At 59.1% G+C, this 245,127-nt stretch overlaps 13 protein-coding genes, 4 long non-coding RNA genes and 1 other non-coding gene across 47 annotated transcripts; 9 read left to right on the forward strand and 9 right to left on the reverse strand.

Annotated features, from left to right (window-relative positions):
* Positions 1 to 6,351: 6,351 nt before the first annotated feature.
* On the forward strand, positions 6,352 to 13,851 carry Stap2 (signal transducing adaptor family member 2). Of its 3 annotated transcripts, XM_071610436.1 has the most exons (13): positions 6,352 to 6,498; positions 8,511 to 8,582; positions 8,732 to 8,854; positions 9,780 to 9,836; positions 10,357 to 10,457; positions 11,100 to 11,234; positions 11,594 to 11,663; positions 11,745 to 11,847; positions 11,988 to 12,059; positions 12,967 to 13,128; positions 13,217 to 13,309; positions 13,382 to 13,456; positions 13,688 to 13,850. In XM_071610436.1, the coding sequence occupies exons 1-13, from the start codon at positions 6,397 to 6,399 to the stop codon at positions 13,750 to 13,752; spliced, it is 1,230 nt and encodes a 409-aa protein (XP_071466537.1). In that variant the 5' UTR covers positions 6,352 to 6,396; the 3' UTR covers positions 13,753 to 13,850. The 3 variants fall into 3 exon arrangements, with proteins under 3 accessions (XP_071466537.1, XP_027808535.2, XP_071466545.1); XM_027952734.2 differs by having other exon boundaries at positions 13,217 to 13,456; XM_071610444.1 differs by lacking the exon at positions 12,967 to 13,128 and having other exon boundaries at positions 13,217 to 13,456; positions 13,688 to 13,851.
* Positions 13,852 to 14,010: 159 nt separating this feature from the next.
* On the reverse strand, positions 14,011 to 22,318 carry Fsd1 (fibronectin type III and SPRY domain containing 1). 3 transcript variants are annotated; one of them, XM_027952626.2, is made up of 13 exons: positions 22,304 to 22,318; positions 21,241 to 21,336; positions 20,983 to 21,114; positions 20,302 to 20,403; positions 19,872 to 19,894; positions 19,546 to 19,667; positions 18,398 to 18,607; positions 16,585 to 16,683; positions 15,851 to 15,986; positions 15,475 to 15,554; positions 14,564 to 14,815; positions 14,376 to 14,464; positions 14,011 to 14,292 (listed from the first exon to the last, which is right to left on the reverse strand). In XM_027952626.2, the coding sequence occupies exons 1-13, from the start codon at positions 22,316 to 22,318 to the stop codon at positions 14,182 to 14,184; spliced, it is 1,467 nt and encodes a 488-aa protein (XP_027808427.2). In that variant the 3' UTR covers positions 14,011 to 14,181. The 3 variants fall into 3 exon arrangements, with proteins under 3 accessions (XP_027808427.2, XP_027808426.2, XP_027808428.2); XM_027952625.2 differs by having other exon boundaries at positions 15,827 to 15,986; XM_027952627.2 differs by lacking the exon at positions 14,011 to 14,292 and having other exon boundaries at positions 14,372 to 14,464; positions 14,655 to 14,815; positions 15,827 to 15,986.
* A 6,711-nt stretch (positions 22,319 to 29,029) lies between these two features.
* Shd (Src homology 2 domain containing transforming protein D) lies at positions 29,030 to 34,791 on the reverse strand. Its single transcript, XM_027952375.2, has 6 exons — positions 34,495 to 34,791; positions 33,586 to 33,691; positions 33,322 to 33,513; positions 31,781 to 31,904; positions 30,343 to 30,462; positions 29,030 to 29,216 (listed from the first exon to the last, which is right to left on the reverse strand). The coding sequence occupies exons 1-6, from the start codon at positions 34,789 to 34,791 to the stop codon at positions 29,030 to 29,032; spliced, it is 1,026 nt and encodes a 341-aa protein (XP_027808176.2).
* A 9,172-nt stretch (positions 34,792 to 43,963) lies between these two features.
* Positions 43,964 to 54,107, reverse strand: Yju2 (YJU2 splicing factor homolog). Of its 2 annotated transcripts, none has more exons than XM_027952660.3 (8): positions 53,799 to 54,046; positions 52,192 to 52,292; positions 50,857 to 51,001; positions 49,350 to 49,484; positions 48,159 to 48,340; positions 46,972 to 47,092; positions 45,382 to 45,499; positions 43,964 to 44,476 (listed from the first exon to the last, which is right to left on the reverse strand). In XM_027952660.3, exons 1-8 carry the CDS (start codon positions 53,820 to 53,822, stop codon positions 44,364 to 44,366), a joined length of 939 nt encoding a protein of 312 aa, XP_027808461.2. In that variant the 5' UTR covers positions 53,823 to 54,046; the 3' UTR covers positions 43,964 to 44,363. The 2 variants fall into 2 exon arrangements, with proteins under 2 accessions (XP_027808461.2, XP_071459915.1); XM_071603814.1 differs by lacking the exon at positions 43,964 to 44,476 and adding an exon at positions 44,483 to 45,215 and having other exon boundaries at positions 53,799 to 54,107.
* Positions 54,108 to 55,781: 1,674 nt separating this feature from the next.
* On the reverse strand, positions 55,782 to 60,596 carry Ebi3 (Epstein-Barr virus induced 3). Of its 2 annotated transcripts, XM_071603822.1 has the most exons (6): positions 60,232 to 60,596; positions 59,338 to 59,461; positions 58,428 to 58,606; positions 57,292 to 57,360; positions 57,053 to 57,210; positions 55,782 to 56,208 (listed from the first exon to the last, which is right to left on the reverse strand). In XM_071603822.1, the coding sequence occupies exons 1-6, from the start codon at positions 60,302 to 60,304 to the stop codon at positions 55,930 to 55,932; spliced, it is 882 nt and encodes a 293-aa protein (XP_071459923.1). In that variant the 5' UTR covers positions 60,305 to 60,596; the 3' UTR covers positions 55,782 to 55,929. The 2 variants fall into 2 exon arrangements, with proteins under 2 accessions (XP_071459923.1, XP_027808310.2); XM_027952509.2 differs by lacking the exon at positions 57,292 to 57,360.
* A 1,684-nt stretch (positions 60,597 to 62,280) lies between these two features.
* Ankrd24 (ankyrin repeat domain 24) lies at positions 62,281 to 84,960 on the reverse strand. Of its 11 annotated transcripts, XM_071603839.1 has the most exons (22): positions 78,265 to 78,401; positions 77,973 to 78,059; positions 76,978 to 77,064; positions 76,746 to 76,876; positions 76,584 to 76,672; positions 75,443 to 75,507; positions 74,991 to 75,048; positions 73,899 to 73,969; positions 73,630 to 73,736; positions 73,339 to 73,526; positions 72,598 to 72,626; positions 71,995 to 72,075; positions 71,763 to 71,894; positions 71,131 to 71,175; positions 70,949 to 71,047; positions 69,619 to 69,691; positions 69,271 to 69,389; positions 67,595 to 69,145; positions 65,286 to 65,453; positions 63,040 to 63,177; positions 62,773 to 62,838; positions 62,281 to 62,608 (listed from the first exon to the last, which is right to left on the reverse strand). In XM_071603839.1, exons 2-22 carry the CDS (start codon positions 78,009 to 78,011, stop codon positions 62,531 to 62,533), a joined length of 3,414 nt encoding a protein of 1,137 aa, XP_071459940.1. In that variant the 5' UTR covers positions 78,012 to 78,059; positions 78,265 to 78,401; the 3' UTR covers positions 62,281 to 62,530. The 11 variants fall into 11 exon arrangements, with proteins under 11 accessions (XP_071459940.1, XP_071459942.1, XP_071459947.1 ...); XM_071603841.1 differs by lacking the exons at positions 77,973 to 78,059; positions 78,265 to 78,401 and adding an exon at positions 84,778 to 84,960; XM_071603846.1 differs by lacking the exon at positions 76,978 to 77,064 and having other exon boundaries at positions 78,265 to 78,400.
* On the reverse strand, positions 63,621 to 65,270 carry LOC139702517 (uncharacterized). The gene is made up of 2 exons (XR_011705126.1): positions 65,072 to 65,270; positions 63,621 to 64,921 (listed from the first exon to the last, which is right to left on the reverse strand). It is a non-coding gene; the product is annotated as an uncharacterized lncRNA (long non-coding RNA).
* A 2,498-nt stretch (positions 84,961 to 87,458) lies between the features above and the next one.
* Positions 87,459 to 95,115, forward strand: Sirt6 (sirtuin 6). 5 transcript variants are annotated; one of them, XM_071603872.1, is made up of 9 exons: positions 87,459 to 87,573; positions 88,305 to 88,432; positions 89,439 to 89,621; positions 91,955 to 92,101; positions 92,276 to 92,335; positions 93,761 to 93,856; positions 93,923 to 94,003; positions 94,123 to 94,246; positions 94,317 to 95,115. In XM_071603872.1, the coding sequence occupies exons 1-9, from the start codon at positions 87,508 to 87,510 to the stop codon at positions 94,632 to 94,634; spliced, it is 1,203 nt and encodes a 400-aa protein (XP_071459973.1). In that variant the 5' UTR covers positions 87,459 to 87,507; the 3' UTR covers positions 94,635 to 95,115. The 5 variants fall into 5 exon arrangements, with proteins under 5 accessions (XP_071459973.1, XP_071459974.1, XP_027808302.1 ...); XM_071603886.1 differs by lacking the exon at positions 87,459 to 87,573 and adding an exon at positions 87,717 to 87,733; XM_071603873.1 differs by lacking the exon at positions 93,761 to 93,856.
* Positions 95,116 to 95,789: 674 nt separating this feature from the next.
* Creb3l3 (cAMP responsive element binding protein 3 like 3) lies at positions 95,790 to 103,542 on the reverse strand. The gene is made up of 9 exons (XM_071605595.1): positions 103,366 to 103,542; positions 102,880 to 103,171; positions 102,051 to 102,154; positions 100,101 to 100,232; positions 99,307 to 99,413; positions 97,070 to 97,138; positions 96,568 to 96,652; positions 96,329 to 96,422; positions 95,790 to 96,191 (listed from the first exon to the last, which is right to left on the reverse strand). Exons 1-9 carry the CDS (start codon positions 103,540 to 103,542, stop codon positions 95,878 to 95,880), a joined length of 1,374 nt encoding a protein of 457 aa, XP_071461696.1. The 3' UTR covers positions 95,790 to 95,877.
* A 1,980-nt stretch (positions 103,543 to 105,522) lies between these two features.
* Positions 105,523 to 106,513, reverse strand: LOC114105867 (uncharacterized). Its single transcript, XR_003585108.2, has 3 exons — positions 106,427 to 106,513; positions 105,850 to 105,902; positions 105,523 to 105,588 (listed from the first exon to the last, which is right to left on the reverse strand). It is a non-coding gene; the product is annotated as an uncharacterized lncRNA (long non-coding RNA).
* Positions 106,514 to 123,083: 16,570 nt separating this feature from the next.
* On the forward strand, positions 123,084 to 146,055 carry Map2k2 (mitogen-activated protein kinase kinase 2). Of its 2 annotated transcripts, XM_027952461.2 has the most exons (11): positions 123,086 to 123,450; positions 127,481 to 127,691; positions 131,757 to 131,903; positions 138,005 to 138,082; positions 139,231 to 139,282; positions 139,368 to 139,492; positions 140,007 to 140,220; positions 141,766 to 141,830; positions 142,898 to 142,959; positions 143,943 to 143,988; positions 145,748 to 146,055. In XM_027952461.2, exons 1-11 carry the CDS (start codon positions 123,359 to 123,361, stop codon positions 145,856 to 145,858), a joined length of 1,203 nt encoding a protein of 400 aa, XP_027808262.1. In that variant the 5' UTR covers positions 123,086 to 123,358; the 3' UTR covers positions 145,859 to 146,055. The 2 variants fall into 2 exon arrangements, with proteins under 2 accessions (XP_027808263.1, XP_027808262.1); XM_027952462.2 differs by lacking the exon at positions 138,005 to 138,082 and having other exon boundaries at positions 123,084 to 123,450.
* A 6,017-nt stretch (positions 146,056 to 152,072) lies between these two features.
* Positions 152,073 to 155,663, forward strand: LOC114105921 (uncharacterized). Of its 6 annotated transcripts, none has more exons than XR_011705134.1 (3): positions 152,073 to 152,216; positions 152,952 to 153,113; positions 154,400 to 155,663. It is a non-coding gene; the product is annotated as an uncharacterized lncRNA (long non-coding RNA). The 6 variants fall into 6 exon arrangements; XR_003585113.3 differs by lacking the exon at positions 152,073 to 152,216 and adding an exon at positions 152,246 to 152,346; XR_011705141.1 differs by lacking the exon at positions 152,073 to 152,216 and adding an exon at positions 152,380 to 152,647 and having other exon boundaries at positions 152,956 to 153,113.
* Positions 155,664 to 163,748: 8,085 nt separating this feature from the next.
* Zbtb7a (zinc finger and BTB domain containing 7A) lies at positions 163,749 to 180,241 on the forward strand. 2 transcript variants are annotated; one of them, XM_027952456.2, is made up of 3 exons: positions 163,749 to 163,829; positions 172,116 to 173,370; positions 176,125 to 180,241. In XM_027952456.2, exons 2-3 carry the CDS (start codon positions 172,130 to 172,132, stop codon positions 176,615 to 176,617), a joined length of 1,734 nt encoding a protein of 577 aa, XP_027808257.1. In that variant the 5' UTR covers positions 163,749 to 163,829; positions 172,116 to 172,129; the 3' UTR covers positions 176,618 to 180,241. The 2 variants fall into 2 exon arrangements, with proteins under 2 accessions (XP_027808257.1, XP_027808256.1); XM_027952455.2 differs by lacking the exon at positions 163,749 to 163,829 and adding an exon at positions 164,904 to 165,027.
* A 1,408-nt stretch (positions 180,242 to 181,649) lies between these two features.
* Positions 181,650 to 202,183, reverse strand: Pias4 (protein inhibitor of activated STAT 4). 2 transcript variants are annotated; one of them, XM_027952751.2, is made up of 11 exons: positions 202,097 to 202,183; positions 197,778 to 198,204; positions 189,513 to 189,597; positions 188,384 to 188,425; positions 188,095 to 188,185; positions 187,882 to 188,010; positions 187,700 to 187,805; positions 185,579 to 185,652; positions 185,248 to 185,408; positions 183,079 to 183,209; positions 181,650 to 182,947 (listed from the first exon to the last, which is right to left on the reverse strand). In XM_027952751.2, exons 1-11 carry the CDS (start codon positions 202,121 to 202,123, stop codon positions 182,685 to 182,687), a joined length of 1,536 nt encoding a protein of 511 aa, XP_027808552.1. In that variant the 5' UTR covers positions 202,124 to 202,183; the 3' UTR covers positions 181,650 to 182,684. The 2 variants fall into 2 exon arrangements, with proteins under 2 accessions (XP_027808552.1, XP_027808553.1); XM_027952752.3 differs by lacking the exon at positions 202,097 to 202,183 and adding an exon at positions 201,234 to 201,629.
* A 199-nt stretch (positions 202,184 to 202,382) lies between these two features.
* Positions 202,383 to 209,489, forward strand: LOC139702532 (uncharacterized). Of its 2 annotated transcripts, none has more exons than XR_011705151.1 (3): positions 202,383 to 202,479; positions 203,565 to 203,717; positions 208,365 to 209,489. It is a non-coding gene; the product is annotated as an uncharacterized lncRNA (long non-coding RNA). The 2 variants fall into 2 exon arrangements; XR_011705149.1 differs by lacking the exon at positions 208,365 to 209,489 and adding an exon at positions 204,296 to 206,068.
* Positions 209,490 to 216,875: 7,386 nt separating this feature from the next.
* On the forward strand, positions 216,876 to 225,537 carry Eef2 (eukaryotic translation elongation factor 2). Its single transcript, XM_027952664.2, has 15 exons — positions 216,876 to 216,958; positions 217,965 to 218,179; positions 218,942 to 219,123; positions 219,207 to 219,418; positions 219,792 to 219,970; positions 220,146 to 220,251; positions 220,721 to 220,834; positions 221,237 to 221,375; positions 221,497 to 221,692; positions 222,365 to 222,623; positions 222,902 to 223,009; positions 223,335 to 223,688; positions 223,904 to 224,086; positions 224,163 to 224,295; positions 224,803 to 225,537. Exons 1-15 carry the CDS (start codon positions 216,956 to 216,958, stop codon positions 224,994 to 224,996), a joined length of 2,577 nt encoding a protein of 858 aa, XP_027808465.1. The 5' UTR covers positions 216,876 to 216,955; the 3' UTR covers positions 224,997 to 225,537.
* Positions 219,647 to 219,711, forward strand: LOC114106022 (small nucleolar RNA SNORD37). The gene has a single exon (XR_003585134.1). It is a non-coding gene; the product is annotated as a small nucleolar RNA SNORD37 (small nucleolar RNA).
* A 1,513-nt stretch (positions 225,538 to 227,050) lies between the features above and the next one.
* Positions 227,051 to 239,912, forward strand: Dapk3 (death associated protein kinase 3). Its single transcript, XM_027952690.2, has 9 exons — positions 227,051 to 227,141; positions 227,868 to 228,014; positions 232,821 to 233,181; positions 233,421 to 233,550; positions 234,054 to 234,102; positions 234,960 to 234,986; positions 236,103 to 236,255; positions 237,090 to 237,135; positions 237,375 to 239,912. Exons 2-9 carry the CDS (start codon positions 227,953 to 227,955, stop codon positions 237,909 to 237,911), a joined length of 1,365 nt encoding a protein of 454 aa, XP_027808491.1. The 5' UTR covers positions 227,051 to 227,141; positions 227,868 to 227,952; the 3' UTR covers positions 237,912 to 239,912.
* Positions 239,913 to 245,127: the final 5,215 nt, after the last annotated feature.

Genomic DNA, 245,127 nt, shown 5'->3' on the forward strand with positions numbered 1-245,127 from the left:
TTCTTGGACAATGTCCCTGTCAGAGACTGATTGTCTAGACGTCAGTGACCATCCTTCAACTTGTACTCAAGGAGGTCTTTTGACCCACTCCCCCTTCTGCTTAGGATTTGGGATCTCATGTCATTTGTTCATGGTTTTGAATCATAGCAACAGCCCCTTATGACCAATGTGGTTTTGGATTATAAATGTGTACTCAGACGCTGTTTGACGGGGTCAAAAGGAGGACCTGCAGCCTGCCCCTCGGGCCACAAGCTGGTGAAAAAAGATGTTTTCATCTCCTGCTTTAAATCAACTCGGTGATTGATTGCAGTCTGGCCATAACAGTGTGTTAAAACCTCCCCCAGCCTTAATTAAGAAAACCACCATTTCCAGACCATGTGATCTTCATCTCTAGTAGCCAAATTTCAAAACCATGTTGTGATGTAAATAAACTGTAAGAACGCTGTCCTGAGAATCAGTGCTGGCAAAGAGAGAGGTCCCCTCCGCTCTCCGTCAGCCTTTCTTCAGGAAACCCGATTAACACCCTAGACCCCTCCTTGTGGATCGTTCATAATGACCTCTAGGACTCTAACTCCTCCCTTTTGAAATGTAAGGCCCAAGGGTAAGGCACAAGAAAGGCCCGAGAGGTGCCAGTTCTGCTGTGACCCCACTCTCCTCTGTAAACATGCCCTCCCCTTAGGGTAGCCTGCCCCTCCCTCACTGGGTAGCTGGCCCAGGAGAGATGCAAAGGGTTATTGTCAGAGAATGTCTGCCAGGCTGCCCTTGTGCAAGGTGAGCAGCCTGGGGGGACGATGACAGCGACTGCTTAACTATATAGTCAAGTTCAATGGAGTCGCTAAGAAATAACCCGCTGGTCCTGTGATTGTTACCTGACATTTTTGGGTAGTCTGGGACTTTTTCAAGGTGGGCCTGGGAGAGCTGGTGCCGATTTTCAAGACGGAATCACTTTGGCTGAGGGACCTAGGGACCCCACACCCAGCCGGCACACCAAAACGGCTTTTCTGCTAGTGGCCCCCTTGGGCATGGAGGGAGTTCCGTCTCTTCCTGCTTAAACATATCCTGCTCCCTTACTCTTCCCTTCTGTGATGGTCCATATATTTTATTCTTCAAAATTTGTGAAGAACCCAGAAGAAATTGGTGAAGCGTGGAATCTAGTCTCCTCTCAAAACTCTGGTTTCATTGGGCTCCTGATAAAACCCAGGGGCAGGAGAGGAGCACCATCTCTCTGGCCTCTGAGTGTAAGGAAAGAGGCAAGTGGAGGAAATAGGAAGCAGAAGAAGTAGGACAGACAGAGGAGGCTGGCCCCGCAGAAGAGCAGGAAGCAGGTTTTTTGGCTGCAGCCAGGTTCAAAGGCGGAGGGGGGCGGGATCAAATCACCCCTCTGAGCCCCAAGTGCAGAAAGTCTAGGACTTTACACCAGTGTGTAAGGGGAGGGGCTCAGAGGCTCACAATCTATAGAAGTTCACACAAAAGCAGCCTTTTCACTGCTCTGGGCACCCAATTCAGGCCAAGGACATTTTCTGTGAAAACTGGTGTCTGGGAAAAAGACAGTCCCCCTCCCCTTTCTTCCCACCAGCTGACTATCCTCCTTTGAGATGCAAGCCCCTCTATGAAGGCCTTGGGTTAGTTTTTCTTATCACACTGTGTTTCTGCAGGCGCTTCCCCGGCCTGAAAATTCTTTTTTTTTTTTTTTTTTTTAATATTTATTTTTTTTTTTTTTTTAGTTTTTGGCGGACACAGCATCTTTGTATGTGGTGCTGAGGATCGAACCCGGGCCGCACGCATGCCAGGTGAGCGCGCTACCGCTTGAGCCACATCCCCAGCCCCTGAAAATTCTTTTGCAGAAGTTTTGCTGAGAGTCTGAGAACAAATTATGGTGGGGTCTCTGGAGAAGCTTAATTAAGATTTCTGTGGAGAAGGGGGTGCACTACAGAGAGGCAGCTCAACAGTAACACGGGTTTATTGAGGATATAAGATTTATGTTTTCTCTTCTGTCAAGGTTGGAAATTAACATGGTTACTGTAACTCAAGTTTCACAGTATATAGGAGCCATCTTAAGTTAGGGAACCAGGTGGTCAGAAGGAAGCCATCTTGAAAGGGTGGAGTCATGTGATTAAAATAGAGCCATCTTGAAATTAGGAAGTCATGTGACCAGAGTGGCACCATTTTTAAATTCCCTAACAAATGTCCAATCATAATTGTAGCTCTTCCCTTTTGCTCACCCCAATTTTAAATTAGCTAATCACATAGATTGTACCGCCAAGCTCTTCCCATCAGGAGCAAGGGGCGGTCCTTCCTTGGGGACAAATGTTGGTGGACTGCCTGCTCAGGTGTGCTCGCTCCCAGCTTCTCTTTGGGAGCGCACCCTTCTGCAGAACACATTTCCTTAGCTGACCCACTTCCAAGCACACACTTAATTTCTTATGGCATCTCGTCATTTCTAACAGGGACAAACCTGCAGAGGGAGGCCCAGAGGATACTGGGATTCAACTCAGTGGAGACTGAGCATGGGGTAGTTATAGAAGCATAAGGGAGTGGGGGGATTTTTGTGGTGAGGCCATTGCTAGGGGGTAAGGGTCCTTGTGGTGTCACCTCTATTCTTTGAGGTGGTCACTGTTCCATGTCAAACCAGTTTTCAGGATTCAAGTCTCAGATAAGAGTTCCTTTTCTTTGCATGATAATGGAATACTGACTAGGTTTATGTCAGACTGAGTCGGAGATCTTGTTCTAAGATGGGGTATATGTTTCAAAAGGCATTGCCTGTGTCAAGTATTCCTAACAGAGAAGACCCACTCTCCCTTGAGAGTCTTCCTTTAATCCCTTCCCCATCCCTTCTACTAAACTCATCCTATTACTCTGAGTGGCTTGTCTAAAATCTTTCTACCTTGATGGCAAGAATTGGGGTTTAAATGGGGCACAGTTGCACACGCCTGTAATGCCAGCAGCTCAGGAGGCTGAGGCAGGAGGATCGTGTGTTCAAAGCCAGCCTCAGCAACAACTAGGTGCTAAGCAACTCAGTGAGACCCTGTCTCTAAATAAAATACAAAATAGGATTGGGGATGTGGCTCAGTGGTCGCGTGCTCCGGAGTTCAATCCCCAGTACCCCCCCAAAAAGAATTGGGGGATTTGAAGGGGAAACCTTCGGGTGCCTCAGTTTCCTGAAAGATCCCAGCTCTGTAATATCCCCAGGTGGCCCTTGAATTTCTCAGTTCCATCGAAATGACCCTTTGGGAGCGCACCCTTCAGCAGTTGCAGCCTGGCGCTGAGGGCGCAGGAGTGGCTCCGACTGCTGGGCTGAGGTGGAAACTGAGGCCTCAGGCCTGACCACCAGCTGGGAGGCCAGAATCTCAGTCCTCTAGGACCATTTGGGAAACTGAGGCCGTACGCTGGTGGTGACCTGGAGGAGCAAACAGAGGCCCAGGACTAAGGTCATACCACCCTGAATGTACCCGATCTCCTCTGAGGCCCGGGACTAGGGGTTGCAGATTGGGGCTGCGGATTCAACCTTACTGTAATGAGCAAGGAATCTGAGGCCCGGGATCACCGCTCTGGAGGGGCTTGGAAGCCTTGGCCGTTGGGACCCGTGGGGACACTGAGGCCCGGGACCGAACAGACTGCCGGGGACGAAGCAGCATCGACAAAGGGTTAGTCTAAAGCGCCCAAATCAGGCTCCAGCCTTCAAAGGGTTAAGGCTCCCCTTCTCCCACCGATTCCCCGATTGGACCGACGCGAGCCTGCCCAGTAATTATATATCTCACCTTCGGCCAATCGGCAGCAGCCGGTGTGCCCCGCCCCCAGTCAATATTTCGCTGCCGAGTCTACCGGACTCAGCCAATGGGCAACGGTGCACATCGACCAATCACCAGGACGCCCCACCCCCGGTTTCACGCACCCAATCGGGTGCAGGGACTGGTTCTCAACCAACCAATCAGCTCGCGGATAAAACCTGGACCTCGGCTCTGGCGCGCGGGCGGAAAGGGGGCGGAGCGGGCTGGTTCCGCGCCGGACCCCGCAGTTTCGGCCTTTGTCCTCGGCTCAGTCCCCGGCCTCTGCCCCGGGACTTTCGCCCCCAGGCCCGGCGCTGGAACTCCCTCAAATCCCGAATGGGACTTCGCCGGGTTGAGAGGCGCCGTGGACTGGCCTCAAATGCGGTGGGTTTTCCCGCCGTCGGAAGAGAGGACAGAACGTTCTGGGCTCCGGGGAGGACGCTGGGGACTCTGCAGCGCTCTGAGGAGCAGGACGTGACACGGAACAAGAGCAGCAGAAGTGTGAATCATCAGCATGTATTATTTTTGTAGCCCAGGACTCCTGCTGACTGACCAGCCAGTAACTGGACCCTCCAGCTCCCCCCAGACTCAAAAGAGACCAAGGTGGCCTCAGCTTATTTCCCCACATCCTTGCTCACTTTCTCTTCCACCTCTTGCCTTCCAAAATTTTGAACCAGCCTTCCAGCTGCTAGAGCCCACCTGCATGGACCGCGGTCATTTCTTCCTTGGGCACCCCAGAGGGACCTTGCCAAAAAGCACGTGTTACCACCTCCCTCCCCTGAACTAAACCCTTCTATGGCTCCCTATTGCGTTTGACAAGTAAAACTGAAACCAACCACTGTGACCTAATGGGCAACTTATATGGCACGTCTGTGTACATCTTACATGGTTGATACTGTGTTCAGCTGCTTAGCAGAGGAAGAGATCTGTGGAATACAAAGGCTTTTTGCTATCTGTATAACGTCCAGGCAGCCTGTCTCTGTATTAAGAAAGTTGAATACGTGATTTTTAAAATATATATATATTTTTAGTTGTAGATGGACAAAGTACCTTTGTTTTATTTATTTGGTGCTGAGGATTGAATTCAGTGCCTCACACGTGCTAGGCAAGTGCTCTACCACTGAGCTACAACCTCAGCTCCCAATACGTGATTTTAAAACTCCAGGTTTTAGCGGTTTAACTGAAAAGTTCTGCCATGGCTGGGGATACAGATCAATAGTAGACCCCTTGCCTAATTTCTGTGAGGCCCTGGGTTCCAACCCTAGTACCACAAAAACCAACAAAACGCTCCTGACCTTCTGACCTTCTCCCTCATGACTAGACACAGAAATCCTTAACGAAGTACTAGCAAATAAAATTCAGCGATCTATCAAATGAGCCAAGCTCCATGGCACACACCTGTCACCCTGGCCATCTGGAAGCTGAGGCAGGATTGGGAGTTCAAGGCCAGCCTGATCAGTTTAGTGAGACCCTGACTCAAAAAATAAAAAGAGCTGGGGACTCAGTTCAGTGGTTCAACACCCCTGGGCTCAATCAATGTATATAATGAATTATACAAGTTACACGCTGTGACCTAGTGAGGCTTGTTCCAGGGACATAAGGCTGCTTCAGTATTCAAAAATCAATTCACGTCATCCGTCATTTTTTCAGGCTGTGGTTGGCAGAATACTATTCCCCTAACCTGTATCTCAGGGGCAGTAGGTTGAGGCAATTTCATGAGACCCTGTCTCAAAATAAATAAATAAAAACAAAAAAGGGCTGGGGTTGTAACTCTGTAGTAAAATGCCCCCTGGGTTCAATCCAGCCACTCAGTCCCCTAAAGATGTTCATATCCCAATCCTCAGAACCTGTGAATTCACCAGGGTATGTGGCAATGGGAACTGACGACCGTGGATGGGAGGCTGGGGTGCCTCAGTGGTAGAGCACTTGCCTGGATTGTGCGATCTATAAAATGGGTTCCATTCTGGGTTCCATTCTCAGCAGCAGCAGGAAAAAAAGATGTTTAAAGTTGCTGATCAACTGCCTTTTCAGATAAGAGCATCCTGAAGTATCCAGGATAAAGGTCCACAAAAGTGGAACAGAGAGAGCAGGAGTTCAGAGCACAGCCCCTGAGAACTCTTGATCCAGAGGGACCCGCGGTAGGCTTTGTGGGTACAGAATAGGGGACCACGCACGGGAGGCTCTGAAACTCTAGAGAAGGCAGAAATTAGATGCCTGCACAGGGCTGTGGGAAGGGATGGGATGGCGCGGCAGGAAGGCTGTCAGGTTCCATATTTGGCACGCACGGTTTGGGGTGGTTCCCCTGGAGACCCCAGAGGCGACCTTGTTCCAGCAGGCCAGGGGCCTGGACCAGGGTGCTGTGAGGTGGCTGTGCCACCCCTCAGCCCTCAGGCGCCACCTGCCTCCCTACTCAGTCTGGCTCAGGAAAGAGCCCAGAGAGACATTTCCCTGGGATCCTGGGCCTGCCCTGTCCCAGCCCCCGCCCAGCACTGGCAGGGGAGGGAGGTGACAGGGGAGGGAGGTGACAAGCTGACAATCGAAAGGAAATTCCCCTGGAACCTGTTTCTCAGCTTCCTGGCCCAGCTGGGGCGCCGGCTGGAAGGAAAGGCGGGCGGAGACCCGGGCCGTCATGGCCTCGGCCCCAAGCCCACCCCGGGTCCCCAAGCCCAAGGGCATCCAGCCTTCACACTATTACGAGAGCTTTCTAGAGAAAAAGGGACCCTGTGACCAGGTAAGGTGGGCAGGGAGCCAGCAGTGCTGGGTGGCCCTGGCAGGTGTGCCACCTCTCTGAGCCTGTCTCCCTGCTGGCACGGGGTGGGGGCGGTGGGGGCTGGACATCTGGGCCTGCTGGGGCTGGGGCTGGTTCTGGCCCCCGGCCTGGCTACCCCTGTGTCTCCGTTTCTCAGGCTCCGGCTCCAACCTGACCTCCTCTGTCCCTCCTGTCAATCTCTGCCTCCTCTCTGTACAGGTCTCAATCCCTCTTTCCATCCCTTGGGTACAAACAAATCCAGGGACTTCCTCCAGAAACCGGAGCCTTCTCACTCCCACGCCTCTTCCCGTGCCCAGCCCTCAGTTGGCCCTGTGAACTTTAGCTGCAGGGGTCAAGGCCCTGGACAGGTGGCCTGGGGGGCAGGGCGAGATGCTGGGGGCCACATTCAGCAAGGACAGGCACCGGCCACAGGACCAAGGCCGGGGGCGGTGTGTGCTCCTCCCGGTGAAGCCCAGCCCTCAGTTTCCCTTGGGCACTGTCCTTCCCTTCCCCTGCCCAGATTCATTTTCTGCTGTAGACCCCCAGCACCCCCTGCTCCCCCCTGCCTCGGCCACCAGGGTTCCCATCTAATTCCATTGCCTTCTGCCCTGGGCACCCAAACCTTCCCCAACCAACAGATCCCTGCAGCAGCAGGGGAGAGCCCTGGCTCCGCTCCCCTCAGTCCCGGCCTTTGGCCTCAGTCTCTGAGCCTTGGTTCCACCTGGCAGGATGTGGGTGGGTGAGCACCCGACTCGGGCAGGCACCTGGGCGCCACATCTGTCTACCCACCTGTTCTCACAAGACCCCAAGGCGGCAGCCGCTATCATTGCCACTTATACCCAGGGAAACTGAGGCCCTGAGAAAGATGATTTGTCCCACAGCGTCCGAGTTGAAGCAGGATGAAACGGGTTTAAAAGAGCCCAGTCCTAGTGAGGACAGGCCCCGAGGTGCCGCGGGACCAAAGCACAGAGGCAGGCAGACCCCATTTCCCACAGTGTAACTTCCTGGGGGACATTCTGACAGAACCCTGTGATTTGGCCAGAGAGAGGGGGGCGTATCACTGTGTCAGGACAGAAGCAGCTTCATCCTGACTGGACGGTACCTGGGTTATCCAGCTCGTCACACCCAGGCGCAGCACGGTACGGTTGTGAAGTCCCACACAGCACTGTGACTGTGCTATCTATTTATAATCCGCCGGGAAACTGCAGGAAACATGGACTCAGATTATGCTGGGGCGATCTTGGTGGTTATGACCCAAGATGGCTGAGGTCACGCTGGGCTGGATCCATAGCACCACCCCGAGGTTAGCCAAGTACTGTCCATTCCGGGCCTGATGGTGCCTGGTGCACGTGGTCCCTATGGTAGTTAACCTCGAGTACGTGTCTGTGGGCAGCTGGAGGGAGAATTGATGGGCAAGTGGGCTGCTGGCTGGATGGCTGGGTGGACGGGTGGATGGTAGATGGACAGATGGTAGGTGAGGGGTGAACGGCTGGCCGGCTGGGCAGATGAGTGGATGCAGGGACGGGTGATGGTGGGTAGATGGCCAGGTGGGTGGCCGCTGGGTGGCGGGCTGGCTGGTGGAAGGAGCACCACAAACACAGTTCACCTTACTCCTTGAGCCCCCACCTCCTAAACCAGACAGGTGCTCTTTAAGTTTCTTCTTCTTCTTCTCTTGTGACTCTGGAGATGGAGCCCGGGACCCCGCTCGCCCCAGGCCGGTGCTCTACCACTGAGCCACGCCCAGCCCACAATTCCTTTCTGTCTTTCTCAGAGGAGAGCAAAGCCCTAGGAGCTGGGCCCTGGGTGTGAAGGGCCTCCTGGAGAGGCAGCCTTTGAGCAGACAGACAGACAGCAGGCGCTGGAGGGAGCTTGGGCTCTGGGGACGGTGGCCGGGCCCCGAGAACAGCCAGTGCCAAGGCCCCGAGACACGGAGTGTATTGCAGACACCCAGCTTTGCCACCTCACCTCCTTCCCCCTCCACCTCTGGTCCGCAGGGTTACAAGAAGTTCTGGGCAGGTCTCCAGGGCCTCACCATCTCTTTCTACAATAGCAATCGGGACTTCCAGGTAAGCGCGAAAGTGGGGGTTCATGACTGGTCCATCCTCGATCCCGGGACCAGGAGACGGTATGCGTGGCAAGGCCACCACAGCAGCCACATCATCTAGAGGGCCTGAGGGGACACAACCTGTGCTCAGACCCCTCTTCTATGTCCCAGCCCCTGGAGAAGCTAGACTTGAGAGCCTTTGTGAAACTCACAGATGAAGCTCCCTGGGCAGGCTCACGTGACCCTGGCATCCACTTCAGCCTGGTCCTCCGGGATCAGGAGATCAAGTTCAAGGTAGGCCACTTGGAGGGGCTTGTCCCTCCTTATTTCCCTGCCCCATTAACACAAACAAACATGGAGTCAAGTGGACTCTTACGCTGGGCTGGTGACGCTGTGCAAGTCACTCAACCTCTCTGAGCCTCAGACATCTGTGAAAGAGCTCACGGGCAGAGGGTACAGCTTGTGCCAAGACCCCGAGGCAGGACAGAGCGTGACAGAGTCCGGTGCGTCGAAGGCCTGTGTCAGGAGAGGGAAACAGAGAGGAGGAAAGGCAGGAAGGGACAGGGTGGGGCTTGTGTGCTGCAGGACTTGGGAGCCATGGGGAGTTGAGCGTAGGGAGGTGTGTGTGATCTGATTCATGTGTCTTCCCTTCCTTCCATTTCTTTTCCTCTTTCTCCTTCTCTCCCTCTCTCTCTTTCCCTCTCTTTCTTTTTTTCTTTCCTTGTGCTGGGGATGGAACCCAGGGCCTCACACATGCTAGGCAAGTGCTACTGCTGAGCCACCCACACACATCCCTAGTCCTAGATTCATGGTTTTCTTTTTACTTACGTATTTGTTTTCGTACCAGGGATTGAACCCAGGGGTCCATCACTGAGCCACATCCCCAGCCCTTTTTACACTTTATTTTGAGACAGGGTCTCACTAAGTTGCTTAGGACCTTGCTAAGTCGCTGAGGCTGGCTTTGAACTCATGATCCTCCTGCCTCAGCCTCCCTCGCCGGCGCCCAGCTAGATTCCTGTTTTTCAATGGTTGGTATAATCACTAACAGGGATACACCCCACATTCGTGAGGACTTATATCCAGACATCATTGTACATTAGCCTGCCGAACTCATTTCATCTTCAAACAGCCCTTGGGAGCAGGGACTGTTATTCGCGGGCCGGTTCCACCGCCGAGCCCACGGGGTCCACTCAGCGCTGGGCTCGCTTTCCCTCCCTAGGTGGAGAGCCTGGAGTCTCGCGAGATGTGGAAAGGCTTCATCCTGACCGTGGTGGAGGTGAGTACGGCCCTGCCCTTGCTCCATTCTCCAGCAGACCGCCTTAGAGATCCTCTCCCTGTCCACCCCTCAGTCGGAAGGAGTCTCTGGAGTGTGGCACACTGGTCACCAACTGGCCACTTGCGGGCACAGGTAGCCCATAGACATCTGTTTGGCCAACATAATGCTAAAACTCAAAATTAGCTGCCATTGTTTCAAAACCAGAAATTTTAGCCCCCATTCCTGATTTTTCTCATTTACTTATTTGCTTCCTGCCTGGCCCTGGCAGGCCACTGAGTTTGGGACTTGCTGCCCCTGTAGATTGTGGAGTGTGAGACCCCAGAGTCCAGCACCAGCAGCATCCCCCTCTGCAGGGCCTCCTCTCATCCTCTGGAAGCCCTCTTTGCCCCTACGGTGTCCTGAGGCTCTGGAGCCCTCAGACCCGGGTTCTTATCCTGGCTCTGCGAACTGGCCTCAGTTTGTCTGTCGGGGATGTGGGCACACATGCTGGTTCACGGCTTGGGCCCTGATCACCCCTCAGCTCCGCATCCCATCCAAGCTAACCCTGCTGCCAGGACACCTGTATATGATGGCCGAGGTCCTTGCCAAAGAGGAGGCGCGCCGCTCCCGGGAGACGCCGTCGTGAGTGCCAGGGCCTAAGGGACTCCAGGATGGGGACGAAAAGGGGGAGTGGCTGATGGTGTCCCTGAGCTGGCTCAGGTGACCTGGTTGAGTACAGGCTGCATCAGGGTTGGAGCGGGGCAAAGAACTCATACTGGGTTCGGTGGGATGGGATCTTGGGTCTTGGTGCCTAGAGGGTCTCCAGGTGGCCTGCAGGGTGGCCAGGCCTTGTGGGCCGACGGGCGTGTCTGGACCCTGAGGGCGGGGCCTGAGGATGGGCCTGGCCTTCAAGCGCGGTCCTAGGTTCCTGGGGAGCCCTCCAGGGAAGGGTCTGGGTTTGCCGGGCGGGAAAGTTCTCCAGGTGAGTCCTGAAAGGTGTACCTGGCCTTCTGACTAGGGGATGGAGAGGACCTCCAGGGTGGATCACGTGCCCAAGCAGAACTGGGCCTTCAGGGGCGGGGTTACTGAGGAAGGCGGGGCTTAGCTTCTGGGGGCAGGCTCTCGGTCTGGGGGTGGGTCTGGGTGTCCGGGGCGGGGCCTGGGCTTAGGTCTGGGGGTGGGACCCCAGGGGCGGGGCCTGGACCTGGGAGGTGGGCTTGGTCCTCGGGGCCACCCGCTCCTGCGGGACCGGCGGTGCCAAGTAGGTGGCGCGGCCCGCCCCAGGTGCTTTCTGAAGGTGAGCCGGTTGGAGGCCCAGCTGCTCCTGGAGCGCTACCCCGAGTGCGGGAACCTGCTGCTGCGGCCCAGCGGGGACGGCAAGGACGGCGTGTCAGTCACCACGCGACAAACGCTCAACGGGTACGCGGGACGGCCCAGGGGCTTGCACTGGGCGGGTGGGTGTGGGGCGTGCTCGGAGGGGCGGCCGAGCCGGGACCTAGGGGACCAGCGTGACGCTGGATCTCCCTTGGGCTTCGTCGTCGGGGTGGGGTCGGGGCCACGTTGAAGACGGAGGGAGAATGTGGGCTCGCGGCCGCCGCAAGAGAGGGCTCCTTCTGGGGTGCGTCTGTCGGCCGGGTCCCTGCGGTGGGCGGTGCCAGCACTGGGGGCGGGTCCCCCTTTGGGGTGGAGTCAGTTGGTCTGGCCCACCCTGGGGTCAGATCCAGGACCAGGGCCCGCCGTGCCTGGGAGCCACCCACCCAGTCTGGGCTACCTTGCAGGGCGCCGGTGGTCCGGCACTACAAGGTGAAACGCGAGGGCGCTAAGTACGTGATCGACGTGGAGGATCCGGTGAGCACGCGGGTGCCGAGAAGCGCCCCTGCGCCGTCCGCACCCTCCGCCCTCGCCGTGACCACGACCCACTCTCCGCAGTTCTCCTGCTCCTCGCTGGACGCAGTGGTCAACTATTTCGTGTCGCACACCAAGAAGGCGTTGGTGCCATTCCTGCTGGACGAGGACTACGAGAAGGTGTTAGGTGCGTGCGGCTTTGCGGATCGGGGGCGGGGGTGGGTGTGGAGGGCCCTGTGCGTGCCTCTCCTGTCCTGGCCCTGTCCGGGCCACCCCCCGGCCAGCCTCCGGCTATGTGCCTGCTCCAGGCCACCCTCTCTGTTCCAGGCTACGTGGACGCGGATAAAGAGAACGGGGAGAACGTATGGACGGTGTCCTCTGCCCCTGACTCGGACCCAGGTGAAATTCCCTCCGCTGTTGCTGGGGCGGAGGAGGGAGGGACCTAGGACCCATGCCCCTCACCCCCTCAGCACATGGGCTCCCCGCCCGTAAGTGCCTGATTCATACCCAGAGTCCAGGGGCAGAAATTACCCAGGCCTTGTCCTGAGGAGGTTGCAGGTTGGGGGTGGGGATGGCCACAGCTGGACACAGGTAAGTCCCATCCCTGTGGGGTGGAACGTGGGGTGAAGGAGAGGGAGACGCCTGCAGGAAAGGCTCCCTGGAGGGATGCTGTTGGCTGCAGGTCCCAAGGGATGTCAGTGGGCAGAGAGGGCATTGGAGGGACAGAGGATGCCCAGGGATGGGTGAGTGACAGGGAAGGGGTGGCAGTCAGTTCTGTTTATGGGGCAGGAGGAGGCAGGACACCTGCAAAGCTCTGTGGGTCGGGCATTGCAGGGTCCCCACACATGTCCACAGGCAGTGCAGGCTCCGTGAGCTGTGTCCACCCGCACAACCAGAGGCCCCCGTGTGCGTATGTAGACACGACAGTCTACACATGCATGTGTCCCGTGTTCCAGCCACGTGTCCACACCACACAGCACACACCTCCTGGAAGCCGGCAGCACATGGACACACACGGGCAGAGCCCTCTCAGTCCTAGATCATGACAACAGCAAAAGGCATGGGCCAGTGCGGGCCTCCAGAGCTGCGTGGGGTCACGCGCACAGGTGCAGCAGGCGCCTGCGTACAAGCCTTAGGCGTATATTTAACTTATACAAATCCAGTGTGTCTGCTACCCAGGGACACAAATGCAGGTTCACAAAAACCACAGATGCCCAGGGACATATATACGTATTCAGACATGCACACAGACCCACCCTAAGGCATCCCTGTACCACATGTGCCTGACAGTGACTTTCTCTGCCAGGTCCTGCACCCCCTGCAGGTGGCCCCAAGTCACTGCCTCCTGTGGTATCCAGCCAGGACAAACTGCCCCCATTACCTCCCCTGCCCCCGCTACCGAGCCAGGATGACAACTACGTGACCCCCATTGCAGATGCCCCAGCTGTGGACTATGTGAATCAGGATGGTGCGAATCAGGATGGTGCATGGGGCAGGGTCCTGTTGGGTGGGGGCAGGCTAATGGCCCCTGTGACACTGCGCATTTGTCCACACAGTGTCTTCCTCTGGTTGTCCGGTTGTCCCAAAGCCCAAGAAGTTAGCAAAGGCTCCAGCAAAGCCTCCAAAGCCACCCACTTTGCCCAAGCCAGGTAGGGATCCCTCCCCACTTCCTCCCTCATCTGCCAGCGGGCAGCCGGGTCCCACGTCTGCCTTCTTTACAGTGCCCAAAGGCAACAACAGGCCGCCGGCCAGGAAGTTGGTGGGTGGCTCACCCCAGGCTGCCTTCCTTGCAACAAGTAAGTGGTCTGTGGGTGCCTGCAGGGTGGGCTTCCAAAGGGCGTGACCTGGAGGGTCACACAGGACCCCGAGGGCCCTGCAGGTCAGTGCTCTGGTCTTCCGATTCCTCATGCCTTGGGACACATTTAATCTTGCCTTGGGCCCTGGACGTCTGTAGATGGTCCTGATGGGTTGGGGTGGACACAGGCTGGGATCCGGGCCCAGCTGAAGCCTCAGGACCACCACCCTAGGGCTGGGGGACGTGACGGCCGAGCTGCAGGAAAGGCTGCAGAAGAGGCGGGCCCTGGAGCAGTGAGCCGCCGCCTGGGACAGGAGGGCTTTGGCCCCAGCTCAGCAGCCATCTGTTCTCCCAGGATTAAAACTTGAGTGACCAAGGCCCACGTGTTTGGCTTGGCTCTGGATGGGGTGGGACGTGTTCTCACGGCTGGCACCACTTACCCCCGACACCTCAACTCAGCCAAGCCTGCTGCTGGGTCACCTAGGAAAGCCCGCGAGGCCCCAAGGCCAAGCAGCAGGCAGGACCACCCAGCCCCAGGAAGCAGCCCGCGCCTGCGCAGTGTTGGACCTTTATTAGGAAGTGAGGTGGGAGGGGCCACCTGGGCCACGCCCTGGCGGTGCACCCCTCAGGAGTTAAGGCTCCAAGCAGCAACAGAGAGAAAGGCACCCAGCTGAAAGGGCCGGGCCAGGCGGCCCACAGACACCCTGCCGCTGGGTGGCCGGGGGCCTAGGTGAGGCTGGTGTTGGAGCTGCTGGTGGCACTGCCCCGCTTCTGCAGGCAGCGCACGGAACTGGGGACCTGGAGGCCTGTCGTCACGTGGAAGCTGCCACACCACACCTGGGGCAGATGGGGAGGAAGGAGGCTCAGCCGCGCCCCACACCCTCAGCCCCCCTCCTCCCCGGGCCGCCAGGGCCGCTCACTGTGAAGGCAGGCAGCAGCGGCTGTGTGAACTTGGCCTTGAAGGTGTGCAGCAGTTGCTTGGTGCGGGCATTGTAGAAGGACAGGAGGCCTGGGGCGGAGGGCAGAGCGACAGGGACCGTGTCAGGAGTGGGATGCGGACCTGGGCGCTGGCAGGGGCGGGGCACAGGCAGCTGGAGGTGGGGGTCACCTTGGTGAAAGTCACAGTGCACGCCCAGGCAGTCGGGCACGGGGGCGTCCAGCACCTTGACTTTGTTGGCGTGCTTGGCCGTGAAGCTGACCTGCAGCCAGTTGTTGACGTGCAGGCACCAGGACGCAGGGGTCTTGCCCAGCTGCTCAAAGCGGCCCAGGCTGCGGTAGGCCACTCCAAGGCCGAAGGCCTTGCTGTCCGGTTCGTAGCGCACTTCCCAGTACTGCTCCCCGCCATCGATCAGCGTGTCGCCTGTTGGCCAGAGTAGGCAGTGGGGATGGGGCAGAACCCAGGCCAGATACACTTCCAGGGAGGGATGGCCACCCAGGTACTCCCCACACCACAGCTTCTCCCTCCAGGTACTCCCTACACCACAGCTTCTCCCTCTGGGTACTCCTCCTCAGGCCCCAGTTGTCCCCCAGGTTTTATGGACCCTCTGGATACTCACTAAGCCTAGATACTCTCCAGGACTCAGTGCCCCTCCCCCCGCTTTTTTTTGTCACTGGGGATTGAATCCAGGGGCACTTAACCACGGCCACGTCCCCAGCCCTCCCTCCCCCAATCCTGCAGCCTCTCACTTCTCCTGCTGGCTCCTTCCCGTAACCTAAGCCCCTTCCCCTTCAGCTCCTCTGCAACCCCAGGTGCTCCATAGGCCACCATTCTACCCAGCTACTCCTGAAACCCAGACGTGCCCCCGACTCCCAGCAGCCCCCCCCACACCCCCGGACGTCTCCCCTAGGCTCCTGCCCGCTGCTCCTGCCCCCAGTTCCCAGACCAGAGCAACGGTTCCCCCTGGAGCCATTCCAGAGCGAGGTCTGGCCAACAGCTGCCCTGTCCATCGAGGGCGCTGTCCCTGCACCTATGCCCAGGGTCCCCCCAGTGCTCCTGTCCCCCTTCCTGCCCCTCCTTACCCAGCACCGTGTAGGATTCAGCCGTGAAGCGATCCCTCCCACCTCGCCCCGAGGACATCCTCTTGGGAGACGGAACACCTCTGTGGGCAGCAGAGAGGCAGCAGGGTTCAGGCCTGCTCCAGAGGAGGCCTCTGTGGTCAGTCCCTGACAGGATCTGGCTCTTTCTGTATGGTGGGCCCTTCCAAGTCCACGTCAGAACATGCCCGTGCCCCTCCTCGCCTGGAAGGCTCCTGCTCTCCATCTGCACCCTTCACAGCCTCCTGGAGCCCTGGCCTCCTCCCTCCTCCCAGTTCTGAGCTCTGGGCTGTCCCGCCCCTCAGCTTGAGCCTGCCAGGCCTGGGCACGCAGGTACCTGGCGGGCGAGTGCACAGGAGACGCCGTCCGGCCCTTGCCCTCCTTCTCGCGCGCCTTGATGTCCTGCACCTTCCCGCCCATGGCGTCCCACTCCACGGCCAGGTCCTCCACCCGCAGGTTCTGGTGGGATGTGGACGCATCCAGGCGGAACATGAAGGCTGGGCCGGCAGACGAGGGAGTCACAGAGATGGGAGCACCCAGAGAGACACAGAGACAGTGACAGGCAGGACAGCAGAGAGACAGGTACAGAGACAGGCAGGAAAACACCGACAGAGACAAGAGGGCGCAGGCGGGAAACCGAACACGGAGGCGGAAGAACCAGTCTAGAGGCAGCCCAAGGCATTGCTCTGCCCTGGGCCTCCACTGAGGACTCATCACAGGAAAGGGGAAGGACTACAGCATGGAGGACTTAGACTAGACAGCAGAGGGCCTTCCTGGTAGAGCGTGCACCGTGTCACTGTGGGAGGCTGCAGAATCTACTTTCACTATTGATATTCTGGGCCCAACTCTAACAGGACTGCTCTATTTGATGAGAGAGGGACAGCATATGTATGTATTAAACCATCCCTGTACAATGGGATCACTCTGAGAAAAAGCAGGGTGGTACATGACAGCCACTGTGGACTCAGCTTTGAGCTTCCTGGCAGCCAGGGCAACAAGGGCTGCAGAATCTGGTTAGTGGATTCTCATGACACACTGGAACCCAGGGCTCCAGAAGGGAGGGATATGGACAGGGAGGGGGTGGGAGCCAGTCACCTGGTGTCTCCAGGGTCACCGGCTCAGAAAATTCTCCTGCAACTGCCTTATTGCAGGCTTTCACACGGAAGTTCATGTATTTCATGTCAAACTTGAGGCCTGGGGTGCAACATTTGGAGGTCAGTTCTGTGCACTCCGAAGCCTTGGGCTGTGGGGGGATGCCATCCCACCCATGCCACCGCAATCCCATCGCCCCCAAGCTTGTCAGCAGCACCCTTACAAGCAAGTCTTCTTTCTGAAAAACTGTGCTGGTCTCACCCACCCATGGGCCCCCCCCATTATTGGACTCCGCCTCCAACCCAGAGCAGCCAATCAGAATGCTTTACAACAGAGTGGTTGGTTGAGATGGGCACATGACCCAAGCTGACCAATGAGAATTGGCCCTGGGACTTTGATCCTATATCAAGCAGCGTGGCCCCTCCCTCTGGAAAAACTGCCTTTAAGCAAATTTGCTGTCACATTTAAGAAACCTCTTGAGAGAGAAGTTCTGCCACCACGGATCAAAGGTGACTGTTATTGCTAGAAGCCTTGAACTTGGCTACCCATGACTTTTTTTGTGTGTGTGCTGGGGATTGAACCCGGGGTGCTGTACCCCTGAGCCACATCCCCAGCCCTCTTATTCTTATTTTTTTTTTAATTTTTTTATTTTTTAATATTTATTTTTTAGTTTTCAGCAGACACAACATCTTTGTTTGTATGTGGTGCTGAGGATCGAACCCAGGCCGCAGGCATGCCAGCCGAGCACGCTACCGCTTGAGCCACATCCCCAGCCCCTCTCTTATTCTTATTTTGAGACAGGATCTCGCTAAATTGCTGAGGCTGGCCTTGAACTTTCGATCCTCCTGCCTCAGCTCTAGGGTTACCGTGTGGCCACTGTAGCTGGCCGTGCTGGTTAATTCTCCCTCCCCCTAGGGTATAATCCAGCCCCAGCCCAGTTTCCTGGATTCACATGAACTACTGTTGTGAAACCAGGGCCACGGAGGAAGCTGGGGGAAGGGGACAAAGATCCTGAGAGCACTTTTTGAATTTTCACAACTTCCTATGTATCTGTAACCATTTCAAAATAAAAAGTTACAAAAAAACAAACAGAAAGCAGGAGGACCTAGGGGTGAGGATTGTGGAATCCCAGAAGAGAAAAAAAGGGTGTGCATGTGTGTTTGTTTTGATTCCCATGAAAGAAAAAAACCAATAGCTGCTCAGGCTGTCTGGGTGATTTTCCCCTCTGCAATTAGCAAGCTCATTATTAACCACATATGCTAATTACAGATAACTAGCAGGCTGATGACAGCCTGGGAAGGAGGAAGTGAATGGGGACACCCCTGACATCAGCACGGCTCTCCGCCCCCAGGACTCCCCTTTCTAAACTCATTAGGGAGCCCCCACTTTCCAGCCTTCAGACCCTCCCCCAGCAGCTGGGTGGACTCCTCAGGCTTTTGACTTCTTGTAACTGCCAAGGAAATCCTGAGTCCTGGGAGGCCAGTCCTAGGGTCCCCGCAGAGGTGAGGCTGCGCTTGCCACCAGGCCAGCCCAGATCAGCGAGTGGCTGGCTGGCTGCTGGACAGCAGAGACAGGGAGATACTTGCTGCGCTTCCTGTCCTTCCTGGGTCACGTGGTGACCGCAGCCACACCTGTGATGTGTGTGCTCAGTCATGGCACAGCGCTGCCGGCCATCTCTCCTCCATCCCGTTCCTTTCTGATGCTCCTGACCGGCCCACCCACAGGTTGCCCTAGACCCTGAGCTCTGGGGAGGTGGGCCAGGCCCAGGTGGACTCATGGCTCAAAGGCACCTGGAGGCAATGAGCTGGCTGGGTACCTGTCAAGGTGTACTCTGTGTGCCGGATGCCCTCAATCACCATCCAAGGCTGGTCCTCCTTGAGGCGCGGCGGGCCCTCGAAGTTGGTCCTTCGGTACTCCAGCACATAGTGGTCAATCTTGCTGTCCTCATCTGGCATGCGCCACACCAGGGTCACACAGTTATCTGCCACCAGGGACTCGGCCAAGTCGATCACAGGAGCGCTGGGCACTGCCCAGGACAGAAGGGAGGGGGGATCAGGACTCTGGGGTACAGGCAAGGGGCTTGTGGCAGTGCCCCTGCCCCAGGATGACCTGTCTTCTACACCTGGGACAGCCCCTCTGGGTTTGTGACGTGGGGGTCGGCCAGTGCCTTCCCAGGGTTCACCCAACACAGTCAGACCCTGTCAGATTCCACCAGTTACAGGGGCAAGGTGGCCACGCCTATAATCTCAGGGACTCAAAAGGCTGAGGCAGGAGGATGGCAAGTTCAAGGCAGCGTAAGCACGTAGCAAGACAGTGTCTCAAAATGAAAAATAAAAAGGGCTGGGAGTGTAGCCCAGTGGTTAAGGGCCCCTGGGTTCAATCTACAGAACAACAACAAAAAAAAAGTCCACCATTTAGAAGCCAGACTTTCCCAGAATTCACTACCAACTGGGGGTGGCTTTCTTTGGGGCTCCACTGCCAAAATGTCTCTCAGAGTGTCAATTCCCTGCAGGGGTGCCTCTCTAGGCCTTGTCCCCTGGGGACAGGGTTTTCCCGGGGCCTGGCTACTGTGCCTGTCTTGTGGCCCCACCCCCACGTGGGCGGGGCTCTATCAGGCTTTGCCGACATTGGGCAGAACATTCTGAGTCCCACCCACATGGGCAGGCTCAACTAGGGCTCCACCCCTGTGTGGGTGGGGCTAAAGCAGAGCTCCACCCATACAAAGGAGCTCATAGTTAATAGTTAAGGCTCCATCCCCCACATGGGCGGGGCTTAGCCAGGACTCCTCCTCACTTCCCGCATTACGGGGTGGGCTATTCTCGGGCCCCAGGGATAGGAAGGGGCCCTCCATCACAGGCTTCAGACACCTGTGGCAGCTTCCTTCCAGACACTTCCTTTCCTTCCTTTGCCTCCCTGGGCCATTTCCCTGAAATCCTCGTCCTCCAAGCAGGTCCCCCCTCTCACCAGGCAGGAACTTGAGGGCCTGTAGCATCTGCCGCTCCTGTGCAAAGTCCACCATGAGGTGACTCATGTTGTCGCTGACCTTGGCTTTCAGTGACAGCCGGAAGGCAGGGGCCATAGTCACACTGCAGGGAAGGAGGGAAAGCAGCCTGCTGGGGTGTGTGTGTGTGTGGGGGGGGTGACCCTAGGCCGGGTCATCTGAGATGTGGGGGGACCCCTCCCATGTGTTACTGTCCAGTGTCCTGGGCCCAGGTGCTCTTGCCAGGATGTCCCACCTTCATGGCAGGGTAGGGTGGGGGGGGTGTAGGAGCCAGATCCCAATATCTTACCCATCTTTGATTTGTTTGGCAGCCTAAAAGAGAGACAGAATAAAATTTAAAAATCTGTCATGACCAAGCCAGAGAGGCATTATACAGACAGGAAGACTGAGATGCAGAAGAGAAGCAATTTGGCAAAGTCCCCATACTAGGAGGCAGAAGTGGTGACATGCTCTTCTTCTAGCTGTGCCTTGAGGGGACAGGAAAACTAAGGCATGACCCCACCCTCACCCTGCTCAGTGCCCAGTACATACAGAGTGCCCAGCTTAATTGACATTCAGATGAACAGTGAATGTTTTTAGTAGATCCTGTGCAACCTTTGAGAGGTACTTATGCTAAATACTGCATAAGTGTCCATATTAAACACTCACTCACTCCTGAGCTGAAATGCAAATTAATCTGGATGCACTGTATTTTTTATCTGCCACCCTATGGTACCCACCTGAGGAAAGTCGTCACTGTCGGTGGCCTGCAGGGTCTGGTTGGCAGTCTCCAGAAGTTCCTCCGAGCTCTCCAGGGCCCGCATGCAGGCGGACAGCTGGTTCTGTGGGTAGCATGGCCCAGGTCAGCATGGTGCCAGGGACCAAGAGGAGATTACTCACCGGGAGCCTCACCACTCCCAGGCTTCCCACCACTGCAAGGGCCAGGGCCCTCTCAAGCTCTAGACAGGAGAGGAAGTCGGGACCTGAGTGCCCAGCCAGTTGGCCAAGACTCCAGGTGCCACCTCAGAACCTCCTGGGGAATCTCTTCCTTAGAGACTCATAGACCCAGGGCACACCTATATCCCCTGTCCTGAGGACATGAGTCTAGGGTGTACAGAGTTACCCGGGAGGGTTAGATGTGGGTTAAAGAACTCCGGCTTGGAGCGTGAGAGCCCGCGGGAGCCCGGGAGGGCGCCGTCAGATCTGGGGAGCCAGCAGGAAGGGCCGATCAACGGAAGCACATGGTGAAGACAGGAGGGGGATCGCGAGTCACAGGAGGAGTTGGGGGGAGCAGCACAGGGGACTGAGGGGCCGGGGCTGGGCAGCGGCAGGGAGAGCCCACTGGGAGCATCTGGTTTGGGAGGAAGAGGCCAGGGCCACCTGGGCTCTGCGGTGTCGGAGGTGGGGGCCCAGCCGCACACCTGCAGCTCGTAGGTCCGGCTGGCCCGGTCCTGCTTTATCTTCATGAGCATGCCCTCCTTGAGCTCCTCCAGGACAGAGAGGAGGGACTGGAACTCCGCCTCAAGGTCCTCCTGCACCTTGGCCGAGTTCGCCTGAGTCAGAAGGCCAGGATTAGCGGGAGCCCGTGATCAGACGGGGAAACTGAGGCCTGGCCTCCTACAGGACGGGAAGGAACAGGGCCATTGCTCTGGTGGGCACCCCCTCCCCTGCCCCCTCACCTCCACATTGAGCAGCATTTGCTTGAGGGAGTAGATGAAGCTCTGGATCTCCTCATTCTTCACAGCCAGAGTTGTGATGATCTTCCGCAGCGCTTCCTGCCCCACACATGCACACAGAGCAGGTAAGTTCCTCCACCTGGCCCGCTCCCTGTTCTGCCCTCCAGAGATCCAGGAGGAGAGATGCAGCCACCATGCTAATGAGCCCAGGAACCAGCCACAAGCAGGCCTGGGTGAGCCACTGGCCCTCTGCACCTCCCCTAGCAGGTGGGTTCCACAGAGCCTCCTCCTTTCAGAGACGCTGAAACAGGCCCCCGAGAGCCTCCAGGGATGGGACAGACCTGACCCAGGCTTCGACCCAGGCTTCGACCCAGGCTAGGCATAAGCTGAGGGGAGCAAAGAACTTCCAAGAGGCAAAATGGGCTAGCCTGGGAAAAGGGCTATCTGTGGAAAGAAAAAACTCTAGGAGAGATGGAAAGCCTGGGATGAAGACTAGCCTAAAAACAGGGGTGAGCCAGGCAGGGGCATTCCTACCTGGAGAGAAGGGTTAGCAAGAAGAAAGTCATTACCTGGACAAAGGTGGCACCTGGGCAAAGGAGATGCCAGAGAGCCAGGTAAGTGGGAAGGGGAAGGGAGGTCAGGAGAAAGGGGATGCGGGGAGGGAGGTCCTGCGGGCGGATCTGCTCCGGTATGTGGCTCCGACCCAGGCCTTGGATGGGACCCTTTTCTGGGGGCGCAGGTCGGTGGGATTAGCCCTGCGGAGGTGGCGGGGCCAGTACTGAAACACCTGGCCTCGACCGGGAGGGAAGGCGTGGGGGATGGGGTCGGGGCTGGATCCGGATACTGGGCGGGGTGGGGGGCAAGGAAGGGACATCCTTGGCCCCAGGCCAAAATGATGGGGGTCTGCGTTCGCAGATGGGGGAGCCCTGGATCCGGGCGGGGTTGCAGCGGGCGTGGAGCCGCCGCCGCAGAGCAGCTGGGGCGGAGGGGGAGGGCGCTGCGGCATCACCTGGTCCCCACCCGCGCCCACCCTGCAGCGGCCCCGCCCCGCCCCACCCGGTCCTACCCTCTGGTCTTCCATGGCTGCAACCCAGGTCACCTCGGCCCGGCCCGCGGGCCCCGCTCGCTCCTTGAGCCCCCAAGCTGCCTTTGCCGCTGCCGGGAGCCAATGGCCCGCGGAGCCCTCGCCGCCGCCGCGCCCCCGGTCAGCGCTCCATCACTGCACGCAGTGCGCAGGCGCGCCCCCCGCAGCAGCCTGGGAAATGTAGTTCGGCGCTGGGGGTCTGCGAGGGCCTGACCGCCAGAGACTGGGGCTCGTGGGGGAACCCTAGATTGATGCCAGCTGAAGACAGCCCTACTTAGACTCCTGTCCAGCGGCGTGACCTCGAGGTCATCCCAGTCCCCGCTGCCTCAGTCTCCCCACTTGTTCACCTGTACACCTTCATCGTGGTTGCTCCAGCCGGTAGCCAGCCTGCCCCGCTCCACCTGGCCCTTGGCCACCTACACAGCAATGCATTTTACTGAGGAGCCGGGTCTTTATCCACACAGGGTCTGGCCTCTAAACCTCTTCCCCTCCAGTTGGTGCAGCTCAACTTCTATGCCTCCCACAGAGCCCCAGACTCGACCTCCTCCAGAAACACTCCACGGGGCTGGGGGTATTGCAGGTATCGCAGGGCCCTCACTGGATCCGGGAGGGTTGGATCAGACACAGGCAACAGATGGAAAGGGAAGTGGTCCTACTGCAGGTCCCAGCTGGGGGCGGGGGGGGGCAGTCAGCCGGCTTGTCCCGGCCCACATCTCCCCCCCGCATGGAAAGAGCAAAGCCAGCTGGTAGCCAAGTGTAGATCTAGTTGACCTGAAAGAGGACAAAGTGGGAGAGAAGACAGGACACTCATGCAGATTTAGCGACCCTGCTCTTGATTTCAGAGGGGCCCCCCAATTCAGGCTGTTTCCATGTCTGTCTCTCCTACCAACATGAAAGGGTCTGAGGCTTAATCCATTGGGGTCCTAGTATCACCCCTCCTGGGAGAGGAGTGGGGAGGTTGGGAAGCTGAGCGAGGGTCTGCTGGGGCTGGGGACGGGGCCGGGGACGGGGCCACTGTCGGCCTCCCTGTGGTTGAGAGGATGGATTCTGTGGAAGTGGCAGGTCTCGCAGCTCTTTGTGAGAGAGGAGGTCACTTCACTTGTGATTGAGGTGAGACATTGAGGTCTCTGGGTCAGCTGCCTGCTTTGAGGACACTCGTGACTAAGGGGAGGGTCGCAGGGCCCTGGGCACAGTGAATTCCCACCTGTAAGGACCCAGTCATGAGCAGCTGGCCCTCCAGCAGGGCAGCCTGCCTGCTGCTAGTGGGAGATGTCGCCTGGCACGTGAAGCTGGGGTTCATTCCCAGCGCCCAGAAAAAAGAGAAGAAGAGAACAAGTAGGAGAAATCCATTCCTCTAGACCTCAAAAGGAAGACATTCTGGGCCACAGCAATTGAGACAGAAACCGCTCTGTAACTCGCCACTCTGGCCTCTGCCTTGCCCCTCCTCCATCTGTATCACTCTGACCGCCAGTGACCACACTGTGCCCCCCCCAGTGCCTCTCAGGTCTAGGCTCCAAACCCTCCCCCAGGCTCCCTGGGGTTGGACAGCAGGCGCCTGTGCACACTGCAGGCTGACAGAGCCCTGGCCTCTCTGCGACCCTGCAGGGAGCCACAGGCCTGAGCATGCAGGTCAGGCTGGGCAGTGAGGTGACCCTGCCTCACCTGGTGACCCAGGTCGGGGTCTGAGAATGGCTCTGAGTGGCATAGACCAAGGAGAAGGACATCTTGTGCCAGCTGTTCATTACCAGCAGCAGCCTCAGCTCGGGGACCTCACCCTGGGGCCAGCCCACGGGGGCTCCAAGGGCAGCAGGGACTATGTGTGCTGGGCGCCCATGGAGGCCCTGGGCTGGCCCAGAAGAAGGCACCTCCTGCAGCTCCTGGCAGTCACAGGTGTGAGAGCCGCGGAGGGAAAGATTCCGGACACTGGGACACTTGACGCTCAAACATCAACCCTGAATTCCTCACCTGGGACTCAGGTCGGACATCCTGCAAAGATGAGGACACCCCAGATAAATAAAGATCTATTTTAAAAAAAAATCTTTATTTAAAAAACACAGCTCAAAAAAAAAAAAAAAACACAGCTCATAGGCTGAACTTGGCCCACAGCTGGAAGTTTTCTGATTCCTGCTCAGAACTTCACAATCATAAGGCTCTTGGAAACATGTGATTCTGTAGTTTTGATCAAAATAATTCCAGAATCTTAAAGTGCTGTTAAAACATATTCCACCTGCAGAGAAAGGCACACGTCCAGAATATGCAGCTGACCCAGGTATCTACCACCACCCAGCTGGAAATCACAAATTCCAGAGCCCTTGGGGTCCCCCATCACCTCCTGAGAGCTGCTACCCCAATCCCTGGCACTGTCCTGACTGCTCAGAGCATGAATCTCTTCTGCCTGGGGTTTGTTTCACTTAAATGCATCCATGGAGTGTCCTCTTGTGTCTGGCTTTTTGCACTCAACATGACATCGGAGGAATTCACCTGTAGTGATACACCTGGTGGTGGCTCCTTTTTCCTTGCTGTAGGGCCACAGGTGACCACATTGTCATGGAACTCAATTTCTTCTGGTTTCTGGCTATTATGGGTAGCCAGAGCCACATCCCCAGCCCTATTTTGTATTTTATTTAGAGACAGGGTCTCCTTGACTCGCTTAGCGCCTCACTTTTGCGGAGGCTGGCTTTGAGCTTGAGATCCTCCTGTTTCAGCCTCCCCAGCTGCTGGGATTACAGGCGTGTGCCACCGTGCCTGGCTGGGCTGCTTGTCTTTTGGTGAAGATATGTAGACATTTCTGTACCTAGGACAATTCCAGAATCTCAAACCACAAAATAGAATCTTGCAGTTCTAGGATCATAGGGACAGAAAATTCTAGGCACTTTGATTTAAAGCATGTATTGTCTCTAAGGAGGTGGATGTTGGTCTTACTGACAAAACCAGATTTTCCTTTAAAAAAAAAGTTTTCATAGCTTGGTATGGTGGCATATACCTGTAATAACAGCGGCTCAGAAGGCTGAAGCAGGAGGATTGTGAGTTCAAAGCCAGCCTCAGCAAAAGTGAGGCTCTAAGCAACTCAGTGAGACCCTGTCTCTAAATAAAATAAAATATAAAACAGGGGGGCTGGGGATATAACTCAGTTGGTAGAGTGCTTGCCTTGCATGTACAAGGCCCTGGGTTCAATCCCCAGCACCACCAAAAATAAATAAAATACAAAATAGGGCTGGGGATGTGGCTCAGTGGTCAAGTGCCCCTGAATTCAATTCCTGGTACAAAAAAAAAAAAGAAAGAAATTTTTTTTTCTGGTGTTGCGGGTGAACTCCAGCCCTCTTGTATGCTAGGTAAGTGCTCTGCCACTGAGCTACATCCCCAGCCCTTTTTATTTTTTATTTTATTTAGAGACAAGGTTTCACTGAGCTGTTTAGCACCTCACTGTTGCTGAGGTAGCTCTGAACTTGTGATCCTCCTGCCTCAGCCTCCTAAGCCACTAGGATTACAGGCGTGACCATGTGCCTGGCTCCTTGTGTCCTCTTTTTACATGTAAAGCTTAGATGCACTTACAGAACACAAGTAGATTTATAAGATACCCAAAAGGAATAAAATTTCATAGGGGAACTAATTAAGAATTTTTAAAAAACATCTAAAGCATCTCCTTTCCTTATTAGTAATGAAAAGGAGAGTGAGAAAGCCCCAAGATAAAGAACTGGACGATTCTAGAATCTTAGACTCGCACGTAGTACCTTAAGCATCAGACTCAGTGTTGTACAGTCTTAGGGTGCAAAGGAGCAGAGAACCCAGAATCCGCAACGGAAAGCCATCAACGCTCAAAGCTGGCAGGAACTTTCCAGATCAGCAAAGCCAGCTGCTCCCTTTTACCGATGAGGACGCTGAGGCCCAGAGAGAGCCCAGAGGTGTCCCAGAGGTGTCCAGGGACCTCTGAAACAGGGAAGTGGACAGTTTCCTGGATCCCAGCTCACATGACTCCACCCCGCCATGACACTGTCTCTGGGGACAGACCCGTGCAGGGCCAGACCCAGCCCATGCCACCTGGCTTCTGCCCCCCTCGGTGGCTCCTGCCCTCTGTGGTCGCCCCCAGCCTCGGCACATGCTCAGCACCCAGCAGCTGAGTTAGAGCTTCTGGCTCGGCCCCAAGAGAAGCCTTTCCTCTCCAGCTGGTGAGGGTGGGTACCTGCCATGGGGTGATGTGTTGTGGCTGAGTGACGTGTCCCCACCCCTGCACTGTCAAGGGGGCCAATTAGCAATTAGCAGAAGTGAGTCAAAGGCTCCAGGTGGTGCCTTGGCAGCTGCAAGGGACCCCACCCAGCTGCACACAGCTGGCTTCTTCATCTGGGAACAAAGGCTTGGCAGCATCCAGGGGCCACCTGCCCACCTCGGCACCTGCGAGAGGAGCAGGCTGGGGTGCAGGACCTTAACAGTCCCGGCATCCAGAGCTTCTGGCTGGGTTTATGTCAGTTACACAGACCTCGATTCAGACTCTACTTTTTTCATTGACATGCTGCGTGACCTTGGACAAGTAACTTGATATCTCTGTCCCTGTTCAGCTGTCAAAATACAGCTGATCTTGGTTTCCTAGCTAGGTGGGTGAATTGAGAGTGGTTGCATCTATTAGTATGGGTCTGGGACATAGTAAGCCCTCAATAAACATAAGATAGTATCATGTCTATGATGCTTATTCAGCAAGACACAGGTTCAGATTGGTGAAAACATGTTTTACTCTGAAACAGGGAAGTGGGGACAGAGGTGAGGAAGGCCTTTGTTCAAAGCGGGTCCCTGTTGCTACCTGGGTGTGGGATCCCTGGCAATGACTTAGGTGCTCTGAGCCTCAGTTTCCCATCTGTAAATGGGTTTGGCCAGAGTAGCAACTCAAACAGCAGGAGCCAGGAGTGTGATGGTGTCATGGGAAAAGTGACCATGCTCGGTGAGAGTGATGGCCAAGGAGGGGGATGGAGTTCTGGGGAGCTGGAGCCTGTCGTGGGGGTGACAGGGCTCACAATGAGGACCCTGGAGCTCATGATAAGCCCCCAGTGTTCAGTTGTTCCAGTGACCCAACAAGACAGGCAAGAACACCTGCCTAAATTCAGTTCTGCATGGGGTGACAGGGATCTATAACCCCCCAGCGGGTCCCTCCCCGGCCAGCCCAGCTCCCCGCAATCCGCGCGCCCTCCCCCAGTCTCCTCTGGGAGCTGCTGGTGGCGGGGTGCCAAGCGCAGCTGTGCCTTGGCGCTGGGCGCTGGGATCCCGGGTCTCTGTTGCCGCCCCAGCAGCAGGTGGGACTCAGGGGAGAGAGCAGGGACCGGGCGGGGCGGGGCGGGGCGGCCGGGTGCCCGCTGGGGACGGCCGCTGCCTGGCCAGGGGGGGCGGCCGCGGAACTGGAGAAGGCTGGCCGCACACCCGCCTGCCTCAGAGACCCAGCTCCAGAGGGGGACTGCGGAGGGACGCCTCCCCTGAGGATGTCCACTCTATTGCAATGCCCCATGGGACACCAAGGAAGAAGGAGCCCGGCCTGGAGAGGGAAGGTGCTGGACCCTGCGGAGCTGTAGGCCTCCCCGCTGCCCAGCCCAGGCCCCCCCCATCCCACATCGGGGTCTCTCCTGGCCCAGGCCCCACTCGGAAGGCCGGCAAAGAGGGTCCTGGGAAGTCAGAAGAGGAATCTAGACCCCTGGAGACCCAAGGGGACCGGCCAAGGACCACATGGGCTACTACTGCTTCCACGGGAGGAGGGGACGCCGACAGCCCACTCCTCAGGAGACTCAGAGGAGCCCCCCGCGGCCCAGGGACATCCAATAGAGGATCCCGCAGAAAGCAAAGCTGCAGCTCATGGCGAATTGGGGGCGCTGAGAACACTCAGTGGTCATGGGGTGTTCCAGAGCCCCAGGGAGGGCTGCAGAGGCTATGCCCAGGCACTCTGTGACAATGGTGGGGACATGGCCAAGGAGCAGGGAAGCGTCGCCTGTCCTGCTAGCAGTGTCCAGCGCTGGAAGACCCCTCCCTGCCCATCTGGTCCCCCCCCTCCACGGGCTCCCTGGTGTTTACCAGCCAGCAGGTCTCTAGTCCCATTGTCACCTTGAAGTGACACCAGCTGCGCCTGCTCCCCTCCCCCACTTCTGCTGTTTCCATGGGGACAGATGTCCTTTCTGCTGATCTGGCCTAGCTGCCAAAGAATGAGGAGGAGCCGAGCCTCACCCCTCTCTCCATCTTCCTATCTGAGGGTCCTCCCCCCACCCCTGGGGTTTTCCTGCCTCCAGACCTCCCCCTGAGACTCGGGTTCCGACCCTGCCTTGGACCCCAAAAACAAAGAGCTGGGGAGGCTCTTGCCCCTCTAAGGCCTCTCTCCTAGTCCTCCAAGGGGCCAGTGCCTCTGCAGGGCGCCGGGACTCTCCCCGCAGCTCACTGGACACCCCTGGGGCCAATTCAGGCTGCAATGGCCGCCCAGGCTCTGTCTCTGCGATCCCCACCTCCCTGCGGCCCAGAAAGGACGCTGGACAAAGACAGCAGCTTCTTTATTGCCGGGCCAGGGGAGGGCTTTTAGACACCATCTGGGCCCTGGAACACAGCGGGGACCCGGAAGGCCACTCTGATGGAGACTTGGCACGGGCGGGCGGGGAGGGGGTCTGTGTGTCCATCCCTTCCCCAGTCCTCCTCCGGGACCAGAAAGACCTCCGCTGAGCGGCAGGACATCGGGCCCTCTCAGCCGACTCAAGGTCTCTGCGTGGCGACGGGGTACAGCAGAGCCAGGTGCTCGGCTCCCTGCACCGGCAGCGGGTGAGCGCTGTAGTGCAGGACCAGCTCGGGCACGCTGGCGAAGGGCCCGCTGTGCTGCCCCAGCACCACCTGGTTCTCTCGGGTCCACGTGAACTTCAGATGCAGGAAGCCCTGGATGCTCCTGGGGGTCAGGGGGCAAAGGTGGCCCTGAGCTCCCCAGACCCACCCACACTCTCCATTGCCCCCAAGCCCCCCTCACAGTTGGCAGGGTGGGTGCTGGCTCCCCAGGCGCCTCCAAAAAGCCAAGGTCTGGTGGCCAGTGGTCAGCCACCACCCACAGGCAGGACGGCCTTGGCAGGCTTGTCCTGTAGACCTGAGGTCCTCCTGGGCAGGCCCAGCGCTCACCTGTGTCTGAGAGGAGCAGGTGCCCTCTGTGGGACCTCACTTCCTTCCCTCCAGGCCCTGCCTGGGTGGACCCACCAGCAATGTGGCCCTGTGGCACGAGGTGCCCCAGGCACATTCACACCACACTCCGCTGTGGCCAGGGGAAGGGAGACTTTCCCTTCCAGGGAATCCTCCCACTCAGCTAGTGTCGCTTTTCAGACACCCTCAGCCCCCTGTGACTTCCCAGGGTCTCACATGGCTCTTAGCCCTTATCTCAGAGACTGTCTTGATCTCTGGCACAGCCAGAGTGTCAGCACCTAGACCAGGGCCAGGAACGTAGGAGATGCTCAATTAATGTTCATTCAATGAAGGGACCAACCCTAACGGTGGGGGCTCTAAGACCCCTCTTGGCTCACTCCTAGCACCCCTAGATTTGGTCCATTCTCTCTCCAAACTTCCAAACTGTCTTTTTTTTGGTGGGGGCCACAGGAACTGGGGATTGAACTCAGGGGAACTCGACCACTGAGCCACATCCCAGCCCTTTTTTATATTTTATTATTTTTTTGTAGTTGTACATGGACAGAATGCCTTTATTTTATTTGTTAATTTTTATGTGGTGCTGAGGATCGAACCCAGTGCCTCACTCATGCTAGGCAGATGCTTTGCCACTGAGCTACAGCCCCAACCCCTTTTTATATTTTATTTAGAGACAGGGTCTCACTAAGCTGCTTAGGGCCTCACTAAGTTGCTGAGGCTGACTTTGAACTCATGATCCTCCTGCCTCAGCCTCCAGAGCCGATGGAGTGACAGGTGTGACCACCGGCACCACAGCTCACAGTGTCCAGCTTGCTCCCACCTTATTAACCCCAAGTATGAGGCATGTGGTCCTGTGACACTCTGTCCCTGCAAGGCTGGGGTCTCACCTGAGGGACAGGGAGCAGTCCTGGGCGCTGGTCTCACTGAGCCGCACGAGGTAGCTGCCTTCCTTGCAGAGTGACAGGAGGTTCTCGGCATCCACGCGGCTCAGCGGTCCATGAAACCACCTGCAGGCAGGGGCAGGTGTCTCCTGAAGGCCACTGCCCTTTGACACCCTGGGGGAAGGTCAGGCCAGGCAGGTGCAGGATCTTGTGACATCCCCCAAACAAGCCAGGAAGTCTCCTTGGGAGGAGCTGGGGCTGGGGCCATTCAGCATGGGCACCTGACCCCCACCCCCTTTCTCCTTTGTTGTGCTGAGGGTGAGTTCAAGGGCATCACACTGTATCTGAGCTACAGCCCCAGCATCACCTGATCTTAGAGCCTGCCTGGCATCCCGGCCTCAGCAGCCCTCCCTAGTCCCCAACTTCAGTCTCTCTCATCTGCTTTGCCACATCCTGTACCCTGCCCCCACCCGTTCTGCACTTAATATTTTTCATTAATTGTGCTTAAAAAAAAAAAAAAGAACAACTGAGCATGAGCCAGAGAGAGGAGCACCCAGCTGCTGGTTTCTATCAAAGAAAACTTAAGAGGCTCCTCTCACTCTGGGCCTCATGGGAGGTAACAGGCCCCGCCCTCTGCAGAGGTTTGGGCCTGGGGGCGAGGGCAAGGCCTGGGCTCCGGGCCTGGAGAGCACCTGAGGAGCTCCCAGTGCTGGAGGGACACAGAAGACCCAGAGCCCCTCAGCTCAGGCCGCACACTTCTGCACAAAGTTCTGAGCGAACTGCTCCTCCCAGTTCCATTCCAAGATCTTCTGGGGGTGAGGATGATTCCTGTGTCCTTCGCAGGTTCAAAATCCCCTCCCAAGTACCCAAGTGAAGGGAGGAGATCCTACCCTGAGCCAGGCACCCAGGGGGTTTTGAACTTGGATGCTTAGAAGCGGAAGGTCCTGACTGGGGCCACACAGTAGGAGATGCAGAGCAGGGGTCTGAACCCAGAACCTGATTCCAAAGGGAAGGGGCCCTCATCTGCGGGGAACCTGGTTCGCAAGCAGTGTGTGTGTGTGTGGGGGGGGGGGGGGGGCAGTGATTAGCTGAAGAAATTAATGAAGTTAATAAATGAATGAATCCAAGTTCTTCCCAGTTCCAGGGTCCCAGGTGGGAAAACAAGAAAACTTCTGCCTGCCGGTGCAGTGGGGCACACCTGTAATGCCAGCAACTCGGGAGGCCAGGCAGGAAGGTCGCAAGTTCGAGTCCTGCCTTCACAATTCAGCAAGACCCTGTCTTAGCATTTAAAGGGTGGGGGTGCATTGCGGGAGGGGGATCTCAGTGATAGAGCGCCAGTGGTTCAATCCCCAGTACCAAAAATAATAATAAATCAAATTTAAAAGGAAAACGTCTGTCGGGTAAATCGGAGCCTGTTGATAGTTCCTTCAGCTCTCCCACTCACGGCTGTTTCTCCAGGGGCAGAGCAGGATCCACACGCTCTGCGGGCTGGGGGCTTCTGGGTGGGGGTCTCCGTAGCTCCTTGATTGAGCCTGGGGTCCTTTCCCACTCTGGACTGTCAAACTGCACTGGAAGGGGAGGGTTAGAGAAGAAAGAGTTAAGTCCAGTCCACCTCAAGGGGGCGGGGCAGAGTCAAGCCAATGAAATTTCATTGGGGAGGCGGTGCCAGTTTGGATCACCTATCAGAGCTCACAAAAGGAGGAGCTAGGCTAAAGAATGAAAGGATTGACACAGGAGCAGCCAATTGGCTTTCAGAAGAGAGGGGCGTGGCAAATCATAAATCTGGGGGCACGGAAGGGGCGGGGCAGCAGCAGGAGCATCAAATCAAAGAGCAGGTGGGATTACAGAGCACCTAGGGCTGAGTTCCCTTCGGGTTCTGTTCCAATTTGGACCAAGTCTTAAAACTGGAGACCACCCTCCATATAAATACAGTAGGTGGAAGCAATGAGTCCCAAACACCCTCCCAGTCATACAACTTTTGAGGCAAGGTCATGTGGGCAAAAACCTTCCTGGCCTGAGTTGTTTTATTTAGTAGTAGTAGTAGTACTGGGGATTGAACGTGGTCATCGTCGTTGTTATTACTATTATTATTCTGTTTTACTTGACACAGGATCTCCCCAATCTGCTGAGAATGGCCTCGAACTTGCGATTCTCCTGCCTCAGCCTCTTGAGTCCACACCCAGCCTGAGTTATTTATTTATTTTGGTGCCAGGGATTGAAACCCACGGACACTTAACCACTGAGCCACCTCGCCAGCCCTTTTTTGTTTTTTTTAAATTTATTTTTAGACACAGTCTAGCTAAGTTACTCAGGGCCTTGCTAGATTGCTGAGGCTGGCTTTGAGCTTGAGGTCTTCCTGCTTCAGACTCCCAAACTGCTGGGATTACAGGCATGTGTTACCATGCCCAGCCTGAGTTCTTTTATTTTTTTAAAGCTGATCTTATTGTTACTATTTTTATACAAGAGGAAACTGAGATTCAGAGACTCAGTCAAGTTCCCTCAATTCAGCTAGGGATTGACCCCAAGTCCTCCTGACTGACACAACTAGAGGATCCTGCCCTTCCCGTCTAACAGCTCTCCTGTCATTGGGCCCTGGCCAGCATTCAGTTTACAAGAACTCTGTTCAGTAGGTACTGTGATGACCTTTTATTTTGTGGGTAAGGAAACTAAGACTCAGTGACTTGTCCAAGGAAGTGACACAAACCCAGGTCTATTGTTGACCAAAGCCCTGTTCCTTTCCCTGCACTATGCTGAGCAGAATGAGTTAGGTTTTATTTCACAAGGCCTTTCAGTTGCCAAAGAATATGCAGGTTTTCCTGGGGGGAAGAATTTGTGACTATCAGCCATTCCCACTTTAGTGAGAATCAATGAATTATCTCATGGCAGGTAATTGGGCTCTACTTTATAAATAGATGCAGAGATGTGACTAGATGAAGAAATGGAGGATGGGCCATTCAGAGGTCAGGGTTTGGTTCAGAGAAGCACCTGCAAATGCTCTGGAGATGTGGTCTTTCTTCCACTCCCAGGGCTGGTCATACTCATCTGCTGGACGTTCATCCTCTTGGGGCAGCCGACTCTGCCGAGGCCTCTGATCAAAAGGGGGCCCGTCCCCCCGCTCTGGGTCCTGCTCTTCATAGGGAGTATCATACAGCTGTAGCCCCGCGCCGCAGGGCAGTTCTGGGAGGCCAAGGACACCGGTCAGCCCCCATCCCCTGGGGACTTGACACCTCCCCAGCCCTGCTCACTCACCACTTATGACCCGCTGGGCGTCATAGGGCTCCATGTAGCCATCATCTGGGGGTGGCGGGTGAGGCTGGGCATCGAAGGGGTCTGAATACTCAGTGTCAACTTCCAGCTGGGAACAGAGGAAGGGAGAGAGCTAGGGAGACCAGCTGAGCTCCAGAGAGCCCAGATGGGTGGTGTCACGGATTCCAGCTGGCCCAGCTTACGTCCCCCTGTACTAGATGCTCTGCATGTGTTTATCTGCAAGAGCAACACTCAGCAAGTACACAGGCCCCATCTTACAGGCGAGGAAACCAAAGCACAGAGAGGGCAAGTGACTTGGGCAGGTCACACATCTGGTGAGTGTGAGGCAGTTTGATCCCAGCCTTCTGATTTCCCTGTGTTCCCTCCTCCTTTTATCTCCCTGTGCTCTCAACCACCCACCAAGAGAGCTTTGGTGAGCCGTAGTCTGCTGAGGCTAAAAACCATGTTGACAAGAAGGGTGGGCACTGGAGGCAGCTCTGGGTTAGGTTCCAGAGTTAAGGTGCCAGGCTTTGACCTTGGGCTGGAAAGTCACTTCTCTCCTGCCAGCCTTAGCTTCCACTTTTGTAAAATGGAAATCAAGTAGGAGGGGCAGCATGGCTAGGGAACCTTTGCTGGCATCTGTCTTCTAAGCTGGGGCCAGTTGCCAAGGGCAAAGCTCAAAGGAGGGGATTCTGGGGGCGCTGGTGTCTCCCGCCCCCGCAGGACGGCCAGCTCCACGTATTTAAAAGAGGTATCAGACTCTGCTGAGCAGGTGGGGGCGGAAGTGTCCGGTGCCCTGCCCACCTCTGGGATCCTGCATAAACCACGCTCCCTGGATCGGGGACCAGAGCAGGACCCTCGCAGGCACCCAGTGTCCCGCACCGCTGTCTGCGGAGCTGCCCAGGCACGCACCTCTTCCCCGGGGTTGTCCAGCAAGGCTTTGGCTCTGGCCATGTCTGCGGCCTCCACTTTGATGAGCCGGTGCTTGGGAGAGTCGAACTTGGAGTCTCCGGGGCCCTTGGTGTCTCCGGGGTCCGCAGGGTCTGGCTCTGGGCGGCTCTCGGAGTCCTCATAGGGGTCCTCAAAGTCCAGATTCTTCTGCACCCTGTAGGCCCTCAGGATATCGCTCTCCGTGTAGTCCGGGGTGGGCGGCTGCGGAGGGGGTCTCCGACCGCCAAAGCTCAGGTAGTCCCGAAGCCACTTGGCCATTTGGGCTTGTGTCACCCCAAACCTGGCTGCTGTAAGAGAGGGACCCACATACCTGTTTTGGGTCCCTTCTCAGAGGGGAGGAGTGCAGGAGGGAAAGGAGGAGACGGAGGGGGAAGAGCTCAGGTGTGCCCTTCGGTTGGGCTCAACAGGGGCAAGGTGAAGAGGTGAGAGAGGGAGAGAGAGGAGGAGAAAGAGGAGGGAGGAGGAAGCCCACCTGAGCTCGGCTCTCCAAGAACCACAGGGTAAAGGGCGCCCGGCAAGTCCCTGAACGCGGCGCGCGCGGGGTCGAAGGGCCGGGGCGAGGGGCATCCGCGGAAGCGCGCAGACTTTGCGCGGGCAGCGCACTCCGGTGTGCGGCGCCGCCTCCGCCGCCTGGGAGGCTCCGGGATCCTCGCTGGGGCTCCGAGGTCCGGGGAGCGGCGCGCGAGGACGCCCCCAGCCCTGCTCAGCCGGGACGCCTGGCTTCTCAGCGCAGCTGGCCGGCTCCCCTGGGGCGCGAGCGCCGCGCGCGAAGTTGCGCGGCGGGGACGGTGGCAGGGTACATCCTTTGTTGCTCTCCGCTCCGCGCTGGGGGGAGCCCTAATCCCAAGGCCCCCGGCCGGCTGCCTCCATCCGGCCCCAGCCACCGCACAAAGGGAAATAAAAACCTCCTGCAATCCGCGTTCAAGCTTTCAGGGACTTTACGCGCGACCGCGGGCGCGCGTGGCCGCGAGGTGGGACTTTGGGGAGGGGGCGCGCCCGCGGTCGCCCCGTCCCTACCCGCCCCGGGCCGCGTCCTGGGAAGCAACGTCAAGGCTTCCCCGCCCTTCCCCTCCCCTGCGCTCCCCTCGGAGGTGACACAGACCTTCAGCTGGTTCGGGGCGGGAGGGAGGGAGGGGAGCCGCGGCCGCCGAGGGAAGGGGGCTGGGGGCGCAGGAGTCGCTGGGGCCGAGACCGCGGCAGCTGGACACTGACCCGGAGGCCCGAGATGCGCCGAGGCGAGAGAGGAGCGCGGCAGGTGGGCACAGCCTGGGGCGGACACAGCTCGCCGGCGGGCGCGAGAGGACCCGGGAGGCAGAGCCTCCCGGGAGCGGGGGCGGGGGGGGGGGCTGGACTTGACCGCCAGAAGGGACGAAATTGACCGGGAGATGGGATGAGAGTGACCGCTATTGAGGGCCGAAATTGAGCCGATGACCAGGCAGTGGAGGGGGTGGGACTGTCGGAGAGGTCACTGGCTAAAATTGACACGCCGCGGAGGGAAAGCGGGAGGTGGGAGCCCGAGGCCTGGCCTCCCCTCCCCCTGAGGTCTCGGCTCTCTCCCTCCCCAGGGGACCCATTGCAAGGCCGGGAGGGGTTGGGGCAGCTGGCCGGGTAAGGGAGATGGTATCTGTGCCTGTCTGGTGGCCTCGCATCTGTCCCTTTGTGGCTTCCAGGGCGGGAGGCTGGAAGCGGGGAAGAAGTGAGGGGGGTCTGCCTGTCCTGGTCGCTGCAGCTGCCTGGGGGGAGGGCACCCAAGGTGTGGGGGTCAGAGACAAGGGGGGGCGCCTTTTCTCTCCTCAGGCGGGCACTTGCTGGGCTCCCCTTAGTAACTGGAGTGAGGGGTGTCAGGAAGAACCGAGGCCCCCCAGGAGTACAGCTCTGAGGAGCGGGGGCCTGGAGGAAGTCACCTGCACTACCTGTGAGCTGTGCCCTCCTCAGGACACAGGCCAGGGCAGGGCCTTCCCTAGTGCCCAGGTCTCCTCCATAACAGGGGGATCCTAACGGGGAAACCCAAGAGCCCAGGAAGGATTGCCAGAGGGGGCAGTTACCACCCAGGACGCTCTTTTACCTGTGGGAAAGCTGAGGCACAGCGGGAGGTGGCCTGGCTCACAGCTACCCAGGGGCTCCTTTGTGCCTGGACACCATCCTGTGGCTGGCTTGGGTGGCACCAATATCTCCTGTGGAATTAGCCGTTCCCCCTGTTCTCCCTCCCCTCCACTATTAGCCCCATTTTTCAGATGGGGAAACGGGTCCAGAGCCCACGGGCCAAGACCCCAAAGCAGCGGGGGTCTGCACACTTCCATATCTGCCCTTGGAACCAGCTGTCCCCACAGCACCTGTTGAGCTCCACCCTCCCCCTGCAGCTCACTTCCACAGTCGTCGTCCCCCCCCCCCCCCCCCCCCCCCCCCCGATCAGCGACAGCAGCGTCCCCAGAGACCGCCTGGGAGCGTGGCGGGTAATTGTCCTGTTTTCTGTCAGCCGCAAGGCAATTCCCGGCTCAGGGATGAGCTGTTGACAGATCTCATCAAATCCGAGTCCCCTCTCCGTCCGATAAATAGGAGGCGTCTGAGGTATAAATATTTGAAAGGGACCTTCTAATTACAGTCCGCGTCAGGAATAGCAATCAGAGGGCCCCAGGCAGAATCAAGCGCCGTTTGACTTCCCTGCGCTTTTGAACTGGCTGCAGCCGGTGGCCCCCACCCCAGGAGAGGAGAGGGGGAGGGTGGGGGGAGGGAGGGGGCCAAGAGGAAGGAAGCCAGGCTGGGGGTGGGCCAGCTCGCTGATGGCTGGGCTGTGTGACCTTGATGGGGGCACACCTCTAGGGCTTTGGCCTTCTGATCTGGAGGGGCTCCAGGGGGAAGGCCGGAGGTGCACTGTGGGTAGAGGCCAGGAGGCGGCCGGGCTGGGGCTTGGGGCAGTGGGGACCTCCTTTCCTTTGGAGGTTGAGACGCAGGCTGTGGAGGCCTCTCGGGGTGAGTGGGGCTCAGGGTTCCCACCTGGTTCTCCAGAACCAGGTGCTGGAGGCTCAGCCCAGGACCTCACCTTGGGTAGGGCCCGGTCCGTGTCCTGGCCCCTGTGAACGCTGGTGGCCAGCTGTGTCTGGGATGCTGCTTGTGTTTTGGATATAATCCACACACCCTGCACTCACCCCCTCTCTCGGGGGCTGGGGGGCGCTTTCCTAGCAAGAGCCACACCCTGGGTTCCTTCCCCCGCACTCCATGAAGAACATTAAATTACAGGGTGCAACTCAGTGGGTTTCCGTATATTCTCAAAGCTTTGTGACTGTCACCACTGTCTAGTTCCAAAACATTTTTGTTATCTCAAAAAAACTTCTATAAACATGTGGCAGTTCCCTGCACCCTCCCCAGGCCCAGAACCCTAAATCCACTTCCTGTCTCTGGACCCCGGGCTTGTCCAACGTGTCTGCTTCTCTCACTGAGGCAGGTCCTCGAGGTCCATCCAGGCTGCGGGCTGCAGCTCTTGGCATGTAGTAGGTGCTTCATGTATACTTAGGCTTGCTGGGACTTCAGAGGCCACCAGAGGGGTTCCTGGCCAGGGTTGTGCCTTCCACCTGTCCCCGACTGTGCCTGCCCCTGTCCCCTTGGTCTTCTCATAGAGCAGCCTCATTAGTCTGGTGGCGGGTGGCATCCCAGGCACCAGGACAGGCAGGGAGAGTGTTGGTGGCTCACGGTGGGCTTAAAAGTTCCTAACCTGTTTGGGGAAATGTAGCCCTCCCTTTCCTCCCTCCCTCTCTCCCTCTCCCTCCCTCCCTCTCTCCCTTCCTTCCTCCTTTCCGTGCTGGGATGGAACCCAGGGCTTTGCAGGTGATGGGCAGGTGTCCACCCACTGAGCCTTTTTATTTTCTTTTGAGACAGGTCTCACTAAATTGCCTGGGCTGCCTTTGAACTCGCCACCCTTTCCCTCCTGAGTGGCTGGGATTACACGAGTGGCCACCACTGACTTCCTAACCCGTGGCCTTGCCCTGAGACTCCCCAGTCTGATGGAGGAGCCGCGACCCTCCCTCTGAAGCTCCCAGTCTGAAGGCAGAAACCGTGGCTGCTTTCCCGGCTGGCGGTCTGGCGGAGGAGGTGCAGGGGAGGGCGGGTCCCATCCGGGTGGTCCCAGGTCCGTCCCTCACTCTCAACCAGCCTTGGCCAAGGAGCCTGCGCCCGTCAAGGCAGTGACAGTGCAGGTGCCCCAGAGAAGAGAGCCTGGACTCGGGGCTGCCTCCAGAGGCGGGCTCAGGTGGCCAGAGCAGGCCCAGCCGGGCAGTCCCTCTGACAAGCTGCAGCAGCCAGGCAGCCCCAGGGGAGCTGATGGAGGAGGTCTCCAACGAGGCTTGACAGCGCCGAGCGGTGGGAAGGGGGAGGGGCAGGCGGGGCTGGGAGCAGGGCGGGAGAGGGGGCTGCACACACCAGCCCCCAGTGCAGTGCGTCCAGCGCCTGTCCCTCTCCTCGCTCAGCCCCAGAACCGCGTGAAGGGAACCTTGCCCAGGGTGGGCACCAGGACACCGGTGACAGACCAGAGTCCCTGGGGAACTCAGTGTGGAGGAATGGGAGGGGTGGACAGGCAGAGGCAGGGTCCCTTCCCCGGGTGACTCAGTCACAGAGGCTCATGGGCACCTGCCAGATGCCTGATGCTTCAGCTGGGGCAGGAGGCAATCACCCGGTCACCACCTCCTGACGCAGACCCTCGTGTGACCTCCACTGCGCTGCCCACTGTGCTCACGGTCCTCAGCTTGAGCTGGAGAGAGGCTGGCACTTGCTCCTAACCACAGGGCTGCGGTGGAGCTGGTGGGGACACTGTCCTCTCTGTGGGCCTTTGGAAGCAAGTGTGGGCAATGTCCTGTGGGCCACATGGAGGCCAGTCCTTCCCGGCCGAGCCTTCAGATGACACCGGCTGCAGCTTGTCTGTGTCTCTGGCTCATTTTGTGTGAGTGGAGCTGGCGATGGAAGCCGTCCGTGCGTGCTAGGGAGGTGCCCCCCAGCGAGCACGCCCAGTCTCACCCAGCGCTTTTGGTTTTGGCTGACAGACCTTGGACTCCTGGGTTCCAGTGATCCTCCCATAGACACAGGGCGGCCCCTAGTGTGTGTGTGTGTGTGTGTGTGTGTGTGTGTGTGTGTGCGCGCGCGCGCCCACTCTGTACTGAGGATTGAACCCAGGGGTGCTTAACCACCCACATCCTCAGCCTTTTTTATTTTTTTGTTTTGAGACAGGGCCTTGCTAAGTTGCTGAGGCTGGACTCAAACTTGCAATCCTCCTGCCTCAGCCTCCCACGTCTCTGGGATGGCGGGTGTGTGCCATGTGCCTGGCCCCAGTGTTTTCTACTTTCAGATTTCCTGCCGATATCCCCGGAAGCCACACTGGCGATTCTGTTGCTTTAAGCCAGGGAATTTGGGAGTAAGGTGTCATGCAGCACTGAAACATACACGGGCAGAACGCACCTCTGAAGGCCCCTGCACCTCAGCCCCTCGCTCTCACCATGGTTACCCCCTTGTCCAGGGAGCATTCATTTTACTTATTTTTTATTATTGTACCTAATACAATAAAAATACATTGTATAAAATACTTATTTATTAGATTTATACTATTAATTATGTTTCATTTTATTAATATTTATTGTTACCATCTTATTTATTTAATTTGCAGTGCTCTATCACTGGCTGCCTCCTCAGCCCTTTTATTTTGAGACAGGGTCTCACTAGGTTGCCTAGGCTGGCCCGGAAGGTGACATCTTCCTGCCCCGGCCTCCTGAGGGGCTGGGATCCCAGGTGCCCAGCTTTCTTTTGTTTATTGTATCTGGATGCTTGATCTCTTACACCCCCACATCCCAAGAAGAAAGTCACTCTCCAGGAGGGGGCTTTGCCTGTTTTCACTGCTGTGGCCCCAGTGCCTAAACCAGAACCAGGTGCACAGTAGGTGCTCAATAAACACATGTGAACTGGGCAGATGGACTTGACCTTGTAATGGGAACAGGAGTGAGGGGGTTCACAGGCAGCTCAGCCCAGGGTCCTCAATGGTGAGTCCTGCATCTCCGGTGCTGCTGGCCCTGCTCTCTTGAGTGACTTCTGCACTCCCTCTGGCCACAGAGTCATGGCAGAGGGGTGGAGCTTTGGGGCTTGTCCTCAGGTGGCCACGGCTGGGGAGCTGCAGGAAGAGTGGGCCTAGGGACAGGGCTGGAGTCTTGTCATGACCCCCGTCCTGGGAGGCCTGGGAACCAGAGCGGATCCGAGGAGCTGGATGACCCACGGTGACTACCTGCGGGTTCTCAGCTCTCATGGGGTCAGAGGGGCAGGAAGGAGGAGCACACAAGTAGGCAGGTCAGGCTGTCAATAAAACTTTATTTGTAAAGACAGACCCAGGGCCAGATTTGGCCTGTGGTTGCAGTTTGCATTTATTTGACTTATATTTTATTACTGTACCTAATGTAATAGAATACATCATACAAAATCCTTATTTTTATATTAACTCCACTATACTACATTTTCATATGTATTGTTTCTATTTTTTTTATTTTGCAGTTTAGAATGTGGTCAGATTAAAATTTAGTGCTGTGGGGCTGGGACTGTAGCTCAGTGGTAGAGTGCATGCCTTGCATGTGTGAGGTACTGGGTTCAATCCTCAGCACCACATAAAAAATAAATAAAGATTTTAAAATAAAATAAAATTTAGTGCTGTTAGATAAATAATAGTAATAGATGCTCCATGAACTTGGCAAAAGTTAAGTGTGAATAAATCAAAAAAACCCAGAGAAGCCAGGTGCAGTGGTGCACACCTACATTCTCTGTAACTCAGGAGGCTGAGGCAGGAGGTTCACAAACTTGAGGCCAGCCTCAGCAACATAGCAAGACTGTCTCAAAAAAAAAAAAAAAAAAAAAAGGGCTGGGAGTGGCTCAGTGGTGGGTTACCCCTGGGTTCAATCCCCAGTGCCTGAAAAACAAGAGAATTTAAGCAAAAGGGTGCTTTAGAGCAAGGGCCTGGGAAAGGCTGGCCAATGGGCGTGGGGGAGAGGCAGTGAGGTGGGGGAGAGGCGGTGGTGTGTCGGGAGATGCTGGCAGCTACCCTCTAGAGCTGGGATGCTCTCTGGTGCGCCAAGCCCTCCCCGCAGACATGTGAAGCTGCTAAACATTGCTGAATGCAGAAGACAGAAGACGTGCACATCCAATGACTGTCACCAGCTGCCACTGTCACCCCGGGGCCTTGTCAGGGAGCTCTGGCTGGTCCTGGAGCGCCTTCCCAGGAAGCCATCTGCAGAGCTGCTTTGCCACCCCCACTGTCCTCTAATCATTCAGGGACCGTCCCTCCCTCCTCCTTGAAGGGTGCTCACTTGCAGAATCTGCCTGAAAGGAGTCTGCGGGGACCCAGGATGTCAGGGCCCCTGTCCCAGCACAGGGACATCCTCCCATAAAAGTGCTTCAGCTCCTGACCCCAAGGGAGGGTCTCAGGTGGCCCTTCCTCCCCGGGCTTCCCCTCCGGGAGCCTGGCTGAGGCCACGAGGCTCCACATGGAGAAGTCACAGGAGGGAGACCCCACCTCCCGAAACGCGACCACCAAACGCCAGTCAGTGTGCACTCCAGTCAGTGTGCCCGTCTGGGTGAGGCCACCCAGGTGCTGGAGAAGTGGGGTGGGTCTCCCAGTAGCTGCTCCTGGAGCCAGAGAATCGGGGACATCTGGCCACCCCCGAGGAGGAGAGCTGTTCAGAGTTGGGGCCAGCCATCACGCTAGTGACCCACTGCGGCCAGGACACAGTCCCCCAACTGGGCACCAAACAACGCCCCACCTCCTGGCTCTGAAAGCCAGAGACCCTTGACGGGCCTGGCCGGGCGGCCCTGCTCAGGGTCTCCAGGGGCTGCCATCAAGAAGCTCCAAGTCCCATATACCAGTCTCCAAGGGACGTCCCTGCCCCCAAGGGCCCCAGCTGGTCCCCAAGGCAGCCTGCCTCAGGAGGGTGCAGCTCCTCCCTCTGACGAGGGGTACCCAGGGGACAAGGAACCTTGGCAAGTCACGTCAGTCTCCAACACGTGCCGTGCCAGGTCTCGGCCGCACAGCGCTGCCATCAGGCCCCAAGTACAGCCACCCACACAACCAGAGGAACGCGGGCTCAGGGCAGACACAGGCCACGGCGAGCTCTCAAGACCCCGTGGAGCCCTCCCCAGCCCACTGGGCTCCTCTGCTCCACTGGCTGGTCCTGCCCCAGGCCCTTTGCACTGCTGTGCTAAGCCCCCTCTCTAGGGCCCTGCCCCTCCGTCCCCGGTTAGTGCAACACAAACCATCCTTTGGAGGTCCTTCCTGACGGTCTCCATTTTCAAGAGTCCTCAGAAGAGAGGACAGAGGTGGAGATGGCATGTGAGGAACACGCACATGAGGGCCAGGCGTCGCAAACAAGGGAACGGCCAGGTGTCCCCCAGGGAGGCCTCCGCCCATCCGAGAGCGCCTCATGGGACCCATTTCTGCTACCCTCTGTGGAGGCCAGCAGGGTGGGCTCCCTTGGAACCTAGTGGGTCCTTCATGCCTCCCCCAGGCTCTGGGAGCCCAGTGCCCTTCAGGGCCCGCCCCCCACTGTCCTCCCGCCTGCTGTCCACGTTCCCTTTATTTTTGGTACGGGGTGGGGGGACCCGGGGTGCTCCACCACGGAGCCCCCAGCCTGGCTGCCAACTTGCCATCTTCCTCCTCCTCCTCGGCCTCCTGAGTAGCCGGGGTGGCAGGGGTGGCCACTGCGCCTGGCTCCAAATCCCCCTTTATAAGGTCACATTGGGACAGGGCCAGCCCCAGGCCTTGCCCAACCCGGAGATGTCCCTAAGCCACACCCGAGGCCTGGCCCACCTCTCCCCCTTTTCTACTTACTTGTTTATTTTTGTGGTGCTGGGATGAACCTGGGGCCTCCCGGGCCGCCAGCACCCCCCTCGGAGCCCCTCTACCCTGGGGCGTCCCAGCCACCAGCACGCACCTCCTTCCCGCCTGCAGTCCCACCTCCGGCCCACCCCAGCAGGCAGCCACTGAGCAGGGGACACCTGTCCCCGGGAGGGATGCTGCTGTGGTTGGGTGTGGCTCAGGTGTGGGGAGCGTCCCTGAGCAGGGAAGGTGGAGGTGGCTGGTCACAGGGCGGTCCTTGGAAGGAACTGCTGTCTCCCAGACCTGGGCCACCCCAGGGTGAGCCGGGCCTCCCCAGCTCTGCTCCCGGCTCACCGAGTGACCTGTCCCTCTGGCACCCACTGCTGCCACATGTGATGCCACCCACTAGGCAACGCGGTTACGGTGGCCCTTGCCAGAGCCAAGCCTCGGGGGCTGTGAGCCAAACCAACTTCTTTATAAAGGGCCCGACCTCGGGCGCGGCGCTGCAGCGACAGCAAACGAACAGACAAGGGATCCGGGCATCAACAGTGGTACGCGGGGCCCGCGGAGCCCGGGGCCACCCCAAACCCTGCTAGATCCTGGCAGAGAGAAGGTGCCTGGCCAGTGCGGCAAGGCCCTTTTATTGGTTCTAGACAGTTCTAGGGGGCGAGGGAGGGAGCCAAGTAGGGAAGGACGCCCCCATCCCAGAACACGGCTGCCCTCAGACCTGCCCGGGAAGAGGCCGGGAGGCCGCGGGCGCTGGGCTTGCAGGAGCTCAACCCTGGACCCTGCAGGTGGGAAGGAACCTGAGGTGCCGCAGGGCCGCTGCAGGCGGCAGAGAAACCGAGTCCCCCGCAGCCTGGCTGGCCCTCGGCCTGGGTGACGCTGCTGCTGCTGCCCGTGGCCCAGGTCGTGTGCAGCCTCCTGCCCAGACCATGAGCAGCTCCCGCCTCGGACGGCCGCACCGAGACCTGAGATGCCCTGGGCCTGGGTGGGGCTCTCAGTTGCTGCCGTCGCTGTCCCCACTGTCCCCATACGTGCCCAGCTGGCTCAGGGAGGAGGTGCCAGGCGTGCGGGGTGCAGGGTCTGCGGTCTTCTTGCTCTCCGGGGCACCTGTGGGGACAGGAGAGGCTCAGCCCCACAGTCCTGAGAGCCTGATGAGGCTCAGGGCACAGGTGGCGTGGCCCAGCCTGTGGAGGGCGCCTGGAGGGGACTCGGCCACCTGGCCTCCGGCCTGTGGCCCGCGGACACCTGCCCTGGCAGGTGAACGCACTGTTGAATGGAGACGGCTCCATGTCCAAGTTGAGCCGCTGTGACAGAGCGGGCAGGGACCGGGCCCACTGTCCACCCTGCTTCGCGGCTCCAGGTGAGGCCACCTGCGCATCTGGCTGAAGGGGCAACATGGGACTGGCCACAGTGGCTCATGGCGCCCGGACGTCCCACCAGGGAGTGCCCGCCAGCTTCCCGCCAGCCGTGCCACATTTCTGCTTGAATTTTAAAGGACAGGAAAGAGGCGGGTGGAGGGTCCCTTGGCGCAGGCCAGGTAAGCAGGCGGGAGGCCGGGGTGGGCAGCCAGGTGGCTCAGCCCGACCCGTCTCACCCACGATTCTCCACCTCAGGAGCTGATGTGGGCTGGGGGCCATGCAGCTGTGAACACCTGCCAGGGGTCCGCAGGGGACCGTGACATCTGAAGACAGGGGTGGCGGGCCACGGGGCTTATCTTATAAGCTGCTGTGTGACTTGGATCTTGTGTGTGAGGTGCAGGGAGGGAGGCCGGCCTCCCCGGGCCTGCCCAGCGCTGCAGCAGAGCCACATGCAGCCCGGGCCTTGGGCCCTGAGGGGCCACTTCCATCTGTAATTAAAGGAAAAATGAGCCCCAGCCCTTCTCCCCTGGTCCAGTAACTGGCCCCTGTGGCGGACAGGCTGTGCCCCACCCCACATGAAGCTTCTAGAACCGTAAGGGCACTGCTGCCAACCAGGGCAGCGGGAGGCACTGCGCCCAGCTCTGGGGACCTCACCTGGGCTGGGGCCCTGCCCCGTGCTCCCCGCTGCGGCCGTCTTCGTCTTCTTCACCACGACCAGGCCCGACAGCTGGGCCCTGCCCGCGCTCGCTGCCTTCCTCTTGCCCTTCGGGGCCTGTAGGGTGACCGGACTCGTGAGTGGCCTGCCCCAGTCCAGTCCCTCTCTGGGCTCCTGCCCTGCTGTCACCTGGCGAGCCGTGGCCCTAGGCTGGGTGTGGCGTCCTGCGCCTCCTCCCCTCACACCCCATTGGCACCTCGGCTTCTCGCCCACTCCTCCCTGACGCCCCTTCCCTCCTCCTGCCCTGGCGAGCTCCGACTCGTCCCCCAAGACCCGTCAAGTGTCTCTCGGAGGCCCGAGTGCCCACCGCCCTGGCTGCCTGTTAGCTGTCTGCCTGGCCCCATGGGCGGCTAGGTCCTGTCGCCACGCTTGTCCGCTGCCCCCACAGGGTTCCTGCCACTCCCTGGGCGCCAGCCACCATGTTTGAGGGTCCAGTGGAAACGGAGGCCCTGCCCAGGAGGGGGCAGGAAGGGGCTCAGCAGGACTCTTCACCCACCCCAGGGCCCTGTCCCCGTGTTTAAACAGAACTGGCAACCATGGGACTGAGGCCCTGCGGGCGGCAGCTCGGGCGGGACAGCGAGGGGTGCGGGACAGCGAGGGGTGCGGGACAGGCAGACGTCCAGCTCAGGTGTGCCCAGCACCGTCCCCAGAGGCGGGCAGCGGGCCAGCACTCCCAAAGGTGCTGGGGTCATCGGTGGTGCTGAGGGACCCTGAGGGACGAGGAGGGGCTAGCAGAGGGGAGGGGTTGCAGGAGCAGGACCCCAGGCCCTGGACGGTGGCGGTGGGTGGGCAACAGCAGGGGGCCAGCAGCGGGGGCCAGAGCTCTTTGACCTTCTGTGCTGGGCAGAACCCAGGGCCTCCTGAGTGTGAGGAGGGAGAAGCAAATGTCCGCGCAGTTGGAACCGCTGTCACCTGAGGTCTGCCCAGTGGCTAGAGCTGGACCTGGCTGCCCACAAGGCTCTGTTCTTCCCTCCTGTCCAGTTAGCGGTGCGGTCAGCCCGGTCAGCTAGCCAGCCTCCTCCCAGCCTCCCTCGCAGCTAGACTCAGCCTGGAGACCATGTTCTGGTCCAGGGGGATGTTGGGGGCCATGGTGGGCCACACCCGGGTCTGGGGGAGCCCCCATTCCCTGCTTCCCCTCAGCTGCAACGCGGTGCCACGGGCCACCTGGGTCACCTGGGCCACCTGGACAGGGACAGCCACTCCAAGAGACACTCTAGGAGCCACCGGGAGCCTGAGCCCCTGAATGGCTCAGTAGGGCCAGCAGAGCTGCCCAGAAGTCCTGACTGCCCAGGGGACTGGCTTGTGACCAGAAGCAAACCTCAGTGTCCACTCTGCCCAGCTTCCCAGGCTCAGCAGGGAGGGGACAGCAGACCCGCCACTCGTCACCCGGTTTCAGCAACAGTTGGCGCATGGCACAGGGCCTGAGGCGGCCGGAGCAGCTGCAGCGCCAGCTGCCCAGCCTTCCAGGGCCGCCCAGCTGCCCGGGCTCCCCGTCCCCGCAGCACTGCGGCAGGGGGCCCGGGGCTCACCTCGTGCAGGATGGCGGTGGGCTGGGGCCGCTGTGCGGGCCGGGGCGGGGCAGGCGCGGCCTCTTCCTCAGAGTCTGAGTCCTCCAGCAGCCGTCGCCTCCGCGCTTCCTCCAGCAAGGCCCTGTGGGAAGGCCAGGGCTGGGGGTGCTCCGCAGGGGACTCGGCCAGGACCCCCTGCCAGGGCCCTACCGTCCCTGCCGGACGGACGTTGAGGCTCACCCCCTCGCCCCGCTCCCTGAGGGGTGAGTGGCCAGGTGCCTGGACACTGAGGTCAGCGCGTCTGGGCTCCGGCCCTGGTTGGGGACTATTCGGGACTGCCTGGACACTGGCCTCAGCCCTGGACCCGCTGATGGCCACACCAACTGCCAAGGCAGGGCAGGGGGCAAATGCCAGGTAAGTAGCTGGCTGTGGCAGAGTGACCACTGCCTGCCCCTGGTGCCACCAAGCCCTGCTGTGCTCTGACCCCACCCAAGGCCCAGGGGGACAGAGACACAGCTACAGGACAGGACTGACCAGCAATGGAGCAAAGTTACAGAAGGCGCACGGTGGTCAGGGGTCAGGCACTGACCCAGGAGGCCTGCGGCTGTGACCCCAGAATTCGGCTGGGGGCTCCCCTCCCCACAGGGGTGCTGGGCCTCAACCCTGGGTGCAGTTCCTGCTCCGCGCTGCTCTCCCTGGAGCCTGGCTGCTGGGGAGCCTGAGGGGCCTGAGGGAGGACCTGGGGGGCCCAGGGCGGCCTGGGGGATGTGGGGGGCCTGGGGGGCCTTGGGGACCTGTGTGGCTCCCCAGGACAAGAAAGGGTCTCTGCCAGCCCGCAGTGACCTCTGCCCTGCCACCACAGCTCACTGTGGGGAAACCGAGCGGACTGAGTGACCCCTGGAAGACTCCCGGAGCCCTGCCTGGGCTCCCCATGCCGTCTGCAGCAGGTGGCTCTGCTCTGCGACCCGCCACCCAACACCACAGCCGAGGGTGTGGCTCGGTGGCCCAGCGCCTGCCCAGCGCCGGAGACCATCCCACAAGAAAACCAAACCCACGGCCCGGGGACAGCCGGTGCTGAGCCTGGGGACCCAGGGGACGGCGGAGCACAGTGGGCTCGAGGACCCCGAGGACAGATGCCATGAGAGACCACGAGGGACGGTGGCCCCAGGAAGGGGGGGGTGCCGGGGGCACGGGGGCGGGACACTCACGCGGTCTCCTGCTCGTCCTCCTCCTGCTGCCGCCGCCGGCGCTCCTCCTCCGACAGGCGGTGCTGCCGCAGCATGGCCTCGAAGTCCACGTGCGCCTGGCGCTGGTTGAGGTCCTTCAGCTCCTGCAGGTTCTCCAGCACCTCCATCTCCAGCTTGGAGTCCTTGGTGCGGTTCTCCAGCACCTGCGGCACCCGGCGTCAAGGCCACGCCCGCCCGGCCTGGCCACCACCCTGGGCGCCCCTCCACGCAGGAGGTCCCCTCAGGTCCATGGGAACCCCGAGGTTCGGGGAGTGACCGCCAAAGCCGGCCCCAGAGAAGCCGGGTCCAGCCTGGCACCTTCCTTGAGGGCCGTGGGTACAGGACAACCGGCACCTGCTCCAGGGTCCGGGCCGAGGTTCCCAACCTCTCCAAAGCAGCCAGGCTCAGGGACTGGGCCACCCAGGGGACTTGGCGGCCAGCACAACCGGCGGGGGACGCTGCCTGGGTGCTGCTGGCCGTGTGGCCCGCCAGGCCTGCCCTGTGGAACTGCACCCGGGTGGCCGTAAAGAACACCCACACGTTTCCCCTGGGTCCTCCCCGGAGCAGGGGCAGAACAGCCTTACGCACGAGGACCCAGAGGCCCAGAGCGCACACATGGCTTCCCAAGGTCCCAGAGCGGGAGTTCCGGTCGTTACAGCCCTGGCCTGAGTGGCCTGACGGGCTCCGGGAAGCACCTGTCCTCTGCGGACCAGCTCCTGCCCCCTCTTCTCTCCTGCTGCGTAACTTGGGGCTCCGGCAGCACTGCCTCCTGGCCTCCTGGCTGGGGGTCAGGAGTGCCCTGGTCATCTCGCGGGCCTCCCTGGCTGCCCACAGGCTGCAGGCCCAGCCCCACTGCAGGGACTCCTCCAGGATGAAGGCCCGGGGCCCCTTCCTCTTCTGGCTTTCCTGGCTCCCAGAGGCCACCTGCTTGCTTTCCCCCCTGGTGACCTCCGTGCTGCTCCGAGTTGTCTTGTCTAGACTCCATTAGAGGGGCGGGTGGCAGACCAAGTCCCCCTGGAGAGCCCCTGGGCGAGGACAGCTGTGCACAGTGACAGGCCCCAGGCCGAGGGAGGAGGCTCCTTCCCCACCACAGCCCAGGCCCCATGCGCAGGGCGTGGATCAGCAGGTGGCTCCGTCCACCACCCCGGCCCCGCCCCCGCGCAGCGCACCCACCTTCATGGGGTTGTTCAGCTCCTCGTCCTCCCTCTCCTTCTGCACCCGCTTCTCCTCCTCCTCCAGGAGTTTCTCCGCCTGGAAGTTCCGCGTGGCCCCGTGCTCCATGGTGTAGTCGGTGTTTTCAGGGTCTGTCTGGGAGGAGCAGGCAGGAGTCGGCGGCAGCCTGGGTGCCAGGGCACCAGGCGGGCAGACCAGGCTGCTCCCTGCTCACGGGCTTAACTCTTCCCCATCTGCTGCGCCCTCCCCTGACTCCGGCAAAGGCAAGGCCCTACTGAGGTGGATGGTACAAGGCGCCCATCCTCTGGAGGGGCGCAGCATGTTTCTGGGAACGGGCTGGTTTGTTTTTGTGTTCCCGTTGATAAGTATAGTTGCGACTTCTCATATGACCATTAAGGATGAAGGAAAAAATGTGACTTTCCCAATTAATGCAACTACTTCTAGAGAATAGATCTGTTTGCTCTAAACGCAGGGATTCAGCTGTGGAACGTAAACTATTAACTGTAAACTGGCTGGGCAGGTGGCGGCGGGCGACGGCGGGACTTTTCAGGAAGGCAGTGCTGTGTGGATTCTGTTCTTAGTCCACGTCCACATGGGCGTCAGTATAAAGGGTTAAGACAGGTGTCTTGTTATAAAGGGTTGAGGCCACAGTCTGTTGGTCTTTGAAAAACACATGCGTGTTTATATTCATGACCTTCAGAATTCAGGTTAAAACCCATTTTTCTCTTTTTTAGTACCAGGGATTGACCCAGGGGTGCTTGACCACTGAGCCACATCCCCAGCCCTTTTTATTTTTGATTTTGAGATAGGGTCTTGCTAAGTCGCTCAGGACAGTGGAAGAACAGGAGTCCTCCTGAGTTGCTAAGTGCACCACTGTGCCTGGCTTAAAATGTATAATTTTTAAAAAAATATTTATTTTTTAGTTGTAGTTGGACACAACACCTTTATTTCACTTATTTATTTTTATGTGGTGCTGAGGATCGAACCCAGGGTCTCGCACATGCGAGGTGAGTGCTCTACCGCTGAGCCACAACCCCAGCCCCAAAACGTATAATTTCTAAAAATGTACTTTTTGTTCATTTAAGTAAAAAAAAAAAAAATAATTGCAAAAAAACAAAGCTTACAGCAGAAACACAAACAAACAAGAACAACAAAAAGAAACCACTGCCAAACCCTCAGACACTGCAGAGTATGGAAAACAGTGTCCAAGAGTGCCCCTCGGGGCTGGGGACACAGCTCAGTGGTGGAGCGCTCGTCTCGCATGCCCAAGGCCCTGGGTTCAATCCCCAACACCACAAAAAGTTCTCCTCATCCTGTCCCCAAATCCTTAAGGTGATGACCAAAAGCAAAGTGTGTCTCTGCGGCCTGTGGAGGCCCCTCAGGTCCCCGATTCCACCTGGGCTGCCTCAGCTGCTCCGCGGTCCCCTCCCCAGGCCCTCCTGCTTCTGGGATGAACTGTAAAGGGGTTTCCCTGGGGGGGGGGAGCAGGTGCGGTGGCCGGCCCTACCTTGAAAGTGATCTCGGCCAGGCAGCGCGTGCACTTGATGTAGAACCTGAAGATGGGCAGGCCCAGGTAGACCTCGTTCTGCACCGTCTCCTTGCGAGCATTGAACTTCTTGCCCTTGTAGATGTACTCTCCGCACGTCTTACACCTGGGAGCATGGGGACTCGCACTGCGGCAGACTGCCAGCCCCCCCCTTGTGTGTGTGTGTGTGTGTGTGTGTGCAGCGAGCGCTTCAGAGGCGGGGCTCCCTCCCTCCGAGGCCCGGCCCCCCTGCCGCTCTCCTCGCCCCTGTAGCTGGACCTCTGACCTCCTTGGGGAGCACCCAGCCTGGGGAGGTCAGCCTGCCCGACCTTCCTGGAACAAGCCTGTGCTCAAAGACATCCAGGTCGCCAGGCAGAGGCTGACAGAGCTCCTGCCACCCTTCCACTACGGCCCTGGGTTCCCAGCCCCAGCACCCCCGCCTCCTTTTCTTCCTACAAGCACCTCCGTCTTGGTCCTACCTCAGGGCCTTTGCTTGCAGTTCCCACACCTGTGACACCTTCTTCCTCAGCCCTCAATTCCACTGGTGCTTCTTTTGACATTTCTCTGCTGACCCCAGTTAAGAGGCCCTCCCTCTCCTGCCTGATGAGCACGTCCACATGCGCCCTGTGCGCATCCACCCGATGACCTATCACCTCCACTTCCCGCAGACTGTGGGTCCCAGGGTTGTCCCCGGCACCTGTGTACACACTGGCGCTGACAAATGGGGCCTGATAAAGACTGCTGAAGGAGGGAGTGAGGGAACAGAGACAGAAAACGATCCAGTCCCTGACACGTGAAGACATTCTCCATCCCAGTGCCCCAAGGTGTCCTGACAGGTGTCCGGGATTCCAGGTACGCTGGAATGTGAACACTGTGCGACCCAGAGTTAACTAAATTTAGTAATTTGAAAGGGGGAGAAAGGGCAAGATCCGGGTGCTGTGGGAGGGTGATGGCTGAGCTGGTGGGTCACGGTGGGGTGAGGCCAGCCCACGACAGCTTCAGACAGACTGTGGCTCCTGCAAAGGCCCTGAGGCAGCAAAGGCCTGACTGATGGGGCCGCTGAGCTGAAGGTGCAGCCCTCTGTGTCTTCACACCTGCACTAAGGGTGGACATGGCGGATTCCGCTGGGGCTCTAAGCGGTCAGGGAGTTGAACCTCGAAAGGGCAGGGCAGGGAGGCGCTGAGAGGCTGCGGGCTCACTGGGTTGATGTCTAAGCCTGGGCTGGGGACCTGGGCTGCACCCGGGGACGGGCCAGCTCTGTGGAGGTGGTCACCCTATCCATCTTCTGTGAATGGGGTGGCCCCGCAGGACACTCACCTCATGTTGAACGGGGCCATCAACCGCACTACGTACTGCCGGTCCTTGGGGAGCTTGAGTTTGGGGATCTTTGACGGGTCGAAGTCTGGAGGGTAGTATTTCTGTGGAGAGGAAGGAAGTGTCTTTCAGACATGGAGGCAGGCCATGGGCAGAGGTAAGGGGCCTGGGAACCTCGTCAGGGCAAGAGCATCCCAGGGCTGGGGACTGGAGGGCGTCCTCCCCGGAGGGCATCCCTCACTGCCGAGGTTTATCACACCAAAGGATTCCAAGAACCATCAGCCCACGTCCTGGAGGGGAGGTCAGGTGGGTGGTGCAGACAAGTTTCCAGAACCTTCTTCAAGCAGTCACAAGATGCATGGAATACCACGATGAGTTGGGACAATATGCACAAAATGAGTCTACCAGGGAATCTCCCAGACCCACGGCTGCCCCTTCTGCCCAGCGTGTGCCAAGATTCCAGGCTCCCACAAAAGCACCGGGGTTCAGCATCAACCACATTGTTGGCACAAACAGCACAGGTACCGAGAGCCACTGTCATCAGGGAACCATCCCGAAATTCAAGCTCCCAGACACCAGCCAAGAAAAAACTGGCAAGCAGCCTCTTCTTTCTTTTTGCCTCTTCTTTCTTTTCTGGTTTCCCCCCTTTCTGCAGTGTGGGGAACGGCTCCCAGGGCCTCACACATGCTAGGCAAGACCTCTACCACTGAGGTGCACACTCCCTCCCCTCGACTTTTTATTTTGACAAGATCTTACTGAGTTGCCCAGGCTGCCCTCTAACTTGCCTTCCTCCTGCCTCAGCCTCCCAAGTTGCTGGGATCATAGGCGTGCACCACTGAACATAGCTGAAAGCAAACTTTAAAGACAGCAGCCTCATGCCTGCCCTTGTAACTGCTTTCTGCACAGGAATGGAGCTGAGAAATAGGATAGCCAGTTTGGGTTACAAAAATAACTCCACTGCACTATCAGAAAATAAGGCGCTTCCTGTGAGCACCTAGTGAACCTCAAGAACCACAGAGTGCCCTGTCTCCCTCACCTCGAGGAACCCTAGCAAAGATTCTACCAGAGAGCAAAATGTGCCTATTTTACAGAGGAGGAAACTGAACCTTCCTTGCTTCATCTACTCAGAAATCAGATATTGTTGACATAACTCTGGAGAAAACTGGTGTCTTGAAGTGTAGGTACATGGACTAACAGACTTCTAATGTCCCCTCAACAGATAGGGGGGAACTGAGGACCTGGGGATAGTCCCCCACTTGCAGAGCCAATGTGGCAAAGCCTAACCCTTCCAAGGAACAGGATTGGCTAGAGCCACCAAGAGGGGCAGGGCTCTCGCCGAACGTGGTGGTGCAGAACAGTCTCCTCCCGCGGAAATCCCAGTCTAGCGAGGGGATTGGATGATGATTGCAAGCTCCGCCCCCAGAAGGCGAGGCTTCGCGAACGCCCACCACCCAAGGACGGCGATTGGGAGGGGTTTCGGAAGCCCCTCCCCGCGGAAGGCCGTTGAAGGGGGCGAAAAAGTTCCAAAAGGAAATTACAGGAAGTCCACCTCCCCCGGAGTCCCCCGGTGTCCCGCGCCAGATGGAAAGCCCTGGTTGCCGAATACTTACGTTTAAAACTTTGCGCTCCGACATCTTTGCCGCCTTCTCGTCTCGCTAGTTCCAGACAAGGGGTTAGATTCGTTATTTATGGAGCTTCTCTGATTATGCTTGCACTTCCGCTTACGTCACTTCCTTCGGCTTCTATTACTGACGGCAACCTACACAGCTTGCCTTTCTCATTGGCTCTGACTGCAGCCTATCAAGCTTCGAGTCCTCCTATCTTCCCTCCGGAGTTCCAACTTCGGTGGCGCGAAATAAAGGTTCTGGGGTTGGTGTAGGTCTGAGAAGTTGGAGGAGGTGCTGCGCCCTCCGGACGTCGGCAGCTGCTCTGCGGTTCTGTCCCGGCGCGGCGTGGCGGGCCGGGGACGCCGCCGTTCACTCTTTGACTCGGCAAAGTGTGTAGCGTGTGTTCGGCGCCCCCGGCCGGGCGCCGGGCTCCGGCCGCGGCGCTCGTGCGGGGCCCGGTGGCTCCGCGTTCTGTGCGCTCCACGCCCGCGGCCCCCGCCCTGCGGACCCGGGTTCGGTCCCGGGGGAGTCGAGACGCGCAGGAGCAGGGTCGGCGCGGTTCTGGCCGCGGCGGGTCCATGCGAGGGCCCTCTGCGGCGGCCCCGGGTTTGGCCTCCGGGCCCTGTTCGCCGTGAGTCGCCGCCCGCCGCGGCGTGGACCGAGACCCCGCCACCGACCGCTGCCTGGCGCGGGGGAGCGACCCAGGGCGACGTTGAAGCGTGGGAGGAGCGGCCTGCGTGGCCTTGGCGAGTGACCACTTGCTGCTGGTGGTGGAGCCGCGCAGGCGACCTCTTGGTCGACGGGCCGGCGTGGAGGGGCAGGGCTGGTGCCCTCGGAGAGGCCGTGTGCCCGAATGCCCCCCCCCCCCACCCCGTTCCCGCTGCCACCGTGGCCTCTGCCTTAGAAGGGCCTTTGTGCAGCCACGTAATTCAGGGTAACTCCCCTTAATCTTCATTAATTTTTAAAAGATGTTTTTAGTTGTCAATGGACCTTAATTTTATTTACTTATATGTGGTGCTGAGAATCGGATCCAGGACCTCTCACCTGCCAGGCAAGCGCTCTGCCACCGAGCCACCGCCCAGCCCCTAAATGTCATCGACTTAATGAAAGATCTTTCATCTTAACCACACTTTTGAGTCCACGGCTGGTGTCAACCCAGAAGAACCAAAAGCACTTTCAAGTCCAAGGCTTTCTTGGTTGTGGCAGGGACCGTGTTCACAGGTCCAGAGATGAGGGCTAGGTGTCTGGAGCTCTACTCTGCCTGCCCGGGACTCGGCCTCCCCCGGTGGCACCAGGAGACCAAGACCCCGCCGCTTGGTGGCCAGGGTGTGAGGGGGAGGCTTTTAAGTTGAGATCCCGCGGAGGTCCATTGAAAATCCCATGCCCTTTCTCTGACCTTCAGGGCCTGGCTCCCTGTAGGCTCCTCAGGTTTACCCTTCCCTGGTGACTCCTGCTTCTGGGCAGCCTTAGGAGGGGAGTGGAACAAGCCCTGAACCACACGGATTCTGCCGAAGCATTCCAGGCACAAGTCTGCCCCCCACCCCTTGATGTCCCCAGGCCCTGGTCTGTGTCCAGAGCTGGCCCCCTGGGCAGGGAGACTTGCTGTGTCTGTGCCCTTCTGCATTTTTCTCATCTCGGGTTCATCTCAAGGGCAGGGCCTGGGGCTGAGTCCTCTCTGGTTCTTACCTGAGTGAACGGAGGTGCTGAGATCTGGTGTGTGAGATGGATGGAGGCCTCCCCTCAGCAGTGGGTTGGGCATCCAGGGAGGGGGCTGAGCAGGGCAGAGTGTAGCCCTCAGCTCTCACCTCAAGCTCCCCTGCCTTTGCACCTCCGCCCTGGTATGACACAGAGGTGGCCCTCGCTGGGGGCCAGAGCCAGCCATGCCTACAGGCTTCCGGGCAGCCTCTATTCATTCTGCATAGGCGCCCAGCTCTGCCCCCGCCTGGGGGGTTCTGTTCTCTGAACACAGAATGGACGGAGACGGGCTTCTGCCAACAATTCTTCTAATTAAATTATCTAATAAAAATATGTGAGGTTCACAGTTCACAGAGCCCCCCGCACTGTGGTGGGGAGAGGGCATGTCCCTGTTTCTCTGTGGGAAATGGAGGCTCAGGCAGGCAGTTACTCATCAAGGTCACCCTCTTCGGGCTGCAGTGGAGCCAGAGGTGTGCTCAGGCCAGGGGGATCCCATCCACCCTCTGGACAGTGGCAGGGAGGAGGTGTCCAAGGACCCAGTCCCTGTGGAGCCCCAGGAGGCTGCTACATGCCCAGGGTCATGGGGGGGGGCAGCAGGGAGACTCCAGTCGCTCAGCTCCCCGTAGTCCGTGACGTCCTGGGCTGCCACCTGGATGCAGTACCTGGCCTGGGGCCGCACAGCTCTGAGGGTGAAGCTAGTGGCTTCGATGGGCCCCACCTGTGAGCAGAGAGGGTCGGTGGGAGGTGGGTGGGGCCTGTGCACAGAGCCCTCCTGCAGCTGCCAGCCCTGCCCCAGGACGCTGGTCCCCATGGCCTGTCCCTCACCACGCCCTGTGTGGCCCTGGTATGTTTGGGGCCTGGTTTGTGTGTGAAGTCTGTCCCCACTGTGGGGGTCTGATGCTAAGAGGTGAGGCTTTGGAAAGGGATCAGGATTGGAGGAGGTCCTCAGGGGAGCCCCGTGGTGTATCCCTGTGGTGCTGGTGCGTCCCTGGTGACTAAGAAGAGCCAGAGGCCAGAGGAGACAAGGGCTCCCTGGCTCTGGCCACATGATGCCCTGCTGGAGCATACGCCACCCCCAGGGCAGGCCTTCCTCCTTGGGCCGCCACAGGCCTCCCTTCTCTCCCTGCAGCCTCGGGTGCTTGTCAGTGCAACAGTCCAGCTTGTTCTGTTCTCACCGGCCCCTCCGTCCTCTCTGGGACCTAGAGCTGGGCCGCAGCAGTCCCCTGTGGACCCCGCGGGCCCTGTGCATGATGCAGCCATGAGTGCCCCCGTGCTGGGACCCCATCCCAACAGTCATCCTCCCTGGGCGCTGCCAGGGCTCCAGGTGCAGATGCCCACACTGGGTGCCCCTCATCTGCACGTGGACATGGGCTGTCCCGCCTTTGGCTGTGCGTGTCACTGCTGTGACCTTGGGCACCTTCCCACTTGTTGAGTCCCTGCTTTTGGTTCTGAGTTGACACCAGCCGTGGACTTGCTGGACAGCTCCACTTACAGCCTAGTGGCCCCAAGCTGAGTGCCAGGGCCCAGGTGCCCCCAGCCTCCCGTGCCCCCCTGGTCCTCACCTGGCGGAAGCGGGAGGCTCCCTGACGCCTGTATCGGATCCAGTACTTAAGAGAGAAGACCTCGGGGAAGGGCCAGGACCGAGGGGGCTCCCAGCGCACCTGCAGCTGCCGCCCAGGGAGGGGGCTCAGGCGCACGGCCTCCGGGGGGTCCGGTTTGACTGTGGAGCAGCAGGAGGGAGGGTCAGGACGCGGCTCCATTCAGTCATTCACCCACCCAACAATGTTCCCTGAGCGCCCACCATCGTGCCAGACAGAGGACGCAGTGGAGACCCACACTGGCCGCTGCTGGGCCCTGGAGCTCACGACGTCTGGAGGAGGGGAAACAGGTGCAGGTTGCGTGGGGCAGGACGGGAGTCGCTGTGTTTCTGTGTGAGTCACAGATCCTGCACTCTCCACTGAGGAGGAGGACTCTGGCGTCCTGGCTGTCACCAAGTTATGCAGCCCCCCAGCCCTGCACCACGGGGCCGTGTCCTGTCCCTGGACTCCCCTGTCCTGCACCTTCCCTTCCTCTGGAGCCATACTGGCCTGTGTGACTGTCACTGAGCACGAGGTCCTCAGGTCCATCCACACGGCAGGGCCCTTCTCCTTCCTCTGCCCTGGCCAAGGACACTCTGGTGTGGATGGACCACTGTGCATCTGTCACCTGCAGGTGGCAGCTGGGCTGTTCCGCCTTGTCTCTGTGCCGTGGGCATTGATGGGGACCTTCCTGTGGCTGTGTTTCCACTTGCCCTGACACCCAAGAGTGGACTTGTGGGGTCTTGGGGTGGCTCCTGGTTGGACTCTGCCAGACTGTTTTACTAAACTCCACCAATTTCTAATATTAAGGGTTGAAAACATTTTTGCTTGATACGGGGACCTGCTGTGTTGCTGGACTGGCCTGAAAGTTGTGATCTGCCTGCCTCATCCTCCCCAATCACTGGAATGATGGCATGTGCCGCCTACAGTTTGTACATTTTTACCAACATACTTGAGAGGCTTCACTTGGGGTGACATCTGAGCAGAGACCTGAGGGAAGTGAAAGGAGTGGGGACAGAGAACATCTGGGGGAAGGTGCTCCAGGCACAGAAAGGCCCTGAGGCAGGTCAAGACTGGGGGGTGAGGAGCCTGGGTACCTGGAGCAGAGGGGAGGGAAGAGGGGAGGAGGGAGGCAGGGAGTGGACGGGCCCTGAGGGTCGCAGGGAGGACTTCGGCTTTGACCCGAGGGAGGTGGGAGCCCCGCAGGGCTCTGGGTGAGGAACCAGAGGCCGACGCAGGTGTTCAGGGCGCCCCCTGGTGGCTGCTGCGGGGATGACGGGCCATGGGGGCGAGGGTAGATCCAGGGGCCTGTTGGCGGGGGGGGAGGCAGGAGGGCGCCCCCGGCCCCGCCCGCACTTACTGACGTGCTCCGCCACGAAGGGCGCGAAGCCGCTGCTGGCGCCCCCGGGGTGCACGGCCGTGACGTTGAGCACGTAGGGCGACAGGGAGAACAGCTGGACGTCGGGGATGGTGCAGCCGGTGGCCTCGGGGGTCGGCTGGAGGCAGGGCCGGCTCTGCCCCTGGGCGGCCACACCGAGCCTGGACGCGGGCGGCAGCAGGTCTCAGCGTTTTCCCGGCCTCCCACCCCAGGACCCCAACGAGGGGGAGCAGGGCAGCCCTGGTCGGGTCCCGCCCTCGCTGGCTGTGTGACCCGGTGTCACAGCGCAGGGGGACCCAGAGTGTCTAACACAGCCCCGGGAGGCACCAGGGTGCTGGGTTCTAAAGAGTCCAGCGTGTGAATCCCGACATCGGGCAGGTCAGCGGGCTCCCAGCCCAGGGACCCGGAGGTTCGCAGAGCCTTCAGATTCGGGGACCCAGGATGTGGCTGCTGGAACCTTGAGCTGGCTCCGCGCCGGGGCTCCTGCAGCATCGGGCCAGGGAGGGAGCTGAACCCGCCGCCTCACTCGGGCTGGGCAAGCACCAGCCTCGGAGCCACACCCACCCCTTTTTATTTTGAGACAGGGTCGCCCTGAGTTGCCTAGGCTGGCTTTGAACTTGTGAACCTCCCCCTCAGCCTCCCGGATAACTGGGATGACGGGCGTGTGCCACTCTGCCTGGCTGTTTATATTGGTTTTACGCAGCGTCTAGAAGGTTCCAAGTGCACGGTGGCCTGTGGTGTGCGCTGTGGGCCCTCCTATGGTTTCTACTGGATGGGGCTGCGCTGGAATTCCAAAGGCTGGGATGTGAGGGTCTCCAAGGGCTCTCACAGCCAAAGGCTGGCCCCTCCCCAAGTCCTCTGTCCCCTAGAGGTCCCTTCTAGTCCCTCTGACCTGTATGTGGCAATGAAGGTTGTGGCTGTGGTGTAGTTGGGAGCTGGTGGCAGGGTCCAGGAGCAGTCCACGGCCACCGGGTACCTAGAGGCACGGCACTGCACCCGAGGCTGGCTTGAAGACACTGGGGCCACCAGAGGAAGAGAGGAGGGTGAGCTTCCTGTACACCAGAGTGGTCACAGCCCTGGGCTCACGCACCATATCCCCAGCCACACCGGGCACACAGTAGGTGCCCCATGAAGGAATGTGGAGAATGGGTACAGGGGTGACGGGTACCTGCCCCATCAGCCGCCCCACACACCGACGCAAGGCGGGCCCACCAGCCTGTTTGCAGATGGGGAGGCTGAGGGTGAAGGACGGGAGGCTCCCTGTCCACATGTGGGCGCGCTGCTCGGAGTGGACGCAGGCAGTTCCACTTCTACCTATGGTGGCCCCTTAGTGTGTGCACAGGATGGTACCGGGGCCCAAGATGCCCCTGGTAGGAAGTATCCGACCTGCCCTGTCCTGCAGACCTCAAGCCATCTCCAGGTGACTCAGGAGACCCACCCTGTCACCGTCACATGGCGGTGGCTGTGCTCTTTAGGGGAAGGTGGGCGTGCCCAGGACAGCCACAACTCTCTTCCTCATGTTTTTGATCTGCGGTGGTTGTAACCCGTGGGTGTGGGACGCGAGGACAGGGACACGGACTATCGAAGCTGCAGGCTGTGGCCGCCCCTTCCTGGCTGGCACCTGGGGATGGGTTTGACCCCTGGCTTTCTGTTTCGCTGTCCGTTCACTGTGAGGGTGACCCTGCCCCACAGCAGGCGTGTGGCCAGCCTGCGAGTGCCCAGCCTGCTCCGAGAGCCAAGGCTGAGGCGCAGCCCCTGCCCGCCCGACCCCCGGGGCCCTGCGTACCTGCCCTTCCCCCGCAGGACGAGCCCCCTGCCCAGAGGGCCAGGGCCAGGGCCAGCAGGAGGCTCAGGGTCATGGCTGCGATGACTGCGCTCTCAGGGTCTGGCGAGGGGACTGCTGAGCTTGGCTAAAGGCAGGGCACTGGGGACCCGTGGGGAAAGCCCCACCCGCCACCGAGCCTCCCTCCCGGGCTGACTCACTGGCCGGTTTGGGGGCCAGTGGAGAGATGAGCAAGGGCTGCGGAGTCCCCAGCCCCCCCACTGGCCACCGAGGGTGCAGGCTGCAGAGAGCCTGGGGGTGGGGGCAGGGAAGGGGGACCGCAAAAGGGAGAAGTGACCCGGTGGCCTTTCCCAGCACAGCGGGCTGGGCTCCGGCCCTCCTTCCCTTCCTTCCGGCTGCAGCAGGAAGCAGGGTGGGGGGGTCCCCGGGGAGGAGGACGAAGACACCCAGAAAGCAGACAGACAGACAGTTGTGGAGAGTGAGAGGTGGACAGGAAGAGGCTGAGCGGAGCGGAGATGGAGAGAGACCCGAGAGAAGGACTCAGGATGGAGACTGAGGGACAGACGGGGAGATGGAGAAGTGACAGAGAGGGCCAGGGGGAGGAGAGGTGCAGGGGGATGAGACAGAGCTGCAGGGCACATGTGCTCCCCTCAGAGCCGGTGGCCCACTCCCCGGGCCAGGGATGGCCCCCCAGCCACAGCAACCCAGGAGGCCAGGCACTGGAGAACAGCACCCCCACATTCTCCATGCTGCTGGGGTGTCCAGGGTCAGCTGAGATCATCCTGTACTGGTGCCTGCCCAGGTCACCCAAGGAAACCCCCAGGACAGGCTGGACAGCACCAGGAAATTCCCAGTCACACCCCTGCCTCCTCCCCCTTAGCTAAAAAGTGCCAAGAGCCCTCGGGGATTTCAGGGGATTTGCCAGAGGGACAGGGACAGGCTGGGGTCAGCTCCCCACCCACCCCTGAAAGTGAGATTTGTGAAGAAATGTGGCCAGGTGCGGTGACGCACACCTGTCATCCCAGCAGCTCAGGAGCCTGCAGCCGGAAGATGGCCACTTGAGGCCAGGCTGGGCAATGCAGTGAGACCCTGTCTCCAAATGAAAAGGGCAGGGGTGGCGCTCAGTGGTAGAGCTCTTGTGTAGCATGGGCCAGGCCCTGGGCTCAGTCCCAGTACAGGAAAAATAGAAGAAACTCCGAGTCTGGAGGTGTGCTCAGGGGACAAGAAAGAAAGAAAAGTGCAGTCCTTCACATTTAGGTCTTTGTTCATTGTTGGGTTTTATTCCTTTTTTGGGGGGCGGGGGGAGTGGAGGAGGTACCAGGGGCCCTCGACCCCTGGGCTAAATCCCCAGCCCTATTTTGCATTTTATTTAGAGACAGGGTCTCAGTGAGTTGCTTAGAGCCTTGCTAAGTTGCTGAGGCTGCCTTTGAACTCGCGATCCTCCTGCCTCAGCCTCCCAAGCCACTGGGGTTACAGGTGTGCACCTCCCTGCCCGGTTTCTTCAATTTTTTATTTTTTGTACTGGGGATTGAACCCAGAGGTGTGTTATCTCTGAGCCACATCCCTGGCCCTATTTTTTTAAATATTTATTTATTTTTCAGGTGTAGATGGACACAACACAATGCCTTTATTTTTATGTGGTGCTGAGGATCGAACCCGGTTCCCGCCTGTGCTTGGCGAGCGTCTACTGCTGAGCCACGATCCCAGCCCCCCCCAGCCCTATTTTTTATTCAGAGACAGGGTCTCACTGAGTAGCTGAGGCTGGCCAGGACCTGCGATCCTCCTGCCTCAGCCTCCCGAGCCGCTGGATTTTCAGGTGTGGCTTTCCAGGGCTGAGTGGAACCCGGGGCCTTGCCTGCTGGACAAGTCCCGGCCAGCGAGCTGCACCGCAGCCGACTTTTCTGCACCCATTCTCATTTTAAAACATATTGCTGTGGTGGTTTTACCCCCATGGCTGAGTTTGGGCGGGGCTCCTGTCCTGGGCCGCCCCTCCCTGCCCTGCCGCAGGCGCCCAGCAGGACCAGTCAGTCAGTCAGTCAGGCCACGTGTGCATTTGTCTGTGCAGAGATCTTTTATTCCTGGATTGGTGTCGTCGGGTCGGGACCTGGGCAGGACATACGCAGCTGCCCCGTGGGGAGGGCAGGCACACCTGACCAACCACAGTGTGCGGGGACAGCTGCAGAGATGGGGCCACTTAGGGGACCCAGGCTGGTGTCCACGTGTCCAATCCCAGCCGCCTGTGGGGCAGCGGCTGGCCGGGGGCCTGGGGTTCTGAGCCGGGCTGCGCAGCCCCCTGCTGGCCTCAGCGGCCCTGGGCCTGGAGCCTTTGCATCTGCAAGATCTGACTGAGAATCCGCTGCACGTCCTCGTCCATCTGGCCCTGGAAGCCGTGGGGGGCAGAGAGAGACCCTGGGGCCACCTGCCCAGCCTCTGTGTTCCCACACACCCCCAGAAGGAAAGTGGAGGCCAGAGGGCAGCAGAGGCCCGACCAGAGCCGGGGTGTGGGGGGGGGGTGGCGGAGATGCAGCTGGAGCGGTGACTCACCTGGATGGCGTACAGGAGGTGGCTCCTATACAGCGCCACCACAGCACAGTGGTCACGGGCAGCCTCCTGTGGGCACGGGGCAAGTGCTCACAGGGGCAGCCCCCAGGCACCTCCCGCCTGCTTCACCGAGTCTGTTGCTCGCCCCAGGGTGGCCCCGACGGCTGGACCCTGGGAATTCCTGCCCAGGCACCTGCCCTCCTGCCCCGGGGCCGCCCAGGACTGTGCAGTGCACCTGCGCAGCCCGCCCCTGGCCAGCGCCATCCTCACCTCCATCTGCCGCTGCAGGGCCTTCACCTGGCCTCGGAGGGCCTCCACCTCCACCTCCACCCGGGGCGCGGCTGGGGCGGCCGGCTGCTCCTTCAGGGCCTCCTTAAGGCTGAAGACTTCCTTGGACAGCTCTGTGATCTGGGGGTGGGGTGTCGTCAGCCGGCTTCCCCAGGCCCGCACCCCACAGAACAGACCACACTTTACACGTGGGGGGGAAGGCCCAAATGACGTGTTTTGTGACATGAAGATTCCATCAGATTCACATTTGAGATTTGTGAACGGCTTCATCTGCACACGACCGAGCCCACCAGTCGGGCTGTGTCCCCTGGACTGCACCTGAGGGCAGAGGGCGTGGCCACTGCCGGCTCGGCCCTAGGGGTCAGAGGACATTTGTACTTTCTGGCCCTTTATAGGAAAAGGTCCCCTCCCGGCTCTCTGGGGTCTCCGCTGGTGTCTCTGCAAGGGGCGGGTTGGCATACAGCAGAGTTCAAGGCCACCTGGCCCCGTCGGGCTGGAGTCCAGAGCCCTGGGCCGTGTCCCTGATGGTGCAGGGTGTTTTTTTGGACTGAGCACCTCTGAGCCACATCGCCAGCTGTTTTTATTTTTTATTTAAGACAGGGCCTAAGTTGCTTAGGGCCTCGCTAAGTTGCGAGGCTGGCCTTGAACTCGCCATCCTCCTGCCGCTGCCTGCTGAGTGGCAGAGATGACAGGCGTCATCAAGAAGGGTAGGCTCCGCTGGCGTTGTGGCTCAGCGGTAGAGCGCTGGCCTCGCAGGAGTGAGACCCTGGGTTCAATCCTCAGCACCACATAAAAATAAATAAACAAAACAAAGGTATTGTAACCATGTATAACTAAAAAAACTATTCAAAAAAAAGAAGGGCAGGCTCTACTCTTCCTGAGGGGGAAGGTGACCACCCCAACCCTGTTTCTTCACCTGTGAGATGGGAGAACCGCGCTCTTAAGCGACTGTGCTTCTGCACTAAGGTTAAGATGAAACCGTGCCTGGCCCGCGGTGCACGCGCTAGACGCCAGGCCTTAGGATCACCCCAGACCAGACATTTTCCACCAGGGCCATCCTGCCCGAGGGAACATGGGCCATATCTGGGAACATGTGTGATTGTCACAGCTGCAGAGCTGCTGGCCTGGAGTGGGCGGAGGCCAGGGACGCTGCTGAGCACCCTGCAGGGCCTGGACGACGGAATGACAGCCCCAGTATCCCCTGGAGCAGACCCCACTGTACATAGACCACAATGCCAACTGCAATTTTATGGTCCTGGGCATTGACCTGGGGGGCTCTACCACTGAGTGACACCCCCAGGTCTTTTTTGTTTTTTAATACAGGGTCTTGCTAAGCTGTCCAGGCTGCTTTGAGCTGGCGGTCCTCCTGCCTCAGCCTCCAGAGTAGACGGAATTATAGATGTGACCTCCACTCCTGGCCCAATTGCAATTTCCTCATTTTACAGACAAAGCGACTTCTGCTCAGAGAGGTAAAGTGACTTGTCCAGGGTTACACAGTGATTCAGGGACAGGTATATGGTAAGCACCCCAGGATATGGGGGTCTCATGTATGACACATGTCATACATGGCACATGTATGACTGAGCCCCACTTCAGTTTTTGGAGGCTCAGTTTGTTCACCAGGAAAATGGAGTTAAAAGTGGTCTCTGGCTTTCAGGGTTAGAGGTAGAGGAAAAATGGTACTGTGAGGAAGAGGGCCAGTCCAACACCCGGCAGGCACTGTTGTCAGTATTACTGGGGTTGTTTTAAGAACAAAACTTAAAAACTTGGGTTCACACCCTGGCTGAACCATTGCCTGGCTTTGTGACTTTGAGCAAGTGGCTTCACTTCTCTGTGCCTAAGTTTCCTCAATGGGGAGATTTACCTTGCAGATCTTTTTTTTTTATATATTTATTTTTTAGTTATCGGCGGATACAACATCTTTGTTTTTTTGTATGTGGTGCTGAGGATCGAACCCGGGCTGCCCGCATGCCAGGCGAGCGCGCTACCACTTGAGCCACATCCCCAGCCCTACCTTGCAGATCTTATGAGCACTTGGCAGGAGGACAAACTGCAGGGCCTAGGGCCTGGCCGGCCTCAGCCCTCGGTAAACACTCTGCAGCCTGGTGGCCGTGGCTGAGCCCCCTCCTCTGCCTGATCCCCATCTGCATGATGGGCTGGTTCCCCCGCTCCGCTGGGGACCATCCTCTGCTGAGTGGGGTCCATGGAGCACGGGACGGATCACCCACCTTCTTGTCCTTCTCCTTGGCCTTGTCCAGGGCCTCCTGGGCGCGGCTCTGGGCCTCGCGAGCCCTCTCGGCTTCGGTCCGTAGGCTCCGTAGCTGCTGCTCCGCGGTGGCCAGCTGGGCCTCGGCCGCGTGCCGCTCGCTCTTCATGAACAGCGCCTCCCGCTGCACCTGCGGCCCAAGCCCCTCATGACTCTCGGGCACTGGGACCCCAGGCTTCTTGGCCTGAGGACGCTCAAGTCCATGTTGACCCCAGCGGTGTGACCCACGTAAGTTCTGAATTCCTCTTGGCCCTGTGCATATTCAGATCCACCCCGCACCTCTGCTGTACTCGCTAGCTGTGTGTCCTGGGACAAGTGATTTCGCCTCTCTGTGCCATCTCCTCAGATACGAAACGAAGGGAATCATGCTAGCTGCCACCTCGCGGAGCTGTGGCGTTTGCCTAGGGGAGTGCCTGGCTCACCATGCTGAGTGGGAGTCAGAGTTGTCATTTTTTCATATTATCATGTTCTCTGTCGGTGGTGCAAGTTCGTAGACTTCTTACAAAAGGTAAGTGAAAGAGAATCGGAGGAAAAGCCGAAGACATGGAAAAGTGGATGCGTGCATTCACAGAAATAAAGATGGGGCAGCGTTCCCTTTGCAAAGTTCCTTCTTGGAAGGGCGGATTGGCTTTAGAAATTAGTTTCCCGGAGCCAGGTGTGGTGGCATGGGAGGCTGAGGCAGGAGGATGGCAAGCTGGAGGCCAGCCTCAGCAACTCAGCAAGATCCTGTCTCAAAATAAAATAAAAAGGACTGGGATGTGGCTCAGTGGTAGAGCACCCCTGGCTTCCATTCCCAGAACCAAAACATAAAAAATAAAGTAAAATAAAATAAAAACAAAGCTCCAGGGGAAATGGATTCTAACTGCATACTCCCATCAACACAGACTGGCTATATGTCAACAATGTTTAAAAACCAGACCTGCGGAAGTCACTCTAAAAATGAGTCACCGTGCAAAAGGTAAAATCTAGAAAATAAGCATGAAGGTGGGCATAAATCAGACTGTGGACTCCAGGAAGTCGACTGAGGATTTAAGGGGTTTGAAAGTGTGTGTCCTTGAAAACAGATATTCTGCTGTGGATCTTTGACACTTGTACCAGTTACAGTTCTTGCTAGAGTGGAGAATAAACCCACGTAGGGGCCGAGGCTGGGGCTCGGGGGCAGAGCACTTGCCTAGCATGTGGGAGTCCCTGGATTTGATTCTCAGCACTGTATATAAATAAGTGAATAAATAAAAGGTACATCAAAACTAAAAGAAATTTAAAAAAATAAGCCCATGTAATCCACACACAGTGACTAGGAACTACTACTACTGTTTCCATCACACAGATGAGCAAACAGAGGCACAGACAGGAAAATTCTTTCGTGATAACAGTCAAAGAATGCGGTTTCTTATTCAATATTTGTCAACACAGCTGCTTTTGTTGTTTAAGTAAAGAGATCAAGTCAAAGATCCACCCTCAGGACAAAAACCAAACCAAAACCCTGGATTAAAGCAAAACAAAACAAAATAAAAACCTCAGCTGGGTGCAGTGGTGCATGCCTATAATTGCAGCTGAGGCAGGAAGCTGCGGCAGGAGGCTCACAAGTTCAAGGCCAGCCTTAGCAACTTTGAGAGACCCTGCCTCAAAATAAAAACTGGGCTGGGGTTAAGGCTCAGGGGAAGAATGCTTGCCTGGCATATGTGAGGCCCTGGGTTCAATGCCCAGTCCTGGAAAAACAGATAGACAAAAAACAAGTCCATTGAGATCAAAAAGTCCTGCTCATAATATCTTCTTTCTAGAGTTTGGTCAAAGGGGTGAAAATTGTAAGAGCATTTTTAGGATACGGTAAAGCAGCCAGCTGGAAGAAACCACAGGGTCAACATGACCTCCAGAGACAATGGGCATTGGGAGAAAACATGGAGAAATCCGCTGCTTGCAAAAATCGTGGTCGTGGATCCCGACCTCACACCACGCACACGGGTTAAAAACCAAAGAGATGTCATCATCGTGAACTAAAAAGAGGTGCAAAGGAAATACAGAAGATGGCACAACCTCGGGACAGACGGGTTCTATAACCAGATCCCAAGACGTAGCTGCCATTTTTAAAAATGAGGTCAAAATGAGTTAAAAAGAGAGGAACCAGGTGAAACATCAGGGGCTCCGGGTGGCTGGGTCCCACGAGCCCCAGAAACCTCGACGGGGTCAATGGCTGTCAACAAGCTGTCGGGTGCAGGCCCCAGGCTGCAGGCCCCCAGGCCACGGGCGGTGCCGGGCGGGGCGCTGGCTCACCTGGAAGACCTCGGCGCTGGTCCTCTCGTGCCTGCGCTCCAGCTCCTCCAGCTGCCCCTGCAGCCGGGCCACCTCGGCCTGCAGCGCGCCCACCGTGCGTTCGTGCTCCGCGCGGGCCACGCCGCCCCCGCGCTCCCGCTCCAGCTCCGCCCGCAGCCGCGCGGCCTCCTTGCCGGCGGCCACCACCTCCTGCTCCAGGCCGGCGGCGCGGCCGCGCAGCTCCAGGGCCTCCTCCTGCAGCCGGCGGTGCTCGCAGGCGGGCACGGACGCCCGGCGGAGGGCCTCGGAGGCCTCGCGCAGCTCCGCCAGGCCCCGCCGGGCCTCCTCGCAGGCCGCGGCCAGCTCCGCGGCCCGGGCCTCGGCCGCGTCCCGCGCGTGGCCCAGCTCGGCGGCCGCTGCCCGCTGCTGCTCCCCGGCGGCCCTGGCCGCGGCCAGCTGCTCCCGCAGCACCTCCAGCTCCCGGCTCTGCTCCAGCCGCGCCTCCTCCCGTCGGGCCAGCTCCGCCCGCAGGCCCCGGGCCTCCTCCTCGGCCAGCAGCCGGCCGGCCCGCGCCTCGTCCAGCCAGGCCGAGGCCGCCTCCAGCTCCCGCAGGCGGCAGTCGCGGTCGCGAAGGTCCTCCCGGGCCTGCTCCAGGGCCGCCCGCAGCTGGCCGGTGTCGCCACCGCTGCCCGCACCGGCCCCGGCGCCCTCGGCCTCGCGCACCCGCGCCCGCAGCCGACCGGCCTCGGCCTCTGCGGCCTCGCACTTGCCCAGGGCCGCTTCCAGCTCGGCAGCCGCCTCCCGCTCTCGCAGCCGCAGCGCCTCCTCCAAGCCGCGAATCCGGGTCTCCAGCTCCGCCTGCAGCTTCTCGGAGGCCTCAGCGGCCCCGGGGTGCAGGCCGGGGCCCGCGGGGACCCCGGCGCCCCGGGCGGCCTCCGTATCCGCGGCCTCCGTGTGTGCGGCCCGGGGCTCTGTGAGCCGGGCTTCGGCACCGCCCTCGCCGCGGGCCTCCTCTGGGTTGTCTGCTTTCCTTTCTGTGGCCTCTGGGCCAGTGGCCTCAGCCCCCGGGGTGGCAGCTCCAGCCTTCCCCCCGGGCGCGGCCTTCACTGCGGTCACCTGCGCTGCGGAGGCCTCCGCTGCCTCGGCCTGGGCTCCCGCCCCCTCTGTTTCCTGGGCCTCAGCATCGGCGGCTGCCTCGGCCTCGGGCACTGCGGTGGCCGCTTCCAAAGTCCTGGCTTCCGCGGCTTCGGCTCCCGCAGTCTCCTCACCCGTGTTCTCTGCCCCGGTAACTCGGGCTTCCAGAGCCGCGGTGCCGTTCAGCTCGGCACCTGTGGGTCCCTCTGGGGCCGCGTTGGCTCCCGAATCGGAGCCCTGGGGGGGGCGGTGGGCAGCTGCCTCTGCCGCTGGGGCCTGCCCTGCCTCCTGCTGCTCCAGCGCCCACACGGCCTCTGCATGCTGCTTTCGAAGCTGGTCAAACTCGGCCCGGAGAGAGTCATAGAGGACCAGGGGGACCACCTCAGCAGAACCATTCACCTCCATCTGCATCTCGTCCTTCTCGAAGTCCTCCAGGATCTGGGGGTCGGGGGCAGACAAGGGCTGAAGCGGGCGCAGGGCACCGCGCAGACTGGCGGCCTTCCCTGCACACCCTGACTCCAGGGAACCCAGGCCTCACATGTCCTCGGCCTCAGTGTCCCCACCTGCACTTTCTCCATTAGCTCCTGGTTCTGTCTCGTGAGTGCAGCCACCTGCTCCTGCAGTGCAGCCACCTGCTCCTGGGCCGTCGGGCTTAGCTGCCGGGACAGCAGGGCCTCGGCCCCTGGCAGGGGGCACAGAGTCAGGCCCGGGGTCCCAGGACACAGGGGACAGGAGTGGGGGTCTGCAGTGGAACATCAGGGCCCCGGAGCAGGCTGAGCAGGCTGAATGACTCGCAGGTCCCTCCTGCCCTCCCTCCCACGTCACACTCTCTCCACCGGGTGGGAGGTCTCTCCTGGGTTCCAGGACCAGATGGACAGATTCATGGAGGCAGGGCAGGGCCCCGGGCTCACCTGGAAAATCGGGCAGCTCCCCTTCCTCATCCTGCAGGGTGGCCACGTCATAGCTGGTGTTCTCCCGCTCGCTCTGGGGTGGGGACAGAGTGGCTTGGGGTCCTGCTCGCCCACCCCCTGTCCCCCCAAAGCCCAGGGTGGCCTGAGCTGGTCACACTCGGACTCCCATGAGCACTGCAGGGCTTTCTATCTGCTGGGTACCGACCATGTCCTCTCTCGGTTCTTCGATGGTGCCAGCTAAGCGCTCTACCCTGAGCTGCCCGCCCACCCCGTGTGCCCATTTTTAAACTGGGCTTTTTTAAAGCTATTGAGTTGTACGGATTTCTTACATATTTTGGATGTTAACTATCAGATAACCCCCATTTCATGGTATGTGTGCAGCGGACACTGCCCTCCTGGGTGAGGGGACCCCAGGATGGGGTGGGTGTGTTTGGAGAGGGTGGGGCCATGCTGTCCGCTCTGCACGCCAGCATGGCTGTGGGCGGGTGTGGGTTGGGGTGTCCGCACTGTGACTGCTCCCCCTGTACACACGTGTGCCTGTGCCTGTTCCTGCTGCTGTTGGCCGTGCAGCCGTCCTGGATGGCTGGGTGTATGCAAAGGAACCAGTGCGTTTGTCTGTCTGTATGAACATTTTGAGATATCTCTGGTGCATATGTACTTCTGGCACGTTGTGCATGTGGCGGGCCTGTGGGCTGCGTGTTCACAAGTATGACCTGTGTGTGACGACATGCTCGGGTGAGCTTGTCTAGGAAACTGCGTTTATAGGCGTGCTTGTTCTAAAAGACGTACATGAGTCCTCGAGTGTAGGTGTTGGGAGAAGTGTCCACCACGGGGATGTGTGTAGTGGAGGGTGTCTGTCATCATGGGTTTATGAGGATGTGTGAAAGGGCTAAGCTTTTTCTTCTTCTTCTTTTTATTTTTTCTTACTTTGGGTACTGGAGATTGAACCCAGGGGCACACCAACCACTGAATCAGTCCCCAGGCCATTTTATTTTGAGTTGCTTAGGGCCTTGCTAAATAGCCGAGGCTGGCTTTGAACTTGTGATCCTCCTGCCTCAGCCTCTCAAGTCACTGGGATTACAGGCGTGCGCCACCCTGCCTGACCAGGACTGGCATTAATACTGAAGAGCCCCTCTGGTGGGTTTGCACCTATGAGGCCGCAGGGCTCTGCTATGGCTGCCAGGCCACGCCCCCTGGCTGCTGCAGGCCCCGCCTACCTGGCCCGTCCCAGCCCCACCCTGGTTCTGGCTCGCCCCGCCCCTGCCTGGCCCTACCTGGCCTTGCTCCTGGCTCCTGCCCAGCCCCTGCCCTGCCCCTGCCCGCTGCCCACCTCCAGCAGGGACAGCCGGCTCTGCAAACTTTCCACCTCTCGGCCCAGGCTCTCCTTCTCCTCCTGCTTCTCCGCCAGCAGCTGCCGCAGCTCTTGCACCTGGGGCAGGAGGCATGGGCTGAGGTGCCTCTAGGAGGAAACAGGGGCAGGGCGCCCGCTCTGCCCCCGCCCCCGCTGCATACCTGTCTCTGCAGGCTGTGGAGCGAGCCGGCCTCGGCCTCCTGCGGCTGCCGGAGGAGAGGCAAGGGTCGTAGATATGCGGGGCCTTACCTCCCGCCCCCCTTGGCTAGCGCAGTAGCACCCCACTCTGTCTGATCATCCCCTGCACAAGTTCTTGTGGGGCCCCTATTTGGGGGCAGACTTTGTTTGGGGGCCACTAACTGATTCATTCACCCGAATATTCATCCATTCAGTAACTATTTATTGGGCACCTACTGTGAGCCAGGCACTGGCAACCATGGCCGCCTGTGGGCTTGTGCGGGTCGGTGGACATGAATGAAATCTACAGCAAGCCACAGCAGTAAGAGCCAAGAATGGAAAGAGCAAGCTGAAGAGTGAGTGACAGGGGCTGTAGTTTAAAATAAGCTGGGAAGGGGAGGCGAGTTTGGCCTCAAGAGGCGAGGAGGGAGCCGGGGGGCATGTGAGGGAACGGCATTGTGGGTAGTGGGAACAGCCCGTGCAAGGGCCCTGAGGCAGGACCCAGCTTGGCATGTTGGAGGCCCAGCGAGGAGCCCATGTGGCTGGGGCAGTGAGGAGAGGAACACAGGGGTGGAGAAGGTGAAAAAGGCAAGGCCATGTTTCCCCAGAAATGCACCTCCCAGGCCTGCTGCCTCCTGACCTCTGGCTGCCTCCGGTCCCTGTGCTGCTCCAGGCCTCGGATCTTCTGCAGGAGGTGGCCTCTCTCCTGCCGCAGCCGCACGATCTCCTCATAGGCTTCGCGATCATCCTGTTGCCCTCCCCGCCCGGTGCCCACCGCCTTTAGATGAGGCCCACGTAGGAGCCAGAGCCCTGCGTGGCTCCCCCATCCTCCCCGCCCGCGTCCTTACCGGCATGGGAATGCTGGCTGGCGGCTGGGGTGCCTTCCGCTTTTTGGCAGCCCCTCGCTGGTCGTGGCTGGACACGGAGTTCTGGTGGGCAGAGGGAGAAGGAGCACGTGGGGGCCACCTCGCTAGCCCGCCCACCCCGTCAACCTCCCAGCCGGCCAGCCTGGCTTCCCCAAGTCCTCCCTTGTCCCCCCACGTGGGGTGAGATGGCCTTCCCTGAAGTCCTCAACCTCACCCTGTGCCCTGCCCGGGCTTTGGCTCTTCCTGGTCCAACAGACCACTAGTTTCTTTCCCCCGTGAAGCCAAGGTACTGACAATGGGGGTGGAGGGGAGGCAGAAGCCAAGCCCCTTTCCCTGACCAGAGCAGCCCTCGCCAACCTCAGTCCCCGGTCACCCACCCAGTGCCATGAACTGGCCCCATCTCTGGATGGTCCCTGGGTTTGGGGAATTATGCATGCAGTCACCACTTGGTGGCAGCATACGCCAAACAGGTCCGCCCGGGTATAACCGGGCAGGGGTCCATCTCTTCCTCCCTTTCTACAGAGCTTGGGGCCAAGGAGAATGAGTGTGTGCACGGGGAGGGTCTGGCTCCTTGGGGATCCATACCTGAGATGATGCCTCGCCTGAGTCGTCCCCTAGGGGCAGGGGAGAGAGGGAAGCAGGGTCAGGCGCTCAGTTCCAGGGGCTCCCTTCTCCCTCAAAGAAGGGCAATAGGGGGCCCAGGGGCCTGGGGGGTCCAATTGCCCAAGGATCAGGGATTTCAAGGCAGGAAACCTTGATGATAGGAGGGACCTTGAAAGCCAGAGAAAGGACAATGGCACTTCCAGGATGGAGTGGGTGGGCTGCCACTTCTTAGGAGGAGAGGGAGGTGCTCTCTGTTCAGTTGTTGATGGGCATTTATTTTACTTATTTATATTTAGTGCTGAGAATCAAACCCAGGGCCTCACGCATGCTAGGCAAGCGCTCTACCACTGAGCCCCAGCCCCCGCCCAGAGAGGTGGAGCTGTAAGAATAAGGATGACCCGGGAAATCAGAGTGGACCCCTGACTACTCTAAATGTTCTTGGGCTCCTTGAAACAACCTCAAGTAGGGGAACCATGAAACCTCCTATAATGCAGCAGGTATGGGGTATGTTGAAACTACCCACAGTAGGGGGAAAGGGGTGATAAGAAACTGCCTAGGGGCTGGGGCTGTAGCTCAATGGGAGAGCACTTGCCTCGCATGCGTGAGGCCCTGGGTTCCATCCTCAGCACCACATAAAAATAAATAAACAGAAATAAAGATATAAAAAAAGAAAAGAAACTTCGGGGGGGTGCCTGAAATCACAGGGAGACCGCGCTCACGTACCACTGGGCGGGGAGGGACGCTGAGCTGCCTCTTGCAGAAGGTGCAGGATGAGCTTGTCCCCCGCTAGGGCACCATAGTGAGCGGCGTCCTGGCCCAGGGCGTCCGCGAGGCCTGGCCGGGCCCCGCCCTGCAGCAGCACCTCCACGGTCTCGGGGCTGGCCCCCTCGCAGGCCAGCATCAGGGCTGTCCTACCAGGGAAGGGGGCTGCTGAGGGGCGGGCACATCGCCAACCTCCCTCCCCGCCAGCCCCAGGCTGGGAGGAGGAGGAGGCCCCTAGGTCCCAGAGCTCACCTGCCCTGCAGGTCCTGGTCATTGGCAGCAGCCCCCTGCTGCAGGAGCAGCCAGCACAGGTCCGCGTGGCACATCTGAGCAGCTATGATGAGAGGCGTTGCGCCCGACTGGCAGGGAGGAGGAGGAGCCGTGAGGAGCTGGCCCTGGGAGGCAGGGAGGCCAGACGGCGGCCCCAGCTTCGCCCCCGACGCGCACTTTGCAAAGGGGGCCTGGGGCGGCCACTTGGAGGCACACGCCTCAAGTGGAATCTCTAAAACACTCAGGCTCACCCGGTCCCGAGGGTTCAGATGTGCCTTGAAGGAGCAGAGTATCTCTGAGCAGGACAGACAGCCTCCAGCCGCTTGAGTAGAGGAAAGAGGGGAAGGGGAGAGGGCAGACATTTGGGGGGAGCCACCTACCCGGATGCCATTTTTACAACGAAGGCAATATTTCCTCCTACAGATGAGGAAACCATGCCCACAGCGAGGCCCACGGCCCCCCACGGGCTCAGAGGCAGAGAGAGCCAGTCTAGGACCCGCTGCTGCCTCCCTCTCCCATGCCACGCACGGTCCACTGTGGCTCCCCGGGAAGGCGGAAGCCGCGCCCATCCTCACATACTTCCTCCTGTTTGATTGGCGCAGCGTGTTGAACCCATTTTTCAGCCAGCAAACTCTATGTACAGCCTGCTGTGCGCCTGAGGGAGCGTGGGTTTCCTTTGCTGCCCTTAGAGGGACGCCTGCCACACGTTAGGTACCCATCCAACAAATGTCTGCAGGGTGCGGAAAACCAAGGGCCTTCCACAGCAAGGCCCACACCACTGGAGACTGGAGGCGCCACACCACGGGGGGCGGCAAACCCAACTGCAGGAAGTCTGGGACAGGCCCCAAGACCCTGAACCAAGCCCAGTCCTACTGTATCCCTAAGAACAAATGTTTCCCCGGCGGTGGGCTCGGCTCAGTGGGTGGGTCCTTCCCCCTCCTCGGGAAGGAGTCTGCAGTGGATGGGAAGCCACTGGCTGCCTGGGCCTTGAGCTCTCCAGAGATGCTCCAGTTCCTCAGGGGACTTAAACCCCGGGCAGCCCTGCCATCGTCCTCATAAAGACCTGGTGATCCCCAGGCTACGCCACCAGCCGCTTGAATACAGGAAAGAGGGGACGTAGGGTCTCCCCCCAGGACTGAACCTCAGCACTCCTCGTCCATTCAACAGGGTGACAGCCTGTGCTTCTGAGGGCACTGAGGATGGTGCGGAGCCCCATGCCCAGCACACAGCAGGTGCTTGGTAAGGAAAAGGAGGAGGCTTCAGGAAGTCCACCACGGAGAGACCCTGGCCAGAATGACCCCAGCCCAGCACCCCCTCCACCATGGTGGGCGGGGCGCACCCACCTGCGTGATGTAGGGCTGTCCACCCACTGCCATCCTCGATGTCCACCACGCACGATGCCTGGGAAGGGGCACAGGCCACTTGCAACACAGCCAGCCTCTCCCTCCTGATTTCCCTAGGACCACCTCCCCGCGAGGGCTCGCTGAATGTCAGGCTCCTGGGGCCCTGTCCCAGCTCCCTGGCGTGCTGAGCCACCTGTCAGGCCCTGGGGTTGGTGAGAAAGTGCTGGGTGCTCTGAGGGTGACCCTCTGAGGGTGACCTTGGCTGAAAAAGCAGGTCGTGCTGAGGGAAAGGGGCTCAGGAAGCGTCTGTGGTGCCGAGAGGGCGTCCTGACGTGGGGCGTACGAGGTTGTCCAGGAAGTAGCTAGAGCTTGAAAGTGAAAGGGCCAAAGCATATTGGGGTTCAGGGAGAACCTGGAGTCCAGGGAGTATCTGAGAAAAGAAGGCCAATGACCTGCAGCAGCTGCTTCAAACACTGCGGGTGCCCGTACTTGGCGGCCAGGTGGAGGGCGTTGTAACCTGCAAGGAGAGGTTCACTAGAGCTCTGGCTAGTGCAGGGGTTCCCAGCTGCCCCCAAACCCGAGTCTGCTGTGTGGAGTTGCCCCGTGGCTAAGTCCCCAAGCCCCAGCTACTTCTCACAACTGCGCTGCTCCCTGTGGTCAGAGTCTCCCAGCCCCAGCCAGTTGGTGTCCCGGACACCTCATAATCTAAGCTGCACTCTGCACCCACAAACTCACGACCTACAGTCACAGCTACTCCCCACGTCGCAGCTGTTCTGGGGGCTCCCTGCAGTGAGTTCCAGCTCGGCCGTCACAGCCACCAGGATGCGGTATGTTCCTGCTCGTCCAGATCCTCCTGCTGTCCCAGGTGCCACCCTGTCCCATCGGCCAACCCCCAGCTACTCCCTGATCCCTGCCTGCTATGCCTGGACCCCAGAGCTTTGGACGTGGCTCTGCCCATGCCCAATCACCCCGAGTCTCCAGGACTCCCTTTGGCCGTGATTTCCCAGTTATTCCCTCGGGTCTCCAGTTGACTCGTGTGCCCAGATTCTCCCACTGCTGCAGCTACTCCCGAGCTCGGCTGCTCCTAGGCCCAGCCACGCCCTGCAGCCCAGGTCCTCCCAGCCCCACTTGTTCTTCTTAGGCTCAGCTATTCCCGTGAGCCCAGCTTCTCCCCAGCTCCAGGCCCTGCCCTCCCCACTCACTTCCCTGGTCTCCCCCTGAACACCCTAGGTGCACCTCAGGTCCAAGGCCCCCCCGTGGTCTGACTACCTCAGGAGGAACCCCAGGTTCCTCCTCTGCCTTAGTCATTTTCTCAGAAGCTCCCCAAGCCCCAGAGGCTCCCCTGTTCCAGCTGCTTCCTCTGATCCACCCTCCACCGGACCCTAGTCACTCCCTGTTCACAGTTGCCATCTCCTTGCTCAACACCAGCCAAAGTCTCTGTCCGTGGGCTCGCTGGCTGGCATGGCCCTGTCCCGGGGGCTGTGGGGGCCCCCTCTTCCCACGGGGATGGGCAGGACTCGAAGCAGGGCCTGCTGGGCTGGGGCTGGGGCCTGGCCTCTGCTCCACTTCCCACCTGGGGTCCGGACTGCGTACCTGCTCCGTCCGTGCTCATGACATCGGCGCCGTGGGCCAGCATCACCTCCAGACAGCTGGCTGCACCCCGCATGGCTGCCAGGTGGAACCTGGGGAGCAGAGGTCAGAGGTCAGCCACCGCCTGCCCCCCAGCCTTCCCACCCCTGGGGCGCGGGCACTCACGCGGACTTGCCCTCAGGGTCCAGTTTTGTGGGCACCAGCCCCTTGCGGGCAATGAGCGCGGCCACGCGGGCTGCGTCCTCGTTCTCCACGGCCTGCAGCAGCCTCTCGTCGCTCTTGCCCCAGTCCTGGCCCTGTGGGGGCACCAGGCGTGTGGGGCTGGGCTGGCGGCTGCCCCTCCCCGCTCCCCCTGGCAGGGGCTCTGGGCTCTGGCCGCCCGCCCCTGGGCACTTGCCTGGCGCCTGCCTCTGGCTGCCGGCTTCGGGATGGGGCAGGGGCCGCAGGGCGGGCAGGAGCCGAGGTCGCTGGGGCTGAGCCGCAGCTGCAGGGGAGGTGGTCCTGGGCGGGGGGCCTGAGACAGTGTCTCCCAAGCTCGCGCCCCCAGCATCTTCCCCAGGCCCATCGCCCCAGCCATGCACCCAGCCTCCTGCTAACACCCTGACAGCCCGCTTCTCCCAAAACACGGCCCCACTGTCCAAGGCCCCCATGTCCCTTAGTGTGACTCCCCCTCTGCAACCTCACTTCCAGCAAATGGATCCACAGTCTTTCCCGAACTACCCCCAGAGTCTCCCCATTAGGCCCCCAAGAGGTCCCTTTCCCGTCTCCAAAGCACTCTGCCCCACCTATGCTTCCATGACTGCACCTGGCACCACCGTCCCCCCAATGTCCCAAGGCCTGTCCACTCAAAATCACAGCCTGACTGCATTCCAAAATGCCTCCCCCGAATGCCTGAAGTATTCTCTAAAATCAAGTGTCCCAAATCATTATCCCAAAATGTCCTCAGAAATAATAATAATAAATAACAACAAAAACCAACCACCAGCCAAACCCGTTCCCCTCAGTGGTCTCTGAAACAGTTCCCAAATGCCATCTCCTCCCAGCTGCCTCCCCGAACAGCCTCCACACTGTCCCTGCAAATGGTCCAGCGTTTCCAAATCGGGTTCCCAACTGTCCCCCCAAATGCCCTCTATATTCTCCTGCTCCCATCTAGCCTCAGAACCGTCCCTCCAAATGCCCTCTACACTCTAACTCCCCATCTAGCGTGCCCTTGTGTGTCACCAAACGCCCTCCCCAAGCGTGCCCTTGTGTGTCACCAAACGGCCCGTTTGTCCCCCAAAGCTGCCGTCACCCCGGACCCCTCCCTCGCGCATCTTTCCAGGTCTGGGGTGGGGGCGGGGGGCGGGCGGCCAGGACGGGAGGGAGAGGAGGGACCCGCGCCCTCGGCCCTACCGCGAAGGAGGTGGCCGCGCACAGACACAGCTGCTTCATGGCGTCCGGGCGACGGGTGGCGGGTTCCGGGGCCGCGGGACCGAGGGGCTGGGGCCGGGCGGGGCGGGGCCTGAGCCGGAGTCCCGCCCACGGGCCCCGCCCCGTCCACCGGCCCCGCCCCGCGGGATGCCTGTCCCTCTGCGGGCCCCGCCCGCCGGCCTCACCCCGCGGCCTCGCCCCTCGCCTTCGTCCCTCGGTCCCTCGCGCGCACAGTGGCTCCTGGCCACCTGGCTGGCTGGGCTGAGCTACTTACCGGCTGTCCCCTTCCCTTTCCTCAACTGCGGAACGGGCTTCTGGATAAGCAGTCACCACGGCAAATGGTCACCAGGAGCACTCGCCAGACACTGTATGCGAAGCACCGCACCACGCAGTGCCTGGCATTCAGTGAGCACAAGGAAAAACCTCGGTTCACTCATCCAATACAGATGTAGCTCTACGGCTAGCTCCTGGGGACACTGGAGGGCGCGACACAGTAGATGCTCAGCTAAATCCACTGAAAGACACAGGACATGCCCTTGGCTCTGGCCCCAAGGTGCGGGGAGGTCTGTCTCCTCTGCCTGCCCTCAGCCGGGCAGATCCAGTGGTGACTGAGACAGTCCCTGCTGTCACGGGGTCCCTGGAGAGACAGGCATGTACCCATAGACTCATGAACCATGTGCTTGTGGCCATGACCGGAACCGAGTGGGGAGCTTGTGAGGCTGCCCTATGTGGCTGGAGTCAGGGAGGGCTTCCTGCAAGGGAACTTGAAGGAATGGTGGTGGCCACCTGCACAGTGCAGTCGCTCTGCTGCACCCTCCCCACCCTCCGTCTCCTCCTAGAAGCTCCAGAAAGTAGCTCTGAGCACCAGAGCCAGGCCCTTCTCCTCTGCCCACAGCCCTCCATGGCTCCCATCTCCCTCAGAGTTAAGTCCTCTCTATGGCCCAGAGGGCCCTGTGCCATCTGCCCTGTGCCCTCCCTGCCTCCTTCCTCTCCCCCTCTTCCCTCTGCTCCAGCCACAAGACTCCTCTCGGAGCCTCCAGCACAACAGGCTGGGCTGCCCCAGGGCCTTTGCAGGGCTGCACCCTCAGCACCCTCCCCAGACACCCTCCTCCTGATGTTTTAGCCTCAAACAAGCACCTCCCAAGCACCCCTCACATCGCCTGCTGTCTCTGCATGGCTACACCTCTCCAGACACCTGTCTGTTTCCCAACCCTCTCACCCTGCCTCACCCTGTTAGCTCCACAAGGGGGGAAGCACTTTGGGTGTGTCTTGGTCACTTGGTTAGTGTTGTGTCCCTGTGCCTGGAACAGCATCTAGCACACAGCTCAACAAACATGCACCAGAGTACCCTTTAGGGAAGAGGGTCCTTCAGCCAGAAGCATTTATTGAGTGTCTGCTGGATGCCAGATGCACTAGTCAGGCCTGGACACTCCACAGACAGTGTGCGCAATTCCTGCCTGTGGCTCCGCACTCGAGGCTGAACATTTCAGAAGCCCCAGGTGAAGGATGGGTGGGGAGGGGGCAACCCGGGTCACATGGAAGAAAGTGGGAGACTGGACAGAAATCAGTCGCTGTGGGGCCAGAGAAGCAGAGGTTGGGGTGGGTGATCTGGTCTTTGGGGGACATGTTCATCACCAAGTTGTGTCCTGGAAAAGGACCATCTTCCACGCGGGAAGTTCAAACCCATCCAGTGTCAAAGGGCCCGGTGGGCGTCCAGGGAACATGCCCAGTGGCGCCTGACATGTGGCTTGGGGAAGAGGCCGGGGCTGGTGAGAAGATGACCCCAGGGCAAGAGTGGCCAGAACTGAGCAGGGAGCCCCAGTGCTTGGGAGAGGAGGTGCTGGCAAAGCAGAGGCATCTGGGGCGGAGGAGGAGGAGTGTGGGGTGCTGCGGCTTCTGACCCGGTGATGCAACTGCAAATTCACAAAAAGAAGGCATCGGGAGAGGCTGGGCCCACAGGGGACAGAGGAAGAGTCCAGGCGAGGCCTTCCAGAGCCTGTGGAGCAGGGGTCCCGTAGAGGCGGCGGGCGGGTGGGGGTCGGCTTGTTATACCAGCTGTGTGATCTTGGGCCAGTCACTTCCCCTCTCTGAGCCTCAAGTTCTCAATTGCTAAATGGAGTAGATAACGGAGCAGACACCATACAGCCAGGTGTCTCCCTCGGCACTGGACTCTGGGGCCAGATGGTTCTCTGGGGTGGGCATCCTGAGGGCTGCGAGTGCCACTACCTGCTCCATGCCAGGGGCTTCTCCAGTCAGGACAGCCACGGACATTGCTGCCAGTCCCTGATGGGGGAGAGGCAGAACTGTCCCCTTCCCCCATTGAGACTCCAGGCTTAGGTGGGTGGCCTGAGGATTCCTTAGCTGCCTTTGCACAGACGGAGGCAAGGGTGGGCTGTCGGGTGCAGCAGCTGGTGAGAAGCAGCTGGGAGGAGCTGAGGCTCCCCCTCCTCTCACCCTGGGAGGTGGGGGTGACACCAGGCACGTCCAGGAGGAGACTGAAATGGATCTCCCAGCCCAAGCTCGCGTTTCCTCCACCCTCTCCACCTGTCTTCCTAGGTACGGGTAAGCTCAGACCAGACTGCCTCTCAGAGCCCACTGCAGTGTGCCGGGCACAGCCCTGTCCCCAGGGCTCAAGCCAGTCCCAGCATCACCTTGGTCATCACCCATATCCAAGCCACCAGCCACCCCCACCGGCTGCACTACATGGAGTGGCCCTTTGGTGGCCACCGCCCTGTCAACCCCAAACTGCAGGCACCGCACGTCCTCCTGGTCTGCACACCCGCCCTTGACCCTTTTCCTCCCTCGCCACCCGCTGCAGCCAGCAGCCACTTCCTGACCCGCCTAGCTCCTCTTTCCCCTGTGCAAAGCCTCTGGGGACCCCACTCAGCACGAAGTGCGGGCAGCAGCCCTCCCCTGCCTGCCCCGTTTATATACAGCCCCCAACAGCGTGGCTGAGAATGGTTTTACACTTGCAAGTGGCTGCGAGGGAAATCAGAATAATAATAATACATCGTTAGCGGCGAACGTGATGAATTCACAGCTCAGCAATAAAGCTTTCTGGGGACGAGCCAGCCCCATCCATTTACCACAGGCACAGGCTGCTTTCAAGATGCAACCGCACAGTGGCGGCCGCTGGCCCGGAAGCCAAAAACACTGCCTGCCCGCCGTAGGGAGGGTTTGCACCCCTGAGCTCCTAGCATCCTCTGCCCCTGCCTCCCTGAGCGCATGCCCGGACCAAGCCAGCCCGCCCCGGCCGTCTCCTTTCTGGTCCTCAAACCGCTGGCGCCCCCTCCTGCCTTTGCCTGGTAGTTCCCCTTGAGGGAGCACCTGCCCCGCAGATCCATCCACTCCCGTCTGCGCACGGAGACTCCTGCCCAGCGGCTTTCTACACCCGCGTGGCTCCTATCACCACCGAAAATACAAAGTATCATTTGAAAACTATTGTCTACTCTTGCTGTCTCCCTCAAATGTCATCTCGCCTGTTACAAAGATGTTTGTCCATCTTGACCCCTGTTGTATCCCTAGAGGGACCAGCTGTAAGTGGTTTTGCGGTGCTGCGGGCGCACCCAGGACCTTGCACGTGCCAGGCAAGTTCTCTACCACTGAATCACACCCCAGCCCCCTGACTAGATTTTTTGGGGCCCAGTGCAAAATGAAAATGTAGGGCTCCTTGGTCACAGGTATTAAGAATTTTAAGGTTTTGACAGCAGGGCATTAAACAAAGGGTCTGGTACACAGTAGGTGCTCAATAAGTATGTTGAGTGAATTTATAAAATAGTGACTCTTCCAGCGACTTGGGAGCTGCAGGCAGACCCTGTCTCACAACAAAAAAGCTAGAGATGTGGCTCAGTTTAAAGTGCCCCAGGTTCAATCCCCAGTACCCCCACACACACACACACACACAAAGGTGAGCAAGGTGACATGCCACCCCGAGGAGGCCGTCTGGAGGACTGTTTAAGCCTAGGAGTTCGGGGCCAGCCTGGGCAACAGAGACCCTGTCGCACAAAGGGGGCCCTGGACGATAAAAACGAGAGTAGGGCTTTCCAGCAAGCGCGGAGGTGTTGGAGTCTCCGGATCTCTACGAGCCCCAATCTTCCCAATGGTGGGATTTTCACGAAACCTGAAATAGGGCAGCAGGGCGGCTGGGATTCAGAGCAGGCGGGCGACTCCCATCTTAGATGGGGAAATGGGCCCGGGAGGGCGGAGCAAGGAGCGCCCCCTGTCGGGCCTTGGGAGAAAGGGCGGGCGCAGGAGCAGCCCTGGAGCTCGGCGCGTGCGCGCGAGGGCGGGCCCGGGCGCAGGTGCGGCGGCTGGACCCGAGAAGCTCGGTCCGGGGAGATCGCCAGGCCATCCGCAGTCGCCAGGGTTGGTTTTCTTCCCTGGGGGCTACTGAACAAAAGAGGAACTTGACTCCGGCTGCCTGCTGCGACACCGGAGAAGGGCAGGAGGAGGAAGGGAGGGCGGGCGGATGGCCAGATGCTCGGCCAGGGGAACGGGGGACAGGCCTCCCATCTGCCGCAGCGTCTCGCGCCCGGCCAGTCCTCCAGCTCCCGCGCACCGTCCCCTCCCACCCCGACCCCCTCGCCACCTCGCGCCAGTTGCGAGGTCTTGCCACATGCCCCACCGCGCTCCACCTGGACTTTGCGCCTTCAAGGCGCCGTCGCAAACCTTCCCAAACACACCCACGTCCCAAATTAGGTGTCTCTTTGTTAGCTGTAGAAACTTTTTGCAAGACGTGATTTAAACACAGTCCTGCTTTTGCAATTAGGCGTGGTGTGGTTGGTTACCACTGGCGAAGACTTCTTGGCAATGCTTAGGGAGAAGTGCGAACCGGTCATTCCTCCCGATGGGAGGGAGACTCCAGGATCTTTCCTCCGAGAATGAAGCTGACCTGGTGTCGCGTTTTTAGGCAATTAATGGGCCATTGATCCCCTCTCTCCCTGTTTCGCAGTCTCAATCTCTCCAGTCAACGCACGTCCCCATCTGCACCTGCCAAAGGCCCCCATCCTGTCCAGGTTTGTGCCAATGCAGCCCCAGGGAGGGCAGGTGTCCCCGCTGTGTGACCCTGAGCAGCTTCCTTGCTCCTTTCTTTCTTTTTTGAGGTGCTGGGGGTGGAACCCAGGGTCTGAAGCAAGGCCTGCTCAAAGCTCCTGCCTCAAGCACACTGCAGCTCTTCGGAGTATTTGAATTTAAATAAATAAAAGTGAATAAAGCCTCTGGGCTGCGGTTCCCTGGCTAGCACCTGGCTAGCACGTGCCAGGCCCTGGGTTCCATCCCAAGCACCACCCCCCAGTAAGTAAAACAATAAACTCAATGGCGTAAACTTAATTAAAAAAAATAAAGCTTAAATAATAAAAAAGTTGGGTGCAATGACACACGCCCGTCATCCCAGCAGCTCTGGAGATGGAGGCAGGAGGATTGCAAGTTTGAGGCCAGGCCTAAGCAAGGCCCTAAGCAACTTAGTATGACTCTGTCTCAAAATAAAAAATAAAAAAGGTTGGGGATGTAGCTCAGTGGTAAAGCCCCTCTGGGAAGGAGAAGGAGAAGAACCACCCTGAAACATCAACAATAAAAATAAATAAAATAGTAAAATAGACCGGCACCAAGGGAAGCCACAGGAGGGTGTTGACAAAGCACAGTCACCTGCCAAATCAGGAAGAGTAGAAGCCAGAGCCCGGGAGTAAAGCCCAGTCTGGTTCCTGGCCTCTTCCCTCCTGCCCAGCCACCCACTCCCATGCTGTCCCCACACCACTCAGCTCAGCTCCCAAAGGCGGACCCTGCTGGAGACCCCGATGGTGGGGAGGCCACATCAGGCAGTAGGAAGACCAAGGCCCTGGACTCTGCCACGCGGTGTGCATCTCCCCTTAGCCACTTTGCTTGGTGACCAGGAAGGTGAGTCAGCCTCTCCAGGCCTGGCTTCCTCCTCAGTCACAAGCCAAGCCCGACCAGGCCGGGCACCTGAGGCCTGGGGAAGGCTGGCTGCCAACCCAGTGAGATGCCTCACGGGGCTTCTTTCTGCCGGTGCCTGGGGGCAGCCCACATGCTGGTCGCAACTCGGGGGCACCAGGAGGGGCCGGGGTAATGGGGCAAAGAGCATCCCTCTCTGGGGTTCAGAGTCCCCCAAGGCCGCAAGGGCGTCCCGCCCACCCACCACATTCTCTCCCACCCCCTCCTACTCCGCTCTTTGCTCTGGGGTCACCTTCCCCCCGGGCACCCCTGGCTACTCCCCGGACTCCTGAGCTTGGAATCCCTTCCTCGCTCTATTTGTTTCTGTGCCGCAAAATCTGCCTCTTCTCGGGCTTATCTCGCCGGCTGCACCAGGCAGGGTCTCCCGGGTCTCCCCGCCCTCCCGAGGCCCTCCCCTGTGCGCCTGGATCGCCATCTCAGACACATTTGCTGGAGGCGAGCGCTCAGGACTCCGAGAAACGGGGTCCTCAGAGGAGCGCGTGGTCGTCGAGGCTGGTGGAGCAAAGATCCGCCGAGGGGCGCTACTGGAGGCAAATTGTGAGGGTGGCCGTGGGGACAGGGCAGCCCAGGTGGAGGGAGTGCACAGGGAAGCGCTGCAGGCAGAGGCCAGAGGCCAAGAACCTGACGGGGTGGGGTGGGGGTGGGGAGGAGCCCTCAAGAGCCTTGAGCAGGTTGGGCCCTGGCCTTATCAAGGCTGGGTAAAGATCAATCTGATGAGGGGCAGGCGACAGGGTCCAGAGTCTCACTGCGTCTTTGGCCAAGCCCTGGGAGGCAGGAGCCTTTGTTTGGGGGTGGCTAGGCATCTCGGGGTCTCACTCACCTCTGTCTTCTTAAATCGAGCCCGAAGGGTCTTCATTGCCAGTGTCTGGTGTTCCTCCTTCCCCCAAGCCACCTGGGGAGGGCAGTGGTGGAATAGGGTGAAGGACACCAGTCCTGGTGGATGGCAGGTCAGCTGCCTCCCCTCTGAAAGAGGACCACTTCCTCTTCCTTGGGCAGTTCTGGTCCCTGAAGCAAGAAAGGGACCTGCTCCATCTCTTACCTGCTGTGGGTCCTTTGGCAGGTTATTTGCCCTCTCTGAGTTTCACCTCCCTCATCTATAAAATGAGGGAGATAATTCCTTTTTTGTTGTTGTTGTTGTACTAGGGATTGAACCCAGGGACAGTCTACCACTGAGTCACACCCCCCAGCCCTTTTATTTTTTTTTATTTTTTTTTTTTGGACAGGGCCTCATAGAGTTGCTGAGGCTGGCCTGGAACTTGTGATCCTCCTGCCTCGGCCTCCTGAGCATCTGGGATGACAGGTGTGACTACTGTGCCTGGCAATATTTTCTACGTGACCAACTAGTGGTCGATTTCCAGTGATGTCCTTAGCACAGTATGGCAAATCATAGGGGCTCAGTGAATACACTCTACCAGTACTACGTCTTCGGGTGCAGATGGAGCTGGTCTCCAGGCTGTGTGGTCACTCTTATCAAGATTGACTTCCTTTCATTTCACCCAGTTCCAAAATCCCATGCTTTGATCAACTTGGCCTCTCACTTCTAGGCAGAGCTCTAACTCTGGAAAGTAGCCGCGCTCCCTCCAGGTGGCGCCTTCGTCCCCTCTGCCTTGGCTCTGCTGCGAGGGAGGTTCAGGGCTGGTTCTGCCTTCCCCTTCGTGGGCACTGGCCCCGGCGGAGGGTCCTCTGCAGAGAACCTCCTCCCAGTCCCCTCATGTCGGTCTGTTCTCTGGGTGAACAGCAGCAACTTGCCACATCAGGGGTCTGTGGCAATGGCTGTGTGCACGCATGTGCACACCTGGTCCATCCTGTGCACACATGGCTAAAGCGGCAGGGCAGGAATGGCTCGGGGGTTGCCAGTGCCAGGGGCTCCCCCTGTCCTAGCAGGATCTCCAGGGAGGCGCAGGGAGTGGGGTGGGACGGGCCCTCACCTGCCCACAGCTCCTCCAAGTCCTCCTACTGCTGGGCGCCCACCTGCACGTCCACCCACCAGTCCTGCTCACTCATCTGGTCACGGTTCTTCATCACCCTCAGTCACGCTTCACCCACCCCCATCCACCATCACCCACCCATAATACCTCCACCTGCCACCCACCTGCCCACCCCATCTCTTCCCTCTCCACCTCCCCACCCACCTATCCACTCCCCTAGACACCCTGCACCAACCGATGTGCCTATTCACTCACCACCACCCATCACCCATTTTCCTGCATTCCACCCCAAAGTGGGTGCAATGAGACACTCAGGAGAGAAGCCCACAGTTTGCCTGGGAAGGAGGGGATCTGCAGGCTGGGAGAGGGGGCAGTGCCCTCTAATTTTAGGGAGCGGCTTCCTGAAAGAGATGATGGTCAGCAGGGAGAACCTGGTGACAAGGGAGCTGGGTGCTAAGCGGTGGTGGCAGGCGAGGTGGCGCCTCTCCAGCCAGGTAAAGGCCAGCGGCCAGCGGGAAGGCCGCGCATTGTGAGGGTGCGTGCGTGTGCGGGTGCTGCGGGGTGCGGCAGCCTCTCCCTCCTCCAACGGAGCTGCGGGCCCTACGGGAGCCTCTAGCCCAGGCCTCCTCTCCTACCTCCTGCAGCTCCAGTGCCCTGCGCCAGGCCTCTGAGCCCACTGCGGCTCCGGTTACCCACCTCCAGCTGGGCCACGAGCTTGCACCAGCAGCTTCCAGCAGTTACTCAGCTCTGACACCCGATCAGCTCTGAGCGCGCCGCCGCCCCAAGGGGCTGGGATGTACTGAGGGAGGAGACAGGCTGGCGGACGGGGCTCTTCTCCATCATCCCTGGACTGATCGGTTTCTGGAAGGAGCTGCTCTGCCCTTCCTCCCACCTGTCACCTGCAGCCTCTGCTGCCAGGAAGCCCTTTCCACCCTCGCGTCACCCTCCTTCTATCGGACAGCGCTGGGTCTCCAGACCTTTGCTGCAACAGCCCTCCTCCAGGCTGCCCTTCAGGTGTCCCAGGCTGGACACCCTCGTGGCCCTGTGCCCTCTGCGCACCCATTACATCTAATCGCAGGTGTCACCATTGCCTGGCCACGTTGTGCCCATAGCCAGCCCGCGGGTAAGGTGGGCGACGTCCTCCTTCTCTGGCACTCCCTAGCTCCAGCAGGGACGGCAGGGGCCTCAAGCCACCGCCCCGAAGCCATGGGCAGTTTCTCTAGGCGCAGCGACGGCCTGCCCTGCTGGAGCAGCTCATCCGCCTGGATGGCCTTCAGACCACTCAGTGGCTTCGAGACCCTCCCTTGCACTGGGGTCCTGGGTCCCCTTTCCATGGCACTGTCCTCATGAAGTTCCCTAGTGTGCTCCCTCACTTTGGGGGTGACTGGAGAACTCATGTGGGGGGCTCCCCGCCGGGGCCACCGCGCATTCCCACCCCCGGGGCCCGCGCAAGCCAACCAGCGGCTCTTTTCCAGCACTAAATCTGGCGCCTGCTGCGTCACTGGCGGCGCCTGCGTCTGCGGGGCGCGGCCAGCCGCGCGGCTCCTCCCTCCTCCCGGCTCCATTTCCGGCGGAAGCAACCTCAACAAGGGAAACTTTATTGTTCCGTCCGGGCGGCGACGATGTCGGTGAATTACGCGGCCGGGCTATCGCCGTATGCGGATAAGGGCAAGTGCGGCCTCCCCGAGGTGAGCGCCGCGGGGTTCCCGAAGGCCGTCGCCGCGGGCGTGGCGGGGTCGGGCGGTTGCGGGGCATTGTGGGAATCTCAGGAGGCACGCCGGCTAGACAATGGGAGGGACTTCCCAGGGAGGAGGGGGCGGGGCCGAGAGAGGGACCGGGTCGGGGAAGGTCCGCCCGGTTGATGGGAGAGGAGCGGGGTGTGATTCCAGCGAAAGCAACGGCAGGGCCCCGGTGGGAGGCGGGCGTAACCCACCAAGCCGGACCGGGACTCCGTGCCAGGCTGGGGCGTGGCCCCTGATCCCGGGGACTGGGAAGGGTTCTGAGCGGGAGGGGTCGAGATGGCCGGTGGCCGAGACCCCTGCGCCCCCGGAGGGCAAGTGCGGGGAAGCTGCCCTGCGCACGGGCCTGGGCTCCGAGCTGGGCCCCCGGTCCCTCTCCTGCACCCGGGCGCCGGCCGCGGCCGTCCAGCTCGCCCGCGGCTGCAGCAGGAGCCCCGCGGGGACTCCAGGGAGCCCGCCCTTGGGCCCGCTGCCCCCAGGTGGCTCACGGGCAGCACCACGGGCAGCACCGCGCGCCCTGTGACCAGGTGTTACCTGGGGCCGGGGAGCAGGGAGCAGGACGGAGCTGAGGACCAGCCACCTCTCACCGCCCCTCCCCCGGGCGGGCGGGCGGGCGGGACAGGCCTGACCCTGCCACTCGGGGACTCCGGGGACTCACTTGACTGCCTGTCGCTGCGCAGATCTTCGACCCCCCGGAGGAGCTGGAGCGCAAGGTGCGGCAGCTGGCGCTGCTGGTGTCGCGGGCCTCCCACGTGGTGTTCCACACGGGCGCGGGCATCAGCACGGGCGCCGGCATCCCTGACTTCAGGTGTGTGTCCCCCGGCCGAGGGACCCGGGGTCAGGGGGTCCCTGGAACCACAGCCCGCTGTGCTGTCCCCCCCCCCCCCCCCGGGTCAGAACCTGGCCCTGAACTCGCCTGGCTGCAAGGGGTGCTGGGAAGTGTGGCCGCCGTCCACGGCACCTGCGGGGCAGCCAGCTGGTCACACGGGGTCCTGTGGCCACAGGGACGTCAGGTCTGCTCTCACTGCCAGGAGCGCGGGGCCAGGCAGGCTTTGCCCTTGGGAGCCTCCATCTCCTGGTCCTCTGGGCAGGTGGGCCAGGTGCTGTCCAGACTGCCCGAGTCCAGCAGCTGCCCCAGTCGGGGGTCTTGTTGCTGGAAGGGGGCGGGTTCAACCTTGGCCAGACCGTGGCCATTCCCAAGAGCCTCCTGGGCCCCAGGCCCAGACCCTCCCAGAGGGACCCGCGTCCCAGGGCTGCTGAGGTCCTGAGGCCTGAGCCCTGCCCGCCCGGCTCCCCTATCACAGTCACCGGTCACAGGTCACGGTCACAGGGTGCCCTCCTGGGCTCAGGCCCAGCCCTGAGCCACTGCCCTGCTCCCCTGCTGTGGCCCCCAGACCCCCGCCTTCCTCCCTCGGGCAGCTGCCAGCCTGTGTTTCCCCTCTGTCTGAGTGGAGAGGCCGCCTTCCTCCCCCACAGTCCCCAGTGAGGCCAGCTCTGGGTCCCTCCCTGTGACCTGCAGGGCTGGAGGGCCAGAGTCCAGCTGTGTCTCCCCCATAACTCCTTGAGGGCAGGGCAGGGGTCTGCTATGACCCCAGCATCACCAGTGTAGCCAGGGTCAGCTTGACCGGCCTGCGCTCCGTGCTCTGGACCTGTCTTCCTGTCCCTGCCTGCTCTGTCTGTCCCTGTCCTTCCCTCTGGCTCTCTCCCGTCTGCTCTGCTCTGCCTTCCTCTGATTCTTTGTCTCATTGGCTCCAATTCTGTCTCCTTTGCTGCCTTCGCCTGTTTCCTCCAAACCCTCCCCCCTGCACCTCCAGGGGCCCCCGCGGCGTCTGGACCATGGAGGAGCGCGGCCTGACCCCCCAGTTCGACACCACCTTTGAGAGCGCGCGGCCCACGAAGACGCACATGGCGCTGGTGCAGCTGGAGCGGGTGGGCCTCCTCCGCTTCCTGGTCAGTCAGAACGTGGACGGGCTGCACGTGCGCTCCGGCTTCCCCAGGTGACTGGCTCTGCCTGCCCCCGGCCTGGGGCACCACACCCTGGGTCCCCCGCTCCTGGGGCTCATCACAGCTCTGCTCGCCCCCCGACCCGGGGCTTCCAGGTCTTTCTCCACCCCCTGGGAGAAGCTGCCCCTCAGATCAGCCAGGCTGGTGGAGGTGGAGCGTCCCCAGGGTGGCTCCCCTCAGGCGAGACTCCCCTCAGGTGTGACTCCCTCAGGTGTGACTCCCCTCAGGTGTGACCCCCCTCAGGTGTGACCCCCCCTCAGGTATTGCTCCCTCAGGTGTGACTCCCCTCAGGGGTGACCCCCCTCAGGTGTGACCCCCCCTCAGGTATTGCTCCCCTCAGGTGTGACTCCCCTCAGGGGTGACCCCCCTCAGGTGTGACTCCCCTAAGGTGTGACTCCCTCAGGCATGATCCCCCTCATGTGTGACTCCCCTCAGGTGTGACTCCCTCAGGTGTGACCCCCCTCAGGCGTGATCCCCCTCAGGTGTGATCCCCCTCAGGTGTGACTCCTTCAGGTGTGCTCCCCCTCAGGCATTGCTCCCCTCAGGTGTGACCCTCCTCAGGTGTGACTCCCTCAGGTATGACACCCCTCAGGAATTGCTCACCTCAGTCGTGACTCCCCTCAGGTGAGACTCCCCTCAGGTGTGAACCCCCTCAGGCATTGCTCCCATCAGTCCTGACTCCCCTTGGGTGAGACTCCTCTCAGGTGCGAACCCCCCAGGTGTGATCCCCCTCAGGTGTAACTCCCCTCAGGTGTGACCCCCCCTCAGGCATTGCTCCCCTCAGTCGTGACTCCCCTCAGGCAAAACTCCCCTCAGGTGTGACTCCCTCAGGTGTGACTCCCCTCAGGTGTGACCCCCCTCAGGCATTGCTCCCCTCAATCGTGACTCTTAGGTGAGACTCCTCTCAGGTGTGAACCCCATCAAGTGTGACTCCCTCAGGTGTGACTCCCCTCAGGTGTGACCCCCCTCAGGCATTGCTCCCCTCAATCGTGACTCTTAGGTGAGACTCCTCTCAGGTGTGAACCCCATCAAGTGTGACTCCCTCAGGTGTGACTCCCCTCAGGTGTGACCCCCCCCAGGCATTGCTCCCCTCAGTCGTGACTCTCCTCAGGTGAGACTCCTCTCAGGTGTGAACCCCCTCAGGTGTTGCTCCCCTAGGTGTGACTCCCTCAGGTGTTGCTCCCCTCAGGTGTGACTCCTTCAGGTGTAACCCACTCAGGAGTGACTCCCCTCAGGTGTGACTCCCCTCAGGTGTGACCTCCTCAGGTGTGACTCCCATCAGGTGTGACCCCCCTCAGGCATTGCTCCCCTCAGTCGTGACTCCCCTCAGGTGAGACTCCTCTCAGGTGTGAACCCCCTCAGGTGTTGCTCCCCTCAGGTGTGACTCCCTCAGGTATTGCTCCCCTCAGGTGTGACTCCTTCAGGTGTAACACCTCAGGAGTGATTCTCCTCAGGTGTGACCTCCTCAGGTGTGACTCCCCTCAGGTGTGACTCCCCTCAGGTGTGACCCCCTCAGGTGTGACTCCCCTCAGGTGTGACTCCCCTCAGGTATGACTCCCCTCGGGTGTGCCGGGTGTCAGGGCGGGTCCTGAGCTTGCCGCTTGCTGGGTTTCAAGATGCCCTCCTTTCTGGTGCTGGTGGAGCCCAGGTCCTGGTGCTGCCCCTGAGCCCTGCTGCAGCCCAGACTTGGTCCACACCCGAGTGCCCTCCTTGCCCCAGGACCCCGTGGTTGTGGGTGGACGGAGCCCGAGCTGCTGCAGGTCAGGCCTGGTTGCCACACCTGAGCACGCGGGATGGGCCTTTGACAGGGTACAGAGACAGCCAGGTGGCCTCTTGGGCACACAGTTGCACCCAGGCTCCCAGCGCCAGCCCTCACACGCAGGAACAAGCTGGCCCCAGCTCGGGTGTTTACTTATTGAGCTCCTACTGCGTGCCACGCTCTTCTAGTGCGGGACATGGAATGGACCAGACAGATGGCAGTTGTTCCCTGTGTCCAGGGTCTGTGCTTCGGTGGGGCAGAAGTGGGGTCCCTGGACCTGTGTCAGGAGGTCCCCATCCTGGAGTACACACAGTGGGCGCTGGGAAGCTGTGGCTGTGAAGGGGCCGTCAGCAGGGCTCCCCTGTGGAGGTGGCACTGCAGCGGGGACGCCGGGAGGTGGCAGGGGAGCCACAGGGAAGCACCTGCCACGCCTCTTGTTGGGAACCCTTGACATCCAAAGACTTGGATGTCACTGTCTCATTCCACAGAGAGGGACTGAGGCACAGAGAGGGTAAGAGGCTGGCCCAGGGTTGCTCAGCAGATTTGTTCTCACTCCCTGCCCCAAAGCCTGTGCTCCGGGGCCACGCATGCCACATTTCTTTCATCGCCAGCTGGAATTCCAACCCTGTCCTTCCAACCAGGTGGCCCAGCAGCCTCCTACACTTTGGAAGGGGGCAGGCATGTTACGTCGAGAATGGCTGCCCATCTGCAGAGGTGGGGTCAGCCGTGAGGAGAGTGAGAGAGGCACAGAGAGGTTGGGCCACTGTGCAGGGATGCACAGCGCATGGGTGGGGGGCCGGAAGGTGGGGGGAGTGGCTTGGTCTTGTGGATGCGGGGCCTAGGCACCCAGGGAGCCCCCCAGCAGGCCTCTTCCTTCCTCTCGCACAGGGACAAGCTGGCTGAGCTGCACGGGAACATGTTTGTAGAAGAGTGTGTCAAGTGCAGGACGTGAGTGGCAGGGCTGGGGGGGGACAGGCTGGCTGTGGGTGTCATCGGTGGGGGGGACAGGCTGGCTGTGCGTGTCAGCAGGTGGGGGGGGACAGGCTGGCTGTGCCTGTCACAGGGGGACAGGGTGGCTGTGTGTGTCATTGGTGGGGGGGACAGGCTGGCTGTGTGTGTCATTGGGGGGGACAGGCTGGCTGTGCGTGTCATTGGGGGGGACAGGCTGGCTGTGCGTGTCATTGGGGGGGACAGGCTGGCTGTGCGTGTCATTGGGGGGGACAGGCTGGCTGTGTGTGTCATTGGGGGGACAGGCTGGCTGTGCGTGTCTTTGGTGGGGGGACAGGCTGGCTGTGCCTGTCACAGGGGGACAGGGTGGCTGTGTGTGTCATTGGTGGGGGGGACAGGCTGGCTGTGCCTGTCATGGGGGGACAGGCTGGCTGTGCCTGTCATGGGGGGACAGGCTGGCTGTGGGTGTCATTGGTGGGGGGACAGGCTGGCTGTGGGTGTCAGGGGGGGACAGGCTGGCTGTGGGTGTCATTGGTGGGGGGACAGGCTGGCTGTGCGTGTCATTGGGGGGGACAGGCTGGCTGTGGGTGTCGGGGGGGACAGGCTGGCTGTGTGTGTCATTGGGGGGGACAGGCTGGCTGTGCATGACAGCAGGTGGGGGAAGGCTGCTCTGGCTGGTGGGAGGGCTGGTGACAGTGACCCAGCTGCCGGGGCCCTGGGAGTCCAGTCTGATGCTCCCGGAGACCCAGGGGCGTGGGAGGCCTGGGCGCGGCCCTCCGGGGAGGCCTGGTGGCCTACTTCCTGGGGCTGCTGTCACTGGAGGCTGCTGGGCCACTTTCCCTGCTCCGGGGCTCCTCCCGTGGCCCCGCCGCAGCCTGCGTGGTCAAGGTCACATGGCTGTCTCCTGTGTGTCTTCTCCCTTCTTGGAGGACCAGCCGTCCCCTCCTCTGGTAGGACCTTGTCTCAACTGACCACACCCACAGTGACCCCGCTTTCAGACAGGGTCACCCTCTGGGTCACTGGGCTTAAGCTTCAGCGTGTCCTTTTGGGTGACACAGTCCAGCCCACCACAGGGAGTGACCCCCACTCTGGCCGCTGACCTTCCAGGTTGCTGGCTGCAGACCTCCATCCAGTGCCCTGACTCGGGGTGCCCGGGCCCCAGGCCGCAGCGTCCCTTCCCGAGTTGCAGAGCCTTGGTCTCTGGCGTGGCTCTGCGCGGGGAAGGACCCAGGGCCTGGCTTCTCGTGCCAGGCGAGCGCTGGCCACTGGGCCTCTCCTGGTCCCCTCCCGCCTGCGGATGCCTCCTGCTCGGGTCCTGGTTCAGGGACCCCCTTCCCCGAGAGCTTCTCGGAGAAAGCCCAGCGCTGCCGGGGGCTTCAGGGCGGCCCGCGAGACCCCTGTCCTGCCTCCTTCCTCCTGGCGCAGGCAGTATGTCCGGGACACCGTGGTGGGCACCATGGGCCTCAAGGCCACCGGCCGGCTCTGCAGCATGGCCAAGGCAAGAGGGCTGCGGGCCTGCAGGTGAGTGGCCCTCCCCACCCCCCAGCCCCGGGGCCACGGGGCCCGCTGACCCTCCACTGCCCACAGGGGGGAGCTGAGAGACACCATCCTGGACTGGGAAGATGCCCTGCCCGACCGGGACCTGGCTCGAGCCGACGAGGCCAGCAGGTGGGACCGCTGTGCCCGGGGTGAGGGTGGGGACGGGGCGGGCAGGGACTCGGGCAGCTGGACTCCTGGGCGGCAGGGGGCTGGGCGGGGCTGGACTGAGCCTGTGCTCCTGACCCCAGGACCGCCGACCTGTCCATCACCCTGGGCACCTCCCTGCAAATCCGGCCCAGTGGGAACCTGCCACTGGCCACCAAGCGCCGGGGAGGCCGGCTGGTCATCGTGAACCTCCAGCCCACCAAGCACGTAGGTGCCGAGCCCACCCCTGCCCAGGGCCCCTGGGCCTCTGCCCCGCCTGACCCTGCTCGCCCTGCAGGACCGCCATGCTGACCTGCGCATCCACGGCTACGTGGACCAGGTCATGACCCGGCTCATGAAGCTCCTGGGGCTGGAGATCCCCGCCTGGGACGGGCCCCGCGTGCTGGACCGGGCCCTGCCACCCCTGCCGCGCCCTCCGGCTCCCAAGCTGGAGCCCAAGGAGGAGCCCCCCAGCGACCCCGGGCAGGAGCCCAGCGTGGAGCCCCGGGCCCAGCACAATGGCTGCAAGCCCCCCAGCCCCAAGAGGGAGCCGCCAGACAGCCCTGCCCCCCGCCGGCCTCCCAAGAGGGTGAAGGCCGAGGCGGCACCCAGCTGACCAGGCGCTGGGCCGGGCTCTCACGGAAACCATGGACTCCTCTTTCTTACGGTCTCACTGTTACTTGTCCCTGTCCCCGGGGACCTCAGGGAGCTGAGAGCAGGACTCCAGGCCCAGGGCGGTGGGCCTCCACTGTCTGGTTGGCTCTTGGGCCTCTGGGGAGCCCAGGAAGAGCCCGGCCCGCAGTGCCACCCAGGCCTGCTGCCCGCCACGGCCAGCCTCCGACTCAGGACTTCCGGGAGCGGGTGGCAGACGCCCTCCTCCCCAGTTTCCAGCCTAAGGGGGAGCGCCCTGGGCCCTGGGCTCCTCTGGGGACTCCGCACACTCCCTCCCCGTCAGCTCTTGATCTGCCTCCCAAGGCCACCTTCAGGGACCCCCACGGGGAGCCGGACCCCCCCCTCCCCCCGCTGAGGGCAGGGCTGCGGGGAGAGGGTCCCGGGCCTCCCCAAGTCTTCAACGCAATAAAGACAGACTCCTCGCAGCTGGGCGCCTTGCAGTCCCTTGGTCAGCACCCTGGGGACAGGGGAGGGCTTCACCCCCTCCCCACCCGCCATCCTGGGGCTGGGGGGCGCTCTGCAGCCCCGGGCCCTGGTTACGCCCTTTATTGGATTGATTGCCCCCTGCCCCCAGTGGGGTGTCCCTGGAGGAGAGAGGCCCCGCCTGGTGGGTCCTGGCCCCTGCGCAGCCCGCGGGGGTGGGGTGGGTGGGGTTGTCCCCGCTCCCCGCCTGTGACCTCGACCTGGTTTTCTCATCTTAAAATGAGCCCCGTGTGGTGCGTAGCGCAGCCCCTCGGCAGAGAGGTCCCGGTCCCCAGGTCCCACTTCTGGGCTCCAGGGACCCCGCCCGGCCCTTGCCCTTCTCCAAGGTGCTGAAGCTGCCGGGCGGGGGGCCGCACTCCACCCCCCAGGTCCCCTGAGCGCCCCCAGCCGAGTTCTGTCAAAATACTTTATTAACGGTCACGCAGTCTTAGAAAAGGGTGGTGGCGGGTTGCGGCCACTCAGAAGTCCAGGGTCCCTGAGGCTGGACAGCTTCCTCCGCCCAGTGAGCAGGGAGGCCGAGGGGCACCCAGGCGCAGGTCGCAGCCAGCGGCCAGCCCTGGGCCTGGGGCGCTGCGGCCACACCCAGGCCAGCTCCCGTCTGTCCCTGCAGTGAGCTCTGGGTCTGAGCGTGTCCACCAGGGCCTGCCGTCCACTTGGGCACCCCCAGGTGGCCTGGGCAGGGACTCGGGGGCACACTGGGGATCTCACAGCTCCTCCCCCGCCGCCTCCAGCCCCGCGCGTCCTGTGCTGAGCACCGGCTCAGGTGCCACCCAGTCCAGCAGGGTGGCCGGGCCCAGCTCCTCGGTCGAGTTGCCCAGAACCAGGGTCGAGTTGTCCAGCTCCTTTGCTGACCCGCCCAGAGCCAGCATGTCCAGGAAGCCCCAGTCCGTCCAAAGGCCGCCCGGGGGCCCTTTGTGGGGCACAGCAGCGTCCGGCCAGGGGCCTGGGGCCTTGGAGGCCAGATCGTCGTCCGGGGCCACCCGGGACGAGGCATCGTTGTTCAGCGTCCTGGAGAAGACTGAGCAGAGTTCGGGGACTCAGGAGGGACGCCGCAGGGGGCAGAGTCCTGTGGCCCTCTCCCCGGCCTCGGGACGCTGGGGCACAGGTCTCCCAGGGTCCAGGTGCACCAGGAAGAGGTGGGGGGCAGGCACTCACCTCGCACGGGAGCGAAGTCCCCTGGGCTTTCGGCCTTGTTGGCGAAAGGGCTGATGGAGGGGAGGACGATGAGGGCGAAGGACAGCAGCAGGACCTGCCGGAGAGGGGGCGGTCACCTGCGTCCCCTCCACAGGGAGGGAGGCCAGGCCGGGACCCCCGCGCTGTGCTGGCCATCACTTCCTGCAGACCCCTCCCCGGGGACCTGCCTGCCCCGCCCGCGGGCAGGGGAGAGGACTCACCGCGGTGCAGGTGCCCGTGTGCACAGACTTGGTGGTGGATTGGACCACCATGGCCTGCAGCCTCTTGAGCTGCTCCAGCAGGGACCTCGGAGGGACAGGGGCCGCTGAGCCTGCGGGGCCTGGCCCTGCTCCTGCCCATTCCCCAGGCCCCAGCCTCACCCAAGTCTGGGTTCCACCCTCCCTCAGGGTCCCACTGCTCCCGCCCGCCTCCATCATGGCTCACGAGAAGGCCACCCCGCCCTGCTGTGGCCCCCGCGGCTCTCCTGCCCCTGTCCTGCGTTCAGGCTCAGACCCGGCCAGGGGGTGCTTGGCCACTACGAAGCCAAAGCCCAAGTCCTCTCTGTGGCCCAGGGGGCCCTTCCCAGCCTGCCTCGCCTCCTTCCCCCACCTCCTCTGCCCCAGGGCCTTTGCACAGATGGCCCCCACCGAGCTGGGGCTCATTCCCTGCCCCGTGGCACCCTCCCCACTTCCTGCGCCCCCACAACCCCAGACGTGGACTCACAGGTTCTGCTTCTCCAGCTGCAGGACTTTCCTCTGCAGCTCCTGGTTCTGGGCAGTGCAGGCCGACATCCTGAAGGAACAGTGAATGACCTGGTGACTTGCAGAATTTGCCTGTCGCCAACTGTCCCCACTGATGTTTCCCTGGGAGGCCCCAAGCCAGAGAGCAAAGGCCTCCTGCCTCAGTCCCCTGGTAGCTGGGGACCACAGCACACGCCTGGGCACCTGTGCAGGGCCAGGACGGGAGCCCAGGTCTGTCGGTTTCCGGGTCCCCGTGGGGTGGGCTTCCACCACGGCCGAGCCCCAGGGCTGGGTGCCAGACTCAGTCAGAGTTGGAGACCCCAGCTGAAGCCCTGGCCCTCCGCGACCTGCAGCCCCTCCAGGCTGGGCGGCAGGCAGGTGCTGAGCACGAGGGCCCACCTTCCACCCCAGCACCACGGGGGGAAGCAGGGAAGAGGGCAGAGGCAAGCCCCCATCTTGGCCTGGGTGCGGCTGGCACCCATGTTCCCCGTTAGCATCAGTGGCCTTAAGTCAGAACACTCGGGTGCAGACTTGAAGTGTCCCACTGGGCTGAGAATGAGCATGAGGTGGGCCGCGGCCGTCTCCACCCCAGGGCAGGGGTCCACCCAGCACTGGGAATGGGGAGCGGGAACACGGGCTCCTAAGGGAAAGTCCTCCTCTTGAGGCCAGAGACTCTTGGACCATCGGCTTGTTTTCCCCACAGGTAGCAGATGGGTCGTGTGCTGTTCTGCAGGGTAGTGCATAAGGATCCACAGTCCCTTTGCAGAAAGTAGGCCCAACATAGCAACTGGAAAGGAATGAATTCCCCCAGTGAAAAGTGCTCCTTTAAACCAGGCCTGGTGATGCGCACCTGTCGTCCTGGCCACTCAGGAGGCTGGGCAAGAGGTTCCCAAGTTTGAGGCCAGCCTGGGCAACTCAGTGTGACCCTGTCTCAAAGTTTTAAAGAGCTGGGGGTGCACGTCAGGGGAGGAATGCTTGCCCAGCATGTGTGAGACCCTTGGTCCACACACCCCCTCAAAGTGGGATGCAGCTAATGCAGTGCTGAGAGGGAAATGCATAGCCCTGATCCAACCCCAGAGCTGAGCAGGCACATTTAAACAATAGTCAGAGAACAACAGAATAAGTCCCTCAAAAACTAGAGGCTATGGCCAGGCACGGTGGTGCATGCCTGTAGTCCCAGTGACTCAGAGTCTGAGGGAGGAGGATTGCAAATTCAAGGCGAGCATCAGCAATTTAGGCTCTAAGCAACTTAGTGAGACCCTGTCTCAAAACAAAAAAAACCAAAAGGGCTGGGGAGGGCCTGGGGTTGTGGCTCAGCGGTAGCACGAGGCCCTGGGTTTGATCCTCAGCACCGTATAAAAACAACTAAGTGAAATAAAGGTGTTGTGTCCAACTGTAACTAAAAAATAAAATATTTTTTAAAAAGCTCTGGGGATGTGACTCAGTGGTAAATCACCTGCCCCTGGGTTACTCCCCAGTGCCAAATTTCATATATATATATGTATAATTAGTTGGGAAGAAAAGACAGAAATTTATTATTTGATGGGAACCATGGTTAGGAATTATTTCCATAACACTCATTTGATAAGAAGAATAAAACAGACAAAATTCTGGGAAGATTGATCAAAAAGTAAAAGAAGGCACAAGTAGACAACATGAAGAATTCAGAGGACATGATGACAGACCCGGACGTCAGAGCCTGAAACAGCAGAGAGTAGGGACAGTTCCGTGTGCCACGAGGACTTCCCAGGACCCAGGACGTGGAAACCGACTCGAGGAAACGGAAAACCCAAACAGACCCGCAGCATCCAACAAGGCCACTGTGGGCCTGGAAAGGGGGCCGCCTTTGCTGTTTGTATCAAAGGACGAAGAGCTTGGCCCCTGCGGACCCTCAGCGCCTTCCGAGGGGCGAGGGGCCAGCCCGGGCCTCCCTGGGGACAGCGCGGTCCCCCTCTGCCTCCCGCGGCCAGTGCTCTCAGAAGCAGCACCATTCTCCAGCGCCGGCGGAGAGGAGCTTCATGTCCTCAGGGCACAGGGACCCCAGGACCCTGGCCCAAGCCATCTCCGGGGATCCTTGAGTCCTCGTAGGGAACACTCTTTCTCGAGGGGAAACGACGCTGATTTTGTCAGGGCCTAGCACTTGTGACCCTCGGCACCTGGTGTCCCTCTCTCTGAGCCTCAGTTTCCCCGAGTGCGAGGTCCAACCCCGCCCCGCGTTACCGAGTTTCAAGACCATCGATGTACTCCTTCTTCTTCTTCCTGCTTTCTTGAGCTGATTGTTTGTTGCGGATTTTCCGGCGGATTTTCTTCAAGACTCTCTCCTCGTACTGCAGAGGGAAAGGGGAGAGGCTGAGCCGTCTGGGCGGTCTCCTCTGCTCTCCGGACTCTTTCAGACCCCCGGGGCGGGCTCTGGTGGGTGGAGGCCAGCCTGCCGCCCTCATTCTTGCAGTGGGCCGGGAGGCTCCGTCCTCCGCAGGACGCCCCAACCCCAAGAATCCAGCAAGTGACGCCCCGACCGCGCAGCCTGGTGTCCCCCGGGGAAACCGCACCTGTCTCGGAGCCCGCCCCAGTTAAGGGAAATGGGGACTCGGAGTGGGACCATCCGCAGGGCCTGACCAGGCAGGCGCTCAGCCTTCGTGGCTGCCCGCGGGATCTGGGAACAGGGCCGCGGAGTGACGCTCTTTGGGGAAATGTCCCCGTCAGAAAGCGCCAGCTCCCGGGGAGAGGCTGGTGAAATCAGGGGGTTCCACCAAAGCCTGTGTGCAGGGCGGCTGGCCTGCAGGGCACCCGGGTGTAAGCTCTGACCTCGGAGAGGCCATGACAAGCCACGATGGGACGGGGGACAAAGGAGGGCTTTTAGCCCCCAGCCAGCCTGCTGGTCACCACTGGGGACAGCATCACCTGCCGTGAGTGGGTTTTCAGGGTGGAATTCGGCTGGCGACCCACCGTCCTGACCCTCTAGTGCTGTGGTCTACTGTGGGACTCGGAAAGAGGGGAGCGGGTGTCCCTCCCACCTTGGTGAGGGGCAGCTGGGTGGGCAGGGTGATGCCCTCCTTGGCCAGCAGCTTCTTCTCCTCCTCCGTCAGCACCAGCTCCTGACAGTGCCCGTTGCCAGGTCGCAGAGAGGCTGCCAGGTGCTGCTGCTGCTGCGGGAAAAAAAACAGGAATTGCACTGGAGGTGGGAGGCGGGCGGCCTCTGGAGCAGCCAGGGGACACCTGCAGAGGAAGAGGACGGGGTCCTCCAGCCCCACACCAGTGACCATGTGACGGGTGCCCAGGAACAACATGAAGGGCAGACGGCACCGCGTGTGGCATGTGCTTAAACCTGGAGGAGGGGCAGGGGAGGGGAGGGGGGGAGCCTGCGGGGAGCGGAGCGCGGCACCCAGGGGAGGGGTGGCCACCTCCCTTCACGCCACACCGTCCGTCCTGAGAGCCCAGGCTGTGTGGGTGCACTTGCCTACCCTGTTCCCCAAAAATGACTCAGTTTAGCCAGGCGCAGTGGCGCACGCCTGTCATCCCAGCGGCTCAGGAGGCTGAGGCAGGAGGCTGGCCTCAACCCGCCCCGTGTGGAATGGGAGACTCAGGATGGAGGACGGAGGACCTCAGTCCTGGAAGGTACTCCGCCCGCCCGGCCCTGCCCACAGCATCTTGGCTGAGAGGCCTGGGTTTCGGGGCCTCCTGGGAGGTGAGCTGGCAGCTCTTCCCCCTCCGAGGGGCCGCGGAAGAGTCCCTCCCAGCAGTCTGGACTTTGTCCCTTCTGCCTGACACTTGGCTGGGGACACTGCCTGCTGTCCCCCTTCCCCTTCCTGCTGCTTCCTCCCCATGAATCACTGCTCCCGGGACAGTCCTGGTCCAGGCTGGGTCCAAACTCCACGGCTAGCACCCTGGCCACCGTGAGCCCGGCCAGGCTCCCAGCCTGCGTCTACTTTCATCTGAAAAAACAGGAACAAGGTCCCCAGGACCCCAAGACTGTGGACACAGAAAAAGTACATGAAAAATGACGCATTTATAAAAGCCAGTCACCAAGTGAGGTGACAGATTCCTGTTGTCCTAGCTACTCAGGAGGCTGAGGCAGGAGGATTCCAAGTTGGAGGCCGGCCCGAATAACTTAACAAGACCCTGTCTCAAAATAAGACAGACCGGGCTGGGGAGCGCTCGGGGTGGAGCGCCTGCCTAGCATGCCCCAGCCCCAGGGTCCACTGCCAGCACGAGGGCGGGGACGATCCTTCCCAAACCAGTCCTTCTCCCTGCTGACCCTTCGGGGACTGCTGCAACACCACCACCTCCAGGAGGACCCCCTGGGCCTGCAGGGACACCCCGTGAGCTCCCTGCAGTGCGTCGCCTCACCCTGACCAGGAGACCTGGACTCAAGCACACAGGTGGCCAGTGCTCACTGAGTGTCTCCAGTCGCCGGAGGCACCCTGGCCCTCCCGGGAGACAGTCAGGATGACCTTTGGCAGCAGACAAAAGGGATTTCAAACCTGACTCTGCCACTTGGTTTCTGTGTGACTTTAGGTTCACAGCTTAACCTCTCTGAGCCTTGACCTTCTCATCTGTAAAATGGGGGGGTCTGTCTTACAGGGGTGAGAAGCCCTGGGCAGGACAGATGGCCCCCACCAGTGTGCAGTGAGCACAACGGGACCAAGGCCAGCGCCAGGACAGCCTGTGGCGCTGGGTGGCTTGGAGTGAGCTAGGGACTTCTGTGCCCATTTCCTTAAATGGGGGATTTGGATAATAAAAGCCCGTCTTCGGGGCCCCTGCGGATTGAAGGACGATGATTCATGGCGTTTGGAAGGTGCCTGGCCCCGGGCGGGCGCGTGGCAGCAGACTCCAGCCTCTTGCTCTCCCCGTTCTGCATGTGCACACAGTGGCCCAGCCCTGCCATCCTGGGCTGGACGCCCGGGGCTGGGTGTGGGGTCCCCTCCCGCCTTCCCCACTGTCCCAGGCATGGGATGGAAGCTCACCAGGTCCCCGCTGCCCGACAGGAGGAGGTCTTTCACGGTGAGGTTGAAGCGGGAGGGCGTGTCCGCCTGCTCCTCGGCATAGAGGCCCCCTGTGCTCCACACGTCTGATGGGGCAGGAGGGGACAGGGACAGGGAGGGCCTCAGAGGGACACCTCAGCAGCGCCCAGCCCTACCGGCCTCCCCGGTCTCCGTGAGCAGCCTCAACAGGCTCGGGCACTTGGCAGAGCTTGGGACCCCGGGCCTGGCTGGGGGACAGCGGTCTCCCCTCTGTGGGACGGACCCCCCCCCAGCACACCTGGGTGTACCAAGGCACAAAGAAGACACAGGACATTGTCGGGGACCCGCTGCCACTCAGGGCACAGTGGCTCTCACTGTCCAGGATGGGTCCAGGGGCAGCCGGCAGAACCTTGTCTCCCCGCAGGACAGGGGTGAGGCTGGCCCCTGCACGCCACCGTCCCTCCTGGTGCCGCGTACAGTAGGCAGCTGCCCCAACCAGCCCCTGGCTCTGATCCCAGGGTGGAGCTGGTGGCCTCGGGTGACTTCACCTCTCAGACCCATAAGAGCAAGACCAAGGACAGAGGGAAGCCCAGCGGACACCTGTCTCCAGGGGGTCCTCTGCCTGGCCCCCAGGGCATCAGTGTCCCTGGAGTGAACCATTGTTGATCTGCTGGGGACCATCTGATAAGGCCTTCTGCAGCCAGGATGTCCCCAGCTCCCTGAGGCAGGCCCAGGACCTGGACTGCCCGGAGCCATCTTCACGTGTGGCCCCAGCAGCACCCCTCTGGGGCCCAGGAGCAGGGAAGGCAGCGGGCGGGCCCCTGCCACTCACCCAGGTCTATGGCCACGGAGGCCTCCAGCACTTGGGGGCCCGAGGGCCTGGCGGGGCAGGGGGGCCCAGGGAGGTAGGAGGGGCAGGGCCCCGAGCCGGGCTCATTGGGGTGGCAGCTGGCCGGGGTGGTGGCCAGTCCGCTGCGTGGAGGGGTGTCCTGAGGGTCAGAGGGGAGGTCTTCCGAGATGCCGCTGTCACTGTCCGCGGGGGACCAGATCGGGGAGCTGGGATCCGAGTCTCCAGGGCCCAGGATGGCGCTCAGGAAGTCATCGGAGTCGGAGCCCGGCAGCACCTGCCCGAGGAAGAGGGAGGGGCGGGAGTTGGGGTCCGCGCTGAGCCAGGGGGTGGGGGGGGACGCTCCTGAACCGGGGTGACCGGAAACACCCAGGGAGGGAGGCCCAGGCCCTAGGCGTGAGTGTGGCCTTAGTTCCAAATTGCTGAGCGACCCTGGATGGGTTCCTGCCCTCTCTGAGCCTCGCCCCGCACCTGTGCGCAGGCGGCTGCTGTGTCACGGGCTTGGTGGGAGCGGAGCTGGGGGCTGGGCGGGGGCTGCGGGGCGCTGCTGACCTGGCCCGCGAGGCCCCAGCGCTCGGCCAGCTCCACGTGTCTCAGGACGCCGTCCTGCCGGTCAAACAGGAGGTCCAGGAGCTCCAGGCTGTCCATGGGGCCCACGGCACAGGCGGGGGAAGCCATCTGGGGCGGAGGGACGGCGTGAGGTTGCCAGCCCCTGGGGCACCCCCCCAGCTCAGCCCCGGGCTGGGCCCCTGAACCTGACGGCGGCCGCGGGGACCCCAGGTGACAGCCACTGGCGGGGCCCGGGCGCCTGTCGGAAGGACCCGCCCCGCGAGGCCCTGAGGCCGCAGGGACCCGGGAAAGGCGGGTCCAGCAGCGGGCGGCGCGGCCTGGGTCTCCCCATCCGCCCTGCAGCCCGGGCAGCGGCGGGCCGCGGTACTGGACGGCCGGGAAGCGTCTGCAGAGTGGCCGCCGCAGCGGTGGGGCCCGCAGCCACCACTCACCTTGCCAGCCCGAGGCCCACCCACCCGGTGGCTCCTGGCTGTGCCCTGTCACCACCCCCAAGAGATGCTGAAATAGGTCCCGCGGCGCTCGCCCAGCCCCCGGCGTTGATTGGCGGCCAGGACAGACGGACAGGGTCCAGGGCCAGTGGGGCGCGGGCTGCGGGCGGGACGCGGACCGTTATCTCGTTGTGTGCTTTCCAGCCCGCAGTGGGCAAAGGCCGAAGTCCTGGGTGTCTGGGCCGCGCCGTGACCTTTTTCCTACTTTGAGGGACTCTTTTCTTCAGTCACCGGACGTTGGGACCGGATAGCTCACGGTCCCTGGGAGAGTCCTGTCCCCAGGTCGGAACAAAGCCGGTTCCTTTCCTGGGAGCGCCCTTCCCTCATCTGAGCTGCCAACCTCCTGCCCAGCCTCGAAGTCCAGCTGGGACGGCCGGCTCCTTGCCCCCCACTGTCAAATCCCTGCGGTGAAGTCCTTCTAGAATCATCTGTGGTTCATTAGTCAACATTGATCGAGCTAAACTTCCTGCCTCAGGGCCTTTGCTCGGCCCGCTGCCTGAACTCCCCTCCTGTGCCCTCCTCCCTGTTCTGTGGTCATCTGTCGGCATAGCTGCCCGTGTTCATTGTTTATGAATCAGCTCAGTCCACTGACAGTCATCTTTGCCCCCAGTAGAGAGGAGTCCTGTCCCCGCCTCTTTATCGTGTTGGCACTTTTACTAGACTCCAACTAGTTTAAATTGTATTTGTTTTTTTGTCTTCCCTTGTCCCTCTTCCCTAGGATGTTGGCTCCTTAGGGACCAGGGTAGAATTTCTTGCTCAGTGCTGAGTCCCCAGTGTCTCAGAAAGGACCTAGCACATAGTAGGTGCTCAGTCGGTTGTTACTTGTTAAGCACCTACTGTGTGCCAGCCACTGCTTTAGGCTCTAGCAGTAAAGAAGAAGCTAGATGTGGACGCAGACGAGTACCAGGTGAAGGAGGGCAGACATGCGGCCAGGGCCACTGCAGGGCCGGAAAACCCCCCAGAGGAGAGCCCTGGAGCCTGAGGCAGAGCCAGGCTGAAGGAACAGCTCGAGCAAAGGCCCTGGGGCGGGATGAGGCTGGTGCTTGGAGTGAGGAGGAGGGAGTCAGGGAGGGGACAGGCAGGTCTTGCAGGGGCCACGGCTGCGGGAAGGAGTTTGGTTTGGAGCGAACACAGCAGGGAGCTGTTGGAAACAGGTGAATGGATGACAAAATCCGGCTTCTGGGCGCAGGGCACGAGGCTGGGTGCCAGGTGGACAGCAGTGTCCTTGCTCACGAGACCTCACACCTGCTTTGCTCCCTGATGGGCCAGTGGTCATTCCCTCCTGGGAGGAGGGTGAGGTGCTTCTCCCCGACAATAACTTGTATTATACAAGTCGCCCCCAGGGAACCCTGGTGCTGCCTGGGGACACCGTGGTGTGGCTCCTGGGGTGTCCAGGCCCGGGTGGAGGCCAGGAGTGCTGCTCAGCGCCCTGCAGTGCCAAGGACGCCCACCAGAGAAGGACCCGCAGGGTGCGCGGTGCCGGGGCCTGTGACAGCCCGCCCCCCGGCTGCCTGCGGTGGCCTCGACCTGGCCTCAGGTCTCCTGTCTCTCCCCTCCGCGGCGGCTCTTGAGGGGTGGTTGGTTTGCCCTGGGGAGTTCCCGTGGCCATGTTCGCCCAGCGCTTGGGTGAGGGCACCTGCAGTGGGGGAGAAGCAGGTGACAGGTGGCTTCTGGACTCCGCCGCCTCTGTCACCCGTTTATGACTCCAGGGAACACAGTGCCCTTGGGTGAGTCGCTTCCTCCTCCCTCCGGTGGGAACCCACGGGGAGGAAGGCCAGGCCTTGGCCACCCGACCTTCATGGGGACAGACGTCACCTCTCCCTCCCCGAGGACAACCGTCGTTCACGATTTTAAAAACAGCTGTTGACTCTCTGCTGGCCTCAGGGAAGGGACTCACCAGCACCCGAGCTGGCGGCAGTGGCCACACGGTCATTCCGGCGACTCTGGAGGCTGAGGCAGGAGGATGGGAATTCAGCGCCGGCCTCAGCGACTCAGTGAGACCCTGTCTTAGGATACCCAGGGCTGGGGAGTGGCTCAGGGTGCGGCAGCCCCGTCCAGCAGCCCCACGGGGGCAGAGCGCCGCACCAGGAGGCTCCCGGAGCGCGCGGTCAGTGGGCCTCGGGCAGCAGGGGCTGGGGAGGAAGTGTGCGTCCCCTGCATCCAAAAGACACCCTCCGTGCTTTGAAGCGAGGCCAGTGGACAGAAGGTCCCCAACCAGAAGCTCCCTGGAGAGCTCGCTGGCCGGCAGGGCACAGGGGCCAGGGCCCAGGAGCCAGCCGGCCGGCAGGCTGTGCAGCGGGCTGTGTGGGGCGGCCCAGGCCCAGGCCCTCCCCCATGTCTTTGGGGGAGGTTGGGGGAGGTTGGGTCTCTGTCTCTCAGCTTCTGTTTCGGGCGGGCTTCCCTCCTGCCCTGGCCGCCTGGGCCCCGCCGTCCTCCCGCCCCTGCCTCCCGGGGCCACAGGTGCCACCGCAGACCTCTGCTGCAGGGGACTTCGCCTTCATCTTGCCGTCGAATCAACCAAAATGCTCCACGAGTGACAGCCGAGGTGTGGTCAGTGCGCAGGAGGCGGCATCAGCCAGAAAAATGAGTGACATCCCGTCAGTCAAGCAACACAGGGGACCTGGAGGACATTACGTTAAGTGACAGAATCCAGGGACAGAAAGACCAACAGGACACGTTCCTGCTCGTTTGTGTCGCTGAAAAGTGGTGACCAAGAACAGAGAAGAGCAGGGGTCACCAGGGGGAGGACAGGGGTGGCAGGGAGCAGACGCCTCAGCAGGACTCTGTCTCAGAAAACAGAAAGGACGAGGCGCAGCTCAGCGCTGGACGCGGGTTCAATGCCCAGCCCCGGAGACAGACTGCGCCCGCACGGCCACCGGCTCCGGGGAGTGTCTTTATTCGGTGGCAGGCAGCCACCCAAGGGACCGCTGCAGTGTCTGCCCTGCTCCAGGCACAGGGACCTGGGTGAGGGTCACGGACACTCGTTGAAATTTCATTCAGCTCCACGTCTGTGCTCTTTCCGCGCCTCAGCCCCCCCTCCCTATCGGACCCTGCCCTCATTTGCGTTTATAAATAAAGCTTTATTGGCACCCGGCCCCGCCCTCGCTGTGCACGTCTGTAGCTGCTTTCCAGCTGTATCTGCCACGTGGTTTGCAAAACCCAAGAATTAACTCTGGGCTGGGGCGGGGCTCCGTGGTGGCCTTGCGCAGCAGGCTCCGGGCCCTGGTCCAGCCCTGAGCTGCAAAAACCAGAAGAGCAGCACACCGGGTTCTCAGCCTTCCTGGGCAGGTCTTGCTGGCGTCGGCCTTAAGACAGTGGACCCACACTTTCTGGCTTTTTTTTTCCTTTGGGGGGTACCAGGGATGGGACTCAGGGGCACTTGGCCACTGAGCCCCATCCCCAGCCCTATTCTATATTTATTTAGAGACAGGGCCTCACTGAGTTGCTTAGGGCCTCGATTTTGCTGAGGCTGGCTTTAAAATCATGAGCCTCCTGCCTCAGCCTCCCAGGCCCCTGGGATAACTGGCTTGTGCCACGTGCCCAGCCCTTTTACATATTTTATTAGAGACAGGGTCTCGCTGAGTTGCTTAGGGCCTCACTAAGTTGCTGAGGCTGGCTTTGAACTCGTGATCCCCCTGCCTCAGCCTCCTGAGTGGCGGGGATTACTTGCCCCGGTGCCTTGCTTGGAGCCACCCTTTCAGAACAGGATCACAGGCCACAGGTGACTCTTGAATAGCTGGAGGAGGGACATGGAACTGTGAACTGGATTTTCAATGTTATTTCATTTTGATTAATTCAAACTAAAAGTTGAGCCAGGTGCCGTGGCCACGCCTCTGTCCCAGCGGCTGCAGAGGCTGAGGCAGGAGGCTCGGGAGTTCAAAGCCAGCCTCAGCAATTTGGCGAGGCCTTGAGTTCACGGCTGCCACTATTGTGACTACGTCTGCGGGACGGTCTCGTGACGCCCGGTCAATGCCACCTGTCATTTTTCCGTTTCCTCAGCCCTTTGGCCCTGGTGCAAATCTGGTCATGCAATGACGGTGCACCCGTGCGCATGGGGACAGAGGGGCCGGGAAGGGTGTGACTCTCGGTGGCCACTGCCTGCCTCAAGCCAGGAGGGGAGGCCACACCCAGGGGCCCCCTCCAGATGACCCATGCCCCTCCTCTCTCCTGCGTGTTCTCCCCCCAAGGGGCTCACACGCTTCCCTTTTGTGACGTTCTGGGGGACAAAGGAGGGAGTCCACGCAGCAGAGGCTCCTGCCTTCTCCCTCCTCCTCTCAGGGACCGCTGCCGGCGATGAGCAACTCCCTCGTGACGTGGGTGTGGCGGGGCGGGCAGGGAGGCCACAGGGACTCTGATCCCCTCTTGGGCAATGCTGGCTGGGCCTCTTCCCCAGGCCGCCCGCTCCTCCTACACCAGGGCTGTTCCAGGAAGTCTGGCCTCTGTTCTGGGGGTGGCCTCCAGATGACACGAGGGAGGATGAGGGAGGACCCGCCCTGCCCTCCCTAAGAAAGGAGGACACTCATCCATTCACTCCCACAGCCACTGGGTTTATTGAGCACCTGCTGCATGCCAGGCGTTGGGGACACAACAGACATCACAATTGGCAAAGCATTCCCCGCCCCACCCCCTGGAACCCATGCTCCAGGTGGGGAAGGTGCTGACAGTGGCATCACCCAGGAGGGGGCAGGTCCACCCCGGGGCCATGCGAGGGACAGCCAAGCAGCTGGGCGCACTGGAACCCTGTCATCCCAGCAGCTGGGGTGGCCGAGGCAAGAGGACCGCAAGTTGGAGGCCAGCATGCTTCCTGGGAGTCAGCCACCGCTGTCAGCCAGCCCCACTTCCCGGGCCTGTCCCCCCCTCCGTGTCTAGCCACCGCCTCATCCAGGAGATTGCTTTATGGCTGGTGGGTCCAAGGGGCACAGCGAGCCCCCTCACCAGGGAAAGGAGGTCTGGGCAGCCCCTCCTCTGGTCCCCTGGGGGTGGGGCAGCTGCATCCCCAGGTCCCCAGGCAGGAGGTGCCCGGCTCCAGGGCAGGAGCCCCACCGCGGGAGCCGCCCCAGCAGCGGAAAAGCATCTCCCACAGTTCAGCAGGCGGAAGTTCAAGTCCAGGTGTCCAGGGGACTGAGGCCTCTGGCCTTGGCTTGTCCAGAGCTTTCCCTGCGTGTCCTGCAGGCCGGCATTTCCTTCTCCTGTAAGGACACCGTCTGATGCACAGGGCCCGCGGAAGGGGCCTCACTTGAACTTGGTCAGCTCGGATAAGGTCACCTTCCGAGGTCCTGGATGAACTTCAGGGGAATGCAGTCAGCAGGGTGCGGCTCAGGCCCAGAAAGGAGGAGGGAGGGAGGGAGGAGCGCCAGGCCGGGGGTCTCCAAGGCCACCCCCAGCGCAGCTTGCCTGTCCACCCCAGCAGGTGGCCCAAGAGGGCTGCAAGGTGGGTGGGCAGTGGAGGGACCCCGAGCAAATCCCCGGAGGCGGAGGAAAGAGGGAGAGTCACACAGTCGCTTTGAAACAATCATCCCTGGCCTCAGGGGTCAGTCAAGAGGGTGCTTCTGTCCCCAGCGGCTGGGCCGATGTCCTTGCAGAAGTGATTCTGTTCCAGGCTGCAGTGACCTCTGTGCAAAGTTCTGGTTCTTGTGGGGACTTTGGTGACAGTTCTCATCAAGCGATGGTGATGAAGGCCTCCCGGCTTTCTCTGTTCAGTTAATCTGCTTCACGCCAGGCCTGGTGGAGGCCGGCACTGTCTTCCCGCAGCTCTCACAGTCTGTGCTGAGCCTTTGCCCCGAGAAGCCGGGTTCTGTGCCCGCAGTCCCAGGAACGTCCGTACCGACCCCGTGGCTTCGTACTTGTCTATTTCTTCGATCTTTTTGCAGCTGGGCTGGAACCCAGCCCTCACCATGCTAGGCGAGGCTCACCTCGGAGCCAGTCGCAGCACACACACCCTTGTTTGGTTGTTTGTTTGTATTTTGAGCCAGGGTCTCGCTGAGCTGCCCGACAGGCCTGCTGCTTGGGACTCTCCCGCTTCTGCCTCCCTAGTAGCTGGGATGACAGGCGCGGCCGCTGGGTCCAACAGTGCTGATGAGTTTGGGGAGGACGAACGGCACCGCTCAAAGGGCCCAAGACAGACTCCAAGGGCCACTCCGAGCCAGGCTGGGGACCTGCCCAGGCAGCGCCGGCTCTCCCAGGTCCTGGCCCAGCTCACCCTGCGCGGCTCTGATGCCGCTTCTCTCCTCGGGGCAGTTCCTCGTCTGTACCCTGAGGACGGATCCCGTGGCTATGTCAAGCTCCTGCCAGCTCCAACGTCAGGGTTGATGTTCCATCCCCCTGAAATCTGCCTGAGAATGGGGGGGCCTTGAGAGCCCCAGGGAGACGTGGGCGTGCAGGAGAAGCCCAGTGTGTGAGGACAGGTCCACTGGGTGCAGGCTCACCCGGGGGAGGGCGGCCGTGCACTGGCCTCACCTGCCATCCCAGTCACTCGGGAGGCTGAGGCAAGAGGATCTCCTTTTTGAGGCCAGCCTCAGCAACTTAGCAAGACCTTGTCCCAAAACAATAAGAAAAAAAAGGACTCGGGGTGGCTCCGTGGCAGAGCACTTGCCCAGCACGTGTGAGCCTCTGGGTTCCGTCCCCAGCACCAAAGAGAAAAGAAAGGAAAAAAGAGGATCAGGAAGGGAGGACCGCTTTACACCTGATTAAAAAACCCAGGGCATTTACCCTGAGCCACACCCCCGCCCTCTGCACTTTTTATTTCATGGCAGGATCTTGCTAAGTTGTGGGCCCTCACTAAGTAGCTAAGGCTGGCCTGTAGCTTTCGGTCCTCCTTTCTCAGCCTCCTGAGTTGCTGGGATTGTGATTGAGTTCAACTTTCACAAGAAATTCATGCACGGACACCCGCTGAGAGCTTACTTTGTACCTCGAATCCTTTCAGACGCACCGCACACCCTCTTGATCTTTCCTTCTCTGAGAAAAAGAGCCCCATTGTTCACAGGCAAAGTTCTGAGGCTAAGTGCCCAACCCAATTAAAACCACACTGATCATTTATTGAGCCCCCACTATATACTAGGCACTGTGCCGAGGACCCATTGGATCCCCCAGAAACGTGGTGGGTGGGGGACTGTTTGCAACCCTATTTAACAGCTGGGGATGCCAGGTCCTGGGGAGGGGCCTCCAGGCCATGGCTGTGACGCTGACCCAGAGCTGCCCGGACAGCCACACTCTAGCTGAAGTCAGGCAAGGTAATCTGGGCGGGGCCGTGATGTCCAGCACAGAGTGCCCGCTGTGTGACTTGAGGCAAGATATTTGACCTCTCTGTGCCTCATCTTCCTCCTTCCCTCAATGGGTGTTCTATGTACAAGCAATTCTGAGCCACATCAAGTGACCCAGTGCTCATGCTCTATAAAGTTTATTATTGATCTAAATCAGGGGTCAGCAAACTTTGTAAGAGAGCCAGTTAGTAAACATTTGCAGGTTTGTTTTTCTTTTTTTTTTTGGTTGTTGTTGTTTTATTTTCCAGTGATGAGTTGGAAACAGGACTCTTGTGCGCTAGGAGGGTGCTAACCACGGAGCTCACCGGCCCAACATTTGCCGCTTTGCAGACCCCAAGGCAAGTGCTCGGCCCAGCGTGTGTGCAGCAGCGGATGCAGATAACAGACGAGTGACTGCGCCTTAGTGCCCTGTGCCAATAAAACTTCATGTATGGGCACTGGGATTTGAATCCTATATACCTTGCGCATGTCATGAAATATTACTCTCCTTTTGACTATTTCCCCCCCACACCAGTTAATAACGCCATTCTTAGCTCCCACGCAGTGGCCACGCCTGTCAGCCCTGCGGCTCTGGAGGCCGAGGCAGGAGGATCCCAAGTTCCAGAGCAGCCTGGGAACTTAGAGACCCTGTCTTCTCAGAGTGAGGAATACAAGGGGCCAGGGGCACAGCTCTGGGGTGCATCACCCCTGGGTGAAACCCCAGCACCCCACAAAAACCCATCAACAGAGTGATGACCTTGACTTTAATTGTGCTGACTGATCATACCTGCTGTCTGTGTGACCCTGTGACCGTCACCTTCATGATCGTGCACTGCTGGGACAGAGGGGATGTGCATGTGCCTGACTAGAGGACATTCTCACTCTATATTTTCTTACCATTCTGTGCCTCTCTTCCCCCGTTTCATTCTCGCCGTGCTGGGGACGGACGCAGGGCCTTGCCTGAGCCAGGCGAGCGCTGACCTGTGCGCCACCTCAGTCACTGCCAGTCACTGCAAGGCATAACTCTTACGGAAACTCCTGGTCACAGAGGGAGGGAGGTCACAGCAGGTTCCCTGCAGGTGCTAAGTCGGCTACCTGAGCCCCTGCGTCTGAACATTCGTGTCTGGCATCTAGGGAGCATCACCCGAGGTCCCCTGCCACCCTGTTGAGCTGAGTCTCTTGAGACCCCAAGGGTGCCCATTGACACCTGTGCCCTGGGCTGCCTGCTCTTGGTCGTCCTGCAGGCTGAGAAGAGCTTTTCCACTTTGTTTATTTCCTTCCTTGCTGGGTCTCAGGCGTGCTAGGCGAGCACCACCCCTGTCTTGGTGTGTGTGTGTGTGTGTGTGTGTGTGTGTGTGAGTGAGTGGTCCTGGGGATTGAGCCCAGGGCCTTGTGCATGTGAGGCAAGCACTCTGCCAACTGAGCTATGTCCCCAGCCCCACCGTCTTGGCTTTTAAGAGTCTAAAAGTAGAGAAAAATTATTTCATAATTTTGTCACAGGAAAAGCCTATAAAATTCACATTTTGTTTATTTGTCTACTTTCTATTTTCTGGTGCTAAGGATGGTGCCCAGGGCCTCACGTGGTGCTGCACCCCTGAGCCACACTCCAGCCCCAGAGACAGACTTCCGTGGGCGCAGGGCCACCACCACTTTCTCAGGGGCTGTTTGAAGGAGGAGGGCAGAGCCAGGTGGTCTGGACAGACAGTAGTCACAGCAGGCACCCAGCGACCCTGAAGAAAGTCCTCCAGGCCGCGCGCCGTGCTGCCCGCCTGTCGTCCCAGACACCTGGGAGGCTGGAGCAGAAGGATCCCAAGGTGGAGACCAGTCTGGGCCACCTAGAGACCCTGTCCCAGAACAGAAAAATAAGCACAATGTGGGCATGTGGCTCAGTGCTACAGCCCCAGGTTCAATCCCCACACCAAAAAGAAAGAGAGAGTGTGCCCTGTCCACCTTTGTCCTCCCCTCCTCCAAGCCTGCAGGGTCCCCACTTCCCACCCAGGCAGGACGGACCGACGGACGGCGGCGCGGCCGTCCAGCGCTGGCGCCCTCTAGAGGACGCCGCGAGCAAGCGCGCCTGCGCCCCGGCCCCGCCCAGCCCCGCCCCGCCGCCGGCCCGGCCCGCACCCCGGGCTCTCCAGCCGCCGCCCCGCAACCAGCTAGAGCCAGGGTCCCGCCGCCTTCCCAGGGCCTCCCCGCAGACGCCCCCCGGCCGCGCTCCGCAGCGGAGCGCCTGCCCAGCTCGCCGCGCCCGGCCAGCGCCACCGCGCAAGACGCGACACCGACCCCCCCGACGGCCGCGGCACCTCGGCCCCGCGCCCCCCCAGGAAGGAGGCCTCGCGCCAGGGTCGGGTGGGCCAAGGCGCCCGCAGCGCCCAGAATGGGTCTTACCCTCTGTAAATGGTGGGAAAGGGCTCTAAAGGACATGGTGACACGGAGACCCCTAGGAACTTCCGCGGGGCACAGCCGCGAGCCTTGGCTTCTGTCCGAGCTTCTTTATGGGTGGAGAGGCCGGGTGGCCCCCAAGCCCCGGAGCCCAAATCCAGGGGCTCGCGGGGCCCCTGGGTTCTGCATCCTCACGTTCACCCCGCCAGGGTCACAAGAATTTAAGTCGTGTCTGCAGGGAACACCCTGTTTTTCTTGCCATTGCTCCATAGGAACAGGATGTCAGGGACGGCTCACGACCTTCCATCGGGTCAAGTGTCCCAAGTCGTAGAGAGGATGAAGGTCCACGGGAAGAGGCCCAGGGTTCTGTGCCAACACGATGCCATTTCATACTAGGAACATGAGCACCCTCAGGTTTGGGTCTCCAAGGGGGACCAGGGACCAAAGCCCAGAGGGCTGAAATGAGTTTTTCAAGACCCCATGTTGCTGGACATGGTGGTGCACACCTGTCATCCCAGCAACCTGTGAGGCTGAGGCAGGAGGATCATAACTTCAAGGCCAGCTTCAGCAACTTAGTGAGATCCTGTCTCATAATAAAAAATAAAAAGGGGCTGGGCTGGGGGGGGGCATGCCTGTAATCTCAATGACTCGGGAGACTGAGGCAGGAGGATTGCAAGTTCAAAGCCAGCCTCAGCAACTTATCGAGGCCCTAAGCAATTCACCGAGACCCTGTCTCTAATAAAATATTAAAAAGGATTGGTGATGTTGCCCAATGGTTAGCGCCCCTGGGCTGATCATCAGCGTCAAATGAGAACAACAAAACCCGCTTTTAGCAAATGCCCTGCAGGACATATGGCAATCCCGTGTACAAGTGAGAACATCCATAAAGTGAGGGTCACCAGGGGACACCGACCTTCAGAATGAGACCTGCACACACCCAGCTGATCTTGCTTAGACTGGGAAATTGTTAATTACCCCTCTTAAAAAAAAAAAAAAAAAGCCATTGCTCTGTCTTGAAACCTTGAGTTTGGAACTTTGATCAGAGTAATTTCAACATCTCATCCAAACCCTTTTTTTTTTTTTTTTTTTTCATCTGATCTGGAGACAGCCCCCAGGCATCCACCTGCAGGAAGCGGAAAGCAGAGGGCGTGGAGGCAGGCGGGCGGCAGGGAACCCGGGCTGCCTGCTCCGGAGGACGCTGCTCTCTGGGTGCTGAATGTTCTGGAATTAGGTGGTGGTGAGAGTTGCCCAACCCAGACACTCAGAGGGTGGATTTGAAGTCAGGTGTGCTCCAGCTCAGGACAAATAAATCAAGGGACAATGCCATCTGTTTAAGTCCTCGCTAAATAATAGTCCCTTTAAGTAATTAAAGGAGGGCAAGACAGTGGTGAGTGCATCTGCTTCCCGCCCTCCCTCCCTCAGGTCCTTTCCATTTTCCCGCCCCTCAGTCCTCGGACCTTTCAGATAGCATCCTCCCCGCCCACCCCCGGGTGCCCGTCACACAGTCCTGGAGGACCCTCAGGACCTGGTGCCTCAGCTCAGGCTGTTCCCTGTGTGCCCGCCCCGCCCCAGCACCTGCACCCCGGGACGCTCAGAGGCAGACAGGGCGCTTTGGTTGAGTGAAATAAGTGGCAAATGTCCCTACCCCCAGGACGGGGTCGGCCTGGTGCTGAGCCAACCCTCCGAGGGCGTGAAGGCCAGCAGGTGGGGGGACAGCCAGGTTGGCCCACTGCTGGGGGCGGGGAAGCTGCGTCTTGTGCGCTTGATGCCACTCAGGGGGATGCGCAGCGCGATGGATGGGACCCTTATCGTAGGTTCCCTTATCGTAGATTCTGGTTTGACGTCCGCGAAGCCTTCGTGTCCACAGGCAAACGGGAAATTCGAAAGCTGGCGAGTTCTCGTCTGTGTGAATAGTGAGGTGAGAGTCGTTGGCATTTCCCAGGGTCACTGACAGCTGGTGAATCCCACGGTGTGTTGTAACACTGGGACTGTTCCTCTTCCTGCGTGTTCTAACCCTGTGGACAGGACATCTCTAAAGCTGGATCTGGAGTCTAGACCAGGGACTGGCACGCTATGGCCCACCACCTGTTTATGTAAATAAAGTTTTATTGTCACCAGGCCATGTACATTTGGCTAGTGTTTTCTTTCCTTTTTTTTGGGGGGGGGGGTGTTACCGGGTACTGAACTCAGGGGCACTTGACCACTGAGCCATACCCCAGCCCTATTTTGTAGTTTATTTAGAGACAGAGTCTCACTGAGTTGCTTAGCACCTCGCCATAGCTGAGGCTGGCTTTGAACTCACAATCCTCCTGCCTCAGCCTCCAGAGCTGCTGGGATGACAGGCGTGCACCCTGGTGAGTGTTTTCTATGGTGGCTTTCCCGGTATGACCATGGAGTTGAGCAGTTGCAAAGGAGACTACAGGGCCAGGGAGTGGACGTATTTACAGTCTGAAACTTAGAGAAATCTGCTGACCCTTGATCTAGAAAACACAACAAGAACCCAGCCACACACAAGACCACCACCACCACCACCACCACCACGGAATCAGCCCTGTTTATAGTACTGCCCACTCCCAGGGCGAAAGGGCTCCTGCCTCGGCCCACTTCACGCTGTGAACTTGATGTCACTGCACCCAAAGGTGAGAAGATACACAGCAGCTCACCGTCACCCACCCAAGTTGCCATGAGGGGGCTCCAGGCTCCCTTCCAGGCCCCTGCGGGAAAGAGAACCTTGCAAGAACAAGGCACATGACTATTAATTTCCTATTGCAAATAAAGGCTATGCTTACACTATTTAAAAAAAAATATATAGATTATCAATATATATTTATTTATTTATGGTGCTGAGAATCGAACCCAGTGCCTCCCACATGCCAGGCAAGTGTGCTACTGCTGAGCTACAGCCCCATCCCACTATTTTTGTTAACATTTATTTTTTAGTTGTAGGAGCACACAATACCTTTTATTTTATTTTTATGTGGTGCTGAGTGATAGGGTCTGTAAACAGACAATGCCAAGTCGGGATGGCGCCTGGCATTTTGCCAGGGGGAGTGGTTTGTGAAGTAACACCAGCGAGCCATTAAGTGTGGAGATTCCTTATTGGTTGATTGCTGTATCTAGTTTATGTTAATTAAGATAAGCTGTGTGGAATGTATATATACCCCTCCGGTCCTACAATAAATGGCTCCCACTCCTGCTGTATCAATCTACACAAGTTGCTCGTCACCCCCCGGTTACTTTGCTGCAGCCGGACTGCGGCAGAGGCAGCTGAGGATCCAACCTAGCATGTGTGAGGCACTGGGTTGGATCCTCAGCACCACATAAAATAAATCAAGATCAGCCACTGAGCCCCAACCCCATCCCTATGCTTACACTACTGTAGCTTGTTACACATACGCTGGCATAATTTTTAAAAAATATATGTACTCAGCCCAAGCGTGGAGGTAAAAACCTATCATTCCAGTACCCTGGAGGCTAAGGCAGGAGGATCACAAGTTTGAGGCCAATCTCAGCAACTTAGTGAGGCCCTGTTTCAAAATACATAAAAAGTGTCGGGGTGCGGTCCAGTGGTAGAGCTCCCCTGGTTTCACTCCCAAGCGCAACAAAAACTGAGGCGAGACTCACAAAACAAAATTCACCGCTTTACAGTGCACCACACGGCCTCCCTTAGTCCATGGACAGCGTTTTGACTGCCAGATCTATTCCGTTTCAAAATACGGCATCTCCCCCAACAGGAGACCCGGCACCCAGGAAGGAGTCACCCAGTCCTCCTCCCCGCTCCTGCAGCCAGAATCTAGCCTGTCTCCTGGGACCTGCTCTGTAGGTGCCACAGGAACAGTCGTGACCAAGGCCGTCTGGGACGGGCTCCTCGTGCTAACCAGACCTTGGGAGGCCACCTGTGCTGCAGCAGGTGCCAGGGTTTCGTCTCTGTCTCCAGCTGAATAACGTCCACCGTACAGGGGGCCGCCTGTCCACCCGCTCCTCCGTCCCTGGAGTCTGGGACGGTGCTGGGGACGCGGAGCCTCGGGCTTCCTGGGGACCTGGTACCCTACCACTGGGTGGCACCCAGACTGCTTCCACAGGGCTGCGGGGGACAGAGCAGCTGCGCGTGTCCAGCCAGATGGGCCTCCCTGTCCCCAGTTCTCTCCCGGCAGCTTGGGGTGGAGCTGCTGGGCCGTAGGTGACTTGGCAGCCAGCTTCTGGGGAGCCCCTGAACTGCTCCCCTCAGCAGCTGCACGGCCTAGGTCCACCAGCAGGTGTGGGCCTTACCTTTGTTAGGACCTGTTTCCTCTCTGGTCCTCTGAGCTAGAGCGGGAGATCAGCAGCGCCCGGCGGGCCGCTGAGGCTGCGCTGCAGGCTGCGGGAGAAGCTGGGCAGCTCCGCTGGGGACGGACGGGGTCTTTAATCCGGGCTGGATTTAGGATGAGAACCCCCGGCACCTGCAGGGTGCGGCTCTGAGCCCAGGTGTGTCTGCCCCACGCCTTCGCACTGCACAGGGCCCGACGCAGCCTCCTTTGCTGGCTCAGAGACCTCAGGGACCTGCTCACAGTGCACACGGCGGTCAGAACCAGAGACGCCAAGATGGGCGAGTGCTGGCCCTGCAAGGCACTGGCCGGCCGCAGCTCCGGGGGCAACAGTGGAGGCAGAACTATGAGGAGCTCAGGCCGAAGAAAACAGGTCACCGAATCTCCACCCCTGACCTTCAAAATGCTTAGTTTTCCTTTTAAAAAATCGTTTAAGCCCGTGGCGCACACCTGTGATCCCAGCAGCTCGGGAGGCTGAGGCAGGAGGATCTCAAGTTCCAAGCCAGCCTCAGCAAAAGCCAGGCGCTGAACAACTCAGTGAGACGTCTCTAAATACAATACAAAATAGGGCTGGGGATGTGGCTCAGTGGTCAAGTGCCACAATACCTTTATTTTATTTCCTAATTTTTTTAGTGTGGTGCTGAGAATTGAACCCAGTGCATGACATGTGCTAGGCAAGCGCTCTACCACTGAGCCCAGCCCTAGCCCTAACCCTAAGCTTCTACACACAGTTTTTTTTTCCTGATTGTTTTTGATGTCCATGGAGCTCTATGAGATTTGGTGACATATGTAGATTCGCATGACCACCACAACCAGGACACATCGTGCCCAGCTCCATGGGGGAATCAGCTTACTGCACACCTCACCCAGCCCTGACCCTGGACCCCGACGACCGCTTCTCCATCCACGTAATGTTGTTATTAACAGAATGTCCCATAAATGGCCTGGTACCACATGTGGCATTTGGGGACTGCCTTCAGCCCATGACAGCCTTCACAAGTCATCAGTGTCTCGTGCCTATCAATAATGTGTCCCTTTTTACCACTAAGTAATATTCCACTTTTTATCCACTCGATTTCTTAAAAACCCACTCAATCCACAATTTATCCATTCACTGGTTGAGGTTCGTTCAAGGCTGTTTCCAGTTCTGGTCCTAGTACAAATAAAGCTTTCAGGAACGTTGGTGTTTGGGGTCTGTGAGCCTGACTTCAGTGCTCTTGGCCCTCCGGTAGGTGTTTCCACGCTGCCCAGCACCTCGCGTCCCCCAGCATTGTGTGAGTCCACTTGCTCACATTCCCAGTTGGCCTGGCACTGTCTCTATTTCAGCTGTTCTAGCTTTTTATTATGGGGTGGTTCCCACCCCCGCCCCCACCCTTTTTGGTGGTTTCGTTTCCGAGCGGGGCCTCCCTGGGTCCCGAAGGCCGGCTTCAAATCCCAGCCCCGGGAGATCCCGCCTCTACCAAGGGCCCTTGGCCACAGGTGCACTGCACCTGCCCTGGCGCTGGCGATGGTTCAGATTTGCATCTCCCTCGTGACAAATAAGGCCAAGCCATCTTCATCTTATAAAAATGGTGTCCAAGCAAGATCTCTGTAACGCGAGCTTTGAAGTCTCTTTTACGTGGTTTTCCTTGTGAGCCTGGGGATGGAGCCCAGCTCACGGGGCTGCACTGGAACCCAGCGGTTTCCTGTGTGGGCACTGAGGACATTTCCACGGGCATCTCCTGTTTGCACACAGCTGGACGTGAACTTCCTGGTCCCACCATATTCAAGCTGAGACCCACTCGTCCTCGGGCAGGGTCCTCTGTTCTTTCAGTTAGATCCATTGCCCAGGTGACAGATAACGTGAGGTGTGTCTCCAGATAGGAGCAAGGGGACATTAATTCTACTTGGTGCCTAAACAAGATAACTGTCACCTTGGGTTCAATCTACCAGGAAAGCTATCGGAAATTTATTTCCTGGGAGGAGCCATTCAGGAGCTGCCCAAGTCCCTGGAACAGGGAAAAGATGTAACTCAGAAGAAAGTTATTGGAACGGGTGACACGTAGAAAGTCCTGCGACTCCAGAAGGCCACAGCAAACCGTGCAGAGTGCTGAGCGGTAACGCTGGGCAAGGGTGTGGTGCCCTGTGCCCTGTGACCCAGCATCATTGCTCCTGGCTGATAGTAAGTGCCAGGGATCAGGTGATGAGGACAAAGACACTGTCCACTCCTCCGAGGCACCTGCAGACCCAGCACCTGCAGGAGCCGTCGAGGAAGAGGAGACGGATGCAAGGTCTTCCTTGTCCTCCGAGGGTCAGTACCAGTGGACAAGACAGGTGCAGGGCCACGAGTCAGAATTCAACAGTAGCCATGTGCCAACCCGAAGCTGGGTGTGTCCCGAGCTCCAGGGGGCAGGGACTGGCGACCCCTGGGGGCCGAGTGACTGTGAGCAAAGGTGGCCTGTAGCAAGGCCTCGGTGAGGCACCGGCAGGCTGGAGCCGCGCCATTAGGGAAGACCCCTGTCTTTGTTCTCCTGGAGAACTCACGTGCTGACCTGCAGCAAGGGCGAGTCCCCAAATGCATGCCGCACACTCTCCCGTAGGAGGAGAACAGGTGACGGCTGCCACCGCCCCCAGAGGACCCCAGAACCACCAGGCTGAGCCAAGGAAGCCAAGGCAGCGGCCGCCCCTGTGATCCCAGCGACTCCCGAGGCTTGGGCAGGAGGGTTGAAAGGTGGAGCAACTCAGTGAGAACCGTCTCAAAACAAAACACAATGAAACGTGCTGGGCCTGTGGCTAGATCCCAAAACCAGATCAACAATAATAAAAAGTCTATGAATTGTCGAGACGCCCTCCAACAGGGAAGGACTCACTGTCCAGGTGGAAGGGACATTCAACAGCCTTGAATGAACCTCAACCAGTGAATGGATAAATTGTGGATTGAATGGATTTTTAAGAAATCGAGTGGATAAAAAATGGAATATTACTTAGTGGTAAAAAGGGACACATTATTGATAGGCACGAGACACTGATGACTTGTGAAGCTGTCATAGGCTGAAGGACACTGGGAAGATTCACACCATAGAAAAGAGCAGATGCTGAAAAGTCAGCCGCCTCCCCTCTGTCTCTCTTATTTTATTTTTGCCTCGATGGGGACAGACCCCAGGGTCTCCTGTGCACTGAGCAAGTGCTCTACCCCTGAGCCACACGCCAGCCCCAGATGGAGGCGGAGGGGAGAATTAGCAGCAAGATGGTTTCCTGGGTGGACACAGCTGTAAAGGCTCGGTGGGGGGGACATTCAGGATGGTGCGCTTACTGGATGTAAGTTACAGCTCAATAAAAAAGATCACACAGAGCCAGAGGTAGAATAAACAAAGAGGGTGGAACGGGAGGCAGACAGGAAGAGAGCTGGGAAGGCCCGGCTTCAGTGGAGGCTGGAGGAGCTCTCACCTGGGGGGCGGAGGACCAAGGGTGTTTATTTGTGGGTGTCTGATGTATCTTTTTTTCTTCTTTGCTTTTTCTTTTTCTGGCCATGCTAGGAATGGAACCCAGGGCCTGGCACATGCTAGAAAAGCAGGCAAGTGCCCCACTACTGAGCTAATCCTCAACCCATATTAGTTTTTGGTGGTTGTTGTTTTCTTTTGTACTAGAGATTGAGCCAGGGGTGTTTGTACAAAAAGGGCTACTTTCTCTACGTTTTTGTTTCTCATTTCGAGACAGTGTCTCACTAAGTTGCTTAGGGCATCACTAGGTTGCTAAGGCTGGCCTCAAACTTGAGATCCTCCTGCTTCAGCCTCCAGAGTCTCCTGCTGTGCACTTTTTTTTTTTTTTTAACACTGTGTCTCTGCTGTCCAGCACAGTACTGGGCCCATAAAGGGCACCACAAACTGATAAAAGAATAACTACAGGGCTGCTGGATTGAAAATGGGCAGGGCTGAGTCGGGGAGCCACAAGAAACTGAGCTAGACCATGGAGGAAGGCATTCACCAAATCCTTCTTTCTTCATGTCTTCTCCCGCGATCCCCAGAGTGCACCTTCTGTGACCTGCGCATGGATGCTCAGAGGTGCGACAAAAGGTATTTTAAGTGACTGGCCTTTATTGTGTGCCATGTGCTCTTTCCTTTTTCTCTTTTGGTGCTCACTTCGTCTTACAAAGTTACAAATTCATGTAAACAGTAAGATGGTCCTTAGAAAGTCAACAGGGCTGAGGATGGGCTCAGCATGTGCAAGGCTCCGGGTTCCATCCTCAGCCCTGCAAAAAAAAAAAAAAAAAAAAAATCATACAGAGCCACCCTCCAATCCCGCAGTCCCATTTCTAAGTCTGTACCCAAAGAAGTGCAAGCAGGGGCTCAGAGAGATTTGTGCAAGTTCACAGCAGTTGTGACTTAAACAGCCAAAGACATGGAGACAACTCGAGTGTCCACCCAAGATAAATGTACCATCCACACAAAGGAAGAGTAGCATCCCCCAGAAGGAAGGCAGCCCTGCTACGACGTGGCTGGCCCTTGAGGCCATCATGCTACTAAGCCAGACACCAAAGGACACGTGCTGCAGGACCCACTCACAAGTGTCCTGAGAGTCCTCAGCTCCAGAGACAGGACGCATTCGGTGGGTGCCAGAGGATGGGAGGGGAGGGGAGTCGGTGTTTAACGGGGACAGAGCTTCAGTTTGACAAGATGAGAAAAGCTCTGGCGACAGATGGGGGACCACTGCACAAAACTGAAAATGCACCCAACGCCCCTGAACTGCGTGAACATCTTTTAAGAAGGTTAAAACAGAACTCCATGTTGCACGTATTTTGCAATTTAAATGTCTCAACATGCACACGGTAATTCCCCACGGTTTTGTCGGTTAAAAACATGACTTTTTAGATATTCTAAAGTCACCTTCATCTCATGAAAGAATGTTGTGGTGTGTGTACACACTTGGTGACAAAAGTCCACCGAAGCTGGACAGGTCGCCCACTAGACTCAGGATTGCTGTCTCACTCGGCCCCAGACCCGGACGCCCTCCAGCTGCCGGCGCTCAGCAGCGTCCGCTCAGCACACCCGACGCCGGGTCCCTTCCGCCCCCCGCCCCAGGAGCACGCGCGCCAGCGCCGTAGGAGTGCGCACGCTCCGGAAAACCGCCTCGAGTCGGTCTCCGCCCCTTTCCCCTGCGAGGCGGGCTCGGGCTGCTGCGCACGCGCCGCGGCCGGGGGCGGGGCCCGCGGCGCTCGCTCTCGCGAGAGGCCGGCGCGCGAGCTCGTGGCCTTCCCCTCCCCTCCCTCGGCCTCCCGGCTCCCGCTGCAGCGTCAGCCTCGCCGGGACCTCGGTGGCGGCGGGCCCCTCGCCTCAGCCGCATCACCCTAGTCGCCCCTTGCCCGGGTCCACCGCGCCCCCTGCCCTACCGCCCGGCGCCGGCCTAGGCCGCGGCCGCAGCCCCCGACTCGCGTCGGCGCCGCCCGCTCGCGGCCCGCCCCCTATGGGCCCCGGCTGAGGCGCCGCCGCCGGCCCGCGGAGCCCCGATGCTGGCCCGGAGGAAGCCGGTGCTGCCGGCCCTCACTATCAACCCCGCCATCGCCGAGGGCCCGTCCCCAACCAGCGAGGGCGCCTCCGAGTGAGTGGCGGGGTTCGGCCGGCGACGCGGGGACAGGCGGGGGTGGGGTCCCCGGGAGGAGAGCGCGGGGCGGGGGTCCCCGGGAGCAGAGGTCAGGGAGAGGGAGTCCCCTGCTGCAGAGGTCAGGGAGGGGGTTCCCGGGAAGAGGGGTGATGGTGGGGTTTGCAGGGAGGGGGTCCCCTGCTGGACAGGCCAGAGAGGGGGTCTGCTGGAGGAGAGGCAGGGAGGGGGTCTCAGGGAGGAGAGATGGGGGGGTCCTCTGCTGGAGAGGCCAGGGAGGGGGTCCCAGAGGAGAGTGCTGTGTGGGATTCCTGTGAAGAGAGCAGGAGTTGGGGTTCCTGGGAGGAGGGGATGGGGTGGGGGTCCCTGATGAATTCCTGAGCTATGGCAAGGGGTGGCCCTTAGGGGAAGAGACAAGGTGAGAGACCCCTGAGTACCAAAAAAAGAGGACCACCTATTATCTATGTGGTCCCTGGATAATAAAATGAGGATGAAAGCATTCCCTGAGAACAGAAGGGGGTAGCAGTGAACTGGGCTGAGAGGTTTCTCGAGGACCATCAGGGTGATGGGGTTGCCTGAGTGACAGGACCAGGTAAGGGGTCCTGAGGTCCCTGTGGGGAAAGGTAGTGGGACGACCCAAGGGGTGAAGTCATAGTAAAAGATGGTCCCTCAGAAGTCTGGATGTGGGGGGTCTCAGGGAGTGGGGAAGGGCTCCTGAGACCAAGAACATAATGAAAAGGTCCTGCTAGTTGGGGTGGGGGAGGCCCCTGAAGCTGGGGAGAGTGCTTAGGATGCCCCCAGGAAGGAAAGAGGCTGGAGAGCCAAGAATGGGGGGCATTCAGAGGCAGGGATGAGACCCTAGAAAGCAGGTTCTAAAGCAAACAGATTAGGACAGTCTCTGGAGGCCGGGTGGGGAGGTAAGAAGGCCTTAGGCCCTGGAGGGTGACAGGTTTTCAGGGCTGCAGAGAAGCCAGAGAAGGGGATGGCAGGGATGCCTTCAGGGGTGATGGGGGTACTTCATCTACTCTACAGCAAAATCGTGTCCTGTGAGGAGGAGACGGGCTTGGTATGTTGGGGACACACACTTGGAAGGTCGTGCCACAGTGACCTCTTCATTCCTGTTCTCTACGATGGGCAGGGTGTCCCCATGAGGACAGAGGGGATGAGTGTATGTTGTGTTTCCTGGTCTTGCCACTCAGCCTGGACAAGGGTGGGGATTCCATGCACATGTGTGTTAGCTAACACCGTCACAGCCAGGCATGAGGACATTTAAAAATCCACCCCTTATCCTTCTCTTCCTGCGTATTTTCTTTCACGTTTTCTGGAGTTCATCCTTTGAAGGATTGATTCCCCAGTGGAGGACGCCGGCCTCGGGTTCCAGTCACGTCTTGCACTTACATATACACATACCCCAATTGAGTTCCCATTACATTTAAGGTAGACTACTGAGTGGCTTCAGGGTGCATCATAGATGTCCCAGGCCTTCAGAAGTCTGGCCCAGAGCTGCCTCTTCAGCCACAGCCAGTAAGCATGCTCATTGGTTGGTGTTCTCTCCTTGCTCTCTCTCTGCAATGAGTCAGTATCTTGCCGTTTCGTCTTCAGGTCATTGTTCAACAGGTGCCCAATAAGTTTGTGCTTAGGCTCCTGCTTCAGGCTTTGGGGCTTCTTGCATGATGTTGTGACCTTATGTATTTACCCACTGGAGTCTGTTCCTCTGGCCTGGCACTCCATGAGCCCTTCCTCCTGATTCTTCTTTTTTTGGGTGGGGGGGCAGCTACTGCGAATTGGACTCAGGGGCACTCAACCACTAAGCCACATCCCTAGCCCTATTTTGTATTTTATTTTGAGACAGGATCACACTGAGTTGCTTTGCACCTTGCCATTGCTGAGGCTGACTTTGAACTAGCAGTCCTCCTGCCTCAGCCTCTTAAGCTGCTGGGGTTACAGGCGTGCTCCACTGCATCTGGCTCCTGATTCTTTTGTTTTTAGTGGTACTGGGGATTGAACCAACCAAGTGGTGGTTTATCTATATCCCCAGCCTTTTTACTTTTTAATTTTGAGACAGGGTCTTGCTAAGTTGCCTAGGCTGGCCTCAAGATTGTCATCCTCCTGCCTCAGCCTCCCAAGTCATTGGGATTATAGGTGTGTGCCACCGCACCTAGCCCACCTACCTGGTTTTGATGAGAATAAAGTGAAGTATCTATGGCCCTAGGAAGAGTGCCTGCCCTGCCTTCCTGTAGGCCTTTGCAGTACCAGCTCAGGCATCATCACCAAGCCAGCAGGTCACCTGTATTCTGATCTGTGTGTCCTTGGCTCATGCTTCTTAGAGACAGAAACCGGGCACGGTGGCCCATGCCTATAATTCTAGTGCCTTAGGAGGCTGAGGCAGGAGGATTGTAAGTTTGAGGCCAGCCACAGCATTTTATCAAGATCTTATATGAAATAAAATCGAAAAATGGCTGAGTAGAGCGCTCTTGGTGCAATATCTACTACTACAAAAGTATTTTTTAAAAAGTTATAGGTAGGGGCTGGGGCTATAGCTCAGTGGCAGAGCACTTGCCTAGCATATGTGAGGCACTGGGTTCGATCCTCAGCGCCACATAAAAATAAATAAAATAAAGGCATACTTTCCATCTATAACCACAAAAAAAATTTAAAAAAATAAATAAAAAGTTATAGGTAAATAATTTGGGACTTCAGGATAGAAGGTTCCTGGTAGAGCATCCAGTCTCCCCTTGTCTGCTGCTTAAACCCCCTCAATGGCTGTGGACCTTGACTTAACACATTCTTGAGTGGGTGGCTGTGCACTGCTGGATATGGCCAGTCTCCTGTAGAGACCTTCACTTAGAGCTGCCCCGTCTGATCCAGTTCCCCCTGGCTGCAGCCAGCCCTGGCAGTTACACATCCAAGTTGTCCAGGAGAGCTGTAAGTGTGATGTGCACCTTCTAGATTTCAAACTTAATGCAAAAGAAGTAAATACTCAGTAATGTTCATATGTTGATTACACATTGAAAATGATGCTTTTGGTGGGTTAAATATCGTACTAAAAGCAGTTTCACCTGTTTCCCATTTAAAACACATATCCTAAACATTTTTATTTTCTTTTTTTTGCAGTGCTGGGGATGGAACCCAGAGCTGTGCACATACTAGGCCAGCACTCTACCACTGAGCCATATTCTCTTTCCTAGGAAATTTTTAAATTGCGTACGAGACTTCCTCCTGCTCTGTTGGACAGTGTTGGGGTCTTATTATCATTGAACTAAAGTATCTACCTGTTACAGGAAGCTGTGTTTTACTCCAGGATCAGGTTGAAAGTCAAGGTGTTCCTAAAAATAGCTCGTCAAAATTTCCTTTGAAAATTGCTTGTGCCCAGTAAAGTACAGTTTACAGTTGGTGCAGTAGCACTGAGTTTAGGGCCACAAGTGTCCATGTGACACATGAGGTCTGCAGTAACAGAGGGGGTGCTGGTTGCACAGCATGCCCTGGGCTTGTCTGCACCCCTCCCCCTTCTCCTCAAGTGCTGGTCTTTAATTCTTGAAAATTAAAATAATACAGGGGCCGAGTACAGTGATTCATACCTGTCATCCCATCAGGAGACTGGGAGGTGATCAGTTCAAGGTCGGCCTGGGCACCTTAGTGAGGCTGTCTCAAAATAAAGATGCAGCCTCTACCTTCCACCCCTTGGTGCTAGTCCTTTGTTCCTGGCAAAGACCGGTGTCCTGACCCCCAGTTCCTTCATTTTCTGTTGTGGTCTAGAGACCTCCTGAGTCCCTTGAGCTGCAGCTTGTCCCCAAGTTTTCCTGAAATTTGCAAGTAGGGGTCTGGCCTTCAGTTCCAATCATGCACTTGTGGTGGGGGTGCACACATGTCTCATTGCTGCTAGATGGTGATCCCTGAGATCTGGCATTAGGCCCTTGTCCCTTTGATTTCCTCTGGCCTGGCACATGGCTGCTTGTGATCATGGCTAGGTGGAGTCATCTTGCCACCTTTCAACATGCCCCCTGCTGATCTGTGCCCTTGGACTGCACAGGGCAAACCTGGTGGACCTGCAGAAGAAGCTGGAGGAGCTGGAGCTGGACGAGCAGCAAAAGAAGCGGTTAGAGGCCTTCCTGACGCAGAAGGCCAAGGTTGGGGAGCTCAAGGACGACGACTTTGAAAGGATCTCAGAGCTGGGAGCTGGCAATGGCGGGGTGGTCACCAAGGTCCAGCACAGGCCATCGGGCCTCATCATGGCCAGAAAGGTGAGCAGGTAGCAGAGTGGGAATAGAACCCCAGGAAATGAGAGAGGTTGGAGAGGCAGTGGGACCTTTGCTGTCCAGCTGCCCCCTCCAGGGACCCTGAGTGCAAGGAAGCCCACTTGTAGTTGGAATTCAGCAATGTTCCTGCTGCCTGCGACCCTCCCAGGTTGGCTGACCTTTGCCTTCAGGGAGGTTTAAGTTCAGGTCCTGGGGTTAGGGGAGTGGCTCAGTGGTAGAGCATTTGTCTAGCATGTGCCAGAGCCTGGGTTCCAGCCCCAGTGCCAAAAAATAAGAGAAAGAAGTCAGTTTCCTGGAAGCTTTCTGGTTTGTGCACGGCTGGGTCCAGAAGTGTGGCAAGCAGAGTTTTCGGGAATATTAGTGTATTGGTCAGAGGTTTCAAAGAAACAGAATTAATAGTGTGTGCATGCACATGTGTATATGTAGAAATTTACTTTATTTTTGAGATGCAAGGGAGGGGACCCAGGGCCTTGCACATGCTAGATAAGCGCTCCACTCCACTGCTGGGCCACACCCTAGCCTGAGAGGGGTTTTGTTTTAAGGACTTGTTTTTCATGGTTGTGGGCATTTTAGTCTGAGATGTGCAAAGCAGACCAGCACCCTGGAGGCCAGGGGAGAGCAGAGGTTCCAGCGGGAGTGTGAAGGCTGGCTGAGGCCGACTTCCCTCTTACCAGGGCACCTCAGTGTTCCCTCCTGAGACCTTCAGCTGATTGAATGTGGCCCACCATCTCAGAGGGTCACCTGGTTTACCTAAGAACCTACAAGTTTATCTGCTCCCCACATCTGAAAAAGACCTTCCCAGTCATGTCAAGACTGGTGTTTGACCAAAATCTGGGTTCCCAGGCCAGGGGACACATAAAGTTGAGCATTGCCCCCTCTTGTGGGATTCTGTCCACCCTGGTGTGACAGTACCTGCCCACCTGCTCATCCTGGCTCTGGTGCTTCAACACAGCCTCTCTGGAGTCCCCGGGAGGTGAAAGGAGTTGAGACCAAGGCATGACCACTTGGAGATAGGAGCTCCTAACTAGGGACTCTGTGTGGACAGACTTCTGCTTCTCCAGCGTGTGTGTTCCCATGGGGAGAGCCTGCTCTTCTGGAAGCCTGTCATCCTACAGTCACTGCCCCTTCCTGAGTGTGGGCCTCCGCATCCCTGTGCCTTTCCTGGTCTCTGTGGGAATTTAGCTCTGAGGCTCGTTCTTTCTTCACATATATAGTTTTTAATTGGTTATTTATTAATTGAATTGGGAATTGAACCCAGGGGCACACTTTACCACTGAGCCACATCTCACAGCCCTTTTACTTTTTATGTTGAGACAGGTCTTACTAAGTTGCTCAGGGCCTCACTAAGTTGCTGGGGCTGACCTTGAACTTACAATTCTTCTGCCTCAGCCTCCTAAATTGCTGGAATTATAGGTGTGTGCCACCACACCCGGCTCTTTCTTCTTGCTTCTAAAGCACCTCCCTGCACCCCTGAAATCCACAGCTGAGGATTTGCTATTTCTGTTTCCTTTCTGCTGGCAGACTTTTCAATATCAGAGCAGGGCCTGGGGTTATGGCTCAGCAGTAGAGCGCTCACCTAGTATGTGTGAGGCTCTGGGTTTGATCCTCAGCATCACATAAAAATAAATAAAAAGATAGATAGATAGATAGAAAGAATAAAGGTGTTGTGTCCAACTACAACAAAGAAATAAATATTAAAAAAAAAATCAGAGCAGCCTTGGCAATCTGAGGCCTACCTTCCCCACAGCACTAATGTGAGGACAGTGTGCTTGTCCGAGTACAAGTACAAGGGAGCAAGGGCTCTCAGGCCAGTCAAGGACTCTTCTGTGTGTCCCTCTCGTGCCAGGTAGTAAATGGGAGCCCAGGACCTTCCCATCTACGTGCGGCACTGCAGCTGAAGGGCACAGATTGAACGGGAGCCAGCGCCCCAACAGGTCTCCCAGTGCAGACCCCCAAAGGTGCAGGGCAGCCTTGGGGCTGGCGAGCCCACTCTGCAGCCAGTGTCCCCTGGTCTGTTTGATTCTCAGCCAGTGCAATATGCCAGACAAGCAGCCAGGCCCAATCTGGAAGGCCCAGTAAAGCCACCCTCTGGGTTTTTACAATCATGCTTGTTTGTCACCCTCATAAGTGTGAGCAGACACTGGTCATCTGCTCACTCCGCATCCTTCCAGAGTAACGAGCGTCCTTGAATTCTGGGGTAATCCAGTGGCCTCCTGTGAAGGGCAGGGTGAAAATGCTGCATCCCGGAGACCCAAAGCCACAGCTGCTCTCTGCAGGCCAGGTCACGCGGAAAAGAAGCAGCAGAGGGGCAGCGTGGGCATTAGCTTTGGGGAAAGACCTGGGTCATAGCTCTGGTCCTCAAGGTCACAGGGAGCATGCCCTATACACTCCCTGGGTTGGGGACACTGTCAGCCTCTCTCTGCCCCTGGACCCAGCACCTTGTGCTTCTTCCTGCCTGGGTCACTCCCACAGGCAGCTGTTCCCCAGCTCTTCCTTTTGGTGGCTCCTAAACTCAATTTCCTTTGGGCCCCAGCCCAGTGTCACCTTGCTGCCATTCCCTGAGCGTATTGACCGCGCGCCAGGCCTCCTGACTGCATTTCCAGCCTGGCATCTCGTGCTCCCCCGAGCATGGGCCTCTTGGTCTTTCTTCTGATTGCTGGCGTCCACAGTGACTCCACGAGTGTGTGCTGAGCTGATAGCGGCTGTTCTCAGACGTGCACACCTGGTCTCGCCTTAGCAGATGAGAGGACTCATCTCCGACTCGTCTGAAGTTCTGAGGTCTAAGGTTCTGAGTGGCCAGGACGCTGACTCTGATTGCAGCTCCTGCCTGGGCTGTGGGTGACAGCTCCCTGGGGGTAGGTAGTTGGGGTGCTCCTGGCATCTTACGTTGTTTTCTGCATCTCTTGCAATCTTCCTGCCTTTGGAAATATTGTCGATAGTTTCCACTTCAGCGGAGGGAATGGTAGACTCCCCAGGCCTCGGTGTCATGTCCCAGCCTGAAAGAAGAAAGGACTCAAAATGTGCTCACCCCTGTCTGAGGGGACAAGTGCAGTGACCAACCCCTCTTGGACTTGTTGCTGAGTCGGAGTCCCAGGGGCCCAGGGTGGTTGAGGGGGGCTTCTTTTAACATCTCCTACTTTCCCCAAGTGGAAAGTGTTTGGTCTGTCAAGTCCTTTTTTTTAACAGCTTGATGGAGGGGTAATTCACAGACTGTATAGTGGCACCTTTTTAAAAAAATATATATATATAATTTAATGACCTCTTTTTTAATACATTCAGCATTGCACATTTATGACTACAGTCAATTTGAGAATGTCTTTATTGCTTTAAAAAGGTACCTGTTCCCATGAGCAATCACGCCTCCCCTCCCAGCCCCGTACCCATATAAACCCTCCTCCCCAGGATTAACCGTCTCTCCAGGAAATCCATAGTTGTTTTTCTGCATGTTCATTGTAAAAACAGCTTGGTTGTGAAGTAATTCAGGCACCATACAACTCACCCATTTAAAGCATACAGTTGGCTGGAACACAGCATACTCACAGAGTTGTTTAGCTCTCACTGCATTTAATTCAAGAACATTCTCACAACCCCACAAAGAAATCCTGTACGGTTAAGCCAACAGGCCCTGGCCCTGCCCCCATGAGTTCACATCCTGTTTCTAGACTTGCCTATCCTAGACCTGTCCTGTCACTGGGTCACCCACTCTGGCCCTGTGTGTCTGGTTCTTAGTGAGCATGAGTCCTAGAGGTCCATCTGTACTGCAGCTGTGTCATCTCACTCCTGCTCATGGCCAAGTGACACTCCAGAGCGTGGAGGAAGCGTGGACACGGGGGCAGTTCCCCCTCTGGCTGCTGTGAAGACTGCGGTGCACATTCTGGTCACAGCTGTGTGTGGGCAATCGCTTCTCCTCTTGGGAAGTCTCCTCAGAGTGGGGTTGCAGGGTCCTTGGTTGGTTCTGAATGCTGTGGTGCATTCCAGGGCCAAGGGACCAGTCCCCCGCCCCCCGCATTTCTGGACACCCCTAGGTAACCCGCTGTCAACTCTTTGCAGCTGATCCACCTGGAGATCAAGCCAGCCATCCGGAACCAGATCATCCGCGAGCTTCAGGTCTTGCACGAGTGCAACTCCCCGTACATCGTGGGCTTCTACGGCGCCTTCTACAGCGACGGGGAGATCAGTATCTGCATGGAGCACATGGTGAGCACCCGGCCAGGAACCACAGGGAGGAAGGTGTCTCCCTGCCGGGGCCTCAGAGCCCCTGTCCTCAGAGGCAGCAGCTCAGCAGCTTCAGAGGGTTCCTTGGGTGTCACTGGGGCCTCTTCTCAGCTCTGTTTCCATGGAGGGTGGGGAAGTCCTCCCTGGTCAGCCTAGAGAGAATCCCCTGTCTCTGCCTGGGGCACCGTGTTTCCAGTGTGCTGGACCTGGGTGGTCCTTGTCTGGTCCTGTGGGGGACACACAAGTTGCTCCTGTGAGCTGCCCCATCTAGAGTAGAGCTGTGTGTGGCGTGCCAGTGAGCACCACGGGGCGAGATCCACAGTGCAGTTGCTGGGCTCAGGGGAGCATGGAGAACCGAGCTGCTGCTGGAAAGGGTGCTCCTGCCCACAACCCAGCCAGAGCCGGGGTCCCAGTCCTGCGGGGCCCAGGCACCTGAACCACCACGGTTGGGCTCAGTGTGGCCCCTTGTTGGAATACTGTGGTTTGGAAACTCAGAAATGGGTGGGATCAAGGGTGACAAAAGCAGAAGTGGTGAGAGCTGCAGAGCCTGGGGAGTGGCCCCCATCCTGGCTGCAGGTGCCAGACTGCCTGCCGCAGGGCTCCCCGTGCAGAACTAGGGTGCACTGGTTGTCTGATGTCCCTTGGCTGAGCCTTGCAAGCACACCATCCCCTGCAACAGTTTTGTAACTGAGGCAGGAAATGAATTTGAGCAAGAGTCCCACTCAGCTGTGGGGTCCAAGCAAATCTACTCATGTGGGAGCCCCTTCCCCACCTGGGAGGAGCGAGTCTGTCTTGCAAAGCCCAGGTGCAGGAAGGCCAGAGGGCAGAGGGAGGAGAAAGCGCCCCCTGGGCGGGACCTGCCTCCTCCCCTTCTTCCCTAGCTGGGGTGTGGTTCCAGAGGCTCCCTGCTTACCCTCTGGGAAGGAAGGTGCTTCATCTCCTATCCCCCACTCTGATGGGTGCTTAGCACGTGGTCTCAGTGCGGCCAGCACTGTAGCCAGGCACCAGGCAGCCCCTGCTCAGGAGGGAGCCACGAGCCCTCCTCTGCTTTGAGGACCTGCCCTTTGCTTCCATGGCAGGCAGACTCACTGGAGTAGGAGATGGAGTGTTCAGCACATGCGCGGCAGCCTGGGGTGGCCGACACACCCACACCTCAGACGAAAGGCAGGGCACAGTGCACACGCCTGTAATCCAGAGACTTGGAGGCTGAGGATTTCAAGTTCAAGGCCACTCTTGGCAATTTTACAAGACCCTTAGCAATTTCTGGAGACCCCTACCTTAAAAAGAAAATTTAAAGGGCTGGGACTATATCTCAGTGGTAGAGCACCCCTGGGTTCAATCCCTGGCACCAGAAAGAGGCAGGGCAAAGGATGTGGATTTTGGTACCAGGGATTGAATCCAGGGACCCTTAACCACTGAGGCACATCCCTGGCCCTTTTTTGTATTTTATTTAAAGTCAGGGTCTCAGTTCCTTAGGGCCTTGCTTAGTTGATGAGGCTGGCTTTGAACTCACGATCCTCTTGCCTCAGCTTCCCGAGTCACTAGAGTATAGATCTTTTTTTATACTTTTATTTTATTCATTTTTATATGGTGCCGAGGATGGAACCCTTGTACATACTAGGCGAGCGCTCTACCACTGAGCCACGACCACAGCCTAGAGTGTAGATTTGAAGTGGGAGTGAGCCTCTGGGGGGGTCCTGGGGCTGCCGTGGCTGAGCACACTGGTCTGGGACATGCACTCTACTCTCACGCAAAACTTTGGACAAGACTGGCAGCTCTCTGTGGGCAGTCAGGGGTGAGCATTAACAAGCTCTCCCTGGACAGCACCCAATGCTGCGTGAGCACTGAGCAGACGGCAGCACCCTCCTTCATCCTCTTCATTTCTTAGTCTATGCAGTTGCATGACGGTCTGCCTGGTTAGTACCTGCCTTAGTGTGTTTTCAGTTGCTGTAACAAAATGCCGTGGCGGGTGGTTTATACAGGAAAGAGGTTTATTGGGTCATAGTTCTAAAGGTGGGGAAGTCTGAGAGCACAGCCAGCGTCTGCACATGCACAGTCATAACTGGGGGAGGTGAAGCCGAGCAGGTGTGCTAGGAGGCACAAAGGGCTGCTTGCTTTCTAATAGCCGCTGTCCTAGAAGCCACCCACCCCCAGGGGAGTCTACCCCCGCCACATACCCAGAGAAGCATCCATCTCTCCTCATGAAGGTGGAGCCTGTGACCTCTGAAAGGGCTCAGATAGTGCTGGTACGGGGCGGGGGGGCTGAGTTTCCACACAGGGCTTGGAGGGCCACACCACACCCAGGCCACAGTAGCGTCCCTGGGTTGTTGGAGTGTCCCTGATCTAAAGGGAGGTCTCAGCCTCTCTCCCAACAAACTGATGTGCAGATGGCTTGTTTGCAGTCTGGTAGAGTCTGGCTTTCAAGAAAAGACTCCTAGTTGTGTGGGTCATGTCATTGTGACCATGATGTGTTTTATCTAACTAATGATTAATGTGCTGATATACACATTAGTAACTGTAAGGATGACCACTGTCGCCATATGAGCTTTCTGTTGTGGAACTCGGGCTGGAGAGAAGAGGCTTATTCTGGCTTGCTATTGCTTTGGGCCTGTGGTGATAGCAGGCCATGGTGGGAGTGCCTGGCAGGGAAGACCACTGGCCGAGAAGCAAGAGACGGAAAGAGGAGGGACTGAGTCCCAGTGGCCTAACCTCCCAACAGATCCACCTTGTAAAGCTCCAGCACCTCCCAACAGTGCCAAGCTGGGGATGCAGCCCTAACCCTGGGCCTTCAGGAGACACCCCAGCTCCACACCGTGGCGAGCTGTGAGCCGCACAGCTTTGGTGCACATGGCCCAGCTCACCCGCTGCTCCTGTTGGTCCTGGGACTCGGGATCAGCGGGGCTGGCTGCTTCTCTGCAGCCTGAACCTATTGAAAAGCTCAGGACAGAACCCAGCGAGCAGTGGGGCCAGGGGCCAGAGCGGGCGGCTGTAGTGTGCTGACCACACAGAGGTACCTCAGCATTCTTGGGGTCTGGTCAACTCTGTGACCAGGCGTCCCAGGCGCAGCAGTGAGGAGCCTACAGCCCTGGAACCCGAGGCACCGAGCGGCTCCGTGGTGGGGAATGAAGCCGCACGAGTGCAGTCCATGTGTGTGTGGGGCTGTAAGGACACGCCAGAGGGAGCCTGTTTGTTTCAACTCCATTTCCCATTACGTGTTGGTATGTGCGTGAATGCTTGGAAAGATCCAGAAGAGGGCTGGGGCTGGGCTCAGCGTAGAGTGCTTGCCTAGCATGTTCGAGGTCCTGGGTTCGATTCTCCGCACCACATAAAAGTAAATAAAACAAAACTATTATGTCCAACTAAAAAATAAATTAAAAAAGAAAAGAAAGATCCAGAAGAGTATGTCACACTTTGGGGCCAGAAGGTGGAACTGCTGGGGCTCAGAGGGTGATCACTGCCTGCCTTTTTTTGTTGTTGTTGTTGTTGTACTTGGGACTAACCCGGGGTGCTCCACCACTAAGTTTCATTCTAGCCCTTTTTTAAAAAGTCTTATTTTGAGATAGAGTCTCACTAAGTTGCCAAGGCTGGCCTTGAGCCTGTTACCTTGGCCTCTCAAATCCGAGATTACAGACATGCAGCACCACACCTAGCATTACATCTGAATTTTCTAATAAGAAAATGTATTCATGTATTACTTGCTCAATAGCAACACATTTTCAGGAACATTTAAAACACACATGCAAAAAAAGTGTCTAGTCATGCAGAGTGAGATCAGTGTCACAGAGACCTGGGCGCCGTGTTTTCCCCACCACATCCTGTCCCGTGTCTCAGGCAGGCCACTTATGCTGGCAGGCTGTGCACTCCCCAGCTGCAGGCTGGGGCTCCCTGGCGCTGATCCTGCCTTTTCCCCTGCACCCCCCAGCCCCTGGCTGTGGACCATGTCTAGGGACGTTTTGGTTGTGACCGGGATTCTCCTGGCATGGAGTGCTGCTTAGCACCTGCAGTGCCCAGGACACCCACTACAATTTGATTGGCCCCAAAGTCCTCAGTGGGAAATGTGCAGGCAGCCACCACCCCTCTCCGCCCTGCAGATGGAGGGGTTTTGTGTGCACTGGGGAGATTCCTGGCCTGGTGTTGGACCCCACTGGGCCCCCGGCTCCTCCCAGCAAACGCTCTCCGTTTCTTCGTCCTGCACATATTTATTGCAGCTCTGAGGAGTTGGAATGAAAAGAGGTGGCACTGGCCACACCTGTCATCCCAGCTGCTCAGGAGCTGAGGCAGGAGAATGGCAGGTTCACAGCCAGGCTCAGCACCTTGTGAGACCCTGTTTCAAAATTTTTAAAATGAAAAGAGCTGTTACTAGGGTTTTTTTTTTTTTTTTTTTAAGTTGTAGATGGACGCAATACCTTTATTTTATTTTTTCATTTTCATGTGGTGCTGGGATCCAGCCCAGTGCATCATGCGTGCTAGGGAAGCACTCTGCCACCGAGCCACAGGCCCAGCTTTATTATCTGTTTTTGCTTTTCTAGTTTTCTTAAAGTCAGTTGATACAAACAAGAGCAAGGCACAGTGGTCATGTCCATGGCCCCAGCTGCTCCCAGAGGCTGAGGCAAGAGGGTCACAAGTTTGAGGCCAGCTTTAGCAAGTTAAATGAGACCTTGTCTCAAAATAAGATTTTAAAAAAGGGCTGGGGATGCACCTCAGTGGTGGCTCTAAATCCTCAGGACCAAAGGCGGGAGGCGGGAATGGGGCAAGAAGAACATGTGTACTCCCTCCTGCACCACTTGCCTGGTCGTCCTGCTCACTGGCGCACCTGGTCCTAGCTCTCAAGGCGGGGGCCACACCTGTCCTTCTACCCACATGACCGGCACCTTTGCCCAGAGCTCCTCGATAGTCACCTATGGGTCCTGGAAGCTTCAGAGCACATAGGGTTTTGTAGTGTTCTACAGCACAGTGGGGCAGAGGGGGGCCCCAGCACCCCTGAGGCTGCTGCTTCTCCTCTTGCCCTCAAATGAAGGGAAGCATGTCCTGGCGACCAAGCCATCTTTGGGGTCCTGCAAAACAGGTTGGCAAGAACTCTGCCCCCAGACTTCCTGTTTCAGTTTCCTCTGTGTCCCAACCCAGAGTAGACTCCTGGCAGGGTTCTGGCCCGCAGTAAGCATTGGCAGTGTCACCACCTGGTGCCCAGGGCTGGCCCAGACTCCTCTCCCTCCCCAGGCACCTGGGGCAGCCCCTGGGTCTCCGGTTTTGTTCCTGGGCACCTTGTGAAGGACACATAATCTCTGTTTCCTCGTCTGTCCGTTGGACTTGGGGCCAGACCCAGACACAGTGGGAAACTAACCAAAATGTTGGTATCTGCAGGTCTTTTGCAGGGTGCCTGGCACAATGACCAATGGGTGACGGGAGAATAGAGGAAGAGTTCAGATGTCCCTGTCCCCTAGCTGGCCTTCCGAGTACCTCTCCTGCGGGCCAGGGCCCACAGGCATTAGCTGCCCTTCCTCACCTTGCCCTAGAGGGAGGCCAGGGAGCAGCCTGAACAGGTGCTGGCAACGGAAGCACTTGGGTTTCTATAGGAATGCCAGGGTGGGGCTGTGGACCCCCAGCCAGCCTGCCCTTCCTCCTTTTTCCTGCCCGTGACACCACACCTGGCGTGCTGGCTAGGACAGGGGCCCGAGAAGCTGGTTTGTGGCTTGCATGTGCCAATGTGGTAGCTGCTCAAGTTCCACTCCCAACGACCGCCCAGGCTGCACAGACAGCCTTGTGAGCTCCTAGGGTCTGTCTCTGTCCCCAGTCAGGGTTTTGGTGGAAACTAGAGTAGAGCGCCTACCATGGTGACCTCAGGAAAGTGGCATCTCATTAACAGGCCCTATGGGACACTGGAAAGCGGCGTGGGGCACACACCAGTGCCCTGGGATATTCCTCCTCACTTCCTACTGTAGATGTGGCCCTGCAGCCTCTAAGCCACAGCTGAAGGAGTCCCTTCCCTTCACTGGACGGCTGTGCTTGGCCTTGGCCTGGTGCCTTCCTGCAGTAGAAGGAGCCCTCACTGCCCGGCTGGCTCTTGAGAGCTGTTTCTCACGCAGGACGGGGGCTCCCTGGACCAGGTGTTGAAGGAGGCCAAGAGGATCCCCGAGGAGATCTTGGGGAAGGTCAGCATTGCGGTGAGTCTCACCACGGACCCCGGCGCATCCCTCCCAGCTGAGGCGCTCTTTCCTGTGCCAGCCCCTTCCTCATGGCCAGGGTCCAGGAGCTGCTCAAAGCCGTGGGGGTGCTTGTGGGGCCCTGCAGAGAGTTGCCAATTCTGTCTCCACTGGCTGTGGGACTTCTGAGCAAGTTTCTGAGGGTCCTTGGATCCCCATCTGCTGGGTGAAGGTGGCAGGTCCTTTCTAGCTTTTAAGATTTTCTGTCATTGTCCTTGTCCCTACCCCTACATCTCAGGCCTAGCCGAGGTCTCAGTTGAACAACTATGAGCAGAATGGCCACCATCCTCCCTCCATCTTATGGCAGGCAGACACCACTGGCTGGGGTCTCAGGTCGCGTTGGTCAGGGTGGTTGAAGGGGGAGCCTGGGGCAGACATAAACCTCTGACCCCATTCTCCCCTCACTGTCCAAAAATGCTCTGGGCAGCTGAGGGACGGGGCAGGCGTCCCGGCCCCAGCCCCGGCCCCGCAGTTGGCAGAACCTGGGGATTTAGATCCTGCCGCTCTGTGACTCCACAGAACGTGGCTCCTGGAGCCTGCGTCTGAGCCCTCGAAATGACCGGAGGTGCACCTGCCCACTCGGGTGGAGGGCTGATGGGATGCTGGGGCCTGGCGCTCAGTGTTCTAGAAACAGCCGTTGTCGGCACCATCGTCGACCACTTCCCCCTGAGGAATCTGCCATCCAGGCGCCCCTTGGCAAAACAGCCCAGTGCTCCCCTAACCCGTTCAGTTCTGCTGGAACCTTAACCTGTTCCTTAGCACGCCCCCGAGCCTGAGCACCCGGGAGATGCCATGGGGCTGGTGGGGCTGAGCCTGGTGCTAGGACCCAGGCTGCCTCTGCCTCTGTGCGCCAGCCCCTCCTCTTTCAAGTGGAGGGGGGACCAACGCGCCCCTCACAGGCTGTGTGGGAACCAGACAGTTGGCACACGCCCCCTACCACTGGAGGCCAGCCTCCCTGTTGGCCTCTATTGGCTCTAAACCTGAGAAGGTCAACACCACCTAGACAGGGTCCCCCTGGCCTATTCCAGACACTGGCTACTTAGATGTGGCTGGGGCCAGGGCAGCCCCTGCTGCCCCTGTCCTGCTCACCCAGTCCATGGCCCTTGCAGGTTCTCCGGGGCCTGGCATACCTTCGAGAAAAGCATCAGATCATGCACCGAGGTAAGGAGGCTCGTGCCGTCCCCAGAGCCTGGCGGGCCACCGCAGTGCCCAATGGCCCCTCACTCCTGGCTGGCCCTGTCCTCAGATGTGAAGCCCTCCAACATCCTGGTCAACTCCAGAGGGGAGATCAAGCTGTGCGACTTCGGGGTGAGCGGGCAGCTCATCGATTCCATGGCCAACTCCTTCGTGGGAACGCGGTCCTACATGTCTGTAAGTCCCTCCAGGCCTCCCCTGTCCCACCCAGACCCACAGGGAGCCCACGGGTCCCCCTAGTCTGTTTTCCACGTCTGGCTTTCCTCTGTGGCCAAGTCCTGTCGCCCTCCCTTTCCCAAGCAGCTCTTCCTCCTGGAGACCTGCCTGTGTCCTGCCTGTGTCGGCACCATCCAGCCCAGGGCACTTGCTACTTTCTGAACTGAGATCAGACTTTCTTGGTGCCTTCAGAGATACCTGGGTGCCCCAGAACCTGCAGGGGGCCTGGGATCTGAGAAGCCAGTCTCGCCCTGCACAGAGGGGGGGATCAGCCTCTGCCAGAAGCTCCCAGTGCTGTGGGCTTCTGGGGCCTCAGTCCCCAGGCCTCGTGCACACATGGTGGGCGTGGAGGGATGTGGCTCTGCATCCTCCCACTGCTCTGGTCCCTAGCTGGGGAAGCGGGCTGGGTCCGCAGTGGTCCCTGGACTGCAGGTGCTGGCCCGCCGCACACTCCTCCCTCCCGTCTCTCTGGCAGCCAGAGCGATTGCAAGGCACACACTATTCGGTGCAGTCGGACATCTGGAGCATGGGCCTGTCCTTGGTGGAGCTGTCCATCGGGAGGTACCCCATTCCCCCACCCGATGCCAAGGAGCTGGAGGCCATCTTCGGCAGGCCCGTGGGCAACGGTGCAGAAGGAGAGCCCCACAGCACCTCACCCCGGCCGAGACCCCCTGGGCGCCCCATCAGCGGTATGGCCTGAGTCTGAGACTCCTGGCGGGTAGTGTGACCCATGCAGGCACTGCTGTGCCCGGGACGGCAGCTGCCGCTCTCTGGCTCCCTCAGCACCACCTGTCCCCCTGGATCGTCCAGCTAGTCAGCAGTCCTCTCATGGTGCTGGGGTTTCTGGGGACGAGCTGGAAACAGCAAGCGCCCCAGACCTGGTGTGCCCGCGGTGTCGCAGCTGTTGCTAGCAGCTGGCCAGGTCGCTGGATGGGTTCTCCAGCATTTTATCAGGGAAACGTCAACTGTGCACTTGAGTGGCAGGAATTGCCCCTGGGCACCTACTACTTAGGGCGGGGCCATCCCGGAGCTCTAAACCCAAGACCTTGACTCGGAACATCCTTAGGACTATTGGATTTGACCACCAGGGCCCTGGAGGATGCGGGAAACCCTTCATGAGGACACTTCGCTCACTCTGGGGGAGAGTGTAGGGGAGGGTCCCGGACAGGCAGCAGAGCCCCAGAGCAGTTTCTGGACCCCTGGGGTTCTGTCTTTCCCAAGTCAGGGTGAGCCCTGAGGGCCTGCGGTAGCACAGCCGCTCTGCTGAAGCAGGACCTCCACACCCTGCCACACCTCCATCACCTGAACAGGAAGCCCTGTCCCCAGGAGCAACCCCCATCCCGTCCCCAGCCCCTGCACCCATAGATCCATGTCCTGTCACTGGGTCACACACTGTGTCTTCTGTGTCTGGTTCTCAATGAGCACGAGGTCCTCAGGTACCTCCATGCTCATTTTGAGGGCTCAATAATATTCCATTCTGAGGGTGGGCTGCTCTGGGTTTAGCCACCCCATGGCTGGGCATGTGGGGAGGTGACAGCATCACCCACAAGCCCCGTTCCTACTCCGTGTGCTGCTGCAGACAGACCACATGGGTGTCTTGGTCTCATTCCAGGGGAGAGTTCCCAGGTCTTTGTCCTCAGGCCTGGCCCTGCCCCTCCCAGCCCCACTAGATGGCAGCCACCTGCCTGCCAGCACCTCCCCCAGCCCATGCCCTGGCCTCCGTGCCCATTTCAGAACAGGCAGGAGGCGAAAGTCCAGCTGCTGAGCCCAGACCTGGCCAGCTGGGTCTCGGACAGGGGTCAGCCACCCCCTGCCAGCTTCCTGTTCCAAGTGGCATCTGGGGCCTGCCTCTGTCACCACCAGTGGCTCTGTGCAAGGTCATGCTGCTGTCCTTACTGTGGGCCCCCTCCCCCACCCAGCCTGCAGCTCAGGAGCAGGGCTGTGGCTGTGGCACCTCCCAAGGCACTGCCAAGCATGGCTCTTCCAAAGCACTCGTGTTTGTTGTGGCTTTTTTGTTTGAGTTCATGGGGGGCTCAGGAGAGCAGTCTCTTCCCAAGGAGCAAGCTCAGGAGCCAGAGGCCAGGCCCTGGCCACTGCCACCTCCCCAGAGTTTTGCTGCTGCCATAAGCTAGTGGCTATGATGGCGCCCAGTGTGCCCAGCGCCCCCAGACCTTCACCTGCACAGGGGCAGAGTCATCTGCCAGTCTCACCCACTTCTGTCCCCCACTGTGTAGGTCACGGGATGGACAGCCGGCCAGCTATGGCCATCTTCGAGCTGCTGGACTACATTGTGAATGAGGTGCGTGAGGAGGCCTCCGGTGCTGGTTCCTCCTAGGGACTCTGCCCATGTGCTGCCCAAGAAAGGGGGCCGCCCTGGGGTGCTCCTTTTTGTGGACGGTTGTCTGGTGTGCAAGCCACTGCCACCTCTCCCCTCGGACCGCACAGGTTATCCGCTTCCCCAGGGGGTCTTGTTTCCTTAATGAAGACGAACCCAGAATCCCCATTGCAACCCCCTCCCTGTATCCAGAGATGCCCCAGTCTGCCCGTGCTGGGCCCAGAGCCAGGCTGCGCCTCAGGCCCTGTCCCCCAGCATGTCCTAGTCCTAGTTTGAGCATCGTGGAGTCAAGCGCTTTAATCCCCTTCCCTGCCACCCTGGTCTGGGGAGGCGCTCCGCTCCAGAGGGATGGGCTGACTCTGCAGCAGGGCTCTGGGGAATGGGCCATTTTTTTCCCTTCCTGCTCTTTCTGGGTCTTTGATGGCTCCTCCCAGATGCCCCAAAAGCAGATAGTGTGGCTGTGTCCTGCGCGGACGAGCCGGTGACCTCAGGGCTGGTAATCAGGAGGGACACAGCCTGGACCCTGGAACTACCCTGTTCACCAGGTCCTCGGGTCCAGTAGAGCCAGGGAAACGACAGAGTGGCCAGTCTGCTGCAGGATTAGGCTTGTCCCTTGGTTAGGTGGTGAAATGACAGGATGGGGTGGCCCTGGTGACGTGGCTTTCCCTGCCATTGGCAGGGATCCCCAGGTGCTGTGAGCACGTCAAACACCCTGAGCATCAAGGTGCCCCCCTATCTGGGGTCATTCTCAGGGCTAGACCTCAAGACTCCCCACAGTGCCTGCGCACAAACCTGGGCAGCAGCTGGCCTGTGCAGTGCTGACCAGGGAGGCAGCAGCCCAGGCTTGGATCCTGGAGGGATGGCATGGTCCACGGGATGATAAGCCTGCCCTCCTCTGCCCCGTCGTGCCCAGTCAGTGCGTTGTGCAGTGGGAAGAGGGGAGGGTGTTCTCTGCTTGCAGCAAGGGCCAGGAGAGGTCAGGTGGGGGGCCCAAGGCCACATGTGCTGACCTGCCCTCTATCTCCCCACAGCCACCTCCCAAGCTACCCAGTGGCGTGTTCAGCCCACACTTCCAGGAGTTCGTGCATAAATGGTGAGGACTGGCATGGCCGCGCACAGCGGGGCAGGAGGGCCCTGACCCACGTTAGCTCACTCGAGCTCTGCCTGCTCTCGGTCCCACTGATGCCCAGCCTGTCCCTCGAGAATCCTGAGTAGTTGGTGGCAGGATTTGGCAGGCACTTAAAACCCCCAGGACAGCCAGAGGCCCTTTCCGGGATGTGGCTCCCACCTGCCCTCCCCGCTTGCCCCCAAAATTGTGTATGAACCTGGATTAGGCCCTTGGTCTATCCGCAGCTGCCACCTGCTGTCCACTGGCAGGAGGGAGGAGTGCCTGCCCAGCAGGTCTCTCCTGGGGTCTCCTACTTGGATTCTCCTGCCCATCAAGGAACCAGCAGTGTCCGTGCTGGGGCCTCATGAAGCATCCTGGTGCCCTGGAGGCAGCCTCCTGTGGATGTCACCCATCAGATGTGCCCTGGTGGCCCTTTGTGTCTGAGAACCACCCTGCAGCCCCGAGCTGCTTTGAGCTGCTGTCCTCAGGCTGCTCTGTTTTTTTAAAGGAAAAACTTCCATTTTGACCCTGGGCCTCCGAGCTTGGCGTTTTTATTAGAGATCTACCTGTAGGGGCTGAGGAGGTTGAGGGAAGAGGGTGACCAGTTCAAGGCCAAGCTCGGTCTCCAGTAATAACCAGAGCTGGGGATGTGGTAGAAAGGTACACATCTATGGCTGCTACTAGGCTGTGCCCAGGCAGGAGGGGCTCCCGCCCCTTTCCCCTTGCCTCCCCCTCAGGCCCTTGTCCTACTGTCTCCTGGGGGTGTCTTGCTCTGGAGACCGGAGGCAGTGATGGAGCCCCGTGTCTGCCTGGGCAGGAGCCAGGTGGCTGGGCAGCACTGAACCAGAGTCCCAGGCTCCTACACAGGTCTCCTCATGGGCTGGGGTGACACAGGCAGCCTCACCACAGTCCAAAACACTGGGCCCCCGAGCCACCAACTGACTGCCCTGTCTTGTGCCTGTCCCCAGCCTCATTAAGAACCCAGCAGAACGAGCAGATCTGAAGATGCTCATGGTGAGTGGTGCCCTCGGACCCGGGGCTGGGTGTGGAGAGGGTGCACGTGGGGCCCTGCTGTGAGCGAGCAGGAGGAGTCCAAGCTGGCTGGGCTGCAGGGCTGGGAGAGCAGAAGGATGGCGCCAGGGTTCCTGGGCAGTGCCCGCTTCAGGCCCTGGGTGGCTATGGGCCGGCCCCTTAGTCCTGAGCAGCTCCCAGCTCCTGTGGCCTGGCGAGGTGACTGCCTTTGTCATACACCCTGAGTGAGTCCCACTCAGCGCCTGGGTGCTCTGTCGCTCTGGGCGGTGTCCCCCTGAGGCTCGGGATGTGCTCTTGGTGTGCTCAGATGCTCTGCCCTGGCCAGACTCCCCCAAGCAGGCCAGGGTTTCTGCACCCTGGAGGTGACTGCAGGTGTCCTTGAAGCTCACACTTCTTGCTACACCCGGCTATTGGCCAGAGCTCGCCTCCCCAGCAGGTGGGAAGAGGGAGACAGCCACCTCGGGCCCAGCCAGCATGTTCTCCTGGGCAGGCAGGCCGGCCCGACACGAGCCCTCCCAGCCACATCCGCCGCCCATGGTCAGCATGTCCCCCGCACAAGTCAGCAGGCCTCATCGGGTCTGAGCTGCTGTCCATCCTAGATAGCCGCTGCTTCATGTGCCCCAAGAAAGAGCTTTGTGTTAAGAGACACAGACGTTGATTCTCAGCCTCCCAAGTCCACGGTGGAGATGTCCATACAGGGCATTTTGAAAATGCAAGCCGTGCCCTTTGCCTGTGGCGCCAGTAGGCCCCATGGGTCAGTCTGCACAGCCTGCCGCTTCCTCGCTGTGCCCTCCTGGGCCCTGCAGTGCTTCACCTCAGGACTCTTGGATGCCCTTGTGCCAACTGGCTGCCCCCTGCCCAGGAGGCCCACTTCAGTGCCTCCTCCAGGATGGCCCCCATCAGTTGGTTGTGGGGACAGCTGAGTTTTGAGACCCTTGGCTGTGGTAGGAACACAAGGCCTGGGTGGGAAGGGGTCATCTCTGGCTGCTTCTCTAGAGGGCCCTGCACCCACCCAGATCTTAAGTGCAGGACAGAAGCAACACCTGTGCAGGGCGGTGGAGCAGGGCACCAGGTGTCTGAACACCTTCTTGAAAGTCACCCAGGGCTCTGGGGCAAGGCTTGGTGGTTAGCACTTGCTGCACACGGGAGGCCCTGGCTCAGCCCGGGCACCAGTAGGAGCCTGCTCACCACTCCTGTGCCAGCCAACTGGACGTGCCAGTCCAATTGTGCTCTTGACTCAATCAGGGGCATGTATCCCAAATGACACCCTCTGGTGACCCTGAAGCCCCTCCTGCCACAGCTCCTCAGCAGTGCACCCTCGTCCCTGAGCCACATTTCGGGGCTCCAGAGCTTTGTGGCCAGTGATTGTCTTATTGGACATCTTTGAGTTGGGAACCCTGCAGAGAGCTCCCTTGGCAGATGGGGCTATTCCTGATCAGATGTCCTTGGCTGGGGTGGTCCTGTCTCGGGGGTTGCCCAGTAGAGGCCAGGGACACCCACCCCAGAGAAGAGCCCCTCCCGCTGTGTCCAGCATGCTGAAGGGAGCGCAGGCTGTGGGGCTGGTGTTCCCGCCCTGCCCCAGCTGCAGGTGTCACTTCTGTGTCATTTCCACATTACTTCCGCTCTCTGCACTTGGGTCCCCTCTGAAGCCAAGTATGTGGTCCTGGGTGGCCTTTGGCACTCCCTGGGTCGGCGACCACGGTGGCCACCGTGCCCAGCCCTCAGCTCCTCTCCCTTGCAGGGCCACGCCTTCATCAAGCGCTCAGAGGCTGAAGAGGTGGACTTCGCCGGCTGGCTGTGCAGGACCCTGCGGCTGAACCAGCCCAGCACGCCCACGCGCACCGCTGTGTGACGGCCACCCGGCTCCCGTGTCTGGCCTCCTGCCTGCCTGCCCCATCTGTGCCCGCCCTCTGGCCCCTCCTGCCCCGGGAACATTTGTGTCCTCATGTCCCCTGGGTTGCTGCCTGGCCTGGGAGGGACACTGCTCCTGTCACCGTCTAGGAACCTGCTTACTTAGTTTAAAAACAAAACAGGGAGAGGAAAAGCAAACGCTGCCCACTGCGCCTCCTTGCTGCGCGGGTCTTCTCCATGTTGGTCTCTCCCCTGGAGGCTGGCGAGGATCAGGGGCACCGCTGCCCTCCAGGGCTGAAGCCCCAGTGCCCAGGCCCCGCCTCAGCGTCTCACCTGGAAAGCGAGGGGCCAGGGGCCTGCAGCGGACCACTTCCTTGCCTCCCCCTCTGGCTGCTCTGCCCCTCGTCATGCAGCCTGGACAGGAGGCAGCCCTGCCTGCTGCCCGGCGCACCATGGAGGCCTCTCCAGGCTCCAGGGAGCACACTCCCTCCCCGGGGCTGAGCTGAAACAGCTCTGCAGAGAGGAAGTGCTGGTCTCCACGCTCTGTGTGGTTGAAACCCCAGCAGATGCAGCAGATAAGGCCTGTGTCCCTGCACTTGCAACAGGCCCCACAGATGTGGTGGCTGTCACCGGTGCCTGCCCCGCGAATCACAAGCCAGTGCCCAGGCACGTCACTCTCCCGAGGGCCGCCAGCTGCTCAGCCCCAGTTGGTTACCAGCAAAGCGGATGAGGTCCTGTCCCAGTTCCCGTGTCGTCCTTCATTCCTGTTGGGCCCTCCTCTGTGGTCCCCGCACGGCCCAAGGCCCAGCCGTCCTGCCTTCAAGGCTGCGTAACCTCAGCCCACTCACAGGGAAGCCGCATCTGGGCTGCTTGCAAGGCCTCCCTCTGGCCTCTGAAGTAGCTGCGGCCCAGAGCAGCCCCTCCATGCTCCTGAGCGCAGAGCACAGGCCGCACTTCTCTGTGGGCTCTCGAGGAGATGGGCTGCAGGCCCTTGGCTGCTGCAGAGGGCAGGAGCTCGTGGTCCTCGGGGAACCAACCAGAGCACCGTCCTTTTCTTGAGACTTTTTAGTCTGTATTGGGTTTTTTTTGTCTGCAGACACCAAAGAGGACAAGAGCTGGTGCCTCATTCAAACAGCGTTGCTGGTTTCTGCCCAAACCCTACCCTCTTACAATTTAGGTTCTTGGGAGGCAGAAGCAGAAGGACTGCAAGTCCAAGGCCATCTTTGACAAATTAAGGAGACCCTGTCTCAAAAAATAAAAGGGGCTGGGGACGTGGCTCAGTGGAGAGCAGCCCTGGGTTTGCTCCGGGTATTGCCAAGAACACAAACCCTGGCCTCCCCATTTCCCTCCACTGCCTCCCCCACTCTGCCTGCAGACATCCCCACCCTTGGCCACCCTCTAATCCAGGCCGGCCCTTCTCTACAGCTGGAGGCCCAGACGCCTGGCCCTTGCTCCCATTGCTGGCCACCGTTTCTCTGGGCAGCAGGCGGGCTCTGTGAATCGTGCCCTGTGGTTGGTTTGGGGCGTGAGTTGCAAGGTGGCACTGCAGCAGGCCGCGGGCGCTCCCAGCTTGTTCCCCGAGCTCCCTGTGGTTGGGAGACTTTTCATAAAGTGTTGGGTGCCTCGTTTTGACCAAGGAAAAAGGCCACTTGGGGTGTGGCCCAGAGGATAGTTCCTTTGAGACCCAGGTTCCATGTCCAGCATCACAAAATGAGTAGATAGAAAAGACGGTGTGCTGGCACCACTGCCCCATGTGCGGGTGGCAGAAACGCCCAGATCAAGGAGAGCAGGGAGACCTGTGGTTGGGGGAAGATGGTTTGGAGCGTTTGCCAAGTTCTCCCTAGCTCTGCCTGGCAGCAGCACCCCAGAGGGCAGTGTGCCTGCCTGGCAGCAGGCCAGACCCCGTTCCCATGCCTGCATGCTCCTTCACTGTGACGCTCCCCAGCCGCACGTGGCACCAGCCAGGTCACTACTGGCTTCCCCCCACCAGGCCGTTGGCCACAGAGGACCCGCCTGAGTCCCCACTCAGTGAGGCGCAATGCTGTTTTCTAATGCGGTACTGGGGATGGGACGTGGAACCTGGCACATGCTAGGCAGGCGCTCTGCCACCCCGCTGCACCCCAGCCCTGAGGGTTTTAGTTATTAATTCGGGGTCCTGGGCAACCGCCTGCCAGCTCATCCTGTGGAATTCTCCCCATGGGACCTGCCCTGGCCCTGGGACGGCTGCATTTCCTTCTCTGACCCTAACAGCGCTGAGTGCTGGGGGCTCCGGGCGGGGCAGGTAACGACAAAACAGGTTTGTACAGCTGGCCGCGCCTCAGGCTCCAGGCTGCACCCTGCCCGGGAACCAGAGGGAGACGGGTGGCATTCACCTGGAGTGTTTCTGTGACCGGGTGGAGCAGAGTGTCAGCACTTGACCTGTGGTTGAAGGGAAGTTGCTAGTGTGCTTTTCACATTTTATTTTGCTGCGGAGGTGGAACGTGTTTTGCTCTCAGTGCCCATGGGTGCTCCGTGGGGCCACTGCTCCGAGACACTCCAGCTGTTATTTGCCCAGGGGTAGGTCTTGGGCTAATTCTGACCACCACCACCCCTGCCCCAACATTTGGCCACATCCGGGAACATTGGTGGCTCTCGGGACTGGGAGAGCTCCTAACCTGGTGTGGGTGGAGGCCACAGTCCAGCACCCGGCAGTGCCCAGGACACCTCCCCAGAGGACAGCCTGGCCCTGAGTCCACAGTTGCAAAGGGGCTAGGCCATGATCAGAGACAGCCCTTACCGGGGCCAGCAAGCTTCTGAGTCCAGAGCCTGGGCCTCAGTGTGAAGGGGATGCTGGCAGGGGCACCCCAGAACCTTCTGGAAGGTGGACGGGTGGGCCCTGGGGCTGAGTCTCCTGGGGCGGAGGTGTGTCTCCGGCAGGAAGCCTGGTGCCGGAACTCACTGAGGACTCCGGCCGGGTTAAGAGGGTTCAGAGGAAGCCGCTACAGGGTTTCCCAGAAAGCCAGCCGCAGCGCAGGGTGAGGAAGGAGGAGGCCTAGCTCAAAACGAAACTGGCCGGCCTCCCTGCCCCCGCGCGCCACCAGGTGTGCCTGCTCACACACCTGGAGCAACAGGCCCAGTGGGTCCCTGTGCCGGTGCTACCTGTTCTGTGGTCCCTATGGCAACGTGGCCTGGCTTGGGCTGTGGGGAGGCTGGGCATGCAGCCGCGGGGGCCTGAGGGCCAAGCTCAGGGTTCTACCCAGCTTCCCAGGGGACAGAGGCTGAAGCCCACAGAGCCGCACCTGGGGACAGGCCTTGCAGCTGAGGGCGGGCTGGCCAGGGGAGGACCCACCCACAGCCACCACCTGGGCCTCAGGCTCCAGGCACTCAGCCCTCCGGGCAGGGGGCCTCCTTGTAGTCCCCGACCTGTGACCTAAGGGAAAGTCCTGTCCCTCTGCCAGCCTTGGTTACCCTGTGTGCAGAGGCTAAAGGAGACAGTTCCTAGGAAGGAGCCCATCCTTGGCCCTGAGGCCTGTGATATCAAAGCCGCCCTTTCCCGTGTGCCCTCATGAAGTGGGCCAAACCTTCTCCTGTCCCTATGTCATCTCTGTGTCCCTGAGCCCCAGCAAGGTGAGGTGACTTGTGGTTCCATGATCCTGCTGTCCACCCAACTCCAGTACACAAACATGGGGCTCCCCCACAGCGCCTGTGGGGGCCCCAGAAGACCAGAGACTAGCCCTCTGCTAAAGCCCAGTTGGGCTGAGGTGCCAAGGTCCAGAAGTAAGGAGAGAGCCCACCGCAGCCCTCGGGGACGAGGCGGAGCCCAGACAGCCAGGCCCCAGGGGTGGGGGCAGTGTCCCAGGCCAAGCAGCTGCTGAGCAAGGCTGGCAGTGGGTCCCCGGGAGCCTGGCGTGGCCAGTCCCTAGGCCTGGGGCAGAGGCCTCTGCCAGCGGGGTGGGAAGCCCCCCGCCCAGCCCAGCGTCCACCCTTTAGTTTCCAGGGGTGGGGTAGGGAAGGGTGGGCAGGGGCACTCCTTGGCAGTTGCCAGGGGAACCCGTCAGCCGGTCAACCCTCTGTGGCCTTTGGGGGAGCAATAGGTAGTGGCCCAGGGGGAAGCCTGACCACTCAGATACCTCATGAAGAACTTTGAATGTTGGCCCTGCTTGGTGGCCTTGCCTGTCATCCCAGTGACTCAGGAGTCTGAGGCAGGAGAATCGCAAGTTCAAGGCCAGCCTCAGCAACTTCGTGAGACTGGCTCAAAATAAAATCTGAACAAGGGGCTGAGGACGTGGCTCGGTGGCAGAGCTCCACAAAAAGTAAAGAGGACACTGTGGACAGCGTTGAACTGTCCTTCCTGTGGAGAGCCTCAGAGGGACAGAGGGTTTCCCCAGCCTCCCTCTAGGTGGGAAGAGGGGGGCAAGTGTGGACACCCCTCCTGGCTGTGGGGTCGCTGGACAGTGGCCAGGAAGGCTGGAGGTGTCTGGGACTATAACTGTCACCCCATGGGTATTCTCCCCACACTGGCCTGTCCCTGCCCCTGCTAGTGGAGATAAAGAGCCCCTGAGACCCCCCTTCCTCTCACATTGAGCCCTCAGCCTTCCTCAGGCCTCACTGGACCCCTGCTGACTGGCTTCAGCCACCCTGTCCCCCCATCTGTGCCCCTACCCCAGGACGCAGGAAGCCAACGTCCATTCCCGGTGCTGGCCTCTGAGCCTCTTCACCTGGTCCCTCAGGACCTAGCCACCACCTCCTCCCTGCACTGCCCCATAACCTCCCTAGGTGCCCGACTTCAGGGGGTCTCTGCCTCTGATGCCCAACACCCCCAGAGAGCAGCGAGGGGGAAATGCCCTTGACTCAGGGTCAGCGTCCTGTGGGTGCAGAACCAGGCTGGGTGAGGAGGGAGTCCTCCCTCTCATGGGCTTGGAGGAACCGGTAACCCCCAGTGAAGGTGCTGCTGCCGCTCACCCCACGGAGAGCACGATATTGGGGAGGAGCCCCGGAGCAGGGCAGTGCACCCACCTCCCCTCGCTGCTCCTCCTCCTGGCCCCCTTCTTCCCCTGTCCCTGCTCCTCTGTGGCTCTCAGCAGCCCTGCCCCCCACAAGCTCTGAGGTCAGCCCCCAGGTCCCAGGAGCCTGGCTGGGGACTGCACAGGGCCTAGGGGTGGTTGGGGGCAGGTGGAGCCACCCCGGGCCGAGCCCACCGCATCACCTCCAGGAGCCCTGTCTCCTGTCTCCGCATCGTAGGGCACGTTATTTGTTACATATAACAAATAACATGGCTTTCTATTTTTTATTGGGGGACAGGGTCCCTCTAAGTTACTCAGAGCCTTGAACTTGCGACCTTCTTGCCTCAGCTCTCAATCCCTGGGATTACAGGCCTGTGCCATTGCACCCCAGTTTTGGTGTTGTTGTTGTTTTGGTACCAGGGATTGAACTTGGGGTTCTCGACCACTGAGCCACACCCCAGCCCTATTTTGTATTTTACTTAGAGACAGGGCCACACTGAGCTGCTCAGCGCCTTGCTTTTGGTGAGGCTGGCTTTGAAGTCACCATCCTCTTGCCTCAGCCTCCCGAGTCTCTGAGATTATAGGCATGCACCACTGCGCCCAGCTGCACCCCGGTTTTTTAATTGGAAAAAAATTAACTTTATTTATTTATTTTTGCAGTGCTGGGGTGGAGCCCAGAGCCACCTCGTGCTAGGCAGTGCCCTGCTGTCCGGCCGCAGCCCACCATTTTTATTTTTATGTGCCTATTTTCATAGTGGGCTTTTCACCCTCAGAAGAGGCCAGGCCCTGGTGTACCTGGCTGGGGGGGGGGGGGGATGACAGTCATGCTGGGCAGTGCCGTCTGCCTTCTACGCTGGTTCACAGCAGCTGGACTCAGGACACCACACAGGGGTCACCCCATGTCCTGATGAGTGAGGGGATGCACAGCCTGGCCCATTCACACCTGGAGTGTCCCAGGCTACAAGGAGGAGCGAGGTGACAGCTGCAGTATAGATGGACCTGGGGACCTCATGTTCAGTGAGAGCCAGACACACAAGGCCATAGTGTGTGACCCAGTGATAGGAGATGTCCAGAGACGTGAGGATCCAGGGGTGCAGGGCTGTGGGGGCTGCTCATGCGCATGGGGCTTCCTTAGGGAGACCGAGTGTTCTAGAATTAGTGGTAAGAGGGGCACAACTCGGTGAACACGTGGTGTAACCAGGGAACTCCTGGGTGGCGGCACCACAGGTGACTTATCTCATGCCATTTTTAAAGGCCCCGCCCTCCCACGGTCTGACACACACCAGCGGGCCTGGCCATCTAACCTCCCAACGGTGACTCGGCCACAGTCCCCAACACCTGGCCAGCCTCGCCCGGGGCGGGTGCTGGGCACAGGAGGTGAGGGGTCGGGCCCTGCCCAGGGACGCCCTGCAGAGGGGCAGGGCAGGCCGCCGCCACCTGCCGGGAGCCCCGGATGGGGCGGGGAGCCTCCGGGTCGCGGCGGAAGCGCGGGCCTGGGAACGGGCAGGTGCGCTGGGCTCCCCGGGCGGCGGCCTCCGGCCGGGCAGTGCTCACCCGCCCGCTCCGCAGCAGGAGCAGCAGCCTCCTTCCCGGGGTTTCTGGGCCAAGGGTCCCCCGCTGGCCGCGAGGGCCGGCCCCTGCCCTTGCCCCGCCCCCGCCCCCGCCCGCGGGGACACGGCCGGGCTGTCCCCGCCGCGCACAGGGCCCAGGTCGCCCCACCACCCCGCGCAGCGTGATTCGGAGCCCCGCTTTGGGGAGGAACAGGAAAGGATGCCACCATGAGGAGGGGTTGGCTTCCCCTGCTCAAGGTCACACAAGGCAGGCTTGACCTTGACCCCTTGGCAACAGGGAAGTCAGGAAAGGGAGCCGGCAGCAGCGGCACCTGCAGGGGACCGGGACGGGGCGCTGGGCCCCGCGACCACCCCGCCCTGCACCTGCCGCCGCGAGTGCGGTGCGCGCGTCCCCAGCCCGACCCCCACCCCAAGGGGAAACTGAAGCCCGCGCCCCAGGGGGAGCGGGCGGACGGGCGCCCACGTGGCAGGCGGCGGGAGGGAGGGAGGGAGGGAGGGAGGGAGGAGTCACTCTCTAAATTGCGGTGATTTTTAAAAAAAGACAGAACCCGGGACTGGCCACACCAGAAGGCTGCCACGTTCTCCCCTTCCGCACCCGCCCATGCCTGAAGCCCAGGGGCCACTTGTGACCCTGCGCAGCTGCGGGAGAGGGCTGACCTCGTTCATCCGGAGTCCCTCTCCAGGCTCCACTGATCCCAGACAGGTAAAGCTCAAGCCCGCCCACCCCCCAGAGCGAGCGCCCTGGCGGCAGAACAGTTCCCCTGGGTCCCTGTCTTGTCCACCTAGCACAGAGGGGGAAGAAGCAAGCAGAAATGCAGGACTGAAGTTAGACTTTAGTTAGGACTTCTCTCCTGGGCCCCACAGACATGAGGCCATGTCATTCTCTGGGTGGGCACCCTGGGCATTGCAGGGTTCTCAGCAGCACCCCTGGCCTCCATCCACTCTGTGCCAGGAGCATGTGATAACCATAAATGTCCCCAGACACTGCTTGTGTCCCCTGGAAGTCAGGATTGATCCCCAGGTGAGATCCATTGCCCTAAATGGACCAGACTATGGACAGCTGTAGGCAAGTGGGGCTCTGAGCCAGGCCTTCACCCTCAGTTGGAGCACATGCTAAGGTTCTGACAGGACCTAGGAAGTAGCCCAGGAGGCCAGCGCCCCATGTGCAGAGGGGCTGGAGCTAGGTGACGGCAGGGCCCTTCTGCCTGAAGGGCCCATTGCACAGATGGGAAGACTGAGCTGTGGGTGGACCTAGCACCAGCCCAGAGCAGCTCTCCCTGCTACCTTCTGGGTGAATACACAGTAAGCTCCCAGCCCTCAGGTGCAAATGCCCCTCCAGGTGTCTGCCCAGGTGTCAACTCAGGGGCTGCCACTTTGCTGCTCAGAACATATTCCTTCTATGATGCGCCGCAGGGCTGTCTCAGGGTCAGCAGGACTGGGGGCACTTGGGGTACCCCCATGAGCAGCACTTTGCCAGCCAGTGCTGAAATATTTCCACACCCAGTTTAGCCACCCTGGCGGCTGCTCCAGTGTTAGCGGTCCGCAGAGCCAGGTGTGGCGGCACACGCGTGTGAACCAGTGACTCAAGAGGCTGAGGCAGGAGGATGGCAAGTTCAAGGCCAGCCTCAGCAACCTAGTGAGACTTTGTCTCAAAATAAAAAATAAAAAGGTCTGGGGATGTGGCTCGGTGGTTAGGTGCCCCTGGGTTCAATCCCCAGTACAAAAAACAAAAACAAAAACAAAAAAAGTCAGCTGTAACTAACAGCTCCTTTGAGACGGAGCCCAGGGGACTTTGCGGTGAGCCTTAGGGACCCTCTGGAGGGGGCTGCACCCAGGCGGCCCTGAAGGCCAGCTCACCTGGCTACTCTCTACCCATTGTGAATCCGGGTTGCAATGTTCCTGACACAAAGGAAGGGTGCGCTCGCAAACACCACGGTGTGACGTGGTCGGCACCAGGTCCACTCCTCTTGGTTTTTTTCTCTTTTGCAGAGATGCGTTCTGCCATGTCTCCCAGGCTGCTCTGGAACTCCCGGGCTCAAGTGATCCTCCTGCCTCCGACTCCCAAGTGCTGGAAAAGGCATGTGCCACCCAGCCCAGCCATTGTAGTCCATTCCAAGTGCACAGCTCAGTGGTATTAAGTGCATTTCTGATGTTATGCACCCGTCCCCACTGTACGTCTCCAGAACTTTCCATCACCCCGCACTGAACCACTGCCCCATTCAACACTAGCCCCCACCTCCTATTTCCTGCCTCTGTGGCTCTGGGGGCTCCAGGAGCTTCATGCAGGAGGATCCTGCAGCGTGTGGTGTGTACTCTGGCTCATTTCACTAGGTCCATCCACACTCCTGTAGGTGTCAGGATCCCTTCCTTTTTAAGGCTGCGTAATATTCCAGTGTGTGGACAGACCGCATCGGGTGTGTCCGCTTGTCTGTGCACAGACGTTTGACTTGTTTCCACCTGTTTATTCCGTATTTACTTGTTTATTTTTGGTACTGATTGAAGCCAGAGGTGCTTAAGCACTGAGCCAAATCCACAGCTCTCTATTATTATTTGAGGCAGGGTCTCACTAAGTTGCTCAGGGCCTCACACAGTTGCTGCAGCTGGCTTTGAACTTTCGCTCTGCAGCCTCCCTAGGCTCTGGGATTACAGGCGTGCGCCACCGAGCCGGGCTCCACTGCGCCCACATCAGCTGCTGTTGGCACTTTGGAACCAGACTCCATCAGACTCCACCCGAAGTCTTCCAGAAGGTTCTCCTGATGTTGTGCTGACCTGCCTCTCTGGGAGTTTAGTGCAGGGCATGCTCTTTTCTCTCTCCAGTGCTGGGACAGAAACCCAGCCTCAAGCTCCCTAAACAGGTGCTCTGCCACTGAGCCACACCCTGGGCCCAAGTTTCTTTCTTTCTTTTTCTTTTTCTTTTTGGTGATACTGGGGGTGGATTCCAGGGGTGCTCTGCCACTGAGCTGCACCCCAGCCAGCCCAAGCCTTCCTGAACTCGACAGACCTGTCATCTCACATGCATTCATTTCCAAGATGGTTTCTGCAGCTGAACAGCCTCCCTCGTTCCACCAGCTCACACAAGAAGCAGACTCTTGTGGCTGTGGGACAGCGTCCACTCCAACCCTTCGGTGCCCTTGTTTATCAGGTGGTTAGATATTTTGAATATCAATCTTGGATATTTATTCACCCAAACTCCTATTACATGACATTTGGATCATCGCCTCTGTTTTGCTTTAATAAATAATGCTACCTCGAACATCTTTGCATCTAAATTTTGTTTTCTTTTTGGCACCAGGGTTTAAACCCAGGGACTCTTGAGCTCCGAGCTACATCCACAGCTCTTTTATTTTTTATTTTGAGGCAGGGTCTTATTAAGTTGTTGAGGTTAGACTCGAACTTGCGATCCTCCTGCCTCAGCCTCCCAAGTCACCGGGATCACAGACATGGCCACCACACAGGGCATGCATTTGAATCTTGAAGTGCATCCTTAATTATCTTCTCTGGATAAATTTCTATCTCTGAGTCAAAGGTGATGCATATATTTAGGCATTTGTCAGCTATTTGGTGAAGTGGCTCTTTTTTTTAGGGGGCAGGTGTGGGTGTGTGTTTAATAGGGGCATAAAGTCAATGATAAAATGCACTGCTAGCGCACAGCAGTTGTTTGACAAATGCATACAGCCACACCACCTCAATCTTTGGTTTCTTTCTTTTGTTTATCTGTTTCTTAAAAAAAAAAAAAAAAATTTGTGGTACTGAAAATTGTACCCAGGCCACTTTACCACTGAGCTACATCTAGGAATTTCCCAGGCTGGGCCTAGTGACACACACCTAGGATCAGTGACTCAGGAGGCAGAGGCAGGAGGGCCACAGGTTTGAGGCCAGTCTGGGCGATTTAGCAAGGTCTATCTCAGAATTTTAAAGCGAATACATAAGTAAATACATAAACAAACCCTCTGGGTTCTGTCCCTAGTACTGCCAAAAAAAAAAAAAAAAAGTACAATTCAGTAGTATTTCTTATATTCAGAATTGAGCCAGCATCACCTCTATCTAGAACATTCTATCACCCTAAAAGAAACTCTTCCCCATGAATAGTCACCCCATCCACTCCCCAGCCCCCTGCATCCGAGGGTTCACTTCCAGGCTGTGGACTCTCCTACCCTGGGTGTTTCCTGTCAACGGAGTCACACACCAGGTGTCCTTTTGTGTCTAAAAGGTCCTCAAGGTCCATCCACGTGGTGTCAGAGACGTGCTCCTTGCCACAGGGAAACCACGAAACTTTAGCTGTGAAGAAGTCCAGGGCTGGGGGTGTGGCTCGGTGGAAGAGCACTCACCTACTGTGCCCGAGGCACTGCAAAGTGAGCACGTAAGTCAAGTCCAAAACACTCACCATGGAGACCCCTGAGGCTGGCTTGCAGCCCCCTGGCTTCTGGGCTGCTCCTGGAATCGGAAGCTCAGGACCACCTCAGGGCCTTTGCCTGCGCCGTGTCTCATTTCTAGGTCACCTGGCTGTCTTCTCCTTTAGATCTCTGCTCAGATGTCATCTCCTTGGAAGCAGTCTCTCCGAGGACCATTTAAAAAAGTGCTCCAAGGCAAGAAACTGCCTGTTGGCCTATCCTGAGGGACCTCTATCCTGTGCTTTTTTTTTTTTTTTTTTTGTACCAGGGATTGAACCCAGGGGCTCTTAACCACTGAGCCACATCCCCAGCCCACTTTTATATTTATTTAGAGACAGAGTCTCACTGTGTTGGGCTGAGGCTGGCTTTGAACTTGAAATCATCCTGCCTCAGCCTCCTGAGGATCATAGGTGTGGGCTACTGCGCTTGGCTGCCTTTTGCTATCTTTGAACTACTTCTGGGCTCCCCAAGTTGTAGAAAACTGATAGTAATGGCCATCAGTTCTTGTTCATGAATAGCCACATTCGTTCAGGGCAGCACATTTTACTTCTATCTGTAAATACCTCTTTGCATTTCTTGTTTGTCTATGGATATAGTTCTTCAAATCCTCCTTAATTTGGTTTAACATCTTACTGGTTTCCTCATCATATTATGATTAGTTACATGAAATTTTTTCAAACATATTCAATTATTTTAAAAGTTAAATGTTCCTAAGCCCTAATTACCATCTTTCCTATCTTCTGCTTTACTTCCTTTCTTGCAATTATTTTCTGGAATTCTATTTGATTATTTTTACCGATTTTGGATTATGTCTTTAAATAAATATCCAAACAATTTGCTAATCTTCCGTGTTATTTGTTGGTTTATTTTTTGTGGTGCTGGGGAGGACACCCTGGCCCTCTAGCACGCTAGGCAATGCTGTCCCACTGAGCCACATCCAGACACGCCTGCCTGCCTACCTTCCTTTAGATGTAGGTTGGAGTGGGGGAACTTGAACCATGGGAAGTGCCCCAGTAAGTAAATAAGAAAGAAAATGCTCTGGAGATTTTCCTCCAGATCTTCCCTCTGAAGAGAGCCAAGATGACCGACAGGACACAGTAGACTGTGTGGGCTTCCAGGCAGATTAACTGCTAAACAGAATGTTCTAGAATTGTCATAGGGACCCATCAGGCTCAGAAATCCTGGGTACTAGAATTTTCCTGGATCTCTCTCTCTCTCAACTCCTGCCCCCCATCTCTGTCTCTCAGACTTTCCTCTGGGGGTGTCACCTCTGATTCCCCAAACCAGGTGCGAATTCTTCTAAATTCTTGAGGCCTAAGTCCCCCAGCTCTGCAGCGTCAGATCCACACACAGCAGCCAGGGAAATTCCTTTATCTCCTCTCCTCTTGGGTCAGAGAAGAAAGAACACTGAAAACCAGAGCAAAAAAGGTGAAGACATTTGACCCAGTGTCTAAGGACGGTTGACCCCTTGTTCACCTGCCATCTCCCGAGGACGTGAGGGAGATATGACACTCACGGTTGGTAAACGGGGGCCGAGAAAAGAAAAGCAGCTTGGGTGTGTGTGCACATGTGTGTGCTCAGCAGGAAGAGCCAGAGGCTGAGCTGGGCCCGGGCTCACGCCCTTCCCACCTTCACCTCAGCACCTGGGTGGCTTCTGTTGTACCTGAGAGCCATTCTCTGTGTTTGGGGGAGGGGTGTTAGGGATTGAAGCCGGGACCGTGCCAGTGCTCCACACCCCAGCCCTGTCTGTGGCTGGCACAGGGCCTCCCTAAGTTGCCCAGGCTGGCCTGGGACTTGCCATCTCCCTGCCCAGCTTCCTGAGGAGCTGGGGTTACAGGTGTGTGCCACCCTGCCAGGTGGCAGACATTCTTTTAACCTACCCTGGGCATGGGGCTGGAGTTCGGGCTCAGTGGTAGGGGTACTTCCCTGGCATGTGGGAGGCCCTGGGTTCGATTCTCAGCACCACATATAAACAAATAAAGGCCCATTGACAACTAAAAAATATTTTAAAAATACCCTGGGCATTTTGAAGATTAAAAAGACCATGAAGCCAAAAGCACTGGTGCCTGTAATCCCAGTGGCTCAGGAGGTTGACACAGGAGAATGGCAAGTTCAAAGGCAGCCTCAGCAACAGCAAGGTGCTAAGCAACTCAGTGAGGCCCTGTCTCTAAATAAAATGCAGAATAGGGCTGGGATGGGGCTCCATGGCCAAATGCCTCTGAGTTCCATCCCTGGTATCCTCCCCAAAGAAAATAAATAAAAAGACCATGAAGACATGAACTTTGTACACTAAAAAATGCTTCCTCTCCATCAACTAATGGTTTTATGTGTGTGTGTGTGTATGTATGTATGTGTGCATATATATTATTTATATATATATATATATATATATATATATATATATATATATATATATATCCTCTGAGATATAATTGGTGTGCCATGGAATTCACTTGTCTATTTCTTATTTAGTTATGTGTTGTTGTTTTTTTTTTTTTTTTGGAACTGGGGATTGAACCCAGGGGTACTTTACCTGAGATACAGGGTCTTGCTAAGTTGCTGAGGCTGGACTTGAACTTGTGGTCCTCCTGTCTCAGTCTCTGGGGGCTGGGATGACAGGCTTGGCTCATTAAAAAAATAAATAAATAAATACAACTTTTTTTATTTATTCTTTTTTTTTTTTTTTTTAATGTGGTGCCAAGGATTGAACCCAGTGCCTCGCACATGCTAGGCAAGTGCTCCACCCCTGAGCCCCAGCCCCAGCCCCTGGCTCACCCTTTAAAGGGTACAGCTTAGTGTTTCTACTATATTCCAGGACATTCTCAGAACCCAAAAAGAAGCCCTGACCCCTCCCAGCCCCTGAACCCACGAATCTGAATCTACAAATCCACTTCCTGTCTGTAGACTCTCCTGTCCTGGATGTCCCCTGCAACTGGGTCACCCTCTGTGGCCTTGCGTGTCTGGCTCTCACTGGGCACTAGGTCCTCAGGTCCCTCCACACTGCTGTGGTGTCCCCTTGCTCCTGCTCGTGGCCGAGGACTCTCCGGGTGGCAAGGGCCACCCTGTGCACCCGTGCGTTAGTTGTCCACATTTGAGTCGATTCCCTTTGTGATCATGGCGAATGGCCCTGCTGTGGCCCTCGCCCTGTGTGTGTGGACAGCTGGCCTACTCCTGCCGGTGCTTACTTAGGTGTGGCACTCTGGGTCCCATGGCGCCTGCTCCCTCCACCTTCCCAGGGGCCCCAGGCCGCTTCCCAGGCGCAGGCTCCCCGTCATCTGTGCCCTGGGCCGTGGAGGAGCTGGGTGAGTGGGACCATGGTTGCCAGCCGCGTGGTCCCTGGTGGTCGGTGCAGCCGAGCCCCGGCATATTCCTGGTTGAGAAATGTCTACTCGAGTCCTTGACCCACTTGTAATCACCATCTTTTTGTTGTAGAGCTTTAAACGCTCCTGGGTAGCAGGGCGCGGACCCCATCAGATACAGGATTCGCAAATGTCCTCTCCCTTCCAGGCCTCCTCTTCGCTCTCGTGACGGGGTCCCTGGAGGCTGAAGAGTTAAGTCAGGGTGCTCTAAAGGTTTTTCGATTTTATTATGATGAATATGTACAGGTCACAAAATCCAAAAAATCCAAAGAGGACAGCGGGAGCTGGACCTCACCCTGCCCCCCGCCAGGCTCCAGCGGCCCCCTGGAAGCACCCTGGTGGCTGCAAGGATTGTTTAAAACATTCTGTAGGAGGTGGGGACACAGCTCAGCGGGTAGAGGGCCTGCCACCGCGGGTAGAGGGCCTGCCTCCCAGGCACAAGGCCCTGGGTTCAATCCCCAGCACCGCAGCAAACAAAACAAAACAGAAAAACGACGACGTCCTGTAAGTTTTCCGCACAGTCTAGCTGATGGAAGACCGGTTCCTTTCCTCAAGGACTCCCGGTGTGTCTGCAAGTTCCTTCCCTTCCCTGAGTCTGTGTGCAGTGTTCGCTGCACACCCAAAAGGGCAGACCTCCACTGATGAGCTACCGTAGCCTGCATGGCCATCCTAGGGCAGGACCCAAATAATAATGACAGAATGACATCTGTCACCTACAAGGCTGTTCCTTGTGCAGATACTGCTGTTACCGTCACCATCGTTTCTACTCTTGTTACAGCACTAGGAAGTCTCTTCAATCTACTCTCTCCAAAGGATTCAAAGGATCAGAAAGGCTAAGTAACCTGTCCAAGGCCGCACAGTAATTAAATCATTTACTTATTTATTTATTTTTCTGGTACTGGGGATTGGACTGGCAGGGGTGACGGGGTGTGTCTGTATCACTGAGCTACACACCAACCTTTACTTTTTCCCTCTTTAATTCTTTTGAGACAGGGTCTCACTAAATTTTCCAGGCTGGCCTTGAACTTGCCATCTCCTGCCTGTAACTCCCAAAGAGCTGAGATGACAGACAGGCACCGCTGGGCCCTGCGCGAAACTCAATCTCTTATACTTTTTAAAAAATAGTATCAAACTAGATTTTTTTTTTCTCCCCTGAGAAGGGGTCCCTGTGTTGCCCAGGCTGGCCTTGAACTCCTGGGTTCAAGTAATTCTCCTGCCTTAGACTCAGCGTAGCTAAGAGGACACCAGCAGGCCACTGTGCCTTTTTTCTGCGGGATGGCAGGTGGGGGGAGAGGAAGAAGCCACTTGACAATAGGGTGAGGACAAATCGGTGCCTCCCTCCCTCCTGCCTCACCACAGGGTAGGGTAGGCACGGTGTCGGGGAGCGACTTTTCTGCTCTGGGGACCAGAGCTAAAGGAGGCTGCAGTTGACATTCGTGCTCATTGTCCCTCTCTGGGTCTCTGTTTCCTCAAATGTAAGATGGAAATCCTCCTCCTTGCTCTTTCTCAGGGCGGTAATAAGGATTAGATTAAATGCCAATCTTCCCTGCGAACTCCCTGGCCCTTCTGAGTGAGGTTGTTGGCCGTGAATTGCTCCAGGCTTTTCTATCCCCTTTCCCCAAGGACATCTGTGGATGGCGGTACATCGGGGGAAACCGAGTCACCGCGGCTCTGGAGCAGGGGCGGGGCTTAGGCCCTGGAGGGCAGCCCACCGCAGCGCGGGTCCTGCGAGTGGGGCTTCCAGTGGCCTCCTGCTCGGGGGCGGAGATACGACCTGGCGGTTTAAGGAAGAGGGTTTATTTCCCAGGTCCGCCGAGCAAAGTTCCTGGGTTCCACCCTCACTCTGGACCCACGTGGCCCCTCCCTAGGTCCCTTCCCACCTCCTTGGCTGGTTTCAGGCTGCAAGTCCTGGGGCTGTTACTTCCCCTCTGGGGGCCTCCTGGGTTTCCCCTTGAAGCCAAATTATTATTACAAAAGCCAATTCAACCCGTTTGGGTGTTGAAAGGCGCTTTTAATATGTTGTGCGAAAAAGCAATAAAGTGTGTGTTGGGGGGAGGCGAGGCTTTGAAGTCAGAACAGACTGGGTAAATTTCAGGCAGGCCAGCGGTAGTTTCCTGCCTGTAAGGTAGTGGTGGTTATAATAACAATAATAAGAAGAAATAAGGCTAATGACAACGGGATTACATGTTAGCATGGAGGCCAACGGACCCTCGCGCGATCCAGTCACTGGACAAGCGTTCACTGAAGGCGGAGAAAGCGGGTGTCCACATTTTCCCTCCCAGGGGATGCGGAAGGGGAAACTGAGGTTTGGAGTCACCTCCGTCCCGCCGCCGTCCCGCCACCGGTAGCTGATCGCACCCAGCCAGCCCTTCCCGGGCGCCTACTGTATGCAGCCGGAGGCCGGCTGGGCCGGGTCACGCTGTTCTCACCGCTTGTCCCCTCCTCGCCCTCCCCCTCCTCCGCCGGACCTCTCCCACGACCGGGAGGAAGTGGGAGAAATGGACAGGGAAAAAAAGTTGGGCTGAGCCAACGCCTCCCCACTCCCCACCTCCGTCCCCCGCAAGCCACGCAGATCTTTGCGGGAGCTGCCCGCAGGACCCAGGCGTCCCGGGCCGGCTCCCCGTCCCGCCCAGGGGCCCGCAGCGGGGTGGGGGAACTCGGGAAGCCGGGAAAACAACCGCCCTCCCCGCCCCTCGCCAACCCCTTCCCCCGCTACGCCCCTGGCGCAGCGGGTGGAGGCGACTCCTTTATATAATCGCAGGAGGGCAGGTTGGCTGTTTCATTGAGGGACCCGGGAGCCCAGCGCACCCGCGCTGTCATTGGAAAGCCCGCCCCCGAATCTTTTGCGCCGGCTGGGCAAATTGAGGCCTCGGGAGGGCAGGCGCCTGGCCCCGAGGGTCCCCACCCGCTCCCGCGCCGCCCACCCCCAGCTGCCGGGGCAGCGCGACCCACGCCCGCGTAGGACCTCGCAGTGCGCACAGCACTCCCCGCCCCCGCTGCCATCCTGCCACGCCCCAGGCGTCGGGGGCAAAGCCCGAGCCCCCCCGCACCCCGCCCTGCGCCGAGGCTGGGGGCCTGTTTATCTGGAGGCCCCCACCCCCTGCACCCGGGGGGCCGCTCCCCCCGCGCCCCGGGGAGCTCTGGAGCCAGATAAGCTGGCAAGCTGGCACTGCGCCGCGCAGCGGGGCGGAGAGGTCAAAGGAGGGGGGGGGCGCGCCAGGGCGGGCCGGACCCCCCCCAACTTGCCAAAACCTAATAACAGCCCGGTCTCCCCGGCGCAGCGGGCGAAGCCCCACGGGAGGGCAGGGACGTGGCAAGAGCCGACCTGCCGAGCCTGTTCTGGCCTCCGAGGCCGGGCTGGGGGGGCGGGCTGGGCGTGGGGGGGCCGGCGGCTGCGGCACCTTTAAGACAAGGGAGGACCCCTCTTGCCCTCGGAGAAACCAGGAAGGGAGTCGCGAGCATCATACGGGGCTTTGGCTGTACTGTACAGTTACTGTAGGGGCAGTGACGACGCCGCCGCCGCCGCCGGAGCGAGGAGCGACGCGGGCAGCGCGAGCGAGGGCAGCGCGAGTGCCGCGGACCCGGGAGGCCAGCGGCCGAGGGCGCCCAGTCCCGACTCCGGGCCCCGGCCCCGCGCGCCCCGGCCCGGCCCCGGCCCGGCCCCGCGAGGTAAGTCAGCGCCCGGCGAGGCCCGGGACACGGGGTGCAGGGCGGGGACGGGCCGGGGGCGCTGCGCCCACTCTGCGCTCTGGGCCACGGGAGATCCGGGGACGTCCCCTAAGTTTCAGAGGAGGGGGTGCTTGGCAGCAGCCCGGAGGCTGGAGGCGCCCATGATCCCAAGAGCGGGGAAGGGGCGCCGCCCGGTAGAGGGGATTGGGGTCGAAGTGCATGGGCTTGTGCGCCAGACCCCCCCCCCCCAACCGTGCATGGCTTTTCGGGGCTCCCGGGCGCGCGGGGAGCGGGGGAGGGGAAGCGAGGCTGCACTGAGGGTGGGGGGAGCCGGCGTGGGGTGATAGGGGGGCGCGTCGCGTGCTAACTTTGCAGCCATGTACTGGGGGCGCTCTCGCCCCCCGGGGGCCTATTCGGTGCTGCGTGCATACGTTGGAGTTGGCCAGGATGGAGCTCCATGGGGGATGGGGGGGAGGGGGCTGAAAAAACAGGGAGGGGGGCTTTGCAAAGGAGAGGGAAGGGGTGGGGTGGGCGGGCGCGGCCGCTGGGCCCTCTGGGCGTCGTAGTTCCCCAGTCCCTCACTGTCCGCAGGTGGCAAGCGGCGCGCACTGCAAGTCCCAGGGTTCTCCGCGCCAGCGGCCCGCGGCGGCACACGGGGAGGGACGGTGCGGAGGAGGGGCGGTGAACTGCGGGCCGGAGAACCAATGGGCGCTCACGGTGGCGCGGCGTGGGGCGGGGTCCGGACGGGGCGGGGCGTGCGGGCTGCCTCGCCGGGGGCCGGTGGCGGTCCCAGCTTCCGGCTGCGCGGCCGCGGCCGCCCCCTCCTCGCCCGCCAGCCCCTCCCGCCTGTTGTGTAACTAGTGCCCAGCCCCCTCCCTGCGGCCCCCCGCCGGGCACCGGCCCCTCCCGGAGGGCGCTCCCCGGGGAGGGCAGCGGCCGGCGGCCGTGAGGCGCAGGCGAGCCCGGGGATGCGCGGCCTGGCGCTGGCCGGCCGGGCGCGGGGGAGGCGGGCGGGCGGGCCCAGATCCGGGGTAATTTGCATCGCCCTCCCCCCAGCCCGGGTGGGGATTGGCCGCCGGCGGCGGGGGGTGGCGCGGGGCCAGGCGCACTGCCGCCTCCCGGGCCTCGGGGAGTCAGCCCAGCCGCAGCCGCCGCCGCCGCCGCCGGGGCCGGGCCCCTCGCGCTGCCCGGGAAGGAGGTAGGAGCGCGCGCGGGCCCGGGCCTGGGGGCCGCGGTGGGGTGGAGGCCCTTCCAGCGCCCCGCCTGGTCCTCGCGCCGCGCGCCCCGGCCCGCGGAGGACAGCCCCGGCCCCCGGAGCGCGTGACCCCGTCTCCTCCGGCCGGACCCCCCTCCCCTTGACGCCAGCACCACGTGCGAGCCCGGCGCCGGGGCAGGAGGGGCGAGCGAGTGCGATCGGCCCCCTCCCCCTCCCGGCCCCTTCGCGGCCCCTTCGCGGCCCGGGGTTGCGAGCCTGGCAGGGGGCTCAGCCGAGCTCCGCTGCCCGTGCGGTCCCCGGGGCCGGGCCTCTGCGGGGCCTGGGAGGCACGGCCTGCCCGCGCCGGCCAACAGGCCCAGCAGCCCAGGGCCGCAGCAGGACGCTGCTATCCAAGCAGGCCCAGGCACCCAGTCGGCTCCTATTAATTGCTGGCGGAATGCAGCCACGAGTTGGCGGGGAGGCAAGCAGCTCCCCTCTCCCCCTAGCCAGTCGGCGGAAGTCAGAGGTGTGGATGCCCCTTCCCGCAGAGGGGCCCACCAGGGTCACCCATGGGTGGCTGGTGGCTTGCCCGCCACCCCCTCCTCCTCCCTGCCAGCTGCCTCCCGGAGCCGGCTGGAGAGGGCGTCCGGGATTCCATGTCAGCCCCCCCACTCCCGACAGGGCCAGGGCGTAACCCTGAGTGTGCCGCTCCCACACTGGGGGGGCCTCCCCGCCACCAACCGGTCACTTCCTATTGGCAGGCCTGGCCTGGGAGAGGTCCCTGGAGCCCAGGCTGGGGCAGGGGCCCAGGTCTGGCCACTGCTGCCTGCCGGTGTAGGGCTCCAGGCAGGGACCATTTCCCCTGAGGGCCACCCCCGAGGGGCCCTGCAGCGCTGGGCCTGGCTGGGCCTGGCACCTAAGGCTGGGCTCGGGGCTCTGTTTACCGCCAGCCATCGCTGTGGAGACGAGCCTGGGGGAGGGGGTAGAGCCGCAGCCGGGAAAGCCAAGCCTCACCAAGGAAAGAGGAGCCAACGGGGACACTGAAATTTTAATTCGTGGGTCACTTGGGGGGTATTTATTATTCAGTTCTGATTGGCTGTGTGGTGGCCAGTCAGCACCCTGGCCGGGGCTGGGAGCCGTGCAACTCTTGGCAGAGGGAGGAAGAGCCGATGTTGGGGTGCTGATGGCCCCTGCTCCTTGGGGAGACTTGAGGCCTGTGGAGGCAGGTGGCCCAGGTCCAGCAGGGAGGGGTCCTTAGGCTTTGGCCCGTGCTGGTTGGTTTTGGTCTGTTCTGTTCTTTGAGGCCATCGGATGTGTAGCTGGATTGACCTGGTCGCCGTCCCTGCTGCTATAGGAGGAAACTGAGGTCCAGAGGGGAGGCAGCACCTGAACTGGGGCAGAGGATGTGGAGGCGCAGGGAGACCGAGAGCAGCCCAAGGTCACCCAGCCAGTGCTGGGTCTGACCCTTTTGGTTCTGTTTCTCAGCATGGGGCCTTTCCCAAGTGTCTCTATTCCCTGTGTCACAACCGGGCACCTGCTCACCTGTGTCTCCCAGAGTGTGAGAGAGGTTGGAGGTAGAGCCCTCACTCCTGTCACCACAGCTTCGCCCAAGGATGACATTGAGGCTCAGAGAGGGCCATTGAGGTTCTTGAGGTCACACAGTACAGGCTCCAGTCCTCCTGCCTGCCATTCTCCTATGGTAGACACTTTTAAGTGTGACATGTGCACAGGGGACCCCTACCCCTGCTTAGCTGTAGCACTCCAATCGCACACTTTGGCCTGTGAGGCGGACAGGGCTCTGGATTTTGAGGTTTGTACCAGAGGCAACCCAAGTGGCTGCTCTAGAGCCAGAACTCCTGGCCAGGCCCTGTGAGGCAGACTGGCTGTGCAGGGGGTGGTCTGGGAATGGAATGCTGGCCCACTTGTTCTGTGACCTTGGACAGGCCCCCAGGCCCGTGGTTGTCCTGTGACAGCAGCATTGTCTTAGGGTTCCCCAAGTGTCGTCTGCAGGTCCCTCTGACCTCCCCTTACCCCTTGTGGAGAAAGCAGCTGGGTCTGCTTAGGGCACCTAGGGATCTGCTGGGTATTGGGAGTGGGCTTTGGCCACCAGAGACACCCTCAGTACCCCTGACAGTTAGCTTGGGCCACGCGCACCTGATAGACCAGAACTGCCTTCCTGTGGCCCTGGAGAGCAGGCCGTGCGGGTTGGTCCTGACCCCACCCAGGCTGGTCCCTTGCTCTCTGCCTGCCTTAGCGACCCATCAGTGGGACAGGGAGAGCATCTTCACCCTGGGTATCGTCCTATGCAGGCGCAAGTGTTGAGCAACTGCTGCCCTGTGTCAGGGCCTTGGGGAGCCCCCCCCTGTGCTGGACTGGAGGGGTTAGACCTGGCACCCTGAGTTGGCGGGTGTCAGCTGTCCCCAGGCCCCAGGTGACCTCTCTCTGTGCCATTGCAGGATCTCTGAGGGGCCTGAGAAGAGGCCAACCTGAATCTTTGGCCTCAGGGTGTGTGGGGGGTTCATGCCATGGTGGTACCTGGGGCTGTGTTGGAGGAAGGGAAATGAGGAGACCTGGGAGGACTAGTTAGGCAGGACTAGTCAGTTAGATGGCCTGTGTTCAAATTCCAGCTTTGCTGTTGACCCTGGGCAAGTCCCTTTCCCTCTCTGTGCCTGTTTTCTACTTGCAAAATGGGGCAGTAATTGCAGACCCTCCCTCCTGGGGTGGTGAGGGTCGACCTGGACAGGACTCTGTTGAGAGGCCCACAAGACCCGAATTCAGAGCCCCGTGGCATAGGAGATGCCCTGCAGAGAATCTGGCACTCATGAGGCCTGTGGACAAAGGCCCAGCCCCTCCATCTGTCCCCCCAGCGGGCTGTGGACAGCTATGGCCACTCGTTGGAAGCGTCCCACCCACGCCTTTCTGGTTTGACTGGAAAACAAGGTCCAGTACCATCTCCTATCAGGATGTCTGTCAGGAGGGCTCTGTCCAGATCCTGCAGGCAGGCCACTGGGTGCCAGGGTCCCTTCACCCCGGGCTTCCAGGCTGGGTGGGGTGCTGCAGATGGCCCAGGTGTCAGGCGGGTGTGCCTCCAGGAGAGGTGGAGCGGTGGAGAAGAGCAGGTCCTTCCAGGTCACTCTGGCCACTCTTGGGCATCTTGGGTAGCAGGTGCAGGCAGCCTCGGGCAGGACGAGGTGGACAGAGCTGGGATGCTAGGAGTCAGGTCCTGCTTACCCCTGGTGACAGGAAGCTCATTCCCTCCCCACCTCCATTGTGGACGGCCAGTTTCCTGATGCTGTCTTGGAACCAGCCTCTGGACTCGGCTTCTGGCCTGTGACTACACTGAGTGTGGAACAGGGTGGGCTGCAGCCCCATCCAGGACTGAGGGGTCCCCAGGGCCTCCTTGTCTCCATCCCTATCCACACCCACACACTTCCCACCAGGCAGCTGCTTTCCTTCCTCTGGCCCTTTAAGGCCTGGGCAGGAAGCCCCTCCCCATTTAGGGCAATAAATGGACATGTAAAATGGCCGAGGGCCTGCCTGCTCCCTGCCTGGCCTGGGGGAGGCCTGCCTGCCTGTGAGGGCAGGAGGACAGGTGGGCAGGGGGCGGGCTGGCGGCCGTCCGGCTGTTGGTGCCCCTTGTTCAGGACCCTGCATTCCTGTCCCATGAAGCCCGGGCCAGGCGGGAATTGGCACCAGGTCTGGGCGGGGTAACCCTCTGGACCAACCTTGCCACACAGGCTTCCTGACTGGGAGGGCAGGGGCTGCTGGGCGGGGCCTGGCAGCCACACCTGCCTGCCGACTTGCTGTGTGACCTTGGGCTGCTGCCCACCCTCTCTGGGTCTGGTTGTGCCCTCTGGTTTCCCACTCAGGCTCTCCCACCCTCTTCCTCCGCCAGCAGCAGGGTGACGTTGTGGGGTTTGACGGCCTGGCTGGCCGGCCTTCTGGGCCCCGTGTGGTATGCACTGGGTCCTCAGGCAGACCTTGCCCATGGACGTGTGTGGGGCTCTGTCCTTGTGCTCCCTGGCTGTAAAGGGGCCCTTAATACTGCCCCCTCCCCAGGAGACTGAGGCTCTGAGAGTGGTGCCTCTTGTACAAGGTCAGGTGGTTGCAGGGGGTCGACCTGAACCTGCTGGCCCTCCCCTTGACTGTCCTCCTCTTCCCTCCCTGGGTGGGGAGGGGGCCGTCCCCTCCCTGAGCTTCACTGCCCCGGAAGTGCCCTCCAGGAAGGCAGCTGATGGCAATCACCTGCTCAGCCCCCCGCCGGCCCCCTGGCCCCTTCCTGAGCAGCGTGGGGGGAGGGTGCCCCCACCCCAGCCTGCCGTGTGACCTTGGGGGGGCAAGCCCCTTCCTGCCGCCCCTGCCCCGTTTTGCTCAGCCTGTTCCCTGGTGATCTGGGGTCCTTCCTAGGTGACCCCACTGCCCCTGTCCTCAGCAGGGTCCATCACCCCAGCTTCTCAGGGTTGGGGACGGAGCGGAGGCGCTGCTTAGTTCCCGAAGGTTGAGGGCGCAGGGAGGGCTCCCAGGCAGCCTGGATCCCTGCCTCGACACCAGAAGCCAGGGGTGACCCAGGTTGGAGGGGTGGGCGGGGCCGGGTGCTGTGGCCCTACTGTGTGCCCCTTGAGGAGGCCAGGCTGGGGAGCCAGGTGCGGCTCCAGTTCTGGAGGGGCCTGCTGGGGCCTGCCGCCCGCCCGCCCGCCGAGTCAGCACCCAGCAGCCCCGGAAACCCCACAGGGACCTGGGGGAGGAGCTGCTATGACTGGTGGCCCCGAGGGTGGGTCTGGGCCAGTGTGGGGTGGGCTTTCTGGGGAGAAGGCATGGCACCTACTCTGTCGGGTGACAGCTGGGTCACCTACATGGAGGGGAACCCTAGACCCCCAGGGAGGAGTGGCAGGTGCAGAAGGTCGGAGGCGCACAGGTGCTTGGTGATCCTGGGACCCCAGGGGCTTGGGCCGGGCCCTCAGTTTCCTCCTGCTTCAAAGCAGGGTCTTGGGCCTTGTTCTCAGGGAGAGGCCCCCAGAGGCCCAGGTGGGGGTGGTGGCCTGGGGTGTGGCGGCAGGTGGTTGGTGTTCCTGGAGTGGGCGTGGGTCAGGTGTCTGCTCAGCCAGTGTGGACTCCAGGGCCGGGGCGCCTGGGGTTCTGGGCTGGGGCCAGCCCCTGTGGCCAGCCTTGCCGGGTGCCCTTGGTAGGACTCTGGTCTTCTCTGGGTCTGGGTTTCCTCCTCTGTTGAGTGAGGGCCTGGGCACCCGGGGTGCTTTCCTGTGTGGTGTCTGCCCAGGCCTGGCCCTGGGGTGAGATGGTCTCTGGTGACATCTGGGAGGGAGAGGGCAGAGGCACGGACCCTCTGGCCCAGCTAGGCCCCATGGTGGCCTGGAGTCCGGGCATCTTAGCACTTAAAATAGGGCTGTGGCAGCCCCTGGCCCTCAGAGCCCGGCGCCTGGTGGGACGCCAGGGTGGTTTTGCCGGAGGGGGTGGGGCGGCCACCGCGAGGGCTGAGTCACTTGGACCATTTCGGGTCCCAGCCTTGAGGCCCCTGGAGACACCTCTAAGCCATTCCCGAGGGGACCCCAGGTCACCTGAGGGGAGAGCGGACCAGGGTGGCCATCTTGGGGCGTTGGTGGCCTGGGTCAGAGGTCCCGTCCCTCCCATGTCGGGCGGGGAGGGCTAGGGCTGTCTGATCCAGAGCCCCATCTGCCCACACGCTGCCCAAGGCCCGGGGCCAGACGGCAGATGGTGGCAGGGGGTGGAAGCCACTGGAGGGGGCTCCTGGGAGGCTTCCCGCCACGCCGCCTGTAGGGTCGCCCCAGCCCCCCACTCCCAGCAGCCATTGAGCCTCCCCCCAGGCCAGGGACGGGGAGTGAGCAGCTGGTGCAGCGGGAAAGGGTGGGCGGGTGGCCGAGGGGCCGCGAGTCCCAGGAAGCGTGCAGCCGCACAAAGGCCTCTTGTGGCCCTGGCTGGACCCTGCGCCAAGGGCCACCCTTGGGGGGAGAGCGGCCGTGGCTTTGGGTTTTGCTGGGCCAGCTCTGGGCCTTGCTTGCTGGCCTCACCAGGTTCACAGGGGTAAGGGCTGGGCCCGGCCACAGGGCTGGGAGATAGGGTGGGGGTCTTGGTCCTCAGGAGCCTGGGGAAGAGCCTCTTGGCCCTGTCCTCGGGGTGACATCCAGGGGTTCTGGCCTGGGAGCTGCTGGGCCCAGAGGACCTGGAGGAATGTGGGCTGTGCTGGGTGGCGTGGGGCAGCCGGGCTCCCTGGAGAGGGTGGAGGGTGGGGACAGGAGCCAGAGGGTTGCACAAGTGCCCGAGTGGGCGGGTGAGTCACGGCCCAGGGGAAGGCGGAAGGAGGAGGGGTGGGGAAGAGGGGGCGGGACGGACAGTCTCCCCAGGGCCAGCCCCTCCAGAGACCTCTGCCCATTTGACAGATGGGGACAGTGAGGCCCAGGGTATGCCAGGGTGCTCCCCTGGGCTGGACAGCACAGCTGGACAGAAGGCCTGCCAGAGCTAGCTGTGGGACTGGAGGTGGACAGAGCCCCCGGCCCCCTGCCACTCCTTAGGGGACGGCCTGGGCGGTGCCTGGTTTTCCCTATTACTCACTGCCAGGGCTGAGCCTGTCCTGGGGGCTCACGAGGCAGGAAGACGTTCCAGCAGTCCCTGGCCCTGCTGCAATAGGGCCCGTCCACGGTGCCCTTGACCCTGTCCGGGGCACAGCCTGGGTGCCAAGTTTTGGCCTCACTCTTGCAGGTCTTGGGGCAGCAGAGAGGCCGTGTTCCTGGGTCTGAGTCCAGACGTGGCCTGCCCTCCCTGGGGTTCCCCAGCTGCCTTCTCACTCCCCCGGGGCAGGGGTGTGCAGTGGGTGGCTGCTGGCCTCCGACTCGTGGGAACCCAGCTCGTGCATGTGTGCCGAGACCTCCGTGCCCCTCAGGCAGGCCTCCTGTCCTCCAGGCTGGGCACAGGTCTGGCCAGCACAGTGTCACGTCAGTGAGACAGCTCAGGAGCCCCGAGTGCCTTCACGCATGGCCAAGGAGACCAGGTGGGGTGAGACCAGGTGCTATAGCTGGGGTCCCAGGCCCCCGCTCATGAGCCCCTTCTTCCCTCTGCAGGTCTCACGCGGAAGATGGCCGGCGGCGTGGACGGCCCCATCGGGATCCCGTTCCCCGACCACAGCAGTGACATCCTGAGCGGGCTGAATGAGCAGCGCACGCAGGGCCTGCTGTGCGACGTGGTCATCCTGGTGGAGGGCCGCGAGTTCCCCACGCACCGCTCCGTGCTGGCCGCCTGCAGCCAGTACTTCAAGAAGCTGTTCACGTCGGGCGCGGTCGTGGACCAGCAGAACGTGTACGAGATCGACTTCGTCAGCGCCGAGGCGCTCACCGCGCTCATGGACTTCGCCTACACGGCCACGCTCACGGTCAGCACGGCCAACGTGGGCGACATCCTCAGCGCCGCCCGCCTGCTGGAGATCCCCGCCGTGAGCCACGTGTGCGCCGACCTCCTGGACCGGCAGATCCTGGCGGCGGATGCGGGCGCCGATGCGGGCCAGCTGGAGCTGGTGGACCAGGTGGGCCAGCGCAACCTGCTGCGGGCCAAGGAGTACCTGGAGTTCTTCCAGAGCAACCCCATGAACAGCCTGCCCCCCGCCGCCGCCGCCGCCTTCCCCTGGCCGGCCTTCGGGGCCTCCGAGGATGACCTGGATGCCACCAAGGAGGCCGTGGCCGCTGCCGTGGCCGCCGTGGCCGCCGGTGACTGCAACGGCCTGGACTTCTACGGACCAGGGCCCCCGGCCGAGCGGCCCCCGGCAGGAGACGGGGACGAGGGCGACAGCAACCCGGGCCTGTGGCCAGAGCGGGATGAGGACGCCCCCACCGGGGGTCTCTTTCCTCCACCGGCGGCGCCCCCGGCCACCACGCAGAACGGCCACTACAGCCGGGGTGGGGAGGAGGAGGCGGCCTCGCTGTCGGAGGCCGCCCCCGAGCCGGGCGACTCTCCGGGCTTCCTGTCGGGCGCAGCCGAGGGCGAGGACGGGGACGCGCCTGACGTGGACGGGCTGGCGGCCAGCACGCTGCTGCAGCAGATGATGTCCTCGGTGGGCCGGACCGGGGACAGCGACGAGGAGTCGCGGGCGGACGACAAGGGCGTCATGGACTACTACCTGAAGTACTTCAGCAGCGCCCACGAGGGGGACGTCTACCCCGCCTGGTCTCAGAAGGGGGAGAAGAAGATCCGCGCCAAGGCCTTCCAGAAGTGCCCCATCTGCGAGAAGGTCATCCAGGGCGCCGGCAAGCTGCCGCGGCACATCCGCACCCACACGGGCGAGAAGCCCTACGAGTGCAGCATCTGCAAGGTCCGCTTCACCAGGTGAGCCGCCCCGCCCCGCCCCCTCCGTGCCCATCCCCCACCTCAGTTGCTCCAGCTTCATCTGGGGGCAGCCCAGGCACCAGACAGACGACCTGGTCAGACAGACAGCATGAGCCAGGCATGCTGGCTACTCCTGTCTGCCCAGCGGCCTAGGGAGGCTGAGGCAGGAGGATCCCCAGTCTGAGGCCGGTTTGAGCGACTTAGCAAGGCTCTGCCTCAAAGCCAAGTGAAAGGGCCTGAGTGCGGCCCGCAGCAGCACAGCCCGGCGCACAGCCCAGGCGCGGACCTGACCGGCTCTTCTGTTTGGGGTGGCCCTTCTCTGTGGAAGGAGGGCTCCCTGACTCTGCCTTGGGAGGATGGGCTGCTCTTGGGGAGTGAGCTGTCTGTAGAGCGGGTAATCATCTCATTTAGCCCACGTTTGTCAGGCGCTTTCTGTATGCAGCCCTGATCAGGCCCAAGGGTTCACAGCGTGGAGCAGGCACAGTCCCTGTGGGGCAGCCAGGGCAGCGGGCGGACTGAGGCATGGGCACCGAGACTCACGGGGCACAGGGAGGAGCCCTGGAAATGGTGGTCAGGCAGAGACAGCCAGTGCAAAGGGCCTGCGGCTGACTTGGCCTGGACAGAGCCAGGGGCTCAGTCCTCGGGTGGAGCTCAAGGCCAGGCTGGGGGCAGGTGGCTGGGGGTAGTCTTGGAGGTCAGAGGTGGCCGGCCGGGCTGTGTGGAACCAAGGCAGGCCAGACCAGTGGGGGCGGTAGGGCTGGCAGGCAGGGGCCCGGCCAGGCAGGGTGACTCAGCGTCACCCCCTGCCCCCCACCCGCCATGGGGTTCCCCCGCCACGCCTACCAAGGCAAAGAAAGAGGCCATTGTCCCAGCTTCCCAGCCCCACCCCACTGGGACAGGAACCGGGGCTGACCCCTCCCCAGCACCCTTGGCCCCCTCCCCAGCAGGCCAGGAGAGGCGGGTGGGGCCCAGTCTGCAGTGCCAGGTGGGGGCAAAGGGCGCCGCTGAGGCAGCCCAGCTCCTGCCCTGTGAGCCCGTCCTCAGCCTGGGACCCTTCCTGCCCAGGCAGGGTTCCTGAGGTGGCTGTGAGCTCTGTCCAGGGGTTTCTGAGCTCCACAGAGGCCAAGGGCCCGCCTGCCACTCAGGGTGGTCATCATACCGGGCCAGTGTCCGACCCACCTCCGGGCCTGGGGCTCTGGAGGCCAGGCTGTCTCAGTCTGTCCTGCCTCCACTGGGGCCGACCCCAGCCGAGTGTAGGGAAACTGAGGCACCGCAGGTCCCCGTGAGGCCCCTTCTCCCTCGCGCAGCTGGCTTCCGCTTTATCCCCCTCCCCAGGGCCCCGGGTCCTCCCACCCAGGCCTGGGAGCCCAGGGGCCCCTCTGAGTCAGAGCAGAGCGTTGAGTAAGCAGGGCCTGTGGCAGCCGGGCTATAATTACCCAGGCCGGGGCGCGGGGTGATGAAACTGGGCTGCCTCCACCCCCACCCTGCCTCTGCTCGGCCCCTGGCCCGCTGTGCAACCCTGGGCACGTCACTTCCCCTCTCTGAGCCTCCCAGCCTAAGCCGGGCTCTGTGTAGTGCTGTGCCCTCTGGGCCTCAAGCCTGCGCCAGGGCTGGGCAGGGCACCTGGGAGACTGCAGCGGGGGGTTTGTGGATGGAGGGAGCGGCCTGATGCCTGAGGACTGGCAACACAGGTGGGCTGAGTCCTGCTGGCTCCAGGGCTACAGAAATGGCGAGGGACAGGAGTGTGGTGTAGGGACCGGTCCTGACCCTTGGGGCAGCCGAGAGCCACAGGTGGTCGGAGCGAGCAGCGGCCCAGGTCTGCAGGCAGTGCCAGGGGAAGGTCTTGGGCCTGGAGGAGCCGGACCTTGGGGGCTGGGAGAGGCAGAGGGGCAGACAGGGGACATCCACCGGAGGCCTTGAGGGGTGAGTAGGAGTCTGGACTTGGCAGCCCCGTGTGCCTGCCCTCTAGGGTGGAGCAGGGGGGAGGTCTCTGGGCCATTGTCACCTCAGGTCTATGTGGGGACCAGCTTTGTGCTGAGGTGGGTCCTCGTTGCTCACTGGGGCGTGTGGCACGGGGAGAGGCCCTGGGGTCACACTTGGTCCCCGCTGTCCCTGCTCACAGCCCCACGTGGAGTGCGGGATGGTGATGGCGAGGGAGCCTGGCAGTGAGGACTGGGCATGCAGAGGCCCTGGGAGGGCTGGGGCGTGACAGCCAGGGTGCCCAGGTGCCAGAGGGTTGGGAGAGTGGGCAGGGCCTGGCCGTTGAGGTGGGGCCTTAGTTATGCAGGGACCAGCCGCCCCTGTGTGTGCAGGACTGAGGGATTTCTCGGGATGCAGGACTTTTGAGTACTTAGATCAGAACTTTGGGTCCCCTGTCTGTCAACAGTGCCCAGGGGGTGGCAACGGGAGGGCAGGGCCACCCGGCTCACTGTGCTGTTTTCGGCTCCTGTGGGGTGAATGCAGCCGCCACTCGCTTGCCCCCCCCCCCCCCCCCCCCCCCGTGGCACTAGGGCCTCCTTGCCCCCCCCCCCCCAGCAGCAGGGAGGAGGCCCCGCTCCAGCCCCGGGCGCCCGCTGGCCTCGCAGACCGCCCTGCACACCCGCTCCTCCCGCTTGGCTGTGGCCTGTCCCCACTTGGGTGTGGGCATCTCGGGGAACTGGTCATTCCGCGGGTGTGGCCGGCTTTCCCAGCTGGGGGCCGTGCTGGGGGTGGGTGGGAGCAGCCGCTGACCTGCCCCGTGCCGCCCGCCCGCAGGCAGGACAAGCTCAAGGTGCACATGCGGAAGCACACGGGGGAGAAGCCCTACCTGTGCCAGCAGTGCGGCGCCGCCTTCGCGCACAACTACGACCTCAAGAACCACATGCGCGTGCACACGGGGCTGCGGCCCTACCAGTGCGACAGCTGCTGCAAGACCTTCGTGCGCTCCGACCACCTGCACAGGCACCTCAAGAAGGACGGCTGCAACGGCGTCCCCTCGCGCCGAGGCCGCAAGCCCCGCGTGCGGGGCGGCCCCGAGCCCCCGGCCCCTGGGCCCGCCGCGCCCCCCGGCGCCCCCGCTGCGCCCGGCTCCCCCGACGCCCGGCGCAACGGCCAGGAGAAGCACTTTAAGGACCAGGACGAGGACGAGGACGAGGCCAGCCCCGACAGCTCGGGCCGGTTGAATGTAGCGGGCGCTGGCGGTGGAGACGACAGCGGAGGCGGCCCCGGGGCCACCACCGACGGTAACTTCACAGCTGGACTCGCCTAAAACCAAAAAAGAGAACGAACCGCCGACCCCGACCCCCACGCAGACCCCCTCCAGACACGCGGGCCGCCCGCCGGCCAGCTTCGCCTCCCTCTGCCCCCACCCGCCGGCCGCGGGGCGCCCACCTGCCCACGGCGGGGGGCGGCCGGCTCTGGCCAGGCGGGCGGCGAGCTGGGGCCGGGCCAGCTGTCCTCTGCCCCCCGCGCGGGGTTCTAGCGTCTTTCAGACGAGACCTTAAATGATTTCTGTCTGCTCTGAGCGGACGTTAAATGGCCCGTCCCCTCCCCACCCTCCTTCCTCAGGGCACTTACCAAGGGGGGGACTCCCCCTCGCTGTCCCCAGCGCCCCCGCCTCCCACCCCGCCTGTGGCCTCGCAGCTCCGCACGTCCTGGCCTCGAGACTCGGATCTATTTATTTCCAGGCCTGGGGCGGGGGTGCCTGGAGCTCCCGGCCTCTGCCACCTTCCTTTAGGCTCAGAGCCGGTGGCCCGGGGTCCACCCCTCGGGGACGCCCCAGGCCCCCAGAACCCCATGTTTGGAGATTCAAAACTTGTCTCGACCCTGCCCCCCCCCCCCCGCCCCCGCCCTTCTCCCAAGTTTTTAAAGCACTTTTTAGATTTTCTTTTCCTCCTTAAAAAACAAAATTTATATATAGATATATATAGACATATATATATATATAATATACTTTCCTCAGAGGAGCGGGCAGCGGCACGGGCGCTGAGAGCCGAGGGAGCCAGGGCCTCCTGAGGCGGGCACCGGGAGCAAGGGCAGGGCAGGGGTTCCAGTGTCACAAAAGCAATAAAAACCCAAGATTTTACAAAACGGAGAGGAAGAAAGAAAGAAAAAGGCCACCAACCACATTTAGAAGTCTTGGCACTTTGTAATGGAACGGGTACTTTATCTTAACTCTTAATTTAAAAACATGTTTACAAGTTGCAACCAACTTCTATGAAAAGTTGAAAAAAGAAAGAGAGAGAGAGAGAGAGAGAGAGAGAAATTCCTAAAACTCAATTTATTTTTGTACAAAATAATAAAATAAAAAACCCACCGCAAACGTAGAATCCACGTCTGTTCCCCAAGGCTGAGGGGGGTGGTCAGGAAGCCATCGGAAGGGACCAGAGACCCCCCAGGTGTCTGCCCGCTATGGGGGTCCACGCTGAGGGCAGGCTGCGGGGCCTGGGTCCTGCGGCTCTGCCTGCCTCCTGCTCTGCCCACTTCCCGTCTTGGTTGGGAGATGTCTCTGCAGCCATATGGTGGCCATCTCTGTCCTGGGCACCCACCTCCCTTATTCCCTAGCTCAGGGACGGCCCGAGAGAGGGCTGGCCTTCCAACCAGCCAGACTAACCAGTCCCCCAGCCCCATGTCCCTCCCGTCCCCCAGGACCTGCCCTCCAACAGGGCTGCCCTGCTGCGGGGGTCCCTGCTCCAGGGCCTTAGCCTCCCCCCACACCCCCTTTTTACTCAAAGGCACTGACTGTAACCCGAGGGATGGCATTTGCCTCTCCCCAACCTCGGGCTTCCAAAGGCCCGGTGCAGACCGAGCCGCAGGCCACGGACAGGGCCGGGGTTGGGGAGGGGACGATGCCAGGTGCCCTCCAACTCCCTCCGGCCCACGCAGTCTAGCGGGGCCTGTACATAGACGCTCCGCAGACCTGAGGCTCCTCCTGTCGATGCCTGGTTGGGGCGGAGGGGCGTCCCTGCATCCCCACCCCTCTTGGTGGCCTGGCACCCTGTCTGTGACAACTGTCTCATCCTTTTGTCTTTAAAGGGAAGCTTGTAAGAAGGCGGAATGTTTCATATTGTTTCTACCAGATACTTTTTGTCCCCCCCCACCCTCCAGCCCATCAGCCCCCCAAATGTCTCAGGATCCCCCCTCTGGGCCAGCAGAAGGGGCAGGCCCCGGGGCGGGTGGTGCTGGCCTGTTTGCACCCCGATGTCACAGGGCGAGCTGCTCCAGAGAGGACTGCCAGGTCAGGCAGGGCACTCGCACCGGCCGTCGTTCCAGAGAGGCCCCGGGGCGAGTGCCCTTCCACCCCCAGGCCCCTCGCAATAAGACCCACTCAAATCACTGATGTCATCCTGGCCAGCAGAGGCCACCAGATTTGGGGGACAGAGCCCTCGGGACTCTGGCAGGACCAGGCTGCCCGCCAGCCACTCACCCGGAGCCCCTCGGGCATTGCACTGAGCCCCGCCCAGCCCCCCGCTTCGCTGCCCCGCGCCCTCTGCCTTAACGCCACCCGGCCCGGCCGCGGCGTCTGCATGGGCCCAGAGCCGGACCCCCGCCCCCGACTGCGCAATCACATACTGTATATAGACGTGGATCGATTTTATTTTTATTCTTTAAATTAAGGTTGTGATAAAGTGTTGCCAAAGATACTGCTGAATTTTCGCGTTTCAGGAAACGGCGAGGCTGAGGAGGGCGCTGTCTGGGACTCCAGAGGCTTTCCTTCGGTGGTTGGGGTTTTGTTTTTGTTTTCTTTTTTTTTTGTTTTTTGGGTTTTTTTTTTTTTTTTGGTTTTTTTTTTTTTTTTAACTGCCTGGTACAAAAAAAAAAAAAAAAAAGAAAGAAAAGAAAAGAAAGAAAGAAAAAGTGAAATGTTCTTTCCATCATCCTGGCGAGGCCGTGCGGGCGCCCGTGTGTGAGTGGGGGCCAGCCCAGGCTGGGGCCCTGGAGAGGCCCCGTCCAGTCGCTGCTCCTCACTCCCCCTCCCACCCCACCTTCCAAGATTAGGGGAAAAAAGGCAAAAAAATAAAATGAAAAACCCCATACCCGTTGAATGTAAGATGCGGGAGGGCCAGCCTGCGTGTCACCCTGTGTGTCCAGAGCTGTCCCTCTGCTTCCCCTCACCATGGGACAGGAGGGTCCCCGGCCTCTTCCCCTTGGGTGGCCAGGGACACGGAGCACTGCTGGGACCCCTGAGTGGTGGTGGGCGCAGCAGCCTGTGGCCATGCTGCGGCCCAGGTCCAAGTCAGGCCCAGGATGGGGGCAGTGTGGGCCACCGGGACTGTAGGAGGTGGGACAGACCAAAAGGAAAAACAGGGAAAAAAAAAAAAAAGAAAAATGTAAAAACCAAAAAAAAAAAAAAAAAGAAAGCAAAAATCCTATTTTTTGAGAAAGAAAGATATTTATATTTGCAGTTTTATTTTAAAAAGTTATTTAAGCTGAGGAAGCAGCTCCCCAGAGGTGGGGGTGGCTGGCACAGGACGGGTCAGGTGGGGCCCGGCCCCGGGGCCGGATCTCAGTTGAGACGAGCTCACACTAACCCTAGATCTACGTGGGGCGGTGGGTGGGCAGGCGGGCAGGGCTGCCCAGGCCCCCGGCCCAGACACGAGGTGCCTTGGACACGGGGGCCAGGCCTGTGAGTGGGGCAGGGCGGTGCCCGCTGGGTACAGAGCACAGCAGACATTCCATAGACTGTATTTGAGAGTCTTTATAAGTGTGGGAGATTTAAAAAAAAAATTGATAAAAATGCACTTTTTGGGGGTGGGGGGAAAGCTTTAAAGTAAGAAAAAAAAAAAAAAACAAAAAGGCAAAAGATGATGAAAAACCAGAAAAAAATCATTTTTCTTGTACATAAAACAACCACTAAACGCAGCCTGTTATGACCGCTCGGCGTCCTGCCTGATCTTGGTGTCCTCTGTGTTTTGTGGGGGAGTCGATGGGGGGGGGGGGCCTGGGACGCCGACTCTGGCTCCAGCCAGACTCTTCTTGCCCAGCTTGGGCAGTTGGTCCCTCAGGGGCAGGATGGGTGGTGGGTGCCCAGGCAGTACCTGGGCCAGGGCAGGTGATACCAGGGCCCGAGGGACAGCGGCAAGCGTGTGGGCAGGTGAGGAGAACTGGCTGGGGTCAGGGTGGAATCTGCACAGCCCTGACCTTGGCCATCTGCAGCGCCAGGGCTTTGGGAGGGTCTGGCTTGGGTGGTCTTGGTACCCACTCGAGGCCCTGGAAGTGCCACCCCATGCCAGGCCCCACACACTGGGGAGGAAGTCCTGGGCTGCTGTCTGCACCCTCTGGGCTGGGGGTCACCGAACAGCTCGGTGCAGGACTCCAGGGAGAACCCCTCCTCCTGCCTCCTGCCCTCCCATCGTCAGGATGGGGCAGGATGGGTGGTGGGATCTGCCCAGGCCGACCAAGCTGGTCAGACCCTTGGCTCCCTGTCAGTGGGGCTTTTCCTATTAGTAGCCACTGGGAGTCGGCAAGGCCCAGCTCTGGCTTGGACATACCACCAGGGTGCTCTTGTTGACCCTGTGGCCGCTCTCCTGGCACTCACCTATCTGCAGTCAGCTGCTGAGCCAGGCTGGTCCATGCTGAATCTGCTGCACAAAGGCCCAGGCCACACCACGGGGACCCGGGGCAGGAGGGAGTGCTGGGCTTCGGCCTGTGACTTTCAAGAAGGCATGCTCCACGTGGCAGCGTGCGGCTCACCCTGAGGCCTGTGGTCTCTGGTCTCTGGTACAAATTGTATGGCCATGGGTATCTGGTTCAGAATATCCCACCACCCTAAGAGGAAGCCTGTCCCCATGAGCAACCCCCCATCCCTCCCCAGTCCAGCACCCGTGGGTCCACGTCCATCTTGGACTCTGTCCTGTCATTGAGCAGAGTCCTCAGGTCTGTCCACACTGCAGCTGTCAGCTTGCTCCTGCTCTGGCCGAGGATACTCCTGTACACATGGACTGCCTGGACGTCCACCTGTGGAACTCACTTCCACGTTCGCCGGCTGTGAACACGTGTGTGCACGTCCGTGGGATGTGCTCAGACCTCTGGCCTGTCCTCTTCAGGGCCACTGCCCCCCTCCCATGGTGGCTGCTGTGGGCACGGTCCTCCCCCTCGCCAGCACTGGCTGCTGCCCGTGTCCCAGCTCTGCCCTGGTGACCACGGCACCTGGCGGGCACGCTGCCTTCTCCACCCCGGAAAGCCTGGGCAGGCACCCCTCATCCAGCCTCCTTGCCCAGGGGACAGGCACCTGGGGAGGGGAGAGGCCCCTGGGTGTCCCCAGGCCCCCAACACACAGAGAGGGCACAGACAGCACAGGCCTCGGTGGCTTCACCTTGACCGTTTTATTTGCATTTTTAAAAAACAATTAAATTAGAATACAAATATTAGAAAACAGCGGCCTCGGCCGTGGGCGGCGTGGGTGGCCGCCGACGGGAGTTCACACAGCAGTCCTGACGCCCAGCCGCGGCCCCACCCTGCCTCCTGACCAGGGCAGCGGGAAGGGCCCGCAGAGCAGGGGGAGCCCTCTGCCGCTGCCTCCGGGCCGCGTGGGGGCGCCGGCTCCAGGGTGGGCGAGCGGGCCCCGGGCCGGTGGGAGCCCAGGAGCCTGGCGGGAGGGGAACCAACCCAAATCAAGAGACCTGCCGCCCTCGGACGCCACGCCCTCCCTGCCCGGGCGCGGCGGGGCTGGCGGTGGACATCTGTGCTGTTCCGTAGGGAAGTTAACCTGAATTGGAGTTACCGAGGTAGCTGGCTAGAAACTGACCCCCCCACGCCACACGGTGCCGCACCGGGGCCGCCTCCCGGGGGGCGCTGGCCACCGCGGGTCTTCAAGATACCACGTTATTGCACTTTCAAAAACAACCCACCTGCGGCGACCCGGCCGCCCCACCCATGGCTTCGGAGCCCAGCGCTGTGGGCGCGGCGAGGGTCTCCAGGGAGGACGCATCGCGGAGAGCAAAGCAAGGGGACAGAGCATGTCGCTCAGTTGCGGTGGTCGCCGGGCCGCCACTCCCAACGGCCAGGCCCCAGCTGGAATGGTCGCGGCCAGGCTCCTGGGTCCCTCCCACGCAGCCCCTCCTCCCGGGCCGGCAGCCTTGTGGAAGAGTCCGTCTTTTTGTCGGTTTCGTTTTTCTTTTTCTCGTTTTTTGAGCTTTTTTTTTTTTTTTTTTTTTGTCATTTTACTTTTTTTTAATCCCCGAGAGGAGAGTCCAGAGGTGCAGGTGCCAGGAGCCAGGGAGGGCGGAGAGGACAAACGGACAATGAAAAGAGAAGGAATCGCTGCTCCTCTGCGCCCGGCCGCCCGCCCTCCGCGTGGTCAGCACCAGGGAAATTTCAGGTCATGTGGCCGGCGGTCAGCAGGCCGGAACCAGGCCCTTCTGGAAGGGGCAGCGGCGCTTGGGCCGGGGTCCCTCCTCATCCTCGTCCTCGTCCTCCTCTTCGTCCTCCTCCTCCGAGGACGACGAGCTGTCCAGTGTGAGGTCCACCACGTCGGTCCCCGGCTTGCCGTTCTCCACGCTGCCCACGGAGGCTGCCCCGCTGCTCGCGCTGCCCAGGGTGCCACCACTGCCGCCATTGACACTGGGGGTGGGCAGGAGCCCGCTGGCATCTGAGGTTCCTGTGGGCAACGGGGACGTGGGCACTCAGGAGGCTGCGACAGGCACAGCAGGGGACCCACGGCCATCACGCACAGGGCCAGCCGCACCCACAGCCACGCAGGACAGGACGGGTGCAGGGCGCGGGACTCACCGAGCACCAGGATGGGGCCCTGGGGGCTGCAGCTCCGCTCCTTCTCAGTGCGGATTGGGCACCAGGAGCCGTCCACCAGGTACTCGATCTCATCGGCGTCCTCACACTCGCTCAGGATCTTGGAGAGGAGCCTGGGCGAGGGGGTGGGCTGATGCGGGGCTAGGCCTCACTCCCGGCCCCCTGCCCTCTACGGGGCTCGCCAACTCCCCACCCATCTCTGCAGAGCTGGTTCAGAGACTGTACCAACCGGACCCAAGGGCTCGAGGGTGGGGGACTGGAGGGCCTTCTGCACAGGCCTGGATTTGTGGCCCCAGGAGGACGACAGGCAGCTGGCCTGGTAGCCACGGTGCAGACAGGAGGCCCGTCCCCAGTCACCCTGGAGGGTGGCCAGGGGGCCTGCGGTTTCATATCAGAGCACTACTCTGGGGCTGGGCACCACCAGGCAGTTGCCACTGGCCCTTCAACCCCCACCTCTACTGCACGACGCCCCATTTCACAGACGGGGAAGCTGCCGAGAGGTGACCGCAAGAGGACGAGCAGAGCGGAGGCCAGCGTAGGAACCCCGAGCCTCTTGTGGCCTGCTCTCCAGGCAGACAGGACACTGAGGCTCAGGAGGGTGCACATGGCTCCAGGCTCTTAGAAGCTCGGGGGACAACGGGGCCACCTCGCTCCCACACTGCAGTTCCTGTAGGGCATGCACTGTACACTGGGTCCCTCTGCATGGGGAACTTCCCGCTGTCCACAGAAGGGAAACAGAGGCGTGGCAAGGACAAGAGCCTGAGGTCACAAGACTGGGCAGCTGGCTCTGGTTCCAGTTCTGCCCCCAGCACCTACTGGCCACGAGGCATGTCTCCCTATCAGAGGGGGCACCGTGTCACGGGTAAGTCCACACAGGGCACGCTGGCCACCGTGCCCCCAACCACAAGGGAGAAGCCTTGTCCCACTCAGGGCCACCCTTGCAAAGGCCAGTGGGCCACTTCCATCCTGGCTGGCCCCCACTGCCACCCTCACCCGGCTCCCGAAGGCCTCTCCTGCTCTCCCGCAGCAGCAGCTGCCAGCAGAGGGCTCCTGAGGGCAGGTCCAGGGCAGACGGGCAAAACCACAGGAGATACTACGTGAACCCCTCCAGGAACCTCCCGGCTGCCCTGCGACACCAGGGCTGAGGTGGCCGGGACCAGGCCCTCTGGGAAGCACAGCATCTGCCCAGCCCGCTGGCCTCTGCAGCCAGGGGCCACTGCTGCTCTGAGCTGAACCACCGGCTCTGGGCCTGGGGGAGGCGGGTGCCGGGCTGCACAGCTGCCAGCTGGGAACAGAGCGGCCATTCAGGTCCAGCCCACGTGCCTGGTCCCAGGGGCCTCCTCACTCCACTTGGAGGCCAGTAGCAGCTCGGCCCTTCCAAGAAGGGCTCAGGCTCAGAACTAGTGAGACCTGGATTCAAGTCACTCTAGGCCAACCTCCTACAAGTTAGTGGTAGGGTCTGGGTGGGGGCAGTCCCCCCTGAGGCTCAGTGTCCTCATCCGTTCAGTGGAGGGGCATCCTGGGGTGAGGCTCAGGGGTGGACGCCTGCCAAGCACGTGAGGCCCTGGGCTCCCCCAGCACCGCAGAGCAACAGGCAGCACGAGAGGCAGAGGCAGGGCAGGTGCTTCAGAAGGGAGTCCACCCCATGACCGCTGCCGGCCACAGTGTCTCTGGCGACCGGGAGGTGAGGTGGGGTGGGGGGAGGTGAGGGGGTGCAGCCAGCGCCTGGCAGGAGCCACCTCAGGTGCCAGGGACAACTGAGCTCAGTGTGTGGAACCTTGAGACCTGGGCAAGCTTCCCACCCAGCAGAAAGGCCCGTCCCTGGCCAGTGCCACCAGGAGGGCAGGGCATGACCAGCAGCTGTGGGCCTGCCTTCACCTCCCCGCAGGGAGCAGGGGCAGGGTGCTGTCTGCTAAGGGCCTCCAACTCCCACAGGCCCAGTGCTGGCCCAGCAGGTGCCCACCTCACGGGGAAGAGCCAGAGCCACTCCTGAGGCCCAGGCCACACCACAGCCTCCAGCACCTGCTCGCATGGGGCCAAGCCGTCCTCCCCTGCCCATGGCACTGGCTTCACGCTTCCCACAGCCAGGGCCCAGGGAGACGAGGGGCTGCCCAGCATGGCACCTGGCTGCTCCTGGGCTCCAGGACTTACCCGTCGATGATGAGCTGGTCGTAGGGAGCTGGCTTGTCACACACTGGACACAGCCAGGTGGGCTTCTTCTCATTCATCTGCAGGTAGAAGACGGCGTCGAAGCACTGCAGGTGTGCGCAGGTCTCCGCCCGGCAGGGCACCGAGAGCCGCATCTTCACCAGCTGCGGGGAGGGGTGGGTGAGCAGGCCCGCGGGACACCAAGGGGACCCCAGCCAGGCCCTGCCCGCCTTCGCTCCCACACCAGCTGCACCAGCGCCACTTGGGGGGAAGGAGGATGCCCGGGCCACGCGGCTCTGGGAGGGAGCAGTGCGGGGACCTGCCAGCCACTCACCGGGCAGATGAGGGAGACCCGCACACCGGTGGTGGCGATCTCGCTGTCGGGATCCAGGCGCAGCTTCTCCTTGACTACGTGGAGGGGACAGAGGACAGTGTCAGAGGGGAGGGACGGGCAGCCTGGGTCACAGCCCTCAGGACGCGCTCACTCCTAGAAGACGCTTCCCTGGTGGGGACCCAGGCTGGGCTGGGAAGAGTGTCTGCAGGACCCCAAGGCCCAGTCTGTGCCCAGCCAAGGGTCCAGAAAGGTCCCCTCACCTGTGGAGCTCCTGCTGAGCTCTTCTGGAGAAATTCTGGCAGCACCCAGCACCCACAGAGCACCCACAGTGACGGCTATTCTGTCACCAAAACACCTCCCCAAGGACATGGTGGGGACTGGACAGGGATTCCCTACCACCCTAAGGCCAAGTGGCATCTGTGCCCAACACATAGCAGCCTCAGGGTGAGGCCCAACTTCTGTGGCAGGGAAAGAGGTCTCAGGGTGCCACACAGTGTGTGGGAAGGTCTCGGGACATGCAGGCCCTAGGAGAAGATGGCCTTCTCACGGCCCTGGTGGCCCGTGGCCTCCTCCAGGAAGCCGTCTTCTCTGCCTGGGACTCCCCTCCTCCTGTCTCAGGCCTGCCTGGGAAGTGCCTCTCTGTGCCCCTCCTGACCCCCAGTCTGTGGTACCTGAGTGCTCTCCCTCCTCTGGGGGCAGGAGCGGCCTGAGCCCAAGACCTCTGTAGAGCCCTGGGCACTCAAGGGCCAGGTGGGCAGGCCTTGGGCCAATGGCCAGGTCCTCACTGCCTGGCCTCCTGCACCCTCCCTGCTCACACGGCCTCCTCAGTGTGCACTCCCTCCTGCTGAGTGCTGGGGCGACTCCAGACAGCTAGAGGGCGCGGGGAAGGCTGTGTGTGTAGCCAGAGGGTAACGCAGACCCCCAGGACTTCCTGGAGACAAAGAGGCCAACATGGAGACGCACGCCTGTGGCTGCCTGGGCAGATACCTGCCACGCTCCTGGGAGAGACCCCTAGGGTGGGACCTGCTCAAGGGGGGCCACAGTCAGGCCCATGCCCGACCATCAGCAGCACAACCTCCTCCTGGTCAAGGGGCCATTGTTCCCCCAGGGCCCTGAAGGGGAGCAGAGGTGGCAGAGTAGGTGCACAGGCCTTGGGGCCACGGGGCCACAACGATGACTCTGCCTGTCTCCTTCTGGTCACAGGGACAGGGCTGGGTCACACACAGGGCTTCCTCTGTGACACGCAGGGGCAGTGGGCTAACTCCCACCTGGGGGCGAGGGCAGGAGGCTTCCACATAGTGAGGCTCAGAGGCCCTTCCGAGGCTGGAGGCCACGGGATGTGGAGAGCTGGGGTGGAGCCCAGGGTCCATCTGGGCTGGGCAAGGCCCTCCCCTCCCACCTGCAAGAGACTGGGTTAGTGGAAGGGGCTGAACAAGCCCAGGGACCTGTGGTGCGTCTCCAGCGGGCACCAGAATCCAGAGACCAGGTGGTTGGGCCCCACCCAACTGCCCCTCCAAGGACAGGACCTCACAGCCCAGCCCCGCCCCGCAAGGCAGGCCCACGGAGAGGCCTCCCCAGGATGGCTTGGGCCTGTTCTTGTGAAGAATGGACACCAAAGACGACCAGCAGCTTCTCCAGGCCACACAGCCTGAGTGCCTGTGCTTGGCACCCCTGGCGGGCACCCAGGAAGAACACACTGCTCCTGCCCGCCTGCCGGGGCACCCAGCGCCTCTCAGGTGCTCTAGGTTTCGTTACTTAACAACAGCACGCGTCATGATCACAGGAAGGAGGAAACAGCAGCCTCGTCCCCTGCGCGTCACCCTCAGCCAGCTATGACCCCACCTTGCCTGAATGCCAGGCCAGAGCCACCCATGGCAGCCTGAGGGCTCCCTGAGGGCACAGGCCCTGGGACCAGGGCCCCAAGTCCTCGGCCCCTATGGGCCGCAGCCTGCTCCCCACCCCGCAGCATCGTGCAGAGGCCTCCTAGCCTCCCTGGTGCCACAGCCCCCAAGCTGACTTGCTAAGCCTGGGCTCACAGACTGTCAAGCCCACCCCTCACGCCCAGGAAGGAGGGTCCGGTCCCTGGTACCAGGGCGGCCTCGGGCCCCCGCCACCACTCACCCAGCGCCTTGCACAACTCCGGGTGCTTGACCCCGATGGTCCTCAACCTCTGCAGCAGCTCCGCCGAGGTCAGCTGCCGCACCAGGTACAGGGCCACCGAGTAGCTCTGGGGAGAGGGCAGGGGTCAGCCCAGCAGGGCCAGGCCAGGGGGAAGCCAGGTTGGGTAGGGGAGGCCCGCTCACCTTGCCGTAGTTCCCCCAGGTGACGGTGATGCGGTTGGTGGCTGAGGACAGGTACATGAGGTGGGTGAGGTTGATGGGGCGGCAGGGCCTCTTGGGCTCCACTCCGGGCTTGTTGGAAGGGTAGTAGCCCTGCAAGAGGACGGCTGCTCAGGGCACTTGGGCCAGCGGTGTCCCCCCGCCCCCCCCCACCCGCCAAGCAGGGCCGCAGCTCACCGGGACCGAGCAGTAGCTGTGGTTGACCTTCACGGCGATGTTGGGCGGGTACTGGTCCTCCTGCGGGCAGCTGGCGTCCGAGTAGCAGATCCTGCAGCAACAACAGGGACAGCTGTTCTGGGGGCTGGGAGCAACTGCTGGTCCCCACACAATGATGGGGGTCAGAGGGCGGGACAAGGGGCCAGCGGTGCAGGGCCTGGGATGCAGTGCGTGACGAGGACATGGCAGCGGGGTGAGGGTGGGAGGGCCGTGGTCAGGGCGGGTGGCCGCGGCCTGGCTGCAGACGTACCTCAGGACCACCTGCACGGCCTTGACTCCGGGCTGCAGCTCCCTGCACCGAGCGGACCAAGGAGAGAGGAGGTCAGTGAGGGAGGGGCCAGCACGCACGCCGCTCGCCAGCTGGACCGCGGTCTTGCCGGGGAGCCAGCGGCACCCTCACTGAGGGGCTCCCCGGAGGACACCAGCCACCCTGGCCCACGCTGGGAAGACGACTCGTCTCAGGCGAGGGGCGCCCGCCCGGGGCAGGCTCTGTGTGGCGCTGCGTGCAGCAGGGCCTGAGCGGGAGGGGCTGTGGCAGTGAGGCTCACACCCCAGGAAGACGAGGCTCAGTGGGTCCCCAACCTCTGCCAGGCCACCCAGCCTTTGTGGCCACTGCACTAGACAAAAGCCATGACCAGTTTCAAGAGCAAGGATGAGGGGCTGGGGGACTTTGGACCCATAAGGAGGCAGGGACTCAGACGTGGGTTCCACGGACTCAGACGTGGGTTGTGACCCTAGCCCTGCACAGGCCCCCAGAGGAGCTGGCCAAGTGACCTCTCCTGTCTTTGCTTGTAGTGCTGGGAATGGAACCCAGTGCCTCATTTGGGACACACACATGCTCTGCCTGAGCTGCACCCTCAGTGTGACCTCCCGTCCTGAGTGTCTGCTGGTCTCTGGAAGACAGATGGGTGCTCATGGGAACCCCTCTGGGTGGAGGGCGAGGAGCACCCAGCACGTGCCCGGCACACACGGCATCTGACAAGGGCTCCCCAGCGGGGCTTGTGTCTTAGCTGGACACGCGAAGGCCTCAGAGAGCTCCCGGTGGCCCCGCACTCCACCTGCTATAGCTCAGGTGCCTCATCTGGGCTGACCCTGCCTCCAGGGGATAGGAGGTGATGTCCGGGGAAACGTGGTGTCACAACTGGGGAGCTCCTGGCCGAGTGATGGAAGCCAGGGGTGCTGTTCAGCACCTTGCAGCCCAGGACAACACCCACAGAACCACCCAGCCCCGCCCACAGCATCTTGGGTCCCTTGTGAAGGGGGACATGGAGTCCATGTTGGAGCTGAAGGGTACGTGACAACACTGAGCACGTGGCCCTGGACGTGAGGGACGTGACTCTCGGGCACCGCAGCGGCCCTGCAGGCAGATGGGCGGGCACCTGGAGTTCCGGATCAGCTCCACCTGCCGGGGCGTCAGGGCGAAGATGCACGGGCTCTCCTGCAGCTTCTCGCTGTTCTGTGGGACTGAAGACAAGTGGGGTCAGGGCCACGTCTGCCCCAAACCCTGATGCAGGCACCCACATGCAGCCACGTCTCTGAGCCCCTCTCCAGACCAGGAAACAGGAAATGGGAAGCCAGAGCCAGTGGGGTCCTGTGAACGTGGCAAGACTGCCCAGGGCCCCTGGTGCAGGAAACTTGATCTCGTCCCCTTGCAGGAGGAGGGGAGGACAACCCAGCTGGGCCCTGGCCTGGCTCCCTGCATGCTTTCAGAAGCTGGCCCCAACTCAGGGACCACAGCGGCTGGCCACAGTGGGACCACATGTGGGGCCTCGCAAGAGATCATTAGAACCTCCTAGGGCCAAGGTCAGGAAGGTCCTGAGAGGTGGCGCCAGGCCGGGGTCACAGCTGTCCTTCACGCTCCACTGTAGCTAAGGCCGCGGGGCAGAGAGAACCTTTCAACCAAGTGCGAAACACAACAGAGCAACACTTGCAGGCGCAGCCAAAGCAGTTCCCGGAGAGGAAGAGGATTTCAGTTTCTATTCTGTGGTGCTGGGGACGGAACTAGGGCTCCGCCACTGAGTCACACCCCCAGTCCTCTTTATGTTTTGAGACAGAGTCTCACTAAGATTCCCAGGCTGGCCTTGAACTTGCGATCCTCCAGCCCCAGCCTCCCAAGGAGCTGGATGGCAGGCAGAGGCCACAGGTCAGAGAAGACTTAAGATGAAAGATGCAGGCTTCCTCCAGGAGCAGCTGGAAGAAGAAGGGCAAGTCAAAGCCAAAGTCACTGGAAGGAAGAAACACTCGAGAAAAAATGAAATCCAAACAGGTAAGATGATCAAAGCCAAAAGCTCGACTTTCGCCAGATTGAGCGATGGAAACAATGGCGTCGACCAAGGCTCTCACCATCAGCAGCAGACCAGCAGCCTCCCGCTCGGCAGGCACCGCGCCACCTCAGACACACGGTGGGGAGGCTCCTGGCCTGGGGCAGAAACCGAACACGGCTCCACGGAGACCTTTCTGCAGGGAGGATCCCAGCCACAGTGAGCCGGGCACCGGGCGCTCAGGCTGCTCTGGGACTGGCTCTGGCCTGCCAACCCTGCCCAGAACTTTCTGAACCCAGATCATGAGGCTAGATGACACGGGACAGGACACCCGTTCTACCTAAGAGCAACTCGGGCCCAGAGCCAGGAGGCCTGCGCCTCCTCACAGGTCCGCTTCTTGGGGTGCCCACCACTACTGAGTCTGTGTTTAGGGCCCAAAGGTGACTGTGGTGACAGCCATGATGCTGCAAGCCAATCCCGATTGCTCGCTGAGGGCCTAGCAGGTCTCTGGCTGAGTGCCACCTAACTGTGAAGGGGGTGCACACAGGCCACCTGCAGACAAGCCTGGATCTGCCCAGGGGCCTGGGGGGCAATTATTCTGGAGGCAGGAGGGGAGGCCTCACAAGGTGACACCTGAGCTAGGCCCTGAAGACCAAGCAGGAGATCAAAATGCCACCCCCACCTGTTCCACCCTGCAGCTGCTCCCGGAAAGCAGGAGTGGAGGGCAGGTCCCCAGCAGGTGGCTTAAAGTAGTGAGAAAGGCCTGAGCCCAGTCACCAAAGACACAGCATCCGCCCTTCCCTGAGGGGCATCCACTTCTAGGTGAGGCCAGGCAGGCAGCGTGCTGGCTCAGGGCCTGGGGTCGGCCCTGCACACCTCTTCCACTGTACCACTGGCCCACGTCCTGATGCTGCTCCGAGCAGCCGGCAGAGGTGAGTTGTCACCTGGGCTGTGACATAGCCCTGTCCAGAAAGGCTGGCGTCTCCTCTAAAACTGTGTGCCTCTGCCACACTGGTCAGAAGCAAGGACACACTGCCTGGCGTCCAGGGCCAAGCCCCCTCCTCCCCATCCTGCTACATACCCACTCCCTTGGCCAGTCCCGGAGGCTGTTCCCAAACACCGCAGGCACCCAGAGGCCAGGCCCTCGGGCTGCCTTCCCTGGCTCTGATCAGGGTCCTGAACTCTCACAAAGAGCTGCAGATGGGGAGCTCCCAGCCACTCAACCCCCCCACCCTACCCTGTTCGCATGGCCATTCCCCATCATTCCTCAGGCCCAAACCACTCCAGGAGGCCCCTGTCCACACGGACCACGGGCCCAGCCACCCAGTCTCCTCCTCAGGACCCCGTCAGCTAAAGACATCCTGCCTCAGGGCCTTTGCACTTACTGGTTTCTCTTCTGGAACATTCCTCCTACAACTACCTCCATGGCCCTCTGTCTTCCCTTGCACAATCGCCTCGGAATAAAATGCTTCCCTGAGCCCCTCACTGAAAACCTGCCACGGCCATGCCTGGCTTTTCTTCACAACCTTGACCTCCTGGGAACTGACCGACCTCCCCACAGACCTCCTGCTCTCCCTTGTAGGCCCACATTGGCATGAGGTCCACAGGCGACGCTGGTGTGTGTGGGCACACGGCGGGTGGCGGGTGGCGGGTGGGGGGGGGGCCACACACATGCACCTAATCAAGGCAGGACTCTGAGGAACCAGAAAGCACTGGTTCCCTGGACTCCAAGGAGCCAGAGGGCACGAGCAGGGCAGCGACCAACAGGTGCTCAGCCCGAGGGTCACACACAGCCCGCCCCTCGTGGCCCAGGAGTGGAGGAAGGTGCAGGGACCCTGGACCAGCTGGACCCAGGGATCCAGGATCCCACAGCCATCAGGGGCGGACGGGCGCCTGCTGAAAGGCGCCTGGTGGCAGGCGCCGGGCCTGGAGCCTGCTCTGATGAATGTTTAATGCCCGGCAGATGCTCAAGGAGAGCGGGGCAGCAGCAGCCCACACCGGGGCCCTCTCGGGCGGCTGGATCACAGCCCGGCAGATCCCTTGCGGGGGCCTGGACTTTCTGCAGCGAGTACAAGTCGAGGGGAAGGCAGCCTACGATCAAATACCCAATCAGACAGACCTTCCCCCTCCCCCGAGGCCCCGCCCCCAGGCTGAGGCGCCCACCCGCTGCACACACACAGGCTCCTCGGCTCCCACCAGACCTCTCGTGGGCCTCCACACTGCCCGCTACTCTCGGCCCTGCCCAGCACGACGCTCCCCTCGCCAGAGACCCAGGGTGCCAAGCAGGTCCTGGACAGCACCCCAGGCAAAATCAGGACAGGGTCTGTCGGTGGGCAGCACCAGAGGCTCCAGCCCAGCACTGTGACCAGGCTGGACAGCGCCAGGGCGGGGGCTGCATCTAACCCCCACTAGGGCCTGGGGGTTCCAACCCTGAAGGCGTGAGGAACCTGCCAGCCCTGAACCCTGGCTTCCACACCCAGCCTGGTGCTGGGGCTGCTAGGTAACGGGCAGCCGGCTCCAGCACGTGGCCCTGGATGCTGCTCAGCTCTGCATCTTTGCCTGTGCAGTGCCCTGCCTGTGGCCCCAGCCTGTGCCCCCAGCCTGCTCTAGCCCTCCCCCCAGCCCTGGGTTCCATTCTTAGCACCACATAAAAATAAATATTTAAATTCGTAAACGTGTTGTGTTCATCCAGAACTAAAAAAAAAAAAAAAAAAGACATTAAGCAGAGCATGGTGGCACTGGCCTATAATCCGGGCAACTCAGGAGGCTGAGGCAAGAGGATCACAAGTTCAAGATCAGCCTCAGCAATTTAGTAAGACCCTGACTCAAAACAAAAAATAAAAAGGGCTCGGAATGTGGCTCAGTGGTCAAGTGCCCGGGATTAAGTTCAGTACCATTAAAAAAGAAGAAAAAATGTTGAAAAATGAGACCAGGGGCTGGGATGTGGCTCAAGCGGTAGCGTGCTCGCCTGGCATGCGTGCGGCCCGGGTTCGATCCTCAGCACCACGTACAAACAAAGATGTTGTGTCTGCCGAAAACTAAAAAATAAATATTACAATTCTCTCTCAAAAAAAAAAAAAGAGAACATGGGCTGTGGCTGTGGCTCAGTGGTAGAGCACTTGCCTAGCATGTGTGAGGCCCGGGGTAGAATCCTCAGCACCACATAAAAGTAAATAAATACAATAAAGGTACTGCATCCACCTACAACTAAAAAAATTACATGAGACCAGCCGGGTGTGGTGACCCTTGCCTCTAATCCCCGCAGTTTGGGAGGCTAAGGCAGGAGGATCGAGAGTTCAAAGGCAGCCTCAGCAATGGCAAGGCACTAACAAGCAACGTGGTGAGACCCTGTCTCTAAATAAGATACAAAACAGGGGATGTGGCTCAGTGCCCCCAAGTTCAAGCCTTCGTTACCCCTCCTCAAAAAACAGAGAGACCAGCCGGACATGGTGGCACACACTACAAGGCCAGTGACTCAGGAGGGGGGCAGGACGATGCGGGCTTGAGGACAGCCCAGCAGGTTAGGAAGGCTTTAGCAACTCGCCAAGACCCTGTCCTGTCTCAAAACCAAAAATAAAAACGTGAAGAATGGGGAAGTAGCTCAGGGGAAAGTGCCCTTGTATTCAGCCTCCAGAACAACAGCAAAAACTAAAAACAAAAATAAACAAAGCCCAGACAGACAGGAGACGCAGAAGAGTGCACCGGGCCCCACAAGGTTTGCAGCCCCCAGACCCGCCAGCCTCCACTCCTCCAGAGCCCACCATCCCTGGGGGTTCAGGAAACTGTCCTTCCTCCTGGGGCACCTCACCCTCGGGCCACAATGGCCTCCACTCAGTCCTGTGAGGGAGCCCTCTAGACGCCAGGCCCCTGCTCTCCTTGTTCCTCTGCCTGGAGTCCCGCCCTGCCCCCCTCTATGCCTGGCCAATTCCTCGGCCTGAGGTCTAGGCTGGAATACCGCCTCTTCCGGGAAGCCTTCCTGCCAGCTCCTCCACAACAGCCCCCAGCCCACCCCCCACGAGGACAGCCATACCCCAGTCCCCTCTAGTGCCTGCTGGGCGGCACCGGGACAAGGAGATACCAACACTGTGTCTGGCATCAGGGCAGTGCTGGCCAAAGGGCTTAAGAGCCCAGAAAAGGGGCACACATGTGCCCTACACACAACACAGCAGCACCAGACCAGAGCCCCTAGCCATCACTGACGCTGCCCCCTGGGGACAACCCAGGGGCCACTCACCCGCCTGCGGTAGGCTGCAGTGCTGCCTCAGGATGCCAGGAGCCAGCAGCTCTGGTGGCAGTGAATTTCCCTCCTCTGCCCTGGTCTCATGAGGGCGCCTCTTGGGCACGCTCTGGGAGGAGGGTCTGGGCCCCTGGTACTGCCTGGCCCTTCTCTGCTGAGGTCATCAATGGCCTTCTGCCTAGGCTCACCTGCCCAGGCTCCCCTTGCTGAGGGCAGGGTTCCAAACCTGACCTCCCAGGAGGCAGTGCAAAGTGCAATCTGCTGGGAATGAGATTGGGACAGGGAGGATGGAGCGGGGCTCTGTGTGACCTTGGGCAAGTCTCCTGACCTTTGGAGGCACCAGTCCCACACCCCACGGAGCCGCCCATCTGCCTCCCGGCCCTTCCAGCTCCTGGTCTGCGCCAGCGCCCACCCCTCCCCCACCCAGCATTCCACTCGAGGTGATTTATGGCTCCCATCCGCCCGGTGCAGCCTGCAGCCCAGAGCCAGCCGCAGCTCCACTGGGGGAGTCCACTTGGGCGTGTGGGTCTTGTTTTGGTTAGTGGGTCGTGGCCGGGGCAAGGAGGAAAGAGAAGCTGGCAGAGCTGGGCCTCTAGAAGCGGGCAAATCATGGAAGGCTGGGGGCTGGGACACAGAACCGTGGGTTCTGGAACTGAGGGAGCCCTGCCTTGGATCCAGACTCTGCCACGGCACCTACGTGCACAGGGCACGGGGTCCCGGGGAGGCAGCGCGCTCTGCTGGGAGAGGATCCCCCAGACTGGAGCACACAGGGGACTCTGGGGAGGAAGGCAGGGCGGGGTCAGCCTCTTTGTTCTGAGCAAGAGCAGAATGCTCCTGGTGGAGACAGGGGAGTGGGCTCTCCCGGAGATCAGGTGACCAGATCTGGGGGGACAGGGGCACAGCAATGCAGTGTGGGGCGGCAGCCTGCAGGAAGCAAGCCCACATGCAGGCAGGAGATGAGGCTGGATACCTCAGGTTCAAAGTCACCTCCAGCCCGTCCCCTCAGCACCCAGGCTGGGGGACCCAGCCTCCCTGTTGCTCAAGTCATTCTGGAGACCCCTGGAGTTCAGGACGCCACTTTGACCTTCAGAACCGTCCAGCTCTCCCAGAACCCCAGGGAGATGGCTGCCAGCACCCAGAGTGGGCTTGGCCAGGGGCCAGCAGCACAAACTTGGAGGACGCTGGTCCCCAATGCACCCTTGACTCTGGACAGGGGCTCCTGGGCCAACCTACTTCCCGAGAGACTCTGCCGGAGCATGCGGCCTCAGTGGACTGCTGAGGTCAAGGCTGCCCTTCCTCCCTTCACTTCCTGAAACCTCATCAGGGACCAGAGTCCCTCCCACCCAGTCCCACGAGGACAGGAGGTCCAAGGGTGGTCAGTGGGAGGGAGATGCGGCCTGCACCCCCTCCTGGCTCCAAGCTCCAGAGCAGGAGAGGGGTCTGGCTAGAGCTGAAATGTGCAGGCCCTACAAGGGCCCCTGGTCCTCACTGGTGGCCAGGCAGGATGCTGGGTCAGCAGGGTGGATGAAGAGGGGTTCTGAGCTGCAGCCAGGAAGCCAGGAGGCGTGGCCTCTGCTGCCTACCTGCAAAGGCAGGTACAGACTCTGTGAGGACATAAGGGGCTGACTGGAAAGGGCGGAGGCGGCAGTAGGGCCCTTAGAGCAGGCCACAGGATAGGGACCCTGCAACCCTAAGTGGGGTGCTAGAGAGAATGCCTGCATTCTTGCTAGCTGCATGCCCTGCGCCTGGCACTGCACTGGGACCCCACCCATCAGGTTCTCCATTACTTATAGGAACTAACAGACTGGACGGGAGATGGAGGCAGGTGGGAGAGACAAAGGGTGGGGGTCTCCTGGCATGCTCAGGAGCCCGGTAAAGTCTGAGAGCCTGGACAGGGGTCCAGCAAAGGCCCCTTATACTCCCCTTCCCATTGGGGGACCTGGGAGGCTGGATGCTCTGCCCACCCATGAGCCTGGGGCTGTCCAGGCCTCCTCAGCCCTGAGCCCAGGCCAGCGACTGGCTGAGCCCAGGGTCAACACCCATGTTTGGCCTGTGTGTATGAGGCTTCCGGGAGGGCCCAGGGCGTGCCTACACCATCGTGACCAGCCCTGGCCAAGCCTTCAGATGAGGCAGCAAGGTCACGGGCCTGTCTATAGCTAGGTACAGTGAGATCCTGATGTCAATGATGGGGACCGTGAATAAACAAGAGGACCTTGGAGCCCTGCTGGTCTCCTCCACCTGACTGTCCAGCCTCAGAGAAGTACATGGAAGCCTAGCCTCACCTTGGCCCAAGGGGCTGTCAAAGGCTAGTCCTGAGGCTGGTGCCTGAGACAAGAGCCTTTGGAGGAAGGGAGCAGGTCAGACACAGCTCTTCAGCCCCTTTTCCACAAGGACTCGGCACATGAAGCCAGCCACGGCCTGGCGTGGCGCCCTGCCACGCTGTACCAGAAGCATCCATGTGAGCAACAGAACACGGCCAGAGTGAAGGTGTGGCCCGTCCGAGATCAGTTATCAAGCAGAGTGTGGCAGTCAGGCGTGCAGACACGCACCTGCAGGCCCAGCTACCTGGGAAGCTAAGGCAGCAGGATCACTTGAGCTCACAAGTTCAAGGCCAGCCTGGGCAACACCACAAGACCCAGTATCTGTCTGTCTGTCTGACACACACACACACACACACACACACACACACAGATGCACAGCCGTGGTTTCTAGCTCAGCCTTGCCTTTACACGTGAGTGTCCTGGATCTCCCTCCATTTCTCCTCTCTCCCTGAGAACACCAGCTCTAGGACAAGCCAGCCACCGTGCTCGGAGGACACCCAGGCAGCCCACTCAGGGGCCACAGGGCACCATGGCAAGGGACCCAGGCCTATGGGAGACCACTTGGGGAAGCGGCTCCCTCAGCCCTGGCACCGGGAGCTCCTGACAACAGGCTCAGGCTGTGCTTCCAGGGACTGACAGCTGATTGACACCTGTCATTTAAGTGCTAGGCTTGAGGGCAATCTGTTACATGACAACAACAGTCAGAGGCAGTCCCCTCGCTGCCTGGGAAGGAAAGCCCCAGCTCCCTCCCCACGTGCCACGCCACGGTCACGTGTGAGGCGGGCTGTGTGGCTGGAGGGTGCTGAGTCGGGAGGCGCCACTCACCTAGCTCGGTGGGCTTCAGCAGCTCGTCCAGCATGTTAAAGAAGGGCAGCTTCACCAGGCGGACTTCTGGTTTGAGGGTCTTGGTGGGCAAACGTCCGAGTCCATTTAAGTACTTCCCATAGAGAACAGGGTAGTCAATGTTGGGGCCCGACAGGGGAGTCCTGGGCACTGTGCTGGCCCGGTCGTAGGCCGAGTGCATGGTCAGCGGGTCCAGGGGCCGGTGGGGCTGCGGGCCGGGCTCTGCGCTCTTCTTGGCGTAGCGAGTCTCGTACAGCTCCTTGATCTTCTTGAACAGCTCGGGGCTGCAGTCGAACTGCACCAGCTGCAGGGCCCTGGTGACCAGCTCGTGCTTCAGCCCGCTCTTGCTGCGGCCCACGAATCCCAGCAGCATCTGGAGGTCGGAGACTCGGAAACTCATCACCATGTTCTGAAGAAGAGCAACCACACACAGGCTCTCAGAGGCCAGAGCTAGCGACATCAGGGGCGTCATGCGGCGGGGGCTGGAAACCAGGACTGCTGCAAAGTCACACCCCCCAGGACTGGCAGCTTCTGTGGGCTGCCAGCTCACCCTGCCCCCACCGCCCCCCCAAACTCCTAGGCGGCACCACTGTGGCAGAGTGCCGGCTCCCCACCCCCACAATCCAGTTCAGGCTCCCTCTTCAAGTCTGAAAGCACCCCAGACAGGAACTGGGATCTCATCCTGCCGTAGGAAACAGCCCCTGCCAGTTCCTGGCCAGCAAACACTGACAACCTCTCCTCTGAGTCTCCACTCTCTTCTTCATGGGCGAAGATAACAATCTGCACCTAGCGGGGACCCTGGGAGGTGCCAGGTGAGGGAACCCACATAAAGCAGCCGGTGGGGCGAGTGCTCACCCAGCCTCAGCCACAAACACGCTGCTCTGGTGTGGAAGAGCGCAGCCACAGCTACTTACTGCTGTCACCTGCCAGGACAGCCGCACACCCCTCACGCTTTGCTCTGAGCCTTAGAACAGCCCTGCCAGGTGAGCAGGAGTGCCCTCAGGGGTGGCATGGGGATCAAGGCCTCACTGAGGCTGGGGATGGCTCCTCTCTGATGCCTCCTCCCCACTGGGCACTGATGAGGCAGGGACTCCTCTGGGTGTTGTGGGCACTAGGCCAAGTAGTCCCACGGCGGGGCACTCTGGGCCCAGCAGGGTGCTAAGCAGCATCCTGGTCTCCACCTGCTCCAGGTCAGGAGCTCCCAGTCATGACAGCCACACATGTTCACAGTCACAGGCCCTAGCTGAAGGCTGCTGAGGGGCCCAGTAGCCGCACAGTCTCATGCCTGGTGCCACAGTCAGGAAGGGGGATTGGCAGGATCTAGCACTGACTTCCTGTCCAGGTCTCTCTGGCTAAATCAAGCAGAGCTCTACAGGTCCCAGTGTTTGACCTGCTGGCTGTGGGGTACTCTTTCTCAAGAGCCAGCCACCAAAGGCAGTGAGGACTCCCTGAGACGGATGCAAGCCAAGTGTCCTCAAGGGATGGGCCAGGGATCACCTGCTGGGCCCATAAACCAGCCTGGGATAGATAAAATGTGGTAGAAGGAAAACCTCCAGGGGAAGGCAAACAGCATGAGCAACAAGACTGGTCGAGTCCCAGGGCCTCGTGCCCACAGGAGCCCGCAGCCCCAGACACCTGCCTGGGACAGCAGAAGTCGGAGCTTCTAGAGCCCCACCAGGTGTTCACAGAGTGGCCTGGGTGTCACAGGCCTCGGTGGCCAGTCTTTGGCCACTTAAGAGTGAGGCAGGAAGTTGACGCAGCCCTGTAAGCAGGAGCCTGCTGGCCCCCTACCTTGGGACTGACTTTCTACCTTGTGCAGTAAGAAAAAGACTCGCAGACAAAATGTTTCTCCTGGAAGAGACGCAAGCCCTTAGAAAGGAGGGGCGGTGCTGACAGGTGAGTGCTGACCCTGGTGATCAGCCAAAAGCCCACAGCCCTGCTGACATTATCCACTGGAGCCCCTGTCCACCAAGGTCCAGCCTCTCCAACCAAGCTGGACATCCCAAGCCCAGTGAGCATCCAGCACACCCCTCTCCTGCCATATGCTCTCGACTCGAATTTCTCCGCAGCTGCTGCCACCAAGAAACCTGCCCTTGACTCTGAGGAAGGGGGCTGTAGAGGGAGCCAGGGAAGACAAATATTCAGGAAGAAGCCTGGAACACTCCAAGATCACTTCCTGCCCAGCTTCATCCGGATCCGCCTGCCTGTCAGAACTGTGTTTATAAACAGTGCCAGGCCCTGAAAGCCAGCACAGTTTCAACTCATAGGAACCACATGGGGACACATCAGCCAAGACAAAGCAGGGGCACCTGGCCTCTGCAGCATGGGCTCCTCTGAGCCTTGGGTGTGTGTGTGGGGGTAAGGCCCCCTCCATAAAAACGCACACGTGTACCAACACTGCAGACCTCACCCTCAAGCCTTCTTTTGGGCCTCAAGTGAAGGCTCAGACTTATTTACCAATAAGTCCCCACATCCTCCCCTTGGAGCAGCCCTTATGCACACCAAACAACATCATCTCCAGCCATTCACACGATGAGCTAGAGAAAGCTCCTGAAAAAAAGATGCTTTTCAATGACATTTAAGGTACTTGAGATAGTAGCAAGAGACCCCAAGAGACAGAGGTGCCTAGAGCCTGGGAAGTTATGCAGCAGCCCCAAGCTCCCCTGAACAGAGGCTCAGGGCTTAGAGAACTTAAAAGAAGGGTCACCTTGGCTTAACTGGAATGGGGGGGCCCAGCCACCAGAGGATCAAGCAGAGTTCATCATATTGTATTTCAAGGCCCTGGAGGATGTAAGAATGCAGCCCCAGCCCCTCCGCCAAAGTGCGGTGGGGTCCAGTGTTCAGATCTCCTCATCTTCAGGGCAGATCTCTACTTCCCAAAACCCCAGAGAGGAAGTGTGTATGGTGTGGGTCTGGAGGAGTACTCTGGGGGGGGGGGGGGTGTACCCTATTATCACAGAGCCTGAGGGTTGCCTTTTGGCTCCCAGTGGGCAGAGAAGGATGGAAGCAAGGAAAGGGAGGAGTGAGGAGGAAAATGCACTGACAGGTGCACTGACCAGAGAGAGGGAAGACCAAAGCCTGGTATCCCCAGCTCCCAAGGAGCAGTGGTCTTGGACACAATTCTGAAGCAAGAAGGATCAGACACAAGGATGCCGGCCCCCCACCTGGGTCCCAGGGATGGAGATGCTCTAAGCTCAGTCTCAAGAGAGTTAAATGAGGTCCCCAGCTAGGAGAAGGAAAAAGCAGTTACAGAACGCTGAACCTAGACCAGAGAATGGGGCACAGAGTGACAGCCTAAAGAGATCTATCCTGGAACCAGCTGGAGACCCTCCAAAGATCAATATAAGATAACAAGCAAAAAAGGGAAGTCAGAGCAAGGACATAAGGGATCTGGCCCTGTGCAAGGAAGAGGGAGTCTGATCTAACAAGCGGACTTACTGGAGAGGGGAGTCTCAAGATAGCCTCTAGGACAGGACCTGGTTCTGGAGTGCGGAAATGTGCGCTCCCGGAAGGAGAGGTGCGCTCCCAAGAGTCAGTCAGAAGGCAGAGCTCAGGATCCAAGGCTGAAGAGGATTTCGGAAGACCTCTGAGCAAGAACGGGGTCAGCGCTCCACTCGATGGGGAGGGCAAAGGGTGGGCCCAGTGTCCCCCAGGTGTCAGGAGGGGGCGGGGCTCTGGGGCTCACACCGAGGCTGAGGTTCCAAACCGAACTCGCGGCGCAGACGCCGCGAGGACGTATACGGTGTGGGCTGGTTTAGGACCCTGGCTCAGCCACGCAGGTGCTGACAGGGGTGACAGAACACCACTTCGGAGGTCCGGGGACACTATGAGCAGGGAGTCACCGACCCCAGGCTGGTCTGCACGCCGGGGAGATGAGACCCGTCCACAAGCTCTCGGTGCGAGCAGACAGAAACTACCCACAGCCGAAGAGCCCGGAGCCCTGCTCGGGGCGCGGGGTGGCCACCCGCCCCGCTGTCCGCGGGGACTGAGCCTGCAGCGGGGAGGCGCGGCCTTCCCGGTGCGCAGGGACGCCGGGACCCTCGCCGCTGGGATCGGCCGACCCGACCCTGCCTCCAGCGGCAGACCGACCGGCGGGAACACCGCGGCCAGGCCGGGGGCCCCGCCCCCGGCCTCCCCGCCCCCCGCCCGCACTCTGCGCTCTGGGCCGACGGGGCCCGGAAGGGCAGCCTTGGGCGGGCCGCGCCGCGCGGCCCCAAGCGGAAGACGCGGACATCGGCCCGCCGCCCAGCCCCCGCCCCGCCGCCCGCACAGCCCGGCCAGCGCCGCCGCCACTCACTCACTTTGGCCTCCACCAGCTCTGCCGCCATCTTGGCCACCAGCGTCCCCCGCGCCGGGAGCCCCCAGCCGTCGCGTCACGTGACCGCCCGCCACTCGCGGGCGGGGCCGCCTCCCCGGCCAATTAGCACCGGCGTGCGCTCCTCCCCAGGGCGCGCGCCGCAGTGTACTGCGCACGCGCGCGCGGCCGCCGCCCGAGCCTGGAGCCAATCAGACCCGCCCGACGTCGAACCTCCCCCCCTTCCCCCGTTTCGCTCGCGGCGACCACGCCCACTCCTGGCGGTGTCTGGCTTCTTAAAGGAGCACGAGCCCCGCGCAGGTGGGGGCGGGGTCGCGTCAAAGAAGGGAAAGAGCGAGTGGGCGGTGGTGGCGACAACAATACCGCCAGGTATCAGGATTCCCTGCGCGCGGCGGCCGCCCGGTGCACGCCAGGTCTGCGGGCGGCGCTGTTGGAGGAGGGGACGGTTGCTCAACCGCAGGGTCGCCGGTGCGTGCAGTGGGGAGCCGCGCAGCGCGGTGCGAGCCCCGCGGGTCGCACGCGGCACACATCCGGGTCCTAAGTGCACGTGGGGCGCGGTTCCGCACCCCGGCTGGCCCCCGGCTTAGAAAGGCGGGACCTCCCCCTACTCCCGGGCTCTTCGCCACTCCTGTGCGGCGACCGTCCCTCCACCTCTAATCCTGCGCCCACACCCGCCTTCAACCTGGGAGTCGCACTGACCGGGACCTTCCGGGCTCCCCAGAGCCCACAGAAGCGCAGCACAAACTTCGTTGTGTCAAAAGCAGGAAGTTGGCTTTTGCCTGTCACCCGGGTCCCTGGGAGGGTGAGGCGGGAGAACCCTAAACTCCAGGCCACCGGAGCAGCTTAACCGGACCCCGCCTCAAAATGAAAAGGGCCGGGGTGTGGCGCATGGTAAAGTGGGTTTAATCCCTGGGAACCCCCAAAGGGAAGCGAACTGGCAATTGGCTCTGTCTGGCCGCGTGAGGCAGCAAGGAGCCCCCCACCAGGTGCCCCGCGGTTCCGATGCGGGTTCTTGAGTTGACTGTAGGAGGGTGATACATTTCTAAGATTCGCCAGAAGTTGCACAAGTTGTCCCAGTCACAGCCTCCGGAAGTAGATGTCAGTGTACTGTGGCCGGCCCAGGAGCAGACTCGGCTCACCGGTGTTCCTGTGTAATCTCATGGGGGAAAGTGGCTTTTTTTATTTTTTTGGTTTCTGGTATTGAACTCAAGGGCACTTTACCACTGAGCTACATCCCCACCCTATTTTTATTACTGTTTTTTTAAATAGGGTCTCATCCGAGTTGCTGAGGCTGGCCTCAAACTTGCCATCCTCCTGCCTCCACCTCCCAGAGGCTGGGATGGCAGGCCTAAGTAGTTCTGCTGCTGTATTGTGTAGGGAATAACGACAAGAAAAAAGTCTGAATGTGTTTACCACAGATTCAGATTACTTATTATTTACTTATTTATTTGTAGCACTGGAAGTTGAACCCAGATTCTTGCTCAGGAGTTGGTCTACCACTGAACTGCACAAGCCCAGTCCCAGATGGAAAAAAAAAACTTTTTTTTTTTTAATTTGTGGTGTTTGGAACCCACAGATACGGAAAACCAACTCTATTTTTCTTACAGGTAAAATTATGGTAATGATGTGCCTACAGGGTAGAACATTTAGACTCAATGAAATTATGATTTTAAGTGAAAAAATAGTGTTCAAAGAATAATTAAATGACTGCAACTGCTCAGACACATCACATGGATGAAAACCCACACATCTGTAGTGATGATTATAAAAGCAGGAGGAGAAAAGGGTGAAAATCAAGGCCTCTGGACTCCTGGCAGGTGCCTAGGGTACCCACTGTGACCTCTGGAAGCAGGGGCTTTCCAAGGGAAGGGACTGAGCCCTTGGTTAGCATTTGCCCTTCACATAGCATTTCAGTAGACTGCAGCAGCTGGTATGGATAAAGGAGTTTTCATGCAGAAGAATCCCAGCCAGAAAATGAGGCGACTAGCCTGTCGGGCTGGGGTGCAGCTCAGTGCTAGAGCAAGAGGTCAGCATGCAAGAGGCCCCGGGTTCCATCCCCAGGACCCCAACCAGTAAGGGGCAGGGAGGGAGTAGGAATCAGCCATTTTACAGGACAGAATAGAGCAGCCCTAGAAAATGACACACTGTTTAAAAAAAATAATAATAACATTTTTCCTTTTTTCAGTACTTGAAATGGAACCCGGGGCCTCACACATGTTGACAAATGCTCCACCACTCAGCCACATCCTCAGCCCTTTTTATTTGGTTTTTAGACAGGGTCTCCCTAAGTTGCCCAAGCCGGCCCGGAACTTGCCATCCTCCTGCTTCTGCCTCTGCCTCCTCCGTCCCTGGGATCCCAGGCGTACCGTCGCCCTGGGCTCCACTGTTCTCTGGAACTCAAGACATTCCTAACTGATACCCCGTTTCATCCCCAGCTCCCCTGCGGCTGGGCCTCACTAATCCTGGCTGCTCCCTTCAGTTCCGTGCATCCTGGGCTGCCTGTTTTTTCTGTTTTTGTTTTTAACTTTTGCAGTGCTGGGGATGGGACCCACACATGTGAGGCAAGCAGGCTACCTCTGAGCTGCGTCCCCAGCATCATCGTGATCTACTTAATTTCTCCAGTGCATACAAACCCTGCTGACTTAGGACCTTTGCTCAGGCTGTACCCTTTATGTGTGTGTCTGTCTGTGTGTGTCTCTCTCTCCTTCCCCCCTCCCCACCCTTTCTCTGGGACTGGGGATTGAATCCAGGGGCCCTTTTATTTTTAATTTTAATAAGCTGGTGGGCTTATATTTTTAATTTTGAGACAGAGTTTAACTAAATTGCCCAGGACCTTGCTAAGTTTCTAAGGCTGGCCTCAAACTTGCAGTCCTCCTGCCTCAGCCTCCAGAGACCCTGGGATTACAGGTGTGTGCCACAGCACTCTCATGGTAGCAGAATGATGGCCCTGGTAAGGCCACATCCTGACCCACTGAGCCTGTGGGGACCCTCCTTACCATAAAAGCCTAAGGGGCTTTGCTGGTGGGCTTATATTCAGGACCTAGAGATGACAGACCAACCTACGTCATCCACATGGGCCCAGTGCCCTTAGGAAGGTCCTTAAAAGATGGAAGAGGGGGCTGGGGCGGTGGCTCCGAGGCAGAGCGCTCGCCCAGCACGCGTGAGGCCCTGGGTTCCATCCTCAGCACCACGTAAGGTTAATAAATAAAGGGGTCGTGTCCACCTACAACTAAAAACATACCTATTTAAGAAAAAAAAAGGGGGGCTGGGGCTGTAGCTCGCTGGTAGAGCGCTTGCCTCGCATGCACGGTCCTGGGTTCAGCCCCCCCCAAAAAAGAAAACAAAAACATGGAAGAGCGAGGCAGAAGGACCAGAGAGGGACGTGGCCGTGGAAGCTGGGGTCGCTGGCAGGGACCACAGGACAAGGGACCTGGGGGCTCTGGGACCTGAGGACAGCCCAAAGTCCCCAGAGGGAGGCAGCCCTGCGGGCACCTCCAGCCCAGTGGGACAGTCAGCCTTCCAGGCCTGGGGTCATAAGTGTCCCCAGCCTCACAGTCGGGGACTTTGCCCTGGCAGCTGCGGCGCCTCCCCAGCGCACTTGGCCTCTCTTTATCTGAGTCTGCTCATCTGGAAAATGGGGACGGTGACGTGCCAGGGTCTGGGATTTCACCTTGGTGTGCTGAGGAGTGAGCCCGAGGTGCCATGGGCGTTCCAACGCTAGCCACGGCCAGCACAAGGGACAAGCGTTGGCGTCTGTTTCCCAGGCCCCCAGAGTCCCCCCGGGTCCCCAAGGCAATGCAGAGACCAGGTGGGTGGCGCCCACACTTGGGTCCCTGTTGCTCTGAGGGGCTCCTGAGCTGGGGGATGGGCCGCCTGGTTACTGCCTGCACTCCCCTTGTCCTCTTGCAGCAGCCACCAGAGGGCACCTGTGAGCACCAGAATCCGGTCCCTTCCTCCTCTGCCTCTGCCTGCAGCCCTGGGTGGTTCCACCTCCCTCAGGGTCCCCTCTGCAGCTCACTGGCCTTGGGAGAACTGCCCCCTCTCCTTGCTGCCTCCTCTCCTCCCTCTCTCCCCTGCTTCCCTCTGCTCCAACTATACTATACAGGCTCCCTGCTCCCTGCTTTGTTCTGCCCCAGGGCCTTTGCATGGGCTGCACCCTCTGCCTGGAGTGCTGTTCCCACAGACAACCATGTGCCTCCCTGTGTCACCTCTCTAGGTCTCTGCTCAGATATCTTTAGATGTATATTTAATTTTTTTTTTTTTGGATTTTTAACATTTATTTCTTAGTTTTCGGCGGACACAACATCTTTGTATGTGGTGCTGAGGATTCGAACCCAGGCCGCACGCATGCCAGGCGAGCGCGCTACTGCTTGAGCCACATCCCCAGCCCCTCTTTAGATGTATAAATGTCTACTGCCATTTGCCCTACATGTGCTCATCCCCTGACACCCAGGGGAAGACTTCTTTGGTCAGAGCGTGGCCCAGACTCCTATGGGTCCTGTGTCTGGCTCACCAGCCTCAGGATTCCCTTCCTTCCTTGTAGAGCCCCGTTTATACAAGAATCTTGCCAAGTCATCTGGGCGCAGTGGCTCACACCTGTCTGTGGAGAGCCACAGCCGAGTTGGGATGGCGCCTGGCCTTTTGCCCGCATGTTAACGCGTGAAGCAATAAATACATTAAAACTCACTGAAACATATATGGAAAATGTGCATTTGGATAGAATTAATGTAAGTTTGCCTTTATTATTTATTGTACTACCAACAAAAAATATTCCTACAGGAGTATTTTGCAAGAAGGCCCATTGTTGTGGATACATTTATCTTATTCTCCTAACACTATTCTTACTAGGTATCCTGAGGCTGTAGGACAATTAATACTCAAAGGAATAAAAGCAGCAAAGGGAGTGTTTGGAATTTCTCCCAATAAAATTATTACTCCATATACTATGGATCAAATTGGTGAGTTAGCTAATGAGTTAAATACTTGGGCAATAATCATGTGCAAATCTAATGTTTCATTTGATAACCACTTACCATCCAATCCTTCGTTGTCTTTTTGGTCTTTGCATCCTATATTTTTCCAAAAAATGGCAAGAAAAACACCTATCATGAATGCTCCAAATATATTCACTGATGGGTCAAATAATGGTACAGCAGCAGTAGTTAGCCCTGATCAAACTTTTACATTTTTAGTACCCAAACAATCAGCTCAAAAGGTAGAGCTTAATGCAGTTTTACAAGCTTTTCTGATGTTTCAAGATTCTGTATTTAATTTATCTTCTGATAGTCAGTATATAGTTAATGCTATAGTATCCCTTGAAGATGCTGGTAGGATTTCCCCTTCCTCTACTGTTTTCTCTTTGTTTTCCACTATAGAAAGTCTAATCTGGGACAGAAAAGATCCATTCTTTATAGGACATATCAGGGCACATACAGGATTGTCTGGAGCCCTTAGTTTGGGCAATGATTTAGCAGACAAAAGTACACATGACATACATATTTTTCCTACACTAGAAGCAGCTACAAATTTTCATAAAAGGTTCCATGTCAATGCTAATACTTTACAAAAGCGCTTTAAAATAACTAAGGAACAAGCCAGACATATAATAAAACAATGTCAAAATTGTGTGACCTTTTTACCACAAGTTAATCTTGGAGTCAATCCTAGAGGACTGATACCTAACCATATTTGGCAGATGGATGTCGCACACTTGCCAGAATTTGGAAAATTAAAATATTTGCATGTTACAGTTGATAATCCTTCCGGATTTTTGATGGGCTCCCTTCATGCCGGAGAAAAAAATAAAGATATTATAGCTCATTGCTTACAAAATTTTGCCACTGTGGGCGTTCCAAAACAGTTAAAAACAGATAATGGCCCTGGCTATATTTCTACCTCTTTTAAGCAATTTTGCTCATCATTTGGCTTTACTCATATAACAGGAATCCCATACAATCCATAGGGACAAGGCATAGTTGAAAGAGCTCATCATAACTATTAAAATGTACTTATTAAAGCAAAAAGAGGGAATTGGGAAGGGGTATACATCCCCCAAAGATAAACTTAAAGTAACCCTTTTTACTCTAAACTTTTTAAATTTGGATTCATCAGGACTTAGTGCTGCAGAAAGGCACATGTGTCCAAAAAATGTACATAAGCCCAAGGGACTTTGGAAGGATATTCTAATAGGACAATGGAAAGGTCCTGACCCAGTGATTGTCTGGAGTCGGGGGTCTGTTTGTGTGTTTCCACAGGGAGAACAGCAGCTGATTTGGATTCAGAGAGACTGACTAAAGCGATTTCTACAGAACAAAAAGAAGATGATTTGGCTCAAATCCATAACAGCTGATATCCAGAACTCTAGTTTGGCTATCCTTACATCTGCGACAGTGTTTCTCCCACACCTGGAGGCTAATGAATAATGAACACCATTAAGGCCTATTTCAAATGTAAAACACTTTGGGGCTTGCTTGCGGGAATACCTTCAGACCCATATGCAAGTTACAGGAAGAAGGATGGGATATCAAAAGAAGAGTCAAACCCAGGTGGTAACCAGGATGCTTTTTTCAATATCTATTTTATTATTGCCCTTTCCCACATCATGAAGTTCTATTTTGTTTTTTTGAGCTCATACAGACCTAGGTTAATGTTTTTCTGATCAGTTCTATTTTTTGACTGTGGAGTTTTTAAACATTGCAATGGAGATTTCACCTGTGAAAAGCTACAAGGCCTTTACTATTATGTTAGGTGTTGTATGTATTATATTATGTGTGCACACTTGTGTTTTATGTTGTATGTTTGTATGTACGTATGTCCATATATATGAGGAGCGCTCATAAAAAAATGGATCCAAATTTTTTTTATTATTCACGTGATTTAAATGGTTTAATTTAAATTGGGTAAACAGCTGTTGAGGATTGTTTTAAAATGTGAACAGCTCATCCGATGACGGGTAAGGACCATATGTAGTACTGGACAACCTAAGGCAGGCCCGGTCCCTAAGTCACATGCTTGTTGTTTAATTAAACAGAAGGGGGGAGATGTTGAGAGCCACAGCCGAGTTGGGATGGCCCCTGGCATTTTGCCAGAAGGAGTGGTTGAGAGGTGATGCCAGGGAGCCATTAAGATGAGGATAATTAAGTTAAGCTGTGTATAATTTCTGTGACTGGATGATGCTGGATTGAAACAGGCTGTGTATTCAGTTGTATATGGACCCCTGCTGTCCGGCAGTAGGGCAGCTCCTGCTGCCTCGGGCACCCGCTACTTTTGAGTTCTCATTGACCTCTCGCGGAGCCCTGTGGAGAGAGTTCCCTAGGAGTGTGGGGAGTGTGCGTGGAGTGGAGTTTGGGCAATAAAGGAGTTCCTGTTTGAACCTACAAGTGCCTCGTGGCGGCTCGGTTATTTTGTGGCACCTGTCATCCCAGCGACTCAGGAGGCAAAAGGCAGGAGGATCCAGAGTTCAAGGCCAGCTCAGTAACTAAGCCAGACCCTGTCTCCACGTAAGAAATAGAAAGGGCTGGGGGTGCAGCTCAATGGCAGGGTGCTCCACTAGCTTGTGGGAGGTCCTGGGCTCGTCCCCAGCACCGCTCCCCACAAATGACAAAGAGGAAGATGGCCACTGCTGCTCTGGGGCATCCGCTGTGTCGCCCAGCACTGTGTGTGGGAGGCAGCAGTTTTGCAGGGCTTTGGGAGGCTTCATCAGGCCTCCTCTGGGCCTGGGCTCTCCTTCTCTGTCCCTGGATTGCCCTCTCCACAGCAGCTCCGTTAACTCATCTTTTATTTTATTATTTTTTAATTTTTTTTGTACTGTAGATGGACAGTATGTCTTTATTTCATTTGTTTATTTTTATGTGGTGCTAAGGATTGAACCCAGTGCCTCACACATGCTGGGCAAGCGCTCTGCCCCTGAGCCCCAGCCCAGCCCAGTTAACTCATCTTTTATTTTTTATTTTATTTTTTTTTAAGACAGAGAGAGAGAGAGAATTTTAATATTTATTTTTTAGTTATCGGCGGACACAACATCTTTGTTTGTATGTGGTGCTGAGGATCGAACCCGGGCCGCACGTATGAAAGGCGAGCGTGCTACCGCTTGAGCCACATCCCCAGCCCCGTTAACTCATCTTTTAAACAGCAGCAGTCACTTCCAGGAAGCCCTCCTGGATTTCCCCAGTCTGGATCCCAGCCCTCCCGTAATTCCTTCTCCTTGATTTTCTATATTTTTAAAATTTTACCTACCTATGTACGTATCTATTTATTTTTGGTACTGAGGATTGAACTCAGGGGCACTCGACCACTGAGCCACACCCCCAGCCCTATTTTATATTTTATTCAGAAACAGGATCTTACTGAGTTGCTTAGAGCCTCACTGTTGCTGAGGCTGGCTTTGAACTTGGGATCCTCCTGCCTCGGCCTCCTTTGGGATGACAGGTGTGCGCCACGCCCCACCTCCTAGGTTTTTTCTTTTTCTGTTGCAGTCCTGGGGTTGGAGCCCAGGGCTTTGCCCAAGCCAGGCAAATGCTCTGCCCCAGACCTTCCCTGGGCCTCCCCTCCCTCCCAGCAAAACTGCAGAGATTTGATTGGTGTAGATATTCCATGCAGCTCCCGAGGGCGGGGATTTGGGGTTTTTCCCTTCACCGCTATGGCCCCAGGGACGTTTGCTGGGTCGGAAGGCGAGGAATTGGGAGAAGTAAACTTCTGGTGGAGGAGGCCTGGGGCTCAGGGAGGTGCTTGCCGGTGGGGAGGAGCCTGCCTGGCAGGAAGTCCCTCAGCCGGCAGGGCCCCAGGGCGGCTTCAACACAAAGAAATGCAAAAGACCTTGCTGCAGGTGCTGACCCGGGCCCTAAGGTCAGGGCCAGAGCCGGGAGCGAAGGCCCAGCCTGAGCAGCTGAGACTCCCCGGAGGGGTCTGTAAACTAGGCTGCCGGTCACCTGGCCAGACCCCTTTGATGGCAGCAGGCAGGTCGGTCCCCCCTGGAGCCCCCGCAGAGCGCTGGGTTGCAGCCCAGCTTGAGCCCGCAGCCTCTGCTTGGTAGCTGGGTGCCGTTCTGCGTTTCTCCCCAGACTGGATCTTGCTCAGCGGCGCAGGCCGGCCACTGGACTGACACGATCGATGCCTTGATATTATTTTATTTATTTATTTTTACTTGGTGCTGAGGAGCGAACCCTGGCGAGCACTCTGCCGCTGAGCCACAACCCCAGCCCTGGCCGCGGACTTCAGATCCTCCTGCCTGGCTCGGCCTGTGCAGTGGCTGGGATGAACCCTGTGCCACCCAGGCAGGCAGAGCCCGGTGCTTACCAGCTGCCTCGCAGACCTCAGAGAGACACAGACACCGCCACTCCCTAGGCTTGAGCTTTCTCCTATCTACCTACACCTCTCTCTCCCTCTCCCTCTCCCTCTCCCCTCCCCTCCCCCTCCCTCTCCCCCTCCCCTCCCCCTCCCTCTCCCTCTCCCTCTCTCTGTCTCTCTCCTCCTTTTGCTGGGGGCAGACCCCAGGGCCTTGCTTATACTAGGCAGGAACTCTACCCAGAGCCATACCTCAGACCCCTTTCAAGTTTAGTTTAAAACAAGGTCTCAAACTGACCTCCAACTTATTATTATTTTTTCTGATACCAGGGATTGAGCTGAGGGGCACTCAACCACAGAGTCACCTCCCCAGCCCTACTTTGTATTTAGAGACCGGGTCTCACTGAGTTGAGGCTCACAATCCTTTTGCCTCAGCCTCCAGATCTGCTGGGATTACAGGCATGCACCATTGCACCCAGCTTGGTCTTGAACTTTTTTTTTTTTTTTTAAGAGAGAGAGAGGGCTGGGGGTGTGGCTCAAGTGGTAGCGCGCTGGCCTGGCATGTGTGCAGCCCGGGTTCGATCCTCAGCAGCACATACAAACAAAGATGTTGTGTCCGCTGAAAACTAAAAAATAAATATTAAAAAAGAGAGAGAGAGAGAGAGAGAAAAAAAATTTTAATATTTATTTTTAGTTTTTCGGCGGACACAACATCTTTGTTTGTATGTGCTGCTGAGGATCGCCTGGCTACCGCTTGAGCCACATCCCCAGCCCCATGGTCTTGAACTTTTAACCCTTCTGCCTCAGCCCCCCAAATCGCTGGGATTACAGGCATATCATGGAATTTTTTTCCATTTTATTTTGTTTGTTTTTGGTGCTGAGGACAGAACCTAGGGCCTCAGTCATGCTAACTGTGTATTCTAGCACATGCTGAACTGCTGAGCTACACCCTCATCCTCTTGATAATAATACATACATAATATACATGTTTTGGGTACTGGGAATTGAACCCAGCATGCTCAACACTGAGCCACATCCCCAGCCCTTTTTATTTTTTGAGACAGGGTCTTGCTAAGTTCCTTAGGCCCTCACTAGGTTGCTGCCTCAGCCTGCCGAGCTGCTGGAATTACACGTGTGTGCCACCACGCCTGGCTCTAATAATAACATTTTAATAAGTTTTTAAAAACAAAACGTAAGGCTGGGCTATAGCTCAGTGGATGAGCGCTTGTCTAGCATGTGTGAGGCACTGGTTCAATCCTCAGCACTACATAAAAATAAGTTAATAAAGATATTGTGTGTCCATCAACAGCTAAAAGCTATGTTTTTTAAAAAAGGTGAAACGTAGGGGCTGGGATTTCGGCTCAGTCCGTGGTAGAGCACATGTTCAGCACGCCCCAGGCTCTGGGTTCCACTCCAGAGTGTGAGGGCAGGCCCCAAGCCCACTGTCATGATGAGGGAGCTTTTTGGTGTTTCCTTAAAATGTTTAAACACCTTTATTTTTTTTATGTGGTGCTGGGGATAGAACCCAGTGCCTCACGCATGCAAGGCAGGCACTCTACCACTGAGCCCCCCCCCCTTAAATTGTGTGTCCATAGTAAGTTCATCCCTGGCTGTCCCCAAGTCCCAGCCCCGGCCATCACACAGTAGGTCCTAACAAATGCTTGCACGACTCCTGATTGCAAAATGTATAATCCAGTCACAGAACAGGAGCTCCCAAGGAGCCTGCGGGAGCGGGCAGCGCTGGCCACACCGGGCAGCCACAGCAAATGTCTGCTCTCAGGGTTCTGGGGCCGGAGGTACAAGGTCAAGGCCGCAGGGTTGGTTTCTTCCTCTGTGTTGCTGAATGCTCCGACCTGGTCCATCCCTGAGGCCAATCCCAGGAAGAGGACTTGTTTTTCTCCTTTGGTAGTAAAGGAGAAACACTTTGAGACTCCTGTCCCAAAGGCTGTGATTCTGCCCACGCCCAGGAACAGGGGGCTTTTACAGAGGTAGGTGATCAGAGAAAATGAGATTAGGGAGGAGGGCTCAGAAAGGAGGAGATCAGGGAGGAGAAGTTTAGGGAAAAGAGGATCAGGGAGGAGAAGTTTAGGGAAAAGAGGATCAGGGAGGAGAAGTTTAGGGAAAAGAAGACTGGGGAAAAGAAAAAAACACAAGTTTCAAAGCCCCAAGGGGTATAGTCAAAGCATCAAGCGCACCCAGAGTCTCACATTATCAGGCAAATGCTGCAAGGAGCCCCTTCCCAGCCTCCACTTTAACTGAATTACCTGTGCAAAAATTCTGCCTTTTGGGGCAGGGCTGGTGGCTCAGAGGTAGAGCACTTACCTCACACGTGTGAGGCACTGGGTTTGATCCTCAGCACGGCATAAAAATAAATAAAGGCATTGTGTCCAATCTCAACTAAAAAAAAGTCTGCCTTTTGGTGGGAGATCTCCTTGGCTCAGTGGTAGGGCGCTGCTTAGGGGCTTGGGTTCGCTCCTGGGCGACAAAAAGAGAAAAAAACCTTGAGCTTCAGAAGGTGAGGATTTCAGCATGCGAATTTTAAGGGGACCTGATTAGGTTCCGCAGCGAGCAAACTTTAGTGATCACTGTATACCTGGGCAGTGCAAGGGGCTTTGATTGGTTTGATTGCAGGTGGACCACAGGACCTTGGGCATGCCAGGCCAGGGCTCCACTCTGAGCCACACCCCCAGGCCAAATCTTTTTTTTTGGGGGGGGGGGGGAAGAGTACCGGGGATTGAAATCAGAGGCACTCAACCACTGAGTCACCTCCCCAGCCCTATTTTGTATTTTATTGAGAGACAGGATCTCACTGAGTTCCTTAGTGCCTCACTATGTTGCTGAGGCTGGCTTTCAATTCGTCATCCTCCTGCCTCAGCCTCCGGAACTGCTGATATTTTAGGCATGAGCCACGGAGCCCAGCCCCCAGCCCAATCTTAAGTTTCAGAGGAGCCCAGAAATAGGTTCTGTTGTTATTCACAGTTTTAATGGCAGCATGTTAAGGCTCAGAGAGGTTAAGTAACTTGCCCGTGGCCACACAGGCAGTGAGAACACAACTATAATTTAAACTTGGCTTTGAGTAAGCAAATGAAAAACATCTAGCGAATGGTACTGGAACTACAGTAAACTGCCTTTTTTAAGTAGAAGGTGAGTCCCCTCTTTTTAGCTGGGCAACCTTGAGCAAATGACTTAACTTCTTTGAACCTCAACTGCCTCACGCGTTAGACTAGCCTACCCAGGAGGGAGAGGACTAAGTGAATTAACTCATTTAAAAGGGATGTGCACAGGCAAATTCCGGCGGCGTGCAGTGGGGACCGCTGGTCGGCAGGGGCCGCTGCCGAGGCTTTCGAGCCCAGAGGGCGCCGCAGTGAGCGCATGCGCAGTGGCACCTCCCTGCAGAGGTGAGTCCCCGCCCTTTATCCCAACTTGAATTTATCACTGCAGACCCTGATCCTTGGAGTGACACGTTTTGCTCCTGGCTTCTGCTAATTCCTTGTATGGGAATGAAGTTTGGGAGAGAGCCTTTCCTGGCAACATCTGGCCTTCCAGCAGTGGGGTTGAACACCTTCTCAGGAAAAAGTTAACATTGGAACTTAAAATTTCCCCATTCCCCTTAAGCTCTCCCCAGTCCTCAGCTTCCATTAGGGTTTCTCAGTAAGCAACGGCATGGTGGTGCACGCCTGTCATGAGGCTAAGGCAGGGGGATGGCAAGTTCAAGACCAGCCTGGGCAATTTAGAGAAACCTGTTTCAAAATAAAAAAGGGCTGGGAATGTAGTTGAGTGGTAGAACGCCTCTGGGTTAAATCCTTGGTTCCCCCCCACCCCCATTTTTTTTCCAACAAGCAGTCCATTCACTCGAGAGTAAAATTAAACTCCCTCTTCTAACGAAAACTTTCGCATTACCTCTCTGAAATGAGCTCATCTTGTAAGGAAGTACTGCGAAGTGCCTAATTCACAACCAAGCACACAGTAGGAGCTTAGTGCATTTAAAGATTAAAAAAAAGAAGAAGAAGAATTATACTAAACGCGAAACAAAATATCCGTTTGCAGAAAACACAAATGGCACATGCGCTTGCCTTGTAAAATTAACAGATCTTGTCACGTACTCAGGTGTAGGTATTTGTGGCCACCCCGGGAGCTGACATATGCTCCTGCCCCCCCCCCCCCCAATCCTGCAGTTTTGAGGATAGATACTTCTTGAGCATCTCTATCTGCCTCAATATTCCCCTGGCTTTAATGGTAATAGCAAGAGGAATCACTGACCACACGAATGCTGGGCTGTGACAACGCCTTACAAAGAGGACAGAGCAAAGGCGGGGGAGGGGTGCGCAGATCAATTTTAGAGTTAGAGTCCAGTATGGAAACAGCATTGCTTTCTGCCGACGCAACAGCTCCCGGTCTTCCGGCCCGGCAAAACACCGCAGTCCCTCTCCTTTTATCAAGTGTGTTCAGTAAAGAATTTGCCCAAGGGAACATTATTTGTAGGAATGAGAACATCATTCATTGTTGCAAGAAAACCCGAGAGCCTACTATGTGCATCGAACTAAGTACCTTATAAAAAACAAAGATACACAATCGATTGTCAGTTCATTCCCTGGAGCCAAAGACCCGAAATACAACCGTTTCCTAGGGTCAGATTAGGACACTAATGCTGAATAATCTTCCTGCGCCTCCCCCTGGACAGGAAATGAAATAGAAAATTGCTCATGGAAAGTGTTTAGCCCCAGCTTGAGACGCAGCAAACCATTCTCTGAAATAAGTAACCATTTTTATTAGTAGCAATGACAGCTAATTAAAATGGAGCGCTGGACGTGTATTTAATTCATTTTCTCTCCCCCAAAATTCGGGTAGTACTGATTACCACCCCCCCACACACACACACTTTAAGACGCAAGGAGGCGGAGACACGGAAAAATCCAAGGAACTACGAGTTTTACAGGTACTATGGTGAAGCCGTAAGGCGTTTTGTTCTCTCCTGTATCAGAGAACAAAATTCTTTCACAAGGCCCCGTAAATAGTAGATGCTGGATACGCATTTGTGTGATAAATGTTCCCCCAGCTTCTCCCAGTGGAATCATCTTATGTAACAACACAGATAAATAAGTTCATATTGGTACAATGCACACACCCTATTCACCTTGTAAGGTGCCATTAATAGAAGTGCTTGGAATTTTGCAAACTGACACGAGCTGCAACAATATGATTACTAATCTCGGCTAAAACGACGCTCTTCGCTTTGCGCACCTGACCACCGAACGCTGCAGCCGGACCACCGCCCCCCGACACGCCCCCCTCCCCCGCCACTCTCGCCTGCCACTGAGCACCTGCCACTGAGCAGAGGCGCCGGCGCCTAATGGGTTAACGACAAAGTGCGTTTTTGCGCGCTTGCGCGCTGCGTCGCTTAGCTCCGCCCCCACAGCGAGGTCATATGACCCGCCCAACCGGCGTCGACCTATAAAAGGTTGGGTGTTGACGTCAGCGTTCTCTTCCGCCGTCGTCGCCGCCATCCTCGGCGCGACTCGCCTCGCTCGGATCTGCTTGGGAGAATCCACCGCCATCCGCCACCATGGTGAGCAATTTCGTCAGACTGGTGCCTCGGGAGTGCGGTGGGCTCTCTGCTGGTTCGAGACTGCCCACCCTGAGGTCCCGGTGCCGCCTGGACGGGGAATAGACATGGCGGCGGCGGGGCTGGCGGGCTCAGAGCTGGGGAAGCGGCCGCCGCCATGTCTGTGGGCCCCTCTGTTCACTCGGCCCCTTCCTCGCTTCCGGAACCGCGGCCGCCTCACCGGACCCGGGGTCCCGCTAGAGCTGGGGGGAGGAGCGGGGGAGGGCGGTATGATGATGTGGCAGCCGCTGTAATGGCGAGCACGGCGGTGGGAGCAGGGTGTAGACAGGGAGGCGCCTTATGTAACTCGTGGGCCGTGAGTTTGAAATCGTTTTTTGTTGGGGGCTGGGGGCGGTAGGAAAATGGCTGGGGGGGGGAAGCAAGGTCTGAAGAGGTTCTCCCCAAACGGCTCCTTCTGCTGTGCCACCTCGGCCTAAGTCCTTGTTCCTGTTGTTGCCTGAATTGTGAAAATGTGCTTTGAGGCTGGAGGTGCTGGCTTGTGTCCGGCTGCCCCGGCTCCGCGTTTGTCCAAAATGGCCTACTTAGAACCCTTGGGTGGGTGCTTGTCTCCTCTTCCAGGCAGGAGTGACCTTGGGTTTTAAAACGCTTTTAGTGGGGCAGTCAGCACCGTGGTAAGGCAAGGTGCTGGGGAGGCTCCATCCTTCCAGTAGCAGAGTCCTACTGCCTCTAGGGAAACCTGTTTTCAATCGCCGAGTTCTCTTCTCTAGCTTCCTTCTTGCTTGTCAATTCTGAATGACAGCTACAAGGAGACTCTTCAGAGAGTGACAGTGGTTTTTAAAGGGTGTATGCAGACACTGGCAGTGTGGGGGTATTGAAGCACCCTCCCCAGGACTAGCCCCCTCCTGGCCACAGGCCTGGCAGTCTATCGACCTAGTGTGACCTGGTGTTCCCTGCCAAACCCGGTTCCTGGAATCCCTGTCCAGTCTGAACCCCATCCCCCTTCTCCCAGGTGAACTTCACGGTAGACCAGATCCGGGCCATCATGGACAAAAAGGCCAACATTCGCAACATGTCTGTCATCGCCCACGTGGACCATGGAAAGTCCACCTTGACCGACTCCCTGGTGTGCAAGGCTGGCATCATTGCCTCTGCCCGGGCCGGGGAGACCCGCTTCACCGACACCCGGAAGGATGAGCAGGAGCGTTGCATTACCATCAAATCAACGTGAGCGCTGCTGGTGCTCTCTGGGCGTGCTCTCTGGGCTTGGGCAGGGGTGGGAGCCTAGCTGCAGGCCCCAGGCAAGACACAGTGAGCATCAGGGTCTCTACCCAGCCTTTCCCTCTCTCTGATTGAGTTTTCTCCAAGGTACAGTTGGGGTTGTCTGGAGACGATTTGGTTGTCACACTTGGGAGGAGAGGATGTCATTGGCATCTAGGGGTGCTCTTAGAGCTGTGTCTGGTGTGGGATGGGAACTTGGCCCCCAATGCCAACTGCATAAACACAAAGCAGAGTGACATGGCTATTGTTTCTTAAGTGGGTGACTTGTGAGCTCTGTACATAGAGGTGTTCAGATCTCTTTAGGCTTGGGGTAGGGAGCAGGATGTGAACAGAGGGTGGTGACAGCAGTCTTGGCTTGACTCTGGCCAGGTCCTGGAGTTGCTCCTTGTTAGTACAGCCTCATAGTGTGGAGGGACCGGTCAGGTTCTGGGGAGCCAGTATGAGGAGGTCCCCATCCTTAGGGACACGCATCCTGGCAGAGGCACAGCAGAGACGAAGGATGGGCTAGTTCCCTAGGCAGGCAGTCTGCAGCCTGTCTCAAGGAATGAGTAATACAGGGGAGGGGACAAGGTGGAGTGCTCTTAATCATGGCGCCCGCTCTTCACTGCTTCACCTTTGGCTTATGGTTGCTCCAGCCAGCCAGGGCTTTAGTCATGAGCAGGAGACCTGTGTGGCTTTTATGCCACTGACCTCTCCCTTGATTTGCAGTGCCATCTCCCTCTTCTATGAGCTTTCGGAGAACGATTTGAACTTCATCAAGCAGAGCAAGGATGGCTCTGGCTTCCTTATCAACCTTATCGACTCCCCTGGGCACGTAGACTTCTCCTCAGAGGTCACAGCTGCTCTCCGTGTCACCGACGGTGCTTTAGTAGTAGTGGACTGTGTGTCTGGTAAGCTGTGGGCTCCCATGTGAAGGCTCCCCCAACCTGCAATCATTGCTGCCTATGCGTGACAGATCCCCACGTGTCCCCAGGTGTATGTGTACAGACGGAGACGGTGCTGCGGCAGGCCATTGCCGAGCGCATCAAGCCTGTGCTGATGATGAACAAGATGGATCGGGCCCTGCTTGAGCTGCAGCTGGAGCCCGAGGAACTCTACCAGACCTTCCAGCGCATCGTGGAGAACGTCAATGTCATCATCTCCACCTACGGCGAGGGCGAGAGCGGCCCCATGGGCAACATCATGGTGCGCCCCTTGCTTTCAGGGAGTCCTCTTGTGGGATTTGGCTAGAGGCGTTGTGATTGGAGGCATGCTTTTTGCTAGGTGTGGTGGGGTGACAGGGGTGGGATGTTTTAGAACTAACTGGACCCAGCTCCTGGGCTTTCAGGGACTCTGCCTAGTGACCCCATTCTCAGTGCCTGTTTCCCTTTTGTTCTAGAGATAGGGGTCCTGGCAGGATGGGCTGGGCACCCTATATGTGATGACTGAAATTTCTTCACTTTGACCTGATGTCTGTTGAAGAAACCTAGCATCTGAGCCTGGGTGCCCAGGGACTTAGCTGTGGATTCTACCCAGAGCCCACCCCCTGCTCATGCCTCTTTATTCCTCACTCTCCCAGATTGACCCAGTGCTCGGCACCGTGGGCTTTGGGTCTGGCCTCCATGGCTGGGCCTTCACCCTGAAACAGTTTGCAGAGATGTATGTGGCCAAGTTTGCTGCCAAGGGTGAGGGCCAGCTGGGGCCTGCTGAGCGGGCCAAGAAAGTGGAGGACATGATGAAGAAGCTTTGGGGAGACCGGTAAGCCCTGCACGCAGCACTGGTGGTGGGGTCTGGGTCTCTCTGGTGGGCAGGCAGGTGGAGATGGGGGATCGCTGTTTTTGACTGAATCTTCCCCAAGCGCATTCCCTGTGTTGCCCGTCTTGGTCATTGCAAAATCCCTAATCTGATGGGGCTGAACCCTTTGTTTCCCCAGGTACTTCGACCCAGCCAATGGCAAATTCAGTAAGTCTGCCACTAGCCCTGATGGGAAGAAGCTACCCAGGACTTTCTGCCAGCTCATCCTAGACCCCATCTTCAAGGTGAGAGTGACTCTGGAGCCATCCAGGCCGATGAATAGATGTGTGTCCTCTGTACTGTTAGATGATGCGAGATCACCCCTGAAAAGGCCAGTCTGCTGACCTGTTGCTTCCTTGAGTGGGCAGGAGCAGCAGTCAGGGTAGCTGGTACCTGATCTGTTTCGATTGGTAGCTTAGACTTGCCTCCAGCTGCCTGAGAGGTGGAGGTAATGTAAGGTCCAGCAGGCAGGGGTCTGGTGAGGCTTGGCTTGCAACTTAAGGAGAAAGCACGGGCAGGCCTGCCCGGCCCAGTAGGCCTGCAGTCTTTATAGGTCAAAGTCTGTAAGTTGGAGCGGGCTCTTTGCTCCCAAATGCCCTGCTCTGAGGTGTGCTGGTGTGTGTGGTGGGTCAGGTTCTTTGCATCATTACCAGCAAGCAGCCATGGGCTTTGTAGGTTTTCCAAATGGACTTGCTTGTTTGCTTGGTGCTGTAGGTGTTTGATGCAATCATGAATTTCAAGAAAGAGGAGACTGCGAAGCTGATTGAGAAACTGGACATCAAGTTGGACAGTGAAGATAAGGACAAAGAGGGCAAGCCACTGCTGAAGGTGAGCTGGCTGGAGACGGGTCCGTCTCCTCCAGCCTGGTTGGAGTTTAACTTATTTCTTTTTTTTTTTTAATGTTTATTTTTAGTTAGACATGGTAGCGTTATTTTGTTTATTGGTGCTGAGGACCAAACCCAAGGCCTCCAACGTGCTAAGCAAGTGCTCTACCGCTGAGCCACCACCCCAGCCTTAACTTGTCATTTCTGTGGGTGGTCAGCAGCCTGCTGGCCAAGAGATGTGGGCAGGAATGTGCCCTGCTAGCATGCTTTCCTAGAAGTGGCCATGTTTCGGAGAACCTGGTCCTTGATTGTTGGTTTCCTTGGGTCCCCAGTGAAAAGAAAGGTGACGTGATGGTCCTGGGGGTTCATAGGCCACTTGTGAGCCTCTTTCCCTGCTGTCCTACAGGCTGTGATGCGCCGCTGGCTGCCGGCTGGGGATGCCCTGCTACAGATGATCACCATCCACCTGCCCTCCCCGGTGACAGCCCAGAAATACCGCTGTGAGCTGCTCTATGAGGGTCCCCCTGATGACGAGGCTGCCATGGGTAAGCAGGCGAAGCCAGCCCGGGGTGGGACTCCTGATTGTTGGCTGCCCTGCCTCAGGCCCAGGGTTTTGGAGGGCCGAGCTGCAAGAGAATAACTTCCTGTGGTGGTTTCTCTACTCAGGCATTAAAAGCTGTGACCCCAAAGGCCCTCTTATGATGTACATTTCCAAAATGGTGCCAACCTCCGACAAAGGTCGGTTCTACGCCTTTGGACGCGTCTTTTCAGGGCTGGTGTCCACCGGCCTGAAAGTCAGGATCATGGGGCCCAACTATACTCCTGGGAAGAAGGAGGACCTCTACTTGAAGCCCATCCAGAGGTGAGTGGTGGGGGTGGGCCTCAGTGCCCCAGGTGCAGCTCTGGAGCTGTGGCTTGTCCCTGCCCTGCCTGCAGCTGGTGGCTTAGGCTTGCTTGCATCTGCGCAAGGAGTGATAAGTTTGTGTGAGGTCAATTCATCGCCACCTTTTGTCATTAAGACCCCACAAAGGCGAACAGAGAGGGATCCAAGGTCTCCAGAAAGCCACCAGCAAGGTACTTCCTCTGTTCGCCTGAACCCTAACTCAAAAATAGGACGAGATGTCCTGAGGAATCAGGTGGGTGACCAGTTTTGTCATCCCCAGAGAGCAGGTAGAGAGGTCTAAGATGGCACCACCAGTAGCTGATACTGCTCACTGGGCCCTACCAGCAACTGAGAGTTAGGGGAGAGAGAACCAAACCTCATTTCCGTTATCTGCTCAGGCCTGTCCTGTGCAAAGGCCTGGCCAATATTCCCAGTGCCTTTGTTCTTGCTTCCCTGTGCTCACTTTCAATGTGGCATGGGTGTGGCACCCCCAGGAGATTTGGAATTGCTGGTGATTCCTCCAAGTTATGTAGGAAATGCAGCCAGGGTTTGAGGGAGGCCCAGGCAGGAGAGCCTTACACTCTGTAGAGGACTGGGATCTAGGAGAACCAGATCTGGTGGCCGTGCCTGACATTTTCTGCTTCTCCCCAGAACAATCCTGATGATGGGCCGCTATGTGGAGCCCATTGAGGACGTGCCTTGCGGGAACATCGTGGGTCTGGTGGGCGTGGACCAGTTCCTGGTGAAGACTGGCACCATTACCACTTTTGAGCACGCCCACAACATGCGCGTGATGAAGTTCAGCGTCAGTCCTGTCGTGAGGGTGGCTGTGGAGGCCAAGAACCCAGCTGACTTGCCCAAGCTGGTGGAGGGGCTGAAGCGGCTGGCCAAGTCTGACCCCATGGTGCAGGTGGGCAAAGTCCCTTTCCAGTCACCTGGGAGCAGGTACCCCCACTGGGGTAGGGGTTGTTGGGTGACTTCTTAAAAGGAGAGACTGATGCCACCCCATGTCTTCTTGGTTGGTGGCTGCCCTCCAGGTTGCCAAAAAGGTCTCATAGCTGTGCACAGAGGTTCTTCAATTTTGTGGGCTGTTGCCTCCATCTGGCAACTCAGACTGCTCACGGCCTCGGTGGTCTTGCTTGCCCATGGGTGGTGGTCAGTAGGGGGTTGACCCTGTGCTTCCCACAGTGCATCATTGAGGAGTCTGGGGAGCACATCATTGCGGGGGCCGGGGAGCTGCACTTGGAGATCTGCCTTAAGGACCTGGAGGAGGACCACGCCTGCATACCCATCAAGGTGAGCTGAGGCAGCCCGTGTCCCGCTGTGCTGTGGGGAAGGGGCAGCCTGTGGAGCAGGCTTCTGCCACAGCAGGCCTCTGCCCTTGGTGCCGAGCACTCGCTCTGCACTGGAACTGTGGCGGCGATGGCTCTGCTTGTCTTCTGCTGTTTCTGGTTGGGCTCCTTAGACCTCTGCGCCTTTCTTCCTTGGCTGCCTTGAGCAGGGGCAGTTTGCTCTGCTTGCCTGTTGCTGGCTCCCTCAGCCTCCCTGGGAAGAGCTATTAGGGACACTTCTTGGAAGGCCACCTCCAGGCAGCAGTTCAACTTCCAGACTCTTCTTGCAGAAATCTGATCCAGTGGTTTCGTACCGGGAGACAGTCAGCGAGGAGTCGAACGTGCTCTGCCTCTCCAAGTCCCCCAACAAGCACAATCGGCTGTACATGAAGGCGCGGCCCTTCCCTGATGGTCTGGCTGAGGACATTGACAAGGGTGAGGTGTCAGCCCGCCAGGAGCTCAAGCAGCGAGCCCGCTACCTGGCTGAGAAGTACGAGTGGGACGTGGCTGAGGCCCGCAAGATCTGGTGCTTTGGGCCTGATGGGACTGGCCCCAACATCCTCACGGACATCACCAAGGGTGTGCAGTACCTTAATGAGATCAAGGACAGTGTGGTGGCTGGCTTCCAGTGGGCCACCAAAGAGGTGAGCTGGATCCAGATGGCCTGGGAGGGGGTCTCGCTGTGTCTCCTGGGTCTGGAGTTGGGCTGGGGACCTCTGGGATGCGGATCTTGGGGGTGAGGGGGCCTTTGCGTGCTAGGTCAGCACAGGCAGGGCCTGCAGCTGTGTGGGTGAGGGGTGTGCACCTGCTGGGAGCTGGTGTGTGCCTGGTCTCTGAGGCCTCCCTCCCCATTCCCCAGGGTGCACTGTGCGAGGAGAACATGCGGGGTGTGCGCTTTGATGTGCACGATGTGACACTGCATGCGGATGCCATCCATCGTGGGGGCGGCCAGATCATCCCCACCGCCCGCCGCTGCCTCTATGCCAGTGTGCTGACTGCCCAGCCCCGCCTCATGGAGCCCATCTACCTTGTGGAGATCCAGGTGAGTGCACTGGCCTGCACTGGCCTCCTGCTGTCTTCCTGCCCCACGGAGCTGAATGCCTGTCTTTTCCTCACAGTGTCCAGAGCAGGTGGTTGGTGGCATCTACGGTGTCCTGAACAGGAAGCGGGGCCATGTCTTTGAGGAATCCCAGGTGGCTGGTACCCCCATGTTCGTCGTCAAGGCCTACCTGCCTGTCAACGAATCCTTCGGTAAGTGCCCCTCGGGCCTATCTAGGCAGATGAAAGCCTGGCTTTCTGTGTGAGTGTGGGGAGGGGCCCTGGTGGGAGCTTTTTTGATCTGCTTTCTGCAAGTAGGTGGTCTGCCTGCACCCTGTGTGGCCCCCAGTCACTGGTTCGGAGTTTGTTTGATGAGGGCAGAAAGGCTATGGCACGTAGGTCAGTAGGATCTTGGAGATGGGCCAGGCGGGCTGCAAGCACTGTGGCTCAGGCTGGTTCTCTGCACCCAGGAAGAGCTGTCCCTTCTATATACTAGTGGCCTTTCAATCATTTTCATCATGGGCGGGGCTTAGTATCTGACTTGCCCAGGAGTCTTCTACAGTCTTCTACAGTACTTCTCTACAGTCCCAGTGGTCATCACCCTAGGGAAAGCCTGGGTTCCCAGTGTCTCCCTGCTGTGGTGCTAGAGATAGAACCCAGGGCCTAGTACATGCAAGGGACCTGCTACCTCTTGAGCTCTCTCCGTCCCTCTCCCCACAGGCTTCACTGCTGACCTGAGGTCCAACACAGGTGGTCAGGCCTTCCCCCAGTGCGTGTTCGACCACTGGCAGATCCTGCCTGGAGACCCCTTTGACAACACCAGCCGTCCCAGCCAAGTGGTGGCGGAGACCCGCAAGCGCAAAGGCCTGAAGGAGGGCATCCCGGCCCTGGACAACTTCCTGGACAAATTGTAGGCGGCTCTTTCCAGCAGTGGTTTGCCACCCCTGGCGGGACTTGGCACAACACCCACACCCAGTTTGACCACAGCAACACGTCCTCGCATTCTCAAATGACACCTTGAGACTGTCCCCACACAGTGATGCCCTGCCTGAGGGGGTTTCGGGGGCCCACTCCATGCCATCACTCAACAATAACACTTGATGCCGTTTCTCTCTATTTATTTCAGGAGTCCAGAGGCAGGGGAAATGCCCTTTCTGAAGGGACTACTTGGCTGGTGGGGTGGGGAGGTAGGGTGGGACACCCAATGCTTTTATTTCAGATCATCAGAGGGAAATTGAATTCAGATGTCCAAAAGTTTAAAATAAATGCATTAAGAAGTTTATTTGGGTATATGGCCCGAAGTGGATTTCCCTCAGAAAGGGGGAAGGAACGGTGGGTAGATAATTCCTAGAAGGCAGGAAGTCCTGTGCCGTGTCACCATGAGCACCTTCAGCTGTATTAGTGCCATTGGAATAATAAATTTGATAATGGTGGTGAAGTGTGCCATCCCTGTGACTTGGCTCTGCATCCTTCCTGGGGCATCTGCACAGGGGAAGGGTTAGGGTGGGTTAGTTCCAGTACAGCTTGTATAGCCTCCAGTGCGGCTTAGGTACCTGCTTGGGCTCTTAGAGAGCTGTCTGGTGCAACTTGTGCAGTGGTAAGAATTGCCTGCATCTGTTCACAGTGGCAGCCCTGGCTCTACATCTGTTGTACTGATGGTTAAGTCCTGAGGTGCAATGCGGAAGGGCTTCTGGGAGAAGGTGCCACTATGGCTGTGAGCTCAAGTAGGCCTGGGGATTAGTGCAGGAGGCCATCTTGGGCCAGAAAGTACTATTTGTACTTTCTGGGGGATAGGAATAAGTTGAGGTCAGAACTAAGGCAAAAGCGGGACTGGAGTTGTGGCTCAGGTAGAGCGCTCATGTGGCATGTGTGGGGCACTGGGTTCCATCCTCAGCACCACATGGAAAATAAAAAGATATTGTGTCCACCTATAACTAGAAAATAAATATCAAAATAAGGCAAAGGGGGTTGGAGAGCAGGGAGTGAGATGAGCTTGGGATTGTCAACAGAAGTCAGAAGAGTGGGCCTTGATACCTGGGGTGGTTTGTCATTGGCTTTGGTTTCAGACCTATGGAGGGGGGAATCTGCTCTGCCCTGACCTTGGTAGGATAAACACTAGGAACCAATTTTTCATTTATATAATTGGGGTAATGTATTTGCCTCCCAAGGTTGTCATTTGGTCACATTAAATTGGATCCTGTCAATGGCAATACTTGACAGTCCCTTATTTGCATTTTACTTATTTAAAATGTCAACATTTGGGGCTGGGGCTGTAACAGTGGCAGAGCACTTGCGTGGGGCGCTGGATTCAAGCTTCAGCATCACATAAAAATAAGCAAAATAAGGGCATTCTGTCCATTTACAACTAAGAAAAATAAAAACATTTTACAGCGAAGATTGCCATGCCACACAGGCTGACTACCCCGCTGTCCACCCCAGGAACTGCAAAGTGCAGCCATCCAGAGGATTCTACCGGCCCCCGCCCCATACTAGGGAGTGCACAGGCAGGGCTCCCTACCTCAGAGTTTACACCTCGGCCCTTTTTTTTTGACATGGCCCTCTGAGTTACTGACACTGGTCTCCAGTTTAGAATCTGCCTTAGCCTGGGAATAGACAGGATTACAGGCGTGAATTACTGCGCCTGGCTCCCAGTTGATCCTGCCTTTGGTGCTCCGGCACCGCGGGAGGCGGGACTCCTCCGTTTTGCAGCCTCAGCTGAGCTCAGAGTAGAGGCGGGAGGGGCGACCCAGGAGCCGGAAGTTAGCGGTCTACTTGCTCGTCCCGAGTCCACTCCAGCCAATCAGATTAGGAATGGTGAGTCAGTCAGCCAACGGGGAGGCCGTATCCAGGTGTGGAGCCCGGAGAGAAGGCGGAGGGCGGGGCGTCGAGGTGCGGCTCACTGACCTATGGGAGGTAGGCCCGCCTCCGGGTGGGTACTTGAGGACGTGGTGACGTCGCGCAGGCGCGACGCGGCGTCCGAGGTGGCGGGGCTGGGACAGAGGTCCGCGGCTGAGGCTAGCGCGGCGGCGGGGCTGGCCCTGGACTCGCGGCCGCCAAGGGTGCGGATGCTGCTGGGCCGAGGCCGGGAGGATGGGGGAGCTGGGGAGGCGCTTCGGGGTCCCTGGAGGCCGCGGGGAGGGGGCGAAGCTGGGAGACTCCGGGGACCCCGGGGCTGGCCGGGCCTGCGAGGGGCGTGGCGGCCTCGGGCTGCTGGAGCAGGAACCGTGGGGGTCGCCGGCTCGCGGGCGTTTCGAGGAGGGAGTCGCTGCGGCCTCCTTGGCCCCGGTGGAGGGTGGGGCGAGACGGCGGAGGAGGCTCCCGGGCGGGGCGGCGGGGCCTCCGGTGGTGGCCGGGCGGTGGAGGTCGTCGGGCGGCCAGAGGCCCCGCAGGAGCTCGGAGCCGTCGTCCGGCGCCCGCGGGAGGCGGGACTGCGCGGGAGGCGGTGTGGGCTGCTGTTAGCGGGCGTGGGAGACCTGCCGAGGGGAGGGGTGGGACCGGAGCTGGGCCGGGGGTGGGCCTGGCAGGGAAGGGCCCGGGCGTCGCGTGGCTGACCGGGGCGCAGAGCGGCATCCGTCGGGGGCAGAGGTAGCCCAGTGCGGCCGATCCCCGCGCCTCGTACAGGGGTTACATGAGGGGCCGCTGGGAAAACCCAGCCACTAAGCGCAGGGCACCCCCAGGGGCTTGGACCTTAGGGTGGACTGGTGCAAGCGAGCAGGTGTCCGTTCACCAGGGAGGGATGACTGCCGCCTCATCTCCTGCTTTCCCTCTTTGCCTGTCTCCTCCAGGGTCCCAGGGGACTCCCGAGGCCCTGTCCCTGGGCCTCAGTGCTTTCAACTGGAGCAGAAGCGACTGGAAGGCAGACCAGCCACCATGTCGTCGTTCCGACAGGAAGACGTGGAGGACCACTACGAGATGGGCGAGGAGCTGGGCAGGTGAGCAGCCCTCTTTGATGGAGCGTTGGCCTTTCTAAACAGGAACTCTCCCTTCTTGTCCTTTGTCCCACAAAGGAATGAGTCGGTGTCATTTGCTGGTGGAAAGAGTTTGAGCGCTGGAGCCAGGTAGCCCTGCCCTTGAACTTTTTCTCTGAGGTACCCTGTGTTTGTTGTGGGGAGAAATGTCTAGTGCCAGACACAGAGCCTGGCACAGGCATGAGAGCAGAAGACACAGCTGTGTGTGTTCTTGAGGGTCTTTCTCTTTAACCTCTTTTTGGGGCACTGGGGTTTACTGTCCTGCTCAGGCTGGTGTTTAGCACTTGTGGGGAGATGCTGAGGTTTTCCCTTCCAGGGAGCAGCTGATGTCCTGCCTGTCTGGGCCTTGGAGGGCAGCCTCTGGCCCTGCCTCTAGACCAGCCAGGCCCCACTAAGCCCATCCTTTTTTTTTTTTTTGGTGGAGCCTCAAACCTTATTTGGTGAGTTTGCTGCTGGGCAGCCTCCTGGGATCCACTCAGGCCCGCCCCGTGATGTCACCAGAAAGGAATGTAAATAACTGAGCGGTGTGTCAGGCTGGGTGTTATTTGGGATCCTGAAATCCTTCCTTCAGGAATTTCCTCCATAACTGTGGTGGAGAATGCAGCCCCTTCCTTCTGCGAAATTTCATACTTTACTGTAGGAAATGCACTAATTAGCACCTCGGATTCAATTTGGCAAAAGTCAGTGAAATTTAATCCATATTTGGCCATTCCTCCATGTTGATGTTGATGGGGATGGGTTCCAGACTCCTGAGAATCCCTGGATGTTTAATGTAAAATGATATTGTACTTGTGTGTCACCTGTGCATGTCCTTCCATATACATGATCTTTTTTTTTTTTTAAGAGGAGAAAGGGAGGGAGGGAGGGAGAGAGAGAGAATCTTTTTTGGTAGATGGACACAACACAATGCTTTTATTTTTACGTGGAGCTGAGAATCGAACCTGGGTCCCACCTGTGCTAGGCAAGCGCTCTACCGCTGAGCCACAATCCCAGCCCATACGTTATCTTTTTTTAAAATATTTTTGTCGTTGTTGTAGATGGACCCAATATCTTTATTTTTATTTATTTATTCTTATATGGTGCTGAGGATTGACCCAGGGCCTCACGCATGCGAGGCAAGTGGGCAAGTGCTCTGTTACTGAGCCCCAGTTCTACATTATCTTCTTTATGTTTGATTTTTTAACTCTGTGTGTCTGTTGACTGTGGTCTTACTGCCAGTGGGCCAAATACAGTACAGTTATATGCTTTTTTTTCTTCTTCCTGTCAGTTATCTTTGTGCAGACTACAAACTCAAAATGCTGTATGTATTTTTAAAAAACTTTTTGTAGTTATAGATGGATAGAATGCCTTTATTTGGTTATTTTTAGGTGGTGCTAAGGATTGAACCCAGTGCCTCACTCGTGCTAGGCAAGTGCTCTGCCACTGAGCTAAGCCCCAGATCCCATTGTGTATAGTTTTAAATAGTTGAGGGGAAAAAAAGTTGGATTTCATGACCTGTAACAATGACAGGAAATTCTCCTTTCGGTGTTCACAATAACACTTGGTGGGAGGCTGGCCTAGCATGCATCAGGCCCTGGCTTCCCTCCCCAGCACTGTTGCAGTAAATAAATGGAGTGAATGAAGAAGAGGCTGTGGTCACAGCCGTGCTCCTGTGATGTTTTTGTGGCTTTTGCGCCACCAAATTACATGGTGGCTCTATGTGGAGACTGACTTGCCTGAAAAGCTGAAATGTTCATCACTTGGCCCTTTAAAGAAGGCGGGCCTCTGGGGCTGGGGTTGTGGCTCAGCGGTAGAGCGCTCACCTAGTACATGGGAGGCCCTGGGTTCGATCCTCAGCACCACATTAAAAAAAAAATAAATAAAAACAAAGATATTGTGTCCAACTACAAGTAAAAAGAATAAATATTAAAAAGAAAGAAAGAGAGCATGCCCGGCCCATAATTCTGGAAGTCCCCTTGCTGGGACACTCTGGCTCTCCACTCTTGTGGCCTCACTATGCCTCAGCCTCTCTGCTGATCAGCTCCAGCTACCTTTGTAGATCCAGCCCAAACTCACCCCAGGGCAGGGGATCCCCGAGTCCTAACAGCCTCACGTGGCCCAGTCTTGTCTGGTAGACCCCCCTCTGCGGACACCCTCCTTCAGTCTGGTGCTTTTCACGCTTGTGGTTGGAGAACATGCTGATGGGGTGGTTCCCTGGCAGGGACTCACCTCACGTGCCCCTTCACTGTGACTTTCCCCTGTTGGCTTCTGTCCTGGTGCACGGAGGAGCACTCTGTTTTCCCCAGTGGCCGCATGTTTCAGATGCGAGCCTCCCTCTGGTTTGTGTCAGGTCCTCACGTAGCTGGATGGAGGCCTGAAGCCCTGATCTCGGGCCTCCTGTGGGAGTTACAGGGAAGGAGGAGCATGTGGGCCAGGTTCTCAAGGAGGGTCTCTCCTGCGGGGCAGTCAGATGTGGGGAGATCACATGACCTTTCAACCTTGAGAGGGGAGGTGGACCTGGATGTCAGCGACTCACAGGATGGAGGTTCAGTGGGTCGGAGGATGTCGGCGTCAGGACTCTTCAGTGACAAACCGAAATCCCATGGGCATAAGGGAGGTTGGGATTGGTCTATGGTAATAGGAGTCCACAGATGGCCAGGGTGCTCCTGGGGGCCCTGTGTTCCGGGGTGCAGGCTGGCTCAGAGGAGCTGGAGGAAGCACGGTGCTGGGTGGAAGGGTTTGGGCTTGGTAGCACCTGCCCAGCATCCCCTCCGGCCGCCTGGGTTCAGAGTTTGGCTTGCCTCAGGTGGGCTTGCACCTGGTGGTCCTACCCATCATCCCACACCTGCTCTCACAGCAGGAGTCCAGCGCTACTGAGGGCTGGACTGACTGGCTGCTTTGGGCTGCAAGTTTTGATTTTTTGCCTGTCTAGGTCATGGTTGTGTCCTCTGCCATCCTTTTCCTGGGGCAGGTTTGGCATTTGGCCAGAGTCCTCGGGGCTGAGAGGGAACAAGATACAGCCATCGAAAGACAAGAGGTGGTGAGCGGTGCTGAGCAGGCGTCCATTCTGGACTGAGTCTCAGGCTTTGAAGTCAGTGGTACTTGTTAGACTGAAGGTTTTTTTCTTCTTCTTTTTTTGGTACTGGGGTTTGAACCTAGGGCAGCTTATCCCCGAGTTGCTGAGATTACAGGCATGTAATCTGGCACCCCTTTTCATTTTTTTTTTTAATATTTATTTTTTCGTTGTAGTTAGACACATCTCAGCCCGAGCCCCAGCCCCCACCTTTTCTTTCTTTTTTTTTGGGGGGGGGTACCAGGATTGAACTCGGGGGCATTCGACCCCAGCCCTGTTTTGTATTTTATTTAGAGACAAGTCTCACTGAGTTGCTTAGTGCCTTGCAGTTGCTGAGGCTGGCTTTGAACTTGCGATCCTCCTGTTTGAGCCTCCCAAGCTGCTGGGATTATAGGCAGGCATGCGCCACTGTGCCTGGCTTCTCTTTTCGTTTTTGAGACAAGTTCTCTTAAGTTGCTGAGGCTGACCTTGAACTTGAGATCCTCTTGCCTCAGCCTCCTGAGTTGCTGGGGTGACAGTGGTGTGCCGCCTAGCCTAGCTGAATAGGAGCACTTTGAAAAAAAAGTGGTTTTTTTTTTTGTAGTTGTAAATGGACAGCATGCCTTTGTTTGTTTATTTTTATGTGATGCTAGGGATTGAACCCAGTACCTCACACGTGCTAGGCAAGCGCTCTGCCACTGAGCCACAGTCCCAACCCTAGGAGCACTTTTTTTGTGTGTGTGTGGTGCTGGGAATTGAACCAGGGCCTTGTGCATGCGAGGCAAGCACTCTACCAGCTGAGCTGTATCCCCAGCCCCCTTTGAAGTTAGTGGCTTTTACTTTTTTCCTGTACTTAAAAAAATGGTAGCATAATATGCCTTGAAAAGCTCAATGAGGGTAGCGTTGCATCAAGTGGAAAGTGAGTCTTCGCCCCCTCGCCCACCCTCCTGCCATGCCTTGCATCTGAGCCCTTCTGTGTACACATGGAAACACGTGTACACAGGGCCGCAGCATAGACCTGTTTTAAACAAAAAGAATTTTTGTGTATTAGTTATATGTGTGTTAGCTTTACGATCCTATGATTAACTTATTAGAGAAAAAGTTTATTTAGTTAAGTTTATTTAGTTAAGTTCACAAGGTCATGTAGCCCATGGCTTTGGGCCTCTGACAAGGCTGGGGCAGCACACACATGTTGGAAGGACTGCTTGCATCTGGAGCTAGGAGGCAGGGGAGCCTGAGACTGGGGTCCCCAGGCTCTTGGAGGGCTTGGCTTCAGGGCAGAGACTCCTGCCAGGCCCACCTGCTAAAGTTCCCCTTGCCCACCAGTATCACCACTTGGCAGCAGCCTTCCACACATGGGCCTTTGGGGACACTCAGACAGTGGAGTGCTCTCTGCAGCTCGCTCCTGTCCTGTGGCAGGTCCTCTCGAGGGTCGCCCCCATGGTCTGTCCTGGTGCCTCCCGTGCACACTCACCCTCCTCTCTCCTCTTGCTGTTGCAGAAGCGCCTGGCAGCACTGGCTCAAGCGTTCTGCACCCATGTGCCCAGGCCCCGTGTACTGTCCTGGAGGGTTGGCTCCTTGTACTGAGAGGGCTATGGAGTTGCTGCCCATCCTTGCATTGGGCTCTTGTCCCAAGTCCCCACATACCTTGAGGTCCCAGGCGCAGGGCTGCACCCTGGGGCGCAAGAGGGGCTACTGTGCAGCCGCCCAGCTCACCTCCCCTCCCCACGCTCCCTCAGTGGCCAGTTTGCAATCGTGCGGAAGTGCCGGCAGAAGGGCACTGGAAAGGAGTATGCGGCCAAGTTCATCAAGAAGCGCCGCCTGGCGTCCAGCCGGCGTGGTGTCAGCCGGGAGGAGATCGAGCGGGAGGTGAGCATCCTGCGGGAGATCCGGCACCCCAACATCATCACTCTGCATGACGTCTTTGAGAACAAGACGGACGTGGTGCTCATCCTGGAGCTGGTCTCTGGTGGGGAGCTCTTCGACTTCCTGGCAGAAAAGGAGTCGTTGACCGAGGACGAGGCCACCCAGTTCCTCAAGCAGATCCTGGATGGCGTTCACTACCTTCACTCCAAGCGCATCGCTCATTTCGACCTTAAGGTGAGCCCTACGGGCCCTGGGGATAGAGCCAGCCATGCGTCCAGGATGGGAGCTGGGGGAGGCCCCGATCCTGCAGCAGAGCGCAAGTCCTCCAGCCCATTGCTATCCAAGGGTTGAGGGGACAGGACAGCCTGGGCCAGGGACCCGAGGGTGTGTCAGTCTGGCCATGCCACAGAATGAGGGTGCTCTGTCCAGACATGTGGGTGGGACACAGGAGTAGCAGAGGTCTTCCACTCCAGCCAGAAAATATCATGCTTCTGGACAAGAATGTGCCTGACCCCCGGATCAAGCTCATCGACTTTGGCATTGCCCACAAGATTGAAGCAGGGAATGAGTTCAAGAACATCTTCGGCACCCCGGAGTTTGTGGGTGAGTCCATGTGGAGTCTGCCCAGGGCTTGGCAAGGCGGGCATTTGCGGATTCCCACTGTGTATGGTCTCCGGCCACCCCTCCTGTGCCCAGCATCACGGGGACTCGGGTTCGTTTGGGGCTGTCACTGTCCAGCTCCTCTTCCCAGGGCCTGGGCTGAGTCAGCCCTGCCTGTGTCCATTCACTGACAAGTACAGTGGGGTTTGTGAGCACCTCCACCAAGGTCTGTCCTAGCTACTCAGGGTGCCTGAGGCATATACTTAGCGAGACCCTGTCTTAAAATAAATAAGCGCTGGGTGTGAATCCATCTTTGGTAGAGCTCCAGGGTGTAGTCTTTGGTAACGTCAAAAAAAAAAGAAAAAAATACATGTATATGGGGGGTGGAATGTGTGTGTGCGCGCGTACACATACATTCCCAACTGCGCGGGGCGGGCAAGGTGCTGTTCCTGTTGGCTGCTGTGTCCCCAGCGCCTGGCCCTATGCTCTCTTTTCTGTTCGTATAGCTCCTGAGATTGTCAACTATGAGCCCCTGGGCCTGGAGGCAGACATGTGGTGAGTGTCCCGGGAGCTGGCCAGGCTGGGGCCTTGCCTGTGTGCTTCCTTCTGGTGGTATCTGGGTGCCACGGGGGGATGGACAGACTGCTGTCTTAGGATAGAGGTTGGCAAATGGCAGCCCGAGGGCCAGGGCAGGCCCCTCTGCTCAGGGGTCTCCACGTTGTTTCCTACGGATGTTAGAAACAAAGCTGACAGCCGGGCGCGGTGGCACACGCCTGTCATCCCAGAGGCTTGGGAGGCTGAGCCAGGCGAATCGCCAGTTCCAAGCCAGCCTCAGCAAAAGTGAGGCCCTGAGCAGCTCAGTGAGACCCCGTTTCTAAATAAAATACAAAATAGGGCAGGGGACGGGGCTCAGTGGTTGAGAGCCCCTGAGCTCAATCCCTGGTACCTTCCCCCGCCCCCGCCAAAAAAAAAAAGAGAAAGAAACAAAGCTGATGGACATTGATGTGTTGGACGGACACAGTCTGAGGTTCAGTGTCTGACCCTATGTAAAAAGTTTACCACCAGGCCCCATGAGGGTCCCACTGTCAGTGTGGGGGTTGGTGTGGGGCCACGGTGCATCCCCACCCTGGCCAGTTTGAGCTTTGACATTAGTAGGCAAGGATGACCAGAGGTGCCCAGGTGGGAAACTCCAGGTGATCTCAGAGTGCTAGAGACAGGGACCAGGGACTGGCTGGAGGCTATGTGGAGCCCAGAGCAGAGGACAGTGTCAGCCCCTGAAGTTTGGGGCCAGGGCCGGGGGGATGTTGCCCCTGGCTCAGGGCTTCTGCCTTCCCTAGTGGTTCATTTGACCTGGCTGTGGACCTCTGTCCTGGGGGCCCCTCTGACCCATGTCCCTCCTTTCTGTCTTTCAGGAGCATTGGCGTCATCACCTACATCCTGTGAGTACTGGCCGGGGTGCTGACCTTTTGCTGGCCTGGTCGTGCCACACAGCAGTTGCCTGTCTGGCCTGTGCTGGAGTCAGGGCTGTTCCTGGGGACTCGGGGGTCCCGCCAGCTCTGCACAGTGGTGCTCAGTGACCCTGGGTGAGGGAAGGAGCAAGTGGAGCAGTGGAGGGTTCTCTGTGGGTGCTATTATGGGCTTCTGGAAAGTTCTGAGGCCAGGCCCTGTTTTCTGAGTGGCCGTGCTAGGAGGGGGTATGTCTCCCCTCCACTGTGGACAGTCCACTGGCAGCCAGAGACAGAAGGGCTGAGTCCTGGCCTTTCCCTGCTGCTGCCTGGGACAGCTCGGCCAGGCCAGGCCTGTGCCGCGTTGGTCCCTGGCCTGGAGGGTGGGCACACCAGGCAGACTTGGCCGTGGCTCCTTGGAGGGAGGTAGTTGCCCTGTGTCCCTCTGTCCAGGTGACCTGGGGGTTATGGAAGACTGGCATAAATAGCAGATTTCCTTCTGCAGACGAGAGGACACTGCTGTTGACCTTGGTGCCTGAGGTCAGTGGTGGCCCTGGCCAGGCGCTCCGTTTCCTCACTAGCATCACTTTCTGGCTGGAACCCAGGAACCCCCGACACTGGGGACATCTCCTCGCCTCCCCCAGTCAGACCGTTGGTCTCTCGCCTGGGCACTGTCGGGCACTTTAGAGGGCACCCACTTGGGGCTTTATGTGCTCTGTGAACAGCTGGGGTTCCGCACCCCTGCCCAGAGCCTCAGAGATGTTGGACCAGGAGCACAGGCCTCTAGAGACTCCCCTGAAAGTGGCCACTGTGCCCTTTAGTTGTCGAGTGCTTTAGGAGAAGCTCTGAGCTGTGTCCACCCAGACACCAAGTTTCCAGAGACATGTCCCCTCCATGACTGGGAGGTGATCTTTGACGCAGCTTGGTGGGTGACCAGGTGACTGTGTAGAGGAATGTGTCCCCAGTGGTCAGGTGTCCCCCTCGGCCCATCCTGTTTGGCCCCCTGTGGGCCCACTGGAGTCTGAAGGTGAACCAGAAGGTGGCACGGTCACAGCGGGTGTGCGGGGACTGGGGCACCCCATCGAGCCTGTGCCTGCCTGGGTCTTCCAGCCTTAGTGGCGCGTCCCCATTCCTGGGTGAGACCAAGCAGGAGACCTTGACCAACATCTCGGCCGTGAACTACGACTTCGACGAGGAGTACTTCAGCAGCACCAGCGAGCTGGCCAAGGACTTCATCCGCCGGCTGCTTGTCAAAGATCCCAAGTAGGAGCACGTACTGGGCCCCTGGGAGAAAGCCGTGCCCGCTCTGCCCATGCCCCAGCCTCCAGCCACCCACCCCTGCCCACCCCACCTCGCACTCCAGTGCAGTCCACTCAGGGCTCCCACGGCCTTGAGGGCTGGCTGGCTCCTCAGCCAGGCAGAGGGGATTGAGGACTGGTCTGGCCACGCCATATTTGTTTTGTTCTAGTTTTTATTTTTTGTTTTTGGTATTGGGGACTGAACCTGGGGTGCTTGACCCTTGAGCCACATCCTAAGCTCTTTTTTAATTTTTTAATTTTGAGTTTATGTGCTCTGTAAACAGCTGGGATTCTGCACAGAGTCTCCCTGAGTTACTTAGGGCCTTGCTAGGTTGCTGAGGCTGGCCCTGAACTTTCGATTCTCCTACCTCAGCCTCCTGAGCTGCTGGGATTACAGATGTGCACCATCACACCTGGCCATACCATGTTTTTAAAAACCTTAAATTCCTTACTAGCATTGGAGATGGGTTTGTGTAAAATTCCAGATCCAGCAAAACGTAGAACCCTGGCACCCAGTCTGCCACGGTGCTCTCCTGTGACCTGGCCCTCCTGTGGGTGCCTGAGTTTATGACTGCAGTGGGAGGTTGTGGTTCCATTGAAAACATACCCCAGGCTTCCTGTCCCAGGTCCCTGCCCCTGGCCTCCCGGTTGGCCAAGCAGAGGCTGGGAAGGACTCCAGGGGGCTGGGGGGTACATACGGGGAGTGGCTGGAAGCAGGGTGCTAAGGGCCAGTGCTGTGGGGGGACAGCCTGGGTAGATGGAGTGGAGGACACAGGTGTGACTTGGGGTGGTCTTCCAGGAGGAGAATGACCATCGCCCAGAGCCTGGAGCATTCCTGGATCAAGGTGAGGACTGAGGTGTCTGTCCCACTGGGGGACAAGCCCTCCGCGTCTGGGAGGTCCCTGTGCTGCAAGGGGGCGTGGAGCGCAGGTCAGCAAGGCCCGGCAGAGCCTGGCCTGCTGTGGCAGTGGGAAGGCTGTCTGCACGCCTGCTCCACGGGTGGACACGGGAGTTGGTGGACTCCAGTCCCAAAGGCCACGGCTTGCCCTCGGGCTCCAGGCGCCTTCTTCCCTGTCCCCTGCAGGCCATCCGGCGGCGCAATGTCCGCAGTGAGGACAGCAGCAAGAAGCCCGAGCGGCGGCGCCTGAAGACCACGCGGCTCAAGGAGTACACCATCAAGTCGCACTCGAGCATGCCGCCCAACAACACCTACGCCAACTTCGAGCGCTTCTCCAAGGTGCTGGAGGAGGTGGCGGCCGCCGAGGAGGGGCTGCGCGAGCTGGAGCGCGGCCGCCGGCTGTGCCGCGAGGACGTGGAGGCGCTGACGGCCATCTACGAGGAGAAAGAGGCCTGGTACAAGGAGGAGAGCGACAGCCTGGGCCAGGACCTGAGGCGGCTGCGGCAGGAGCTGCACAGGACGGAGGCGCTGCAGCGGCAGGCGCAGGAGGAGGCCAGGGGCGCCCTGCTGGGGGCCAGCGGGCTCAAGCGCCGCTTCAGCCGCCTCGAGAACCGCTACGAGGCGCTGGCCAAGCAGGTGGCCTCCGAGATGCGCTTTGTGCAGGACCTGGTGCGCGCCCTGGAGCAGGAGAAGCTGCAGGGCGGGGAGTGCAGCCTGCGCTAGTGGCCTGGTCACCCCTCTGCAGCCCCAGGGTCACGCCGGCCTGGCTGCCACCCAGGCCACCCTCTCCTCAGCGGGACCACCTCCCCTGTGGCCAGGGCCTTAGCTTCTGCGCAGGCTTGGAAAGGGGCCACCGCCCAGACGGCACTGGCGATGGTGGGTGTCATGGCCTGGAGCACTGCCTGGTGGTGGGGGTGGCGGCCAGGGCCCCTGAGCAGGCAGGCAGAAGCTGACAGCCTGGAGTGGTGTCTGTCCATGGGTTCATGCTGGGCAGCGGGCCCCATCCTGTCCAGCAGGTGGCTCTTGAGCCCCAATCAGCCCTGTCCACAAATGCTTGCTGTGTGACGTGCCTGGCCTTGTGCTGCGTCCTGATGATCAAACTGTGCTGGTGATTGATGCCCTTCCCGCTGGTCTGGCCTGGTGCAGCCGCACAGTTCTATAACCCCAGTGGATTTAGAGGCTGAGGCAGGAGGATGCAAGTTCAAAGCCAGCCTCATCAGCTTAGTGAGACCCTGTCTCTTAAATAAAAAGGGCTGGGGATGTGGCTCAGTGGTCAAGTGCCCCTGGGTTCAATCCCCAGTACCGGAAAAAAAAAAAAAAAAAAAGTTGGTGTTCTGGGGAACTTGGCAGTAAATGGAGCATTGGTTGATGCTGGTCTTGGGGCCCAGGGAGTCTCCAAGTGCTGGGTGAAGGGGCACTGGGGTCTGAGCACGGGCTGTAAAGCAGCCACCACCCTCTTGGTCCCCTAGAAGCATCTGAGGGGCCCTGTGCTGTGTGCCATCCTCCTGTTCCTAGTGGTGCCAGGATGCACCTGCTCTGAACAACACAGCCCCAGCCTGTCCCTTGGCTGCAGTGCCCAGTGGCCCTCAGGGTATTCTCGCTCCTGTCTCAGTTGGTACCTTGTGATCCTCGGGGCTGTGTGGATGAGGTCCCCCAGGACTGCCTGCAACAGGCTGGCGCGTCGCGTTGGCCAGGGGAAGTGTGGCTCTGCCTCACCCTGCTGGTGTCCCCGGACCTCCTGCCGGGAGCCGCTAGATGGCAGTTTGGACTAAGGCACTGGGTGGCTAGTACCATGGGGTGCCACTAGGTGTCGCCTCAGCCCACCCGGAAGCCTTGGATGGGGGGGGCAGTGTGCAGGCTGAGGCCATGCCCAGGTCCTCCATGGTCAAGAGCCCCCCGTGGTGGGTGTGTGGCTCCTTTGAGTGCTGATGCCTTTGCAAAGGGCTGGCCTGGACAGGAGCCTGTGCAGAGGAGCCGGGGCCCCCTGGAGCAGCAGCCCCACCCCTGTCCTGGTCTGCTGGTGCCGGCCCTGCAGCTCAGCGCCAGGTGCAGGAGACAGGTCTCCCATTGGGGAAGATCAGGTGCAGTGGCTGTGACTGGCCCGTGCTCTGCTCCATCCAGGCCCCCGCCCATAGAGGTGCTGTGGGGCACAGCTCAGCTGGGGGCCTCAGGGAGGGGCCCCCAGCACCACCCTCCACCAAGCCCTGCGAGTTCTTTAACAATGCTTTGTGGTTGGGAGATTGAGGTCAGTCTGCAGTGCTGTCCAGCAGTGGCACATCACAGGTGGGAGGACACTGCCCCGCAGACTTGTGCGGGGATGTTCACGGAGGCACAGTGGCAATGGCTTGAAGGAAGCGCTCTCGTTGACAGACACAGTGCACTCCCCCTCCTGGGGCGTCCCTCAGCCACCTGCACAGGCCAGGTGACAACTGCCATGCTGATGGAACCCAGGACCTCTTGCTCAGAGCCAGACACACAAGGCCACTGTGTGCCCCAGTGACAGGAGACATCCAGGACAGGAGTCAGAGATGGGACATGGATTGGTGGGCGCGGGGCTGAGGCTTGCCTTGGCATGACAGTGACAGTGTGAATGTGCTCGATTGTCACCGATGGTGGAATTTGTTATGTGTGTTTTCCCACACAAAAAACATGGAGCTGGGCTGGGGCTCGGGGCAGAGCGCTTGCCAGCACGTGTGAGGCACTGGGTTCGAGTCTCAGCACCACATAACAATAAAGGCCTGCTGTCCGTCTACAAGTATGAAAAGAAAAATTTAAAGACAACCACATCAGGGGGCTGGGGATGTGGCTCCAGCGGTAGCGCGCTCGCCTGGCATGCGTGCGGCCCGGGTTCGATCCTTAGCACCACATACAAAGATGTTGTGTCTGCCGAAAACCAAAAAATAAATATTAAAATTCTCTCTTTAAATTTTTTTTTTTGGAGAGAATTTTAATATTTATTTTTTTTAGCTTTCGGCAGACACAACGTTTTTGTTTGTATGTGGTGCTGAGGATGGAACCCGGGCCGCACGCATGCCAGGCGAGCGCGCTACCGCTGGAGCCACATCCCCAGCCCATAAAATTCTCTCTCTCTTAAAAAAAAAAAAAAAAACCACATCAGGCCAGTTTGTTGTCCCAACTATTTGGGAGGCTGAGGTAGGAGGATCATGAACCCAGGAGTTTGAGGCCAGCCTGGGCAGCATACGAGACCCCACCAAAAACCACAAAGCAGCCAGGTGCAGTGGTGCATGTCTAATCCCAGTGGCTAGGGAGGCTGAGGCAGGAGGATTGTAAGTTCAAAGCCAGCCTCAGCAACAGCGGGGTGCTGAGTAACTCAGTGAGGCCCTGTCTCTAAGTAAAATACGGAATAGGGCTGGGGAGTGGCTCAGTGGTGGAGTGGCCCTGAGTTCCTGAGCCTGCAGCCTGCACCGCCTCTGCTGCCCCTCCCCGCTGTGTCCCCCTGCAGGTAGAGGAGGGTACTGTGTGATGGCTGCTGCCACCTGCCTTCACAGCCAAGGCCACCTGAGGCCCTGTTTAAAGTCTGAGGTTTCCAACTTGGTGCCGCCTGATGGCATGGGAAGGAGCTGGTGGCCACTGCCAGGTTTTTGTGATCCATTTTCAAGTTACAAAGGAGTGAAATCAAGAGAGGCCCGACTCCACCCTGAGGCTCTACCGCCTCAGCTGCTCTGGTGACCATGAAGTGGGCCATGAAGTGGTCAGGAGCGGCAGTCACTGACGGCTGGGCCCAGGAGGCCCGTCCTGGCTCCAGTGTAGGATGCTGGCGGGAGACTGGGCCAGGCAGGTTCTGCTGGTGCTGTGTCACCTTAGTGCCACAGCTGCCTAGGGAGCGGCTAAACGCATGTTCCTGGCTGAGTGCTCAGGATCCAGGTGAGCACACAACCGCCAGGGGACAGCAAGAGGCCTGACCTGTCCCGGGCAACAGCCCATGGCCTGAGTGACTACTTGTGCCTGGGATATACCTGTGCCTGTGTCCACGGCAGCATGACCACCACGGCACGAAGGTGGGGACAGCTCACATCCATGTGTCGGTGGGTGGATAAATGACATGCAGGATTTGATTCAGCCACCTGCTACGACGTGGGTGACCTGAGAAGAGTGCTCAGTGGCATGAGCCAGAATCAAAAGGGTCCCCTCACAGGAGGGTCCCTGGAGTCATCAGGCCCACAGAGCCAGGTGCAGACGATGGTGCAGGGCTGGGAGTTGGTGTTCCTCAGGCCGACGCTTCCCCTGGGGAGATGAGAAGCCCTGGGGCCCTGCCTTGGACTGACTCCTGTGTCCTTGCCCAGTACTCGGCCAGAGCCCTAGCCCCGAGTTGGCCTTTGAAGGTCACTAGATGCAGGAGCAGTGCCTTAGAAGAGGAAGCTGGATGTGGGGACCACATCTGTCATTCCAGCTACGCTGAAGCCACAGCAGGAGGATGGCAAGTCCCAGGCCAGCCTGGGCAGCTTAGCCAGACCCTGACTCCAAATGAAAAGGGCTGGGGCAATGCTCCTGCCACACGCCAGTCCCCGGAAAACAACCTCCCGTCGTGAGCAAACCATCACTCATAGCCCTGACCGCCCTCCATGCTGCCCAGTACCCTGAGGGTCAAACCTGGCCTCTCAGAGGCCTCTGGGGTTCTTTGGGGACAAGGACCATCACTCCATCCCTGGGGAGAGTGGGGAGGCCCCTTGGGTCACTGTCTTGGGAGATGTGGCACTCAGCGGCTCATGGGAGGGCAGGACAGGCCAAGCACACTCTCCTCCCAGCAGGAGGTAAACCCTGGGGCCAAGCAACTCCATCAGAGGTCAGGGCCGGGGCGGGGGGGGGGGGGCATTCAGAAGGACACATGCCCAGATTCGGGCCTTGCTTCGGTGGCTGTGTGGCCTTGGGCCCTTCATGCCCTCTCTGACCTCCCTCTGGGCTTCTCTGAGACGGGGATGAGGCTCCTGGGTGCCCATTCTTGTTAAGGACACACTAAGCAGGGGCCATCTGACTCCTCCCCAGTAGCTGCGTGAGCTGATTCGGGGCATTCAGGGCAGGATGGTTGTTGAGGGCCAAATTGTGTTCCCTCCAAAAGTAAATGTGGCAGTTATGTCCCCAGGGCCAGTGAGTGGGACCTTATGTGGGAATAGCGTCCCTGTAGATGTCATTCCTTAAGATGAGGTCATAGTGCATTAGGCAGGGTCTTACTAAAATGACAGGGGTCCTCATAAGAACCCTGTGGGACAACAGAGGCAGAGACTCGAGTGGGGACAGGCTGAGGGCCCTCCCTGGAGTCTCCGGAGGCAGCTGCTCACCTCTTAGTTTCCAACTTCTGGCCTCCAGGACTGTGAGGGTGAGTGCCAGTTCCCCTAGAGCACCTATTGTCCTTTGTCATGGCTGCTCTGGGAAATGAGCACAGGGGCTCTGGGGCTGAGACTCAGGGTGTCCACGGCTGGGCACGGAGCCGGCATTTCCTGATGAGCCCCGTGACTGTGACAAATGCTGCTCTGTAACTGGCGGTTCCCAGCGATCAGTCCCCACAGGCTGGGATGGTCACTGGTTTGATTCCGAGGTCAGGAAAATGCCCGAGGCTGGTCTGTCTGAGCACCTAAGCAGAGTCCGGCCAGTGGTGTTCCAGTGGCAGGGTGAGTCGCGGCAGCTGCCTGCTGAGAAGTTCTGCATGTGAGCAGAAGCCTCTTGGTCAGCAGGGGCCAGCGAGCAGAGCCGAGGGGTGGGGCTGGGAGGAAGCAGAGGGGAGTGGGAGGCGGGCTAGGTCAGCTGTTTTTTGCATTCCTGTAATGAAATGCCCAAGGCTGGAAACTTTATAAGGAAAAGAGGTCCAGGGGCGGGGCTGGGGCTCGGTGGGAGAGCGCACACCCAGCACCTGTGGGGCCCTGGATTCCATCCTCAGCATCACATGAAAATAAATAAATAAAATAAAGGTGTTGTGTCCAACTGCAACTAAAAAAAAATCTTTAAAAAGAAAAGAGGTCATTTCTGGTGCACAGTGGTGGTCCAAGGCCGGTGCCCCAGCTGGGGGTGGCCGCCTTGCTGGCAGAGTCTGGGGGCAGTTCAGGCCATTGTCATGTGGCCAGAGAGGAGGGTGGCGTCCCTCCTGGTCTCCCTCCCTCCCTCTTACCCGCTCTCTTTCTTTCTTTTTGGGGTGCTGGAAATTGAACCGGACGCCAGGCAACTGCGCCATCTCTGTGCTACCCCCCCTTTTTACAGTCTGTCTTTGGAGATGGGGTGTCGCTAGCTGCCCAGCTGGCTTTGCCGCCTGAACAGCTGGATCACAAGTGCACCACCGTGCCCTGCTTTCTGTCCTTATAAAGCCACCGGGGTCCAATCCCGGGTCCCCACTCTGTGACCTTCCTAATCCTGATCACCTCCCGGAGGTCCCCTCTAAGCACCATGGTCGGATTAACTCCCCTTGAAGGGAATCAGGCTTTTACACGTGCACCCCGGGGACAAAGCGCCCAAGCCACAGCGGGCCATCTGCCGGGGCGATGGGGTCAAGGACGTCCACACAGGGCCCTGCTTTGTGGGTGTCGGTGCAGTCTGATGGGCAGAGGGACGCCCTTGGGAGCGAGGCCGACACCCTGTCAACCCTGGGACACCCAGGGAGTCCCTCTGTGTCCCCAGCCCAGTGCCCCCTCAGTACACAGCACGGAATGCTAAAGCAGGACTTGCTGGCTGAGCAGGGGACTGCAGGCTGCGCGTGGCACCTGGGCTGAGCATGGAATATTCTGGAACTGAGAGCTCCAGCCTGGGTTGAGTCAGAAATGCTGGCCAAGCCCGGGCTGTGGGCTTGTGGGCCTTTGGGTGAGTGTGTGTGTTGTGGTCCTGGGGAGGGCGCCAGCCTGGGGCTTGTGTCTTAGTTGCCCGCACTTTGCCTGCGAGTGAAGGGGACCACTGTGGGGCCAGGGGATGGCCAGCCCATGCCGCCTGGGACCAGATGGATGAGAGCAATGAGGACTTGCTAGTCACAGTCCAGGGGAGGTGCCCTACACGCCCGGCACCCTGCCAGCCGAGGGCCACCAGGGCTGCAGATGCCGTTTTGTAGTGACCGGACGGGGGAGGGGCCCCTGATCCCGAGGGAGGGGTGAGTACTTGGCTGACTGGTTCCGGGGTTCGCAGAACAGCAACCTCTACTCGGGAATGGGCAGGGTGCCCACCAGCCCCTCGTGCAGGGCTGTTCAGGAGGGGCTCGTCCCTGGGAGAGTAGTGCCTATGGGACGCTCTGGGTGTCACCAGATGTCAGAGCAGCCCAGGGCACGGAGCAGAGTCAGAGGCCTCGTGCCAGGGCTTGGGTCTGGCTGTGCACCTTCCAAATGGGACCAAGGGGGTCCACAAAAGCTGACCTTGGCCAGCAGCTGCCTCTCTGTGCCACTTTGCACGCCACCCCTCACCCAGGGATGGCGATTCTGTCTGGGTGGCTCAGCTCACGCAGGCGGCCCTCTCTGCCTTGTTGGGCGTGGGGGCTGGGCAGTCAGGGGGCAGCACCAACCCAGGCCGGCATAGCCACGGCCAGGAACAGGTGCAGGGAGGTCTGGGAGGCCAAGTTCGCAGGCCCTGCTCTTGCCCATAAAGGGCAAGGCGCGCAGCTGCTATTAATAACCCGGGTTCGGCTGCCTGGGCTCAGGCGGGCGGCTGCTATAAAGCCAGGCCTGCCAGCCGAGAGCGGCTCCTCCAGCCCCTGAGACCTTTAACCCCCCTGTTGTGAGACAAAAAGAAAAGTAAGTACCCAAACCATCTGCCCGCGGCCCTGCGCCCAGCCCCCAGAACACGGGCCCCACGGCGGCCCCAACAGTCAGACACCAGTGTGGAAACGAGAGTCCCCATGCCAAGGACGAGTGAAACACAGACCCGAGGTGGTGTCCTCCAGGACAGCCCAGGCCCGTCCCAGCCTGAGGACAAGCAGGGGAGACGCGAGGGTGGGGGGAGGAGGCCAGGCGCT

Source organism: Marmota flaviventris, chromosome 1 (genome assembly GCF_047511675.1).
Source record: "Marmota flaviventris isolate mMarFla1 chromosome 1, mMarFla1.hap1, whole genome shotgun sequence".
Classification (NCBI taxonomy): domain Eukaryota; kingdom Metazoa; phylum Chordata; class Mammalia; order Rodentia; family Sciuridae; genus Marmota; species Marmota flaviventris.

What these genes read in the sequence shown, in the direction of transcription:
- Creb3l3 (XM_071605595.1), bottom strand. Translation starts at nt 103,542, where the DNA reads ATGGACAGCCTGGAGCTCCTGGACCTCCTGTTTGACCGGCAGGACGGC. An exon ending in ACACGGGCACCTGCACCGCG is followed by an intron (nt 96,423 to 96,567) that starts GTGAGTCCTCTC and finishes CCTCTCCGGCAG; the next exon opens with GTCCTGCTGCTGTCCTTCGC. An exon ending in GGACTTCGCTCCCGTGCGAG is followed by an intron (nt 96,192 to 96,328) that starts GTGAGTGCCTGC and finishes AACTCTGCTCAG; the next exon opens with TCTTCTCCAGGACGCTGAAC.
- Map2k2 (XM_027952461.2), top strand. Translation starts at nt 123,359, where the DNA reads ATGCTGGCCCGGAGGAAGCCGGTGCTGCCGGCCCTCACTATCAACCCC. An exon ending in GTATCTGCATGGAGCACATG is followed by an intron (nt 131,904 to 138,004) that starts GTGAGCACCCGG and finishes TTTCTCACGCAG; the next exon opens with GACGGGGGCTCCCTGGACCA. An exon ending in CCCTGGGCGCCCCATCAGCG is followed by an intron (nt 140,221 to 141,765) that starts GTATGGCCTGAG and finishes CCCACTGTGTAG; the next exon opens with GTCACGGGATGGACAGCCGG.
- Dapk3 (XM_027952690.2), top strand. Translation starts at nt 227,953, where the DNA reads ATGTCGTCGTTCCGACAGGAAGACGTGGAGGACCACTACGAGATGGGC. An exon ending in CGGCACCCCGGAGTTTGTGG is followed by an intron (nt 233,551 to 234,053) that starts GTGAGTCCATGT and finishes CTGTTCGTATAG; the next exon opens with CTCCTGAGATTGTCAACTAT. An exon ending in GGCCTGGAGGCAGACATGTG is followed by an intron (nt 234,103 to 234,959) that starts GTGAGTGTCCCG and finishes TCTGTCTTTCAG; the next exon opens with GAGCATTGGCGTCATCACCT.
- Yju2 (XM_071603814.1), bottom strand. Translation starts at nt 53,822, where the DNA reads ATGTCGGAGCGCAAAGTTTTAAAC. An exon ending in ATGGCCCCGTTCAACATGAG is followed by an intron (nt 51,002 to 52,191) that starts GTGAGTGTCCTG and finishes CCATGCTCCCAG; the next exon opens with GTGTAAGACGTGCGGAGAGT. An exon ending in GAGGACGAGCAGGAGACCGC is followed by an intron (nt 47,093 to 48,158) that starts GTGAGTGTCCCG and finishes GCCTTCCCACAG; the next exon opens with GGCCTTGCTGGAGGAAGCGC.
- Fsd1 (XM_027952625.2), bottom strand. An exon ending in AAATGCTGCTCAATGTGGAG is followed by an intron (nt 21,115 to 21,240) that starts GTGAGGGGGCAG and finishes CTTCTGACTCAG; the next exon opens with GCGAACTCGGCCAAGGTGCA. An exon ending in GGCCCTCAAGTTCCTGCCTG is followed by an intron (nt 18,608 to 19,545) that starts GTGAGAGGGGGG and finishes TGTCCTGGGCAG; the next exon opens with TGCCCAGCGCTCCTGTGATC.
- Sirt6 (XM_071603872.1), top strand. Translation starts at nt 87,508, where the DNA reads ATGTCGGTGAATTACGCGGCCGGGCTATCGCCGTATGCGGATAAGGGC. An exon ending in AGAGGGCTGCGGGCCTGCAG is followed by an intron (nt 93,857 to 93,922) that starts GTGAGTGGCCCT and finishes CACTGCCCACAG; the next exon opens with GGGGGAGCTGAGAGACACCA. An exon ending in CGAGCCGACGAGGCCAGCAG is followed by an intron (nt 94,004 to 94,122) that starts GTGGGACCGCTG and finishes TCCTGACCCCAG; the next exon opens with GACCGCCGACCTGTCCATCA.
- Pias4 (XM_027952751.2), bottom strand. Translation starts at nt 202,123, where the DNA reads ATGGCGGCAGAGCTGGTGGAGGCCAAA. An exon ending in GCTGAAGCCCACCGAGCTAG is followed by an intron (nt 189,598 to 197,777) that starts GTGAGTGGCGCC and finishes ACTTGTCTTCAG; the next exon opens with TCCCACAGAACAGCGAGAAG. An exon ending in GCCGTGCAGGTGGTCCTGAG is followed by an intron (nt 188,186 to 188,383) that starts GTACGTCTGCAG and finishes TTGTTGCTGCAG; the next exon opens with GATCTGCTACTCGGACGCCA.
- Zbtb7a (XM_027952456.2), top strand. Translation starts at nt 172,130, where the DNA reads ATGGCCGGCGGCGTGGACGGCCCCATCGGGATCCCGTTCCCCGACCAC. An exon ending in TGCAAGGTCCGCTTCACCAG is followed by an intron (nt 173,371 to 176,124) that starts GTGAGCCGCCCC and finishes GCCCGCCCGCAG; the next exon opens with GCAGGACAAGCTCAAGGTGC.
- Shd (XM_027952375.2), bottom strand. Translation starts at nt 34,791, where the DNA reads ATGGCCAAGTGGCTTCGGGACTACCTGAGCTTTGGCGGTCGGAGACCC. An exon ending in TGGACAACCCCGGGGAAGAG is followed by an intron (nt 33,692 to 34,494) that starts GTGCGTGCCTGG and finishes CTCTGTTCCCAG; the next exon opens with CTGGAAGTTGACACTGAGTA. An exon ending in GACTGCTCCCTGTCCCTCAG is followed by an intron (nt 29,217 to 30,342) that starts GTGAGACCCCAG and finishes CCTGACCCCCAG; the next exon opens with GAGCATCCAGGGCTTCCTGC.
- Stap2 (XM_027952734.2), top strand. Translation starts at nt 6,397, where the DNA reads ATGGCCTCGGCCCCAAGCCCACCCCGGGTCCCCAAGCCCAAGGGCATC. An exon ending in CGCTCCCGGGAGACGCCGTC is followed by an intron (nt 10,458 to 11,099) that starts GTGAGTGCCAGG and finishes GGCCCGCCCCAG; the next exon opens with GTGCTTTCTGAAGGTGAGCC. An exon ending in TGATCGACGTGGAGGATCCG is followed by an intron (nt 11,664 to 11,744) that starts GTGAGCACGCGG and finishes CACTCTCCGCAG; the next exon opens with TTCTCCTGCTCCTCGCTGGA.
- Eef2 (XM_027952664.2), top strand. An exon ending in AAGAAGCTTTGGGGAGACCG is followed by an intron (nt 219,971 to 220,145) that starts GTAAGCCCTGCA and finishes TTGTTTCCCCAG; the next exon opens with GTACTTCGACCCAGCCAATG. An exon ending in ACGCCTGCATACCCATCAAG is followed by an intron (nt 223,010 to 223,334) that starts GTGAGCTGAGGC and finishes CTCTTCTTGCAG; the next exon opens with AAATCTGATCCAGTGGTTTC.
- Ebi3 (XM_071603822.1), bottom strand. Translation starts at nt 60,304, where the DNA reads ATGACCCTGAGCCTCCTGCTGGCCCTGGCCCTGGCCCTCTGGGCAGGG. An exon ending in GTCCTGCGGGGGAAGGGCAG is followed by an intron (nt 59,462 to 60,231) that starts GTACGCAGGGCC and finishes TGGTGGCCCCAG; the next exon opens with TGTCTTCAAGCCAGCCTCGG. An exon ending in GTCCTCTGTCTGGCACGATG is followed by an intron (nt 57,211 to 57,291) that starts GTGGGCGCTCAG and finishes GCTGCTCCACAG; the next exon opens with TCAAACCGGACCCCCCGGAG.
- Ankrd24 (XM_071603827.1), bottom strand. Translation starts at nt 77,157, where the DNA reads ATGGCTGGGGCGATGGGCCTGGGGAAGATGCTGGGGGCGCGAGCTTGG. An exon ending in CAGCCAGCATTCCCATGCCG is followed by an intron (nt 71,903 to 71,994) that starts GTAAGGACGCGG and finishes CCGGGCGGGGAG; the next exon opens with GGCAACAGGATGATCGCGAA. An exon ending in AGCTAATGGAGAAAGTGCAG is followed by an intron (nt 69,146 to 69,270) that starts GTGGGGACACTG and finishes CCCGACCCCCAG; the next exon opens with ATCCTGGAGGACTTCGAGAA.